At 38.3% G+C, this 284,707-nt stretch overlaps 1 protein-coding gene and 1 pseudogene across 3 annotated transcripts; one reads left to right on the plus strand and one right to left on the minus strand.

The window, feature by feature from the left end:
* Window positions 1–23,078: 23,078 nt before the first annotated feature.
* PDE3B (phosphodiesterase 3B) lies at window positions 23,079–187,463 on the minus strand. Of its 2 annotated transcripts, none has more exons than XM_081238926.1 (16): window positions 186,395–187,463; window positions 91,195–91,245; window positions 81,768–81,800; window positions 78,373–78,515; window positions 71,947–72,053; window positions 64,050–64,251; window positions 63,408–63,484; window positions 56,621–56,772; window positions 55,402–55,539; window positions 54,276–54,387; window positions 52,745–52,858; window positions 39,222–39,421; window positions 31,852–32,055; window positions 29,162–29,323; window positions 25,167–25,422; window positions 23,079–23,948 (listed from the first exon to the last, which is right to left on the minus strand). In XM_081238926.1, the coding sequence occupies exons 1-16, from the start codon at window positions 187,373–187,375 to the stop codon at window positions 23,734–23,736; spliced, it is 3,147 nt and encodes a 1,048-aa protein (XP_081095052.1). In that variant the 5' UTR covers window positions 187,376–187,463; the 3' UTR covers window positions 23,079–23,733. The 2 variants fall into 2 exon arrangements, with proteins under 2 accessions (XP_081095052.1, XP_081095051.1); XM_081238925.1 differs by having other exon boundaries at window positions 81,552–81,800.
* On the plus strand, window positions 147,827–148,536 carry LOC308620196 (ubiquitin-conjugating enzyme E2 D3-like; annotated as a pseudogene). The gene has a single exon. The product of its transcript is annotated as a ubiquitin-conjugating enzyme E2 D3-like (transcript).
* Window positions 187,464–284,707: the final 97,244 nt, after the last annotated feature.

A 284,707-nucleotide genomic window follows, 5' to 3' on the forward strand; every position in this document is an offset into this window, starting at 1 on the left:
AGGATTTAACCCTGGGATACATCTTCTCAGAGATAAGGGAGGAGTCAGGATATATAGGAGTTTTTGCAAAAAAAAAGGTAGTCGAACATCAAAATATCAGTATTACTGCTAATTAAGGAAAAACCAGACATCCCAAGTTAATGAATTTAGCACTTTTCTGTGTATGAGAAGATGCAAGAGTCTGGGCTTATTTAAATTCTTCCTTTGACATGCATGTTAACTATCTATGGCGAGCATCCTGTTTTCTCTCCATCCTGAACCCCCTCCGGGTGCGCTGTGCAGATGGGGGGAAGCTGCTGCAGTGGCTGAAGGTTGAATGGCTGCAACGTCCTTTGTTTACGTTCTTTTTTTTTTTTTTTGAATTTTTGAATCATTTTTTTTTATACAGCAGGTTCTTATTAGTTATCCATTTTATACATGTTAGTGTATATATGTCAATCCCAATCTCCCAATTCATCCCACCCCCCCACCCTCCCCGCCACTTTCCCCCCTTGGTGTCCATACGCTTGATCTCTACCTCTGTGTCTCTGTTTCTGCCCTGCAAACCGATTCATCTGTACCATTTTTCTAGGTTCCACATATATGCGTTAATATACGATATTTGTTTTTCTGACTTACTTCATTCTGTATGACAGTCTCTAGATCCATCCACGTCTCAACAAATGACCCAATTTCGTTCCTTTTTATGGCTGAGTAATACTCCATTGTATATATGTACCACATCTTCTTTATCCATTCGTCTGTCAATGAGCATTTAGGTTGCTTCCATGACCTGGCTATTGTAAATAGTGCTGCAATGAACATTGGGGTGCATGTGTCTTTTTGAATTATGGTTTTCTCTGGGTATATACCCAGTAGTGGGATTGCTGGGTCATATGGTAATTCTATTTTTAGTTTTTTAAGGAACCTCCATACTGTTCTCCATAGTGGCTGTATCAATTTACATTCCTGCCAACAGTGTAAGAGGGTTCCCTTTTCTCCACACCCTCTCCAGAATTTGTTGCTTGTAGATTTTCTGATGATGCCCATTCTAACGGGTGTGAGGTGATACCTCATTGTAGTTTTGATTTGCATTTCTCTAATAATTAGTGATGTTGAGGAGCTTTTCATGTGCTTCTTGGCCATCTGTATGTCTTCTTTGGAGAAATGTCTATTTAGAAATGTCTGCCCATTTTTGGATTGGGTTGTTTGTTTTTTTAATATTGAGCTGCATGAGCTGTTTATATATTTTGGAGATTAATCCTTTGTCCATTGATTCGTTTGCAAATATTTTCTCCCATTCTGAGGGTTGTCTTTTCATCTTGTTTGTAGTTTCCTTTGCTTTGCAAAAGCTTTTAAGTTTCATTAGGTACCATTTGTTTATTTTTGTTTTTATTTCCATTACTCTAGGAGGTGGATCAAAAAAAGATCTTGCTGTGATTTATGTCAAAGAGTGTTCTTCCTATGTTTTCTTCTAAGAGTTTTATAGTGTCCAGTCTTACATTTAGGTCTCAAAATCCATTTTGAGTTTATTTTTGTGTATGGTGTTAGGGAGTGTTCTAATTTCATTCTTTTACATGTAGCTGTCCAGTTTTCCCAGCACCACTTATTGAAGAGACTGTCTTTTCTCCATTGTATATCCTTGCCTTCTTTATTATAGATTAGTTGACCTTAGGTCCGTGGGTTTCTCTGGGCTTTCTATCCTGTTCCATTGATCTATATTTCTGTTTTTGTGGCAGTACCATATTGTCTTGATTACTGTAGGTTTGTAGTGTAGTCCGAAGTCAGGGAGTCTGATTCCTCCAGCTCCGTTTTTTTACCCTCAAGACTGCTTTGGCTATTTGGGGTCTTTTGTGTCTCCATACAAATTTTAAGATTTTTTGTTTACATTCTGTAAACTCTTTTTTTGTTTTTTTTAATATGATTTATCCTGGAGGTCTCTCTATATTGCTACATAGAAAACTTCCTTATTCTTTATATAGCTGTACAATATTCTATTACAGGATATACTATAGAAACATAAAACACAACATAAAAACAACATAAATCCTCTACAAGGCAAACAACACTATAAGTGGAAACAAGCTGGGAAGAAATATGCAAATCTTATTGCAAATAAATGGCTAATCTCCTTAATACAAGAACACAGGAGAAAAAGTTTTAATAATGCATTAGAAAACATTGGTCAAAAGTCCAGTTATATTAGTTCACATAACATACACCACATTGTAAACATCTAAAAAGATAGCTAAACTAAACCTTAATCAAAAAAAGAAATGCACATGTAAACTTTACTAAGATAACATATCTCATCTATTGTATTGGCAAAAATCCTAGAACTTGACTGTAATCACTATTGAGAAGGTTGTGCTGAAACATGCACTTTCATACATGGGTGATGAAAGTACAAATTTACACACATTTCCTACGGAAGGGAATTTGGCATTATCTATCAAATAATAGATGTATTCACCTTTTGACTGAACAGTTCTAGTTCTTAGGAATCTCTCCTGCAGATACACTTGAACACTTATGAAGAGACATAAGTGCCAGGTTATTATTCTCTGATGTGTTATTTCTAATAGCAAAATGAAACAAAAAAGTCAATGTAACAATACATATCTATCAATAGAGGAATAGTATATCCTGCCATAGAATATTTTACAGCTTTCTAAAGAGTCAGGAAGTTTTCTATGTAGCAATATGGAGAGATCTCCAGGATAAATCACGCTAAACAAAACAAAACAAAAACAAGGAAAAGCAACGTACAGCTTGTGATAGCCAGCCTCCAAAAATACCTTCAGTGATCCACACCTGGTACACACAAACTTGTTAATCACAGCTAGTTTGTATAATGAATAGAATGCGATGAAAGTGGTGGTGCCTGAATTCTAAGGCTTGTCTAAAAGCGTTGCAGCTTTTCACCTTGGTCTCCCTGACTGGGGAAACCTGTCACCATGCCATGATGACACTCAAGCAGTCCTGTGGAGAGGCCCACATGGAGACAAAGTGAGGCCTCCCACCAATTGCCCGGATCAACTTGCCAACCACGTGAGTGAGCCACCTTGGGAGTAGATTCTTCTCAAAGCTTAAGATGACTGCAGACCCAGCTAGCATCAGATTGTGACCTCATGAGAGAGATCCTGAGCTAGAACTGCTCAGACAAGCCATTTCTAAATTCCTGGCTCATAAAAATTCACAATAAATATATTTGGTCTTCATCCACAGTTCCTGGCTCACAGTTCCCAAACCTTTGGGAGTTTCCTAAACTGTAAGACCAATGGAGCATGTTTTGTTACAGTATTTTGTCTCTTGTCCTCAATTCCTGAAAAAATGCTTCAGGGCCATAGAAGTGAAATGGGTGCCTTGTTATTCGTAACAAGCCTCTTTCCACAGCAGTTGGGTTTATGTTAATGAGGTGATTTTGGAAAGTAAGTAAGGATGGGGGGGGGGCCGGTTATCAGGGGAACCACCTTGATTAGAGGGTTGAAACTTTCAGCCCCACTCCCTGATTACCCAGGAGGAGGAGAAAGGTTCTGCAGGTTGAATTAATCACCAATGCCTAAGGATTTAATCAACCATGCCTGTGTAGTGAAGCCACCATTAAAATTTAAAAGGAGGGGTTTCAGAAAGCTTCCAGGTTGGTGAAGCAGAGTGCGTCTACGTACCACCGTGCTGGGCTCCAAACTCCAAGAGGACTGAAATTTCTTTGTTCTCAACCTCACCCTATGAATCTCTTCATCTGGCTGTTGATTCCTGTGCTTTAATATCCTCGGTAATAAACCACTCATCTGGTGAGTAAATTGATTTTCTAAATTCTGTGAGCTGGTTTAGCAAATTAATTGAACCCAAAGAGAGGGTAGCGGGAGCCTCTGGTTTATAGCCAGTTGGTCAGAAGATCAGGTAACAACATGGACTTGAGGCTGGTATTTGAGTGGGAGCCATCTTGTGGGACTGAGCCCTTAACTTGTGGAATCTGATGCTATCTCTGGGTAAATAGTGTCAGAATAGAGTTGAACTGTAGGACACCCAGTTGCTGTCGGAGAATTGTTCATTGGTGATGTGGGGGAAATCACACTCCCACGTAGGAATTGGTTCCAGAATAGTTAGGTTTAATTAAAAAAATAAAAATCTAAATATCTTGTAAAATCCATATTTTCCCCGTTTCTTTTTAAAAAATGTGACATTCCATAAATGCTGGGCTGGCCTTTTGACTAGCAAAAAACAATTAGAGCTGAGTTGTGTCTTTTTACATGATATATACATGTGTACTACACGAAGTCCACATTAATTTGAATGTTCTGTCTGGTCTTGTAGGTATTTAAATATGTGGCCCCCACTTCAAACATTGAAAGAAAGCTTTCACTTGGGTTCCCCTGTGAGTCTTTGCTTCGCCAGGCTAAAATATCATATGTTCTTTTTTAAAATTTATTTCTCTTTTTGTTTCCTTAATTTTGGTCTTGAATTCCATCAAACGCTTGCAGAATATTCACCCTCAGGTAACCAGTAAATTTGTCTTTGGGGAGCCGCTTAGGGAATCAGACCCTGGCCTCAGGTTATCAGAGAGTCAGGAAACCTGCATTTTAGTCTTAGCCTTGAAGCTGTTCCACTCCTTGCCATGCAAAGTCCGGTCCATGGGCCAGCAGCATTACCTGGGAGCTGATTAGTAATGCAGAATCTCGAGCCCACCTAGATTTGTGAATCAGCATCTATGCCTTAAGATCCCCGGGTGATTCATATGCACATAAAAGTTTGAAAAGCACTGGTCTAGATGATAAGCTCAAGGAAGGCAGGGTTTTTTCTGTCGTCTTCTTTATTATTTTATATCCACAGGACCTATCTAAAGTTTAGCACATGATGGCTGCAAAATCCATGGATCTTTCTCTGACCTTGAGCATGTTCAAACTTCTAGGGACTTTGTAAACTTCCAGGGACTTAATTGTAAAGTGGTGTAGGGAGAGAGGTGGTGAGTGGAGATGGGGTCAACCTTCAATGGTTGAAAAACTGATGTGAACATTAGAATCACAGGTGGTAGTGGTGGTTTTTATATGGTTGTCTTTGACCTGTAAGTCAAAAGCTCTGAAGATGGGTCATAGGATTTGTATGTTTTAAAATTTCCCTTTATGTTCAATAATGTTTATTACAATAGCATATATAAAAAAATCTTTAAATGCCCCTCAAGAGGAAATGGATAAGTACAATGTAATACAATTCAGAAATTTAAATGAATGAAATAGAGCTACACATGTAAACATGAATAAGACTAAAAATTATTTTGCAAGAAGAAACTTGCAGAGAAGGTGTGAAGTATGGTGCTGTTTATTTAAAGTTTAAAAAGTGTAATAGAAACATGTAGTAAAAGTGTAAAGTCCTAGATGGGAAAAATAAACACCAAGTTCAGGGTAGTTATCATACGTTCTTTATCTGATTTGGCTCTTATCACTCTTCTCTGGATTTTTAATTTACCAATGTTCCATTTATTTTATCTGGCTATTTTGGAATGGGGTGGATGCAGACAGTATGTTCTGAGGAATGCAATTTATGACACCCTTTGCCTTTTTTTTTTTTTCTTAACCAGAGAAACGTAGGTAATTGACAACAGCTTCCAGGGCTATTATCATTAGAGGGCTTATTAAACCAGCCCTTCTCCATTTATCCTTTTCCAAAAGCAGTTATTTGAACTTAAATGCAATGAATCATACTAACTCTTCTAGTGGTGGATATTTTATATCTTTTTGGATCTTCTTTGTCTTCATTTAGGCTGATAGTATTGAAACGGCTATTAAGGGAAAATAGACTGAGACAAAGTGTTAGCAACCGGATTGCACTTACACTGTCTTCCTGATGACATTTAACTGTGAATATCCTCTTTAAAAGCTTTCCTTTAAAAATAAGCAGGGAGCCGCCAGCAGGGAATTTTGACTATGTGTGAAGACTCAAGAGAATTAAAGTGTGCCTGGGACCCTGAACTTGGGGATCATTTCTAAGCTAAAATTGATGACAGCAGAATTTGATGCTGTTCTCTGAAAATGCAATAGAAATTTGTGTATTGATATTATATGACAATAGTGCTAAACTTTCTATTTTGAAAAATATAATTCTTTTTGTCAATTCTTTGGGATTTTCCATTAGACAATAATATCGTCTATAAACAATGACCATTTTGTTTCTTCCTTTCCAATTATTATGACTTTTATTTCTTACCACTCTGGTTAGAACCTCCAGTAGCGTGTTGATGAAAAGTGATAATAGTGAGCATTCTTGTCCGTTTAAGGGAATGACTAACATTTCATCGTTAAATATGTCATCGACTGTTATTTCTTTTGTGCATACCCCACAAACCTAAGTTCCCTTATATTCTAGGTTTATCTCTTTTTTTCCCTCCTATACATCCATCCTTCTTTCATTCCTCTTTTGTTTCTTAAATGATGAGTGACTTTTATTATTTTTGCATCTATTGAGATAATAATTCTTTTTTTCTCCTTTAATTGGTTAATGTGTTTAATTACATTAATCAAAAAAAATTTTTTCTAGGTGTGCCATGTGGCTTATGAGACCTGAGTTCTCTGACCAGGGATTGAACCCGGGCCCTGGGCAGTGAAAGCGCTGAGTCCTAACCACTGGACTGCCAGGGAATTTCCCATTATTCAACTTCTAATGTTTATCCTCCCTTGCATACCTGCCCTCTTGGCCTAATTACCAACCAAAGGCCCCACCTCTAAACACCGTCACATTGGGGATTAGGTTTCAACATATGAACTTAGGGGAACACAAAAATTTGACCCATTACAATGACCTTTTAAGTCCAATATCTCTACTATCTGATAGTGTGGTTCTTAATCTTGGTTTCTTCGTTTACTCGTTCAAATTCTTGAGGAGGAATGTGGCGGACTAAGCTTAGTCTATGGGTTGGAACTTGGGTTCGGTGTAAATTCTTGGATCAATCAACTCTGGCCTGAGGGGTGGGTCAGACCCTTGTGGTTCCAACAAGGTGGTCTAAACCACAGGGAGACAGAACTTTTCCCAGAAAGGGGAGCTAGGCCATCAAACCTATCTTCTACCTCCCATTCAATCCTTAAATTGTCTCAGTGTTGTCTTCAGAAGGTTAAGGCGTGGAAGTATTACTGTTTACCTTTGTCCTGCCAAGCTCAACTGTAGGCGTGGGGGGGACCTTCACAGGCAAGCTCAGTCCCGCCCATTTCTGGAATCAATGTACACAGTGTTAACAGTATGTTGAGGAGTGTCCTACGTCTGCCAGCAGGTGGAGTCTAGAAATTAGTCGTAAGCAAAAAGTGTCTGTGTCTACCATGCTGGTCTCCCCTCACCACTTACTAAATTTTTTAAATAGATATGATTGATATATTAATTAGTTTCACGTGTACAACATGATGATTAGATATTTGTATATAGTGCAAAATGATCACCACAATAAGTCTAGTTAACATCAACCAGGGGAATGGCCACAGTCTAATTCTCTTCCCTTCCAGAAGTCTCCTCCTTGCATACTGCAACTTATATGGTCGCCAATGACCAAATGAACATGAACTGGAGCATATTGACAAGGGGATCTTGTCAGTGCCACCTCTGTGGCATCTGAGCTATAGCTCCAGTGAGTGTCCCGCCATGTGCACATATTTCTCTCTGCTGCTGGGCTGTACACAACTTGTAGAAGAAACATGGGATTCACCTTGTTTGTGTTGAAAATAAATATTTATTGAATGAGGAAATTAATAATGGATAAACAATGCTGAGCAACATCCCTCTTGATGGAAAAGTTTATGGACATGGAAAATGTTCCCTGATCAATGAGTCCTCAGAGTGGTGGTTCCCAGGAAGGCACCAGTGCCAGGTGGTATCAGGCATCTTAATCTTAGCTGAGCCCAGAGCAAGGGTTTGGAACGGAACTTCTCTCTTAAACTGAGTAGGAATAAGGCTCCACAGAATCCTTTCAAACACTAGGGCAGAGCAGGGGTGAGGGTGTGAAGGGGTGGGAAGAAGGGGAGGAGGAAGAAGGATGTAGGAAGTCAACAGGGAAGAGGGGGACCCCCACCCCCCAGTCACCTCCCCTGGGGCCCTTTCTAATTGGAAATCCCACCCTGGAGCCTGTGGCCTGGGTTCTCTATGGCTCTTGGCTGCATCTCACCAGGAGTGGTTAGTTTACAAGAAGGATTTGAAGCCTTCAGTGTCTCTCACTTAATACAGCAGCTGCTGTGACACCCACTCCATTCGGACAGCTCATTTCTGCTCCTGCATCCCATTAGAGGCAGCCCTTGCTCACCTCCATTTGTCTAAGGAGACTGGGCTCCTTGGTGGGGGAATGGAGACCATTTACTGTAAATTATTCCATTAGAATCAGGAGTAAGAGCGGTTTCTGCCATTGTCTGACAGGCTAATCCCAAGGCAGCTAGAGATGGCTGTGAAGGTTGTTTTTTTTCTGGCTGCACCATGGGGCTTGTGGGATTCCCCACCAGGGATTGAACCCCTGCCCCCTGCAGGGGAAAGGCAGCCACTTGACCACTAGGGAATTCCCGGCTGTGAATGTTTAAGCTGCAGAATCCATTAGGGCCGTCAACAGGGAGGGGACAGCAAATATAGGGGAAAGCAGTTAAGGGGCGTGGCCTGACTGGAGCTTCAGCAGCAGCCCTAGGACAGGGAGGAGGCACCTGAGGAGTAGGTGATGGAGGATACGGAATGGGGGGCAGAGTAAGGCAGTCTGCCTGCCCCTCAGGGACTTCTAATACATTGGTTCTCAACCTTGGATGCTCAGTGGAATCTCACGGGACTTTTGCAAAATGCTGATCCCCAACTTCCACCCTCTTTTCCACATTCTGATTAGATTGGTCTGGTTTATGGCCTGCGCATCAGGTTTAGGAAGCCTCCCAGGTGAAGAGGCTGTGAAAGGAAATGGAGAGATCTTATCATTTCATAGTGGATAGCTCGAAGGACCCCTCCAGAACATCAGATGAAGCAACAGGCCAAGAGGGAAAGGTCACCTATACAGATTAATGGCAAAGCAAGGGCCATAACTGTTACCTCTTGAGTTCCTAAACCAATTAATTTTCCCATTTGTCCTCTTCTTTCACTTTCTAGTCATGTGGTCTTTGTCAAGTCTTATTTTCCTCACCTGTGAAATGGGTACTGTCACCTAATTTACTTATTTCCCATTACTATTTCTTTTTTTTCTGAATTTAATTTTATTTATTTTTTTATACAGCAGGTTCTTATTAGTCATCAATTTTCTACACATCAGTGTATACATGTCAATCCCAATCTCCCAGTTCATCACACCACCACCCCCCACTGCTTTCTGCCCTTAGTGTCCATACGTTTGTTCTCTACATCTGTCTCAATTTCTGTCCTGCAAACCGGTTCATCTGTCCCATTTTTCTAGATTCCACATATATGCGTTAATATACGATATTTGTTTTTCTCTTTCTGACTTACTTCACTCTGTATGATAGTCTCTAGATCCATCCACGTCTCTGCAAATGACCCAATTTTGTTCCTTTTTTTGGCTAATATTCCATTGTATATATGTACCACATCTTCTTTATCCATTCGTCTGTTGATGGGCATTTAGGTTGCTTCCATAACCTGGCAATTGTAAATAGTGCTGCAGTGAACATTGGGGTGCATGTGTTTTTTTTTTTGTTTGTTTGTTTGTTTTTGCGATACGCGGGCCTCTCACTGTTGTGGCCTCTCCCGTTGCGGAGCACAGGCTCCAGACGTGCAGGCTCAGTGGCCATGGCTCACGGGCCCAACTGCTCCGCGGCACGTGGGATCTTCCCAGACTGGGACACGAACCCGTGTCCCCTGCATCAGCAGGCGGACTCTCAACCACTGCGCCACCAGGGAAAACCGCATGTGTCTTTTTGAATTATGGTTTTCTCTGGGTATATGCCCAGTAGTGGGATTGCTGGGTCATATGGTAATTCTATTTTTAGTTTTTTAAGGAAGCTCCATACTATTCTCCATAGTGGCTGTATCAATTTACATTCCCACCAACAGTGCAAGAGGGTTCCCTTTTCTGCACACCCTCTCCAGCATTTGTTGCTTGTAGATTTTCTGATGATGCCCATTCTAACGGGTGTGAGGTGATACCTCATTGTAGTTTTGATTTGCATTTCTCTAATAATTAGTGACGTAGAGCAGCTTTTCATGTGCTTCTTGGCCATCTATATCTCTTCTTTGAAGAAATGTCTATTTAGGTCTTCTGCCCATTTTCGGATTGGGTTGTTTGTTTCTTTAATATTGAGCTGCATGAGCTGTTTATATATTTTGGATATTAATCCTTTGTCCATTGATTCATTTGTAAATATTTTCTCCCATTCTGAGGGCTGTCTTTTTGTCTTGTTTATGGTTTCGTTTGCTGTGCAGAAGCTTTTAAGTTTCATTAGGTTCCATTTGTTTATTTTTGTTTTTTTTTTCCATTACTCTAGGAGGTGGATCAAAAAGATCTTGCTGTAATTTATGTCAAAGAGTGTTCTTCCTATGTTTTCCTTTAAGAGTTTTATAGTGTCCGGTTTTACATTTAGGTCTCTAATCCATTTTGAGTTTATTTTTGTGTATGGTGTTAGGGAGTGTTCTAATTTCATTCTTTTACACGTAGCTGTCCAGTTTTCCCAGCAGCACTTATTGAAGAGACTGTCTTTTCTCCATTGTATATCTTTGCCTCCTTTGTCATAGATTAGTTGACCACAGGTGCGTGGGTTTACTTCTGGGCTTTCTATCTTGTTCCATTGATCTATGTTTCTGTTTTTGTGCCAGTACCATATTGTCTTGATTACTGTAGCTTTGAAGTATAGTCTGAAGTCAGGGAGTCTGATCCCTCCAGCTCCGTTTTTTTCCCTCAAGACTGCTTTGGCTATTCGGGGTCTTTTGTGTCTCCATACAAATTTTAAGATTTTTTGTTCTAGTTCCGTAAAAAATGCCATTGGTAATTTGATAGGGATTGCACTGAATCCATAGATTGCTTTGGGTAGTATAGTCATTTTCACAATATTGATTCTTCCAATCCAAGAACATGGTATATCTCTCCATCTGTTGGTATCATCTTTAATTTCTTTCATCAGTGTCATAATTTTCTGCATACAGGTCTTTTGTCTCCCTAGGTAGGTTTATTCCTAGATGTTTTTTTGTTGTTGTTGCAATAGTAAATGGGAGTGTTTCCTTAATTTCTCTTTCAGATTTTTCATCATTAGTGTATAAGAATGCAGGAGATTTCTGTGCATTAATCTTGTATCCTGCAACTTTACCAAATTCATTGATTAGCTCTAGTAGTTTTCTGGTGGCATCTTTAGGATTCTCTATGTATAGTATCATGTCATCTGCAAGCACTGACAGTTTTACTTCTTCTTTTCTAATTTGTAATCCTTTTATTTCTTTTTCTTCTCTGATTGCCTTGGCTAGGACTTCCAAAACTATGTTGAATAATAGTGGTGAGGGGCTTCCCTGGTGGTGCAGTGGTTGAGAGCCCGCCTGCCAATGCAGGGGACACGGGTTCGTGCCCCGGTTCGGGAAGATCCCACATGCCACAGAGCGGCTGGACCCATGAGCCATGGCCGCTAAGCCTGCACGTCCAGAGCCTGTGCTCTGCAACGGGAGAGGCCACAACAGTGAGAGGCCCGTGTACCGCAAAAAAAAAAAAAAAGTAAATAATAATAATAATAGTGGTGAGAGTGGACATCCTTGTCTTGTTCCTGATCTTAGAGGAAATGCTTACAGTTTTTCACCTTTGAGAATGATATTTGCTGTGGGTTTGTCATATATGGCCTTTATTATGTTGAGGTAGGTTCCCTCTATGCCCACTTTCTGGAGAGTTTTTATCATAAATGGGTGTGGAATTGTGTCAAAAGCTTTTTCTGCATCTATTGAGATGATCATATGGTTTTTATTCTTCAATTTGTTAATATGCTGTATCACATTGATTGATTTGCATATATTGAGGAATCCTTGCATCCCTGGGATAAATCCCACTTGATCATGGTGTATGATCCTTTTTTTTTTTTTTTTTTTAAGTTTATTTATTTATTTTTTAAATTAGTTTCTGCTTTATAACAAAGTGAATCAGTCATACATATACATCTGTTCCCACATCCCTTCCCTCATGCATCTCCCTCCCTCCCACCCTCCCCATCCCACCCCTCCAGGCGGTCACAAAGCACCGAGCTGATCTCCCTGTGCTCTGCGGCTGCTTCCCACTATCTATCTACCTTACGTTTGGTAGTGTATACACGTCCATGCCTCTCTTTCGCCTTGTCACAGCCCACCCTTCCCCCTCCCCATATCCTCAAGTCCATTCTCAAGTAGGTCTGCGTCTTCATTCCCGTTTTGCCCCTAGGTTCTTCATGACATTTTTTTTTTAAATTCCGTATATATGTGTTAGCATACGGTATTTGTCTTTCTCTTTCTGACTAACTTCACTCTGTATGACAGACTCTAGGTCTATCCACCTCATTACAAATAGCTCAGTTTCGTTTCTTTTTATGGCTGAGTAATATTCCATTGTATATATGTGCCACATCTTCTTTATCCATTCATCCGATGATGGACACTTAGGTTGTTTCCAGCTCCGGGCTATTGTGAATAGAGCTGCAATGAACATTTTGGTACATGTCTCTTTTTGAATTATGGTTTTCTCAGGGTATATGCCTAGCAGTGGGCTTGCTGGGTCATATGGTAGTTCTATTTTTAGTTTTTTAAGGAACCTCCATACTGTTCTCCATAGTGGCTGTACCAATTCACATTCCCACCAGCAGTGCAAGAGTGTTCCCTTTTCTCCACACCCTCTCCAGCATTTATTGTTTCTAGATTTCTTGATGATGGCCATTCTGACTGGTGTGAGATGATATCTCATTGTAGTTTTGATTTGCATTTCTCTAATGATTAATGATGTTGAGCATTCTTTCATGTGATTGTTGGCAGTCTGTATATCTTCTTTGGAGAAATGCCTATTTAAGTCTTCTGCCCATTTTTGGATTGGGTTGTTTGTTTTTTTGCTATTGAGCTGCATGAGCTGTTTATAAATTTTGGAGATTAATCCTTTGTCAGTTGCTTCATTTGCAAATATTTTCTCCCATTCTGAGGGTTGTCTTTTGGTCTTGTTTATGGTTTCCTTTGCTGTGCAAAAGCTTTGAAGTTTCATTAGGTCCCATTTGTTTATCTTTGTTTTTATTTCCATTTCTCTAAGAGGTGGGTCCAAAAGGATCTTGCTGTGATTTATGTCATAGAGTGTTCTACCTATGTTTTCCTCTAAGAGTTTGATAGTTTCTGGCCTTACATTTAGGTCTTTAATCCATTTTGAGCTTATTTTTGTGTATGGTGTTAGGGAATGATCTAATCTCAAACTTTTACATGTCCCTGTCCAGTTTTCCCAGCACCACTTACTGAAGTAGCTGTCCTTTCTCCACTGTACATTCCTGCCTCCTTTATCAAAGATAAGTTGGCCATATGTGCGTGGGTTTATCTCTGGGCTTTCTATCCTGATCCACTGATCTATCTTTCTGTTTTTATGCCAGTACCACACTGTCTTAATTACTGTAGCTTTGTAGTATAGTCTGAAGTCAGGGAGCCTGATTCCTCCAGCTCCGTTTTTCGTTCTCAAGATTGCTTTGGCTATTCGGGGTCTTTTGTTTTTCCAAACAAATTTTGAAATTTTTTGTTCTAGTTCTGTGAAAAATGCCAGTGGTAGTTTGATAGGGATTGCATTGAATCTGTAGATTGCTTTGGGTAGTAGAGTCATTTTCACAATATTGATTCTTCCAATCCAGGAGCATGGTATATCTCTCCATCTATTTGTATCATCTTTAATTTCTTTCATCAGTGTCTTATAATTTTCTGCATACAGGTCTTTTGTCTCCTTAGGTAGGTTTATTCCTAGATATTTTATTCTTTTTCTTGCAATGGTAAATGGGAGTGTTTTCTTGATTTCATTTTCAGATTTTTCATCATTAGTGTACAGGAATGCCAGAGATTTCTGTACATTAATTTTGTATCCTGCTACTTTACCAAATTCATTGATTAGCTCTAGTAGTTTTTCGGTAGCCTCTTTAGGATTCTCTATGTATAGTATCATGTCATCTGCAAACAGTGACAGCTTTACTTCTTCTTTTCCAATTTGGATTCCTTTTATTTCCTTTTGTTCTCTGATTGCTGTGGCTAAAACTTCCAAAACTATGTTGAATAAGAGTGGTGAGAGTGGGCAGCCTTGTCTTGTTCCTGATCTTACTGAAAATGGTTTCAGTTTTTCACCATTGAGGACAATGTTGGCTGTGGGTTTGTCATATATGGCCTTTATTATGTTGAGGAAAGTTCCCTCTATGCCTACTTTCTGCAGGGTTTTTATCATAAATGGGTGTTGAATTTTGTCGAAAGCTTTCTCTGCATCTATTGAGATGATCATATGGTTTTTCTCCTTCAACTTGTTAATATGGTGTATCACATTGATTGATTTGCATATATTGAAGAATCCTTGCATTCCTGGAATAAACCCCACTTGATCATGGTGTATGATCCTTTTAATGTGCTGTTGGATTCTGTTTGCTAGTATTTTGTTGAGGATTTTTGCATCTATGTTCATCAGTGATATTGGCCTGTAGTTTTCTTTCTTTGTGACATCCTTGCCTGGTTTTGGTATCAAGGTGATGGTGGCCTCGTAGAATGAGTTTGGGAGTGTTCCTTCCTCTGATATTGTTTGGAAGAGTTTGAGAAGGATGGGTGTTAGCTCTTCTCTAAATGTTTGATAGAATTCGCCTGTGAAGCCATCTGGTCCTGGGCTTTTGTTTGATGGAAGATTTTTTTTTTTTTTTTTTGCGGTAGGCGGGCCTCTCACTGTTGTGGCCTCTCCCCCTGCAGAGCACAGGCTCCGGACGCGCAGGCTCAGCAGCCATGGCTCACGGGCCTAGCCGCTCTGCGGCATGTGGGATCCTCCCAGACCGGGGCACGAACCCGTGTCCCCTGCATCGGCAGGCGGACTCTCAACCACTGCGCCACCAGGGAAGCCCTGATGGAAGATTTTTAATCACAGTTTCAATTTCAGTGCTTGTGATAGGTCTATTCATATTTTCTATTTCTTCCTGAGTCAGTCTTGGCAGGTTGTGCATTTCTAAGAATTTGTCCATTTCTTCCAGGTTGTCCATTTTATTGGCATAGAGTTGCTTGTAGTAATCTCTCATGATCTTTTGTATTTCTGCAGTGTCAGTTGTTACTTCTCCTTTTTCATTTCTAATTCTATTGATTTGGGTCTTCTCCCTTCTTTTCTTGATGAGTCTGGCTAATGGTTTGTCAATTTTGTTTATCTTCTCAAAGAACCAGCTTTTAGTTTGGTTGATCTTTGCTATCGTTTCCTTCATTTCTTTTTCATTTATTTCTAATCTGATCTTTATGATTTCTTTCCTTCTGCTAACTTTGGGGTTTTTTTGTTCTTCTTTCTCTAATTGCTTTAGGTGCAGGGTCAGGTTGTTTACTCGAAATGTTTCCTGTTTCTTAAGGTGGGATTGTATTGCTATAAACTTCCCCCTTAGAACTGCTTTTGCTGCGTCCCATAGGTTTTGGGTCGTTGTGTCTCCATTGTCATTTGTTTCTAGGTATTTTTTATTTCCTCTTTGATTTCTTCAGTGATCACTTCGTTATTGAGTAGTGTATTGTTTAGCCTCCATGTGTTTGTATTTTTTACAGATCTTTTCCTGTAATTGATGTCTAGTCTCATAGCATTGTGGTCGGAAAAGATACTTGATACAATTTCAATTTTCTTAAATTTACCAAGGCTTGATTTGTGACCCAAGATATGATCTATCCTGGAGAATGTTCCATGAGCACTTGAGAAAAATGTGTATTCTGTTGTTTTTGGATGGAATGTCCTATAAATATCAACTAAGTCCATCTTGTTTAATATATCATTTAAAGCTTGTGTTTCCTTATTTATTTTCATTTTGGATGATCTGTCCATTGGTGAAAGTGGGGTGTTAAAGTCCCCTACTATGATTGTGTTACTGTCAATTTCCCCTTTTTTTTTTTTTTTTTTGTGGTACGCGGGCCTCTCACTGTTGTGGCCTCTCCCGTTGCGGAGCACAGGCTCCGGACGCGCAGGCTCAGCAGCCATGGCTTACGGGCCTAGCCGCTCCGCGGCATGTGGGATCTTCCCAGACCGGGGCACGAACCCATGTCCCCTGCATCGGCAGGCGGATTCTCAACCACTGCACCACCAGGGAAGCCCTCAATTTCCCCTTTTATGGCTGTTAGTATTTGCCTTATGTATTGAGGTGCTCCTATGTTGGGTGCATAAATATTTACAATTGTTATATCTTCTTCTTGGATCGATCCCTTTATCGTTATATAGTGTCCTTCTTTGTCTCTTCTAATAGTCTTTATTTTAAAGTCTATTTTGTCTGATATAAGACTTGCTACTCCAGCTTTCTTTTGATTTCCATTTGCATGGAACATCTTTTTCCATCCCCTTACTTTCAATCTGTATGTGTCTCTAGGTCTGAAGTGGGTCTCTTGTAGACAGCATATATATGGGTCTTGTTTTTGTATCCATTCAGCCACCCTGTGTCTTTTGGTGGGAGCATTTAGTGCATTTACATTTAAGGTAATTATTGATATGTATGTTCCTATTCCCATTTCCTTAATTGCTTTGGGTTCGTTATTGTAGGTATATTCCTTCTGTTGTGTTTCTTGCCTAGACAAGTTCCTTTAGCATTTGTTGTAAAGCTGGTTTGGTGGTGCTGAACTCTCTCAGCTTTTGCTTGTCTGTAAAGGTTCTAATTTCTCCATCAAATCTGAATGAGATCCTTGCTGGGTAGAGTAATCTTGGTTGCAGGTTTCTCTCCTTCATCACTTTATGTCCTGCCACTCCCTTCTGGCTTGTAGAGTTTCTGCTGAGAGATCAGCTGTTAACCTTATGGGGATTCCCTTGTGTGTTATTTGTTGTTTTTCCCTTGCTGCTTTTAATATGATTTCTTTGTGTTTAATTTTTGACAGTTTGATTAATATGTGTCTTGGCGTATTTCTCCTTGGATTTATTCTGTATGGGACTCTCTGTGCCTCCTGGACTTGATTAACTATTTCCTTTCCCATATTAGGGAAGTTTTCAACTATAATCTCTTCAAATATTTTCTCAGTCCCTTTCTTTTTCTCTTCTTCTTCTGGAACCCCTATAATTCGAATGTTGGTGCGTTTAATGTTGTCCCAGAGGTCTCTGAGACTGTCCTCTGTTGTTTTCATTCTTTTTTCTTTATTTTGCTCTGCATCAGTTATTTCCACTATTTTATCTTCCACCTCACTTATCCATTCTTCTGCCTCAGTTATTCTGCTATTGATCCCATCTAGAGTATTTTTCATTTCATTTATTGTGTTTTTAATCGATGCTTGATTCATCTTTAGTTCTTCTAGGTCCTTGTTAACTGTTTCTTGCATTTTGTCTATTCTATTTCCAAGATTATGGATCTTCAAATAGAATCTTGGATCAGCTTTACTATCATTATTCTGAATTCTTTTTCAAGTAGACTGCCTATTACCTCTTCATTTGTTAGGTCTGGTAGGTTTTTATCTTGCTCCTTCACCTGCTGTGTGTTTTTCTGCCTTCTCATTTTGCTTATGTTACTGTGTTTGGGGTCTCCTTTTTGCAGGCTGCAGATTCGTAGTTCCCGTTGTTTTTGGTGTCTGTCCCCAGTGGCTAAGGTTGTTTCAGTAGGTTGTGTAGGCTTCCTGGTGGGGGGGATAATGCCTGTGTTCTGGTGGTTGAGGCTCGATCATGTCTTTCTGGTGGACAGGTCCACGTCTGGTGGTGTGTTTTGGGGTGCCTATGGCCTTATTATGTTTTTAGGTAGCCTCTCTGCTAATGGGTGGGGTTGTGTTCCTGCCTTGCTAGTTGCTTGGCATAGGATGACCAGCACTGTAGCTTGCTGGTCGTTGACTGAAGCTGGGCGCTGGTGTTGAGATGGAGATCTCTGGGAGATTTTCGCTGCTTGATATTATGTGGAGCTGGGAGGTCTCTTGTGGACCCGTGTCCTGAAGTTGGCTCTCCCACTTCAGAGGCACAGCACTGACTCCTGGCTGCAGCACCAAGAGCCTTTCATCCACCCGGCTCAGAATAACATGGAGAAAAAGCAGAAAGAAAGAATTAGTAGAAGAAAGAAAGAGAGAGGGAAAGAAAGGAAGAAGGGAAGAAAGGAAGGAAGGAAGGAAGAAAGAAAGGAGGGAGGGAGGAAGGATGGAAAGAGAGAAGGAAAGAAAGGGAGGGAGGGAGGAATGAAAACAAAAGGAAGAGTGAATGGAAGAAGGGAGGGAGGGAGGAAGTAAAGAAAGAAAGGAGGGAGGGAGGGAGGAAGGAAAGAAAAAGAAAGTGGAAAGAAGAAGGGTGGGAGGGAGGGAGGGAGGAAAGAAAAAGAAAGAAGGAAAGGAGGAGCGGAGGGAGGGAGGGAGGAAGGGAAGGTAGGAAAAAAAAGAGCAGGTAAAGTAAAATAGAATAAAGTATGAAATATAGTAGCGTTATTAAAATTAAAAAGTAATTATTGAAAAAAAAACGGACCGATAGAACCCTGGGACATATGGTGGAAGCAAAGCTATACAGAGAGAATCTTACACAGAAGATTACACATACACATTCACATAAAGAGAGCACGGGGAAAAATCAAAAATCTTGCTCTCCAAGTCCACCTCCTCAATTTGGGATAATTCGTTGTAAAAAGAGGAAAAGGGCGAGAAGTCTGAAATCTTGCTCTCTAAGTCCACCTCCTTAATTTGGGATAATTCGTTGTAAAAAGAAGAAAAGGGGGGAAAGCCTTAAATCTTGTCCTCAAAGTCCACTTCCTCAATTTGGGATGATTCGCTGTCCCTTCATGCACTCCACAGACGCAGGGCACATCAAATGGACCGTGGAGCTTTAATCCGCTGCCTCCGAGGCTGCACAGAGAGATTTCCCTGTCTCTGCTCTCACAGCTCCCGGGTCTCAGCCTTGGACCTGGCCCCGCCTCTGCGCGTAGGTTGCCGGAGGGCGTCCGTTGTTCGCTCAGACAGGACGGGTTTAAAGGAGCCGCTGATTCGGGGGCTCTGGCTCACTCAGGCAGAGGGGAGGGAGGGACGCGCAGTGTGGGGTGGGCCTGCGGCGGCAGAGGCCGGCGTGATGTTGCAGCAGCCCGTGTCGCTCCGTGCGCTTTCCCGGGAAAGCCGTCCCCGGGTCCCGGGACCCCGGCAGTGGCGGGGTGCACAGGCCCCCCGGAAGGCGGGGCGGACAGTGACCCGCGCTCGCACACAGGCCCCGCGGCTCGCGCCTGTCTCCGGTGCTTCCCCAAGCAGCCCTCTTAATGCCTTCTCCTCGCGCACCAGGAAACAAAAGGGAAAAAAGTCTCTTGCCTCTTCGGCAGCTCCAGACCCTTTCCCCGGACTCCCTCCGGGCTAGCCGTGGTGCACTAACCCCTTCAGGCTCTGTTCCTGCCGCCAGCCCCAGTCCTCTCCCTGGCTCCGACTGAAAGCCGATACCCGAGCCTCAGCTCCCAGCCCCGCCCGCCCCGGCGGCCGAGCAGACAAGCCTCTCGGGCTGGTGTGTGCCTGAGGGCACCGATCCTCTGTGCCAGAATCTCTCCGCTTTGCCCTCCGCACCCCTGTTGCTGTGCTCTCCTCCGCTACTCCGAAGCTTTCCCCCTCCGCCACCTGCAGTCTCCGCCCGCGAAGGGGCTTGTAGTGTGTAGAAACCTTCCCTCCTTCACGGCTCCCTCCCACTGGTGCAGGTCCCGTCCCTATCCTATTGTCTCTGTTTATTCTTTTTTTCTTTTGCCCTATCCAGGTATGTGGGGAGTTTCTTGCCTTTTGGGGGGTCTGAGGTCTTCTGTCAGCGTTCAGTAGGTGTTCTGTAGGAGTTGTTCCACGTGTAGATGAATTTCTGATGTATCTGTGGGGAGGAAGGTGATCTCCGTGTCTTACTCTTCCGCCATCTTCCTCCGGGCCCCCTCTGGTGACTTTTAAATTTCTTATTGCTTGCTCATTTTTGTCATTGCATGCTTTATTTCCTTAAACATTTCATACATAGTTATTTTCTATTGTTTTTGATAATGCAATGTAGCATCTGAAGATATTGGGAAGTCTACATCTGCTATTTCTGCTATTCTTGCTGATGTTTGTTTCCTTGTGTTTGTTGCTTTTATCAAAGTTCTCCAGAGAAAGAACCAATAGAACATATAAAGACCTCACCCTCCTGCACATCCAAAATCTCCTCTGGTATACCCTACCTCAGTGAATGACATTGACAGTTGGCCAAATTGGAAATCTAAGAGTCACGTCATTATCTCTTTCTTACCACCATACCCAGTTAGTCAGGGTAAATTGATTCTATTGTATATCTTAAATCTCAAGTCTGTTCACTTTCCTGTTGTTCTACAATCTATCCTAGTCTACAGCACTGAGGTCTCCCCATGTCTAATCTTCCTCTTCCACTCAACATACGTTATTTGAAGGATCCTCATAAAATGTGAATCTAATTATGTCACTTTCAGATTAAAACTTTCAATTTTTCCTCATTTCCTTTTGGAATAAAGTTTAAGTGGCATGTCATGCTTTACAAGTCCCTTCATTAACCACTCTCTCTCTACCATCCCCTCATCTTGCACTCTAAGTTTCAGCCATCCTAAATCTCTTTTGGCTCCTCCAAGGTGGGATGCTTTTTCTCCTCGCCTCTACACATGCTGTTATTCTCTGGCCACAAGCCATCATCTCCAAGCTAACTCATTAAGTCTTCAGTTCTCAGCATTAAAGTCTCTGGGAAGCTTTCATCCCTGCTCCACATACCACTCATCCCCACACACCCTCTAGAGCTGCTGACTGGCTTCGCAATTACAGTAAAGAAACCAGAGTTCATTCTGTTCGTCTCTTTTGTGAAGGTTTTCCTATGAGATCATGCAATATAGACAGAAACCTAAGCAGTGCCAGAATTCCTAGGATTCTTGTAAAAATAAGTAGAAAAATCCAACAGCACCAGCAGAGTGAGAATAGCAGGAAACAGCCTTCAAATCATGAAATAACTTTAAAAAGTAGACTTTTATGGAGAAAAATGTCAGTAAGCACACAGATATTATATAGCACTACAAGATTATTTCTAAGACCAGTGACTTAAAACAACAGCAAATTCATGATGAAAATGATTCTAATTAGAAAATTATCTGATTCAGTAATAACCAAAAGAGGATCTGCAATATGACTTTCCACAATTTCTCAAGTAAGATTCCATCTAATAGTACTGTTTATACTTAACATACACTCACATTCATTTCTTACAATTTATGAATTTAAGTTTCAGCAAGAATACTTTTTAGTGTTTGGGTTATTTTAGTATATGCCAATTATTTTGTAAAGGCTAAATAATTTAAGGGTTAAACTACTTAAGTGAATTTTCAGTAATAGCATTTTTAACAGAATAAAAACATGCTTCTTTTGAGAAAATAAAAATATACACTAAACAACCCAGTACAAAATTTTAATAAAATAGAAAGTAAGGAAATTTGAGTCTTATTATGCACACATGCATGTGTGTGAATTTATATGTAGTTTGCAATAGCAGAAATATACTTCTGCAGGATGTAAAATGTACTCTAGAGAATGAGAAGCACAGGATATATACATTATAAGGGCAAACTCAATAAATTAGTTAAAATTTTATCACTCAGTAATGAGAGGCCAGTTTACAATGATGTGGCAATGGTAGCAAAAGTAGTAGGAAGGAGCTAGCACTCAGTGTATCTAATAAATAAAGCTTAGTGATTCATTAAATATTATGATACTGTACAGGACCAAAACTTTCAACACTTATATAGATCTTTAATTGATACTTTCAGATACGCTAAATAATCTAGGTAGGTAAGAAATTGCCTGCTGACATCATATTTTAAAGGAATTACCTTGCATAGGGAAGTCTACTGAATACTCTGTAATGACCTATATGGGAATAGAATCTAAAAGAGTGGGTATATGTATATGTATAACTGATTCACTTTGCTGTACAGCAGAAACTATAACACAACATTGTAAATCAACTATACAATAAAAATTAAAAAAGAATTACCTTAGAAAACTGAAAAAGCTTCATAAGAGCTGCATGGATCCAAAATATAATATAGTCTCCAAAAATAATGGAAAATATTGGTCTACCATCTTGCTATCACTCTGGCTGCACTTTATATCTTCAAAAAAATTTTCACAACTAGGGTATATATCTGGACCCTAACAAGTTTATAAACATTGTAAATATGGCCCATTTTCTTTGTAATTATCTTAATGTGCTTTTGTGTAAAATGATTTACTAAAATATTCAGTTTTTTTAAATATAAAAATTAAATAAGTACTCCCACCACTTACTTTATCTCAGAAATTAGACCTGCAGTTGAGCTCTACAAGTATTGAGTAGTCATAGGTCATTTCATGTAGTCTCAAGGCAGAAGGAAACTAACAGAAAGATGAGAATCAGTTTTACAGTAACACACAACACCCAAGATATGGATCTAAAGATTAAGCACATATTCAATTATTTATTCAATGTATGTGACCTTTAGAGCTCACGCTATTTCATTTGTTCTTTATCTTTGATAGGATTAATTGCATTTTTGTATTAAGGCGAAAGACAGACATCTCCTTTCCCTTGGCTTTAATTAGTCTCAAATTTAAGAAGAGAGAATAATGCTCATTTCATAAAAGGTTAACATCGATATTAGGACAATTTTTTTTCTTCTGACAAATCTGTGCTGTGTTTATACTAAAATAAATGTTTAAAAATACTAATCCTGAGCAAGAGTTAAAATAAGAACAGTTTTGACTAAAGAATAAAATTCCTTCATTGTTAAACCTAAACAGCTTTAAAATTCAACCATGGGATATAAAGTCAGTAAGACTGGAATTCAGACTTCTGATGTCCACGGCAAACCTGAATGCTCTGAGCAGAAAGAACACACACATAGTAGATTAAAAAAAAAACAACAGTAAAAAGCATCAAAAATTGATGCACCTGGATTTTGTTAAATATAACAAAGGTTACTCAGTCCTTTATGGATAAACCTAGCTGGAGAACAGCACTGAACAGTGTACTGCATTGAACAGATCTCTCAGAAAGGCAACGCTGGATTTCTTTTTTTTAGATAGGCACAGACTTCCCCCCCCTCCAAACATTCAAAGACATAAAAGACACATTTGGAAGTACAATATGAATCCTGTTTTTTGTTTTTTGTTTTGGGGTTTTTTTTCAGCTGCGCTGCTCAGCTTGCAGGATCTTAGTTCCCTGATGAGGAATTGAACTCTACTAGGGATTCATGGCAGTGAAAGTTCCGAGTCCTAACCACTGGACTGCCAGGGAATTCCCATTTTTTGTTGTTGTTGTTTTTTAATCCTGTCTTCACGAAAGGAAAAAGTTCTGGCCACTTAAGAAACTAAAGTGAGTCACTTGAGTTTTTAGTTATAGCTCCCCCCTCATGAAAAATAAGAGCCTTCTAGCCAGCAAAGCAGTATTATGACAAAGTATTAATATTTATACACCAGTAAAAGCATTAAGTAAGGGCTTGGCAACACAAGTCAACTGAAACCAAGCTCTAAGGATACTTTCAGTCTGTGTGGTGAAAGTGCATGGGAGTGGGAAACTGCCAGCACAGCAGGGATCCTCTCACAGTGTTAGGGCCTGTCCACCTAGGTGCAGTCGGTTCCAAGTCAGCGTGGTAAGCACTAGGCAATGACATCGACACTGAGCACGGCCCTCGGGGCTTCTTCAATATGCCTTTTCTTTTATTCCAACTGTCTCTCTTCCTCTTCATCTGCTTCTTCAATGACCTGAATCTCATCTCCTTGAGGTAAGGAAGAATTCTCCACCTGCAGTTTATTCCCATCAGCTTTACATTTCTCTTCTTCCTCTATGATTTCCTTCCATATCTTGTGGTTTTCAGTGAGATGGCGCATTAGCTGACAAAATATTCGCCGTCTGCCTTTCCTTCTTTGTGGTTCTGTGAAATTTAACACGTGTATTCTAATCATAGCAATATGATTCAGTCATTCAATAAATATCTGAGTGCCTGATATATTCCAGGCATTTATCTAAGCACTGGGGTTATAGTTATAATAAGATTAAAATAATCCTTGCACCATGGGGCTATCTTTCTAGTGGGAAGACCAAGATAAGCAAAGAAGCAAGACACTTGTGTGTTAGATGGTGTTAAGTGTTACTGGATAAAAATAAAGTAGAGAGGGGATTAGGGAAGATGGGGTTGGGTGGGAGTTTCAAGGAGAAGGGAGGATGGTACTGAAATTCCAAATGATAAATAACAATGCAAAGTTAAAAACCATCCTTTATAGGGATTTTTTTAATGTATTGAATTAAACACAATTATCAAAATTTTGGTGAGTACAAATAATTTTTAGAAGCCAGTCAGCTTTCCCAAGATGACATCAGATGGTAATGCCATAAGATTACTCTTCACTATGCTACTCCTGAATACAAGGTAGGGCGGGGGAAGTACTTTGTTATCTTGTTCCAAACTGTCTTATCTGTTCTGATTTATAGCATGCTTGGGAAACAAACAAAAAAATAATTAGCTAGATATAATTTAAATCCTACTTTAAAGAGCAAATAACTGATTTCATTTTTAGTTACAAAGATGACAAATGTCTTTTTCATTTTCCATTTATACTCACTGATTTATATAGAAAAACTATGCATTATGGTTTGGTAGTTCAAAGCCATAATGCCACAAAACTTGGTTTTCCTCTTAGAGTCAGAGAATGTGTATTTTCCTCCTCTCCCAACTGTGTTGAATGAACTATTTCCCAAGTCTATATGAAGGGCATGTTAACAGGGGAGGGTGGTGTGAAGAGGGGTTAGGCGAAGGAGGACTAGCCACTAGGACCAGCCACCTCACATGAGTTCAGATTTGGCGACAGCCCCATCATGTGTGCACAGGTAGAGACTTCTGAAGAGCACTGGCTGGAGGACAGCACTTCCAGAGAGGCTAACTAAGAATGCTTGTTGTGTGACAGCATTTGCACGGTACCCAAGCAGTAGTTACTCAAAAGGAGACTGAATTCAGGCTGAACATTTAGATAGTACTTACTTAAGATATAACTACTGAATCTGTATCTTAAAAACAAAGATTCAAATCCAAATTAAATGGACATTTGCAGTTAATTAATAACATTAAAGAAATGATAGTATCCTTATATCTTACTAGGATTTAGGTTTTCTTCTATTTCTTCATCCTCTGTATCTAATTCTTCACCATCTTCTTCATCATAACAACTTTCAGTATCATCATCCTCTTCTGCTTCTATCCACTGACCCGGTAGCAAACCAGCAGCATCATAGGAGTTACACAGGGGACCCACTATGTGAGTGATAAAAGATTCCTGGAGTTTTGCTAGTTGAGGAGAAGAACGATCCATGAAGGGACTGACGGGCAAACCAAGATTTGCTTCTTCATCTCCCTGATCATATTAAAAAGAAAAGTATACATTTAACTGTTGAAAGAACAACCACTGAGCTTTGTTAAAATTATCTTGAGGTTTCTTAATAAGCACAGTCTAACTCAAAATTATTTTTACAAAGAAGTATCAATGAAATTACTCTGTCATTCCAACTCAAAGAATTTCTCTACTATTTGAGAAATCCTAAACAAGACTTTATTCTCACACCCCCGTCAACCAGTACGATTGATATTCAGGTAGCAAGAAAAATATACATCTTTTAAAAATAAATTCAGCAAATTTGCTAACAAACCAGAATTATATTAATAGAATATATAAATTCTATAATATCAAATATAGATCCTCTTTCTCCTATGGGGAGATGGTATAATGGAAACATTTTTGTTGTAGTTGTACCTCAAATGTACAGAGTTGAATTTTGCAAATGCTTTTTTTGTTGTTGTTGCGGTACGCAGGCCTCTCACTGTCGCGGCCTCCCCCGTTGCGGAGCACAGGCTCCGGACGCGCAGGCCCAGCGGCCATGGCTCACGGGCCCAGCCGCTCCGCGGCATGTGGGATCCTCCTGGACCGGGGCACGAACCCGTGTCCCCTGCATCGGCAGGCGGACTCTCATCCACTGCGCCACCAGGGAAGCCCTTGCAAATGCTTTTCAATGCCCTCCCTTTTTTTCTAACAGCAGAACCCTTTAATGAATCTAAATCAGAAAACTCAATATGTAAAACAGACAAAAGAAGAGCTCTTGTGGTTGAGGTGAGGATTCGCCCCAGCTGCCTGCCCTGTGATACCCTCCCACTTGTGGTCCCTAGGGTTCTGGAGAGCACAACTGGAGATCAGACAGATAGGGTTTCAAAACCTGCTTTAGCCACCTACTACCTGTGTGGTGCTGGGCAAGCTCTATGCCCAATTCATGTGTAAGATGTGAACAATAATCTACAGGGCTGCTATAGGATGAAAAGCAGTATTATATAAAATGTTGAGCACAGGGCTGAGCAGTCCCCAAATGGTACTATTAACATTTTAGTGCCTACTGTCTGAACTGGTGGAGGGTGAATACTCTCCACAGTGCACAAATTCTGCAGGCAAACAGTGTCTATCTGTGCTGAGCCAACAGAGCCCTAAGGAGACAACCAGAAACTGTCCCATGATTAGAAATCTTATATGGCTTTATCTTCTGTGAGGATGATAATTATATTTACAAAAAATATCCAGGTGGGTTTATCCACAGGATTCTACAGTTTCATACATTTGACTTTTAAATAGGAGTGAGGCTTTTCTAAGCCCATGGCACATAATGGCTATAGGAGTATACATAAAGATAGTATAACTAAGGTAATAAAAAGGTAAAAGGTTGGGCCAGGTTAGAAATTTGCATCCATATCTGAAGGTTGACTAGCAGAACAAGACTGAGAAGGAATTCTGATGGTTTTGATGAGGGTTGACTTTCCTATAGGTTAGTACATTTAACCTTCACGACCACTGTGTGGTAGGGTTATCAGATGGCATTTTTCTCCTTTGACATAAGAATAATGAAACCTAGAAAGATTAAGTGAAACTATCTGAAATATTACATTGTTTTTAGTGATCTGGAATTATAATAGTTTATTGAGCACTTATGTGTCAGGAACTGTTCTAAGAACTTTACATAAATTAATTCATTTAATCCTCACACAACCTTATAAGGTAGGTACCATCAATACTGCTATTTTCTCAATGAGGAAACTGAGGCACAGAAAAGTTAAGTAACTTACCCCAGGTCACATTGCTGGTAAGGAAGAGGAGCCAGGATTCAACCTCAGGCATGGTTTCCAAGTTTGTTTAATAAGAATTAATTCTCTGTACTTTAAAAATATATTATAAAATAGGTCTAAATGAAATTTTCTAATGTTCTTTCACTGAATTAGTGGGTTTTCTAAAATTGGCATATACTACCACTTTCTTATTACCACTGTTTGTACAGATAATATAAAGACAGCATTTTCCTTAGCATAAAATTATTTTGTGAACCTGAACTGAAGCCTGAGGCAGTCTTCAATTATCTTTGAGAATGAGGATGGGAATATGCAAACACTACTATACATACTGCAGTCTACAAATTAGGGTAAATATTTATAACATTTATTACCCCAAATTACCCCAAATTACATATAATTTAGTTCAAATGTATCAGTGAAAAGTATTCTAAGATTATTGCTAAGATTTTACTAATCTATTTTCGTGATTACACAGTATGGTATTTTGTTGACTTGTAAACAGCAGAGTATACACTATTGTATTGGGATGTTTAGCTAAGGTGGGTGAAAGACACTACATTTACTGGTCATTCAATACAATCTGGGTGTGACAAGGTATAACAGATAAGTGTGCAGTTTATAGGCTCACCTTCATCACTCCTACTAGAGTAGCAACTCTTGGTAAAGAAAGCCCTGTCACAGAAGTCTCACTTGGTAAACATCTTGATCTTTCCTGATTAGTAGGTCTAGTAAGGATTCCCAAGGAATGCAGTTCCAGTCAAGAGGATGTATTTGTTATTTTGGAGATAATGAAATATTAGGCTTCTGGGGAAGTCAGTATTTTTCTACATTGTAGGGAGCCTCAAAATTGGACAGAAAAGTGGTAAAGACTGCAAAGTGGTAGGATTATTTTAAAGACAAGATTAAAAACATATGAGAAAAGAGCACGTTTATATTTTTGAAACTTGAAAGCCACTAAGTATCTACTTTGTCCCCATTTCTAGCGCTAATTTCTTACCCTCTGCCAGGACTTTTATGTAGTTGATGTATCTAAGGCAGTCTTTCTATAGCAGAGTTGAAAATGGGTTGATACTTTAAAAATACGATCTAAGTATACCCTGAATCAATTAAACAACTTCTTTTGGAAATAAATTATCCTAGGCTATAGGTTTTCAGGATTGAAAGGGACCTTGGAATCAATATGTAGTCTTTCCTTAGCTCTAGACTGGAGTACATTCAACCCACTCCAGATTTGCAGTAAACTATTTTTGTTTTTAAAATTTAAAGATTAGGGCTTCCCTGGTGGCGCAGTGGTTGAGAGTCCGCCTGCCGATGCAGGGGACACAGGTTCGTGCCCCGGTCTGGGAAGATCCCACATACCGCGGAGCGGTTGGGCCCGTGAGCCATGGCTGTTGAGCCTGTGCGTCCGGAGCCTGTGCTCCGCAACGGGAGAGGCCACAACAGTGAGAGGCCCACATACCGCAAAAAAAAAAAAAAAAAAAAAAAAAAAATTTAAAGATTAATTTTTTGTTTATTTAGTTATTTTTTAAATTTTTGGCTGCACTGGGTCTTTAGTTGTGGCACGTGGGATCTTCGTTGAGGCATGTGGGATCTTTCGTTGTGGCGTGTGGGCTTCTCTCTGGTTGTAGTGTGTGGGTTTTCTCTCTCTAGTTGAGGTGCGCGAGCTCAGTAGTTGTGGTGTGTAGGCTTAGTTGCCCTGTGGCATGTGGGATTTTAGTTCCCTGACTAGGGATCAAACCCACGTCCCCTGCGTTGTAAGGCAGGTCCTTTACCGCTGGACCACCAGGGAACTCCCTGTTTTTAAATTTTAGAAACAAAGGCAAAGGAGCTGAGAAAATATTAAGACCAGAGCAAATGCAACTCATTTTTGGTTAAAGCAACTCATTTCAAGCATTTAATGTAGCTATCCAAACCCAAAGGGTAGTGTCTTCAGATGGCAGAAAAGTCCACCAATCTAAAAGTCCCACCAATCTCATGTTTCAACTTACCTGCTCATAAAATTCATTGACAATGCCTTCTGTCCATTTCAAATGCAAGTCTCGAACTTTTGTTGGGCCATTTATATCTGCCAGTTTGATGCACACCTGGCATACTAACAGGCGATCATTTTCATTACTCCATTCTATACCATTACTGTTTACATCATTGGCCTAGTTTGGAAAAACAGAATTATTTTAGGTGCTGAGGGCACAGGAGTTTTTGGTTGTGGGGGGTTTTTTTTGGCCACACCACACGGCTTGTGGTATCTTAGTTCCCCAACCAGGGTTTGAAACCATGCCCTCGGCCGTGAAAGCTTGGAGTCCTAACCACTGGACTGCCAGGGAATTCCCCAGTTTTTTGTTTTTACCAAATTGTCTTAAAACTGTTTCCTGTCCAAAGGACAGGAAGGAATTTCAATAAATGCTTCTTTTAATTGGTTTGTGCCATAACATGTACCTCTATGGGTTAAATTTCCCTTTGAAGTGTCATTTACGGTTTGTTTCAATGGAAGTAGAGCACTGTACACGCAGAACAACAAACCGTGGGTCTCAATATTTGTGATTACCAGAGAAAATGGTAATTTGTGTATATTATATATTATACACAGTATATAATACGATATAATATAAAATATATATGAATACGCAAAAACAAGTCATATAAGAATTATAACTGTTTCCATCTCATAAGGGAACACTTAAGGATCTAACTGTAAAAGACAACATGCTATATAGTTGAAAGAACACAAGTCTTAGAAGCTAATCTCTATGGTTTTAAATCCTGACTCAGAATGATTTACTAATTCATTGTATAACGCTGGAAAAATTACTTAAGCTCCTTGAGTCCACCTTTCTTCATCTATAAAATAGGAAAAATATCCATCTAGCCATACTGCCATGAGGATTAACAAATGAAAAATTCACAGTTCATAGTAAATGCTAACATTGTTATTTAAATAAATGCTAGTTATCAGGCAAATTACCATGCCTTTCAAGAACTCAGATTTCCTCTTGTAAGAAATAAAGTGAATAGGCCAGATCAGTGGCTTTGGAACTTTATTGTGATGGTAGATTTTTTTTGGCATCTACCCCTCTTTTTTCTTTTTTTTTTGGCTGTGCTGCATAGCTTGCAGGATCTTAGTTCCCCGACCAGGGACTGAAGCAGGGCCAAGGCCGTGAAAGCCCTGAGTCCTAACCACTGGACCACCAGGGAATTCCCTGGCATCCGCCCCTTTTGTTAAAGAAACTCTTATGTAGACCACCACTACAGAAAACAGTTAAAAGAAAGGCGAGCTCTTTAGATTGAAATTGTGTTGTCTAGGGAATTCCCTGGCTGTCCAGTGGTTAGGACTCTGCACTTTCACTGCCGTGGCCCGGGTTCAATCTCTGGTCGGTAACTAAGATCCGCAAGCCTCGCTCCACGGCCAAAAGAAAAGAAATTGTGTAGTCTAGAGCCCCACTCATGTGACATTTTTCTGAGAGACTACAGAACAGAAATCTCTGAGGAACACAGATTCAAAAGTTTTGGGCTAGATAATCTTTCACTTATAAAAACTTCTATTTACTCTGACTTAAGCACTTAAGTGAATTTTTATTAAATAAAAATAAAGGTTAGTGGAGCTATACAGCGATGAAATAAGTTTAAAGAAATTTCAAATATCTTGCTGATTTTTATAAACATTTTATCAATATCACAACAGTGACATATATAAGTCTCCTTCCAGGAGGTTGAATCTAGTACTCCTTTGATACCTGTTCCTCTACCCTGAAGGTACACCTTCCTTTAGGGCACAAATGTTATCAAGAAAACGATTTCCTGCCTGCAAAAGGTGGGGCATCCTTCCCTCAGGAATCTAAAGCAGTGGTTCTCAACACTTTTTCACCCCAACTTCCGAGGGATAGAACGTGCTCCCATTAGTACCATCACACAAGGGCAGTGATTCTCAATTCCATAGTGAATGTGAGCTCAGTGAGGACAGGGACTTCCATCTGTTCCTTATTCTTCACTAGGACGATTGCATTCAGTGGGCAATCCCAATAAACAGTAGTTCAATGAGTGCCTTATTCTCACGTACTTCTCCAGACCCACACCAGCCAGTTAAACACTTAATAATATAAAGGGAAACAGGTGCAGCAAAGTAGGCATAACTGGCTTCTTAGAAACACATCTTTAACTTCATAAAATGCCTTACTTGGCACTGTGCACAACTTTCTCAAATCTGTCCCTAAAAGCTTCAATTGACATAAATGGAAATGTAGCAAGCAATAGTATTTTTGGACATGTTATAATTTTTTTAAAAATATTGGCATATATATTGTATTATGTCAGATTTATCATGACTTCATGACTTCAGATTTATCATTCTAACTTAATGTTAAAAAAAATACCTTTTGGAATGGCCTAATCAGTTAGGTAATCTGACTGATTGAACCTGGCCATCCCCTAAAGAGAAGTAACTTTTCAATTACCAACCCGCTTTTTTGCCCAGTATAACTTCCTGTCCCCTTGTGCCTATAAAAGTCTTTCATTTTATACTGGTCCTTGGAGCTCCTTTCTGTTAGACTGGATGCTGCCTGATTCAAATCAGCTTTTGATCAAATAAACTCAAAATTTAAAACAAAACAAAAAAATACCTTTTGTCAGTAACACTGACAATAATTTCTGCTTTTGAAACCAGTAATTAATATGCATAACAAACCTTGGCATTGAATTCAGCAAGGAAATCAAAATGCTTTTTAAGATCTGTGGCAAGGATTGCTTCAATGACTAAAAAACGAAAGCGCTTGAATTGCACATTATCAAGATTAAGAAGGAAGTTGTATTCTGGACGAGAAAGATACAGATTCCAGGCTGATGCAGCATGATGATTTTCCAGAACAGATCTGTCATTGTACAAAACTGCCTAAAAAGGAATAAGAAAAATGAGGCAGGCATCTCAAAGATACTGAACTTTAATAATAAACAGAGTTAGGATCAGGTTGGAAGAATACAATGAGTACCTACTACATGCCAGGCATGTTAATACCTGTAAAGAACGGTTGATAATTTTATAAATGAGTAGACTGAAGTGCAAAGAGAATAAGGTACACCTTTCCAGCATTCACAGCTAGTAAGCGAAAGGGTAATTTGTCTCCAAAGTTCATCTTTGCAGACACCACACTGCCTACCAAGAGATGTAAAGTTGGTATCTGAGGTCAAGTTCATTAAATCAGTGAACCTTCTCAGATAAAGCTTCTGTTAATAAAGTCATTAGGGACACAGAGAGAGCAGGTTTAGGGATATATTACTGTTCTTTAGCCAGCATGGAATGAACATGCTGACTAAAGCATGAAAGAGAGGAACCTGGAATACTGTGCATGGTGAGTCAGAGACCCACAAATATGAGAAGGGTACATCCTATACTCCCAACTGACACAGTGCCTGGGAGTCAGAGAAGTATCAAGCAGGTAAAAGCACAAATTCTCTGGTTCAAGTGGTGTAGATTTATTCACTTTTTTTACACTTCACTCTAGTGGAAGACCTTGAGGTACTACCTCAGTAGTCTAGGACTTGGGAATACAGATTTTAAAAACCACTGGATTATATAGAATTTTTAAAGCTTCTTCCATCTCTAACAAGTAAGCAATTTTTAAAATTATGAATAAGCATAGTAATTATTAAAAGAACTGTCATAGCCAGTGCTAACGGCTGAGTATAAAAATTAAAACGTCCCTATTTTCATAGAGCTTCCTGTCTAATGGAAAAGGACTGATAAAAATACTGCACAATCTCAGTTAAGATGCATATTCTGAGCCTAATTAGATTGTTCTACATATTTGTGAAAATTAGCTATAGTCTAGATTTAAGCATAGATACTTACCATTTAATTTTTTTACATCATTTATTTTTATGTTAGCAATGATATGATTTAAACTTTGCAGTGAGTCATAAAAAGGCTGGAAACAATCTGTGCCACCAATGGATGAATAAAAAAGATGTAATATATATAAACACAATGCAATATTTTTTAGCCGTGAAAAAGAAGGAAATCCTGCCATGGGTGGACCTTGAGAGCATTATGCTAAGTGAGATAAGTCGGAGAAAGACAAATACTGTATGATATCACTTACATATAATCTGAGACTGAACTCTAGATACAGTAGAACTAGGTAGTTACCAGAGGGTGGGGGAATTGGGAGATGGTGGTCTAAGGGTACAAATATGCAGTTTGAAGACAAGTTCTGGGGATCTAGTGTACAGCATTGTGATTATAATTAACAACACTATATTATATAATAAAAAACTGCTAAGAGACTAGATCTTAACTGTCCTTACCACACACGCAAAGTTAATTAAGTGATGTGATGGAGGTGTTAGCTATCGCTATGGTGGTAATCATATTACAATATACGTATCAAATTAAAATGCACACGTGAAACTTCAAAGACTTCCTAAGGGGTCAACTTGCATTTAATAGTGATTTAACTAAATTCATGCTTAAATCCAATAAAGACTGATAAATTATCAGAATAGCTTTGTTCATGAAGAAGTAATCAAACTCCCAGCTCAATAAATTACAATGTATAATGAGTGTCCTGTAGCGCTAGCTGACTTAAACTCTCATCTAGTGAGATCAATAAAAAAACATCAGGGGCTTCCCTGGTGGCGCAGTGGTTGGGAGTTCGCCTGCCGATGCAGGGGACGCAGGTTCGTGCCCCGGTCCGGGAGGATCCTGCATGTCGTGGAGCGGCTGGGCCCGTGAGCCATGGCCGCTGGGCCTGCGCGTCCGGAGCCTGTGCTCCGCAAGGGGAGAGGCCACGACAGTGAGAGGCCCACGTACCGCAAAAAATAAATAAATAAATAAAATTAATAATTCAGAATTCCTGAAGCATCCAAATTACCCTTTGACCTTACCAAAGAAATATAAAATGGGGACCAAAAGAAATCTGAGTCAGTATTAGAATCTAGATATAATCACTATACTGGAAGCTTTAAAGACATGGTAAAAGTGGGAATGGATTGAGGAAAGGCCACCTAAGTCATTGCATAAGAAGGAAAAACCCACCTGGAGAATAAGTAGAAGGAGTCCCCTGCTGGACCCCAGTCAACTCTCTACCTCATGGCTGAGTGGAGGCAAGAATCATGGAGCAGTAAGGAGGCAAATTCTGCTTTAGAAGAATACTGGAAGCTTGCACATAGAGCAACAAGCCAAGCTTAAACTCCGTGAGGAAAACATTCCAGGTAAAACAGATAATGAAGCCTCAGCTAGCTTTTACTGAGAGCGCCATGACAACTAGAAAAGGAAGACAGTTTCCCCCCTAATTTAGAGCTGCAGTAACTAACATCCTCTGAATTTTGCTAAAGCAACTTGCTACCTGCTTTCTCTAGTTATGGATCCCATCCTTATCTCCACAAGCAAATACTTCTCTAACATGGCAAAGCAAATTAGTTGATCATAAAGTTTACTTTTACCTTCTCTGAGTCAAAAGATTTGAAAAGGGGTTTAATACAAACTCTGACGGAATTAATCTTAACAAAAACCCATCAGACATAAAGACTTTGATCAAACAGGAAGACTATGACAAATCTGAACAAATGTCTCCTTTTGAAACACAAGAAAAAGGAGGAAACAGAAAAATCTCTAGGTCATAGTCATAAGATTAAAGAAGGTATTTTAATTTTTCTGAATGAAAAATCTTGGATTAAGAAAGACTGTTTTCATTAAAAAAAAAAATATTCCTAACTTTAAAAAATTCCAATAGAGGCAGTTAACAAATTAGGTGTAGCAGTAAACAAGTTAGGTCCAGTAGAAAACAGTGAAGCTACTTTTTTTTTTTTTTAAAGAAGTACTTCTCTTTCAAGAAATAGTCTTGATGACCAAGTGTCATCTGGGGACTCCTTTACTCTCAAGTTCTGGGTTCTAAAATTTCTGGTAATCCCATTATCTTCTAAGACCCTTTGTCTTAGTTATCACCCTTGTTTTGCTAAAACACATTTTTATGTAACTTTCTCAGATAGGATGGATGGAACATAATTTTTAAAAATCTTTGCATACCTAAGACTCTTTATTTTGCTCTTAACACTCAACTGTAGCTTAGCTGGATACAGAACTCTAACATGAAAATAATCCTTTTATGCCAGCACTATCTCCTCCCGTTTTACTTTTTTCCTAGCACTTATGTCATAATCATCTCTCTGTCTTTTACACACACACACTTATTTGTTTTTTCTTGCTTTACTAGAATGTAAGTTCCATGGGGGCAGGATATTTTTTTTGCCTGTTTTGTTCAATAATATTGCCTAGAATAGTGCCCGTCCCACAGTATGCATCAAATAGCCTTGTGTATATTTTATTGCTGAGTCTCTTTAATTGGGAAGGATGAGTAGGTATCCTGTGAACATGGATGGGGCCTGTTTACCTAGCAGGTTTTGCTTTAGAATTACCAGTGTGATTTCAAAAATGGGAAGGATTTACTCTGGAGTACTAAATCTCTCCTGGCCATTTTCTTCAATATCTAAGAGATGTGTTTTCTGCCTGGAAGTAAATGCAGTAAATACAGTAGCTTTGCTTAAAGGTGTGTGGTGTGTGTTATATGGGAGGTGTGTGTGTGTAGAGCAGACAAGGGCAAATGGCATCAGGAGTCTCTAGGGTTCCACTTAGGCCTCAGCTTCCTTCTAGTATACTTTAATCTAGTAATATTTGCCCACATGTTTTTCATTTTCCAGAAACAGTATGAAATTCTTTAACCTACTGGTGATAATATCCTCCTGCCAACTCCTCTCTGTTGTAATGAGCTTCATCCCTTACTAATATTTTGATCAGGAGGAAAAGGAGAAAAATGTACTTGTTTAGTCACCATCTTGATCTATATTTGGGAGGACAAACATTTATGACTGTCTCAGATCTACAATTCTCAAAGTTTTGTTTACTTTTACCCCAAATCAAAATATTCTACAAACTCTAACATCTCAGTCACTAATCTCCATCTTTCAGCCAACTCTTCATTTGGAAATAGCTCAGAAATCTCTTAGAATTTTAATACTGACATCCCTCTAGGATAAAGCTGACTAAATGTTTCCCCTTCTCTCATGGCAACGATTCAAAATAATCCTCCTAAGTCTTCCCACACATTTCTCTTACCATGAGAATGAAGAATGCTTGATTCAGTTGGTAGTATTATACACTATTGTCCCTTTTTTATCATACACCAGAGCAATAACATCTTTCACTATTTATGGCCTGATTAGACCTATTGAGCTTCCTAAGATGAGAGAGACTGCTTTATTACCTAATAAACAGGTTAGGCCTCAGGCTTTCACAAAAGAGTCCTTCCTTATCTCACGGACACTAGCTGAAGAAGGTCTCAAGAATTTCATCACTTTGGGAACAACGGAGTATATTTCAGACAAGCTTAGCGGTCCTGCAGAGCAAAGAAATTAGGGATCCTTCAACATTCAACAAATTTTTACTGAATGCCTTCTGTGTGCTAGGCACCATTCTAGGTATTAGGGAATAAAAGAGATAAAAATCCCTGCCCTCTTGGAAACTTATACTCCTCTGAGAGGCATGGAATAAACAAAATACACAAGCAAAATACATAGTATGCTAAATGACCATTGTTATGATCAGGGGAGGAACATAATGAGTGCCAGGGAGGGGCTTTTGAAATTTCAGGTGGAAGGAAGTGACAAAGTGAGCTATATATTGGGTTGGCCAAAAACTTCGTTAGGGTTTTTTGTAAGATGTTATGGAAAAACGCAAATGAACTTGTTGGCTAACCCAATATATGTCTGGGGAAAGAGCACTCTGGGCAGAGAGAACAGAAACTGACCAGGTTCTTAGAAAGGGAGTGTGCCAGCACATAGAAGGAAACGGCAAGGAAGCCAGTGAGGCTAGATCTGAGTGAATTTAAAAAGGAGAATTACTGGGGGCTAAATCGTGTAGGGCCTTCTGAGCCACTGTAATGACTGTCTTTTACTAGGAGTGAGGGCTTGGAACAGAGAGTGATGTAATGCATGTTTTAACAGGGCCACTCTGGCTGCTATGTGTTGAAACCAGACTAAAGGGGAGCAGGAAGCAAACAAGGAGACTAGGTAAAAGGCTATACTTTTTCATAGCTGAACTCTGATCAATTTCCTTTCCAGTCCAGCCCTTTACATTGCTTCATCTCTTGGCAGTCCTTAACAATGAGAATTTAGAAATAACACATAGTTACTGATTGTGTCCAGACTTCATGTTTGTATTTTGATCAGGACAACAGTTTTGAGTATACAACTTATATAAATTACATTCATGTGTCATTGTTTTCAATTATCTGCATGCAAGACAAGTAACACTAGAATTCACTAACTTGTAATATCCTTGAAGAGGTAATAAACAAGTCTGACTCACCTACACTCAAAGCTAATAAAGAGAGAATGAAAGCAGAGGGTGGAATAGAATAGTAAATAATTCCTGTCTACATGATATCTGATTCAGTAGAAAACTTTCCAAATGTTATCTCTTTTAGTCATATCAGGTACATATTTTGAGGTTCAGAAAGATAAGGGTTACTTGCCTAATGTCACACAGCTAATAGTAGGTAACCAGAAATTAAACTCAGGTCTCTCAATCCGAAGACCAGTACATTTTCCACTGTGCCACTACTGCCCAGGTCTGTGACTTGCCATAGGACTAGGTTTATGAAGTGCTAGGCTACAGAAAATGGGCGTCTGATTCTTGCAGAATGGGACTGCAAATGAGGAAATGTGTTCCTTAGTGGGAAATTTCTCCCAAAGCAATTCTTAGAGAGTGGAAAAATATTAATATCTAGATTGAAATTCATTTAAAAGTTACCTGTGGAAATCATGAGCTATGAGGAGATGAAGTCTAACTGGAGAAAATGAATTATATAGCACTTTTAATCTTCTCTCTCTCTCTGAATCCTATTCTTGTTCTGGGTAGAGAATCATCTCCTATATTTTAAGCAGTGGGAGTGTGTAAGAGAAATGAGAAAAGGAACACAGAGAATGGCTATAAAAGATGAAAGAATCAGAACTGAGTTTTGAACATAGAGCAACAAAGTGAGGAAGTAAGATGAATTCAGCAAACAGTCATTGACAACTTGCTCTTTGTAAGGCAGGCAGGCAGAAATACAAAGCTGACATTTCAGGAATCACCAGCCTAAACAAAAATTCACAACCACACTAAATTCTGCTTAAAACCAAGTATAGTCATCCCTTAGCATCTGCAGGGAATTGGTTCTAGGACCCCTGCAGATGCTCAAGTCCCTTAATAAAATGATGTAGTATTTTCATATAACCTATGCACATCCCCTGTATACTTTAAATCTTCTCTAGATTACTTATAATACCTAATACAATGTAAATAGTTGCCAGTGTGCAGCAAATTCCAAGTTTTGCTTTTTTTGGAACTTTCTGGAATTTTTTAAATTTTCAAATATTTTTGATCTGCAATTGATCGAATCCATGGAGGCAGAAACCCTGGATATGGAGGGCTGACTGTATTTAGTTCCAAGTCCTAATGTTTAAAGTCATCGCAATTACAGTATCCGTTTGTTGGGGACTCCTACCTCTTATGCAAATTATGACCCTAAAGGAATCTTGCACCTTATCAGCTGTACTGAATACAAAAATAAGGTACTAGAAGATTTTTTACATACATGAATATAGGCAGACCTAAGAGACTGCATATTATGGTATGTTTTAGAGGAAAAAAAAGAGGACAACAACAAAAACAATAACAGTTCTCAGCCATTATAGCTTTTAGGCACATGAAGGATCTTGCTACAAGGAAGAGTAAGTCTTACATCTAGTCAAAGTCTTATCAATTTGATCAAAGGCAAAGATATTGACAGCGAAGACTCCAGAATTTCATAAAAGTAGTGAATTACTCTTTCAGGAACATTTTATTTATTTTCCAGTTGAAGAAGATTTTTCCCTAATTCTTCAGCACATGTCATATCACTGCCGTGTATTATTATCCAACGGCCAAATGATTCAATTGAAGAATGGTTTACAAAGGGAAATACAGTATGGCTGTAAAATTTCAGAATCACTCCTTAAATTTTCTGAAAAAGTAGTTCCTACCTGAGGGGCATTTGTAGCCACTAGAAATGCATTTGTCCGCCCTGGGTGGTCGTAATCATGCATGGCAGCTGCCACATACAGAGCCATCAATTCCAATGCAGGAATGTTTGAAGACAGGCAGCCATAGCTCTCATCTGGAATAGAGCAACTCCTCGAAAAAATGTAAGCAATTCGCCCAGGGTTAATTCTACCGTTAGAATCTGTGGAACAAGCAAAATAACCCAGCATTACACATAATATCCTCACAAGGAGGCTAAGGAGGAGATTCCCATAGGTAATATGATTATTTATCTTATTTGTTGACTTACCTAAGAAATAGACTCTATTTATAAACATGGACATAAAATAGTATACTATTTCTAACATACATGCTAATAGAGAGGAACAGTGTTAAACACGACCCTGAAGTCACTCACTTTACAGGACATGACAGGATTCTCATGATGCTCTGTTACTCAAGCTAGTGATAATTTTTAAAAACCTCTGATTGATAGATGCGCCACGGCTTCAGTAGGGACCGCTCCTCTCGAAGGGTCTGAGCCTTGCCAGCCCCTCCCCCAGGAGACCGTTGCAGTGGGCCAGCCCCTGCTCTTTGGTAACCATGTGTGACCAAAAGGCTGTGATCAAAAATGCCGATATGGGCTTCCCTGGTGGCGCAGTGGTTGAGAGTCTGCCTGCCAGTGCAGGGTACACGGGTTCGAGCCCTGGTCTGGGAAGATCCCACATGCCGCGGAGCAACTGGGCCCGTGAGCCACAATTACTGAGCCTGCGCGTCTGGAGCCTGTGCTCCGCAACAACAGAGGCCGCGATAGTGAGAGGCCTGCGCACCGCGATGAAGAGTGGCCCCCGCTTGCCACAACTAGAGAAAGCCCATGCACAGAAACGAAGACCCAACACAGCCATAAACTAATTAATTAATTAATTTTTTTTAAATGCCGATATGTCGGAGGAGATGCAACAGGGCTCAGTGGAGTGTGCTACTCGGGCGTTGGAGAAATATAATATAGAGAAGGACATTGTGGCCCATATCAAGAAGCAGTTTGACAAGAAGTATAACCCCACCTGGCACTGCATCGTGGGGAGGAACTTCAGTAGTTATGTGACACATGAAACCAAACACTTCATCTACTTCTACCTGGGCCAAGTGGCCATTCTCCTGTTCAAGTCTGGTTAAAAGCATGGACTGTGCCACACACCCAGTGATCCGTCCAAAAACAAGGACTGCAACCTAAATTCCAAATACCAGAGACTGAAATCTTCAGCCTTGCCTAAGGGAACACCTCGATCTTTATTGTGTTGTTTTGTACAGGGCATTCTCTGTACTAGTTTGTTCTGGTTATAAAGCAATTAGCAAAACAGCTTATATTTGTATTTTCTATTCCATACCTCTCTGCCCCATGTTTTTTCTCTTCAAAATCCATTCCTTTAAAGAAATAAATGTGTTGGAGAAGTGTGCATTTAAAAAAAAAAAAAGAAGCCAAACCTCTGATTTTCTAAACATTTGTTATTTAATGGTTAGATATAATGGCCGGGGTAACAGGAAAAACCAACCTAGAGAATAACATTTCATGAAATAGTATAGAGACTTAGGAATTTAATATATTAACAAAGTAAGCTATTCAACATAGATGCTTTTCAAATCTTATCCAGATAGATTACCTTTCATTTGTAACCCTGACTACAACCCTTCTTCCTCTTCTTTTTCCTTCCATGAAGCCCCTTATAAAATACTGTAAAGAAAAACTATGAAAACTGAAAAGGCATGGAAAACTGAGGAATGACTCAGTCAATATAACTCTTTTTATCTTCTGGTTAGAAACAGTGTTTTCACTATCAACACTGTGCTTTTGGTGTCCTTAATATCTTACATTTGTTTCTTCCTTTTTTTGTAATTGGCTGGCTGTCTCCATTTAGATAGTCACGAGATTGTTTTTGCTAAAGGGATCTTGAAGTATTAAGAAGAAAATAATAAACTATATTGAGAGTAGATAGCAAATAAAACCACAAAGATATTAGAGAGATACTAAATTTCATTGGTGTGTTCACCAGTGGAAACTCAGAATAATGTCGTGGCTTGTTAAAGTCCAAAAGGACTTTATCATAATTTAGTTCACTCAATATTTGCAATCACAAGAATGTTTTAACATAATGACTTTAACAAACACTATTGATAATTATAAAGATACCTAATTATTTTCATGCTGTTTATATTTTGTACCTAAATTGAGTTTTAGAATTACCCACACTAGAGCTACTTTAAAAAATAATTATAAAAAGTAAAAACAAGACAGTTAAATGTATGGATAAAGATATATTTAATTCTGATAAGATTTTAATTACCAATATCAGAGTCAATAACTTCAATTTTCCTGCATTATATGTGTTCTGTATTTCCCCTAGAATTTAAAATATATACATAAAATATCAAAAATGGCAAAAAAAAAATCCTTTTAAACCCAATAATTACTTAGAATTGACATATTAGGATCTTAATACATTAGTTTGTATATATTTAACATGAAATTAGTAGTATAAAAAAGAAAATAGATGGCAAGGACAACTAAACATAACTACTGTAGATCCCATTTAAAAGGAGGCCTCACAGGACTTCCCTGGCAGTCCAGTGGTTAAGACTTTGCCTTCCAATGCAGGGGGTGCGGGTTCAATCCCTGATCAGGGAGCTTAAGATCCCACATGCCAAAAAACCAAAACATAAAACAGAAGCAATATTGTAACAAATTCAATACAGACTTTAAAAATGGTCCACATCAAAAAAAAATCTTTAAAACATTAAATAAATAAAATAAAAGCAGGCCTCAGTAAAAGGCATCCAGATTGAAAAGGAAGAGGTAAAACTACCTCTATTTGTAAATGACATGATTGTATACAGAAAAATCCTAAAAAAAATCCACTGGAAAACTATTAGAACTAATAAATGAGATCATAAAGGTTGCAGGGTACAAGATCAATATGCAAAAAATCAATTTTATTTCTTCATACTAGGAATGAATAATCAAAAAATGAACCCAAGAAAGCAATTCCATTTACACTAGCATCAAAAAGAATAAAATACTTAGGAATAAATTTAACAAAAGAAGTGTAAAACCAGTATTCTGAAAACTAAAAAATATTGTTGGAAGAAATTAAAGAAGACTTAAATAAGTAGAAAAATACCCATGTTCATGGTTCAGGAGACTTAATATTGTTAAGATAGCAATACTCCCCAAAATGATCTATGGTTCAACACAATCCCTACCAAAATCCCAGCTGGCTTTTTTGGTACAAGAGATATATAAGCTGGCCCTAAAATTCATATGGAAATGCAAGAGATCCAGATTAGCCAAAACAATCTTGAGAAAGAAGAATAATTTCGAAGTTTACTACAAAGCTTTAGTAACAAAGATTGCGTGGTACTGGCATAGGATAGACACATAGATCAATGGAATAGAATTGAGAGTCCAGAAATAAATCCTCATATATATGGTCAATTGCTTTTGGACAAGGATGCCAAGACCTCGTTGACAGCCAACTATGCCCTGCGTGATGCAAGGCACTTTCATACATGTTGTTTCATTTAATGCTCACATCTTAAAAGGTAGAAACTGATTTCAAAACATTTAAGAGCCAACCATGTACAGAATATATAAAGAAATTTTTTCAACAAATGGTGCTGGGACAACTAGATATCCATGCGCTAAAGAATGAATGTTGAACCTCTTCCTTATTTCATCCCCCCAAATTAGCTCCAATGGATCCTAGACCTAAACTTAACAGCTAGCTATAACTATGAAACTCTTGGAAGAAAACATAGTAAATCTTCATGACCCTGAGTTACACAAACCCTTCTTAGATATGACACCAAAAGCATGAGTAATGAAAGAAAAAATAAGATAAATTAAACTTCACCAAATTTAAAGCTTCTGTGCTTCGACAGACACCATCAAAAAAGTGCAAAGACAACACAATGTGAGAAAATAGCATATCATAAATCTGATAAGATACTTGTATCCAGAATATATAAAGAACTTCTACAACTCAGTAATGAAAAGACAAATGACCAAATTTTTAAATGGACAAAGGACAAAGAAGATATACAAATGGCCCATAACAACATGAAAAGATGCTCAATGTCATTAGCTATCAGGGAAATGCTAATCAAAAAACCCACAATGAGATACCACTTCACACCTACTAGAATGGCTATCAAAAAGATAGATAATAACAAGAAATGGCAAGAAATTGGAACCTTCATACGTTGTGTGTAGGAATGTAAAATAGTGCAGCCACTTTGGAAAATAGTTTGGCAGTTCCTCCAAATGTTAACCACAGAGTCACCTTATGACCCAGTAATTCCATAAAACTAGGTATATGGCCAAGAGAAATGAAAACATATACCCACACAAAAGCTGGTAGAATATTCATAGCAGCATTATTCATAACACCCCAAAAGTGGAAGGAACCCAAATTTCCATCAACTGCATATTGACTGGTAGAAGAGTGAGAAAGAGGCAGAAAAAAATGCTTAATATATAAAATAAATATCAATATATATCAAAGCAATGAGGAAAATACATGGCTATTATAGACTTCATTTCTGTGACTGGTCACATAGCTGTGTTTGGGATATAATCATTTTCTTATTTCACTACCCATCCCTCATTCCCTTTTTGCTCAGCCAGCATCTCTACTGATTATGGTTCTTTGCCCAGTGGGATGAATACTTTTGGGGGTCTATACTATTAGTGACCCTTATGGCACTGGATTACTGCAGTTTTTCATTATCTTTTGTCACTGGACATAGGAGTACCAAAAAGGTCAGAGAATCCGCTGGGTTCCTAACATACATCCTCCCATGTGTAGTAGGAACCCTATTTTTTCTTGATAATGAGAATCAGACAGGATCAATCACCTGACCTTGTACAGAATCCTCCTCCTGTCTACTGGTTCAAAGGCATGGAGAACACAAAGTGGCCAGATGTCAGTCTCAGTTTCCAGTTTCCCTTTTATGTGTCCTCTATTGAAAGCACTTTTCCTTGGGAACTAAGGTGTGTAAGCCAAGTTTTTGTTTGTTTTGGTGGGGGTGGGGGGAGAAGCAAAAATTTTCTAAGTGGATCATTCGAGGTAACAGAAAAAACCCTCCTAATCCCACTCTTTGATTCACAGATTTGTGTATTCTTGGAATAGGAGAAATGGTACCATATACTGGTCACTGGTTCAGAAAATAAACCACATTTTGTGGGACAGCACCTTAGCCCCACAAAATGTTTTCACCTAACAGGTGCCCCAACTGAGTCTTCAATATGTCATTCTCTCAGGCCAGCTGTGGGATGATAAAGTTCATGAAAAGATCAGTAAATTCTGTGGGCATGAGCCCACTGCAACAATCTTTTGAGGTAAAAATGAGTTCCTTGATATGTAATATTGTATATAATAAGCCAATGGTGAATAAGGCATTCACTAAGTTCATAGATGGTGATGGTGAAGCACTATAGACAGTAAAAGTAAATCCATACACAGAGTAAGTGAGAACAAAAGCTGTCTCTTCTATAAGACAAGGGATCCAATATAATCAACCTACTACTACCAGATAGATGACTGGATGTTCCCCTAGGGAATGGTGCTATATCAAGGGCTCACCACTGGTTTCTCCTATTGCCAAGCTGAGCACTCAACAGAAGCCAGGGTCAGTCAGCCTCAGTGAGAGGAAGTCCATGTTGCTAAACCCATATATAATCTCCATTCTTGCCATCTTGGCTACTGTGTTTATAAGCCCATCAAATGAAAACTGGAGTAGCTAAGGAAAGAGTCTGATTGATAATCAAGAGAAGAGGTCATTTTGACTACTTGATTATTGAGAGCCTCTTTTGCAGGGAATGCTCTTTGGGAACTGTATTATTCAGGGTTGTGCAGAGAAGCGGAACCAACAGTGTGTGTGTTTGTGTGTGAGAGTGTGTGTGTGTGTGTGTGAGAGAGAGAGAGAAAGAGAGAGAGATTTTAAGGAATTGGCTCATGTGAATATGGAGGCTGGCAAGTCCAAAATCTGCAGTATGGGCTAGCAGACTGCAGAACCAGGTAAGAGTCAATGCTGCAGTTCAAGTATGAAGGCTGTCTGCAGGCAGAATTCCTTCTTTTTTGGGGGAAGTCAGTCTTTGTTCTATTAAAGCCTTCAACTGATTGGATGAGGCCCACCCACATTATGGAGAGCAATCTGCTTTACTCAAAATCCAATGATGAGTTAATCTCATCTAAAATACAGCCTCATGGAAACATCCAGAAAAATATTTGACCAAACGTCTGAGCACCATGGTTCAACCATGGTTGACACATAAAATTAACCATTACAGTAAGCATTCACATGGGAAACAAATATCCTCCACTCTGAGAAGTCTAGCCACAAATCTCTTTCCCAGAAATCCTTATCACCAATTTTCCAATCTTTTTCCTTCTAAAACTCTAAGTATCCAAGCAAGCTATTACCCATTGGGCCATGTATCTGTGTAGATCCTTTCTCCTGGTCATCTCTCTCTAGGCCAAATAAACAAGCAGATTTACTGCTTGATGTTCTGCCTAGATTGGATTTACCTTCCCCTTTTTATCCTTAAAAAGGGTACCTACCTTTGAGAGTCTATAAAGCTGTAGTCATCCACTTTCAGGAGGTACTGACTGGTATATGGGACAAAACAATCTATAAACCAGGTCTTTTCTCCTTCAGTCAACTGGTCATGGGTAATTCCCCATGAAGCCATATGGATTAAGGAAGAGTGCCAACGTATTAGCAATAGCTGCCATAGGAATCTGAGTTCATATTTGGAGTCTCCTGTTCCTTCAGGGGCAGCTCAAAACTAACCTTGTATTTAATATTTCCTCTTGATGATTGAGTGCTACTGTACATGCCAACTTTAGGAGAGTCAGAGGGCCCAAGTTTATGACAGGCAGGTCATGTGGTAACTTAGTGCTCATGGTCAAATATTCAAACTCTATCAGAGCCCAGTAACAATCTAGCAGCTGTTTTACAAAAAGAACAGTTATCCGAGGAAGAAGGATGGGCACTGCCTCAAAATCCTAAGGATTTATACTATGATTCCCTTGTAGTGATCTTCTGTAACTCCACAGAGGATCCCTACCTGCCAAAGACACTCTGAAAACTGCTGGATGTGTTGAGGGTCATATTGCCAAGTGTCCAAGCAGCTTACACTACCCTGAAACTGCTTCACATGATTCTCCTGCTCTGAGTTGCACACAAAATTAATAGCCTTACAGTTCATGGGTTGGAGCAGCAGTACTGAGATATTGTAAATTTGTCTTTAGAATCCAAAGAGCCCTCTAGGTAGAGAATTCAAAATAATTGTCCCTAACCTTGGAGAGGATACCTCAACATATCCTAGACCACCAGATTCCTAATAGCTTCACTGAGGTAGCAAATCTCTGAATTTTTGTGCAAGTTCTCTCATTTCTCTTCCTCTGGCACTCTTATCAAGGTATCTAGGATATTTGTTACATCTTGCACAGTAGAGCTATTCAGCATTATCTGGTCATTATACTGGACCACTTTGATACCTTATGGGACTAGGCTAGATTATAACAGAATGGGAGACTTGACATAGCCCAGAACTAGGATGATGAAAGTGTACTGCTATGCCTGCCAGGTGGGAAAGTAAATGTCTTCTTGTGGATTTTGCTAACAGGTATAAAGAAAGAAACATTTCACCAGATTAACAGCTGTGTACCAAATAGGATGAGTTGGGTTGACTTATTCAAAAATTCATATCTGGAACAGCTGTGACAACTGGAGTCACCACTTGATGAAGTTTAGAATAATCCACTATCATTTTTCAAGATCCATTCATCTTGTGTAAAAGCTGAAGTACCACAGGTCAAATAGCAATGTGATGGAAATCACCACTCCTGCATTTATTAAGTATTTGATGGTGGCACTAATTTTGCAGTCCATCCAGAAATAAGGTACTGCTTTGGTTCACTATTTTGCTAGAATGAGGCAGTTTCAGGAGATTTCATTTGACCCCTCCTACCATGATGGTCCTCTCTGCAGAGATCAAGGAATTAATGGAGGGATTCTGCCAGTTGCTAAATATGTTTATTCCAACTCTGCATTCCAAAAATGGGTGGGTTCAGGGAACTACCACTATGAGACGGACCCAGGCCAAAAGTCCTTTTATCATCTAAATTCCGTAAGCCCCTACTATGATTGGTGGGGCAGTGTGGTAGTTTACCCTCCAGGAGTTAGCGTTGCAATGTATTACTCAACACTGATGAAGGGGGACACTTCTGAGGGACATGGTTAGGTATGGGTGGGAAGACTACATGATCAACCCATTTCAACATCCTATCAGTGTAAGCCTTTGAATTCCTTCCTCCACAGTATATCAGGAAGTTGTGACACCTCAATTTCTCTTGATGCCTAGATTTCAGACAATGAATGGAGCAAACTGTTAGGGCCACTGCCAAACACTCACACTAATGCCCTGAATTAATGCCCTGAATCCAGAATCTCTAATAGGTACACCTATATCAATAAATTCAGAATGATCAACCATTACCTTCCTTTCCCTTGCTGTAACACTTTAAATCCATTCCCACATATGTTCCTCAGGTTTCTGCCAATATAAATTTAGGAAATTATTCTGGTGTTCAGACTTAGATCCTGGCAGATATGAGTTTAATTATGGATCACAAAGAAATGAGAGGTGGTGGGACTGGATTTAGAGGTGAAATAACATTCCCCTACAAGTCAAGAATCTCAGGTGAGGTTGTTACAAGGTCTTCAGGCAACCAACACAAGGAGAAATGATTGTTTCTCAGCAGGGAGGTACAGCAAGATTTGAGGGGTTCAGGGTAATCAGATTTACTGAAATCTACTCAGATATTCCCCTTCCAGTTATCAGGGTCCTTTCTTTCCCAATCGATACCGTAGTTCTAACATAAGAGGCTTAGCGAGGCCATGAACTCAACTTGAATTGTATTTCAGGTAACTTCAGGATCAGACTTTGGATTATGTTTTCAGAAGTTATGATCCTACAACTATAAAAATTAAGGAATCTTTTAGCTATCTGGTTCTCTAACCATTCATTAAAACTCTAAATGTGTCATTTCATTTCTTTTTTTTAATTGAAATATAATTGACACAAAGCACTGTGTAAATTTAAGGTATACAAGGTGTTGATTTGATACATTTGTATATTGCTATATGATTACCACCCGGAGCATTAGCTAACACCTCACTACACCACATAATTATCGTTTCTTTTTTGTGGTGAGAACAATTAAGATCTAGTCTCTCAGCAACTTTGAGCTTTATAATATAGTACTGTTGACTATAATCACTATGCTGTGCATTAGCTCTCCAGAACTTGTTTATCTACTAGTTCCAAGTTTGTACCCTTAAACAACATATCCCCAATTCCCTCACTCATGGCCTGTTTTCACAAGTTCAACATTTTTAGATTCCATATATAAGTGATATTATAAAGTATTTGTCTGACATTTCATTTAGCATAATGCCCTCAAGCCCATCTGTGTTGTTGAAAATGGCAGGATTTCCTTCTTTCTCATGGCTGAATAATATTCCATTGTGTGTGTATACACATACACACACACACACACCCCTTCTTTATCCATTCATCCATTGACAGACAAGTTATTTCCATGTCTTGGCTATTGTGAATAATGATGCAATAAACATGGGAGTGTGTATATCTCTTTAAACTTCTGTTTTCATTTCCTTTGGATATATACCCAGAAATTGCTACTTCATATGATAGTTCTATTTTTATTTTTTTGAGGAATCAAAATCTCCATACTGTTGTTCACAATGGCTGAACCAATTTACCTTCCCTTCAACAGTGCACAAGTGTTCCCTTATATCCACATCCTGCCCAAGACTTACCTCTTGTCTTTTTGACGACAGCCATTCTAACAAGTGTGAGGTGATATCCCATTGTGTTTTTGTTTTTTGGTTTTTGGTTTTTTTTGCGGTACGTGGGCCTCTCACTGTTGTGGCCTCTCCCGTTGCGGAGCACAGGCTCCAGACGCGCAGGCTCAGCGGCATGGCTCACGGGCCCAGCTGCTCTGCGGCATGTGGGATCTCCCCGGACCGGGGCACAAACCCATGTCCCCTGCATCGGCAGGCGGACTCTCAACCACTGCGCCACCAGGGAAGCACCCCCATTGTGGTTTTGATTTATATTTCCCTGATGATTAGTGAGGCTGAGTACCTTTTCATGTACCTGTTGGCCATTTGGATGTCTATTTTGTTTCTCTGCCCATTTTTAAAAATTGGATTGTTTTTTGGTTATTGAGTTGTACAAGTTCTTTATGTATTTTGGATATTAACCCCTTACCCAGTATATGGTTTGCAAATATTTTCTCCCATTCTGCAGGTTGCATTTTCATTTTTTAAATTGTTTCCTTTGCTGTGTAGAAGCTTTTTAGTTTGATGTAGTCACACTTGTTTTTTTTTGCTTTTGTTGCTTATACTTTTGGTGTCATCACTTTTTTTTTCTATTAATTCTCCATTGCAATCAGAATAAGGCAGCGCATCCCATAGTCCTTATAGTCTTTGTTTCTACCACAATTTTACATTTCAACAGCTACTTGGTCTCCCAAAGAAAGCTTTGTCTTCTACACATACTTGATTCCATAATATTGTGTATAAGGATTTATAGCACTGCTAGTAAGAACTCAGGAGGAAGTAAAGTGCATGGAAGAGAAAACAGGCATTGCCTTAGGGAATACTTAAATCATCTTGAACAGGCTGGTGGTAGAAAACTGCTGTCAAGGACACTGCCAGTGAGGGCTCAGATGAACCCATAATTGGAAACTAGAAGAAAGGGGATCATTGTCAATATAGCAGCAGAAAGCTTAGTCGAATTGTGTGCTGCATATGTGGAATACAAAACTTGTAAACAATTAACTTAGATATTTAGCTGAGGAGATTTCCAAGGAAAGTATTAAAGATATATAGCCAGGTTTCTTCCTGTTTGAAATAAAATGCAAGAGAAGGGGCTTCCCTGGTGGCGCAGTGGTTGGGGGTCTGCCTGCTAATGCAGGGGACACGGGTTCGAGCCCTGGTCTGGGAGGATCCCACATGCCGCGGAGCGACTGGGCCCGTGAGCCACGACTACTGAGCCTGCGTGTCTGGAGCCTGTGCTCTGCAACAAGAGGCCGCGATAGTGAGAGGCCCGCGCACCGCGATGAAGAGTGGCCCCCGCTTGCCACAACTAGAGAAAGCCCTCGCACAGAAACGAAGACGCAACACAGCAAAAATAAATTAATTAATTAATAAAAAAAACTCCTACCCCCAACATCTTCTTAAAAAAAAAAAAATGCAAGAGAAAAATGAGGGAGAACTGTTAAGCAAAACAGGTCCAGGGCTTGATAATTTGGGAAATTCTCAACCTGTTCAGACTGCAAAAAATATTAAAAATAGGAGATGCACTGTCAGGAATGTGTACACTGGACAGAAAACCAACATTGTAGCTGCACCACTTTTTGCTAATTCTTTTGAAGGATGAAAAGGTCAGGGTCTGAGACAGACTTGAAGATGCAACGCTGATGTCTTTGAAGAAGGGGCTGTGAGCCATGGAATGCAGGTGGCTTGTAGAAGTTGGAGGGGGTAAGGAAACATTCCATGCCATGCGGCATGTAGGATCTTAGTTCCCCAACCAGGGATCAAACTCATGCCCCCTGCACTGGGAGTGCAGAGTCCTAACCACTGGACCGCCACGGAATTCCCCAAATTTGTATTGTTTTAAGCCACTAAGTCTGTGGTAATTTGTTACAGCAGCAATAGGAAACTAATTCAGATTTTGGCACTTGGAAGTAGGGTGTTGCTATAACAAATACCTAAAAATGTGAAAACAGCTTTGGAATTGGGCAGTGGGAGAAGGCTGGAAGAATTTTGAAGAGCGTGATAGAAAACAATAAAAGATATTAATCAATATATTCAAGAAGTTCAGTGAACCCCAAATAGGATGAATATAAAGAATATCATCTAAGTGCATCATAGTCAAAATGTTAAAAAAAACAATAGCAAAGAGAAAAGGGACATAATACTTTTAAGGAGAGATAAGACTTATGGCTGATTTGTCAACAGAAACTATAGATGTCAGAAGATGAACCCAGAGGTATCTACAAATGTGCTGAAATAAGAAAACATTATTCTAAGAGAAAATAAATACATCTATAGGGACTTGCCTGGTGGCGCAGTGGTTAAGAATCCACCTGCCAATGCAGGGGACATGGGTTTGAGCCCTGGTTTGGGAAGATCCCACATGCTGTGGAGCAACTAAGCTCGTGTGCCACAAATACCGAGCCTGCGCTCTAGAGCCCGCGAGCCGCAACTACTGAGCCTGCGTGCCACAACTGCTGAAGCCCACACAGCTAGGGCCTGTGCTCCGCAAAAAGAGAAGCCACTGCAATGAGAAGCCCGTGCACCACAACAAAGAGTAGCCCCTGCTTGCCCCAACAAGAGAAAGCCAGCGTGCAGCAATGAAGACCCAACGCAGCCCAAATAAATAAATAAATAAATAAATAAATATAAATAAATACATCTACAAACAAAAAGGCTGAAGAAAATGATCTCTGATGGAAGCACGGAACTACTGGAAGGAAGGAAGAGCTCTACGAAAGAGTATGGATGGCAGACAAAAATGAACCAGTGACATAAGGCAAATCCATCAAACAATGGCAGTACTTTAAACCACCAAAGAATGTAAAGCAGTGGCTAAGGCTAGATCACATTTACACTGATTAGTACGGTAATATTTCTCAGGCATTTGTAACTGAGCAAATTCTGTCCTGATTTGTGTGTGTGCGTGTGTGTGTATTTTATTGGAGCATTTCTCCTTTTTCTTAATTTTTTAAAATTTTGGCCACACAGCTTTTGGGATCTCAGTTCCTCCACCAGGGATTGAACCCAGGCCACGGCAGTGAAAGTGCCAGATCCTAACCACTAGACCACCAGGTTATTCCCGTCTCCCCTCTTTTATAAACTAGAATAAGAGAGCCATGAATGTTATAATTCATTATATTTGTATAAATAGTTACATTTACGAGGAAACAAAATTTGAATGTTAACAAGTTTTTTAATATCATTATTTAAATACTTATATGAAGATTTTAAACAGTCCACTTTTGTTGGGAATGTCATATATTTTAAATTTACATGATACACCTAAAACAAAAAAACTAAGAATTGAAAGAAAAGCAAAGAAATGATTATCATAATATTCAGGATATTGGCTACCTCAGTGAAGAAAGCAGTACTGTGGGACACAGAAAAGAAACATGGTAGATTGAGTAGTACTGAATCTTAACCTCACTTTTAAGATGGGTAGTGGATTTCCTAATTTGCATGTCATTATTCTTCAAAATTTACATAGTCCTTTATATATACCAAAGTTTACTTAATAAAACTTTTAAGAGAACAGAGATAATGAAATGAGATAGTCTGATTTATTATTCCTAATCAAATAATTAAAGGAAAGATTTATAGAGGGAAGTACCTGTTTCATTTCCTGCTCCATGATCATTGTGGATCTGCTGTAAACCAGGAATTGGTCGTGTTGTCAGATACCAAACAGCATGTAGGACATCTGTGGCATGTATACGATTGTGATCTAAAGTCACCAAAATGTTTTATAAAAATGATCATTCTGTTATTTTTAACATAGGACATTTTAAAAAGTACTTTCTAGTCATACTGTATCCTCATACATAAAATATATGGCTTAGAATAATTTCCAACAATTATGTTTTTGTTTCATCTTATTTTGTAAAAGTTTATCGATGTGTTAAAAAGTTTTCCTTTAAAAACTTTCACATATACTATGAAAACATATTAAAGGAGTCAAAGAAAAGGCAGCATTACCAGGGCTAATTTACTTAAGGTTGCTTTTTTTTTTTTTCTGGCCAGTCTGAAAGGCTTGTGGGATCTTAGTTCCCAAACTAGGGTGGGTCCCTGCAGTGAAAGTGCCAGTGGAAAGCCCTACGGTTGCTTTTTTGTGGCTTTTAAAAATATGCAAATAGTGTCTCATGGAGACCCATGTTTGCAAACAAAACAATTTCTGCACAAAGGCACATAGAACAGTTAAAAATTCTGGATACTTGGACAGCCGCCTCGCCAATAGATAAGAAATAACTCTCTCTTAGGCCTGCTATAAGGATTACATGTTAAAAGGTATATACCCTTATATAAACATCCAGAATAGTGTCTGACATGTAGTACATGATCAATAAAACACTTGTTTACTGAAATACCACTATGTGAAAAGGCAAGACCTACAAGTGAAACCCAGCTTTGCTATTTCCAGTTTTATGATCTTCTGAAAGATCCTTCTGAATTTTTACTTCTCACCTGTAAAAGGTAGATAATACAACCTTTCCAACAAAGATTAAATGAGATAACCTTTGTGAATCTAATGATTATAGTCATAGCAAAACAAACAAACAAAATTATTCCACAAATCAGGACACAGTTAAAAAACGAATTCTATGGATAAATTTTAAACATTTTAAAGTAAAGAAATTTATGAAACTCATGACTTAAAATTACCAAATATTTGAAAAGGTACTCATACGAATAATTGTTAACATAGAAAGATGTATACTATATTACATGAAAAAGCAGATTATAAATAGGTATTATGATTCACTTCATAAAAAATAAGTATGTATAAGAAAAAGTCTTGAAAGATATGTACCAAAATGGGTTTTTTTGGTTTTTGTTTTTAATTTTTTGGCTGCACCACTCGGCCTGTGGGATCTTAGTTCCCTGACCGGGGATCGAAACCACACCCCATGCATTGGGAGCATGGGGTATTAACCACCAGTCCTCCAAGGAAGTCCCTTACCAAAATGTTAACAGTAGTCAGTTAACTCTGGGTAGGAGGATGTAGATTTTCTTTTTAAATTACTATTTTCCAACTTTTCCAAACATGCAATTTTAAAAGTGTTTAAGGGACCATCTGAAGGGAATTTATAAAGAATTTCAAAACCAGTATTACTTCAACTTAAATAATATATTTTAATACTTACAAGGAATGTCTCGATAACCATTTTCTAATGCACAAAAGTAGTTCATGAATTGTAGAGTAGGAATTTTAAATATCTCCAATAAGCCAGTGTCTTGAAATAGGGTATACATAACCTAAATGTCAATTAAAAGAAAGTTCGCTTTAAAAATCGGAATTTCTATTTCTAGTTGAATATGTTTTTGTAATTTGCATTTGGGAAAGTTAACCACGTATATTCCTTTAACTTAAATAATTTATTAAAAACTTCCCTATAGTGAATTCTTTCTGAAATATGAAAAAGGAAGATACCGCCCTAAAGCCCTTGAAAACCATAGAATGATTATCATATCATGTCCCAGTTTTGAAATTTTTCCACTCTTCCCTTTAGCTTTTCATTCACAATTTATTGAAAGGCATATGAATTGTATTCTATTCTAGTCCTAGGTGTTAAAAGAAGTCAGAACAATATAGTTATCACATTTCTGTCCCTAAAGAATTCAATGTGATAAATCGTGTGTCCTCCACATAATTTATCCTTATGTTCTCGCATTTCATAAATAAGATACTTTGGAGTTAATGAGAGTAATATTTCAAGAAGGTTAATCTGATGCTGCTGTGTGGACCCACCAGGAAGAACTTTGAGTCTGGGTGGTAAAATGGAAGTATTTTTCCATGGTTCTAGCATGAAATGGACCATTTGGCCTTGGGTAAAGCACAGGGAGGACCGGTGAAAAAGATGAAGCATAAGTTTCAGTCCAAAGAACTAGATCACCTTTCATGCCCTTTTCAACCTCAAGATTTAATCAAAAGAAAATCTTTATTACTTCTTTAGTGTAAATTAAATCCCATTATTATGGGCAAAAAAACTACTTTTCATATAAATATATATAAAATTATGAAATACTTTATATACATAATAATATATTCATTTATATATATATATATATATATATATATATATATGGGTTTATATATCCAGGTTTCTCTTTTCAAATTTTCTATTGAAAATTTCATTTGTGAAAAAAATAATTCAATGAACAATGTTGAACTTGTACCTAAACCAATATTATACATCTTTAGATTTTGCTTTTTATAAAGAATCAAGAAAAAAGTAACTTATAATAAAGCAGTAGGGATTTGAAACAAACCTGACTGAGGATCCTTCCTGATTTCTCTCCCATCTTTTCTACAAGTTCAAAAATTTGAAAATTCCAGTTACTCATACTTTCTATTAATGAGTCATAATCTTCTATTAAAATCAGGTCCCGTGATGCTTCTTGTTCAATCTGTACATGTAGGGGGGAAAAAAAAAACCAAACCAACTTAACCTTACTTTTTATAAATATTGTTAAATCCACAGCTAAATGAGAACACTTAAAAATGAACACTATAAAAATGGTCAATATTTTTTTCTATAATGGTTATTCTCAAATATAACCTGTACTTCCTATTAATTCTCTTTGTAGAATGTTATCTTCAGACAAATATAAACATGTCTTCTAGGCATCAAAAGACTTATTGGTCTTTACACTACTTTTATAAATAAAACTATTATATTTCCAAAACACTACACAAATCTAAAATCCACTATTTTCATTTTGGAAGTTACAGGTATCAAAGGATAATAGATAGAAACTTATATCCTTAAACTGACATTTATTACTAGGATAACTTCCCAAAAGAAATGGATGGATTTTTTTTCCCTAAAAAGCTTAGATTTTGAACTTTAAGAACAAAAAAAATATTAAGAACAAAACCCCCCTACAATTATAAGTAGGTTATTTTCATTGTTTTTAATGACTATGCATGTACTTTATTTTTTCATATTTTAACACATACAATGAAGAAAAAATCAGCATAGAAAGTAATACATTGACTATAAAACCAAATAAATGTGTTCATTTTAAAATGAATGCAGTTAGTTATTCTAGGCTGATGAGTTTAAAAGTAATTATTTTTAACCCAAGGTTTTTTCGTTTTTTTGTTTTTAATTGGGGTATAGTTGATTTACACTGTTGTGTTAGTTTCAGGTATACAGCAAAGTGATTCAGTTATACATATACATATATCTATTGTTTTTCAGATTCTTTTCCCATATAGGTTATTACAGGATATTGAGTAGCATTCCCTGTGCTATACTGTAGGTCCTGGTTGTTTATTTTATATATAGTAGTATGTATATGTTAATCCCAAACTCCTCATTTATTTAAAGAAACTCTAGTTTCAGGTGTTAATAGTGATTTTTCAGTAAAAATTTTTTTAAAATCATTATATTAAAAACCTTGTTCTGGGCAAAAATAATAAACTTAGTACTAACTAATAATATATTTCACCTTAACATAATCATATTGAAAGTTTATCTTTTACATTTGGTTGCTCTTCATTCTGTGCCTCTTCTTTTAGGTGATTATCACCTTCCCAAAGTAATTTTCTGCAGGCTTTGTTCTCTGTTTCCACTTCTTGTTGAGCTTCCGTAAGGTTGAATGATGCTTTTGAGAAAACGGTATTGTCTTCATCACCTTTCAAAAAGTATTTAAAGTAATAAACAAGAATAAAACATGTCCTATATGAGCAGTTTTATAAGAAAAATTTGTAAAAAAGTATTCAGATAAATTGAACCATACTGGCATTCAATCTAAATTAATGACACAATTAAGTTGTATCTTGCTGGACCAGTTGGCCCAGGTACCTTGTGCTCAGGCAATATTTCACCTGATATAGCTACTCATGGATGAAAGAGAGGGTGGAAATTATTATAAAAGTGAGAAACTGAAAATGTCAGTCCCTCCCAATAGGACATTTTTTTAAAACCAATTTCATGTAAACTACTTCTAATACCTGAAATTGTTTGAGTTCTGGATATGAAAATTCTAAACTCGTAATTATGGATGAGATTAAGGCACATCTAAAAATTAGAACAATGTTATGAATTGTGAGTTGTTTCTCTACCAATGTGATTAATAATACTCTTTTTCCCAAATTACATGGAAAAGGGAAGCAACATTGGTAGCTACATTTCATTCACTCATATGCAAAAAAATATTCATACTCATTCTATTTGTAATATGCTAACCAGGAAACTTTCCCAAAACACATCAACAGTAGAATAAATAAACTGTAGTGTATTCACACAATTGAACACTACAGAGCAAACAGAAGAAACTATAATCACATGCACCAATATGGATGATTTTTAAAAATACAATGTCAAGTGAAGGAAGCCAGACACAAAGGTATATACTCTGCAATTCTCTTTATGAAAAGTTCAAAAACATATCAAAATTGACACACATGAGTATTGAAAGACAGGATAAACATTATCTTTGGGGGAGATTCCTGGAAGCAGGGATGAGAGGAGGTGCTGGTAATATTTTGTTTGTTGATCTGGGTGCTGATTACATATGTATATTAGATGTATGAAAATACATCAAGCCACAAACCTAGGATTTATTTAGTTTTCAATATGGAGGGATTTTTTTTTTAAATAAAAGTGTTTTTAAGAGTACTCATTCAAGTTGACTTTCAGAAGAACTAGGCTGGTTGGTTGGTTGGTTGGTTGGTTATTTCTTTCTATTGATGTCTAGTTGATTTACAATGCTGTGCCAATCTCTGCCGTACAGCAAAGTGACTCAGTTATACACACATAGACGTTCTTTCAGAAGAACTAGGTTTAAATCCTGATTTTTGTACTTAATAATGGCAAGCTTTTCCTCCTCTAGAATGTGGATAATAACACCTATTTTACTAGATGTTACACATAATAGGTGATCAATAACTGTCAGTCAAATCTGAGCCTAACACACTGAATATACTAAAAAATCATTAACTGATCATGATCAGGAAGTATTACCCTTTGGAAAATATTACTTTTCAAATGTTTCCAAATGAACATACTTTAAGAAAATTTAAAAATTCAGATTATTCAACTGTTCTTGGTAAGTTAAGGCACTAACTACAATTATATTCTAAAATAGCTGTCAATCCAAAAATTGTTGACATTTGAAGTACACGATTTACTTTTTTTTTTTTTTTTTTTTTTTTTTTCTCTTTTTGCGGTATGCGGGCCTCTCACTGTCGCGGCCTCTCCCGTTGCGGAGCACAGGCTCCGGACGCGCAGGCCCAGCGGCCATGGCTCACGGGCCCAGCCGCCCCGCGGCATATGGGATCCCCCCAGACCGGGGCACGAACCCGCATCCCCCGCATCGGCAGGCGGACTCTCAACCACTGCGCCACCAGGGAGGCCCACGATTTACTTTTTAATGATCTAAATTCCTAATAAATATATCTTACAGATAATAAGAAAAACAGATGAAATAAATATAGCAATTTCTTCTCCAAAGATGTCCACAGTATTATCTCTTATCCCACATGCCTTCTTTTGAAATGTATTCTTATTGCTCCATCTAGAGAGCATTTATTTCCCAACCCCCTGGAATCTGGACAGGCCACATGACTGCTCTGATTAACAGAATATGACAGAAATGACAACTATGTCTGGTCTGGGTTGAGCCATTAACTGGACTGGCAGCTTCCATAGCCTCCTCTTTTGGCCTCCAGCCAAAATGCTGGAAGAAGACCAGAGAGAGGTCATATTTAAATGGACTGGTCAATAGCCAGCAGACACATGAGACATCTTGGAAATTCAGTCCAATCAATCCTTTGTATGACTGTCACCCTTGCCAATATCTGACTGCAATTACATGACAGCCCTCAAGTGAGAATCTCCCAGCTGAGACCAGTCAATGCAAAGAACTGTGAGAATTAATAATCTGTTGTGGTTTTTAAAAGGCTTTATTGAGTATAATTACATGCCATAAAACCCACTCAGAGTAAGTACATAATTCGATAATTTTAGAAAATTTAGACTTCTGCAATATTCATGACAATCCAGTTTTTTTGTTTGTTTTTTTGGCCCAGAATTTTTGTTATTATCATCATTATCTTCAAAACACCTGATTGCTTTGGTCTTTAGATTCAAAAAAGTCTTTTTTTAATTGAACTATAGTTGATTTACAATGTTGTGTTAATTTCTGCTGTACAGCAAAGTGATTCAGTTATACATATATATATACATTATATTTTTTAATTTTTTTATTTTTTGGCCACGCTGTGTGGCATGCAGAACCTTAGTTTCCTGACCAGGGATCGAACCCGAGCCCCCTGCAGTGGAAGTGTGAAGTCTTAAGCACTGGACCGCCAGGGAAGTCCTACATTCTTTTTTAATATTCTTTTCCATCATGGTTTATCATAGGATATTGAATATAGTTCACTGTGCTGCACAGTAGGACCTTGTTGTTTATCCATTCTATATATAATACTTTACATCTACTAACCCAAACCTCCCACTGCATGTCTCCCCCAAACCCCTCCCTCTTGGAACCACAAGTCTGTTCTCTATGCATGACAGTCTAGTTTTAGAACATTCTCTTCACCTCAAAAAGTACCCTTATGCCTATTTACAGTTCATCCTTATTTTCACCCCAGGCAACTGATATTCTGATTATTGTCTCTATAAATTTGCCTTTTCTAGAATTTCATATAAATAGAATCAAACAATATATAATCTTTTTAGCTTAGTTTTTTTCACTTAGAATAATGTTTGGAAGTTTATCCACGTAGTAGCATGTATCAGCAGTTTGTTCTTCTTTTGTTAAACAGAATCCTATTGTATGGATATACCACATGATATTTATTCATTTACAAGTTGATGGACATTTTGATCTTTTCCAGTTTAGCACTATCATGAATAATGATGTCATAAGCATTCATAAGCCTGTCTTTGAGTGCTCATAAGTTTTCTCTTGAGTAAATTCTTATCCATGTTACTGCTGGGTAATATGGTAAATTTATGTCTAACTTTTTTGTTTGTTTGGTTTTTTTTGGCCGCACCACACTGCATATGAGATCTTAGTTCCCCAACCAGGGATCAAACCCTCACCCCCAGCAGTGGAAGCGCAGAGTCTTAACCACCAGATCAGCAGGGAAGTCTCCATGTCTATCTTTTAAAGAAACTGTCAAAATGTTTTCCAAAGTGGGTTTACCATTTTACAATCCCATCAGCAATGCACAAGTTCCAATTTCTCTGCATCCCTGCCAACACTTGGTATTGTCTGTCTTTTTGATTATGGCTATTCTGGTTTGAGTTTACTGGTATTTCACTGTAGTATTAATCTGCATTTCCCTAATGACTAATGATGTTAATAATTTTTTCATGTGTTTACTACCCATTCATTTATATTCATCATATCCTCCACCAAAAGTCTTTCACCAAAATATCTAAAATCTTTTGCCTGTGTTTTAATTGAGTTGGTTGACTTACTATTGAGTTAAAGAGTTATATGTCATGGTTATAAGACCTTTATCAGATGTATAATTTGCAAATATTTTCTCCCAGTCTGTGGTTTGTCTTTGATTTTCTTATTGTTGTCTTTTGAAGTGGAAATAAGTTTTGAAATCAGGTAGTATCAGTCCTCCAAATTTGTTATTTTTCCAAATTGTTTTGGCTATTTTAGGCCATTTGTATTTCCATGTAAATTTTAACACCAATTTGTCAATTTCTACCAAAATAAGCCTACTGGAACTTGACCAGAATTGCAATGAATTTACAGATCAATTTGGAAGAATAGCCTGTTGACAGTACTGAGTTTCCCTATCTGTTTGCTATGCAATGCCTCTCAATTTATTTAGTTTCTTTAACTTTTCTTTAATTTTCTTTCTTTAGTTTTCTCAACGTTTTATAGATTACAGTTTATAAATCTCCTAATTCTTTTGTTAAATTTATTCTAACTTTATCCTTTTTGATACTATTATGAATGGAAACATTTTCTAAATTTCAATTTTTGATGGTTCATTTCTGGTATATAGAAATACAATTGATTTTGTACTTTGATCTTGTGACTTTGCTAAGCTTGTTTATTGGTTCTAATAATTGTGTGTGTGTGTGCGTGTGTGTGTGTTTGTGTGTGTATTTGGAATTTTCTACAAATGGATCTGTGAATAAGGACAGTTTTATTTCTTTATTTCCACTCAGATATCTTTATTTTTTTATATTTCGAGAAATTTTCCTGGCTAGAACCTCCAGTACAATATTGAATACAAGTGCTGAAAGCAAAAATCCTTCTTATTCTTTTTTTTTTTAACATCTTTATTGGAGTAAAATTGCTTTACATTGTTGTGTTAGTTGCTGCTGTATAACAAAGTGAATCAGCTATATATATACATATATCCCCATATCCCTTCCCTCTTGCTTCTCCCTCCTACCCTCCCTATCCCACCCCTCTAGGTGGTCACAAAGCACCGAGCTGATCTCCCTGTGCTATGCGGCTGCTTCCCACCAGCTATCTATTTTACATTTGGTAGTGTATATATGTCAATGCCACTCTCTCACTTTGTCTCAGCTTCCCCTTCCCCATGTCCTCAAGTCCATTCTCTACTCCGAGTCTTTATTCCTGTCCTGCCCCTAGGTTCTTCAGAACCACTTCTTCTTTTTTTTTTTTAGATTCCATATATGTGTTAGCATACGGTATTTGTTTTTCTCTTTCCGACTTACTTCACTCTGTATGACAGACTCCAGTTCCATCCACCTCACTACAAATAACTCAATATCATTTCTTTTTATGGCTGAGTAATATTCCATTGTATATATGTGCCACATATTCTTTATCCATTCATCTGTCGATGGACACTTAGGTTGCTTCCATGTCCTGGCTATTGTAAAAAAATTCAAAAAGAGTCATGTCCCTTCTCTTATTCTTGATCTTAGGGGGAAAGCATCAGTCTTCCTCCAGTAAGGATGATGTTAGCTCTGTGTTTGTTTCAAAGATGCCCTTTATCAGATTGAAGGACTTCTCTGATATTACTGGTTTGAGTGTTTTCATCATGAAAGAGTGTTGGATTTTGTCAAATGCTTTATCTCCATCTAGATAGATTATCATGTGATTTTTCCCCCTCTTTAATGGGGTCTATTACATTGATTAATTTTCAAATGCTAAACCACCCTTGCATTCCTGGCATAAATACCAATTGGTCATGGTATGACATTTCATCTGTTGCTAGATTCAGTGTGCTAGTATTTTGTTAAGGATATTGGAAATGTTGGTCTATAGTTTTATTTTCTTGTGATGCCTTTGTCTGCTTATAGTATCAGAGTAATACTGGTCTCATAGAATGAGTTGGGAAGTTTGCCCTCCTATTTTTTGGAAGTTTGTGAAGGATTGGTCTTCGTTCTTGTTTTTTAGTCCTTTAAAATGTAAAACCCCAAAACTATTAAATTGTACACTATAAAAGGGTGAATTTTAAAGTATGTGAAAGGATTGATATGCACCTGTAATCCCTGAAAGGGCCTATTTCTGGTTTACCTTTATTCTTAGGATGCAGTACTGCTGAGTTTACCAAGTTACTCCTACCACGGCAAAACTTCAATTCCAATCTTTGTCTCCCTAGTCCCATGAAGCTACCAAAGGGACTGCTCATTCTATCAGTTACTGGCCCCTCTGGAAGCAGCGAACACCCTTTTGGTAGCCCCAAACTTGAGACTCACTTTCTTGGATTTCTGTCCTCCTCCAGGTCTTATGCTGGAAATTCTGAGGAGCTTGTTAGTTCTTCAATGGCTTGAAGCAGATTTTTTTGTTGTTGTTAATAACTTGTAACTTTTCTAGCTACCTTCAGGGGATATGATGGTCTGAGTTACCTAGTTAACTATTAGTGGACACTTGAGTCATCAATGTTTTAAAGTTATAAAACAACTATAACTTTATCACTAACAATATTTCTTGTTTGAGGGTATGTTTCAGAATAATATAATTAACTAAATTTTAAAACAACTCCTTTGTGTAATTATTTAAAAATGTATGCAAACCCTTTTGAGCTAAGATTATGCAATTTAAATTTCGAGGTTAATATAGTTAATCTCACTATTTATGAACCCTAGACGTAACATAAGACTATATTCATTCGTACAGCACATTTCTACTCTTCAAAATACTTTCACCATTTATTATTTATAATTTGCTAATAACTCCTCTGTGAAGTAAAAAAGATTATAATCTTCATTTTAAAGATGGATAAACTAAAAAACTCATTCATTTATTCATTTTAAAAAACAATGTAAGAAATTGTTCTTAAATTTAAACACACATGACTTTTGCAGTCTCACCTGACTTTTCCCTGTGGCAGTCTGTACCAGACTCTGGTTCAGATGCTGAAGCATATTTCAATATTTGATGTCCACAGCTTATAAAATAAAACAGATAAATATATGTATATGATAAGTGAGGCAAAATTTTTTTACCTAAATACAATCAGAAAATCTGGTTATTTTTTAACTGCAAGATCCCAACTGCAAAATATCCTAATATTCCAATCTCTCTATAAACTTAACAGGCTTTATCCTAGAAAGCACCTGTGTCCCTATGAAGGAAATAACATATTTTGGAAGTAACACTAAGATCTGAGGTAAACACTTATTACCATCAAAGCAGAAATGAGAACAAACACCATATGAACTGGGTACTGTAAATAGGTACTAAATTAGTACATACTAAAATAATTCTCATACATTTACTGCTATCTTATGATGGATAAAATACCACTATATTTCACTTCAGATGGAGATCATTTAGCTGGGAAATGAATAATGGCACTGAAATGAAAAAAATTGTTTAGAATAAAAACTGCTAGATGAAGAGGATATAGTATTCATTAATCATCTAGTTATAATACAGAACAAGAAAACTGGTAATACTTTATTAAGATAACCTATATTTTGAAACAAATAGTAAACACTTCGGAAACTTACCTGTTACATAAATTGCTATCAGAATTTCTAAGTTGCTGATAAAACTCTGGTGAATTGGGTGCATTGCTCAGAGATCTGTGTAAAATAACACTTGGCTTAGTAAGAAAATCAGCAGTGTCAGGAAATTCTATAGGCGATCGGTTAGTTGGAGAGCCAGCAGACATTGGTCCATGACTGGGAGAATTCAGGCCAGGTAAAGCACCTAAAAAATTGAAAGAGAAGAAAGAGGTATGTATGAATGTGTGTACTGATATGTATGTGTTTATTGTCCGTGTTTGGGTGTTTATAAAGAGCATTTTCCTTCTTTAAAGAAAGCAAAGTATTTACAGTTAAATGATAAACTAACTAGATTTCTACATGGAGCTATCTTCAAGACCTTCTACGAATTCAGGCAGAATATAGACCATATTTGTCATCATCAATGACAGTGGAATAAACACCCTGTGGCAGGATGGCACATAGTAGGTAAATACTAAAAGTATAACTAAAATGTACATAATGTGTGGCACAAATTTTCCTAATTCATATTGGTCTTTATCTTTAACATTTTGTGTCCCTACCAGCTTGATTATCCACATGAACAAAAGCATCTTTACCAAATTTTATTGAATATTTTTCAATACAATTCATTTTTATCAAAGAACCAAAGTTCTTGATAGCATTAAGCAAATTAAGCATACGATAAAATCATATTAACACAACAGCAGATCCCTTAAAAAAATCCACATCTTTCCAGCTCATTCATTCATTCAACAAGTATTTGAGAGCCTATTATATGCTGGAAAACGTGCAGTGTTTCACAATGGAGAAAAAGATGCCATCCTTACAACTCAATGAACCTAAAGTCTAGTGGAAAATACAAACAAGTGCTAAGTGTTAAAATAAGGGAAAAAAAAGAGTGCTTCAGACATACATCCCTAATCCTATTGATTTACTCAAGAGCCTTTGCTGGGTGCCTTGAACTAAGGGTATATCTGGAGAGGTGTAGGTGGATTTAAAACTTTATTTTGAAATAAAGATCCAAGTAAAGTGTGAATCAGAGAGGAAAGCAAATAACAGTTGTTAAGGTATTATGGTATTTTCAGACATAGTTACAGATGTGTGTGATGGTTAATTTTATGTGTCAACTTGGCTAGGCTATCATGCCCAGTTGTTTGGTCAAATTCCAGTCTAGATGTTGCTGTGAAGGTATTTTTCAGATGTGATTAACATTGAAATCTGTAGACTGAATAAAGCATATTGCCCTTTATAATGTGGACTGGCCTCATCCAATTTGTTGAAGGCCTTAAGAGAAAAGACTGAAGTCCTCCAAAGAGGAAGGAATTTTCCCTCCAGACTGCCTTCAGAGTCAAAACTACAACATCGACTCCTGCTAGAATTTCCAGCCTGGCAGCCTGCCCTAAAAATTCTGGACCTGACAGCCCTCTCAATCTGGCGAGCCAATCCCCATCAGTCAATCAATCAATCACTCCCCACCCCATGTATGTAAGTATATATGTATGTATGTAGGTATATACACATGCACGAACATCCTATTAGTTCTATTTGTCTGGAAAACCCTGACTATACAATGTGTTACTTTATTTAATCTTCATAATAGCCCTGTGGGTTAAGTAGCGTTTTTATTTTACATGTGCAGGGCTGCCAACTGCTGTTCTATCAAACTGATTTGTTTAGAGGCTCCTATAATTTCATATAATGTTGGGGCTGAAAAAGATTTTATAAATAATTGGTCAAACACTTTAATGTTTCAGAAGAGGAAACCGAGGACTAGAAAAGGGAAGTATCTTTCTTGTCAAAATAATAACAGTTAGTTACTAACTGGAGACTAAAGTCCTAATTTTCAGCATTCTTTTTTCTATTATAATACTGAGTGTCCAAAACCCTGACAAACAGGCTGAGAAGAATAAAGGATAGCCTAATTTTAGGGTAGAAATTTCATATAACATAGAACAGCTTCGAGGAGAAGACAAAATGGTAAAGAAAACCCCAGCAACCCTTACAAGATACTTTCTACAGTACAGATTCATCATTTTTATTATAAACCTTTTAAATTGTGAAATATAACACCCATACAGAAAAGTTATAACAGGAATGCTCACCACTCAAGCTAAAACATAAAACATGGCCAGAGATCAGAAACCCGTATCCAACATCTAATTCCCCTCCCTCTCACTAAAGGAAAGCATTACTTTGACTTTTATGGTAGTGTTTTTCTTGCCTCTCTTTATATTTATACCACATATGTTATCTCTTTACAGTTTAGCTTTGCCCTTTCTTTGAACTTTGTAAATTGAATCAGATAGTATAAATGCTTTTATGTCTTGCTCAACATTTAAAAAAGATGTTTCATATGTTCATTCATTTTGAATGACATATAAAATTGTATGTATGAATACAGCACAATTTTATTTCTCTGTTCAAGTACTGAACTGCTAAATTGTTTTCCAAAGTAGCTGTAGCATTTTACTTTCCAATCAGTGATGTATGAGTGTTCCTACCTCTGAACATGTTTCCAACACTTATTATACTGTCTTTAGAATTATAGACATCATAGTGGGTGTGAAGTCATGATTCCTTGTGGTTTTGATTTGCATTTCCCTAATGACTAATGATGCTGAGTATCTTTTCACGTGGTTAGGACCATTTGTATACCTTCTTTGGAGAAACATCTATTCAAATCTTTTGCCAATTTTTTAGTGAGGTCATTTGTGTGTTTATCATTGAGTTTTAAGACATCTTTGTCTATTCTGAATACAAGTCCATTGTCAGATCGTAATTTGCAAATATTTTCTCCCATCCTGTGGACTGTCTTTTCACTTTCTTTAGGTGTCTGTTGAAGTAAATACAAATGATTTAATTTTAATGAATTCCTATTATGAATTTTTAAAAAATATTTATTTGGTTGCACTGGGTCTTAGTTGCGGCAGGCGAGCTCCTTAGTTGCGGCTCACAGGCTCCTTAGTTGCAGCATGCGAACTCTTAGTTGCGGCTTGCATGTGGGATCTAGTTCCCTGACCAGGAATCGAACCCGGGTCCCCTGCATTGGGAGCATATAGTCTTATCCACTGCGCCACCAGGGAAGTCCCCCTCTATTATCAATTTATTTCATTTATGGACTGTACTTCTGGTGTCTAAGAATATCCAAACTCAGAGAGATTTTCTCCTATGTTTTCTTCTATAAGTTTTATGGTTTCACTCTTATATTTGAGTGTACAAGCATTTACAGTTAATTTTTGAGTATGATGACAGGTATGGTTCCGAATTCATTCTTTTTCATTTGTATATCTATCCAGTTGTCCCAACATCATTTGTTAAAAACACTATTCCTTCCCCATTGAATTACCTTGGCACACTGGCTGAAAATCAATTGACCATGTAAGGGTTTATTTCTGGACTCTCAATTCTATACCACTGAGTTGGAATATCCTTATGCCAGTGTCACTGTCTTGATTACCATAGCTTGGTAGTAAGTTTTAAAATTTACAAGTGTGAGCCCCCCAGTTTTTTTCTTCTTTTTTTTTTATTAAAGATAATTTTATCTACTCTGGGTCCCTTGAATTTCTATATGAATTTTCAGATCAGGTTCTCAAATTTCTACAAAGAGGCCAGCTCAGATTTTGATAAGGATTTGTACTAAATTTAGAACAACTTAAGGAGTATTGCCATCTTAACAATATTAAGTCTTCTGGTCCATGAACATGGGATATTTTCCATATGGGTCTTCCTGCGACTTCCCTGGTTGGTCCAGTGGTTAAGACTCTGCGTGCCAATGCAGGGGGCATGGGTTTGATCCCTGGTCGGGGAACTAAGATCTCACATGCCATGCAGCATAGTCAAAAATTTTAAAAAAATACATATCTGAGTCTTCTTTAATTTCAACGTTTTCGAGTTTTCAGTGTACAAGTCTTGCACTATTTTGTTAAATTTATTCCAAAGTATTTTTTCTTTTTTTAAAATAAATGTATTTATTTTATATTTGGCTGCGTTGGGTCTTCGTTGCTGTGTGTGGGCTTTCTCTAGCTGCGGCGAGCAGGGGCTACTCTTCGTTGGGGTGGGCAGGCTTCTCACTGTGGTGGCTTCTCTTGTTGCAGAGCACGGGCTCTAGGCTCGCGGGCTTCAGTAGTTGCAGCACGCAGGCTCAGTAGTTGTGGCTCACAGGCTCTAGAGCACAGGCTCAGTAGTTGTGGCACACGGACTCAGTTGCCCTGCGACATGTGGGATCTTCCCGGACCAGGGATTGAACCTGTGTCCCCTGCAATGGCAGGCAGATTCTTAACCACTGCACCAGGGAAGTCCTGAAATTATTTTCTTAATTTCAGTTTTGCATTGTTCATTGCTAGTATATAGAAATACGATTATTGTTTATAGATCTTGTATTCTGCCACACTAATGAACTTGTTTATTGGTTGTAATAGGTTTAATGAATTTCTTAGGATTTACAAATATATGATTATGTTGTCTGCAAATAGTTTTACATCTTCCTTTTATTCATTTTTACCTAAACTTCCCTGAATAGAACCTCCAACCCAATACTGAGTAGAAGTGGTAATTATTTTATAATTATTTAAATTATTTTATAATTTTATTTTATAATTTCTAATTCTTTATATTCTTTCTGTGGTGAGACATTGTTGTCATACTGTCCTTACTTTAGATATGGTTTCCTCAAGTTCTTTAAACATATTTATGGTAGCAGATTTAAAGTCATTACTAAATCCCAAATCCAAGCCTCCTCAGGGAAATTTTGTTGGCTGTTTTTCATTGTCTACATGGCGAAAAATTTCTTGTTTCTTTGCATGCTTTATGGTTTTCTTGTTGAAAACTGGACATTTTAGATAATATATTGTAACAATTCTAATATCAGATCTCTCCCACCCTCAAGGTGTATGTTGCTGGGTTTTTGTTCGTTTTTTGTTTCTGATTATTCATTGAGTGATTTCCTGGACTCAATATGTAGATCTTGTTTTCTCTGAGGTGTGTAGCCACTGAGTTCTCTGCTGCTTTTTTTCCCCTTTTCTCCTTGATTTATGCTTGACTTCTTAGAAGCCATTCTTGGGTCAGTGTAATTTAGATGAGACAGAAGATTACTTTAAATGTCTTGCCTCTGGGTCATCTGTAGGTGAGAATGTGTTTGAAAAGATACAACTTCAAACTTCCAGGCAAGTTTACAAGACAGCCTTAGCTTTTACTTCCTGCTTGTGCAGGACCTCAAGGTCAGCTACAGATGGAGTGACCAGGGCCTTCGCCTTTCCCAGATCTTTCCTGGGCACGTGCACAGCCCTAAACATGTGCTCAGCCTAGTATATGTGGTGGGATAAGCGTCCAAATTCTTTTCTTGGACATCCAGTTATTCTGGCCCCTTTTGTTACAAACAAAAACAAAAAAACAAACAAAAAAAACCTATCCTCTTCTGTTGCCAGAGCTTTCCACTTCCCCAGGGTCATCTAGTGTCCAGGATTTCCTTTTAAATTCCCAATCAGCTCTTGTTTGCCCCAGCTGAAATCACAGCCTTACACACTCACAATGTTGCCTGGCATAGGGTATAAGGGTTTTTTGTGTTTTTGGAAAGCTGAGCTCTGAGTCAAATGAAATATCCACAGCACCCTGGGAATAGAAGTGTTTTCCAGGGAGCTTGAACAAAACATTTACTGTACTATCAGGTTGTTGCTTTTAATGCAGTTTCTAAAGAGGTCAGACTCTAATGGCTGCAAAGCTGGTGGCTTTTAGCTGTAGTATCACTGAGCTGGGCAGAGAGAGGGTTTGGGAAGTGCCCCCAGTTAAACTGTCGCAGAACCCCACTGTCTCACCAAGGTTCGGTAGTTAGTTTCTCTTGTATAGATGACTTCTAGTTCTCTGGCTTTTGTTAACTTCCAGAATTCTGAAATGATTGAGTTTAGTTTTTTGCCCCTATTTTTGTTGTTTTAGCAGAAGAACAAGTTTACTGAGATCCTCTCTCTGCCATTCCGGAAGCTGATCGCTATATATGATTTTAATCCTTTGAAACTTGTTGAGACTTGTTTTATAGCTCAGCAAATGGTCTATTTTGATCAATCTTGTGTGTGTCCTTGGAAAAAATATGTATCTTGTAATGTCTGAGTGTGGTGTTTTATAGTCGATTAGGTCAAGTCAGTTAAATCATGTTGTCCTAATCTTCCATTTATCTATTACTAATATTTTGGTTTGCTTATTATACTAGATAATGAGAGTGGTGAGTTAAAATCTCCAAAATGAATACAGATTTGTCTTTCTCACCCTTTAGTTCTGTCAATTTTTGGTTTGTGTATTTTATTTTAATTAATCAATTTTTGGTTTGTGTATTTTATTTTAATTAATTAATTTTTGGTTTGTGTGCTTTATACCCATGAGATCAGACCTGTGTCCTTATATTTAGTGTGCCTTTTGTAAAGAGAATGTACTTGAGTCTTGTGTTGTTAATTGTCTGACAGTCTGTATCTATTAACTGGAGTGTATTTTCAACTTTTTTGTGGAAAACAGCACATTTTAGATAATATACTCTAACAACTCTGGTCAGATCCCTGGCACCCCCAGCTCCCCTACCAGCCACCCACGCAAGGTGTATATTTAATATAGTTTGCTTAATCCTCCGTCTTGCTATTTCTTTTTTAGTTATTCTTTATGTTTTTGTTTCTTATTTTCTCTTTTCTTGTATTATTTTAGATTATTCAAGGTTTTTTTTTAATCATGCCATTTTACCTCCTATATTAGCTTCTTACTTATACTTTTTCTTTTATTCTTTTAATTATCACCCTGGATATTACAATGTGCATCTTTGAAGTATTAGTTTCTTTTAAATTAGAACTTTTTTAGTACTTTTCAATCACTGCCAGTACACTGTAAGTTTAAGTCAATTTACCCCTTTCCCACCCTTTGTGCCACTGTTACCATATACTTGACTTCTTTATACACTATGCAAGCCACAAGGGAGTCATTGTTTTTAATGATCAGTATTCTCTTATGTACCCACATATTTAGGCTTACCAGTGCTTTTCATTCATTCCTGAAGATCCATGCTTCAATCTGGATCATTTTCCTCCTACCTAAGGAACTTCCTTTGCTGAATCTTAGCAGTGCAAGTCTACTAGCAATAAATTCTACCAGCTTTTGTTTGTAAGAAAAAAATGTTATTTCACCTTAATTTTTAAAGGATATTTTCACTGGATAAAGAATTCCAGGTTGGCAAGTTTTGTTTTGCAATACTTTAAATATGCCATTCTATTGTCTTTGGTGACTGTGGTTAATAATACCGTATTGCATAATAATACTGTATTTCATATTTGAAAGTTGCTAAGAGAATAGATCTTAAAAGTTCTCATCACAAGAAAAAAAAATTTGTAATTATGTGTGGTGACAGATGTTGACTTATGGTGATCATTTCACAATATATACAAATATCAAATCATTTTGCTATATACCTAAAACTAATATAATGTTATGTCAATTCACCCCCCCATAGATAGATAATTGGATAAAAATTTTATTAGAATGACTTATTATAGGATATAGGATATAGTCAGGGTTTTTTTCTACTCTCATATTAAGATTTTTTTTTTCTTCCTCCACAATTATCATGCTACAAAAGAATGCTCTTTCCAGGGTTTTCCCTTGTTCTCTGTCTACAACTACTCAGGTTAAATAGTTCTATATTTTATCCCTGAATTACTAGTGCCTAACAAAGTGCCTGATACATAGTACTTGTTCAAAAATTAATAAATGAGCAAACTGTTAACTAATAGCCAACCCAAACTGCTTAGTTATGTTAACTTATAACACATGAAATGGTATTCGAAATTAGCTATAAATAGGTAATGACAAGGTTTGCACTACCATATACTTTGAGGCCTCCCATATTTAAGTCACAAAAATGATTTCTTACCAGCTCTTCTTAGACCTATATGGTGAGTTAACGATACAGAAGATGACCTTTGCTTCGGGATTGTCAGTAGATTTGAACTACAAGGTCCATTTAGATAGCATCCTTGACTAAAAGGGAAAGATAATAGGTTAAGATTTTTAAAAACATGAGAAATTCCTTTTTTCCTTATGGTCTTCAATTCAATTAGCAAATATCTGCTTATACATTTAGTTTAGACATCTATCTAGTGCCTAAGGAGTAAAGCAGGAGCCAGCAAACTTTTACTGTAAAGAACCAAGTAGTAAATACTTTGAGCTTTGCAGGCCATGTGGTCTCTGCAATTACTCAACTCTGCCACTGCAGGATAAAAACAGCCATAAACAATAATAAACAAATGAGTATGAGTGTGTTTCAATATAATTTTATTGACAAAAACAGGTATGGGCCACATTAGGTCCACAGGCTATAATTTGCTGAACCCTGGCTTCAAGCAGGTTATGAATATCACCTGGAGGGCTTCTTACTACACAGATTTCTAGTCCCATCCCCAAGATTTCTGATTCAAAAGGTCTGGGGTAGGGTCAGAAGACTGGCGTTTCTAACAAGTACTTAGGTGGTCCAGGGACCTCACTGAGAATCCCTGGCCTAAAACATACAGTTTTTCACTATCTTCCGCTCCCCTTCTTCACCAATATTGATTACCCACTGACGCAATCATACCCTGCAACTGAAATGCTTATTACAGGTTTTAGGGTTCTTATGAAGAAATTACATATAGATGAGCAGTCACAGTATACCAACTGATACATAAAAGGCATTTTAAGATTATATATTTTAAAGCTTTTGGCCCAGTGCCACACATATAGCACTTCCTTTCTTAGTCACTAGCCTGTTTTCTTCTGTTAGGTTCCTGATGTGGGCACTTTGCTACAGGATCAAGAACAAATCTAGATTCTCTATTTTCCACTCGATATTTTGTTAGTATAGGCTGAGTTCTCAAGATTTTCCCTAACTCCTTCATCTTTTTTGTACTTCCACACCCCCTTACTCAAGGAAAATCTATTTTTCAGCATCAGATATTTCTGATGCTATCTTTTTCCATCTGTAAAATTAGAAATTTAGAATAAAGGACTTCTAAGATAACATCTAGCCTTTATATTCTATAACATTTTTTGCTCAATAGTAATAATAATTTGTTGGCAATGTTACAAAAAGAGGCAATATGTAAATAATACCACTCAACTCATTTCCCTACCAATGCTCAAGCATTCCTTGCATTTGAATATTCATTGCCTACATATAGAGTGGGAGAGATGGGGAAAGAAGAGTGACAATACCACCCAGGGCAATATTCAAACAGAACAATCTGTGTACTCTACCAACATCTACTTCCTGATTAATATTCAAAACAAAGACAGGGTTTTCTCCTTCAGAGAAGAGACCCGAAGCACTGCTCCATAGTCTTCTACCTTAATCCAGGGGGCCTAATAACTGAAACAGCTGTTTAGAATTGAGAGGTCAAATGACAGGTTTTCAGCTCGGTTCCAGAATCATTAATTCCCTGCCTATAACCAGATAAATATATACCGCAATGAGATTACATAAAAAATACTGAAGAGTGTATATGTATAACTGATTCACTTTGTTATAAAGCAGAAACTAACACACCATTGTAAAGCAATTATACTCCAATAAAGATGTTAAAAAAAAAATACTGAAGAAAGCAGAGGGCAAGATAGGCTAGGAGTCCCAGTGATTATTAATAGTTGGTAGGAAGGTGATTAAAGTCAGACTTGGGAATCGGTCTTCAAATCCAAGTGCACAAGCATTACAAGAGATGTCAAATGTTATGGTCACAGAGTTAAGTCATATGTTAAGAGTTGATTTCTAAGACAATCAATGCAAATTACCTTGACAAGTTTTGTATCACCTCATTTATTATTTTTTTAGATAGCTGTAAAACTTTTTGGCTGTCCAACATCCAGATTTGCAGAGCCATTATCTTAAAAACTGAGTGGGATGACACCATTAGCCCTCTTGAATCTCTGCAGTTCAAATAGGTTCCAGCCATTGGTATAAATCTCTAATAAATTATGAGACACATAATTGAGAAGCTGGTTCCCAAGTACATTATTTAGAGGACATACTATTGCCAGGCAACAAGTTATTAGATTTAATTACAGAGCACTTACGGTGATGAACGATGAATCAGAATAGGTTAAAAGCAAGCCTCTTTAGTGTAGTAGTACCTATAGTTGATGGCCCTCAGACTTTTGGTACGCAATTTGCCTACATTTCCCCAGGGAAGGTCTGTTCAAAGGAAATGAGCTGTGAGTTCTGAATACGTTGTTTGTCCACAGGGAGGGTCTGGGTCCCAGCAGTCATTCCATGGATAGCAGTTTAGCCATTCTTTTAACCCTAGGTACTAACACTGTACTTGGGTAATTCAATTGTCAGCTAACGCAGAAAAGCATTCTTCAACACTTCCTGGAATTTCCTGACCAGTAAAACTTCATCCTAGGTCTGAAACTTAAGCAGAAGGCAGTATCAACTGTCATATGGACACCATACCCCTGCAGGATACTTGCTAAGCAGCTGTTTATCTTCAAAGACCCATTTTAATGTAATCCCAAACTCTTTACAGTAGTCAAGCAGGTCTCAGAAGGGTTGTAATGACTAACGCAAGGTAGAAAATGAAAATTGCCATAAAAGAGCAAAGAAAAGGTGTTAAGGAGATTCAGAGGCGAAACAGATTACTTTTCCTTGGAGAACAAGGGAGGGGGATGTCAACATGTTATTCTTAAGCTGTGACATCTGAGCTCAATCTTTAAAGACATACAGAAATAGGGGTCAGAGGGTCTCTTCTAGGTAGAGGGAATAACTACAAAGGGGCACAGATGTGTACAGAGGGAATATCAAACAGTTAAGCTTGACTGGATTTTCAGATAAATAAAGGTGATACCAGAGAGGTATTTTGGTGTTATAAAGTAATGGCCTTCTTAATTAATTAAAATCTCAAGTCCTCTAAGAGATGAACAGTGGTAAACTTTTTTTAAAAATTTATTTATTTATTTATTTATTTATGGCTGCGTTAGGTCTTTGTTGCTGCATGCAGGCTCTCTCTAGGGGCCACTCTTCATTGCGGTGCATGGGTTTCTCATTGCGGTGGCTTCTCTTGTTGCAAAGCACGGGCTCTAGGCACGTGGGCTTCAGTAGTTGTGGCATGTGGGCTCAATAGTTGTGGCATGCAGGCCGTAGAGTGCAGGCTCAGTAGTTGTGGTGCACGGGCTTAGTTGCTCCGCGGCATGTGGGATGTTCCCGGACCAGGGCTCAAACCCGTGTCCCCTGCATCGGCAGGCGGATTCTCAACCAGTGTGCCACAAGGGAAGCTCCAGCAGTGGTAAACTCTTAAGAGTAGGTAATACAGTGGCTGTTCAAGTAGGACTAATTCTTCTTCCTTGTGGTTTTCCTCCTTTGGAGTCCTTTCATCATACCTAACATAAGGTTTATAATACTTCACTTTTTTTCTCCAGGCAAAGCATAAAGAAAACCAAACTTAAGTCCTATTTTACGCTTTACACAAATGAGGCAGCTGAAAAATATAATTAAGCTTAATTTTCAAAGGGATTGAAACTAAAAACAAAATTATGAGAAAACTTCAAGGAAGAGTCTAACACAAGTTACATGCCTGTTACTTTCACGCAGAGAGCTTTCCAAATCATTTTTCTACTCTTATTCCTTGCAAGACTGCTCATCTCTGTTTGCTTAATTTTTCCAAGTAAGGGTGCAACTTTGTCATGAGGGAGTAACAAATTTTAAATCTCAGGCTAGGAATTTGGGCAGTATTCTATGGGTGTTGATAAATGTCCAAAAACTTAATGATTAGAAAAAACTGTATAATCAAAGTTTTGTTTACAGAAGATTTCTGGTGGAAGGGTAGAAGATGGATTGGGTAGTGAAGGATTTTAGAAATGGAAGGATAATTCAATAGCCCACGTAAGGAATAATGAAAGCATGAAATAGTGTAGGCAAAGTGATAAAGGAAAAAAAGGAATAGAGAGGAAAAGAGGTTTAGAGATAGACTTGACAACTGTTATCTATAGAGTAAGGTAACAGGATGTATAGATAACATCAAGTTTTCTAGGTAAATCAATTTTGTAAGCAACCACAAAACTAGAGGACTGCAGCACTGTGCCAGGAAATGAGGACAGGATAATAGTAACAGAGGGAGAAGCAGCTGGAGGGATGAGAAATTTGGTTTCAGACATAGTTTCAGGGAGCAAGAGGTTCAATATTTAAATCATGCTGAAATCACAGGGTGATTTAAAATCATAGTCAGAGAAGCTATGATCAGAATCCAGAGCTGCATTCGTATCAAAACTAGGAAATGTGATCTCCATTCTGGAGTACTCTAATAAATTCAAAATGAATGCCTCATGATTACAGAGTTACAAGTCTATTCGTTTTGTGCTACTAAAGCTTAAATGTTCCCAAACAAAATGTCACCATATATTTATGATCTATAGCTATGATGTCTAATATGCCTGCCATTTATATCTATATGACAGTTGCATATGGCTCTTTGTATTTTAATTAATTAAAATCAAATCAAATTTAAATTAAACTCCTTAGTCATACCAGACACATTTCAAGCTCTCAATAGCCACACGTAGCTAGGGACTACCAAATTGCATGTACAGCTATAAAAAATTCCAATCATCACAGAAATTTCTATTGGACGGCACTGATCTAGAGACTTGAATTTCAAAAGGAAGAGTGGTTGTCAATGCTTCATATATTCCCCTTTACCCTACGTTCAAAGTATACTTAGAAATTTATTACTGAGAAGCTCCAGCTTCTGCACACTAGAAAGATTACTTCTAGCCTCACCTCTTTAAAGTAGATGTTTCCTAATATGGCCAATTACTGTATTCTTCAAAGTTCTAAATCCTTTATGAGGCATATGATTTTGTTTTAATGAGTGTTAAGTAAACATATGGAATCTGCCTATACTTACCTTTAACTCTGAGATATGTTCGTATAAAGATTAGTTTTCCTTGGACCATGTTTCTATTTTATTATCAATCGTGTGAGGCAGGAGTATAAAAATAACTAACTCAGTGCATCAAACGTTTCTTTTATCTTAAATGCATTGCTGTTCCATCAGTGTGATGGAAAGATGAAAAAATAGAATCATTCTTTCTTAAACTCATAAGTATTCTCTAGATATTTCCCAGGGTTAAGAAATACCTGTCATATTTTCAGTTCCTAACGTCATTTACTTCGTCATATCCTGCTTCCGTTAACAAAACAACAACAACAACAGCAACAAAAACCATTATCCTGTTTAGGCTCTGGGCTAGCTTTGGACCAAAGCTCATTTTCCTGTAATGTTCTCTTCATACTTGAATCCATCCCTATTTTATAAATCATTTCACTCAATTTTTCTTTTATAAAAATGGAATTCATCTACTTGAATGTACTGTAGAAGATTCAAATTAATAAATCACACAAGAATCTGGAAAATTACAATGATCTGATCATATTTCATATATAAAAATGTTAATATAGTTTAACAGATAAATAGCTCTGATCCAACATTGCCACCTACTGTTTCAAATTTGTAACTACACAGGTCAAGTTAAAGTATCAACACAACACATGCTCAGTCCTAACAAAGTGGTTTAACAGGAAATTTACACTGGTTCCAATTTTATTATAATGGTTAGATAATTGACCAAATAGAAGCTTATAACTCACATAAGAGATCAATATCTTTCCTGGCCTTTAAAAGGCAAAGTATTGAATCCTTTTTTATCAGAGTAAGTGGATATATATACACTCAGAAGATCTCAGCTCCTGCAATCTCCCAGTATCACTCACTTGGTTGCAGTTACTGACACCTCTCCTTTGTAGGATTAGCACTGTTTAGTTCCAAGTAAATCCTCAACAGAATATACAATATATTAGTAGTTTTAGTTCCCCAGCAGGAACAGGGCTTAAAAGTGTCCTGTTACCTTACATCTCACGTCTGAGGTAACATCTGGGGTGAACCTTGGGGATGTTCCTCCTTTCACAAGTCAGAAACTGTTGACCAACCTCTGAATACTACGCAGTGGACTGGTGACTGCCCCTAATATGGCCACCTCTACCGTGGCTTTCCCAGTACTGCATCCTAAATTGATCCTTGTTTCCTTAAACTGCCTCCCTGATTCATGTTCTTAGGGCTCCAGCATGCTTTGTACCCAACTTACCTATTTTGGGGGAGAAGGGAGATTACCTTCTTTTTAAGAATCAGTTTATCAGGCCACGTTACAAACAAAGCCATCCTATACTAAAATACTTCCAGTGTTCCTTTATGCTTTTAGAACTATTTCAAACTTCATTCACAGAAAGAAAGTTGATGTATTAGATTCAGGTTTCTTGAAAAGGCTCTGGAGATTTTACCTTAAAATGCCAAATTCTTGGTGAGGCCTTTTGCCATTATTGCGTTCCCACCTTGGAGTAGTCTGGTCGATAGGTGGCAGACCTGAGGTTCCTGAGCTCCTCCTCAGCTGTGGGGTTGATAAACTATTCCTACTGTTTAGCCCCTGTTGAATAATTTAACAATGATTAAAATCGTTATCCTTCAATATGCCGTAAAAGATGGTCCATGGAAATATCAATACAAAGTACAGTTGACCCTTGAACAACTCGGGGGTTAGGGGCACTGATCCTCTGTGCAGTCGAATAATCTAGGTGTCATAAATAACATACAAGTGGGCCTTCCCTATGCAGGCTTCCTCCATATCCGGATTCCGCATCCGTGGATCCAACCAACTGCAGATGGTGTAGAACTGTAGTATTTACTACTGAAAAAGATACGGGTCTGAGTGGACCCACACAGTTCAAACCCATGTCGTTTAAGGATCAACCGTACATTTTTAGCATGTATAGGAGTAACAAAATATTTTATTCTGAAAATCTGTCAATTTTACTCCAAACATAACATTCTATATTGTTCTATTTATCTTCCTCCAACTAAAAAATGATTTCTGATCTCCCTACAGTTTAACCAAATTTTTTTCTTTTGTACATTTTATTCCTAGTTTTATGAGAAATATGCAACTGACAATTTTAAAAGTAGATATGAAAGATTTACCCTGAAAAAAGACTTCAGAGGGCAAGCTTAGGATCAGGAGTGATCCCTATTTCCTAATACATTTTCAGTACAATGCTAATGTACATAGATAGAGGTTAAACTGCAGAATTCTGAGCTACCTTTTGAATTAATAACTAAATTAAATTCAGAACACCTTTCACATTAAGAATATTTTACCCTAATTTTTGAAAATATTCTCGGTTAATCCAAATGTTAACCAAAATATTCCATTTTTGACCATTGTGAATAGGTGTTTTAGTGAAATTGACATTAAACAGTTTCTGCTTCTTAGAAATTTCCCCTGTCAGCAGACACGAAACCATCTCAAAGAGATAAATACCATTTATATTTAAGTTTTCCCAAGAATGTCGATTTTTTTTTTTTTTTTTTTTTTTTTTTGCTGTACACGGGCCTCTCACTGTTGTGGCCTCTCCCGTTGCGGAGCACAGGCTCCGGACGCGCAGGCTCAGTGGCCATGGCTCACGGGCCCAGCCGCTCTGCGGCATGTGGGATCTTCCCAGACTGGGGCACGAACCCGTGTCCCCTGCATCGGCAGGCGGACTCTCAACCACTGCACCACCAGGGAAGCCCGAATGTCGATTTTTTAAAGGTTCAATGTTAGTTATATTTACATTGAAAAAGTTGTTTATGTAACATCCTTTCTGACTATAATTTAGGTCCATAGAATCTTTCTCAGTTCTTAATACACATATAAGACATTTACATTAAATTACCTGTTCTAACTCCCTTTTCCTTACTAATTATTTTTTCATAAATGCTCTTGCTCTTTTCTGAAGTAACATCAGGATTTTTATATTCTTTTCCAAAGCAGAGATAAATTAGATAAGAAATTCAAATAAGAAGTTTTAAAGAACACAAAGAAAAGAAATAAGGGTTACTTCCTGTTTCTTATATGACTTATTCCTATCAGTAAATTCTAGTACTCAAAATAAGCCTTATTACCTAGAATGTTCAGGAAATGAGGCAATTAGGCATCCTATTTAATTAATATTATTGTTTAAATGTTTCTAAAATGTACAGTACACTTTTCTACATAGTAAACATAATAACAAACATAATACTGATATCAATGTGATTTATTTATTTATTTTTGGCCTCGTCATGCGGCTTGTGGGATCTCAGTTCCCCAACCAGGGATTGAACCCAGGCCACAGCAGTAAAAGCCCAAAATCCTAACCATAAGACCACCAGGGAATTCCCTCAGCGTGATTTTTATCACTAAGATTTTTAAGAATTATTTTTTAAAATTACTATTCTAAACATCAGATGTCAATGGAAAATACAAAGGAAGAACAACATATCAAATGAAAACTAACTCAAGAATATATTAGTTATTTTATTGATGAATTTATTGCTATCCCTTTTTGTTGCTTGTGATTAACCTTTCTCATAGGTAGAGTGCTAAAAAAAAATGCTATATAACTTAATTACCATTGGGTTTTGTGTAATGCAGGTGCTACTCAAGACACTTTAAAAATAAAAGCATCACATAACTACCTATGATCCAGATTTGTGAACAATTATCAAAATTTTGCTCTAATCAGGCTTGCTTAATTTTTCAACACTTCTATACAATAATGCTGAGAATTAACAGAATTAACTGATGATCAGAGTCTCTCCAAAAACTATATTTAACTTTTTCTAAGCTCTAGATCACTATTACAATGAACAAAATTAATTGGTTTGAATTTCATCTTCTCCTAGTCTCTTTAGCCAGTAGAATAAAGTAGTTAAAATAATCTCTAAAATATTTCTATTTTTAAAGTTTTATGATCTTTGCTACTGGTAAAGGTATTGATAGTCAAATAAAAGAATTAAAAGCAACCTGAACAGACATAATATATACCTATTTAGAACAGTATTTATTATTTTCTAAAGGAAATCCTATTTTGAATCAGTGATATTTAAAGAAAAATTAATCCCATATCTACTGATGGAAAAGTCAATGCCTATTGGGCTATAGTAATCTCCAGTGGGTAGGCAGGAGGTAGGGAGAGACAGTTCCAAAAAATGTGAAAATCAGTTTAAAATAATGCTGTGTAATTTCATAAAATGAATATTCTAATGATCATTTTTTCTTGGTTCAAAAAGAACAATTTCTGGTTTCTAAAGAATAAAATAGAATAATGACACAATTTGAATACTAGTTTGCTGTACAGCCTGAAATTAAATTTGCCTGTTGTTCTCTACTTCTTAAAAACAATAACAACAATAATAAAAAACTAGTTGTTACCGATGAAGTTATAACTGCTAATTACATCAATATTATTTAGAATAAAAACTGAATACTTAGAATTATTTGAGATTATGACTACCTCTGAAGTCCCAAGCAACTCAGTGTGCTGGAAAAGAAGCTGGCCCTTTAAAAAGAAATTCTATTTTATCCAAGATTTAAAGGAGCAGTTTTAATTCAAAAACATTATTAAACGTGATAAACAGGGCTGGCTGATTACTGTATTTTGACCTTGTGAAGTTTTCTATCTCCTTTCTCGGCTGGGTCCTCTACTTCAGAGCAGTGATAAAATCCAGGAAATGGTGTGAGAGGATTAATCTTTGGCCTACAGGAGCCAGAGAAAGCACCCATCAAGCTACTGATACTCCGGAGGGAAGAAATGACTTGCGGGGGAAGGGTTGGGTCAACCAGAAGATCTGACACCATATTACGAGCCTCATTTAGTACCGAAAGATCAACTCCACTTCCACCTCCAGAATTCTAGAAAAGAAAAAAAAAAAAAAAGAAAGAAAAACAACCCATAAAATTATATATGTATTACACAGAAAATTTAACATTTAAGAAAAACTTAACTCTAACAATAAGTACTTGAATCCTATTAAATATTAATTTTCATTTATTTGGACATGGCATAAATGATATAACAAGTGGTACGATTCTAACTTTAAAATTTTTGATGCTGATATAACAGATATTGTGAACTTTTTTTTCTTACATTTTTCATTAGTGTATCTCATATTTAACGGTATTCATTAATGACTTACCTTATTAATAGTATGGAACCAAATTTGTGTTTCTTTTAGAATCTATAGTTTGGGCATTTTATTAATTTATTAATGATTCTCTTTCCTCTATGTCAAAATTTCTTTCAAACATATACAGCATTTCTTTTATTTACTCCTCACTTAAGAGGCAGTCTAGCATAGTGACAAGGCTTTGTTGCAAAGACATCTGAGTTGGAAATCTAGACTTTAGCCCTAACTGCATGACTTGGAGCAAGTTATTCAACATCTGAACTTTTCAGTTTCTTCACTGTAAAATGGGGATAACAACTACCTCATTAAGGGCTGATATGAGAATTAAATCTGAAAATCTATGTGAAGCACATAAAGCAATGCATGGTACATATATTTTAAATGCAATAAATAAAACTATTATTATCCATATTATAGAAAATGATGAGATAAAAAGGAGAAAAAATGGTGTCAGAGTTCAAAGGAGACAGTGATAACACTGGACTGAATAGTTAATATGGAAGGAATAACAGGACGCTGGGCCCTTAAAAATGGATAGGAAGTACATTTTTTTAAATTTAAAATTAATATTTCATTGATGAATATATATGATATGATTTTTACTTTTTGAAAATATATATTATGTTCAACTCAATTACCCATAGAAATAAGTGCACTGATAATCAGAACAGTGAAATGTTACTTTTGTTTTATTGTGCCTTGAATTTACATTTGGGTATGTTTGTAAGTATTCAAAGTATTTATTGAGTTCACTGTTTATTAATTATCCTCAACACATTTTGAAATTGAAAAATGTTATGAAAGTTAGACCAACAATTAGCTTAGTAATGTCTTTGCTCTTTGTGGAATTCTTTTCTTTTTCCTTGTGAAGTATTATTTTGTATTAGTTTTTATCTTAAAACGTTCCCCATTATTGGTCCACAGCCCAGCTATTTCTAGTCTTTATAAGCAAACACCTCTCTCTATATGTCACTGTAGATATTAAGCATACTTCTGACAGATAGCTTCCCCTAACTTGAACTACTGAACCAAAGTAAATGAACCAAACCAAAATCACTATAAAACTACCCTTGCATACGTTGGTCAAACCTATACCTCCACAAATTGTATATAACAGTATCTGTTTTCCCACACCCAAATAAGAAATCTGTTGTCATTTGAGTTGGTGTTCCCTTATATGCAGTGTGTCATTTCTCTCTGGCTGCTTTCAAAATATTTTCTTTGCTTTTACTTTTCAAAAGTTTAACTGACATATCTCGGAGTAGATTTAGGGCGGGGGCACTGATCCTATTTGGGATTCACTCAGCTTCTTGAATTTGCAGAATTACATCTTTTGCAAAATTTGGGAAGTTTTCAGCCATTATTTCTTCAAATACTTTTTCAAACCTACTCTCTCTCCTTCTCAGACACTGATGATATGAACGTTGGATCTTTTGTTATTGTCCACCAGGTCCTGAAGGCTCTGTTCATTTTGTTTCCATTTATTTTCTCAATGTTGTTCAAATTGAGTAAATTCTACTGATCTATCCTCAAGCTCAGATTCTATGCTCTGTCATCACCACTCTATTGAGACCATTTTACAAGTTTTTTATTTCCATTATTGCATTTTGCAGTTCTATAACTTACCTTTTTTTTTTTTGGTAACTTCTATTTTTTTGCTAAGATTTTCTATTTTGTTTATTTGTTTCAAGAGAATTTGTAATTGCTTGTTAGGATGTTTTTATGATGGCCTCTTTAAAATTCTTTGTCAGACAATTCCAAATCCGATCATCTTGGTGTTAATCATTGACTGTCTTTCTCATTTAAGTTGTGATTCTCCTGGTTCTTGGTATGACAGGTGATTTTCAAAATTATATCAACATTTTGGTAACTATGCTAGAAGACTCTGGGTCCTATTTAAATCTTTTACAGTAGGAGGTGGTCTTCCTCTTTAGATTTAGCACCAAGTCCTAGTCTACTTTTTCAGGCTGTAGTTCTAATGAGAATTTAATTCTCAGGGCATTCACAGTGGTATTTTCCGTCTGCTTGATTTTCTCCTGGTGCCACTAGGGTTTCCACTGGTCCCTGCTGGTGCTGCGGGTGAGAGTTGGTGGGGAGCTTCCTCAGGTTGGGCTATCTGGTGCCTCTAGGTCGGGGAAGGGAGTCTCCAAGCCACAAGGACAAAGAGCACTTTCTGGGCGTGGCACCTGTGTTGTGGAGACCTGGCCACCCTCTGTCTCATTGGGGAAGGGGAGTCTCATGTGTAGTAGGGAATAACCATACTTCCCTGGCCACTTAATGTCAATGGAGTTCCTGATCAATTCCCCCTTGGTGTTGTTGGCAAGACTCTCATTCAATTTTAAGGAAAGGAAGAGCCTACCTGCATCACATTCTGTTGTTAGGCTGGGAGTCTGCATTACCCCAACATTTGCTGTTGGGTGACAGTTATAAGACACCCTGTCACACTATGTTGCTCCTCTGATACTGGGGTCCCTAATTTCTCCTCTTTGCATTTTTCAGAATTCTCCTTTGTTTGCTTCTTGCGTTATTTCCAGAGTTTATACTGGTACTTAGCAGAGAGTATCAGGGAGAATTAAATCTGATGATACATGCAGAACACATAAAGCAATGTATAGAATATATAGGTAAAGGGCTATAAATAGTATTATTATGGAAAGTGGTGAGATAAAAATACAGATAAAATGGTACCAGAGTTCAAAGAATATATAGATAACTTTAATCTGAGTGATTAACAGAAACATTATGGTAAGGGTGGCATTTGAGCTGAGCTATTCATTTGGTAGGATTTTACTCAGAAAGATTAGGAGAAAAGAATTTTTTACAATAAAAACAAACAAAATTTATTTGGGGGAACTCATTCTTCAAGAAGGAGAGAGCATAAATAAAGGTACAAAAGTGGTGAAATAGTGTTGTACAGGGAACGTAAAATTTTTTAAGTATAGGCCATATATATATATATATATATATATATATACTTTTTTTTTTTAAAGAGCAGTGGAAGATAAGGTTGGAGAGGCATGTTGGAACCAATATTTGATAACATCAGATTCCAGGCTAAGGAATATGGACAATGGAGAGTCATGGATTTTGAGGCGGTCAAAGAGAAATAAAGCAAGAAAAGGAAAAAAGAAGTGATGGAAGGCATTAAAAAGAAGGCAGTACTTATGATGTTAAGACCTGACATAAGTGTGAGAAAAGAGCATTCCAGGCACACAGACTAGCGCCTGCAAAGATGCAGAGGCAGAAGCCTGCCTGGCTTGTTTGAGGAATAACAAGGCCAGTGTAGCAGCAGCAAAGTAAATGAAAGGGAAAGCAGAAGATGAGGTCAGAGAAGTAAAAGGGAGTAAAGGAAGGGACCATATTGTGCAGGGTCTTTTAAGTCCATGATTAGGACTTTAGCTTTTATTTTTGGTGAGATAGGAGCATAGTGAGCAAGAGACTGACCATCTGACTTATGTCAGATCGAATGGAATATTCAAATTATTTGCTATAACTTTAAAAGTTTAACTTAAATCCTTATTTCCCATTTGGCTTATATTTGGCAAACTCTTGTTTTTGTACACAGAGCCAAGAATACTACATTTTAACAGTTACTGTGGGAGTGGAGGAGGGGGAGGAGTAGGTGGCTGTGTGTCCCTGCAAATGTTAAAACATTTGCTATATGCCCTTTATAGGAAAAAATTTGCTAACTCGTATCTTATACTATAGTTTCAGAGATGCTTAGTATTTATTATTATTGAAATTAACATAATATCAGCTTATAGTTTTGTGTGCTACTATGTACCAGGCACATATTATTATTTTAATCAGCCCTCTGAGGAAACTGATGATATTATTCCCAATTTATAGATGAGGAAATAGGTTCAAAGTGTCTTAAAAGGCTTGCCTAATTTTTCAGCTGGGAGGGACTAGTTTGTATCAGACCAACTCTTCTGCCTAGAACAATAGGTCTTATGAAAATAGGCCAAAATAAAATAGAAATAGCATCCATTTCAGGGCATCAGAACACAGTCAAGCAGCCAGGGCTTGAAAAAACAAGAACCTGGTGGCGCAGCGATTGAGAGTCTGCCTGCCGATGCAGGGGACACAGGTTCGAGCCCTGGTCTGGGAAGATCCCACATGCCGCGGAGCAACTAGGCCTGTGAGCCACAATTATGAGCCTGCGCGTCTGGAGCCAGTGCTCCGCAAAAGAGAGGCCGCGACAGTGAGAGGCCCGCGCACCGCGATGAAGAGTGGCCCCTGCTTGCCACAATTAGAGAAAGCCCTCGCACAGAAACGAAGACCCAACACAGCCAAAAATAAATAAATAAATATTTATATATATAAAAAAAGAAAAAACAAGAACCTAGAGTTAAGAGAAAAGATTGAAATGAACCCAATATTCTGTGCTACTTTTTCCTTTCACAGAATTTGCTACTGATTCATAGCTGACATGGGGCAGAGAAGGTGAGAAGCAGAGCAGTTAAGAGGCTAGGAAACAGCTCTATGCTGGGAGACCAAAACTGGAATTTAGGGTTATAAAGACAGGGAGAGCTTTAAATGCCAAGCAAGATCCCAGAGAGAAGGGAAGAACAGAGATGCAAGCTTGAATTCAGAGCTGCTTTTCCCCTGAAGATATTTGCCAATCTGTAAACAGTGGCCAAGAGATGGAGAAACCAAGCAGAAATCCTCAAAAAGATTTCTATTTTGAAAGTAAAATATAGTTTTCAGCAGTCTCAATGCTGGATAAAACAAAACAAAAGGAGTTCCGAGAAAAATACCACTAACCAAACTGTTATAAGAAGAGACAGAAAACCTGAATAGTCCTAAAACTATTAAAGTAACTTAATAATTTAAAACTTGCCCATAAGGAAAGCTCCAAACTGAGATAGCATCACCAGAGTGTTCTTCAAAAGGAAGAAATGAAACCCATCTTACCAGACTCTTCTAGATAATAGAAAAAAAGGTAATTTCCCACCTTATTTTATGAGGCCAGTATAACCTTTATACCAAAAACATGCCAAAAACATGATGAAAAACAAGAATAATAGGCCAATTCTCTCACATAGACATAGATTCAAAATATTAATAAATAAAATCCAGTGATATATATGTGTGCGTGTGTGTGTGTGTGTGTGTGTGTGTATATATATATATATATATATATATATTTTTTTTTTTTTTTGGCTGAGTTGGGTCTTCGTTGCTGTGCACAGGCTTTCTTTAATTGTGGCGAGCAGGGGCTACTCTTCATTGCGGTGCACGGGCTTCTCATTGTAGTGGCTTCTCTTGTTGCGGAGCACGGGCCCTAGAGCACGCAGGCTCCAGTAGTTGCGGCACGTGGGCTCTAGAATGCAAGCTCAGTAGGTATGGCACTCGGGCTTAGTTGCTCCACGGCATGTGGGATCTTCCCGGACCAGGGATCAAACCTGTGTCCCCTGCATTGGCAGGCGGATTCTTAACCACTGCACCACCAGGGAAGTCCCTGATACAAATTTTTAAAAATAAAATACTTCTTGATCAAATTTGCTTTATTCTGGATTCCAGGGATGGTTCAACATAGGCACAAAAATAAAACAATATAATTTACCACATCAATAGAATAAATGGGGGGAAATCCAGGGATCATCTCAATAGGTGCAGAAAAGGCATCTGATAAAATTCTACACCGATTTATGACTTAAAAGAAAAAAGTTTTTAGTAAAATGGGATTAGAATAGAACCTTCTTAATCTGATAAAGGGTATCTATAGAAAACATTAGTGGTGAACATATTGAATATTTTCTCCCTGAGTTCATGAACAGGACAAGGCTGCCTACTAGTAACACTTCTATTCAACACTGCATTAAAGATCCTAAACTGTATAGTTATGAAAGAAAAATGGCAAAGGATTGGAAATAAATTAATACACCTGTACTTATTCATTGATGACGTTATTATATCCCTAAAGACTCTAAAAGAATCCTCAGACAAGATATTAGAATTAATAAGTAAATTTAGCAAGGACACTGGATACAAGAATCAATATATAAAAATCAACTGAACTTCTATGAGGCAGCACAAACTATTAAAAACATGGAAGTTCTAAAAATTGATATATTTTACAATATGCTTTGCAATTTTAAAAATTAAATATCTAGGAATAAATCTAACAAAATATGCATGACCCCTACACTAAAAACATTATTAAGATAAAGATGATACAGATCAGTGAAGGAATTATACCATTTTCATGGATTGAAAGCCTCAGTATTAGATGTAAATTCTCCTCATACTGATTTATAGAGTCAATATAGTCTCAATCAAAATCCTAGCAGTATTTTTTTTGTGTGTGGAAATTTTCAAGTTTATTAAAGAATAGTCAAGATAACTTTGAAGAAGAACAATGCTGGAGAACTTACTATCAGATGTCAAGACTTATTATAAAGTTACAGTAATTAAAGTAATGAGTGTGGTATCAGTGTTTCAGGAGAGACAAATTGACAAACAGACCAGAAGAGAAAGTCCTGAAACAAATCTACATACGGTCACTTGATATATGACAAAGGTTATAATACAGTGCAAAGAAGAAAGAATGTGTATTTTGTTCAACAACTGGAACTGGGTCAATTGGATAACCATATGGGGAAAAAAATGTCTTGATCTATAAATCACACCATACAGAAAAATCAATTCTAGATGCATTACAGATCTAAAGATGAGAAGTAAAACAATAAAACTGCTAGGAGGTAACAGAAGAGGGTAGACACAACCCAGAGGGTAGACACAACCCAGGAGGTAGAAAAAGTGTTCTTAAATAGGACACACACAAAAAAATCACTAGACAAAAAGGATATGATTGATAAGTTGGCATAAAAGGAAGTGATTGATGGAGTACTTTTAATAAGACACCATGATAAGCCACAGACAGGGAGAAGATTTTTTTTATGAATATATATATTCATGTCCAAAATACATAAAGAACTCCTACTGATCACTAAGTAAAAGGTAGATAATCAGCAGAAAAAATAGGGAAAAGATCTTTACCAGAGGATATCCGAGTAGCAAATCAATATAAAAAGATTCTCAGCTTGATGAGCCATAAATGAAATACAAATACTAAAACCACAATGGATATTCTTCAGCAGCTACCAGAATGATTTAAAACAGACACTACCAAGTGTTGGCAAAGATGTAGAGCAACTGAAACATCCATATACGGCTGATGGTTGGGTAAAAGTGATACAATCTCTTTGGAAAATTATCTGGTGCTTCCTACTAAAACTGAACATACACATGTGTACCCTATGACCCAGCAATGCACTCTAATGTATATATCCAACAAAAGACATCAAGAATGTTTCAGCAGCATAACTTGCAATAGACAAAAAACTGAAAAATAAAACAAATGTCAATCTGCTATAGAATGGATGAATTAACTGTATATTCATTCAATGAAACACTAAATAGAATGAGAATGGATGAATTACTACTATGTATAATAACATGAATTAATCTCACAGATAAATTTTGAAAGAAGCAAGACAGAAAATACATATGAGTGATTCCATTTATACACAATTCAGAAAAAGAAAAGAAAAACTAAGTTGTGATAGAAATCAGGTTTGAAAGGACACTTGGGACAAGTTGATGACTAGGTGGGGAGCATAGGGGGCTTTTGGGGTGCTGAATTCTTCATCTGAAAAATGGTCACATGTATATATTCACTCTGAGAAAATTCATCAAGTTATACAGTTATGACCTGTGCACTTTTATATATGAGCGTTACACTTCAATTTTATTTTATTTTATTTATTTTTTTTATTTTTGGCCTTTCAGTGCAGCTTGCGGGATCTTAGTTCCCTGACCAGGGATCAAACCCAGGCCCATGGCAGTGAAAGTGCTGAATCCTAACCACTGGACCACTAGGGAACTCCCTATACTTTGATTTTTAAAAAAGGATTATTAGGGAGAGAAAGAGGGGTAGGAGAAGAGAGAAATAAAAGTCTGTGTGACCACAAGCCCATGCTCTCAACCATTACTGCTTACTTATCTTTAGATTTTACCAGTAATTTAGGTAGATACTCTTTTAATTGGAAACTGAGGATCTTGGTGAATATGACTGATGAAAAAGGCCACTGCTTAGGTCAAGAAACCCCAGCCCCTTTTAGGTCAGATGTGGCCTTCCTCACATCATCTGACTGTAACAGTTACACCAGATAATATTTTTTTCTTAATGGGCTGTTATGGCTATTCCATTTAAAGTTTAAAAATAAGAATCAACCATTCAAAGGGGTGTTCATTTTTCAAAATTTTATGTTGGGACAATAGGAGTAATATGTCTGTAAACACAAACGACAAAGATTTGATTTTTATTAATGTTTATCTATTAGTGTGAAAAACATCAGGTTTCAAAAGCATATGAAACATAATATTACAATCATTGTAGACTAGAATTATATAAACCATACGTTTCAATACAATGGAAAACTAGGAAAAGATCTATAAAGATATATATCAAAAGTTAACAAAGTTAACATAGTTATTCCTTGATGTTTGAATGATTTTCCTTTTTTCTCCTATACTTCTATTTTTAATTCTACTGATAACAACATAAAGTGATCAAAAAATCTTTAAAAAGTACATTTTGTATGATTCCATATATATAAAGTTCATAAATAAAGAAAACTAATTGCTAGAAGTCTGGATAGGGATTTTCTTTGGAAACATAGGTAATGACTAGAATGGCACACAAGTGAGGCTTGTGGGATGCTGGTAATGTTCTATTTCTTGTTATGGGTACTAGTTATATGGGATGTTTAATTTTTGAAAATTCATTGAGCTGTGCAATTTTCTGTACATTTATCAGTAACTCTAGGTGGAGTGAACTGGGGGGAAAAGAGCCTTATATTTAATATAGATGAGTCCAGATTATATTAGCAACATTTTAAAAATAACTATTTATATAAGTTTGGTTTCTTATTTTCTTTTCCCTTACAATTAAAATATATTTTTAAAAAACTACCTAAATGAAGTTCTGGTTATTTTAGTTCAGCTAAAGAAAAATCTTACAGCATATAAATTAAAGTTACATTCAGAAGATTTCTATGTCAAAAATTTGATTACAGATATTAATTATTAGTGATATCACTTATATTTACCTGATAGTGAGGTTTATACCACTGTTTTAAGTCCCAATCCCAAAGAATCATCTGGGAAAAAAAAAAAAAAAAAAGAGTTCACTTAGTTACAAACCATAGGTAAATAAATATATGTAAAGACAAAATGGAGCATCTTCAATTACAGATACCTAAAATACCTTAAAGTTTGGGAGAGGAATTGGGAAGATTAGAATAAAACTTATCTCTAGATGGAATATTTTATTAATTATACAATCTGTGATTGAGAAATCAAAAGAAAAGTCAGGATAAAGTCACTAAACTAATCTATATTCAACATATAGATTCAAAATATCTATTACAACAGAACTGAAAATATAAATCCAGAAGCACATCCATTCACTAAAAATACAAGAAAAATGACAAACCACTGTTCTTCCCCCTCCCTACCCTCTCCAAAGGCTCATAATTTGTCATTTTAAACCAGTGTCAGTAGGTGGTGCTATTTCCTTACCAATAAGGCACTTCTGTCAAAAGCACTTTAAAAAGCTTGCCCCTGGTTTACATTAAGCATAAAAGAATGGATTTATAAAAAGTTACACACAACCCTTTTGATTCACAGATAATTAGTTTTCCTGTTTTTTCCTTTATAGATTCTCAATGGTAACTTCTTAGTACCAGACTAGTTTTTTCCTGCCCTTCTCTTCCGAGCAGGCCGTGTGGTTACTTCCCCATCTAATAGTCACTGCTCTAGAAGATAAAATTAGCTTAAATTTGGCAAGCTATAACTGCTACCTACCATTAATCCTAAATTTCTTTTAAGCTTTACTTAAGTAATAAATAGGTCTCCTCCTTTTGCCTAAATAATTGATTATAATTGTGATTTTCTACATGGCTTTGAACCCTAGTATCAAACATAAGCCTAGTTAATCTGTAATACAATCACAATTTCTATGTACTGAAATATTTGTGTTGTTTCTTGTCCTTGGTCGTTAAGGATCCTGATTACAAAAGATCATATAATGTTATCTACTCTTTCATTGGTCCGATATTTAAATAGGAGTTGGCAGATTTTTTTTCTGTAAAGGTACAAATAGTAAATATTTCAGGCTTTGCAAGCCACATAAGGTCTCCATGGCATATTCTTTGGTTTTTGTTTTTGTTTTACAACCCTTTAACATGGAAAACAAAACAAAACAAAAAAACATTCTTAGCTCAGTGGCCATACAAAAACATGTTCCTGGAAGGATTTGGCCAGTGGGCTATGGCTTGCTGACCCCTTTTCAAAACTGTCAATTGTCATTACCACCATCCTTGCAGAAGGTCATCTCTTGCCAGTAAAGAGAAACCTATCTCTTCCGAAAGAAAATCCAGACCACTTACAAAATTCATGGACCAGTACCTGCAAAATGGCTATGGTACAGCTACATGCCAAGTACGTAATATATATTAGTAGACTCATCAAATTTACGCAGTATTGGGCTTCCCTGGTGGCGCAGTGGTTGAGAGTCCGCCTGCCGATGCAGGGGACACGGGTTCGTGCCTGGGTCCAGGAAGATCCCATGTGCCGCGGAGCAGCTAGGCCCGTGAGCCATGGCCACTGAGCCTGCACGTCCAGAGCCTGTACTCTGCAACGGGAGAGGCCACAGCAGTGAGAGGCCCGCGTACCGCAAAAAAAAAAAAAAAAAAAAAAAGTTACGCAGTATTTTATATGGCCCTAAGTGTGGTCCTCATATAATTATTTCAGGTTGTGATTTAACCAGCATAAACTCTAGATTCTAGAGACATTAATTAATGCAGTTTAAGACATTAATAACTTCCTAAGAACATCCACATTAAGACTAAAATAACCTAAAATCCCTAAATTTCTTTTATACTTGATATACATGCTCCATTTTCTGCATGCTATTCTTACACAACTGGCTTTTTAGTCCCAGCTGCAGTACTTTACTTCAGTCCTGATTTCAGCCTGTCCAAGTTTCTTTGGAGAGTGGAATGTCGACTAGCCTATTCACCATTCTTCCCATCATCATGACATTTGTAAATCTGATGTTTTCTTAAGTTCACTTTAAAAAGTACAGAATGAACAGGAGTGAAAACAGAACCACAGGATGGATCACTAAAGATTACCTATGAGATTTGCATCTGAGTCTACATACTTGCCTAACATACTATCATCCAATCCACACCTCCACATTTCTTCTACAATGATACCATCAAACGGTGACATACCTACACCTCATTTCTCCTAATCGTTAGTCTGAGTAGAAGTTGATTTCTTGCTAACTCCAGCATACTTTCATTAGGAGGGTTTCTTAACACCGAGTCTTCCTTGCCTCCCACTTGCTATTCTGGCTTTGAATAAACTCTTAAGCAGTAGACCAACCTTATTTATAGTCACTTTCTCTGCGATCAAAAATACATTTGCCAAAAAGCAGCAGGTCTTAGTCTGAAATCCCCTGCATATTAGGAACTGAAAAGGGATACAGTGAAAGCCACAAATCGCTGGTAGACTGCCTTCTGTGTAAATTGGACAAACAGAATATTAGTGATTTTGAGAAAACAAAATTTTCTGCATAATATAATCCAGGAATCATACGGCTGCAGCTAGGTACATCTTACAGCAGTGTTATTCAAGATGTGGTTCACAATAAGAAAGTACGGAAATGAAGAGTAAATGTTTAGAAATTTTTCTATCAATTTGATATTGTTGAGTTGATTTTAGTATATTTTACAAAAGCAGACTGGGGCAAAAACCCCAAAGCTTGATCCTTTTCTATATAGTTTGATGCCAGGAGACAAGAACATGGATGCACAGAACTGCACTGTTTGGAGCAGCAAGAAAACTAAACACGACCCAAATGTCCATCAATAACAGAATGGGGAAATTTTGGTACATTCATGCAGTGGAATACAATAGTGAAAATGAATGAAGGATAGCTACAACCTATATGAATGAATCTTAAAAACATAATGTTGAATGAGAAAAGTCACAAGAGGATATATACAGTATAATTACATGCAATATAAAATAAAATATTCATTGAAATATACTTCTTAGAAATATAAACATACAGGAAACTATGAAGAAATTCAGGATGGTTATCATCTCTAGGGGAGAAGAAAACTGGATCTGGGAGTGGCATACAGGGAACTTCAAAGTTACTGGTAATGTTCAAAGATAATGGTGGGTCGATAGTGTTTTTTGTCCTTAGTGTCTAAACTGGTAAAGAAGTAGAGACAGTGACTAGAGTAAACTCTTGAGGAATTGTGCTATACATGGCAAGAATGAAATGGAGCAATAGCCAGAAAAGAATATGGGAATAATACTTTTGTTGTTAAAATGGTAGGTTCTAGAGCTTGTTTCTACTTGATAGGAATGATCCCGGACAGTAGAACTAATGATAAAGGGTAGAGTGCACGATTTCCGAAGGAGCAAAATCCTTAATGAAAATATTGCTCAATACCTCTATAATATTAGCACATAGATAAAATTTTAAACTAAGAAACAGTAATAGAATATTAGCCATTATTAATCAAATCTGTGAATCACTAGTTGTTCCTCAGGGGTCTGGAATATTTAGGGGGAGGGGGAAGAACCAATTTAGTTTACATATATTTCAACATTGTGAACTGCAAGATTAGTTCTGATTTCCACAGAAATATCATCATCTTAACAATTATATTTTGTTTTTATCTTTTATTTTTTTAAAAACTTTTGGCCAAGCGGCTTGTTGCATCTTAGTTCCCTGACCAGGGATCGAACCCATGCTCCCTGCAGTGGAAGCGCAGAGTCCTAACCACCGGACCACAAGGGAATTCCCAACCATACATATTGAAAAGCGAGGCAGGTGCCCTAAGGCCTGCATTATTCTGCATGACTACAAATCATCCTAGGTAAAATATTTTCGTGTCATTTGAATATTATTGTTTATATCTATTGAATTTGCATTTTTTGCATTGCTACATTATGTCTCCAGTCCAAAAAATAAATGGCTCAAGATTGGTTTCCTAAAGCTTAAGGTACTAATAAAAATAGTAACAAAACTCAGAATAAATGCTAAGCCTGAATCAAGAGCAAGACTCTGGGGCTTCCCAGGTGGCGCAGTGGTTGAGAGTCCGCCTGCCGATGCAGGGGACACGGGTTCGTGCCCCAGTTCTGGGAAGATCTCACATGCCGCAGAGCGGCTGGGCCCGTGAGCCATGGCCGCTGAGCCTGTGCTCCGCAACAGGAGAGGCCACAACAGTGAGAGGCCCGCGTACCGCAAAAAAAAACAAACAAACAAACAAACAAAAGAGCAAGACTCTAATGCAATCTGACTACAAATCTGTGGGTGTGATAATACCACACAAACCCGTAAAAAAATATTACTAAGTCATACAACAGTGACCATTTAAAAACTGGACTTTTTTTTAGACTCGCAATTCATTCACCTTCACCTTATATTCTTCTGAATGTTGTCCACTTTGAAACTTTTATGACATTCAAACAAAATGTGAAGACTTTTTGGTAAAACAGTAGAACTTTTCTAGAACAATCACATAATGCTTTCTTATATGAAACTGAAGATTTTTGTTCCTAAAACAGAAGTGACATAAACTAGAGGCACCATTCAGATTCTGTGCCCCTCATAGGAAAAGCGTATAAAAAAGATAAACTGTTGCTGAGAGACTTGTAAAATTAGCCACACAGATGATAAATATTATGCTGGAAGAGAGAACGGACCAAAAAATTTCCAAAATGTATTTACTATGTGACACCTTGGGACATCACAGAACTGAAAAGGCATATAAGGTAAAAGAGTAATTACTGTCATATTTGTACACAGCAGATATTTTACTTTACTGGTAGGTAAATGCACTCATGTGATGAATCCAAATCAGCTCTTGGTTTACGTGCAATACACACAGCAAAAGATGGCAGCCAACTTTTTTATGTATTTATCACTGAAAAACCCATACTACAAAATATGATTTTTTTTCCTATTTAATGATTATTTTGTAAACTATGATAGAGACTTGAAAACACGTGCTGGAATCAGTTCTGACAGAATCTGTACAGCAAGGAAGAGCCTCACTAAACAATTAGAATATCTCTTAACTGCAGATCTACCACTGCTTTATTCACAGAAAACAGCTGGTAGATAAAACACATGCTGGGCACGATTCAGTGTTAAAGGAATAGCATAAGTGTAAATGCACTCAATTTTTGGCCACAGAAAGTACATCTTTTCAGGGTGCTGTGGGAAAATGGAGTGCAAATAAAAACTATAAATAGCAAATAGAAGTAGTCAATAAAATGCAAAGAACTTCTATTTCTCAAGTTTTTAAGCATGACAATGACCATTAACTTAGCAACTGACACAGCCTCGAAAGTAATCTTCAGTGAGAAATCTTTATGATTCCAGGGTCCATGTTGAATTTGAGTATTCAGAAACAACAACCAAAAAAACTACTTGCTGCTTTCCACTGTAAATTATAATTTTGCTTGAATTTTTCTAATTTAAGAGAAATAGAGAAAAGAAAAGAATCTGGTTGGATATATGTGCTGAATCTACAACGCACAACCTATTTACTCCTCAGTGAGCTGAAACAGAAATACCTTTAATATTGCAAACAATGTTCACTGATAATGTACTTATTTTAGTTTTTAAAAATTATGAATCATTTTTATACATTTATCTAGTATTGGTAGGTGCCTGCCACACATACTGCATACATAGTGGATGGTGCATGGATATTAAAAGTTTAAGAAACATTGGTAGAAGCATTCCTTCCTCCTATATAATATGTAGCTCTTTTAAAATTTTACTTCCAAGTAGACAGTATATGCTCTGTATATAAACTGTTCCCAAATCAGCAAAACCTTAGGCATCTAAACTTCAATCTCAATACCAAGGTAGATCCTATAAATAATTTAAATATAAGAATAAATAATTCAAATACTGCTAAATTTTGAGTAAAAAAAGGAAGTTTTAGTGGCTATGGTATGTTCTCAAAACATGGTTCTATTATACTATAAGACATCATTTAATGAAAGTATTTCATTAATTTCAAAATTCAAAAAATTAAGATTTTTTTTTTTTTTTTTTTTTGCGGTACGTGGGCCTCTCACTGTTGTGGCCTCTCCCGTTGCGGAGCACAGGCTCTGGACGCGCAGGCTCAGCGGCCATGGCTCACGGGCCCAGCCGCTCCGCGGCATGTGGGATCTTCCCAGACCGGGGCATGAACCAGTGTCCCCTGCATCGGCAGGCGGACTCTCAACCACTGCGCCACCAGGGAAGCCCGAAAGTATGAAATTTTAATTGCTGTTTTTAGGAGCTTCCAATATTACAATTGTCTGTTTCCATCTAAACTCAAATACAATACAGTATCAGAAATTAGTACAAGTTTTCACACACTGTAGTTATCTGTTTAAAAATAATTTTTAAAACAGCATTTTCTCATAAGTTAAGTAACATATGAGGTGCGTACTATTTAAAAAAATCTTTTAGTTGATTTGATAAAGTAAACCCAAGACTGTGCCTTTATATAAATTCAGCTTTTCTTTGTGGTTATAAAGTTGAATCCTGATAAAAGTTTCTATTTGAATATGTTTATAAGTCCAACATGCTTTACAGAGCTCTACAAAACCACCAATACCACAGAGAAACAGCAGCAGCACAACCAGGAGATGTTATCAGGTTCAATTACGTCAATGAGGTTTTATTTCATTGTTCCCTATGTAGCCAAAAAGAAAAATATATATGTGTCCTCAAGTCAAGCTCACAGAACTGTGATATTTATGTGAAATTTGAAAGATTGTCTATTATGGTACAGCTGTGAATCAACGTTACAACATCCTTTATTCTCATGTTTCTTGTTGACATTTTGCTTGAGCTTCATGTATAAATCTAGGCTAATGAAATTGATTGAATTTCAGTATTTCCAACTTTTTCTATTTCTATGACTTCCAACTTAGGCCCATTTAACTCTGTGTTTATTGAACATAAACCAAAAACATAAAACAAATGGACGGCCAAAAAGCTAAACTAAGACTGTACTTTCTAAGACAGTAACCTTGACAAATAAGGGCCCCAGTCAGAAAAACTGACAAGCAGGGAAAAAAAGGTGTGTGTGAGGGGTGGGGGGTGGAAACTAGTATTACTTGGAAACTAATCTCATTTACTATTCTTACTAATCAATCAAAATATATGATCACAGCCGTGGTGACTTAGACTGTAAGCTATGCCCCAGCACTATGTTAGATGCCTAATACCTAATGTCTTCTTTAATCTTTACTAGAATTCTTTGTGGTAAGCCTTATTTCCTCATTTTACAATTGACACAACAGAGACTAAAGAGGTGAAGTAACCTGCCCAGAGTCACATGATTAGTAAGTGGCAGAGACAGAAATTAAATTCAGATCTGCCTCATTCCAAAACTTTAAGGATTCTTAATCATTATTCTACACCATCTTATAATTATTATCATTTACTACTGTTATTATCAATACTACTATGTGCTAGCAATATGGCAGGTGCTTGGCAGCCATGTAAAATCACAACAATTTTGCAAGTAACCTCATTTATATATGGGGAAGTTGAGGCTTAGCGATTATACTAATTATTCTGTATTTGCCTCCCAGACCCCTTCTTTGCCCTCCTCGCCACCCTGGGGAGGCTGGGCCCTACCCTGCACCTCCCGAGCTCCCATGCAGCTGGCTTCCACTTAGGCTGGGAGATGACAGCAGGAAACCGGAGTCTGGGAGGAGAGAGAGGTGATTATTTCTTCTCTGCTGCCTCCATGACTACAGGTCTTAACCAGATGGTCTTCCCTTCACAACTTCAGCTGTGACTCTGAACACACCATTTCCACCCTTGTTCCATCAGCCTCAGGTGAGGTAACAGCTTTCCATAGTTACTAGTCTCTTGTTGCCTAACCACCCCTTGTCCATCATCTTAACCCCACTCATTCTCTCAGAGTAGATTCTTTTTTTTTTTTTTTTTTTTTTTTTTTTTTTTTTGCGGTACGCGGGCCTCTCACTGTTGTGGCCTCTCCCATTGCGGACCACAGGCTCCGGATGCGCAGGCTCAGTGGCCATGGCTCACGGGCCCAGTCGCTCCGCAGCATGTGGGATCTTCCCGGACCGGGGCAAGAACCCGTGTCCCCTGCATCGGCAGGCGGACTCTCAACCACTGCGCCACCAGGGAAGCCCTCAAAGTAGATTCTTCATTAAAATCTTTTTATTTGAACCACCTTGGAGTGAATTCTATTTCTTTTTTGCACTCCTAAATAACACAGGGACATTGTTAACCAAGTTCTGTCAGGTGTCAGCTAGGAAACTGCAGAGCTAGAATTTGAACTCAGATTTATCTCCCTACAATTTTATTCCCCTTCTACTACTATGCTTGAAGGATAATTATTTAAGCTTTTAATGAGACCTTTCTTTCCAAAAATGATAAATAAAAAAGGATCATCAAATCATCAAATTACCCTCCAATTCCATATTTCCTGCATTTCATTCTGTTACTACAGATGAACTTCCTGAGCTCTAGTCAATGGCTTACTTTTCCATAAATGCACTAGATCCACTACTTTTCCATAAATGCACTAGATCCAATCTAGTGGTACCTACCTGAGGATATTTCACAAGCAGTTCTCTCCCTGTCTGCTACATCATCATTTTCTCTCTCTACTAAGTCATTCCGCTTAGACTATAAACATGCGACAATTCCTCACCTCTCACACACACATACTTTCTCATGATCTTACTTACACTCAGTTTCTATCCCAGTTCTTTGCTCCCCCTTTACAACAAAATTCCTCAAGAGTGATGTTTACTTTTTGTTTCCAATTCTTCTCCTACAATTCTCTCTTAGCTTTACTAGTTTATTTGCTGGTCCTTGAACATGCCAGGCAATTGCAACAAAGATTTTTCTAAAGCCGTACTGATAATTCAGATTTTATAAAGTAGCACTTGAAATGTACATATAAGTTTGGGTTTTTTTCTCTCAAGAGTACAAAACCAGAAACAACAATATTTAAAGGGACAGAGGACAGACATAGGTTGAGTGAGAAAAATATGAAAAGTCATAGATTATTTGAGAAAGATAGAGATTTAACCACTAAAAGTACCAACTACTTAAACCTCTATATCCTATTGATCTTATGAGACTTTTGTTTTTATCATTTGATGTTCTGAAATTTAGTACAACACCTACTTTTTTTTTTTTTTTTAACCTTTCAGAATCCTTTTAAAACAGTTCCACACACCGTGGTCTAATTAGTTGTGCTAAGGGAATTCAAGCACAGAGAGACATTTTCTAAATATACTATGAAATAGCCTCTATTTTACCAGTATTCTTAACCTCTTATTCACTCCAGATGTTTTCAAGTTTTTACCTACCTGCTTCTCTTCTAGACCTCCTGTATCCTTCCAGATATATGAGTTGGCGCATGCCTCAACTGGTTTCTCTAGCCTATGGTTAAGCAGAATTATATCTCCATCCCAGACATGGACTCTACATTCCCACCAAGAGATACATATTCTGGGGAGAATGTGCCAAAAATAACTGAAAAAAAATGGGATTGTAAACCTATAACTTCAGTTTTCCTCCTACTGTGAATAATGCTTTCCTTTTAAGTTAAAATATAATTTTCAGTATAATTTAAGCAAAAGATTAAATTAATAATAGCTAATATTTAAAAGACCTTACTAAAATATGTGAACAATTCAGGATTGCATGAGGACCTTCCTAATAAATGTTCTAGAATTCTAAGCACAGTTTATGAACAAGACCAAAAGAGAAAAAAAAGGTTCCTCTCCTCAAGCACAGGAATATGCTATAAACTTGACTCCAATCTGGAAAGAAAACTGGATCACAATGGTCTTCTCTCAGGGGAGACCTGAGATCAACCTAAAATGGTGGTTTTATGACCATATCTAAAGCCATCTCCATCTATACATACAGTAACTCAGGCAGACTGATGCCAGAGTCCAGGTTCTCAAACACTATACTATACTGTTTCTCACCTACTTAAGGCTCAGAGGAAGCTGGGTTGCTTCCCCACGCCCCCGCCCCAATCAACTCTATACAGTTCACACAACTGAAAGATCCATAAATTGCACAGACATTCAAGTAAAACAAAGGGACTAGCTGGTCCTAGGCAGGCATACCCTCTGCCTAACAAAGCAAATACAACATATATTTTTTCTCTGATTGCCCTTTATAATTTATCTGAGAACAGATAGATTATAGTTTAGACTTAAGAATGGTGAACCAACCAAAGACACCAGTCTTACTGGTAAAATAATTACATATATGTATGGAGGGGAAATAAAATAACATGCAAATCTCTGCTGGAAGTCCCTTTGTTTAGGAATCCTCCTCCTTGGCTCTTCTGATATTTATGACTCTCTAATGAGTTTACATAGACACGAGCTTTGTATTCCCAAATAACACAATGGAGAGTCCTAATGGTATTTCACCATGGGCAGAGAGTATATTTCATCAACAATTTGTGATCTCTGCGCCAAGAGGAGTACTTGAAGTGGGTTAGAATACTGCTGTAGGAAAAAATCTAGAAATTCCTTCCAAGGGCTCAGCTCCAGGCTTTGATACCCCTCAGCTCAGCAGTCTGCCTACTCTACCCTGCCTTTGATCATTAGAACTATCAGAGCCAGCTATGGGCTCAGGACCATTCCGACTGGAAGTTTCCCATCTTCAAAAATGTCCAACCCATTTGGACAGAGGGTGGAAATCACTGTAGGTAATAACTAAATATTGCTTGGGTCATTTGAAAGAGAACAAATGGTGACCTTTTATCAGTCTCAGTCTTTTAGTGTCCTCAAATTCCTACCTCACTGCAACTAAAACAAAATAAAACCTAGTTAAAAGGGGGAGGCAACTTCAAGTCTAGCAAACCACAGGCAACAAAAGTGTGTTTACTACATTAGGTACTCTTTTGGGAGCTTTATATATATTATTACATTCAACTTGTGAGATCAGTTTTTATATAATAAAAATAATTAGTTGAATGAATAAATGACTCATTTTTAAGTCCCTCTTTCTTCTTCCCCATATCAATCTATTTTGATCTAGATATTTCTAATTTTCTATCACCACATTTTTATCATATCAAGCCTTGATCACTTTCAACAGCCTTCAATCAATTTTATCTACTTTATACATCTTCAAAGCCGTGTTATCATGTTACTCTCCTGTTAGAAATATTCAGAGTATATTTGAGCTTAGGGGAATTTAGAAGTTAATTCCAATCTTCTCATTTTACAGATACTAAAGAAAACAAGGTCCAGAGTAATTGATTTTTTTCTTTGTCTTTTTTACCTCTGTGTCTAACCTCACTCAACTAAAAAAAAAAAAAATCTACCTGTAGGCAGACAGTCAAGTAAAACAAAGGAACTATTTGGTTTTAAGTGAGCAAGCCTCCCCCAAAGAAAATAAAAACATCTTTTTCTGATTACCTTTTATTTTAATAATTCTACCAACCAAGCTCACATCTGATTATCTACCCAAACCCATGGGGGGGACTCTAACAACAAAAATCTACTTACCACTTTCTACATCTGACTTAAACCTTCCTATTTTCCTTGGTTCCTATTCTCTACTTCCTATCTCTTAATCTCAGTTAAAGTAGCTGACCTCTTAAAACAGAAGAAATACTTGAAGGCTACAATGGAGGTATTCTTTAAACAATAAAGTTTTTTGAAGGTAGCAACTGCAAGTTCATTTAGAAAGTAACAACCAGAGCTTAGATTATTCAATATGAACTAGCTCACTGCCAATATGGTAAAGGTTCAGGACCACAAACAAAGAACTCTTATTCTGTCAGATGGCTACATCTCTGAGACATAAAGGGCATTTCATACAAAAAGGACTATATAGGAAAGTAGCACAGGTATATTTAAGAATATTTTCTTACCACTTATTTATATAACTTTTCATGGGTAAAATTTTAAATACTTAACAGAGATACATTTACTAGGCCCTTACCTGATTTTATTTTAGAACTGAATATTAAATTTAGCAGATAGAGGTATTAAAGGAAATTATCATAAAAGCATCAAAGTAGATTTTAAGTAACCAAGAAAGAAACTTAAGATCAATGTATACTAACAAAACTATTTTTTTCCACTTAAAATTAAATTCACCATTTTTCATTTGGGATTTTTATTAGGTAGAAATTATTCAAGTTGCCAGCAGTATCTGTTTGACACTTATTTGAGTAAACAAGTTTTGTCATAGTAACAGATTAAAATTAAGCAAAGATACTAGCCCCATAGTGACTTGATCTGAAAATGAAAAATGGAACCTCTGATCTATTAAAAAAAAATCAGATTTCCCCAAGGATCATCACAGTATCCTAAACTAATGAAACAAAATGTACTAAAAGTTGGGCTTTCCTAGTGGCGCAGTGGTTGGGAGTCCACCTGCCGATGCAGGGGACATGGGTCCGTGCCCCGGTCCGGGAGGATCCCATTTACCGCGGACCGGCTGGGCCTGTGGGCCGTGGCCGCTGAGCCTGCGCATCCGGAGCCTGTGCTCCACAACGGGAGAGGCCACAACAGGGAGAGACCCGCATACCGCAAAAAAAAAAAAAAAAAAAAAAAGTACTAAAAGCTTTATGCTTTGCGTAAGCAAAATGACTTTTTAATAAATTTAAAATATAGAGATAAATTTAACACTACATTTTAATAAAAATTTTACCATGTAAGAGACCACTAAACACTAATTTTCCATGTATAAAATAGAATAAAATAATAAAAATCTGGGAATTATTTAATTTGAATTATTATTATAATGTAACATGGACCATAAGGAAACTGACAGTTCAAAAGCAAGTTTCAAATAATTTCTAGAGACCCTGTCTAAAAACTGAGAGCAACTACTAACTCTTCAGTGTGCTATCAATTTATTTTCCCAAACATTAAACCTTCTGACAGTGCTGTACAAATAACAGTCAGCAGTAGTTACTCCAACTGGCAAAGAAAAGGAAACTAGATATTAACGTCTGTCAATGATCAATATATTAGTAAAATTTTAAAAATAGTTCTATTCTTAACTCAGTAGTCTTCCCCCCACCACCCCAAATTAATGGCTACTCCCTCATTGGGGGACGAATGCACACCAACCTAGCATTTCACTGAGATTAGTGAGTCTAGCACAGTGGAAAATTGTGCTAATTTTTGACCACAAAACTATTACAAAATAAACTAACCTACTCTTTTTTGGTATGCTGATGGTTAATGAAGACAGCTCAATAAACTCTCAGGCTGGCAGTATGTATGTCAGTATAGGCAGTTTACTAATTCATCAATTATTAATATAAATCAGATGTAAAGTATGCACCTTTAGCCTCCAGGAGAACAAGATCATCCCAGCATCTAGCAAAGTGAGTACCTAGCACTTAGTTGCTTAATAAATACTTATAGAATTAATTCACCTATAAATATCACTTGTCACATTATATAAATTTGAAGTTTTGGTTATGTAGCCTATTAGTACTACTAATAAGAGCTAATATTTATCGAGAGCTTACTATATGACCTGTTGTTGTCCTTATTTTTACATTTAATCATGGCTGAGCGAGACTATCTAACTCGACCAAGTTTACATGGCAGGTGAGTGGTAGAGCAAGAACTCAAACTGGTTTTTCTACCTACAAAATCCAGAATTTTAATAACAGTATTATACTGGAATATTCAGAATTCATTATTATGCTAAGAATCTCTACTATGTAAGCTCATCTCACAGCAAAGATCAGTTGACAAAAATCTGAAAGTAATGAATTTTCAAACGATAAATAATTACATTATTTGCCTTCCTGGCTTTTAGTATTTGGTCTCCTGCTGAAGTTGAGTTCTTAACCACTTAAAAAAACATCTGCTTCTATTAGAGAACAGAACAACTTTATGCAATGGAAGAAGTGGGCTACCAAATTAGAAAACCAAGGGCTGAACTACTTTTGTTCCAGATGTCAGGATATAAAAGAAGGCACTATCTTAAACTTGTTGTGAAGATAAAATTAAGATTGTACTTTATAAAAAACATAAAGTACTACAAAAATGCTCATAAAATATTTCATGCGTTTATATGCTATTGTCTAAAATACATGTTGCCTAGATTGCTCACACTTAGAATATGTTACCATGCGTTACTCTATGAACAATCTTGCTCCCTATTCTGGATATTCTCCATTTGTCCCTTCAGATCCACTCTCTTAAATGGCAGTTTTTGCTTAGGAAGCAGACCATTTTGGACTGCATCAAAAGGTTGTTTGTCATCTGGCTTTTGATGGGGGACTACAGGAGGCACCAGCAGGAAAGGAGAGGGCAAGAGGAGAATGAGGTTGGGGTATTTATAGGTGGGGATATCATCAGCTCCTTCCTCAACAGCACAGGCTGGCAGTAGCTGGATTCTTCCACTAAAAGCTACAGCTCCTGTTGGGGACCCTCATCTACAGATCCTACAGTTATATCCCTTGTCTCTTCAGGCCTTGGGTGGTAATAAGGGTTATTTCCCCTAACCCTCTTCACACTTTTATAAATAGTCCTTTACTAAATGATCCTCAGTTACTCCATTTTAGTGTGCCATTTGTTTCTTGCTGGGATCCTGGTTGATACACTACCTAACTAGATTATAATGTCCCTTGATGATTTAGGCACTGTTTTTCATATTTATTCTTTAATATCCTTAGCACCCAGCAAAAACACTTGCATGTAAATAAAGTATACTAGACAGAAAATCAGAATATCTTAGTTATTTTCAATTCTACCAATGACTAGCTTCCACTAAACCTTGGAACCTTAACTGCAAAATAAAGAAGTTGGATTAAAGGGTAATCTAAAGTCTGTTCCAGAAATCATATAGAAGTATTATTTTCTCTACTGATAGTTGAAAGCTCACCAATAGAGACTTATTTCTTAGTGTTTGGATAATCATGGGATCACTTAAAAACAAACGAATAATTGTTTAACTCAGTGTTGGTACTTTTTAATTAAAGGGCCAGACAGTAAATATTTTAGACTTTGTAAGCCAAAAAGCAAAATCAAAGCTACTATGTAGGTACTTCTATAATGAGACAAACATATTTTTCTACAGTTTTTTATTGAAAAAATTCAAAATATAGTAATAGTGAGTATAAGTTTTTGTAATGCAGATCTGCACATGAGAAGAATAAAATTAGTTTGGAAGGAGAGCATTTCATTTAATCGGGAGTCAAAAATTGGTATTCCCTATCCTCAACATCAATGTTTACCTGTAATGCTCATCTGTAATGAGATTTTATATATTTCACCTTTGAAAATGTCTTTTCATACAGATAGGGACTGGCAAATATTGGTACCAGCCCACAAGTATATGATTTTAATTGTGCATATTCATCACTTGAAAGGTATTTATAGAATTATATTAGATTCTTCTCCTGATATTTACATTTTAGCATGTCATTACATTGAAGATAATCCATTCCAGTTGAAGGTTACTTGGAAGTTCCCTGACTGTGCAGTTAAATGGATTTTGAAATATGGAAAATCCTTTACTTACACTGAGTTCTGAATACCACTGCTAAAACCGTACTTTGATCTAGGAAATATAGCTGCTGCAAATTTGTGTAGAAATGGAGATCCCACTTCTTTTTTTAACTTTTGACAACATGTAAAGCAGATTGACATTACTTGTGATCCAAACAACACTCACTGTCATCAAAATCACTTTTACCACAGTATAAATTTTGATTTAAGCATTGTTATTCCTCATAATTTTAGGTAGAATTCGTTAAGAAATATTACCAACTCCGTAGCATAAGCAAATTTCCAAAGTCATTCAGTTTTTAATAATAATGGTTGAAGGTGGTTCTCTCATTCAGAAAAATTTCAATCTCAGCCTTGAGCTCAAAATACACAATAGATAATGGTAGAATATTACAGGGATTGTCTTTCCAAGACTGCAGCGTCCTGGTTTGAGAGCCAGTAAAGGAGGGGAGAGGGTGCATAGTGAAAGGTATATAGAACTTTGTTATACAGCAGAAACTAACATACCACTGTAAAGCAATTATACTCCAATAAAGACGTGAAAGAAAAAGGTATATAGAGAGTTCAAGTCTAAGCAGACATAAGTAAGGGTGAGGAGGTCTAGAAATAGCAAGTTTAACAGGAATAATATCAGATACGAAAATCCATATGTATAAAGAAGATACATCAAGGGTATGGCTGCTCACATTCTGAACATTGTTCAGTTTTCCAAAGGACTAACTGCAGAGTTCTTTTAAATAATGCCATCTGTAATACAGTAATAATAATAATAACTCAGAGGTTATTTAAAGTGAGATAATACTCATGAAGAGGGCCTCCCTGGTGGCGCGGTGGTTGGGAGTCCGCCTGCCGATGCAGGGGACAGGGGTTCGTGCCCCAGTCTGGGAAGATCCCACATGCCGTGGAGCGGCTAGGCCTGTGAGCCATGGGCACTGAGCCTGCACGTCCGGAGCCTGTGCTCCACAATGGGAGACGCCACAACAGTGAGAGGCTCATGTACCGCAAAAAAAAAAAAAAAAAAAAAGCTCATGAAGAGCTTATGTACTACTATACAAACTGTCTCAATAAATGTTAACATTATTTATTAGTATTATTGATGTTAATAATGAGTTCTCTTGACTTAAGTGCTTGTTTACAAAAAGTTAAGGAATAGTGAACATTGAAACTAAAGTGTTAAGGAAACTATCCAGTAAAATTAGATTATCAAATTAAATGATCAAATTATCAAGGAAAAAATAAAACTGAATTTCCATAAATATCCATGCAACTCAAAAAGGAACAAATAATCCAAGGAAAGTGAACTATCCCTCTAATGCTAAAAATGCATTTTGAAGTTTTTGCCTGTCTAACTGAGTCAAGTCTTATCTCACAACTCGTATTACTTTGTCTATGTCTTTGTTTATATGTTATTTAACACAATCTAAACAGGAAGCTCCTAAAACACAAGTTTCCACAATTACTCTATCTTGTTCAAAAATAAAAATAAATAATCCAATCAGACTTTATTGGTATGGAATAAACTATTTTCATAACAATTCTTTTTTAACTTCTAAAGCAAAACACCATTTAGTCATCTAAAATTAAGTGGAGCTTTAAAAATCTCCAGGGCCTGCTTGAGTTTTCCAAGAAAAGTAATGATTTTAAGGCTTTATGTGCATTTTACTTACTAATATATTTGAACATGAGTTGATTGAACATTGCAGAAAATGTTATTTATTATCTTCCTATGGAAAACAGTAATGAATATGCAGAAAATTTTAAGTCAATTTTATAGACCATTTTCATATTTATAAACTTATTTAATTATGCTAAAAAAAAAGTTTAAAAGCAATATGGTAGCTGTGATCAGATGGGTGGCTCCTGCTCCCCTCTGATCCCCTAAAAGGGATACTTAAACTTATACCATTCTGTTTTCAATTAAATTACCTCTATCACTTAAACACAGAGGCATAAAAATAACAATACTTCTCTCTGGTAGAAAATGCTGAAGATACAGGGATGGATGGTTAGCTTAACATTTACCTAAGGAAATCAAAGCTATTGGATTCTTAAACAATTTTCAGCATTATTAAAGAAATCAGAACTGGCATCTGAGAATAATATGTTGACTTTAACCAACCAATGACTCAGTTTATGAATCCAAGGATTCAATAATATCAAATGCTATTATTACTGAAGAGATTTCATTAAAAAAAATCCATTGAGTATATGTATGACTGATTCACTTTGTTATAAAGCAGAAACTAATAAAAAAAATCCATTGAGAGCATTCAATTTTATTTTGACTTTAAAATTCAGGTATTTGTTTACATATTCATCTCTTCTCCTAGACTTTTTGATGGCAAGGTTCCTTCCTTATTTATCCCCAGTGACTAACAAAGTACATGGTTCATGGAAGGCACTCAAATAAATATTGAATGGATAAGTGAGTAAATAAAAGCCAACTATCAAGGTGAGCCTAAGAAAACTGTGACCTGCTGAAATGTTTACAAAAACATCATCTTCTTGACATGAAATTTTTGCAGACTTTGGAAAAGTCTCCTTCAAATACCCTCACACAAATTACTAAACATTCAGAGAAAGTGCTGGTTTGGCATTTATTTCACTACTTGATTTTCAAAATAAAGCTGTTAGAATACTCAGAAGGTCATCCAGCACATATTGTAACTGCATGCATATGAACGGAAGGCAAGTGAACAACAAATAAGTTACTGTGATAGCTTTTCTAAGAATGCAAGTTTCACTGGTGTGCTGGTGTTAGGAACCATTCACATTTGAGGTATATACCATGATCACTACATCAACACAATAATCGTTACATGGTTACCACCTTACCATAATTAATTTAACAACCATTTTCTGGACACCATTATGTGAGATCTCCTATACCAGGAAACACACACACACAGAGGTTAACAAATGCAGAACTCACTTTATCGTACTTATTATAATCCCACAATGCCACTCTCTGATTTTCCCTTATCTTCTCTTTTCCTTAAATATTTTCCTCTGTGCCACTCTCAATGCTTTCCTTTTTCTTTCCTTCCTTTTAACTTTCCTTTTTTTAACTAGCCATGAAATTAAATTAAAAATTTTAAAATATGTACTGAAGAAAACGCCATGTATGTGTTCTTCATGTTAAAACCACCCAAGTCTAAACTTTTATATTTCTCCCTCCAAAGAACTAAATTACTTTTGCCTCGTGTTAATAGTCAGTTGATCTTTCCTGTGATCCAATGTCTCAAAGATAAGGGAAAAAAGGTGGGGAAAATGGGGATCCTAGGTTCCCGACAAAAGACAAATGTGTTATATAACCACCCCCAAACTACCATTCCTAATATCTGAGCTCCAAATAGTTTATCAGATTAGCTGTAATCACTGAATAAGAGTCCCAAAACAATGGAATAAATGAGAGCAAAAGGGATAGTTCAGGATGTGAATGCTAATAGACCGTATTAGAATATTAGACAGCTTTTAGAGGAAGAAGAGGAATAAGAGAAAGAAAAGAAGAAAGAATGGGGTGGGAGAGCAAAAAAATGACAGAAGCCTTTGTATTGCACAAAGACAGTCAATAAGACAGTGTTTGTGATGCCATAAAGAGAAAGTCTAGACATAGTCATACATGTCTCCTTAAATTTAAGAAAACATTTCAAAGTTTTCACAGAAACTAAAGCCATGATTCCACAGCAGAAAACTCAAGGGAGGGATGAACTTTAACAGAGCTAGGAAAAGAAATTTAAATTGACCAGTGGATTCAAAAAGGCCAAACCTCAAAATTATCTATGACTTGCAAAATACAAGAGAGAGCAAAAGGGACTTTTCTGTTGTTAGAACTTAGAAAGTATTTTAATCCCAATAGAGAAGGCAAAACTCTAACTCCTAGATTGTCCCACTTTTCTGTGTCAGGGAACGAAAAGATTTGAACAAACACTGTAATGCTGGAACTAAAGCCCAGGACAGGTAAGTTCAATTTCTCTGTCAAGATGAATTACAGTCAAAGGATACGGAGAGAACTAGCACATGAGGTTATTTCTAACAACTGAAGAATTCTACAAACAAACAAATGTAATTGATTTTTGAAAGGAAAAAAATAGATGCCATAAAATATAAAAGATGAGTGTAGCTGGTACCACTGGTACCCCATGTCACAGCTCCTCGGGCCACTTTTGGTCATAGCTGTGATGTGGACTGTCCTGGGAAGACACCTCATATTAACAGAATGCCACTTTATTTTTTTATTTTTTTGGCTGTGCCCCACAGCATGTGAGATCTTTTTTTTTAATAAATTTATTCATTTTTTATTTATTTATTTTTGGCTGCGTTGGGTCTTTGTTGCCGTGCGCAGGCTTTCTCTAGTTGCAGCCAGCGGGGGCTAGTCTTCGTTGTGGTGCACGGGTTTCTTATTGCGGTGGCTCCTCTTGTTGCAGAGCACAGGCTCTAGGCATGCGGGCTCAGTAGTTGTGGCTCACGGGCTCTAGAGCACAGGCTCATTAGTTGTGGTGCATGGGTTTAGTTGCTCCATGGCATGTGGGATCTCCCTGGACCAGGGCTCGAACCCGTGTCCCCTGCATTGGCAGGTGGACTGTTAACCACTGTGCTACCAGAGAAGTCTGGCATGTGAGATCTTAGTTCCCCCAGCAGGGACTGAACCCACGCCCCCTGCAGTGGAAGCGCAGAGTCTTAACCACTGGACGGCCAGGGAAGTCCCTAGAATGCCACTTTATTTTATTTTATTTATTTATTTTTGGTTGTGCCAGGTCTTAGTTGCGGCATGCATGTGGGATCTAGTTCCCTGACCAGGGATCAAAGCCGCATCCCCTGCATTGGGAGGTGAATTCTTAACCACTGCGCCACCAGGGAAGTCCCTAGAATGTCACTTTAAACATGCATTAGCTCATCTTTCCACCTTCCCATTCAGGGCCTTCAATGGCACTACAATGGGCCACTCAGCCTGTGAGCAAGCACAGCCTGGAAATATGGGCAGGTTAACTCCCCCAGGTTGAGGAGAGAGGGCAACCCTCAACTAATGAAAAACAAGACTGGGAATTCCCTGGCCATCCAGGGGTTAGTTAGGACTCCACACTTCCACTGAAGGGGGCCTGGGTTTGATCCCTGGTCGGGGAACTATGATCCCACAAGCCGTGCGTCACAGTCAAGAAAACAAAAACAAAAGAAACCAACAACAACAACAAAAAAAAAACTGATTGGCATTCTGAAGACTTTTCAGGAAATTCCAACATAATCTAGCCCCAGTAATGCATTCTTACATGGGCTTTTCCTCCTTCCTGGTCTTACTCTTCCCTACTTCCTTACTCCTGCCTCCGTTCCCACTCCCAAATAAACTACCCACTCCATATCCTTGTCTCAGTCTTGATTTCTAAAGGGACCCAAACCAAATAGTGAGGCTGATACCAGTGGCTCAAAAACAAGATTTAAGGAATGAGTTACAAGAAGTCAGGTGAAAAAGCAGGGATCAGAAGTTTATATCAAGTCACTAGAAAAATGAAAGAGTTTCCTTTTTTGAGAAGATTATTGTTAGACAGCAGATCAGAGATGTGAGGTAGGTAGACTGTTCATTTCTCAAAACAAGCTTGATCAAAATGGAGAAGTATGAATTATAACATAGCACTATAATATAAATTAATAATTGTTTGAAACTAACGGTACTGCAGGTCAACTTGGAGAGACATAGCTACTGTGACGCTGCAGAATCCTAACTTCTATAATATTTTAATGAACGTTATAAATAGTATATATGATATAAAATAATGGTATTCCCACATATGAACCCACAGACAAGTGTCAGGAGTGCTGAATAATCACTAGGTGCACAGTCAGTATTTATAAGTGTGAGGTAGGACCTCAGAGTCTATTTTTTACAGTTCCTCAGTTGATTCTGATGGGCAGGCAGGTGTGGCAATCTGTGATACAGAGGGTTTGCTTATCATATTTGTGGATGACAGAAACACAGAGCAGAGAATGCAATAATAGCAATTCAGAAATTATAAAGACCAGGACAGGCTGAATCAAAAGATGGACTAATTCTAACTAGCGTGATCTGGATGCTCCTCAAAATAAATGGGATCTTGGTTTATGTTATGTAGAAGCAGGGAGGTGACAATCCTCTCTACTTACCATTAGTGGGCCACATACATGAAACGTATTCATTTTTTAAATTATACTTTAAAAAAAGTATAGACTAAAGGTTTTTAACCACTTATTGAAGAACGGACCCTTTTTTTTCAGTCTGATAAAGCCTATGGACCCTTTTCAGAATAATATTCTTATAAGCATAAAATAAAATACTGAGTACCCTCCCTAATGTGAGTGGACCTTAATCAGTTGCAGATCTGAATAGAAAAAAAGACCAGGTAAAAGGAAATTTCCTGCCTAACTGCTGAGCTGGTGTCTTCCAGTATTCAGACCCAGACTGAAACACTGGCTCTTCTTAGGTCTCGAGCCTGCCAAGCTTTCAGACTAGAATTTATACCATCACCTCTCCTGGTTCACAGACCTTCAGACTGGAGAACTCCTCAGTCTCCAGTTTGCCAACTTCTCAGCTTCCATTACTGGCTAAGCCAATTCCTTATTTTCTTTCTCCTCTCTCTCTCTCTCTCATATAGATAGATAGATAGATAGATAGATCAATCTATATACATATCTATCTATCTATCTATCTATATATCCTATTGGTTCTGTTTCTCTGGAGAAACTTGACTAATACAATATCCAAATCCATGGATTCCCTGAATTCTATTCATGGTCAGTATCCCTGGTAGAGGCCATCTGAAAGACATTCTCAATGATAGAGAAGGACTTTGTGACACATGAAGAATGCCTGAAGGAATCAGACATTTTTAATATAGTAGAGAAACTTTGGGAATGAGGAGAGAAATAGAGGGGTACCAAAAGCTGTCCTCAAGTATTTCAAAACTGTCATGCAGAAGACAGTTTACGTTATTCTTTATAGCCCCTAAGAAATCTGGGGCCAGTGGGTAAAAAACAAAAAGAAACACAAGGAGACAGACTTTGCTTCACTACAAGTATTTGCTTTTAATTAGTTAATGCTGTTAAAAAATGAGATGTATCATCTTCAGACGGATTGAGTTAGTCATCATTGGATTGGCCCTTGCAGAAGCTAGCGTACTATTTAGTTATGTGTTCAAGGTAATTCAAACACTGAAAAGTCAGACTAGATGATCTTTTACTCCCCCCCGCTAACTTGAACATTCTATTACTTTTCATTTATATATATACTAACCTAGGTAGAAAACAAGTCTTATATAAAAATAGAAAGCTCCTTATGACATAAGTAAGTCTTTAAACATTTATGAAGTTAGCTTTTCTTTGAGTAGTATCATTTTAGTATGGGTATTTCAAAACAATGAAAAAAACCATTTCCTTTCATCTTAACTATAATGTAGTTTAATAAATGCAGCTGCCTGGAGACTGTCCGAAGCCACAATGAATGATAAAAAAAAAAAGAGAGAGAGAAGTGAAAAAGTTAGATGGTGAGAATTCCATTGTTAATATTTTTTCCCATTTTAAAATGATTAAAGAATAAATGTAATAACCATTCGTCTATCTGGGTCAGAATTTAAATAATTATTTGTAAGAAGTTCTATGTGAAAATATAATTTGGGTCTTTTTAGCTCATTTCTATGTTAAAATAAGTTAGTAGTTATTTTATGTAACTTAAAAGAATACTGTTATATAAAAATCAGGTTAATATAAATTGATTATGTGAAAATTGAAAGAATATTTGAGCTTTGAAATCACCTCTGTACTAAAAAGCCTTCAGATTTCTGAGAAAGATTTTAAAATACAAAGAAAAAGTGTTAGTGTTTTAATTTATGGATGCTGCTTCTTCAGGCCACCTGCTTCAAATCAAAACAGCTGCCAATGGTAAACTGAGACTGTGACCAATATGAAATATAAACAGCTACATACCCAGGAGAATAATAAGTCACAGAACAGCTACCCATTATAAAACCAATTCCGAGGTTTGAGATCCAATATGAATAATATGGCTCCAGAATAATATTGTCTGAAGTAATCATTCGCATTTTAAAGCTTAATTTTTAATTATGTGATCTCTTCTTATTAATATTTCAGGTCTACGCAAACTGATAATAATAATTTATAATATGACATTGTTAAAGGAACTGTTATGTTATACATGGTAAACAAAGTATGAACTGTATACCCATAAATTAAAATAACCGAGATGATATATGGCCAAATTCCTATAAAAACTACCAAAACTGACTCTAGAAGAAATTCTTTAGAAAATCTGAACATATCTACAACAAGTAAAGAGGTTGAATCAGTAATCAAAAACCTCCTAACAAAGTAAAACCCAGGACAAGATGGCCTCACTGATGAATTCTACCTAACTTAAAAAAATTTAACACCAATCCATCTCAAACTTTTCTGAGAAAGTGGAAGAAGATGCAACAGTTTTAACTCATTTTATGAGGCTAGCATTATCCTGATACCAAAGCCAGACAAAAAGATCACAAAACTATAAACCAATATCCCTTATGAATTATATGTCATGACAAAGTGGGACTGCGAGAATGCAAGAGTGGTTTAATATATGAAAACTGATCAATGTGCTACACCACAGTGATAGAATAAGTGAAAATAACTACATGACCATCTCAATTGATGGAGAAAGGCATTTGACAAAAAAAAAAACACTCAACAAACTAGGAATAAAAGGGATCTTCCTCAACATAACATAGGAGCATTTATGAAACACCCACAGCTAGTTCAATGGTGAAAGACTGAAGTCTTTCCCCCAGTATCAGAAACAAGACAAGTATGCCAGCTTTTACTATTTCTATTTCAACATTGTACTGGGCATCCTAACCAGAGCAATTAAGCAAGGAAAAGAAATTTTTTAAAGTCATCCAAACTGGAAAGGAAGAAGTAAAATTATGTTTATTTGTAAAATATATGATCTTATATACAGAAAATCCTAAAGAATCCAAAAAAATACTATTAGAGCTGATGAATTATGAAAAGTTGCAGCATACAAAATCAACACACAAAAATCACTTATATTTCTATATACCAGTAATGAACAATCCAAAAAGGAAATGAAGAAGACAATCTCATTTACTATAGTATCAACACACAGTGGGACTTGCATAATGGTAGACATGTAGATCAATGGAACAGAAATGAAAATTGAGAAACAAACTCATAATTTATTGTCACTTGATTTTCAATACGGACATCACAACCATTTAATGGGGGGAAAATAGTCTCTTCAACAAATGGTGCTGGGACAACTGGATATCCATAGGAAAAAGGATGAAGCTGGACCCCTACCTTATACCATATATAAAAATTACCTAAAAATGGATCAAAGACCATTAAGAGCTAAAACTATAAAACTCTTAGAAGAAAACATAGGGGTTAATCTTCTTAAACTTTGACTTGGCAGTGGATTCTTAACTATGAAACCACAAGCAACAAAAGAAAAAAATAGATAAACTGGACTTCATAAAAATTAAAACCTTTTTGTCTAAGAAAGGACAGTATTAAGAAAGTAAAAAGATAATCTAGGGAATAGGAGAAAATATTTGTGAATTATTTGTCTGATAAGGCTCTAGGCCCCAGAATACATAATGAAGCCTCATAATTCAACAACAGAAAGATAAACAACCCAATTTTTACTTATTTAAAAATTTTTTTTAATATTTGGCCACATGGCACAGCCAAAAAAAAAGGGGGTGTTGGGGTGAGGAGAAACTAGAACCCTCAGAATACCTGATGCTTTTTTTTTTTTTTTTTTTTTGCGGTACGCGGGCCTCTCACTGCTGTGGCTGTGGCCTCTCCCGTTGTGGAGCACAGGCTCCGGACACGCAGGCTCAGCGGCCATGGCTCACGGGCCTAGCCGCTCTGCAGCATGTGGGATCTTCCCAGACCGGGGCACGAACCTGTGTCCCCTGCATTGGCAGGCGGACTCTCAACCACTGCGCCACCAGGGAAGCCCCCTGATGCATTTTTTTGCTGGGAATGTAAAATGGTGCAGCTGCTATGGAAAACAATATGGTGGTTCTTCAAAAAATTTTAAATATAATTACCATATGATCTAGCAATTTTACTTCTGGGAATATACCCAAAAGAACTGAAAGCAAGGACTTGAGAAGAGATAGTTGTATACCCATGTCCATAGCTGCATTATTTACAATAGTCAAAAAGTAGAAGCAACCCAAGTGTCCATTGGCAGATGAATGGAAAAATAAAATGTGGTAATCCATATAATGGAATACTATTCAATCATAAGAAAGAATAAAGTTCTTATACATGCTACAATGTGGATGAACATCAAAACCATTATGCTAAGTGAAAGAAGCCAGACTCAGAAGGTCATGTAAGTGAAATCATACATCACATGTATGATTTCACTTACATGAAATATCTAGAATAAGTAAACCCATAGAGACAAAAAGTAGATGAGTGTTTGCCAGGGGGTAGGGTGAGGAGGAAATAGAGAGTGACAGCTTAATGGACGTGGGGTTTCTTTCTGGGATGATGAAAATGTTGGAGAACTTGATAGAGGTGATGGCTGCACAACACTGTAAGTATACTAAATGCCACTTTAAAATGGTGATGTGAATTTTATGAATTTCAGAAGACTTCCTGAAATCCAGACATATTATCTATTTAATTTCTCAAAGCTGACAGTTTGATAAAAGACAATGTACCCTTATCTAGCAAACACTAACAAATGTACTTAACGTGTATATACCAACTCTTGTTCTAAATGCTTTACAAGTATTAATTCATTTAATTTTCATTACAACCCTATGCAATAAATAGTATTATTTTTAATTTTAAAAATGAGAAATGAGACAGAGCAGGGGTCCCCAACCCCTGGGCCACAGACCAGTACTGGTCTGTGGCCTGTTAGAAAAGCCAGTATTTTTTATCCTAGGCACAATATAATTTCATTTGGTTGCTGTTAGTTTCTTTCCTGGATGAATGCCTACAGACTTTCTAAAAGACAGGGTAATGACAAAAACGTGTTTCAAGAAAACAGAAATGCCACAAGCTGAGGAACGTCAAATATATTATGTCAGAAATGAACTTTCTTCCACAATGGCACATTTCAAGCGTGAACACCACATTTCAGAAAACAGTAGATTTCAGGCATCTTTGTCTCTTGTTTTTGTTTAAAGAAGGAGGCTAGTACAAAAACTGACTTGGTTTCCATGTCTCTCAAAATTTTTTAACCAAGAAGAAACAGCAAAAGAGATAGTTTCTTGTGATTCATTACCACTGCCAAACCTTTTCTTACTCCTATTTCTTCCATTCTGTGCTTCTTTCTTGGCTTTCCTTATTATAGTCCCTTGGTTTGTGGTACCATAGCCTATTCCACAGACCTGCCAGTGACACCCTTGCGCATTTGTTTATTTAACCAGTACACTTAAAACTAAACACATTTTAAATTTCTCCTCTGCAATAAAAATTCTTCCTAATTACCCTGTAAATTATTCCTGCCATAAGTACCATGAGTTTAACTTTAATTATAACGAAAGGAAAAGACAAAGGAGAAGGAGAAATTGGATTATTACTCAGACAACTTATCCAGGCCCTACACTGAAGACAAAGGAAATGGCAAAGAAAAACTGTAGTTCTTAGAAAGCTAAAAGGTGAATTATAAATATCCAAACATAATTCTACAACATTTAAGGTATGTTTCTTCAAACAAAAGTGTTCACTCTAATTGATGTGTCATTATATCACAATTACAAAACCAACAGGTTAATAAAAATTAGGTGGGATAAAATTTGGGGGCAAACGTCAAAAGATATTCTGAACTTAATATGTACTTTCCTTCTATCCTCCTCATTCTCCTGAAACTACATTAGTATAATTTTTTTAAACAATCATATTTAATGTGTTAAGGGGTCAGAAAACTTTTCCTGTAAAGGGCAAGAGAGCAATATTTTAGGCTTTGTGCCATGCACATTCTTCTTCGCTGTTGTTTATTTTGTTTCTTTTTTTTTTTTAAACAATCCTTTAAAAATGTAATAACCATTCTCACTTCACAGGCAGTACAAAAAGAGGCCAAATGCTGGATCAGGTCCAAGAGTTGTAGCTTGCTAATCCCTATGTTACTGTATACCTGTTACAATTCTAAGCATCTATAAATATTAAATCATTCTAGCGATCCTATGAAGTTCGTGCTATTATTACCATCATTTCCATTTTAAAGCTGGGGAAACTGAGGTACAGAACTTGCCCAAGGTCACAGAACCAAGTAAATGATGGAGCTGAGATTCAAATCTGGGCAGTTTGGCTCCAAAAACTGTGTTCTCAACCACTGCTCTATGCTCTTTCTCTATTACGAAGGACTTAAGAGTATAAAATGTAAAGGAATTGATGCCAATTCTGAAACCTTCTGGTCAACAAAGAAAGGAATTGTCGTACTGACCATGCCCTCTATTTGCAGAGAAAAAAAATGTCACCTACCAAGAATCAGACTGGAATTCAACTGCCAGCAATATTGAGTGAGAGAAAACAACAGAACCTTCCTATTTCTGAAGAAAAGCAATGTTAAACAACTTAGAAACTATACATGTATTATGTAATCAAGTCTGGGGATGAATAAAGTCATGTTCAAGCATGCAAGAATTCAGAAAGCATACCTTCCACATAGTCTTTCTTCAAAGGTTCTTTGAGAATGTACCATGCAGGAGAAGGAGTGCACCATGAAGGAGTACACTGAGCAAGAGAAAAACAGTTAAATTATTATGGAAGTTCAAAGGAAGAAGAAATTGTTAAGGGAGCCAGAGGAAGAAGGTAGGTGGGATTTTATTACTCCAAAATAGAAAAGAGGTGGGGGAAAGGGAAGAAAGAACAGGAATGGGGTGTAGGGGGAGCAGTATGGAAGGACAGCTCATTTCAGAAAAAGAATAGAATAACAGAGGCCATCTCTTAGTTATCCCTGTGTATTGCTCTTTGGTTAAAAAGGACCAAAATTAGCATCTGAGTAAAGTCCTTCTCAAATTGCAGTTCCAAGACAATACAGGTTTTGTTAAGATCTTCTAGGTGGTTTCTTAAGTTTTCATGCTTTCTTATATGTATATATTATTTTGTATATCAAACTAATCGAATTTTGTTAACAGCTGTCACTTTAGTAGAATCATGAAAGGTAACATATTCTTTGCATTTATTCTAGATAACAGTCAAAGAATCATCAGGTGGGCCAAGTAGTCAAGGAGGTCCTTTATTACTTAGCCTCTTTGTACCTTAGTTTCCTCATCTGTAGAATAGAGTTGAACAGGTAGTAGCAGCAGTGGCAATGCAATAAAGAGTATGACTTTCCCAGAGTTGAGTTCACATCTAGGCTCTGCTACTTAATAGCTGTGTGACCCTGGAAAAGTTTTAACTTTGCCTAGTATCTGTAGAAATGGAGCTAATTATGGTACCAACTCCAAAGGATTGTTGTTAGAATTAAGACAATAACAAGTATAAATCACTTAACACAGTGCTTGTGCTTCAACACAAAGTAAGTGTAAGCGCTTAGTAGATATCATTGATCTATCCTGCCAATGTAGTTTAAATACGCTGCCCCCATCCCAGCGCCCCTACACCAAAGCTTAACAATCTGTATCTAATAACAACAACGACAAAAAAGTTAGAAAAACTGAACATACTGAAGAAATTAATTTGATTTAGTACTGCCTAAATAGCCAGCAGAGATAATAGAAAAATTAAATGGATTAAATTCAATACCTCTACTCTAATACTCAGGCATTTAAATTTTCTGGCTTTTTGTCTGTGGCAGTCAACCACAAACAACAAACAAACAACAAGACTATTGTGCCCTGAAATCCAAAGCAAACATTAGTTGGAAAGAATTAAGGAATTTATTTTAGTATCCATACTGCACAGAAGTTACCTCTAAGTTTAGAGTGATTCCTAACTGAAAGAATCACAAATATAGGGGTGTCTTCTTGGTATCATGGACATATCTGATCCGCAGGTGTTTGAGTATGGCTGAAGGAGAATTTAACTGCCAATGGGTCTTACAACATAACGGATGGTGTGTAAGCAAATTTAAAAAAATAAAAATTAAAACAGTAGATAAAATTCTATGAAAACTGAACTAAAGGAGATTCTAAAACAAAGCTCTACAGTGAAATCTACTTCATCAGACAGTATATCACAAGAATATCCTTAATCTAAAGTAGGTCTGCAAGTTAACCTGTACGTTTAGAACCCCATAGCCTGACAGTTAAAAGAAAGTGTTTTTTAATGTTTTATTTCTCATCTAGAAACATTGTTTGTCTGCAGTTTTAAAGAAAAACACCTATCACCTGAATTGCACAAGTTGAAAATTCTCTTTAACATTTTAAAATTAGAGTCATCTTGATAATGGTTGAAATAGAGTGAGTTTCGAAACCAGACTCAGTTAAAACACATCTTGGCCACTATCCCTTGTGTTATCTTGGATAATCAACATAATCTCTCCACTTTTCACTTTTCTCATCTATATAATCCTATATATTTATAAAATAATGTATAAAGTTGCATGTATAATATTTGTCTCTCATATTAGTAAAAACGTCTATGAAAATAAGGACAGTGTCTATCAAGGCAACTGGCCTGGAAATTTCCAAAAGTCACTTCCTTGGGGAAGAAAAATGGTGGGGAGGGTGCGATTCTATATTAAATAAGATGAAAGAGACATAACCTCATGCAATGTATAAAACCTTGCCTCATTTGGAAAAAATGAGAGCTATAAAAGATATTCTTGGGACATTTGGGAAAACTTAAAGAGTGGATATTAGATAATATAGAATTATTATTAATTTTCTTAGGTATATAAGCGTTTTATAGTTATGTTGGCGTCCTTATTCTTAGAATGCATGCTGAGGTATATAGCGTGAAATATCATGATTTCTAATGGTTTAGGAAAAAACCCAGTAAATACAGCAAAACATTAACAACTATTAAATTCAGGCAGAGGATGCACAGATTTTTGATGAACTGTTTCAACTTTTCTGTGTGGTTAAAAATTTTCACAACAAAAACTAATGAAAAATGAATAGAACTATATGTTCCAGAAATGCAAGTATAATTCAGTATTGAGCAACCTGTTAATATACTTCCCCTTATTAATAAGTGAAAGAAAAAAGTATGTAACTGTTCAACAGATGCCGAAAAAATACTGTCTTGGAAGTGCTCACTCTTTACAATTAGAGAGAAAAGCAAAATCTGAGATTGGAAAGAAAGAAAAATTATCACTTACAGATGACATAATTATTTACTCGGAAGCTTCAAGAAAAACAACCTAAAATTTATAAGAAACAGTAAGTTCAGCAAGATTGTTATTAATATACAAATTAACTATATTTAATTTCAATGTCAGAAGAAATGATATATTTGAGAAAAAACTATAATTGAAATTTTGAGTCAGGTGACTCCTATGCATAGCCTAACACTGAATGTTCAGTTTTCAGTAATTTTCAATTTTCAGTGAAGTGTTCTCTTTCTCAAGTATTTAATACAGCAAAATCACTTTCTGAAACAGTCAGAATCCCTTTTTTTCCCCTCATGTAGTGTAATGGTGGCCCTGTTAATGGCTCCAAGCTCCTGCAAAAAAATGACATCCTACTCTTTGAGGTCTTTTAAACTTATATTTTCTAGCTTTAGTTTTAGCTTTTGTCAGATCTTTCTTAGCCTTTTTATTTTTCATTTTTCTTTCTACTTTTATCAATACCAATTGTTTCCTTTTTAGGACCATTTCCTACAAAATGATCCTGCACAAAAGTCTGTGTCACTTCATGGAAGTTATTGTAAACAGGAAAAATAGCGGCAAATGCTAAAGTTGGACAATCATCTAGGCTCACCTACTAGCTGACCCCCCCACCCTAGCCTGAAGAGTATGTAATTAAAAGTAATGCCTTAACAAAATTATTATACTTCTATTTGAAAATATATACTACTAAGGTTCTATCTGAAAATTCAAAAAGATCTCAGAACTCATGCCTCATAATATACCAGACGTACTGGTCAATTCCCAACTTTGACGGATTAAGAGAAATAAACAGGAGTAATGGGAAGTAAAACAGAGAAAACAGGACAAGAGACAGACACAGGTAAAGTAAGAAATTGAAAAAATACACAACTGCAGTTTTATTGTCTCTTTTTTTAGACCATCCTAAAAGATAATTTTATAAGATAAAACATTCACTCCTAATCTTTCAACACTCTATAGAATCCTCACAAAGTCCTTGTTATAACTTTTTGTTGACAAATATTAGTGAAACCTAATGAGTAAGAATTAAGGTGTTCAAGCATGTTGGAAGAATCTGAATGCCACTTTCTCATATTGTCATTTTGTAAAGCAATATTTTGATACATACTACTCTCTCCAAATAAGTATATCACTATGACAAAATGAGTTTTCCATAAGGTGCATTTTTAAAATATCAAGAATATGTGTGTCTAAACAATGGGAATTAAAATAACAATTTCAGGGCTTCCCTGGTGGTGCAGTGGTTGAGAGTCCGCCTGCCGATGCAGGGGACATAGGTTCGTGCCCCAGTCCGGGAAGATCCCACATGCCACGAAGCGACTGGGCCCGTGAGCCATGGCCTCTGAGCCTGCGCGTCTGGAGCCTGTGCTCCGCAACGGGAGGGGCCACAACACTGAGAGGCCCACGTACCGCAAAAAAAAACAAACAAACAAAAAAACAATTTCATTAGGTCTTTATGAAACTGCACAAAACAGAAATCATGTTATCAATCAGTATTTTATGCAAGGCAAAACAAAACACCTAGAATGCTAACATGATACATTTTAAATTGTTCTCTTAGATTTGGCAAACACAGATGATCCCTCCTAGTAAGTTTTCTTGAACAGCTGTATTTTTTAAGATCATTGTTTTCCTCTCAAAGTTATCTAACCATGAAAAAATGATACTAAAAAAGGCCTCAAATTATATATAGTTCCTCAGAGGATATTTAATCTGACCTATTCTTCATATCAAATTAGTCTGGAGCCATGGTTCTCAACCTAGTTTCCCCAATAAAATAGTTGCTAAAACCCCATCCTCTGACATGCTGATTGAGCATTAACAATTCTTACTAACAGCTGAAACGTTCAGGACAGTTTTGTACCAGTATGTAATCTAGACATAAGGGAAAAAAAATCACTCTTAATTTTGAAAGCTTTTTTATTATTTTTATCTCATCATCTTCTACTTGCCCCTCTGCTTGCCCAGCTTTCGACATAACTGTCTCCTTTGCCTCAACTTGAACATGTCAGACACACTCCTGTCTCAGGACTAATGCCCTTGCTCTTCTCTCTGCCTGTAAAGGTTCTTCTCCAAGGTATTTGCATGTCTCCCTCCCATACCTCCTTTAGGTCTTTCTTTGCTCAGATGTCAACTTCCTAGGAAGGTTTTCCTCAAAAACCCAGTTTAAAATTACAACTTCCTCTCCCATCCCCAGAACTCTCTTTTACCCTTCCTTGCTTAATTTTGGCCATGGCACGCACTTATCACAGCTGACCATTAGTTTTTGCATTTATTTTCTGTCTCCTTCTACTAGTATATAAGGCCAATGAGGGTAGTTTCTCTATGGGAACTAAACTACAGCTGGATAGCGAAATAGCACCAAACAGTAATGCATTTCTACAAAGAAAAAAAAGTAATAATATTTTTAAAATAGTATATTATCCAGAAAATAATTAAAACAACATGCTCTTAGTTATATACCAAAAGTCCTTAAATAAAGTATATAATCACTATTTAGAAGATTGATCTGAAAGAAGTCACTTTTCCTCTATATTTCAGTTTCCACATCTATAAAATAGACATTTTACAAGAGTGTCGTAAGGATAAAATCAAAGTAAAAGGCTTTAAAACTTTAAAAAATTAAACAAATGTGAAGTGATAGTGGTGGGGTATAATCAAGAGTTGTTATTTAGAATGTGAACAAAATTCTAAACATAAAACACAGGGAACTGAGACAAACTGATATAACATGATTATCTGTTACTACATATAAATTAAAAATTAGACATCCACAATTAGAATATGGACACCACTGCATACTTGAGATACAAAAATATCTATTCTACATTGAGGAAAAAGAGACAAAGTTACTTAATTTTTCTGGCTTTTTCATGTTTAATCATTCATGTTTAATAAAAAATTCTTGAGCTACTTAACCTCTCTATGGTTCAGTTTTCTCATGACAAAAATGGAAATAACAGAAAATGTTACATGTTAAATGATAATGATAGAGTGACAGAGGTCACATCTGATCCCAAATCTGGCTCTAAAGTTTTTGCTCCTACCATTACACTTTTAGGGCATATTATCCAAACCAGGTAAAAAGTTGAAGGTGTGCCTAGGGAAATCATATCTTTCAGAAGAAGCAGAAGACTATGTTTAAGTGATAATGCTCAAAGAACAGTATCAGTAGGTATGTTATCAATATTACCATGACTGCACGGAAACTGCTAAAACAATAACCAAAAATAAGATGGAAAAATAACCTGAAACATCAAAGAACATCTAGAGTAATACTGTCTCCAACCACGTCTCTCAATCTAAAATATTAAAACCATTTATGCCCTTTTTCTCTTATACAATTGTAGGTTAAAAAAATTCATAAAAGAATGAAAAAGTAGATGCAGTAACAAAGAGAATGTAGTGGATAACTGCCCATTCTTGGCCACCAAACATCTGAACTCCTTTTCTACATTTGAGAAATTCTCTAGCTGATGAATGTTGATGGCCTGCAGAGCTCACTTCCCACGACACCTCCTGAAAACGCCAGACATTCACTTCCCAATCATTCCTGGAGTTATGGCACTAGCATATATCCTTAGATCAACTACTCAGAAACACCCATCACGGCTTTAAATTGAAGGATAATGATGCAATAGAGGGAGAATCCATTCTGGAGACAGGTGGAAACTGATGACAGCAACATCAAGGTTCTGAGGTAGCAGTGTCAGAGGTAACAGGTGGCATTTGTGGGCTAGGATAATCAAGGTGCAAGTAAGTATTCATTGTTGGTGGCAGCCATGCATATATTCACCAGATGAATGTTGTGCTGTGATTTTTGGCTGTGGTCTTGTCTGCTGCCTCACTTCCTCTTATTTTTGTCCTTTTTTTGAGACTAGTTTTCCAGCTTTCCCAGTGATTCTTTGAGATTCTCAATGTTCTTTCAAAAATTTTTTTCAGTTCTTAAAACAGCCAAAGTTGATTTCTATTATTTGTAACTAAGAACTCTAATTTATATACCCTTAATTCATAATTTATTCAATCATTCTAGTCATGCATTATGTTTTTGTTACAAAGTGTTTGAATACTCCATTAAATGCAAAACAAAATTTAGGATTATGATTTTTATACTCAAATTTGTTTCACAGTACTTGTAATATAGAGATTAATTATATTTTATATAATGAGTATAGTCCTGAAAGTTAGATAATCAACCTCTGAATATCCATCATACTTATCGCACAGTAGTTAGGTCTTACGTATGTTTCAGTAAAACTTTTTGCTTGCAAATTAAAATATAAAAAATTATAAAATCTCAGTATTTTATTATGTAGTAGTTAATTTCTGCAACCGAGATGGAATAACATAGGTAAGTAAGCAGAGGTGGTAGTGAGAAATATGATTTATTTTTACTAAAGCAAATCCATCATTATATAAATTTGAGAAACTACAACTAGCCAAGTTCCACCCAGACTAGAACTCTATTGCTTTTGGTCAGAGGTCACTGGGGAAATAAGCACAATGTGATCTGTGAAATGTTATAAACTACAAAAAAGTAATAAACATAAAAGTCAGTATATTCAAATTAATTTCAAAGAGAGTCATCAAATTAACACATGACTATTATTTTATTTTAAATTCCTAAAACAACTGAGCTATTAACTCTGATCAATAAAAGGACTGAGATGCTTTCTTATTTATCCACAACAGTCAATAATGCATTTGCTGTTGGCATTCTAAGGTATATGCTAAAGAAAATGTCTCTAAGAAACATCTGATCATGCCCTTATCTGAAACTATATCGGAAGTAATAGGGAAGCTTGTCTAACTCAGGGGCTCCTACAGAAGATAAATGAACTGGGTGGAGATAAAGATGAGATTGTTCATGAGTATCTTCAATGTGGCAGTGAGCATGGTCTGGAACCACACTGCTATAAAAGTGTCTGGGCTTTGGAAAAATATCAGTGACAATGTATATTTGAGAGACCTACTTTAATTACTTTTAATTATTCTATAGCACTCTGATAGATGAGGCAGTTATGCAACTCAGTATTTATAAATGAAAAGATCTGCAGGCATATATAGAAGTAGTGTATTATTTTGATGTTTATGATAGCTACATGAATAAAACTTTAAGTATCATAGAAATTCTGCTATTACATAAAGTGATTTTCTGCTTAACAAGGTCAAAGAACAACTCTATGAAGCAAGAGTACAGACTGGGTTTGAGTGTCAAATAGCTCTAGATTTTAATTCTGGTTCTATCTGTTTGATGAAGATCAAGATAGCCTGTGCAACATCAGTTTCCTCATCTGTAAAAGGGAAATGATTAATACTTTCCTTGCAAGAGTTCCGTGAGAATTAAATGAGATAATATAAGTAAAAGCCCTATCACTGAGTTACCAAGAATATAATAGGTGTTCAAAAAAATGTTACTTCCTCTTTCTTTTCTCTGATCCTCCCAGCTCCTCTCCATTGCCTCTGGCATTCTTTATAATGTTAACGTGAAAAGAACTGACTAAATCTAGGTTCTTGCAGTTGTTCTTCACAATTGTAGCAGTAAAAATATTTTCATTGTTTTTTTAATATTTATTTTCTTTATTTTTTTGGCTGCGTCAGGTCTTTGTTGCAGCGCGTGAGCTTCTCTCCAGTTGCTTGGCGCGCGGGATTCTCTCTAGTTGTGGCATGTGGGTTTTCTCTCTGTAGTTGTGGTGCGTGGGCTCTGTAGTTTGTGGCACGTGGACACTCTCACTGAGGCTTGCGAGCTCAGAAATTGTCATTTGCGGGCTTAGTTGCCTCGCAGCATGGGATCTTAGTTCCCCGACCAGGGATCGAACCCGCATCCTCTGCACTGGAAGGCAGATTCTTTACCACTGGACCACGAGGAAAGTTCTCCTCATTAAGTTTTAAATGTGACTTTCATAAAAGCATAAAAACATATTTAAATTAGAATAAACAACTTCATAACTTTTATCAGCCACATTTGGTTTGGCCAATAATGTGAAATGAACAAACTTACTTAAATTCATAATTTAAAAAATTTAAATTCAAATCCTAAAATAACTTCAAAACTCAAATTCCTAAAAACTCTTTTATTTGTCACTTAAGCATATGACTAATTACCTTATAAAACCTACTCATATATTATAAACTATAGTAAGCATGTTGATAAGACCTTTCTGTGTTAGATAAATGAAAGGAACTTGAAGAACCATCACATAAACAGTTCGAACATTCCTTTTCAATGATGCCTATGGGTATGCTCTTTATCACTGTCAAAATGGAATGTCATGAATCCAAAAGAGTATATTTAAGAAATGTGTATTTGATAATGGCTACTCTGACATTCTGGAAATTGTAAGCCTTGTATGGTTAATTAAATTACTCATGGAATAAATAGTACATATTGATATAAGCACAAATAAATTTAAAATTAAAGTTCATAGCTAATAGAGGTAGGTCAAAAAAGATACTGGGAAAAAAACGTGATTTAGGAAACAGGTCTATCTGATTAGTAAATTTTATCCCAGACATTATTTAATTAAATGTCTCATTTAACTCTGAAACCTGATTATTCTAAGAATAATGGAATTACCAACAACCCAGTCTAAAACATATATTCATATGATAGATATAAAAGGAGAGGAGAAGAATTCTTGACTTTACCAAAACATTTAACCAAAGGCATATTTGTTTAACACAACTTGAAGATGAGACACTTGCTTTGTTAATGTAGAGACAGATTAGCGTAGTGCCTAAGAGCAGAAGCTCTCCAACAATACTGACGGCCACTTACTAACTGTATAATCTTGAGGAACTTAGTTCAAACTCTCTGTACCTCATATCCCTGGATCCCCTGTCGAGAATAAAAATAGCACCTGTCTCCCAGGGTTGTTTTGAAATATTAACTCAATAAATACACATAAATCTCTTCAAAAGGTCCCATGTACATAGTAAATGTCAATATACATTAGCATCTTATTACAATTACTACTACTATTGTTGACACTTGAGAGTATCTATGATGGTTATACAATGCAATAAAATCATCAAGCAAAGCAAACAGTTGAAAAAGCTTAATTTACTAGCGAGTTATCACTTAAACAGAAAGCATTTACCAAGGACTCTAATGAAATGGAGGAAGAAAAAGCACCTTGGTAAACAGAAGGTTTGGGGAGGAAGCTAGGATTTACCACCTTGAAAAAAGGCATTATAAACAAATCCTCCAGTTAACTGATGACAGCTCAACCTCAATATAAGATAAGAGGAGATAACCAAGATGGATGGATCCCAAATTCAGGAAATTCTGGGAGTGCTTAAGCTCTCCCTTGGCTTCATTTCCTTCCTTCAGTAATCTCCCAATTCTCTGTTCCCCTTACCAACAAAACTTCTCAAAAGAGTTCTACTTGGCTCTTTCTACTTCTCAACCTTCATTCCTTCTTCTATTAAAATCTGATTTCTGTCCCAACCATCCCACTGAAATAACTCCTGAAGGCCATAAAACAACCTTCAACTTGCCAAATCCAATGGTTAATTCACAAACCTCATCTTAGTCAACCTCTCAGGGACATTCAACACAGCTGTATCCTTAGAACCTTTCCTCTCTTTGTTTCAATGATGTATCTCTTCTGGTATTCCTCCTAATTTCCTGGGTCCTTCTATTCTGCTTTATAAACGGAAAAGTAGCCCGAGGCTTAAATCTGGGTCCCCTTTTCTGCTATGGCTACACGTTGTCTCTTGATAATCTCCTATGATTTTAAAAACCATCTATATGCTACTGACTCCTAAATTTACATTTCAGCACTGAACTTTCCCCTGAGCTCTAGACTTATATATTCATTCATTCAACAAATCTTTATTGAATACACACATTATGCACCAGGCATTATTCTAGGCTACTGGGATACAGAGATAAATAAGACAAAGTCTTTGAATTTTAGATAGGGAGAAAGATAATAAACAAATGTGTGGGGGGGGGGTAAGTGGAATGAAGAAAAAGAAAATGTGTTACGGAAATATAGAATGATAGGCAGGCATGGAGAGATGGTAAGAAAAAAACCTCTCTTACACGGTCACACCTGAACAGAAATTGATATGAAGTGAGAGAACAAGCTCTGTAGAAATATGTAGGAAGAGCAAGTTCAACAGAAGAAACAGCAAATGTAAATACCCAAAACTCAGGAATAATGTTGACACCCTGAAGGAACAGCAAAGAGTCCTGGACGGTGTAGCTGAAACAGAGTGAAACGCATTTGAATATGAAGTCAGAAAAGTAGAAACAGACCAGATCTAATAGAGCATTATAGCCATGGTAAAGTGTTTAGACTTTATAGGAAAAAAGCTGGAGCATTTAATCAAGGAAGTGACATTGTAAGATATTCATTTTTAAAAGATCACTCTGGCTGCAATGTGAAAGACGGATTACATAGGGACATGATTAGAAGTTGGGAGGCCAGAGAAGAGGTTACTGTAATAGTCTAGGTAAGCAGAAATGGTGACTTGCACCAAAGAGATCATACCAGTAATCAAAGTAATCAGACTGGGCATATGTTTTAAAGACAGTTGTCAGCAGTTACTCTAAGGGACTGAATATGGGATATAAGACAATAAGAAGGAATAAAGAACGACTGCCAAACTGGGTGAATGGCAGTGCTGTTTACTAACATGCAGCAGGCACTGTTACCCACTTGGCTATCAGACACCTCAGAAGTAGCATGGTGAAAACAAAGTTACTTATTTTCATCAAAAACCTTGTTCCTCTTTTAGTCTTCCCCATCTCAGATGCTACCACATAATCCTTTTCTATTTCCTTCTAGCACTTGTCCCTATCTGAATAACTTAGTTTATTTACATATGGTCCACTATAGTGCAGGCTCTGTGAGAGTAAAGACTTGGACTGTCTTGTCCACTGCTATATCCCTGGATCCTATAACATTGCCTGATATATAGTAGGCACTCAAATATCTGTTGAATGGATGAGAAAATGAGTGAAAAAAACCCTCCTATTGTCTCCTTTGTCACTTATTCTCTTCGGCTTGGCCAGTTAATATTGGTGCTCCCCAATTTCTAGACTCTCTTCTCACTAGCTCTCACAAGGCATTCTTACCCACCCCTTCAATTTCCATCTACTTGCCCATGTTTTGAACATTTTTATCTCCAGAGTTCTTTGAGACCTAACCTAATATATGCTTCTCAAGATTTCAACATGAATGACTCAAGGTATTTCAAATTCAGCAAGAGCTAACTAGTGAGCTTTACGACCAAACTGGTCCCATTTCCGATGTTCTGTATCCTGATAAACAGCATCATACATCCAGCTAGGCAAGCGAGAAATATTTCAGTCATCCTTGATACCTTCTTCTCCCCCAACCCCTGGTAATCAATCTATTGCCAAGTCCTGTTGATTTTATCTTGTAACCATTTTTCAAATCTATTCCCCTTTCTGAAAAGACTTTTGCCATCAGGCTAGTCCATCTTATTTAGCTTGATTATTGCAACAGCTTCCTAATAATCTCCCCGTAGCTACTCTGGTACCTCTATATTCTATCTGTCCATATTTGATCTTTTCAAAAAGAAAGCCCTGACATCTATTACATGAAACTTTTCAACAGCTTCTCATGCCTCTTAGGGAGAACGAAAGGTCACCCTCCCAGGCCTGGCCAGTCCAGCCCGTGCATATATTTCTGGCCTAATCTCACACCACTCTTCTTTTTGGTTTCTGTGCTACAATGACATCAGCCTTCTTTCGGCTCCTTAAGCGTGCCGTTACTCACGTGCAACAGGACAGGCTCTTCTTAAAGGATCTCACAGAACCCACCGTCACAGCACTTCCCTCAGCTTGTAAATATGTGCTTATTATATTGATGTCTATTCCCTTCACAAGATTATAAATGCCGTGACAGCAGAGATTGTGTCTCACTTTCTTCATCACTACATCTCCAGCATCCATCAAAATTTAAGAATTCCTCAGGGGTTTCCCTGGTGGCACAGTGGTTAAGAATCCACCTGCCAATGCAGGGGACATGGGTTCGAGCCCTCGTCCAGGAAGATCCCACATGCCATGGAGCAACTAAGCCCGTGCTCCACAACTACTGAGCCTGCGTTCTAGAGCCTGCGAGCCACAACCACTGAAGCCCGTGCGTCCTAGAGCCTGTGTGCTGCAACTACTGAACCTACGTGCTGGAACTACTTCAAGGCTACGTGCTCTAGGGCCCATGTGCCACGACTACTGAGCTGCATGCTGCAACTACTGAAGCCCACGCGTCTAGAGCCCGTGCTCCACAACAAGCCGCTGCAATGAGAAGCCCACGCACCACAACAAAGAGTAGCCCCCACTCACCGCAACCAGAGAAAGCCCACGCAGCAATGAAAACCCAATGCAGCCAAATAAATAAATAAATGAAATGAAATGAAATGAAAAAATAAAAGGAATTCCTCAGATGCTTGGTAAATGGATTTCTGCATCTGAGAAGTTCTCTGATGGCAGTATAGTACACTGGCTAAACTGGAGTCAAAGAGATTTGGGGTTAAGTCCCAAATGCATCTGCTACATAACTTTAGGAAAGTTACTTAACCTCTTAAAGCCTGAAATATCTCGTTGGATTTTGTGAGGATCAAATGAGATAATGCACATAGTATGCTTAGCACAGTTTCTGACACACAGAAGAAGTTCAATATATGTTAACTATTATTAGCTATTTTTCATTCATTCAAATAGCCACTTAGGTTGGCTAGTTTAAGTACCTTATTTTTACCCTTTTTCTAACTATACCGTCAACTCAAGTAAATATAAATATATTTTCATAAATAATTTTTATTTAACATTTAATATCAAGTACCTGTATCCTAAAAAAAAGCATAGCATAATAAACATATAGTAAGTATATGATATTAGTTATCTCCTCTGTGTAAAAAAGTTACACCCAAAGTGAGCAGCTTAAAACAAACACTTTTTATCTCAGAGCTGTGGGTAAATAATCTGAAAGTGGCCCAGCTGAGTGCCTCTGGCTCCAGTTCTCATGAGGCTCTAGTCAAGCTGTCATCCGGGGCTGCAGCCATCTCAAGACTCAACAGGGCTGAAGGATCTGCTCCTAAGCTCACTCACACAGTCGCTGGCAGACTTTAGGTCTTCAAAATTTTTTACTGAGGTCTGATGTTATAAACAGTAGATGAAAATGTCTCCCATCATTTATAAAATTGCTATGAAATGATGCCATCCATTATGCTATTCAACACCCTCTACAAAATTCAATAAATTTCTCTGTGTTTCATCTTACAGAAAAGTTTCTCTCTTGACCAAAAGGCATATGTCTTTTTACTATACAAAGGTGTTATTTTTTAATTGGATTTCTCTTTTTACTCTGACAATTGGTACAGATAGATTTTTTGCCAGACTAATCTCCACCTAGACTTTTCTAGATTTTTCTCCCCCTCCTGCCCTTATTCTGCCTTCTTCTTTTTTTTTTTTTTTAAGGAATTTTATTTCTTTATTTAATTTGGTTGCACCAGGTCTTAGTTGCAGCTCTCTGGCTCCTTAGTTGTGGCATGCAAACTCTTAGTTGTGGCATGCACGTAGGATTTAGTTACCTGACCAGGGATCAAACCCAGGCCCACTGCATTGGGAGCGTGGAGTCTTAACCACCACGCCACCAGGGAAGTCCCCTGCCTTCTTTTATTACATGGCTCTTTCCCTTCATCACTATTTTAATAATCCTATTATTAATATTGATATATCACTTCCAAACATTCACATACAGTATTTGGTATTAGGAAGAGTATAAGTAATTGATCAACTATTAACTAATTAGTAAGTTGACAATATCAAAATTTGTGTAACCACCAAAAACATATTTAAATAAATTTAAAATATTCTATTTTAAATTTGTGTTTACTTTACCATATGTGAGTGAAAATACTATCTGGTCATCCCATAGAGCTAAACACCCACCCCAACACCATAGACCTAAAAAGAAGTCAAAACTGCTTAAGCTCTATAAGTGTGTTGTCCCATACAATAGCCACTAGCCATATGTAACAATTTAATCAAAATTAAATAAAACTTAAAGTTCCATTTCTCAGCCACACTAGCCATATTTCAAAGGCTCAATAACAAACATGAATTTCAAAGCTATATAAATCTTTGCCTTTATATCCACAAATATAACTTAGATCCACAAATAGAGAAGCAAGCTTAAAATAGGGCCAAAGGAAGAATGTTATCATGTTCACTTTGCAACCTGCCAAGACCAATACAAATAGCAACACACACACACACACACACACACACACAAACACACACACTTAGACATTTATAGTCTCTCTGAATCTAACCATCCCCTCCCCTGGACTAGAACATGTCAAAGTAATGAAAAATGATCACAGGTTAGATTAACTAGGATGCTGAGAAAGTAGGCTTCCCCTTTAATCAAAACCAAACAACCTGCTACAGTCATTAAAACAAAGTTGCATACATACAGCCACTACCACCATCCAGTACTGGCCAGGTTGTGGTAAAACTGGTGTTCTCCCACAACTCTTGAAATGTAAAGCAGCAGTAGAAACACCTTGAAATCCAACTAAATTATAGTACTTGAGATTGTTCCCATCACATATGCTATTTCCTCTGCCTGTAGTGTTTTTCTTTACCATCTTTACCTAATGAAATCCTGCTATACAAGAGTTCAGAACTTAAAACACTTATAGTCCGCACAAGATATTTGATATACATGCTTTGAGTAACAGATATTTGTATAAATATTTTAACTCTCTCTGAGAATCTAATTGGCCTAAAGCAGACTATTTCCTGTATTTTTTGTATTTATCATGGTGTCCTACATATAACTGGTAATCAAATTTTTAAAAATACTAAATAAATAAGTCTATGTGCCTGACAGTAAAGGATCTCAATATCATTCTTACGTGCAACTTTATGAGACATATTAAAGGAATCATGGGGCAATCTCTAGTATAATCAAGCAGTTCACTAAGACATTATATTATATTAAGGCATTATTGAAATATGACATTAGTAGGAGGACTTGTATTTAATACTCCTATGCAACCACTTGCAAAGAAAATTACTTAAGTCAATCCACAGGATTATGATCTACTTTTTTTTTTTTTTGCAGTACGCGGGCCTCTCACTGTTGTGGCCTCTCCAGTTGCAGAGCATAGGCTCCGACATGCAGGCTCAGCGGACATGGCTTACGGGCCAAGCCGCTCCGCGACATGTAGGATCTTCCTGGACCGGGGCACGAACCCGTGTCCCCTGCATCAGCAGGCGGACTCTTAACCACTGCGCCACCAGGGAAGCCCTGATCTACTTTTAAACACATCTCTTGCACACCCACATAAACCACTTTTCCTATCTTGGGTAAAATTTAAATGCTAACACACACAAAGAAAAGAAAACAGAAGTACAAATGGTAGGAGTTTACACACTATTCTCTGGATACAGCTATCCTTAGACTTGGAAAAATGATTAAATATTTTCTTGCCTTCTCAGCTTAAATCATTTCTACCACTCTTGAGTATTCAGTGTGCAGCATGATTTTAAAGGAAATTCTTTCCTTCCCTAACATGTTCTCAAGTCTAATCAAATTGCAAACTTGCATGTGGCCATATTATGATCCTTGGCCCCTATCCAGAGTAACTATCCCGAATGAGAACACAAAGAGCATTTTTACCAGCTGTGAATGCTGTCACTGATTCATTACCCTTCTGGTCCTCTCACTTGCATTCTGGATCACCCCTTAAGCTTCAGACCAGTTAGGTCCTGCTCATTCTATCTGAGATCCTTAAGAAGCAAAAGCAGTGAAGAGCCAACCCACGAAAAACTGCAAATGTAACTTCATCCATTTTGCCCATTATATCTTTAATCAGAGCTTCTAAATGTGACTAACAGTTTCTAATTAAAATTACACTGCAATTTTTCTTTGCACATCTGAATAGAAGTTTACTTTCAATACAGTATTCTCTGTACCATCACTGGAAAGAATCATATGACATGGAAAATAGCTTAAACTCAGGGATATTCCTTTAAAAATTCATCATTTGGGGCTTCCCTGGTGGCACAGTGGTTGAGAGTCTGCCTGCCAATGCAGGGGACATGGGTTCGTGCCCCAGTCCGGGAAGATCCCACATGCCATGGAGCGGCTAGGCCCGTGAGCCATGGTTGCTGAGCCTGCATGTCCGGAGCCTGTGCTCCGCAACGGGAGAGGCTACAACAGTGAGAGGCCCGCTTACCACACACACAAAAAAATTCATCATTTTTATTTCTTTCCCCAGACATTTATCCCCCATTTAATGGCCTGTTAAACACTAGTTTTTGAATATTCAGCATGGAAGCAATAAAGGCAGTTCTTTGAACAAGAAATATTCTTGGGGAAAATAATATCATTATCATACCCATCAGAAATCTGCATTGCAAGTGACAGAAAGCCAACTCAACCCACATTAAGCCAAAAGGGGCATTCATTGGCTTATAAAGCTGGGCAGGAAATTGGCATAGTTCTGAAAGAAAAACTGTAGAAAGAAGGGCCTCAAAAAAATGGAAGTAGGGCTTCCCTGGTGGCGCAGTGGTTGAGAGTCCGCCTGCCGATGCAGGGGACATGGGTTCATGTCCCAGTCCAGGAAGATCCCACATGCCGCAGAGCGGCTGGGCCCGTGAGCCATGGCCACTGAGCCTGCATGTCCGGAGCCTGTGCTCCGCAACGGGAGAGACCACAACAGTGAGAGGCCCGCGTATTGCAAAAATGGAAGTAGGTCTCCTTCAGTTGGTTAGGGTGTGTGTGTGTGTGTATGTCTCTCCCTAACCACCCTCCCCCCACACCCAACTCTTATCCCTGGTAGTTTCCCCTTAGCTTTATTATTTAAGCAGAACTTCTCCACATGGAATTGGAAGATGGCTGCCAAAAGCTTCATAGTCTAAATCTCAGACTCGTAATAGCAGTGTAAAGAGAGGTTCCGTTCCTCCAACGAATGCATATCAATCTCTGGATGGACAAGACTCTGATGGACTTTGGTCACATGCTCACTCAGACTTAGACCTACTATTGTATCAACCGGATTAACCTAGATCACCAGGATGAGTAATGTGCCCATCCCTTTGGTGGTTGGGTGGAAGTGTAGGGGGTGAATGGGTGAGCAAGACAGATTTCTAAAAGAAGAGGGATTGAGTAAAAAGGAATATCCTGAGAAACCAAAAACAACAGCTATTACAGTCAACCCAAAAAAATCAATCAACTATTCAGCACCACATCTGTGCCAGATGCCACACTAGACCTTTACATATACTACCTCGTGGAAGGCTCACAATAACATCATCAGAGTGGTATTATCATATCCATTCTCTAGATGAGGAAGCTAAGGTTCAGAAAGGTTAAGTAACATGCAAAAGTAAGTTGCAGAGGATTCAAAAGCAGGACTGACTCCAAGGCGTATGTGTACTCATTCACCTATTCTACAATGTTGCCCCAAATGTCTTCCAAACCAAAAACTGACAGTGACTACTTTGCAACCGCTCAAGATAAATGGCTTAAGGGAGCCTGAACTATAAATGTAGAGTGTTATTTTACTTTTAGAGGGATTCCTCTGGGTCAGGCAAGATTAAAGATATTGTGAAACCATGAATAGGAATAATATAATTAAGGATATATATCCAAATAGTAAGGATATAAGAGTTAGCCAGGAAGGGAAAAAAAGGTATTTTATCACCATTATTTTTATGTACATCTAAGAACAAAAAATGCCCAATATGGGGAGTCTAATAGGAAACCCTATAATAAAGCTACGACAAAAGTATATAGAAAAAAAAAGAAAGTATATAGGAGAAAAAGAGAAACCTATTATATGAAAAGCAACAGCACAGAAACTTGTCTTCCTAACTTTGGCACTAGTTGGGGGGAGGGGGGGAACGCCCCTTCAAATTTGAACTGCCATCCAGAACTAACACAGAGTTGTAATCTGAATTCATGCTACTAGTGTGGTCCAAATTCTCAAGCACTAAATTTAATTTAAAATGGTCTCAGGTTGCTAGGGCTCCCATGCTATGGCAGAAGCAAACACAAATCTTTTATGGAAGAACTGACTTCAATCCACACTGACACATTGTCAGATGCCACTGATCGTAAGGCACACCCAGACTTCAGAGGTTTTAAAATGTGGGGGAGGGGAAGTGAATATTAAAATCAATGAGACAAGTATCCTCAGGAAGGAAAAGATTGGAAACCACTGCTCTACAGTGGTAGCATTTACATGGAAATTTACTTCCAAATTCACGTTCTCCAAGTTTGAATTCTCCTCTAGCCATTTCCTTCCAATTCTTCTATCTCACCTCACCACTACTACTAACACACAAACTTTTGCACTTTCTTCAGAGTCCTAACATGTAGCCCACACTAATCTTCCCCAATTCAAGATTCTAAAAACATTTAGTTTGTAACCCGATATTTAACACCTGCTAATCATAGTATCCACACTGTTCTGTATGAGAAACTCTCCAACAAAGAATTAGCATTTCTGGCAATGAGGTATAGCTAGATTTTGGAATTATTTCTCCCTACTTAATACACAATAAAATACCACTGATCGAAAATCTTTGGTTTTATAAACAGCTCTTAAAAGTCACTATTATTAGGCTTCCCTGGTAGCGCAGTGGTTGAGAGTCCGCCTGCCGATGCAGGGGACACGGGTTCGTGCCCCAGTCCGGGAAGATCCCACATGCCACGGAGCGGCTGGGCCCGTGAGCCATGGCTGCTAAGCCTGCGCATCCGGAGCCTGTGCTCCGCAACTGGAGAGGCCACAACAGTGAGAGGCCCGTGTACCGCAAAAAAAAAAAAAAAAAAAAGTCACTGTTATTTAAAAAAATCTTTAATCCATTTTTTAAACATCTTATTTGAGCATAATTGCAAACTTACAGAAGAGTTGCAAAACAAGATTAGTGCATAGAAGTCCTGTTTGTCCTTTACCTGGACTAATCTACTGTTAATATTTTGTCCTGGGGACTTCCCTGGTGGTCCAGTGGTAAAGAACCCACCTTCCAATGCAGGGCATGTGGGTTCAATCCCTGGTCAGGGAACTAAGATCCCACACGCCGCGGGGCAACTAAGCCCGTGCGAAACAACTACTAAGCTCACGCCTCAACAAGAGAGCATGTGTGCTGCAAACTGCAGAAGCCCACGCGCTCTGGAGCTCGTGCACCACAACTAGAGAGAAGCCTGCGCGCTGCAAGGAAGAGTCCGCGTCCGGCAATGAAAGATCTCGCATGCCTCAACGAAGATCCTGCGTGCTGCAACTAAGACCCAACGCAGCCAAAAAATAATAAAAGAAAATTTAAAAATAAAAATAAATAAATATTTAAAATATATTTTGTCCTATTTACCTTATCATATATGCACCCTTACAACCATACTCTATTTTTTCCTCTTGAACTTTTTGAGAGAAAATTGCTTATATCATACCCTCTTATCCCTAAATTCTTCAGTGTAAATTTATAAGAATAGGGATATTCTCCTACATAACCATACTACAGTTAACTTCAGAAAAATCAACGTTGCTAAATACTCGTATCAAATCTACTGTCCTGTTCCAATTTTGTCAATCGATCTAATAATGTCCTGTAAGTTTTTATAGGATCCAATTTACAATCGGTATTACATTTAGTTACATCTCTTTACTCTCCTTTAATCTGAAACCTATCTAAAGCCTCTCTCTGCGTTTTATAACACTGAATTTTTTTTAGAATATAAACCTTTGTGGGGGGGTTTTGGTTTTTCTTTTTGGTTTTTGTTTTGCGGTACGCGGGCCTCTCACTGTTGTGGCCTCTCCCGTTGCGGAGCACAGGCTCCGGATGCGCAGGCTCAGTGGCCATGGCTCACGGGCCCAGCCGCTCCGCGGCATGTGGGATCTTCCCGGACCGGGGCACGAACCCGTGTCCCCTGCATCGGCAGGCGGACTCCCAACCACTGCGCCACCAGGGAAGCCCTAAACCTTTGTTTTTAATAGTATGCTCCTCATTTTGGGGTTTGTCTGATCTTTTCTCATAACTAGATTTAGGTTATTCATTCTTGGTTGAAATACTAATACTGCTTGGAGAATCACATCTGGAAACACACGATATCCATCTACCCCTTACTGCTATTAATTTTGATCATCGATCAAGGTGTTGTCTGATTTATCCTCTGTATAGTTATTGTTTTTTTCCCTTGCAACTAATAAGCAATCTGCAAGGATACTCTTTAAAATCACTGAAATATCCTGTTCCTCATTAAAAGTTCCCCATGGATTTAGCATCCATTGATGATTCTTGCCTGATCCAATCTGCAAAATTTAAATCCATTTTAATCATTCATTTTAAAACTATATTAACTATATTTAATGACAGAAAAAGTCCATACTGAGAAGTCTAAAAATGTACTTACTGTTATTTGAATTACATGAACTTTAGCTTGAATATAATAACTAAGTATTAAAATAAATATCATTTATTTTAACCACTTTAGATCATTCATGTCCTGTATAAGTTTTCTAACAAGCATGCTGAGCACTGTACTACCATCTTTGAGATTAAATGTAAAACTCAACTTTTGCCATGTATTTATAAAGATGTCACAAGATACCAAAAAAAAAAAAGAAAGAAAAAGAAAATAAATGGTACTTTTATCATAACCAAAAATATTTTCTGTTTATCACTAAAATTCACCTATCTACAGTCAACTGTTTTTGGTTTTGTGCATTAGCTAGAATATAAAGGGGAAATACTGGAACACAGTGTGGTGCATATAAATTGTTGCTACTATTTTAAAAGACAACTTGGCAACTGCTCTAAAACTTTTAAAGGCAATGCCTATGGATAAACTTATACACGATGCAAGTATACAAATTACAAGGAAACTGTTTATCAATAGAAGCCAGGTCAATAAATTACACTGTAGTCAAACAATGGACTACCATGCAGCTGTTATAAAGAACAAGATGGGGGATTTACCAGGTGGTCCAGTGGTTAAGAATCCGCCTTCCAATGCAGGGGATGCAGGTTAGATCCCTTGTCAGGGAACAAAGATCCCACATGCTGCGGGGCATCTAAGCCCTTGCACCACAACTACTGAGCCTGCACACTCTAGAGCCTGTGCCACAACTAGAGAGCCCGTGAGCCACAACTACTGAGCCCACATGCTCTGGAGCCCGCAGGCCACAACGAAAGATTGCACATGCCTCAGCGAAGATCCCGCATGCCGCAACTAAGACCCGAAGCAACCAAAAAAAAGAACAAGATGGGTCTATGAAAGATATCAATAATATGTACTAAGTGACAAAAATGTTGCAGAACAGTATTGTAGATCCTATACATGTAAAAAGAGAAAGGAAAGGAAGATACACTATATATGTAAATTTATACACACAAACATATCCTTATATATGCTTGCATAAACATCTAAAATTCTAGAAGGAAACACAAGAACCTGTTAGCAAAGTTTATCTCTGGGGGATAAGACTGCAGGGGTCAGGAACTTTTACTTTCCATTTTTCTTATTCTAATATTTAAACTGCTAACCACAAGCATGAACTGTTTATAATTTTTTAAAATTTGTGACAATTTTCTCAATACCAGAGGTGAACTAGCGATCACAACTGAAAGTGAAATAAACAGAATTATCACCTGCTAGAAAGAGAATAAAACTATATTTTTTCATATTCTAATTCTAATCTCCAACCCAGAAGGAGAAATTATCAATTGTTGTGCACATACACATAGTAGGCACTTAACTAATGTTTTTCCATTATTATCTTTCTAGTAATTATCAGTGGCATAAAATTTCCAGATGGTTGACTAGAGCAAAGGATACTTGTGGCCTGTGGCCCTGAAACAGATAGAGAAAAATCACCTATCAACATGACGGAAGTTAAACTTATAAGGAAAAACTTAAACAAATCAGTCTATCCCTTCATAAAATCCATGATATTCAAGTAAATTATCAAAGTGAGTAAAGCAAAGAGTGACTAATTCACTATTCCAGTGACTGAAAGATTAATTCTCAAAGGGCATTAATCCAAAATAGAAAATTACTAGCAAACTGCATAGTTGGTAATTCTATATAAATATGATAGGTTCACATCTTGTAATAGCATTCACAAAACATGAACCAAAATTATTAGTATTCATATATGTGTCTATATCAATCTCTATGTATACACATATCCATATATATGAATATATTTATGTAGTTATATAATAAATACATATATAATAGGAGGAAAGGGTGCTATGTACAAGTTTTCTCCTCCACTGCTTTCAAAACAAATTTTAATACCTTGATATTTCACTAAAAAGAAGCCAGGGGCTTCCCTGGTGGCGCAGTGGTTGAGAGTCCGCCTGCCGATGCAGGGGACACGGGTTCGTGCCCCGGTCTGGGAAGATCCCACATGCTGCGGAGCAGCTGGGCCCGTGAGCCATGGCCGCTGAGCCTGTGCGTCCAGAGCCTGTGCTCCGCAATGGGAGAGGCCACAACAGTGAGAGGCCCGCGTAAAGCAAAAAAAAAAAAAAAAAAAAAAAAAAAAAAAAGAAGCCAGGAATCAGTCAGGCCTGATTTATCTCCAGAGCCTATAAAATTAATGATTATTTCTTTTATTATACTTCCAAATCTGCAATGAAAACCTCTGTGGATATTTTTTTGGTTTTCTAAAAGCCACATTGTTAACACCAACCACATGTTTTCCATACTTCTCTTTGCTAGTGGCATCAAGGTTCACAGAGTCAGTAAGAAATGATTCCCAGGGCTAAATGTGAAATATAGATCCCTGCCTATCTTTACGCACCGTCTCCTTTATCACTCTTCCACTCAATCGTTACCCTTTAGCAATACTCATCTTTTAAAGTATTCAAATATGCCAAGCTTATCAGGCCTAAGAAGCAGTTGCACTCCTATTCCCACTAACCAGAAAATCCATCCCCAGGTCTTCATGAGACTATCTCCTCATCATTCAAGTCTCAGCTCAAATGTCATCTTCTTACAAAGGACTTCTATAACCATGCAATCTAAATTAGTCCTTCCAGGCACACTGTATCCCACCAGCCTGTTTTATTTTTTTCTCAGGACTTATCACACTTTCTGAAGCTATCTTGTTCTTTTATGTGTTGTTTTACCCAATCACTCTTCCCCAACAATGATTTCTAAGTTTCATGACAGTAGTTTCATGACAGCAAGAATCTTGACTGTCTTGTTCATTGTGATATTCCCAGCATCTGGTACACAGTAGGTACACGATATGTATTTGCTAGACGATTGAATAAGGAAGAAATCAATATTGTCACATGCTGTCAGATGCTGAAGATATAATCTACTACAGCATGCACCAAAATGCTAAAATATGTGTGTATGAAAACTGTAATTATGTCTTTACAGCTATTTTAAAATCTATGAAACTGGCCAAAAACTCTAAAAATGAATGAATATTGCTCCTATCTAAATGATCATTACAAAACCTAATACATTGGCAATAAATACAATTTAAAAATTCAACCACATATATGATCTAAAATTTACAATACACTTCATTTTGTTTATTTGCAAGTGTCATTACCAGCATTTTTCTTTTAAATACATTATATTGCTTAGTAACACGTATATTAAAATAGCCATAGTGAGGTATAGAAGTTGTTTTACTTTGGATATGATCATGATGATGATATGCAAACATTTGTTGAGAAGTTACTATGTGCCAGCACCTCAAATATTAGCTCATCTAATCTTTACATCACCACTAGGAGTTGTGGTACTATTACCATTGCCATTTTACAAATGAGAAAATTGAGAAACAGAGGGCTTAATTTATCCAAGGTCACTTAGTAAATTACAAATTTCAATCTACCAGTTGCTAAGAAAATGTAATACTTTAAAAGATGTCAGTTTATTTAGCCTTTCAGTTTCAGGTACTGTATAATATAGTCTAATTAAAACTATAGTTTAATTTTTCTTCATTGAACTCAATTTTAAAAAATCATTTACATTAAGTGTGAGCCTAGATCAATATACAAATTCAACTTGCACTGCCATCATCAAAAAACAGGAAAGGAAGAGGAGGGAGGGAGTGGGGGAGGAGAGAGAAACAGGGAGGGAGGGAAGAAGGGAGGGAGGGAGGGAGATTATTGCTAGCAAGTATAATGCACCCTGTTTCCAGGGCAACTGTCAGAGTCCTGGAGTGCCTGATTCAGCACTTCTTCATCTGTTTACAATCACTCCAGCACTCTGAAAACATGGTCATTGCCTTCTATTCTGTGCAGCAGTGAATTCAGCATATACAAAACAGTATTTAACCTTTTTTTTTGCTTTAATAGTCTCACATGAAAGATCTGAAATAGCCATTATCCACATATTTTTTAAACAGTATACACTTTTTCACCTTATTACTATATAAATAATAAAAACATTCCCAGTATTATACAACAGAATGTAATTGTAACATACATTTAACATCCATGCTATAGCAACATTCAGTTAAAGGTTAAAATATTTTATTAGTAAATGAGCCAAGACCGTACATATACTTTCTCCACAGTAAATACTCCACATTCAACCATAAACACTGTAATTTAACCACTAACATGGATTTGAAGTCACAAAATAAAAACTAGAAGCTACAATTTCATTCCCAAAATTGTCTTTGCCTATTTTATTCTGCACTATGTAAAATAAAGCTACAATTCCCAGTTTGTTTATTTTTGTTTTATTTTGTTTTGGAAGAGGATGCCTATAGTAAAGACTCTACACATACGCGCACATGCAGGCACACACACACACACACAATTTAAAAGAGCAGTTATAATCCTTCTTGAAATGTAATTTTGATTCTAGAATTTTATTTTATTATAATACAAACTAAACTGTCAGTGTATACCCATAATAGTAAAGTAATAAATAAAAACTTATGAAAAGGACACATAATTATATACTATGGTAAATGGACAAGAATATGAGATTGTCCAATCCAGTGTTACTTTTCTTAAAATCAAATTTATTGAAGTCAAATTTACTTACAGCTATTTAAAATGTTCAGTTTAATGATTTTTGACAAATATTGCACAACTGTGTAATTATCCCCGCAATTAAGATATAATTCCATCACCAACAAAAGTTCCCTCAAACTCCTCTGTATTCAATTCCTCCTACCACTGGCCCTAGGTGGCAGATTACTGATCTGCTTTGTGACACTATAAATTATTTTTCATTTCCTAGAATTGTATATAAACTGAATTATACAGTATTTACTCCTTTGGATATGGCTTCTTCCATTTAGCATAAGGTTTTGCTAATGTTCTGAGATTCACACATGTTGTGTGTATTCATAGTTCATTCCCTTTTATTAATGAGTAGTATTCCATTGTAGGGATATATCACAATTTGTTTACCCACTCACCTGTGATGGACATTTGGGTTGTTTCTAATTTACGGCTTTTATGAACAAAAGTGCTACAAACATATATGAACAAATTTTTCTGTGGATATATGTTTTTATTTCTCTTCATTAAATACTTAGGAGAGAACTCCAAGATCATACGCTAAATTGCCAAAACATTTTCCAAGGGAATGTACAATTTTACATTCCTAGCAGGAGTGTTCACAGTTTTTGCCTAATTTTAGTTTGATCATTTGTTTTCTTTTTATTGAGTTGTAGGAGATCTTTAAATATTCTGGATAGAAATCATTTGTCAGATATATTTATTATAAATAGTTTTCCCATGCTAGTGCTTACCTTTGCATTTTCTTACCTATAGCTTTCAAAGAAAAGTTTTTAATTGTAATTAAGTCCAGTTAATTATTTTTTTTTCTTTTATGTTTTTTTTTTCAGAATTTTCTTCTAGATGTTTTAAAGTTTTTGTTTTTGTTTTTAATTTTGGTCTATAACCCTTGTGTTGTGTATGGTGTAAGAGTCAGTGTTCATTTTTTCCCCCACAGATTAGCCAGTTGTTCTAGGACATTTGTTGAAAAGACTATAACTTCCTCCTTTGATGTGCCTTGGCACCTTTGCTAAAAATCAACTGATCTTATGTGTGTGGGTCTATTTCTGGACACTTGATTCTATTCTATTGATCCATAATGTCTACCTTATTACTACTACACACTGTAATTAAATAAATCTTGAATCAGGTAGTCTGAACTATGTTCTTTTTTTAATTGCTTCGACTATTTGTCTTTCCATGTAAAAAAAAAAAATTTTTTTCTGGCTGCTGCACAGCATGAGGGATCTTAGTTCCCCCACCAGGAACCATGCCCCCTGCAGTGGAAGCATGGAGTCTTAACCATTGGACCACCAGGGAAGTCCTGTAAATTAGATTCAATCTAATTTTGAATTAGATTGTCAGTAACTTTAAAAAAAAAGAAAAAGACTGCTGAATTTGTATTAAAATTTCACTGAAGTACAGTTCAATTTGTAACTCAGTGTTTCTTAATCTCTATCTATACATTAGAATTACCTGGACACATCAAAAGATAACCCAAGCTTACCTAGACCCCCATCCCAAACCAATCAAATCAGTAGGTTCTAATATGGAGCCATGATTCAGAAATTCTGGTTTAATCATTTGGAGGAAATGTTTCCATTAAAATTAAAGATATTTGAGACTATAAGGGACTTTTTGTCATAAATATTGCTGGTGTCTAATTAGAAACTGGGATATCCATTTAAAAAATTAATTTCCATTTGTTAGACCTTCAGACCTAATATTTAGATAAGACCCAAGCCTCCTGGTCATGCCAAACTTAAAAAAAGAAGAAATTTGGAAAATTTTCTAAAGATATTTGAGGAAGAAAAACCCAGGAGAAAAAAACCTGACAATCTAGAATTCTACATCTTGGTAAACTATCATTCAAAAGTGAGAGTTAAACAAAGAAACTTTCAGACACACAAAAAGAGCTTACACTAACTGAACCTAACTGAAAGATATTTCTGTGTTATAAAGAGAAATATTAAAACAGAAGGAAGGAGTGTGACACACACAAAAAATACAGCTAGCCCCAAACGGAGTAGTTAAAACAAGCATTTAAGGAACAACTAATCCTAATCTTGTAAAAACTGTTTCAGATAACAGAAAAAGATGTAACACTCACCAACTTTTTCATAAGTCTAGTGCTACCCTGATATCAAAACCAGATGAGAACAGATGTTACAAGAAAAGAACATTAAATGGCAAAATGTCTTATGCAAATAGACAGAAAATTCTCAATAAAATATTACCAAACTAAACACAGCAAAGTAGAGGAGAAAAACCAACACAAATCTTAGCTGCCTTGATACCAATGAGTGTTGGCAAGTCTCCTAAAATTTAATCAAATAAAAGATCTTGACATTGAAGGAAAAGAAAGAAGAAAAGGAAGGGAGGGAGGGAGGGAAAAGAAAAGACAAGACAAAACAATACATCATGGCCTAGCTGGGTTTACCACAGCACTACAAGAATTGCACGTATATTTTTCTTTATACTTTTCCGTATGTTTGAAACACTATATATCATAATTTTTCTTAAGCTCCAAAGGGGTAGTAATTTGCAGATCAAAAAAGATTGAAACCTAAATGCCTACAGTAAGGAAAAAGAATAGGAAGTCAATTTACTCACAGACCCCTCCAAAGATCTAGCACTTGAAGATAGCAATTGCCATAGAATGCTGGGGTAAGATTTTCCACTAAAATCTGGGGAGTTTGGTTGAAAACTTACATATTTATACTGATAAGACGCTGCCTCCACCGTGTTCAGTTAAGCAACTACTTCCCTTCAGACTGGCAGACCAGAATTTTGGTCTCTGGAGAAATTCTAGAGACCAGAGATCTAGAGAAATTCTGCATTTGGTATAGCAGGCACCTAGTAGAAAATAGAGGTGAGACAGCAGACTGACACAAGCCAGAAGGAACAGGGAGTTAAGAACGCCAGGAGAGGTCGTGCGCGTGAGTCCCGTAGGGCCAGGGAGGCACCAGCTGCCGCGCAGGGAGGAGGCCAGGCTGCAGCTTGAGGGAGGCCCCGGCCCCTCTGCGCCTGTGTCTGGCAGAGCTGGTGTGAGACAAAAGACAATCCTTCCCAGCCGCCGGGATAATCAAGAGTTTTGGCCTGACCTTTGAGTGCACACCGAAATAGTTGGGAGCCAAATGAAAAGCACAGACTATGGCACTGAAACGGATTAATAAGGAACTTGGTGATTTCGCCCGTGACCCTGCAGTACAATGTTCTGCAGGTCCAGTTGGGGATGATATGTTTCATTGGCAAGCTACAATTATGGGACCTAATGACAGCCCATATCAAGGCAGTGTATTCTTTTTGACAGTTCATTTCCTACAGACTACGCCTTCAAACCACCTAAGGTTGCATTTACAACAAAATTTATCATCCAAATATTAACAGTAATGGCAGCATTTGTCTCGACATTCTAAGATCACAGTGGTCTCCTGCTTTAACTTCTAAATTTCTTTTATCCATTTGTTCGCTGCTATGTGATCCAAACCCAGATGACCCCCTAGTGCCAGAGATTGCACGGATCTATAAAACAGAGATAAGTACAACAGAATAACTCCGGAATGGACTCAGAAGTATGCCATGTGATGTTATCTGAAAGTCAGAATAACCTGCATTATAGCTGGAATAAACTTTAAATTACCATTCCTTTTTTGATTTTCTTATCTGGCTGCTCCCCCATCAGACTTCGTCTTTTTTATATTTTGTTTACCTCCCTCCATTCATTCACATGCTCATCTGAGAAGACTTAAGTTCTTCCAGCTTTGGACAATAACTGCTTTTAGAAACTGTAAAGTAGTTACAGGAGAACAGTTGCCCAAGATTCAGAATTTTTTTTAAAATGGAGCATGTGTATTATGTGACCAATGTCTTCACTCTAACTTGGGTATGGGTTTAAAACCATTCCTCACTGCTCTAACATGCTGAAGAATCATCTGAGCGGGAGGGAGATGGATGCTGAGTTATCACATCAAAGGAAACAGCATTATTCTAGCAGCATCAATTCTTGTGTAAGCCTTCCACTGTTAGAGATTTGAGGTTACATGATATACTTTATGCTCATAACTGATGTGGCTGGAGAATTGGTATTGAATTTATAGCATCAGCAGAACAGAAAATGTGATGTATTTTATGCATGTCCATAAAGGAATGACCTGTTCTTGTTCTACAGAGAATGGAAATTGGAAGTCAAACACCCTTTGTATTCCAAAATAGGGTCTCAAACATTTTGTAATTTTCATTTAAATTGTTAGGAGGCTTGGAGCTATTAGTTAATCTATCTTCCAATACATTATTTAATATAGCACTGAATAAATGATGTAAGTTGTCAACGGATGAGTGATCAACTAATAGTTCTGCTAGTAATTGATTTATTTTTCTTCAAAAAAGTTGCATAAACCAATGAGTTAGCTGCCTGGATTAATCAGTATGGGAAACAATCTTTTGTAAATGCAAAGCTGTTTTTTGTATATACTGTTGGGATTTGCTTCATTGTTTGACATCAAATGATGATGTAAAGTTCTAGAGAGTGAATATTTTGCCATGTTCAGTTAAAAGTGTGCAGTCTGTTACAGGTTGACACATTGATTGACCTGATATGCAGAATTAATAAGCTATTCAGATAGTGTAGCTTTGTAGGCTGCACATGATACTGGCAGCCCAGGAGTTCATAGAGGGACTTGGGACCCAGCAGTTCTGAAACGTGTATATGGAGTTGAAGAAATTTATTTTCCAGGTACAACCCCCCTAACTAAATTTTTTCTTTACCTTGTACACTTGACAGCTGAAAAAAACCATAACATGGGAGTAACAATGGGTCAAAATTTACAAAATAAAGTACTGTTTTGGTGTGGAAAAAAAAAAAAAAAAGAATGCCAGGAGCAACCTTTAACCAATAAGGGACAGATGTTGGTAGATAAAGTGCCCAGCTTCCCTGCACCTCAATGAGACAATTCTGTGGTATCATGGTCTAAACCAGCATGGAAATGTTCGATATTTGCACTGTCCTATATGGCAGCCACTAGCTGCAAGTGGCTACTGAGCACTTGAGTTGTGGTTAGTGTGACCAAAAACTGAATTTTAAATTTTATTTAATTTAAGTAATTTAAATTTAAATAACAGTACATGGCTAGTGGTTAGTACTGGACAGCATAGAGTCTCTCTGAGAGTCTCCAGTAATATTGAATCCCAGCTGCCCACAGCAGTAATCCACTCAATCAATATACTCTCTACTAGTTTTCCTCTTGTACTGTCTCACTTCCCCATTCTCTGATTATAATTCCTAGAATCATCTCCCTATCTTAGAGTCTGCTTTTGAGAGAACGAAGACTCTAAGGATCTGATGAAAGCTTCCAATACAAAGGCAAAGACTAAAATGAGCCACAAGAAATTAGGAAATGGCAGGAAAAAGAAACAGAAGAAAACACCGATAAAATGTTATTAATAATCTCAGAGAGATAAGAGTAGACATTGCATCCATGAAACAAAAACATAATATTGAAATGGGAACAGAGAACAAGAAAGCTCTTGGAGAAATTAAAACTACGATAACAAAAATTTTGTAAGTCAGTAGAAGGATGAGAAGATGAAGTGAAGGACAAGAAAAATAAAACAAAAATCCTAAGAGATGGGCTTGGGGAGAAAAAAAAATTTTTTTAATTAAACAATTAATCCAAGAGATACACTGTCAAAATAGGAGATACAATGGCCAATTAACAGTAAGCCCAGAAAGAAAGAATTGAAAAGAGGAAAAAAAGAGAAATTATTAAAAACCACAGGAAAATTTCCCCAAACTAAAAGATATGCATCTCCTAAATTTAAAAAAAATCAAATATCAGCACATGATTGAAAAAAAGACATATACCAAGGCACAACATCACAAAATTTGTGAACACCAGGATAAAGAAAATCCTAAAAACTTCCAGAGAGAAATCAGATTAGCTTCAGACATTTTAATAGTAACACTGGATGCTTTTTTTTTAAAGTAGACTTAGTTCAACAGTAAACAATATTTTCATAATCAAAAAATGTAAATACCAAAAATAGATTTTAAAATTGTGACATAGCTACAGTAAGAGAATGGAAGAAGAGAGAAAGGGAAGGACTCTAAGAGACCTAAATTCTCAATAACATACAAGAATCACTTAAGCCAAGAAGTTGGCAGAAGAGGCATATTATTTTAAATTACGTAGATAAATACCACAAGAAAGAGTGAAAAGAATTCGGAGTGATTATGTCTGCGAAGCAGGACTGGAGAGTGGGGAAGAACTAGAAAGGAGACTGCAATTTTTCATTTTAATCTTTTAGTGCTGTGTGATTTTTTATGTGTATGTATTACTTTGAAGGAAATAAAAATGTATTACAAAAGCGGAACAGAAATTTTATGTTAAAATTGTTCAAACTTTTGAAACTATTTTTGAATAACAGTTGTAAAGAGATGGTGTAAGTAATTGGAACCCAAAGATAATCTCAACACAGATAATATCTACTACTCATTTTAGACATCTCATTCAATAACACTTCAGAAAGTGCTAACAGGAAATATAGTTAAACCTATTTATTTGTGCCGATGGCAGGGAGCTAGAATATGAATAAATTCATTTATTTTTGCCCTTAAAATACACACATATAATTTGTTGGGAAGATTAAGCCCTGTATGTGGGGAAGGCTAAGCTCTATACGTTTTAGAAAGTTAATATTAAAATTGAATACTATCACTTGAGCACAAATCAATGAGCTAGATAGTCACAGAAATGTTATGCACATAATAGGCACTTAGATTTGTTAACTAAAATGACCAAATGAGATACTCCAAACAGGGTTCCTAAAAACACAAGGAAAAGCCAGTACAAATATAAAATTTACCATGGATAAATATGCAAGTAGTAACTGATAACTTAGTATATATTGAATCACTTTTAGTTTCAGTTTCATCTCTTTTCTCTTCCAGCTAACCTTTTGCCTGTCACTGTGTCAGGTTCCCATAAAATGACTGAGCCATGATAAAAGACATAGAAGGAAATAATGACATCAGAACATTTACGATAGGAGAATAAATTCACTAGTCAGGAGACCTTGCCAGCAACAATATCACTTGAACATGACAAGTGAGAACACAGTAAGGTTAAAAGAGAAAACTTCATTTGGAAAGAAAACTTCATCTGGAATATTAGTAATTTTTCTTTTTATTAAACAAATATTTTAAGAAATAATATCCTAAAAATTTTTCCTAAAAATGGGAAAAACTGACAAGCCTTTGCTATGAAAGTTTTTAAAGCACTGTACTATGATATTAATCTTAGGCAAAAGATTACAGTTGTCAGTCATAAGTAATTCAACATTAAAACATTCCTTTCTAAATACTTATTTTTGACAGTTTACCATGATAATTTAAAATATTTTTCCTGTTTCACAAAATTATTACAATAAAATCAATAAACTTCCTATTTTTTATCAAATTTTTAATACAACTTCTAGAGCAAGTGTTCCCAATAATATATAGATCCTCCAAACTTAAACTTTTATTATTCAGCATAAATAATTAACTATGAAGTCTATTTATGTCTAGCTTTATATAAAAACCAAAATGAAATCCTTAATTTCACACTAACAATTAACCTCACTAAATATTAGAGTCCACATATTAACCAATTAGACCTATAGAATGGTAAGAGAATAAGATCTACTATTACCAGCAGAACTAAAAAGGGCCAATACTTTAACTCCAATCTTTAAGGCGACCAAGGCTAAAAATAATATCTCTTCCTTTTCTTTTTTTCCAATGATTGTGACTACTGAGAGCAATGGTTGTGTTGCTTTCATTTGTGTACTTAGGAGCACCTGGCATAATACGTAATGCCCTCCATCAAATTTTATTGCATGAAAGACTGAATAAATTGTTTTTCTCAATAATATCTATTCCTTTAAATTAAATTTGTGTCTCCATTGTTGGAGGCACCCATAATTAACAAAGGATTTTAGAAAGCAATAAATACTATATTTGTCAGCAAAATAATCCCATTAAGATATCAATATCACAAGTACTAAAAGGATTAAATGATGTCTTAGAAAAGTTTTCAGCTCTAAAATCCTGAGGTTTTACTAACACAGAACATTTTTCTCCTTAAAAAGAATTACCTTCTCTCATATTATTCTTTTATAGGCTTCACTAAATAACGCTTTATGCTTTAAAAATGAGAAGCTGCTTCAAACGAAGCCAGACTTTCTAATTAAGTTAACTGGAAACAAGAAAAACTTATTGAGGCTTTCATACGAAGGGAATAAAATAATGTCATGGGCACAGTATAAATTTTAGTGACTAAACAACTTTATATAACTTGCTGAAAAATCATAAAGGAATCAAACATTTCCAATACAATTCTTAAAATAAAAAATAAATAGCTACAGCATGAGATGCCATTAGTAAATAATTGTTTGAAAACCTGAAGTTTTTAATGATCAACAAACAAGTACCCCTTTTCATGTACTTTGTACCCCGTAGAAAGAAAAGACGCTTCTATGTGAAATAAAAGTTAACTTTATTTTTATAAGAAAGACTCTCTGATGAGAATGCTTGAACTACGGGGAAAATAAAGTACTAGATAAGTCTTAAAAACCACCTTATATTACCCTTGTATGAAGTTTTTTCCCCTATCCTTGGTCCTGTCAGTATAGGATGAGCTGACTCTCTCAACCTATCATATGCTAGGAAATATCTTAACTTCTACAAAGCCAAAGAATTTTTGCCAGGATTATGTGGATTTGGAAAAAGAGGAATTCCAGTAAATTCCAAGTAACCAGTTGTTACCACAGAGAAATAAAACTGATTTGTTCAGTTTTGGAAGGGACAGGCTTTTCGTTGGACAGAGCCAGCTGAGAATTATAAAGCTTAGCTGCTTTAAGCCACAACCCTCACAAACAGCTAAGAAGCAGTCATCAGGAGTGTGATTCTTAGACTAGCAGAAAGTAAGTTTCCAAAAGAAGTTCTCTCAGCTTTCAAAAGAATAACTTCTAGTATTTCTTAAGACCTCCATATGACCACTTGGTCAGTCACTTTCCTCCATGTACATTATGCATCACGGGTTTTGAAGTAAGACAGAACTGGTTTTTAATACCAGATCAGTAACTACCAGCTGACTAGTCCTGCTTAACTTCTCTGAGCTTCAGGTTCCTCAACTGTAGAAGAAGACAACCATACCCTATATTTTGATGACTACTTCATAAATTTTATAAGAGAAAAAAAGAGATGATCCCACAGATTAAAAGTAGCAGAAACCAATCTTACACAATTTTTTTCAGCAAATAGTGAAAAAGGAAATACTAAGTCATTGTATGAAGCCAGCACAACCCTAAAACCAACACCTGACATGGACATTATGAGAAAAGAAAATTACAGACCAACAACTCTCATGAACATTAATGAAAATTCTAAAAAAATAATAATAATTTAGCAAGGCAAATCTAGCAACATACAAAAAGGATAATACATATGACTAAGTGGGATTTATTCCAAGAAAACAAGGTTGTTGGTTCAACATTTGGAAATAAACCAAAGTAACTCACCACATTAACAAAATAAAAAAGAGAAATCCTAGGATCATCTCAATAGATACAGAAAAAGTATCTGATAAAATTTAACACTCATTCATAATTTTACAAAACTCTTAGCAATCTGGAAATAGAAGAAGGAAAATTCTTTAATCTGATAAAAGGTAAAAGGTATCTTCTACAAAAAAAAATACACACACATCCCTCAACTACAGCTAACATCAATTTTAATGTCAATATACTGAATATATTCCCCAGAAGTTGGGGAGAAAACAAGATTGTCCACTGTCCTCACTTCTATTCAATTTTATATTGGAGGTTCTAGCCATTGAAATAAGGCAATAAAAAGGCAGAAAAGTATAAAGATCAGAAAAAATAAAATTGTCTTTGCTCACAGATAACATGATTATATATGTAGAAAATACAAAGGAATCTACAAACAAGCGACTACAATGAATAAGTGAATCTAGTAAGGTTTTTTGATACAAGTTCAAGACTTTTCTATTGTATTTCTATATAGTAATAACAATCAAATGGAAAATCAGGGACTTCCCTGGTGGCGCAGTGGTTGAGAGTCCGCCTGCTGATGCAGGGGACACGGGTTCGTGCCCCGGTCCGGGAAGATCCCACATGCCGTGGAGTGGCTGGGCCCGTGAGCCATGGCCACTGGGCCTGCGTGTCCGGAGCCTGTGCTCCGCAACGGGAGAGGCCACAACAGTGAGAGGCCCACATACCACAAAAAAAAAAAAAAAAAGGAAAATCAAATTTATGAAACAGCATTTATTATATAATAACAAAAATCAAATAATGAATAAGACGAGTAAGATAGCTACACTGAAAACTAAAAATGATAATGAGAAAAAATTTTAAAGAAGTAAATAAATGGTGAAATACACACAGTTCATGGTTTGTAAGACTCAGTATTATTATGACAACCAATTCCCCCCAATTAATCTATAGCTCCAATGCAATCCTAATCAAAATTCCAGCAAGATGTTTTGTGGAAACTGACAAACCAATCCAAAAATTTATATGGAACTGCAAAGACCCTAAAATAGCAGCTTCAATCTTTAAGAAGAACAAAGCTGAAGGACTTACACAACAAGATTTCAACATTTACTATAAAGTTTTAGTGTGACAATGGACAAATATACTAATGAAACAGAGTCCAAAAACCGATACACACATATATGTCACTTGCTTTATGAAAAAGATGCCACTGAAAATCTGTGTGGGGAAAAGACAGCCTTTTCAATCAATGGTGCTAGAGTTTTGGAAACTAGTATGAAAAAACAATGAACCTTGACCTAAATTTCACACCATTAACAAAAATTAATTCTAGATCACAAACCTAAAAGTAAAAGGTAAAACTATAAAGCTTCTAGAAGAAAATATAAGAAAATATCTTCATGATCTTCATATAAGCAAAGATTTTTTAAAATATTCAAAAGGCCACTAAACTGCTAACTAAAAACTAAAGTTACTAGCCTATTAATAGAAAAAAAAAAGTCATATACTTCATTAAAATTAAGAACTTCTGTTCACCAAAAGATATCATTAAGAGAGCAAATGGTTAAGCCACAGACCAGCAGAAGATATTCCCAGTACGTAAATCCAACAAAGGCTTTGTATCTAGAATTCATAAACAATGTAAAAGACTACTATAAATCAATAATTTAAAAAAATCCAATTTTTTAAATGGGCAAAAGATCTAAACAGGAATTTCAAAAAAGAAAATACCCAAATGGCCCATCAACATATAGAAAAGTACTCAAGCATCATTAGCATCAAAGAAATGTAAATTAAAGTGACAATGACACAGCACTACACAACTCACAGATTGGCTAAACACTCATCTGAAGTGTTGATTAGAATGTGGAGCAACTGGAACTCTCATCGACTACTACCAGGTGTATAAATTGGTACAACTTTGGAAAATTGCTTGGCAGTTTCTAATGAGGGTCAAACATATACCTACCCTATGATTCAATAAACCCACTCCTAGGTATATAGTCAACAAAAATTAATATGTCTACCAAAAGATATATAAGAATGTTCACAACAGCTTTAATCATAAATGTTCCCCCAAAATGGAAATAACTCAAATGACCATAAACTGGAGAATGAATAAATAATGATACATTTGTACTATGGAATACTACACAGAACTATAAAAGAATAAACTAGTGATACATTTAACAACATGTATGAATCTTGTAGGCATTATTTTCAGCAAAGGAAACCAGATACAAAAGATAACATACCATGTAACTCGATTTATATGAAATTCAAAAACAGGCGAAAAAAATTGATGGAGATAGGAGTTAGGATAGTCGTCAACATGCGGAGGGAGTAATGCCTCTAAGCGTGAACAAAGATTTCTTCTGGTGTGCTGGGAATGTTTTATATTTGGATCTGGGTGGTAACCACATATGTATATACCTATGAAAACATTCATTAAGCACTATATTTTAAGATTACTGTACTTGGTAGCATGTATGTTATGCCTCAATTTTAAAAAGTTGTATTCTCTAAATTTGAAGGAAAAAGCTTCAGTCTGGAATTTGGAGATATGTGCAGGAAAAGAAAGTACTTAACAGAGGACTTGGTCAACTCATAACCTATTTGGTTCATATAAATGCATATAAAATAAATAAGAGGAAATAAAGTCGTGCTAAAAAGGAGACTCAACATTTATTGAGAGTTGATAATAACCCAAGCATTGTGTCAAGGCTATACTTGCACAAACATACACACACACACACACAATCTTATTTAAACTCTTCAACAAACCTATGGGGTAGGTACTAATTTTAGAGATGAGAAAACTATGGTGAATAGATGTTGCTCCTATTAAGTTTTAAATGGTTTGATCTTTGTAAACACCATTTGGCTTGCATAAAATATTTTCTAAATATACTGAGAAAAAGTGATTTGTAAATATCCTACCTGGCTTTCCTATCACATCATCTAAATATCATCCTCCACCACACTGTCATCGTACTCTCCTTTATTTTTCTTCACAACACACATTGCTATCTGATAATATATTACATGTATATGTGCTTATTTCTTATTTTCTCTCTCTCCCACTAGAATGCAAGTTCCATGAAGGCAGAGACCTTGTCCATGTAATTCATTGCTCTCCCCCAACACCTAGACCCATATCTGCCATGTAGTAGAAACCCAATATATATTGGTGGATGGAATGAAAAAAGTAATAATAAATGCCCTATCTGATACTCAATTTGTACCCTTTTCCATAAGATCTATAAAGCTAAAAGAAAATAAATGTATTCCAAGTCTCTGGTAATAATCAGTTTGTATAACTTTACCAGCAAAAGACTTGATATGTATCTCTAATTTGGGGCAACCACTTCATATAGTCAAAGAAGAATTTGGGAAGACTGATTTTAACATGTTAAACTAATACAGATAATTATCTTCCATTTATGTCACAAAAGACATAACCATCCAAATGTTAATCTTTTAAAACTGTATTGTTTTGGAGCCAGCTAAGCACAGAGTATGTCATGGTTTTAGGAAGAAATGCTTGGGGCCAGCATTATAAAAACCAATTACAATACTCAGCATCAACACAGAGCTAAAACAGTGATGACTAAACAACTACTGAAATGCAGCATTATTTACAAATAGCCAAGATAGGGAAATAACCTAAGTGTCCATCGATGGATGAATGAATGGAAAGAAAATGTGGTATATGTGTGTTGTGTGCGTGCACACACACACGAATATCATTCAGCCATAAAAAAGAATGAAATCTTGCCATTTGTGACAAAATGCATGGATCTTGAGGGCATTATACTAAGTGAAATAAGTCAGACAGAGAAAGAAAAATGCTGTATGATTTCAATCGTTTGTAGAATCTAAAAAACAAACAAACAACAAAAACAAAAAAAACAAGCTATAGATACAGAGAACAGATTGGTGGTTTGCCAGAGGTGGGGGGTAGGGGTGTGCACAATGACTATAGTCAGTAATACTATAGTGCACGTTTGAAAGCTGCTAAGGCAGTAGATCTTAAAAGTCCTCATCACAAGAAAAAATAATTTTTTGATAACTATGTAAGGTGATGGATGATAACTGGACTTATGATGATTATTTTGCAATAAATACAAAATACTGAATCATTATTTGTACCTGAAACAAACATGATGTTATATATCAATTAAATGTCAATTTTTTTTAAACACTACTTAAGTGTATAGGGATGGATGTTTGCCCCTTCACTGAATTCTACTGTTTAGTTTACTCCTGTGTCTTGATCTCATTTCCTTACCTCTCTGCTCTAGCTACTGTGAGCTTTAACCTCACTTGCTATTATCTTTAATTTTTCCTTCTGTGCTATATAAATATGTGTGTATATACATATATATACAAACACACACATATATGTACATATATATATTTTATATATATGTGTGTGTATATACATATATATATCTTTTCTCTGTAACATATTTAGATGTGCATCTATCTTTGAAGCATACACACATACACATAAAACTTGCCTGGACCTTGCTTTCCCTTCCAAAATACTGTTGTTTGATGTCACAGCCACTTTCTTAAAAAAATATACAACCTCCACTCCCTACTCACAAATTCATATGATCATCAATAATGACCTTTATCACCAAGTCAAACTGCCTTCCATATGACCTCAATGCATCATTTAAAATAGAACACATCCTCCATCTTTAGATTGTATCCTCTTGACGTGCATTATTCTGTGCCTCCCAGGTTTTGCTGGGCCTGAACTTTAAACAATTTAGGGGAACCTCTTTAAGAAAAAAAAGCAAAATTAGAAATACAAACTTAGGTGTAATGGTGAATACTTATCTAGAATGAGGGGGGAAAGAATCACAACACAAGTATCACTAAAATCTAGAAAAATAACATCATAATTCTATCAATAATAAACTGCCTGACACACTTCTAGGATACTTTTTCTACATTTTAATTGCATATCTTTCATGATCACTTCTTCATGTGACAATGATATGTAACATTTTCTATAAGTAGATAGAAATATGTAAGATTTTCTATAAAGAAATAGATTTTTTAAAACTTTCTGAAGACTAAATCATTACTCACATTTTAGAAAATATTCTTTTAGGTTCACAAACTGTTACTGGCTATGTAATATAACATTTTAGTACTGTTGTCAAATTTGGGGAAACTTACATTTGTTTCTTTCCTTTATAAGCTATCAGATTCAAAAGAGTTTTCCCCAGACTAGCTTCTGGCTCCGTGTATTTCAAACTGTGTTTCTCTTACCCTACTCACGTACTTCTAGTGTCAGATTCTGTAGGACGTGTCCATATCATCTATAATCTCTGGCCTTGCATCTTTTTTCATAACACTGAGTCAGCACAGTAAGTGATAAGAGTACAATTGACCCTTGAACAACCGGGGGGTGCTAAGAGTGCCAACCCTCCGAGCAGTCGAAAATCTGTATATAATTTATAGTCAGTCCTCCATATAGGCAGCTCCTCCATATCTGAGGTTCCACATCCATGGATTCAACCAACCTCAGATAGCATAGTACTATAGTTATTTATTATTGGAAAAAATCTGTATGTAAGTAAACCCACACAGTTCAAACCTGTGTTCAAGGGTCAACTGTATTCCAAATGTCATCCCTATACCAGAACAGCTAGCAAAAACCTAACTACACTCTGAAGTGACAATGAACCATATAAATATATGCCACCCAAACTAAATGTAACCCCAATTCAACTTTCCCTTAGCTGGATGCCAAAAATGCCTACAGGCACTCCAATGCTACATGACATGAGGGTAAATCAAGAATGGAAAGAGACAGCACTCTTATCTTAAAATACCTTACTTTTGGAAATCCTACAGAAACATGTGGCCATGTGAACACCTTTCTCCCCAAGGCTTAGAAGAAATTTGCACAAGTGGTAAATCCCCCACAACCTACCACCCTGACTCTGTTTTCTTTGCTGACTCCTTTTTGACATGCCAACAACTAAATATAAGTACTTCCCACAATTCTTGCCTTTCTCCTGAAAACCTACACAATACAGGTACTTCCCAAAGTCAGGTTGTCCTTAATTTTTTAAAAATTCTATCTGCACTCCTTTCTTCCCCCCAGTCTCATCTATTCTCAAGCTTCATCTATGACCTTCTTTAGCAAATAACCCTCCCTCTAGAATATAGTGACTAGACTATCAAGTCTCCGGGAAAGGGAGATGCCAGCCTTGTGTTCTGCATGAACTCCAAGGCCTGAATTCCCTGGGGCATATAGAGGAATGAATGAAACATACTGAATAGCTTCAAAAGTTTATCTCTAGCCTCATTCTCTTTTCAAACCTATGATCTTCAATTCAACTGCCTATTGGCCTTTTTCAGGAAGATAACATCTGCCCCGCCTCAGAAAACACACACAAAATCCCACAGCCCCTGGAGCACTTGGAACTTCATTTTAATGATAACTTTTAAAGTCTTAGTAAATAATTTTCAGAGTAACCTTTAGGAAAATTAAGGCATGATAAAATTATAGGCCTTGTTCAAGAAGAATACAGATTATTCCACCTCTAATAGCTTAAACTTCCCTCTTAAAAACAAGTCATGTGGCTCATAAACCATACAGATCTAATTATAATAACTTATCTGGAATCACACTCAGTGCCCTATACAAGGACACCATAATTAGAAATGCAAAGCCTACTGCTAGTTATTAAATATGAACAGATAAAATACTTTTGAGAAAGAAAATAAATACAATAAATAAGACTAAATACCAATAACAAATAACTAAATAACAATAAATATGCCTGTATACATATGTCTTAAAGTTTGTATACAGAATGTACTCAAACAACACGGAGTACATATTCAGTCATGTAGTCCTGCTCCAGTGAAAGACTTCATTGTAAACACACTACTAAAACAAAAGACTTCCCAAGCAAATAGGACAAACCGCTGACATAAGTGTGGTACTGACGTAGCTGTCTATTTGCCTTTAGTTGCTAGGATTCAGTGTGTCCATTTTCTCTAAGCTCTAAAACATGCAACTCTTTGATGTTATTATGAAGAGTCCATAGTTAAACAAAAAATTGGCAGAATGTTTAACATAAAAAATATTTCAAATTCAAATCTCTAATTTCTTGAAAACACATTTTCCCTATGGTTAAAAAACAAATGTTAGTGAAATTTTAAATTTCTTTACCAAAAACAGCAATAAAAATCAATTTCAATAAATGAAATGAAAAGGGAAACTGCATACTTTCAAGTTACTATCGTAGAAATAAAATTCTGAATGTAGCTTTAAAGGAAAAATATCTCCTATCTGGTCAGAAACTTTTTGAACCTGTGTAATAAGAGCAGTGCATATTTTGCGTTGTTCAAAAAAAGGAAATTATGTGGTGATTTGAGTAAACTCCTAAATTACTCAATTAAGATCCATTTCACCTTTAGAATTATAATCTTAAGATTATATGCTAATCGATTAGACACTAATAAATAAAGTGAATTGTATGAAAGAAAAGGCAACAAGAAATCTGTTTGTTAGGCAAATAAAACAGAAACAATGGCAAATTTAGTACTATTTTCTGCAGCTCCATAACTATCATCCTATCTCAAATTACGGGTCACTGAGAAAGTTCCCCCAGGAACTTCCATCTGCTCTTGGTGCAGCACAGGTATGATGCATAAAATGGGCTTGAAATACCTTTAGTGGGCAGCAAAACCAAATTTCCAGGAAAACCTTCAGAATTGATTAATATTAAATAAACACAGTTCCATTGTTTCTCTAACAGCATTTAACAATATTGCTTCACATTCCCCACTGGCTTTCGAACTATTTAAATATTTTTCAACTTTTATGTTCTTTGGGATACAACTTCCATTTCTATTTCAAGATTCAAATATTTCAAATCAATTCAATATAACTTATAAATTTACTATAAATTTTTTATTTAAATAAAGATTTGAGAAGTCACAAATTAGTAATTTTTCAACCTACACAAAGTTTTATGTCGTCACTTCACTTGAAAAACAATTTGGCATCATTCAGCAAAACTGAAGCACAGACGTACCCTACCACCTAGCAAGTCCATCCAGGGTAAATACAGCAGAGAAAGATCATACACATGCACCAAATATATTTACAGAACTGAAATCATATAAAGTAAGCTTTCTGACCATAATAAAATTAGCAATTAGACTAGAAATCAATAACAAAAGGATAAAAGAAATACTCCAAACACTTAGAAATTAAACAACTTTTAAATAAGCTGTAATTCAAAGAGGAAGTTTAAAGGGAAATCAGAAAATAGTATGAACCAAATAAAAATTAAAATACAACATATCAAAATTTATGACATGCAGATAGAATAGTGCTTAGAGGGAAAGCTAAAACACTAAATGCTTATATTAGAAAAGAAATCTAAAATCAATAATCTAAGCTTCCACCTTAAACTATAATGAGAACAAAATAAGCCTATAAGCAAGCAGAAAAAAGGTAACAATGATAAGATCAGACATCAATGAAAAAAACAGAAAAGCAATAGAGAATATTAATAAATTGAATACATAGTTCAAAACTTTCCAAAGAGAAAAAAGGAATTTCTAGTCCCCAGTGATATCATTCGGAAATTCTACCAAACATTTAAAGAATAAACTAATTCTATATACTCTCTTCTGAAAACAGAAAAGGGAATACTTCCCAACTCATAGTGGGAGCATCATTACCCTGATACCAAAACTAGACAAAAACAGTACCAAAAAAACTACAGACTTACATCCCTCATGAACATAGATACAAAAATCCTCAAAACATTAACAAATCAAATCCAGCAATACACAAGAATAATAATACACCACAGCCAAGTGGTACTTATCCCTGCGATGCAAAAGCTGGTTCAATATTCAAAAAACAAGCAATGTAATCCATCATATTAATAGTATAAAGAAAAAAAGACATACTATATGACCATATCATTCGATGCAAAAATTTGATGACATTCAACTTTCAGCAAACTAAGAATAGAAAGGAACTTCTTTAACCTAATAAAGAGCATATATGAATTCACTTAATAGACATTTATTAAGTGCTATGTTAATAACAGTGCTATCTACAGCACTAAGGATAAGGAATGCAGAAGAGGGATAAGACATTGCCCTTATGCTTAAGGAACTCAGCTTCTCAGTAGGAAGGCAATCACGTAGGTAACTAAAGGTACATTAACAGTAGTGTATATAAAACATTATAAATATTAAAAAGGACATTCTATCCAGGTGATCAAAGTGGGGTGGGGAGGGGGTGGTGGTGAAGAAAGTTCGCTGAGATAGTCCAAGCCAGTCCCCTCTCACTCGGACAACTGCAACAGCCACCTATCTTTCTGCTTCCACTCTAGATACTCCCCACCAGTAGCCCATAAAAAAGCCAGAATAATATTTTTGAAGCATTAAATGATGTCATGAAATTGTCTCACTGCTTCCCATAAGAATGCGGTTAGAAAGAAGTGCAAGTGTCAACATAGTCTACAAGGCCCTATGTGATCCACACGCTTCTTACCTCACCTACCACTCTCCACCCACCCATATTTCTTTCTAACCCCCAAGAATGCCAGGGTCTTTCCCACCACAGGGACCTTGCCTTTGCTAGTCCTTCTGTCTGGAATGTTCTCCCAGAGCCTACATGACCAGCTCCTTCCCAACATTTATGTGTCAGTTAAAACATCTCTTCAGAGAGGATTTTCCTGACCATCTTACCTAAAGCTCCACCTCCACCACCCTGACCCATTATTCTGTTTTACTTTCTTCATGCATCACAGTACTTAGAACTACCTGAAGTTATTTTACCATGTTTTTATTTTCTATTTACCTGTGCTAGAATTTTGTTAAGGCTCCATTAGAGCAAAAACCTTATGTGTCTTGTTCACAGTACTAATCACAGTATCTAGAACAAAATCTGGCACATTTGTATATGCTCAATAAATATTGTTAAATAAAGATGACATTTAAGCTGGATTAAGGTGGTGAGGGCCGGGGGAGGGGGGGCAGGAGGGACTGACCTTCTCAAGAGGAATAAATAGAGAAGGAGAAAAGGAAATCAACATGGTTTATCCAGTGCTTCAATTTTCACAGACTCTGGAGAATAAAGTTACAGTTGGGAGGTATCCTGAAGATATTATTTAGTTTTGTTGTGTTTTCATGATGCATGCATACACTTTCAAACATCCCCAGTCTTTTCCTGAACACTTCCCCTGGCAGGCAAATCATTATGTCACGAGCTAATCAATTCTGATCCAAACAACTTTAAATGACCAAAAGATTTTCTCATATTAGTCAAAAAGCTGCCTATTTGTTATTTATACATATTAATCTCAGTTCTGTCCCCAGAAGTTCTCATGAAAACAGGAAGTTTAATCTCTATTTCATAAGGCAGGCTTTCAAATATTTGAAGACAACTACATCCTCCTAAATATAATTTAAAAATTAGGTAACATTTCTTGACAGTGCCTGCATACTTCATATGAACCACTCATTTAATCCTCACAACAACTCTATGGTAAAGTTATTATGACTATGCCTATTTTACTAATGAGAAAACTGAGGCCTGGATTAGGTAATTTGCCTAGGTCATCAAGCTGGAAAGTGAATTCTGATGCCAGAATACAAACACAGACAGTCCAGCTCCAGAGCCTACATTCTTAACTGTAAGCCTCACTCTCTAAATGACTCCTGTTCTTTCTATTTGTACTCTGTCACCACGTGCAAAACACTCAGACAGCAATGCTAAAACTCAAAACTTGACCCAATATCTTCAAACTAATGATGAAGGCAACACTGATTCTCATGCATTTATAAAAGCCATGATATAATGCAAGATTTAATAATAAACAAGAGGAAAAGCAGTGTAAAAATTAACATGTCTCTGCAAATACTATCCATTTACTATTCCTCTTTGTCCAGCACACACTCCAAACTGAAATACTTTCCATTTTCTGAGCATACTTTTTATTTCATTACTCCTCCACCTCTGTTTACATGATTTTCTCTTTCTAATGAGCTATCTTTCCACTTCTGCAGAGAATGGTATCTACTGTGTTTTTAATTTTTATTTATTTACTTATGGCCATGTCGCACATGTGGGATCTTAGTTCCCTGACCAGGGATCGAACCCACACCCCCAGCAGTAGAAGATCAGAGTTAACCACTGAACCACCAGGGAAGTCCTCTACTGTGTCTTTAGAAAGCCAGTTGTGCTGGGTATATTTCATTTGCCCCTCCAGAGCCATTCTCCACTTTTCTCCACTCTATTCTGTGTTCCCAGAAGGCTATCCTGAATAGACTGTAATAACAGTCTCCTTTGCCCTGTCTTTTGGGTGAATTCAGCCAATGGAGACAGGAAGAGAGTGAGCCTAGAGTAATGTCACCTCTAGTCAGTAATCTCACTCTACCAGAAGCCAAAGCTTCTGTTCAAATGGACCTCTATACAGCCTAGAGCCTAGAGTAATGTCACCTCTAGTCAGTAATCTCACTCTACCAGAAGCTAAAGCTTCTGTTCAAATGGACCTCTATACAGCTGCCCTCTGAGTTTTGACAATAACCTCCTAACTCTGCCCTTACTTGTCTGAGGGCTGTGATGGCTACCTATTGTTGCTCACCAGATACTTCATTATTCCATGTCAGTTTCCCTTAACCCTACCCACACTTTTATAAATCACCCCCTACATTAAGTTCTCCCAAGTTTACCCATTTGACTGTATCATCTATTTTCTGCCAAGGACCTCACTGACACACCACTTCTCTTTTCCTATGCCTTCTCTGTATTTTGTTTATACCCCTTTTATGACACTTTTTTTTCCTTGTACTAGACTCCAAGTTTCTTGATGACAAGGTATGTTTTATTCACCTTTGAATCTCCCAAATCATTAATTTCTTGCCCATAGTAGGCACTGAAAGAATGTTTCAAGAATGGGAAAAAATAACATTAAAAAGATCAAAAGAACAATACTTCATGACATAAGAAAATGACCTAAAACTCAAATTTCAGTTTCTATAAAGATTCAAAAACAGACAAAACTAATCCATTAGGATAAAGGTCAGAATTGTGGACATTTCTGGATGTAGCTATTAACTGGGAGAGAACATGAGGGAGGCAACTAGGGTGCTGAAAATGTTCCTTATTTTGATCTGAGTGGTAATTATATGGTATATACACATGTAAAATTTTGTTCAGCTGTATACCTAACATTTGTTCACTTTATGGCATGTACAGTATATCTCACTAGAAATGAAAAGGAAAAACAAATCTATATTTGGCTGCTCGTGTTGAATCAATATGGCTAACACCTCATTTATCCAGAGATTCTTTATCAAAACAAGCAAAAAAGGTCTCTGCACAGTCAAAATAGATGTTACAAAGTCCATACACTTTAACCGTGAGAAACACTTTCTTTCCATCCTTACTTTTATGGCCAATTCCAATTAGCTTGGTTAACTAGTTTCCTGACCTACTGTTGATAATCAGTAACAAATTGGGAAGGTGGGGAAGATTTCTGTTAAAGACTGATGACTAAGAAATAACAGCTAACAATGAGAAGCAAGCAAAATATCTATTAATGAGCAGGTAAAAATTCAAGATACAAAAATGTCTGAGATCACTTAGTATACGGCAAGGCTTTATAAGGCACTTAGGGCATCATTGTATCATGGCACAGTAAGAGAAACAGTGTTTAAAATGACAGCCCTTACTTATCAGGGAAATAATGAACTATTTTCATCAAGATCTATCAGGAAGCAGAAACAGAGTTAAACATATGAGAAACAGTCATGGCAAAAATGCATTTAAACTAAAAAGGTATTACTTGTAACAAGATAAACCTTGGTTACCGGACATATATGTACTTAGCTTACTGGTGGCGCAGTGGTTGAGAGTCCGCCTGCCGATGCAAGGGACACAGGTTCGTGCCCCGGTCCGGGAGGATCCCACATGCCGTGGAGCAGCTGGGCCCGTGAGCCATGGCCACTGAGCCTGCACGTCCGGAGCCTGTGCTCCGCAACGGGAGAGGCCACAACAGTGAGAGGTCCGCATATCGCAAAAAAAAATAAAAAATAAAAAATCACATTTCTGGAGTTTGCTAAACAATTATGACTAATAATTTACTACCATCTTCCTCCTTGGTAAACTATAAAAATTAGCAGATTTGTATTAAGAAGGTGAAGTTCTCCCTAGAAAAATTTTTAAAGTGCTTCTAAACACTGAAAGTGTTCATTCTATCAACACTGGTTAACTGAGAACCATTCAAACACCTAGGAATTTTTAACCAAATCTTAAGCATTTTTTTGTAAGGCATATCTGAAAAAGTAACATCAAAGTTGTTTTCAGCACTACTGAACCACTACAATGTCACCTCAAATAATCACTGTATGCCACCTCTTTTTGCAAAAGAGGCAATTCCAGCCCACAAGGTCCTACATTAGTCTCCATTCTCCCAGCTTTGAATATTCTTCTAAAACTTCACCTACAAACTCTGTCATTCACTTAAAGCAATCTTCTCCTGTTAGAGAAGATTGCTTCTGGGTTCTGTGATTTCAAGAACATATTCTTGGGCTTCCCTGGTGGCGCAGTGGTTGAGAACCTGCTTGCCAATGCAGGGGACACAGGTTCGAGCCCTGGTCTGGGAAGATCCCACATGCCACGGAGCAACTGGGCCCGTGAGCCACAACTACTGAGCCTGCACGTCTGGAGCCTGTGCTCCGCAACAAGAGAGGCCGCGAAAGTGAGAGGCCCACGCACCGCGATGAAGAGTGGACCCCGCTTGCCACAACTAGAGAAAGCCCTCGCACAGAAACGAAGACCCAACACAGCCAAAAAAAATTTTTTTAATTAATTAATTTAAAAAAAAAGAACGTATTCTTTAGGTATCCCACTCATGTTATTTTCAACGATGGAATTATGAGTAGTATGTAGCAACTAGAAAAAAATGCCATGTTAAGTGGTAAAAAGAACAGTACTTAATGCAATCATTCAATTCAATAAACTATTTGCTATATCCAAGCACGGGAGATACATAAACAAATGAGAAACTATCCCTGTATTTAAAGAACACAAAATAAACACAAATATATTGAATGTTAAGAGTAGATGCACACTGAGAAGGCAGTGACTCAATTTTGTCGAGAGGGAAAAAATGAAAAAAGGTAGAACCTAGCCTCAGTTTTAAAATTAAGTATATTCTATGCAACTATGTAAAAATCTACAGTAGCTAAAACCAGGCCACGCAAACTTTAAAATACCTGTTGCATTAAAGTTGTTAGGATTACAAATGGCTTTTCCTATTTTCATGTTGAAAGGCAATGCCTTTTCCTCAATCCTACAGTTTCCACGAGTTGGAATTTTCCCTAAATTTCTGGACTTTCTCTATCCCCTCACTATTCTCTTAGAAGGGGAATAGTAACTTAACATGATTGGTAAGCATAGCCTAAAGAATTACATAAGCATAACCCTACCTGTTGCTTTTTGCTCTAGGGAGCCTACCTACTAGCTAGAAGTTCTCCAGTGCTCCTCCATGGATGGGCCCTCCTAGCAAGTAGGGAGGATGTTCCTGGCCCTGTCCTTTCTATGACCACGTATGTCTATTTAACTCTGGGCTTCATGATTAGAAAGCAAAACTGCCTGCATATATAAGCCATGTCCTGCAACATGAGTTTTATCAGGAATAAAGGTGGTATTCTGATCTCTCACCTGTCACTCTTTTCTCAGTTTGTTCAGAATTTGGGGAAGGAATGTGGGTTTTATTGAGCCCCTCAGACAACTACAAAATTACAATAATGCTTCCTCATTTAAAATAAAATCTTCACTTTTATCTTATACTAAACACCTGGGTATAATATCCATACATGATTCTTCTTTACAGCCCTCACAGTTCCTAGCAGAACGTTAGCCTTAGCAAAGTTTGCTGAAGGAATGAATTTTCAGATAGTAAAGTTAATTCTATATGGTGCTTAATTTACAACAAAAGAAAACTATAAAATAATAAATATTGGTGTTTACTAATGTATACGTAGGTATTTTCCCCCTAAGGAAAAATATGTCCCCATATATTTGTAAAAATTCACATCCATAATTATTTTTGTCTGCTTTAAACCATTACCAGTTACATAGTGAAAGATCTTCAGGGCACTTTATCTAAAAGGTGGAACGAAGCGTTAAATTGAAGAAGCAGTAAAGCTCGGTGCCTCATAATGGCTGGAGGGTTGGAGGAGTCACTTTTTTAGACACCGTTTCTCTTCCTTCTGTTCCCTCATCTCTTGTTTCCCTCTTATCAGTCCTGGGGTGGGGCTGCATAACTGTCAACATGCTTAGCAGACAGTGAACTATGAAGCAAGAATTATGAGTGAGAGCATTTGTTTGAAGTTCCAGTGTACCTCCAACCCCAAAGTGACAAGCTGGAACAAAAGTTTAAGGGACAGAAAGTTATGGTTGCAGTAGTTGACAAACTCTTCGTCCGCTGGACCAAAGGTTCTTAACCTTTAACTCTGAAACTTCAAAAGATAAGAAGCCCCAATTACCCCTTTTAATCACTTTTGAAGTTGCTTTTTTTTAAAATCATTTCTGTTGCTTTTCCTTTATTCTTTTTTTTGAATTTTATTATATTTATTTTTTTATACAACAGGTTTTTTTTTTTGATGTGGACCATTTTTAAAGTCTTTATTGAATTTGTTACAATATTGTTTCTGTTTTTTATGTTTTGGGGTTTTTTTTTTTTTGGCCACGAGGCATGTGGGATCTTAGCTCCCCAACCAGGAATCGAACCAGCACCCTGCATTGGAAGGCAAAGTCTTAACCACTGGACCACCAGGGAAGTCCCCTTAATCGCTTTTAAACTCATCACTTGCATCTTTTCTTTGTTGTCCTAATACTGAACAATCCGCTGGAAGAATTTCCCCCATATTATCCCTTATGCACAGGCTTTTTGCTCAATACAGGTTGCAAAAGGAGTTTCAGGACAATAAAAAGGGACTTCTTGAAAGATCTAAATTTCAGTTAACCTTACCATTGATTTTTTTTTAAAGGGTTGTTGTGGGTTTTTTTGATAAATTTGTTTATTTTATTTTTGGCTGCGTTGGGTCTTCACTGCTGCTCGCGGTCTTTCTCTAGTTGCAGCGAGTGGGGGCTACTCTTAGTTGCAGTGCGCGGGCTTCTCTTTGTTTTGGTGCACGGGCTCTAGGTACGCGGGCTTCAGTAGTTGTGGCTCGCGGGCTCTAGAGCGCAGGCTCAGTAGCTGTGGCGCATGGGCTTAGTTGCTCCGCAGCATATGGGATACTCCTGGACCAGGGCTCGAACCCATGTCCCCTGCATTGGCAGCAGGATTCTTAACCACTGTGCCACCAGGGAAGCCCACCATTAATTTTAGAGTAATTTGGCATGAAGTACCAAGCAATTCAAGAATGAAAATTTTAACTATAATAACAGCACCAATATTGCATGGCAACCTTACCAGGTGCCAGACACTGTTTCAAGAACTTTACAGGTTATTAACTCATTTAATCCTCACATCAGTGAGACAGATGCTATTTTACCCCCAGTTTACACCTGGGGAAGCTGAGGTACAGAGAAGTTAAACAACTTGCCTAATATCCTGTAAGTGGCGGAGATGCCATTGAAACTCTGAAGCAGTCTGGCTTCATCATTGTGCAACACAGCTTACTGTTAACGAGAATACCAAAGACAGTAGGGAATTGAGACCCATCTCCACCTAGAGTTCTTTCCTTTTCTCAAGGTCAGCATGGAACTATTAAGAGTAAATACAATATTAGATAACCACTGTCAACTCCAAAATATACTATGAGAAATACAAAATAGAAATGTTTGATCATTGTTGCCAGGGAGGTTACATCCCATTTAGAGATAGCAAGTATACACATGAGAAAACATGCATTAATCAATAAAACCAAGCTCTTTGTCATTTCTCCCAAACCAGGTCCTTTCCCCATACTGCCTATGTTGGCTAACGATACCACTAACCTTTCAGACACCCAGACCTGAAATATCTTCAGACCTCTCTTCATATGAAAATATTTATACCTCTCTGTCTCTCCACTCCTAGTATTCTCACTATAGACAGAAGATTCTCACATCATCTCACTATTCTAATTTTTCCTTCCAAGGTAAATGCTATTTTTTTCTAGTTTTAATTCTAGCTTGTTTTCCCCTCACAAATTAGGCACTGTTAGTAATGTTTCAGAACATCAAGGCTACTTAATTTTACCTATATATTTACTATCATTCCTTCTTGATTTAAGTTCTTCCTTCTGCCTAAAGTATGCATACTTTGCTGGTAAAAAACTCTCAGTTTTTGCTGGTCTGAAATGGTTTTAATATGTTCTCTTTCTAGAAAGTTTTGCTGGACATTGGTTTCTACTTTGACAGTTATTTTCCCTCAGCACATGACAAATGACAGTCAACTGTTTTCTGGCTTCCATTCTTCCTATTAATAAGTCACCTTTCAGTGTAACTGCCATTCATTTTTTTGGTAGGTAACTTCTTTTTTCTCTCTGGCTTCTTTTAGAACGTCTCGTGTGTGTGTGTGTGTGTGTGTGTGTGTGTGTGTGTGTGTGTGTGTGTGTGTGTGTGTGTGTGTGTGTGTGTGTGTGTGTGTGTGTGTGTGTGTGTGTGTGTGTGTGTGTGTGTGTGTGTGTGTGTGTGTGTGTGTGTGTGTGTCTGTTCTGAATTTTGCAATGATGGAATCTAAGGGTGGATTTCTTTTTCTTTAATCTGCTTGGGATTCAGTGGGCTTTCTGGATATCAGTTGGTATTTTTCATCAGTTCTGTAAAGTTCTATTTTATAACCATTATCTCCTCAAATATTGCCTGTTTTCCCTTTTATTATTTCCTTTTGGAACTTCAGTTAAATTCATGTTAAACTTTTTTCTTTATTCTCCAACTTTTTCGATCCCTCTTTCTTAACTTCCATCTTTTTCTCTCTGCAAAACATTACGGACAATTTCTTTGGATCTACATTCTGGTTCACAGATTCTGTCTCTCAACTGCTATTTAATATGTGCATCAGGTTTTAAATCTGTGGTTATTTTTTCATCTTTAGAAGTTCTATTTTTCAAATCTGCATGATTATTCTTTTAATTCTCTGTTCCCCAACCATTTTCCCAAGCTTCTATTTCGTTTTTTAAGCATATTAAACATATTTTTTATATCTGATAAATAATAGCTCCAAGCTCTGAAGTCTTTGTGGGTTTCTTTTGCTGTGTACTTTTTTCTGCAGCTTCTCATTCATAGTGTCTTGTTTCTGCGCAAGTTTTGTGGATTTTTGACTATGCACTGCTCAATATCCTTGGAATTTTATCTGTGGGAATCATTTGAGGCCTTAGAGAATTTGAATTTACCTCTATCAGTCACCTGGGACCACTTTACATTTTCACTTGAAGTCCACCTATGTAGCATTAATTTAGATAAAAAACTAAATGAGTACTCTATGATTCCAATTATATGACATTCTGGAAAACACAAAAGTATGGAGAAAGTAAAAAGATCAGTGGTTGCCAAGGGTGGGGATGAGGTAAGGGATGAACATGCAGAGCACAAAGGATTTTTAGGGCAGTGAATACTTTGTATTTATTTTCCATAATGATGGATACATGTCATTATACATTTATCTAAACCCATAAAATGCACAAGATCAAGAGTGAAACATAACGTAAACTATGGACTTTGGGTGATTATGATGTAGGTTCATCAGTCTTAACAAATGTAACAGTCGGGGGGGCGGGTGATGCTGATAATGGAAGAGGCTATGGCCATGTCGGGGGCAAAGTGTATATGGAGAATCTGTACCTTCCTCTCAATTTTGCTATGAACTTTAAACTGCTCTAAAAAATTAAGTCTTATTTTTAAAAAAATTTGACTAAATGAGGACCTAAAGATTCCACACACAAAAAATATTAGAATAGACAAATTCAGGTAAGCTGCAGGATACAAAAACAACACATATAAATCAGTTGCATTTTCAAACACTAACAATGAAATATTAAAAAACGAAACTAAGAAACAATCCCATTTACAATAGCATCAAAAAGAATACTTAGGAATAAACTTAACCAAAGAGGTGAAAGATGTGTACACTGAAAACTACAAAACACTGTTGAAAGAAATTAAAACACAAATAAATAGAAAGACCTGCCATGTTAATGAATTGTAAGACTTACTATTGCTAAGATGTAAATACTACTCAAGGCAATCTATGGATTCAATGTAATTCCTATTAGAATTCCAAAGATGACTCTGCTAAGTGAAACAAGTCAGTCACAAAAGATAAATACAAATGATTCCACTTGTACGAAGTATCTAAAGTAGTCAAATTCATAGAAACAGAATGTAGAATGGCAGTTACCAGGTGCTGGGAGGAGGGGGAATGGAGAGAGTTATTGTTTAATGGGTATGGAGTTTTAGTTTGGGAAGATAAAAAAAGTTCTAGAGTTAGATGGTGGTGATGGTTGCACAACAATATGAATGTACTTAATGCCACTAAACTGTACAGTTAAAAATGGCCAAAATGGTCAATTTTATGTTATTTATATTTTACCAAAATTTAAAACAAACAAACAAAAACTCTATGAGGGCTCTCCTGTGGTTATACATTCCCAGGGAAGATTTATTTTCTCTCTTCCCCAACTCCCTGTGCCAAGGTCAAGACACGCATCCCATCTCCATGGTCACATTTATTTCTCACTTAACCTTACACTGGAAGAGTAGCACTATGGGGTCTCTGCTTTATGCAGTTTTTCTATTAGATTTCTGACTCTGGACAGACCCTAGGTTTTATCTCTTGAGCCTAGCCATACCTAACAGAAGCAAATGTTCATGGTCTCTGAGGATGGTCAGAAACCTTCAAATGAAAGCTGGTTTTAATGTCTGCTTACCTCTCGGGATTCCTACTTAAGGGGAGCAGAATGTGCTACCCCAGAATATGTCACTCCGACATATAGCTTATTTTGAATTAAAGTTTACTTGAGAAACAGCGGTGAAGAATACTCTGACCCTCCTTTGTTCCCCCCCTCCCCAAAAGCAGGAGATAAATCTCCCATGTGAAAGGTACCCATCCCAGTACCAGGAGGGTGGAAGGCATCCTTATCACCAGGGATAGGGAATTTAGGGCCAAGAATGCTTGGCCCTAACAAACCTTGTTACTTCTTCACCAATTCACTACCTCAAGCTCAGACTCCTTTGTCTCGCCAGTTCTTCACAAATTTATTGTTTCTTTGTCTTAAAGTTATAAAAGATTCCTGCTTTGGTTACTTCTTGGAGTCTCACTTTTTTATGGGGCTCCCATATACAAAATTAAATTTGTTTTTCCCCTGTTAATTTGTCTTAAATCAATTTAATTACTAGCCCAAACAAAGACCCTAGAAGGGAAGAAGGGAACATTTTTTTCTCCCCCACACTACTTTCACTTCTTTTTTGGGGGATCTGAAATTTTTCTTACTCAGTGATTCCTTTCAAAAGATACATTCTAAAATGCTTAAACCTGTAGTTTAGTTGTTTCAATTGGGAGAGTTCTTAGGGGCTTGTTATACACTGAAAATGGCATTTAGCATATTATGGTATTTTCTGTGTGCTAGCTGAGTGATGTGGAGCTAGTCAATTCACCTTTCTACCTTAGTTTCCAGCTGCACAACAAGATTTCAATACTTATTTCACAGAGCTGTTGAGACTAGCACATAGCGAGTACTTGGTAAATGTATCTTATAATAATCCCTTTTTTCTAATCCTGGGTTACATTTCTTTATTGCTTATATTATTTTTACCACTGATACTGACATTTCTGATAGAAAATTTAAGCATCTTTTTTGGTTGTTAGTATTGACTGGGGACTGAAGGTAAACAGTTTGCCTGATTGGACTCAGTATATTTTCTGTGACTTTATAGTCTCTCAGTTGATAAGAAGTATTCTTATTCCAAACATATTTACAGTAAGGTGGAGATTATGTTGGAATAACTTTGAAAAATTCTTTCTAAGGTCATAGAAGTAAAATTTTTTAATTAATTTTTTTATACATTTTATATCAGTAAGAAACTTTTTTTGAAGATTAAAGCTCAATTGTTATATACTTTCTGAAGGCTTTCTGACTCTCCTCCTGGAGAGAGTTAGCTGTTCCTTCCCTAAAGCTCCCATGTACCTTATGTATACCTCTGCTATATCACTTACCACACTGAATTGTAATTATTTATTTATATTTTTTTATCTCAATTAGAGTGTGATCTCCTTGCAATACAGACCCTGTGACTATCGTCTTAGTATCTCTCTAGGGGCTGGCACATATAAATGGCAATTTGTAAGTATATATTAACGCTGATCAAATTTTTCATTACATTCTTACACTGACTCTTTAAACATATGACATGTGCTCTCTCTCATGCATCCTTTTTCTGTCCCTCTGATAAGTAATTCCATCCAGTTTGTAAAGTTCTCCTCTCCATACACTTACCCACAAACTGTGGGTGAGGGGGTTGAAAAAAACACCAGGAAAGTGAGATTTTTTAATACTCTGTCCAGTTACTGACGGGTCAATAAGATAAAAAGTCAATAAGGACACAGAAGGTATGAAAAGGACATTTTACACCTTTTATCTACCAGACAGCTAACAAAACTGATGTATTTTTTCAAGCAAACAGAACACTTATGAAAACTGATCATATGTTAGGCCACATTCTTTGCCCAAAGGCACTGAAGTCAGAAATCAACAACAATAACTGGAAAACCTGCATATGATTAGAATTTTTTTTTCTAAACAACTGTCAGTCAAAAGGGAAATCAAAATGAAAATTAGAAAATTCTTCAGACTGCACAGTAACCATACTCTACATCCAAACTTGTGACATTCAACTAAAGCAACATTTAGAGAGAAATGTATAATCTTAAACGCATATGCTGGAAAAGCTCAAAGTTAATGGGCATAGCATCTCAATTACAAAGTTAAAAAAAGGAACAAGAGGGAACTCCCTGGCAGTCCAGTGGTTAGGACTCTGAGCTCTCACTGCCAAGCGCCAGGGTTCAATCCTTGGTCAGGGAACTAAGAACTAAGATTCCCACAAGCCGTGTGGCATGGCCAAAAAAAAAAATAGGGAACAAGAAAATAGACTCAAAAAAAAAAAAAAGAAGAAAATAAACTCAAAGAAAGAAAAAAAGAAATAATAAAAGAGCTGATATAAATAAAATAGGAAACAAGTACCAACTTATGGTTACCAAGGGGGAAGGGTGGAAAAATTGGGAAATTGGGATTGATATATACACACTACTATATATAAAATAGATAACTAATAAGAACCTACTGTATAGCACAGAGAACTCTACCCAACACTCTGTAATGACCTATATGGGAAAAGAATCTAAAAAAGAGTGGATATATGTATAACTGATTCACTTTGCTGTACAGCAGAAATTAACACAACATTGTAATTCAACTATACTCCAATAAAAATTAACATATAAAAAAAAAGAAAACAAGTACCAATCCAAAAAGCTGGTTTTTTGAAGAGATTAAAAAACAAATAAACTGGGACTTCCCTGGTGGTCCAGTGGTTAAGACTCCACATTTCCAATGCAGGGGGCGCTGGTTCCATCCCTGATCAGGGAACTACGATCCCGAATGCCACGTGGCGTGATCAGAAAAACCCAAAAAACAAAAAAACAAACTTCTAGCCAGGTTGATTAAGAAACAAAGAAAAATGATACAAATGATGGTAGGAATGAAAAAGAAGACAAAAATGCAGATGCTGAACAAATTAAATAAATAGATAATAAAAAAGATATTACAGATAATAAAAAGATATTACAAAGAAAATAAATTTGAAAAGTTATACTAAATAAATTTATAGAAAAATGCAACTTAAAATTTTCAATCAAAATCAAATTCTCCTCTAAATTGTTCAAAAGATTTAATGCAATGGCAATCAAAATTCCAATATGAATTTCTGTAGAACTTGACAAACTTATTCTAAAATTTATATTAAAGAGCAAAGGTCCAAAAATAACTGACAAACTCTTGAAGAAAAACAGTAAGATGAGGAGACTTACTGTATATTGTCTCATTATAAAGCTATTATAATTACAACGGTGTAGCATTAACACAGGGCACATAAACTTATCAGTGAAGCATGACAGAGAAGCCAGATACAGATTCACACACACCCTGAAATTTCACATTTGACAGAGGCAGCACTGCTGATAAATGGAGAATAAACTTTTCAGTGAATTGTGCTGACATAACTGGATACACATACGGGTAAAAAATGAGATTCAATCTCTGTATCACATTATACATGGAAATCAATTCTAGGTGGATAAAAACCATTTGAAAGGCAAAACTTTAAAACTCTGAAAAGATAATATAAGAGTTTATTTTATGACTTCCAATAGGGAAGAGTTTTATAAACAAGACATGGAGAGTCTCACACCATTAAAGGAAAAGATTGGTAAATTTGATAATATTAAAATTAAGAATCTCAGTTATCAAAAGACACCACGAAAACTGGAAGAAGATATTTGCAACCCAAATAACCAATAAAGGATTAATGTCCAAAATATATAAAGAACTCATGAACCAAGAAAAAACCACTGAATTTTTAATTTTACTTTTGATGTGGACCATTTTTAAAGTCTTTATTGAATTTGTTACAATATTGCTTCTGTTTAATGTCTTTGGTTTTTTGGCCATGAGTTATGTGGATCTTAGTTCCCCGACCAGGGATGGAGCCTGCACCCCCTGCATTGGAAGTATTAACCACTGGACCGCCAGGGAAGTCCCCAAACCACTGAATTTTTGTTTGTTTGTTTGTTTTGCGGTACGCGGGCCTCTCACTGTTGCGGCCTCTCCCTTGCGGAGCACAGGCTCCAGACACGAAGGCTCCACGGCATGTGGGATCTTCCCGGACCGGGGCACAAACCCGTGTCCCCTTGCACCGGCAGGTGGACTCTCAACCACTGCGCCACCAGGGAAGCCCTATCTTTTGCCTTTTATAAATTCAGTGGTGGGCTTCCCACGTGCCGCGGAGCGGCTGGGCCCGTGAGCCATGGCCGCTGAGCCTGAGCGTCCGGAGCCTGTGCTCCGCAACGGGAGAGGCCACAACAGTGAGAGGTCCGCCTACCGCAAAAAAAAAAAAGGCAAAAGACATGAACAGGTAATCCCTGAATAAGAAATGCAATCCATAAACATAAACAATATTCAGCCTCATTAGTAATTAGAAAACTGCAAATTAAAATCACAAAGAAATACATTTCACACTCACTGGACTAACAAAAATTAAAGTTATTAAATAGGAATCATTGGTTCAAGGGCATTCTTATTCACTGCTAGCAGAATATAAATTGTGCAACCATTCTGGAAAACAACTCAACTTCCCAGAGTGTCTCAGTTTTCTACTGCTAATTGTATGGGTTAAAGTGTGTCCCTCAAAAAAAGATATATTGAAGTCCTAACCCTCAATACCTTAGAATGTGACTTCGTTTGGAAATTAGGTCTTTACAGAGGTAATTAGATTAAAATGAGGTGATTAGGGTAGGCACTAGTCCAATATGACTGGGGTATTTATAAAAAGGGTAAATTGAGACACAAAGACAGGCACAGAGAGAAGACTATATGAAGGGACATGGAGAGAGTGCCATGTGAAGATGAAGGCAGAGATGGGATGACACATCTAAAAGCCAAAAAATGCCAAAGATTGCCAGCAAACCACCAGAAGCTAGGAGACAGGCATGGAACAGATTCCCCCTCAGAGTCCTCAGAAGGAACCAACCCTGCGGACAGTCTGATCCGGACTTGTAGACTCCAGCACTGTGAGACAATAAATTTCTGCTGTTTAAGCCACCCAATTTGTAGTACTTTGTCACAGCAACCCATGTCAACTGTTATAGCAGTTAATGCAAACTGATACATTCCTGTAACAAATTACCACAAACTCAGTCACATAAAACAACACACATTTAACATCTTACAGTTCTGTGGGTCCGAAGTCTGACAAAGGTCTCACTGAGCTAAAATCAAGGTATTGGAAGGGCTTTGTTACTTTCAAGGACTATAAGGAAAAATGCATTTCCTTGTCTCTTCCAGCTTCTAGAGGCTGCCTGCTTTCATTGGCTCCTGGCCTTCTCCCATTGTGAAAGCCAAAGGTGGACTGAATGAGTCTTTCTCACATTATATTACTCTAATCCTACTTCCATTATCACTTCTCCTTCTCTGATCTCTTCTGTCTCCCTCTTCCACTTTTTAAAGACCCTGTGACACTGGGTCTACTTAGATAATCCTGGATACCTGGATAATCTCCCCATCTCAAGGTCCTTAACTTAATCCCACCTGCAAAGTCTCTTTTGCCAGCAGGGTAACATACCCACAAATTCCAGGAATTAGAACATGGACATCTTTACGGTAACATTATTCTGCCTATCATACACAGTAAAGTTGAATATGAGCATACCTTGCAGCTCAGCAATTCTACACCTAGATGTGTGCATGCCCCTATAGGAGACATTTACAAAAAATTTCATAGCAGCATTGTGCTTAATAGCAAAAAACTGAAAACCACCCACAGGTCCATGAACAGTGGAATGGATAAATTTTATTATGTTCATACAATGAAACACTATACAGCATTGAAAAAAAATGAACCACATTTATCCACATCAACATGAATGAATCTCAAACGTCAAGAAAAAAAAAAGTTACAGGGCTTCCCTGCTGGCGCAGTGGTTGAGAATCTGCCTGCTAATGCAGGGGACATGGGTTCGAGCCCTGGTCTGGGAGGATCCCATATGCCGCGGAGCAACTAGGCCCGTGAGCCACAACTACTGAGCCTGCGCGTCTTAAGCCTGTGCTCCGCAACAAGAGAGGCCGCGATAGTGAGAGGCCCGCGCACCGCGATGAAGAGTGGCCCCCGCTTGCCACAACTAGAGAAAGCCCTCGCACAGAAACGAAGACCCAATGCAACAAAAATAAATAAATAAATAAATAAATAAACTCCTACCCCCAACATCTTAAAAAAAAAAAAAAGTTACAGAAGAATTCATACAGCATGATTCTATTTACTTAAAGTTCAAAAGCAGACAATACTGACAACATATTATTTAGGTTACTTAGTAATATGTTCAGGGGAGTCATAACGATAAGCAAGGGAATGAACAGCCAAAAAAAAAATCAAGATAGATGTGTTGTCTCTGGGGCAGAGAGAAGGGGATGCAAAAGAGGTTATACAAAGGAAATGAGTGGTATGTACTTGACATTTTTCTTTTTTTGTTTTATTTTCTTCCTTAAATCATATAAAATATACATATGTACAGTCTTTTATGTATGGCATTTCTCATTAACAAATTTAAATGCCAACTAAATAAATTTAAAATATACTGAAAGCAAGTTGTACGAAATGTAAGGAAGCAGTCAAACAATGTACTCTATCCATGGAGGAGGGAAAAGTCTATAAAGATAAGATAACATTCCAGGTCAATCAATACTGGAGAAAAAGTTCTAGGTTGTAAAAGAAAAAGTGGGAAACACACTCCTCTTCCCCAAGTTCTAAGAACAGGTTTCTAACAATCTCTTAAATAAACATTAATCAGTTTGTAAATAATAAGGTGAACAATTATAAACTATTATAATAAACTTAATAATAAAAATATAATAAAATAAATATTATAAATATATAATTAAACAAATAAATATAAAAAATAATTATAATTATTATAAACTATAATTATAATTGTTTATACACAACTATATACAGTTATAAACTGTCAGGAACTACCCACAGACAGAACCCAGCTCTTCTAAGGTTTTGCTTGGCTAACACGGTTGTTCAGTTTGTTTTATTTAAACTGAAAGCCCTCAGGCAAAGTAGGCAACAGTTCACTTCCATTCTTCCTTACCTCCCCTCCTTCCCCCACGTATAACATAAATAGGCTATGTGGCTGGCCTCTTAAGGCACCTGAGTTTCAGACCAGCTGCATCCTGACAAGTTACCCTGAAATAATTATATCAGGTACCAAGTTTATCTTCAAGGTCATCATGAACTATGTGATTTCAAGAGTACCTCCTACCTCTCACTTCCCCTCTCTCCCACCACCACCCTCAACCGCTTTCACTCAGGGACATTGTTTATCACATAATTAGAGATAGCTGGCAAATTAAGAACAGCTTTGGAAAACTATGACTACAGGTGCATATGCTCTTAACGGAAAGTACAGGTGACTAGGAGTCAAGACCTAGGTTCTAGTCCCTGTATCCCAAAACCTCGTGGCATAACCTAGAGACAATATTCTTCTCTCTCTGGAGTTGAATTTTTTTCCTTTCTATAAAATGAGCAGATTTCAATTAGATAAACTCCAAATCTCTTCTATTTCTTCTATATCTATACAAACATATTTATGTTGAAATTAACTTTTTCAGCAAGTATAGATTCTTCCTGCTTTGGGTGGGGTATAAGAAGGCAGGAGAATGCGCTAGGGAAACAGGCTGACTTGGTAACTGAAAGGGAAGAAGGAAAGAGAATCAGAGAAGTGTCTGCCACTGAGGAGGATTTAAAAATCAGAGGACAATGAAAACAAACATCACTAAACTATACTAAAACCAAAGTTTTACTTATAGTTGGCCCTATTTACCTTCCACTCACTGTGGGAAAACAAACTATGGAGATGTTACTATTTCATGTGGTATAATGAAAATATTCTATCACACATCACATCACTGCTTGACACGATTTGTCAACTTTTATTTTTAAACCCGGCCAACTCTGCTAGGATGGAGTTTTGTCTCAGCTTATACATTAGTCTGAGTATCACTGTAGTGTCTAAACACTTCTTAATCTTATATGTTTCTTAAAGGAGATTTCAAACAGTGTGAATGGTAAAATCAAAAGAAAAAAGTCTACACGTCAGTAACAATAAGCAGTCCTCAAATAGCTAGAGCGGTGGATGGATGTGGGGAGGTGTTCCATAACTCCTAACGGCTTTCAAAAACAACAAAATAAGGCTAAGAGCAGGTTATTAAGACTTTGCAAGCAAGGGTCAAGGGCATGAACTTTATTTTGTGGACAATGAAAAGCCGTAAGAGATTTTTAAAACAGAGCGAGTGATTTGATCAAATCTGTGTTTTTGAAAGATAACTCTGATGGCAAGGGTACATACAATATTTACAAAATAAAGCATAAAAATATTACGTAGGCTGATGTTTCACTACAAAATATTAACATGAAATTAGAATAAAACACTCACTAAATTTCACAAATTCCACAGTATTCTTTAAAAAATTCATGGTGGGTTATGCCTTGCAGATTCCTTAGGGGAATAAATAATCACTTAAACTTTAAAATCTTTTTTAAAAGGCTTCATACTACATGCGTATCCTTTTTTAAACAAAATTAACACTTTAAATAATATTTATGGGCTTTAAGGCCACAGAATTTTTAAATATTTACCTAACCATTTAGAAAGCACTCAGCATTTTAGGTATAGAAAAATATCTCACACACAGACTTATGCCTTTCAAAACCTTATATTTACCTAGCCTATCACACACGAAATAATCTGGTGGACAGCCGAAATTTGCATTGTAGAATGTATAATTAAAATGACATAGAAATGTAGCTTGTTAAATTCAGGCCAAAGCATCTTATGTAGATGTAAAAAAATTTTTTTTTTTACTTCCTATTAGTCTCAGCTGATTCTTCACAAATATACTACAAACTTAGTGCTTCTTTCCATTAACCCACCAAGGTAGAACACAGTCAGCAGTAACTAAACTTTAAACCTAATTGTGAAAAAATCATATGTTTTACAAACATATGCCACTATTTTTCAATACAGTATCTAACATAACATCCCAAATGTTAAAAATTACTTTGAATCTACTCTCACACAATTAAAAACATTTATATTAATATGAGTTTTCAATTGTTTTTCAAAGATGTTAATAAAACCGTTTAAATTCTTAAGGAAATGAAAGCGTAATAATTTTATCAATCCACAAATGAAAGTCCACATATACGTGTTAAAAGTTCTTTCTCTTCAAATAATACAGAATTTTTGTTCAAACTTTCCAATGATCACACCTTGGAAAATATAGGCTAGCAATATCAACATTAAACATTTAAGTAAAACTTTGAGATCTATTAACTTTTGAAGTTTTAGTCATACATTTATTTATACCTTACAGAAAGTGTAAACTAACTAAAACAAATGAATTCTAGAATTGGAAGGTGGTATAGAATTCACCTCCTGGATCCCCTGATTTGACAGGATACTCAGACTCAGAAAGGCTCACCAACTTTTCCAATATGACGGCAGGGCTAAGACTTTACCCTTGAACCTCTATGAATCCAGGAGACTCTCCCCAATATCAGCTTCTACCCAAAACCGTTTGTCTCCCTTCACTTTCTGAAACAAGAGAGTGACTTTACAATTAACACATACAAAGTTTAGCACTTTGAAAATTAGAAAATCTCTCGATCTTTTACTTCCGTAAAAGTATTGGTTTTGGGCTTCCCTGGTGGCGCAGTGGTTGAGAGTCCGCCTGCCGATGCAGGGGACACGGGTTCGTGCCCCTATCCCGGAAGATCCCACGTGCCGCAGGAGCGGCTGGGCCCGCGAGCCATGGCCGCGGAGCCTGTGTGTCCGGAGCCTGTGCTCCGCGACGGGAGGGGCCACAGCAGTGAGAGGCCCGCGTACAGCAAAAAAAAAAAAAAAAAAAAAAAAAAAAAAAAAAAAAAAAAAAGTATTGGTTTCCACTTAATTTCTTTCACATAACATACCTCCAAACAAAACCACAGATCCACTGTTAAACTTCAGGAAAAAGCATAAGTAAAAATTTTTATTACAGTCTCTGCCAAGCTAAAAATATCTAGTAGTTTCTAGTACTGCTGAAAGAGTAGTATGTTATGACACTGAACATTAACCATGTATAAACCCTTGAACTATCAGCATATATTTAAGACCCCCTCTACCAAGAAAATGTTCCTATTCATAGTGGAATGTGAATAAGGGTTTTCTGCACTAATAAAATATGCCCTTTTTAAAAGCACAAATTTTAAAAGCACAATATTTTCCTCTAATACAAATAATAATGCTACCTAGCATAACAATGCCGCACCCAGTTAACGGTTGAAAAAAGGTTGCTGTGACGGAAAGAGCACCAGACCAGGATCAAGTAGACCAGGAATTTTCAATTTATAAGATAACACCCATAATTCACTAGGCCAACATATTGCAATTAAGTTACGTTAAACTGTAACGCTGCTAAGCTCAGGAAAATTGTTTACAAATGTGATGAAACTGTGCTAAAACACTTTCCTGGTGTTAAAAAATACAATATATTTGCAAATAGTCAAATGTCAAACGCTATTCCAGTCTATGAAAATAGCTGATATGACTCTGCTCTACAGTGAATCTTCTCCTGACAATTTTTCTCTTGATACACATTATTCTGAGCATTGTCTACTATCACTGGCAGTAAACTGAGAAAACAAAAGCCATGATATTTTTTGAACAATTTTTTTCAAGCATTTGGCCAAATAACTACAGACCACAAAGCAGCCTCTGAAAACACTTTTCAGGGAGCAAGGTGTTGTCTCTTTGAGCACTACGGATAGTGTAATAGCTTGTAGACTATATTGAAGAGCAAAGAGCATCAGATGTAGTAAGAATAAGAAACTCCTGTTTCAAATATATTGGGTCCCTGGTGTAAAGCATATCACTAATCAAAAAGATTGAAAACCAATAGTATAGACTCCTACTCTCCTACTTAAGGAAAACCTCTACATTCATCCTTTTAGTTGCTTAGAAGACATCACTGAAAACTGAAAACTCTAGGTTCAAATCCCAGCACTGCCACTTACTAGATGTGTGAAGTTGGGTAATCTCTATAAGCCTCAATTTGCTCATCTCTAACTTGAGGTTAATGTCACCTACCACACAGAGTCCTTGTGAGGGTTTAAGACAATATAAGTATTTCGCACTTAGTAAATGCTCTGTGAACAGTAGCTATACTTGGTGAGTTTCTTAGTGATGTAGAACAGGTAAGATTTCCCTAGGCTATACAAAAATAGAAACTCTTTCCCTAATGATGATTTCCATTCCTTTAAAACACAAAAGCATATAAACCTACAGGAAAAGAAACTGTACAAATGCTTTTGGCATATTTCCAAACATTACTAAGTTTAAAGGTTAAATTGTTACAACATTCTCCTAATTATGCAACAAACACACAGGACCATGAGTTAGTCTGTAAAAGATTGTATTAGCCTACACTGCTGAAATTTAGGGTGGAGGGTGGGGGAGAAATCTCTTATAATTATCCCCAACAGTCTTTTCATCTAAATTAACAAGTCTCTGTTCCAAAACTCATCACTGTTTTCTTTTTATTATGAGATCTCAGATTTGTCCTCTCAATTATCAAGAATAATGAAACCACACTGATTAAAATTCATATATATATATTCCCACTCATTCTAATGGCTGTACGCTATCTTTGGGGAGACATCACCATTATAACAGCAACAGATAAATGTCACCAAAAAGCTACACATCAGACTATGCCAAAGTGGGAGTAGTCAATCTATTATACTTCAAATAATTCACTTCATTCTTCTGTGAACGCATCTACTACATTAACAAACTCTTTAAAAAGTGCAATATGCTTAGTCTGCTATTTCATTTCTATTCAAAGATAAATGGCACTTATGCATTTTTTAAAGCTTCCTGTATTTTAGGAATTCTTTTCAGAATAAAAGTTGTCTTTTTTTCACCATGGAAGTAAACATGCTTTCAAACACGCTAATTCAACTCGGGAACTGAAGCGATAAAACCGCCCTCCCTTCCTTACCAAACTTTGCTTTCTGGTAACATACCTGTTCTCTCGAAATGCAAGGCAATGAAGGTCTCCTGAACATTTTGCAACTGCCATAGTAACTGGCTGAATTTTCTCCGAACGACACGCAGCTGGACCTCCTCCGGGGTCTGATCACAGGCACTTTTTCCTCCGCGGTACTGGACAACCGAGGATGATGGGGAGCTTCCCTGATTTGGAAGAAGTGATCCAGCCCCAGGGCCAGCAGGCAGCCGACGCCCCCCACCAGGCAGGACAGCAGCGGCCGGAGGGCTGGAGGCAGCGCCCCGAGGCTGGTGAAGGACACCCACCAGACGAAGCCGGAGAAGAGCAGCACCAGGATGCTGTGCCGGAGCCTCCCCGGCTGCGCGAGCGTCAGCAAGCCCACGCAGCTCAGCACCAAGAACAGCCTGCCGGCCACCGCCGGGGGCGTGTGCGGGGCCCGGGCCCCGGCGTCTCCGTCCCCCCAAGACCAAGACCCCCACTGCCCTACCAAGAAGTCCCCCAGGTAACAGCAGGCGGGCAGCGCCAGCAGCCACCAGGAGCCGCCACCGCTCCGGCCCGGCCCGGGGTCCCGCTTGGTCCGGGTCAGGAAGCAGGTGAGGAAGAAGAAGGCACAGGCGATGCTGAAGAGGGGGCTGAGGCTGTGCGAGCAGACGCTCAGCAGGGTCCGCAGCCGGGCGGCCCCGACAGCCCAGCTCTCGGGCCCCGAGCCGAGCAGCAGGGCGAGGACAAAGGCGGCCAGGGCGCCCAACGAGAGGCGCGCCCGGGAGAAGGGAGAGCCGCGCCGCGGCTGCTGGGGGGAAGCCGGCGGCGGCGGCAGCAACAGCTCCACGTTGCAGAAGCGGCAGAGGTGGAAGAAGAAGCCGCGCGGGGGGTCCTGCCGCAGGGGGCTCACGCAGCCCTTCACGTAGCCGTTCCTCAGACTCTCGAGGGGCGAGCCGGCCCCGTCCGGCGGCTGCGGGTACCGCATGGCTTTGGCGTCTCGCTCGTCCCTCCTCATGGCCGGGACGCGGGGTGGCCGCAGGGACTCGGCTCGGACCGCAGCGGCAGCTCGCGCTCCTTCCCGCCTGGCCCCCGCGCTCGAGGAGCCCCCCGACTCGGCAGCGCGTCAGGGCTGCGCCCGCCGCCGTGGCCCAGGGTCCCCGCCGCGCGGGCGGAGGAGCGGCGGGGTCCGCGACATGCTGGCTGAGGAGAGGGGCGGAAGGGGCTTCTGCCTGGGACCGCTGCGGCAGGACCCCCTCCTTTTCCCTCAGGCACTTCTCGGGACTGGAGCCTCGGTGTCGCCTCCCAGCTCCCGCGGGCTGCAACAGTTACCTCACGGCTTTAGCCTAGTCCGTTGGGCGCGCGATCTGCTGGCGGGCGCTCCTCCCCCCGCGGCTGCCCGGGCCGGGCGCGCGCCCCGCCCGCCGCCAGCCGCCCGCGCGCGCCCGCGCGCGCCCCGGCCAGTCCCGCCGCCACCCGCTCCGCGGTTCGCACTGCCGGCCGCCCGCCAGCCGGGAAGCGAGCTGGGGACCCCAGCCGACTAAGCGTCCCCAGACTGGGGAGAGCGCGGCCGCGGCCGCCCGAAGACTTGCCCAGGCTGGGAGAGACGGGAGGGGACCTTTTCGGATGGAAGGGGGCAAGCCCGCCATCCTGGGACCCCAGGCGCGCAGGTTCCCTTTGGGGTAAGTCACGGACCCCAGGCAGGCTCACCACCGGGGCGTAGGGAAAGAGGATGTTTACGGTTCCCAAGGGGAGTGTCTAGTAGAAAAACCGAGTTGGGGGGGGAGGCGGCGGGTCCTGCCTCTACCCTCATCCCAGTTTAGTGTGGACCCTTGGACTGTCCGAGCCGAGCTGTGACCTGGTAAAGGGCCAGCCACCACCAAGGTCATGGGGAAGAAACCTTGATCACTGTGGCTAGGTCTGACCTCAACAGCAACGTGGATTCTTGGGCCACGCAGCAGGCCCTTGCAGTGGCTTTTAGGGAGGAGCATGCACGTGGAGCGCTCTCTGGGAGCATCCTAGTAGATACTACCGAGATTGTCTTCCTCAAGAACCATCTTCATAGGGGAGGAACTACCGTTCCATACTCCCTGCGTCTTTGCCAAACATACGCACTGGGGTTGATATCTGCATCCGTCTCAAGGAGCATAGAAAATCTGCTGTCGAAAAGTTATTTCCCCATGGAAGGCTTTTTCACTGTAACTACATGTTCTAGAGATGGGGAATGGGCGGATTAGGAGTTCTCTCCAAAACCATTGCCCAGTTTGGATCAGTTGGCCATGAAAGAAGCCAAGTAAGATGCTATCTGTGAATTACTGGTGAAACTAGCTACGTGTGGGAAACACTGACTTGAAAGCGGGAAGAACTTTGCTGTACCGAAGGGACTGCTCTGGAATCTAACCAATCATAACGCCTTAGAGAGTGAACTGTGTTTCCCTCCACCAAAACTCTCCCTTCAGCCTCATGACAGAACTTCATTTCTCAAAGAGCTAATTCCACATTTTTCCAGGGAGATCTGAAACCTTACTCTGTGGTAAATCCCACAAACAGGCCCATTTTTCACCAATTAATCTTTGCCCACAGCCATGACCTGAAACAGACCATTTTCATATATGGTCATAGTTCACAATGCATAGCAGAAATCACAGAGAAATTAGCACAGAATTTGACCAAGATGAAAAAAGACCAGAATTCCCTTTCCTTGTCTGCCTCTTGGGTAAAGGAAAAAATATTTAATAGAGTTTTCAGGTTGATTAGTCAAATGCTTGCCCTAAAATATAAAAATCCAAGGGATCTTTTTTCCACCATGACAATTGAAAATTGTTTAAAAAATCTCATTTCAACAGAACTCAGCAAATACATTTTAAAATGTATTTTAAAATAAACAGAACTCATCATTACCAATCAAAGATTAAAACAGGAAACTTGATGGATACATTTTGAGCTTGTACAGAATGGCATGACAAGCTAGTATCAGCATCACTGAAATGCCCATTATAAATTCTCATAGGAAATAATAAATTGCTTTGAAAATCAGAACAAATTCAGATTAAAGTTGTTGTTAATAAATAAATAAATAAAGTTGTCATTGTTTTAAAAGCTTGGGTTGTCATCTGAGATAGCATAGGCATGGTAATGGAAATAGTAGTGGACTAGAAATCCATTTCATTGTTTCTAGTCCTGGCCCAACCATTCATGTCCAGCATTAAGCAAGTCACATAACTTTTACAGGCCTCAGTGTTCTCAATTGTAAAATGAAGCAATTTAATTTTGATGATCTTAAAATCCCTTCCAGTCTTAAAAAGCTCTGATTTCTATATGCCAAAAACATATAGGTATTTTTAGGATCCAAGGATTGCTAACAGCAACCTTTGAATTATTTGTACCACCAAACTAAAGCAAACTCTCAGTGCTGACAAATAAAAATAAAAGGATTTGTATCCAAGGACTATTATCTGGAAAATAAAATGCAAAGCCCTCTTCATACTTCCCAGTTCTCCTTCTCTGAACTGTCTTCCCAGGTCTTTATGAGGCTAAAACCCAATTCTTTCAATAACCTTTAGTTGGAGTGCATCCCTCTAGACACCAACTCCAACACCTGCGAGGACTGCAAAATAAAATGTAAGGACATGACCAAAGACCATCAGTTTACTTAACTAAAAATATGCACAAAAAGAATCAGCTAGCTATGTTTATAGCAACTCCCTTCTCTGTTTACAGTTTTTGTCAGAGATTAGTAGTAGGCCATATGTCTTAGAGTTCAAATTATTTAGTTATTCTTTTGCCAGATTTAAACAACCAATAGAATCACTTAGCTCTTGTCTTTAGGTTCAAGAATGTATGACCGTTATCTGTTGTGAAAAAGAAACCTAAAGTCACAGCATACCTTTGACTTTTCTTAACGCTCTCTACCCCAGCCTCATTTTACGTGACTTTGCCTTCCCTCACGTCTTGACCCATGATCTCTCCACTAGAATCATTCTCCCAGTTTGATGATCCCTGACGTGGGATCGTAGTGCTTACTACCCAGCTCCCAAGTCCATCTGGTGCAGTGCAACCCCCTGTCTACTTCTCTATTCTGATAATGAGGTCCTTGCCCTTAAGCTCCAAAGACCCAGTTTTCCCATGTGTCCCAGTTTTTAGGATGAGAATTTTGTTTTGTTCTCCATTTTAGGAACCCACACCAATAAGCTGCCAATGCTCCAATTAATTACAGAAGAACTAAAATCCTGCCTAGGTCTTTCCAGTCTCAGGGCCAAACGTTCTGCCCCTAAACATTAGTCTACTGGCTAAGGACCCCATTGGTGGACCTTCTAGATGCCACTGCCTGCCCACCTGTCTAACCTTACAAGCATCAATTGAGATGTCCCATTACTGGGCTCAGCTCAACTGTTAGAACACCCACTTTTTCACCTGGGACCTCTGGTTCTCACCATTGCTTGATTGGGAATTACCCTCTCTGTGAATTCTCTTGTTCTCTCTATAAACCTTCACCCTCTGAAGAAGCTGAAATAACAAATGGGCCTCGTATTAGGTCTCAGCAACTCCTCCCCACCTGTCCTGTCCTCTGATAAGTCTAACTCCCCATCCTTATACCTTGTGCTTTCAGTTTCTTTTTGAAAAAGAAGATAGGATTCTTTCCTAAACTCTAAAATCCAGATGTAAAGAAAATCCATTTCTAGAGCAGTATTCCCAGAAATTCCCGTATCAAATTTAAATATATATATATATATATATATATATATATATATATATTTTTTTTTTTTTTTCGGTACGCAGGCCTCTCACCACTGTGGCCTCTCCCGTTGCGGAGCACAGGCTCCGGACGCACAGGCTCAGCGGCCACGGCCCACGGGCCCAGCCGCTCCGCGGCATGTGGGATCCTCCCGGACCGGGGCACGAACATGTGTCCCCTGCAACGGCAGGCGGACTCTCAACCACTGCGCCACCAGGGAAGCCCAAAATTAAATATTTTAAATGGATCTGAGTCCCTACGCCCATTGGTGACCCTATTAGCATGGAATATAAATAGGAAAGGGTGGTAAAGGTGGATGGATGAGGGATAAGACTCTATCCAGGACTTATCACTGTCCCATGTTCAAGTGACTCCCCAGCTCAATTTATGGAGCAGCCTCTAAAGAGCAGATGAAAAGCAGAGGATAAATGTTACCAGTTCTTTAAGAGCTTTTTATTACTGTTCTCATTCTATATTGTCACCTCTCAACCATGGTTTTCGAATTTTTTCAAAAGAAATGTCATGCAAATAAAAGCAGACTGCTGTTATTGAGGTGGAGATGTCCCAGCCCAGAGCCTGACTACTGGCAGGTCTCTGACTCCTCCTACTCTGACCTGAAGCCCCCTCTTTGGAACCCTTGGGCCAAAAGAAAGGAAGGAAGGAGAGAAGGAGGTAAAGGAAGAAGGCAGGGAGGGAGGAAGGGAAAGAAAAGAAAAAAATGTTAAAAAGGAAGGAAAGGGCTTCCCTGGTGGCCCAGTGATTGAGAGTCCGCCTGCCGATGCAGGGGACACGTGTTCGTGCCCCGGTCCGGGAAGATCCCACATGCCTGCCGCGGAGCGGCTGGGTCCGTGAGCCATGGCCGCTGGGCCTGCGCTTCCGGAGCCTGTGCTCCGCAATGGGAGAGGCCACAACAGTGAGAGGCCCGCGTACCGCAAAAAAAAAAAAAAAAAAAAAAAAAAAAAGGAAGGAAAGAATGGAGGGAGGGAGAGGAAGGGAGGGAGGGAAGAAGGAAGAAAGAAAGGGAGAGAGAGAAAGAAAGAAAGAGAAAGAAAGAGGAAGGAAGAAAAAGGAAGGAAGAGAGGGAGGAAGGGGAAGGGAGGGAGGGAGGATTTAAAGCCTCTGAAATAGACTAACAAATGGATTTGAATTGGATTTTGTAAAGTGCTTAGAACTGAGTTCTCTTTCTAAAATGTAACTTTTCAGAATTCCGTAATAAAGCAACCCTAATTTCTCAGGGATAAAGATACAAAGCAGTCTGAAAAATTTTAAATATCAAGGAAATTTTCATGAATAGCCAGTAAATTAAGCAGTATCATTGAGATTCCAAAACTAGAGCCATTCTTTAAGATACGTGAAAACTTTAAAAGGTCTTGAAAGAATGAAAGAATTAACATTTTCAAACTTACATTTGAAAATAAAAAGAAAGACTGGCTTTTCTCTGGTATAGAAAGGATCATTCTGTTTTCAATGTGCAGTGGCAACTCTGTTGCCTAAGTGTGTCAATACTACCTATTTTCCTTCCAGCTAATACTCATCTCTGAATCTGAACCTCACTTTGACTCACTCTTTAGATCATCTCAACATGTATTTATTGAGTGTCCTCTATATGCACAGCACTGTGCTAGATGCTATTTAGAACATTAAAAAAACTATAAACTTCTTTAGAAGCTTCCTCAAGCTGCAGCTTTATATGAGAGGTAGGACCTACGTACGTAGACCATTAAAGAGCACAAGAGAATACATGATAAAAACTGTTGGGAACAGTGCTTGAGAACTATTAAAGAAGGAGAGAGTCATTCTTCTCTGGAGTCTCCCTACTGTGTTTGTCTCAGCTTGTTTTCAAGATTTGTTTCTCCTCCACCAGTTCCAGTTCTCTCCCCAGTGTCTAGATGGCTGTCTTCCTCTCTCTCTCTTCCCCTCTGTCCACTTTCTCTCTCTCATCTCTATATTTAATCCCTCACTTCTTTTACTTCCTCAACTCTCCTATGCAACCACTCCCTTCTGCCTTCTCTCCCTTAATGAATGCATTCATTCATTCAGTGTTTATCAAGTGTCTGGCATTGTGCTAGGGACTCTGCTAGCTGACAAGGATACATTGATGAAAGGTATAGTTCCTGCCCTTAAGGGTTCATGGTGAAAGCTAGAAAAGTAAAAAGACTGCTAGAGCCCAGTGTAACAGGAGCTGTGATTTAAATGTAAGCAAGCTCAGTGTACTCTGTGAGCTCAGAGGAGGGACACCTAACCCAGACCAAGGGTGGAGTACCAGGCCAGGAGTAATGCTCTTGAGGAATCAGAGAAAGAGATTTCTAAGCTCAGTATTGAAAGATGAGACGTTAACTAAATAAAGTAGGAGAAAAGATAATCTGGGCAAAGGAAGCAAACAAGTTTAAAAATCTGGAGGAATAGTGCATTTGGATAATTACAAGTATTTTATGGCTAGAGTGTAAGGTATGAAGGGGCAAAGTACAAAAGTGTAAGAAATGAGGAGGCTAGAGAAATGGTATGGCCGTAATGTGGATCTGGAGTTTATTGTTACTATTTGTTATACAAAGGTTCATGTTTGTTTACATGGTAAAGTCTTCAATATACTCCTCAAACCCAAGAATCCTGTCTTAGTCTCCATGCCATGCATAAGTACTCAGTTAATGCTCAAAAATCTTTGAAGTGTGTTTTTATTTCTCAGAACAATTTAAATCAGATTTTTTGGTTGTATGTCCTTAGGTTTTTGCTGTTATGTTTTATTAGTCAATGAATTTTAACGGAAACTTTTAAAACATGATTTAATACAAAAAAGATTCCATTTTGTTACTGAAAAATATTTTTCTTAACATCCATTTGCACAAAATCAGTAAAAGAACATTTCTCTTAGACTTATAGAAAGTGATATATATATTTATGTTTGATTTAATTTCCAATGTAAAGTAATGTTTAAGAGACATGTGGGTCAATTTTTTTTTATTCAAGTGATGGCACCTAGATTTCTTTTGCTTTGAAAGAATATATTCTACTACTGTAGGAATTTTTCTTTTTCTATTTCTAGTTTTCAGAGCAACAATTGTATCTATGACACAAATTCACTATATTTTTACCAAAAGTAACTGGTAAAAGTATTAAATCTATAACTGTTAATCTGAAATTTCCTGGATTTTTTTGTATTAAACCTAAAACCTGAATCTTGAACAATAAACAGCAATGCAAACTCTTTCCAAGTTTCCTGTTCCCTCCTTAGACAAGCGGTAGTTTCTTCAGCTCTGGCTACCCCAGCAGATCTGAAGGATCACAGCCACGACGGTGGCAGCCTACCGTTGACACTGAACTTGTGGTTAATTGTGGAGTTCTGCCACAAAACCACCTCACTACCACAAGCTGGATTCTTGCCCAGGAGAGTGACAAACTGCCAGGCTAAGCAATGTACAGGAGGCAGCAAGAGCAAACTGCCTTTTATCCCAGACGGCAGTCGTTTCTGGATTCCAAAGGGAGCAGCAGTGGGGCACACCAAAGAAAAATTTAGAAGTATGCTTTCTCCACTAAACCTACTTAAAATGTATTCATGTTGTTTTGTAAGAGAAGCTCAAAAAGATTCACCCAATTCATTATCTAACATCATCAATAAATGCAAGACTATTCATTACTAAATTTTTAAAAATGAGCATTGGGATTGGAAATAAAATTGTTACCGTTAACTAGTAAGTGAGCCACCTACATATGATCACTGCAAATAGGAGCAAATAATGTGTCTTTGTATGTGTTACTAAACTGCACACAGCAGCACGGCAGCTCTGGGAACTTTGAAAGTCAGGGCAGCACGCAGCGAGGGAAGGAAACTTCAGCGTCAGTCAGATCTAGTTACGACTTTGCAGCTGCAGGACCTTGGAGGTTACCTAATGCCTCAGGTTACCTACCTCATCTACAAAATCGGGATAACAATGTCCACCTCATAGGGTCATTGTTATGGATTAAATTAATTTAGTATGTAAAATGACTACCAATGACTAGATGCTTGGTAAATGTAAATTTAATTTATTTTTCTTATATCCTATCCTCTTAACATTCTCCATCCTTTCAGGACTTCTTCCCAGGATCTATCAATTCTGGGGTTTTCAAAGAAGATCCCCAGATTATATCATCAGTTCAGCTTGTTTTCAAGGCTTGCTTTCAATGCTATTTCATTCAACTAGGACTCTGTCTTCCTAACTACACAAATAGATAAATTAGCAGTTCTCTTTCATCACAAGGCAAACGCTACAGGGATTTTATGCTCTCTTCTAATCGTGTACTATAAATGCAAAAAAAAATTAATACATTAATTTTTAAAGGAATGACTACACATTATTATCATAATTTTATGGGCCTACATATCTTAGATCTCATTCTGCTGAAAAGATGTTGATTTAGGGCCTGTCAGTGATAACATGGAGAAACACACACAAAAAAATCAAACCTTAACAACCAATTTCATCCATAATAACATAAAACACAGTGAAGACAAGAAAACATTTATGTTTGCAAAAATTTATTCATCATTCAGCATGTGCCAAGCATTGCCCTAGATACTAAAAGTACAAATATGAATAAGATATAGCCCTCAGTTTGGTAGAGGAGAAAATATGTAAACAGGTGCAGCACAGTATGAAATGCTCTAGCATACCTCTTATCAAGTATAGTGGTGGGATGAAGAGGAGTTCACAGATGAAGAGATGCTAGCCTGGGTACCAAAGAAAAAATAGAGGTTCCCCAGGTAGACAAGGAGAAGGTAGGGCATCCACACAGAGCAATATGTGCAAAGACATGGAAGCATGAAACAGCATGGACACTTCTGGATCTGTAACCAGGTAGGTATGATTTGGGTTAGAGGGAAGATGGGCATGGAGAAATGAAGCTGTATAGGTAGGTAGAAGTCAAATCATGGGAAGGTCTAGAGGCCATCCTGTGGAGCCTGGAATTTATAAGTGAGTGAGTTATAAGGAACTGTTAAAGGTTTTTAAGCAGGGCATGATTGATTTTTTTATTTTTATTTTTTTTGGCATGATGAATTTTAGTTGTATGTTTCAAATCTCAATGCTGGTACTGCATGAAGAATAGTTTGGTAGACTGTGAGACCAAAGCCAAGAAAATCATTTAAGAAACCTTTATAATAGGCCAAATGAAAGATAAAGTTATGTAAGGCAATGGCAGTAAATTTGTAAAGGAAGGATTGAGTTAGTAGAGAGCAGCTATAGAACTTTCAGATAAGTTCCATAGAGGGAAAGGGAGGATGCAAAGAGGGTTTCCTAGGTCTAGCCTAGGTGACTGGACTATCTTGAAGCCATTAACTAGGATAAGAAGTACTAGAGAAATCATTGAGAATAGAGGTTATGGATTTCATTTTGAACAGGTTGAATCCAAGTGGACATTTTTTTTCTTGTATCCCTTTGAATTCAGTAAGGAATCCTTTTTTGAAAAGACTTAGGTGATAAGATCATTTAAATCATCTCATTTAACATTCTTCATTGAAAATCACAATACCTTCACCAGTTCTGGAAATAGTAAACATGTCACTAGATCCAGTGAAAAGGAAGATGTAAATTTGTATATTTAGAGCATTTAAAAAATATATCTGGTCAGATAATTTAGACAAAAGCAAGTGTATTTCATGTTCTTTTCCTGCTAAATAACCAAGATTCACTGCAATGCTCCAGTTAACCTAACTTCAGTCTTCAGTAGGATTATGCTTGGTCTGTTCCCAGTGACAACTCTCTAGAATGTTTTGGTGCTTTGGTAACTATATTAAATGTAAGTGCAAACTGTGAAAGATAACCAGAACCTTATATAAATTCAAGATTTTAATACTGTCTTTTGGGGATGTGTAATCATGTTTGAAAGGATGATTAACATCCACTCAAATATGGACAAGACTTTAAACAAATCAAAACTATGGTTTGTTAACCAGGAAACCTCATGGGTATGGCAGATTTTATTCCTCAGCGACCCCTCCTTTTCACAGGTGAAAAGGTTTATATCAGATTTCCTCTCATTATAACCTCTCAAATGCTGTCCGGACCAGCAGCCCACTCTCTTTAAAGAAATACCAGCCAACCAAGAAACCATGAGGTATTATTGTGCTGTAAAATAGACCAGACATATCCAAACCTTCATAGGAATGAACCTGACTAAATCTTTACTAAAAACAGTTTCAAAATAAACTGTAGGCTCCAAGTTTCTCTAATAATCAAAATTCCTCCATCCTTCATCAACCTCATTCTCAAGCTCTCTACTCTTCCAGAGCTACATTGCAAGCAGTTTCTCTGGCCACATATTCATAATAAGAACAAAAGGGTCCATTTCTATTTGATCACTGGCATATGAGAATCCAGAAAATGTTACCTTCATTCCCTACAAATATTTACATTTGTCAAAATTCTGTTTCCAATTTTCCTGTACACTACCAGCCCCTAAATTATGAGCTACTTCTTGTAGTATATAATGGGCATAAAGAGAGTGAATTTTGCAAATAATTAAGCCAAATCTTCAGCTTGAAAAAATAGATCCCCTTCAATTTCATTCAGCAAATAGTTATTCATTTAAGCCCTGTTCTAGGTACCCTCAAGGAATGTGTGTTGCGTATGTGTGTGTGTGTTTGAGGATGGGTCATTTGTCAAAGGCCACTGGGGAACAAGGCATATATAAATAACTATAATGCAAAAGGGAATACACTAAGAGTTAACCAGATTGCAATGGGGATTAGGAAAGGTGACATGAAGTAGGTGGGATTTAAAGTCCATCTTAAAAGATGGGTAGGATTTAGAGATGAGAAAGGAGGGCATTGTAAGAAAGAAAAAAGAGCATAAACGTGAAGAAAGTGTTCATGGAACTATTATTTTATCAGAACATAAAATGAAGAATTATAAAAATTAAAAAATTATGAAGCACATATAGCACATTAAGTCCTCTAATTCTCTATCTCTAATTCTCACAGCAATCTGAAGGTAGTAATAATACCCATTTTACATATGGGAAAATCAAGACACAGAGAAATTAAGTCATTTGGCAAAGATTACTCAGCTAGTAATTGTTGAAGCCAGGATTTGAACACAGGCAGTGTGACTCCAAACTCTCTAAGTGCTTTCCATTGTATTGGTAATTATTAAACTTTGGTACACGAAAATCATCTGGATAACTTTTATCCAGATGGTAAAAACACAGATTGCTGAACCCCAACCCCAAAGATTCTGAGTTAGTAGACCCAAGATGAGACTGTGGAATATGCATTTCCCCCAAGCACCTCGAGTGATCCTGATGCAGGAGGTCCAGGAACCACATTATCCTGAGATAGACCAGGACAGTATTAAGTAGGATCTAGAAAGGCCTTGAATATACTTAATGATCAGTGTTATGAACTTAATTATATCCCCCCCCCAATTACATTATGAAGGCCTAACTCCCGGTGTGACTGTATTTGGAGACAGGACCTTCAAAGAGGTAGTTAGGTTAAATAAGATCATAAGGGTGGGACCCTAATCCAATATGACTGGTATCCTCATAAGAAGAGGAAGAGACACCTGGAGTGTGTCTGCACAGAGAAAAGGCTAAGTGAAAACATGGCAAGAAGACGGCTGTCTGCAAGTCAAAGGGGGAAGCCTCAGGAGAAATGAAATTGGTCCACACCTTGTTTTGGACTTCTAGTCTCAAGAACTGTGAGAGAATAAATTTCTGTTGTTTAAGCCACCCAGTCTGTGGTATTGATATTTTGTTATGGTAGCCCTAGTAGACTAGGAGCTAAATCAACTTCCTGCTTCTCTTAAGCTACATACATCCGTCATATATCAGAAGCTGTGCCACAGAAGATCCCTAATTATCATCACCATCATAAAAGCTCAGATCTATATGGCATTTTATAGTTTACAAAGCCTTTTCACATGCTCTATTTCACTTGAACTTTGCAACAACCTCTGAGGTGAGCAAGACTCAATAAGGCAATAGGACTTACACAGGTTTCTTACAAGTTGTAGTGCTGAGTTCAGGTCTTCCAACCCCAAATCTTAAGTTTATTTTCCTATATCACACACACACGCACACACACACACACACTCTGTCCCCTGGTAAGAGTGCACCCCTTCTGGGGACCAGAACTGTCAGCCCAGCAGAGCCCAGAATTGCAAGTACAGGAAGCACAAAATCTCCCAGTGGATTACTGGTGTGTATGGTTATTGTATAAAAGACCCATCTGGGCAAATGTCTTTCTTTAGCTTACAGAGCAAATGATTTACCTCTATTTTCTAGTAAAGTAAGATATGGTTTCAGGAATTCAAGAGGTGTATTCAAACATTAATAGCAAAGATGAGATCAGAATACTGTACAAGATTCCTAAGTCTGGTTCTCTCCTCAAATGATTGACTAGGGAGTAACAATATTCACCCATTTATACGAATTAAGATTATGCTTTTAGGCCTTTAGGGCACACACTTTTTAGTGGTTTTCCAGTAATAGGAATATGTTTGCTCAGATACCAAGTGATATAAATGTGCACAATACCAGACTGTACAATGGACTACAGCTTAAGTAATAATAGAAACCGTAAACAGAAAAAAAAGTGAAAGAGCTGTTAAAGATAGAGGAAGTGATTCCTCTACTTTCATTTTCTTTTGCTATCACTTCCTCCTTTTTTAGGGTAGCAAAAACAATAAATTGTGGATTGGTATTTTCAGACAACACTGTAAACATTATATTAACAGTTTCTAAAGATCTAGTACAGGATGGTAGGTTCTCAGTCTTCATACTTCATACTCATTTTCTTGTTAGATAAGGTCTCATTTCCCCAGTGTCATTATGTTAGTTTGTGTCTTCTGAGTAGCAGATGCCAAGATAGAATTAGACATGCAAGAGATTTACTGGGGGAAATGCTGGTGAAGGATAAAAAAGAAAGTGAGAGAAGTGGGGAGAGCCTTCAGACTGTGATGCAAGTCTGACACCAGTGAAAGAGAGAGGGAGGAAAGATTTAGGTAGAAAGAGGCTTACACTACAGCCCAGTTCTAAGAAAATTTCAGCCAGGCCAGTGGGGAGTCCTCAAGCCAAAGCCACCTGCTAAGAGTACCTGTATCACAGAAATGGGCTTAGGTTAGTACACTTTCTGTGCCATCACTGGCTAGAAGAAGCCCAAGGGATGTATTGGCCTGGTGCAAAAATAGGAATGGATCTAGCGGGTAAGGGTTGGGTCCAACACTCAATCTGCCACAGCAGATTTGAGTGGCATATTTTCATGGTTTCCACAGTCCACCCTATGCTCTGGACAAGTCTGCTTCTCTATGCAGATCTAGGAAACAGATCCTCCATGCTTCCTGTGGGCCTTTCCTCCTGAGAGAAAACTTAGAAGAAGGAGGTTAATGAGATGAACCAGAGCCCCCATTGCTGCAACTGGTCTTGGGGCTGCAACTGGTACTCCTCCTCTCCCGCCTCTGTTTTCCGTTTTAAATTCCCATCATTCTCAGCAACCACCTTGACAAGTTTTGTTAGCTTACCTCAGGGTGTGACCTAGACCTTCATTCCTGGTGGGTATTAGTCACTGGCAATCATACTGTTTTCAAGTCAGGGCTGCTGTCCACGTCCATCCATAGTTACAGTGGACCAAGGGAGTACCAGGGGGCTTCCAAGTAGATCACCTGAGTTCTACACACTTTCCTATCCTTGTTGTGTAAAAGCAGCACCACCTTCTCCTGATGATCGGGATTAATTACCCCTCCCAAAATGGTGACTCCTCTTTTCACGTGCTGGTCTCTGGACACAAGGAGTCCAAAGTGCCCTGGCAGGATCCACAACTTATATATTTCATTGAGATACTTGCTCTGTCCCCTGGTAAGAGTGCACCCCTTCTGGGGACCAGAACTGTCAGCCCAGCAGAGCCCAGAATTGCAAGTACAGGAAGCACAAAATCTCCCAGTGGATTACTGGAAGTAATGTAAGTAAGGCCATTCCTGATTCCACAGTTTGGTGTTCATTGTGTTCTTCCTACTTGGGACAAGGCACCTATGGTCTCTGGTTTAGTCCAGATCCCCATGTCATCCACCACAGTTGCAACAGCACCCCTCCCCCCCTGCTGATACCTCTGGCCATATGGGGTTAGAGGGGGAGAGGGTTCTCATAGGACCAGCTGAAGGAGGAGGAAAAGGTCTGAGCTTTTCTCTACAAGGATGGCACTGCATCCTTTCGGAGTGTTGCTTCAGAGCTGTGCCTTTGGAAGGCTATTCCAGTGTTCTGTGAATTTGGATCTTCTAAATGGTGCAGTATATGATATGGCTAATGCATCCCCACGGTCATGAGTCCAAGCCTGTACCTCCTTCACAGTGAAATGAGTCACCTGTTCAGATGTTTATTGTGTGGGATTCATACTGTGGATCAGGCATTCTTTAAGCCCCCAGACTGTGGTGCTAGTGAAGGCAATGAAATCAGGAAAGACAAGACTGGGGCGTCCCCGGTGGTCCAGTGTTTAAGACTTTGCGTTCCCAATGCAGGGGCCTGGGTTTGATCCCTGTAAGAGCCTGCACGCCACAACTAAGACCTGGTGCAGCCAAATAAATAAATAAATATTAAAAAAAAAAAGAAAGACAAGACTGTACCCAGAATAGGTATCTACCTCTGTGAGGACAAGCCACTAAACTCATAGTTGACTTACTACTAAGCTCTCAGTTGGTCTCATCAAGAAATAATGATATATCAGCATTGGTCTTCATTGTTGACAAGTTGGACATTCAGAAGCAGCAGAAGCTAGATAGCTTCAGTAATGAAAAGTCCATTTTATTGGACCAATGCATAGCCTGTCTCTGCTACCATGGCTACTTTGTTCATGTGCCAATTATGGCGGTCCCAGGGTGGCCAATGACAAAGACTGGCTTATGTCTAATGGTCTAGTTATTATATATACTTGGTTATTCAGTTCCCCTTCTATGGTGGATGCTTTCTGTTGAGCTGTAATGTGTAATACAAAACTCTTCATGTTCATCTACATGCCTCTATCTTCTTGTCTCCAATTTTCCAATTCTTTTCTTTCCAGGCCACTTCCCGTACCTACATATACTAGACCACTTCTCATTCCACAAAAAAGTAGATGACTAGGTGTACTGTTCACAGCTCTACCCATCGGGAAGATTTTCCCTCCCCTCTGTCTTTCAAGGTTATCCTTGAATATGGCTGTAATGCAGCCATGGTCCATTTTCAGCCTATACCCACATCCATAAATCAAGCTGGGGCTTTTCCTTCTCCTTTGGTTGCCTGCACAGAGCCCCTCATATGGGCCGTAGGAGCAAGCTGAGGAAAGGTGCTGTTTGCAACTCTGGTGACTGACATACAGTTTACTGTATCCTCAGTCCTGCTGGGGTTCAATCCCAGATGTATCATTTCCATATTACAATGGACTGCTGTTGGACCCATCTGACTTTATGATTTGACATATCCAACAGAACCCTGCTCATGATGGGCAGCTCTGGACCCATAGTCTCTTGGTGCCCCATGAAGTGTTCTACCTCTACCAGTCCTAATATCTCACCAATAGCTTTTCCTCAAAAGGCATATCATTCTATGCTACAAATGGCATGGTCTTGCTCCAGAACCCCAGAGGCTTGCATTGTTATTCTTCCAGTGGTGCTTGCCGTAAGACACTGCATCTTTCTTACCACCAACGCCTCCAACACCATAAGATCTGTTGGATTGTATGGCCCAAGTGGGGCTATTTGCACTGTAACATGGACCTTTCCTACTCAAAGCTGGCTGCTGTCTGTGTCACTCAGTATATGGAGCAGTATTTGTATAATAGATTTGGAATGTGTTGCCTCCAGAACCCAAACAGACGTACCAGGCACTGTGTTTCCTTCTTTGTGGTAACAAATGCAAGATGCAGAAATTTTGTTTTACTTTGGAGGGGAATACCTTGTCATGCTTCTGACCCTTGGACCCCTAAAAACTTCACTGAAGGGTCAGATTCCTGAATCTTCATAGAATTTTTATCTCCAACCCTCTGGAACACTGTGTCTTACCAAGGCCTTTAGCACACTAGCCACTTCTTACTCATTCTGATCAGCATGATGCCATCAATGTAATGCTCCAGTGAGATGTTCTGTGGGATTTCCAGGCAGTCTGGATGTCTTCAGAGTATATTATAACAGAGGTCAGGAGAGTTAATACAGCCCTGAGGCAAAAGCTTAAATGAATATTGTTGTCTGTCCCACAGGAATGTGAACTATTTCTGATCCTCTCTTCTAACTAGAATAGAAAAGAATGCATTCACCATATAGATAGCCATATACCACAGGCCTGAAGCCTTATTAATATGCTCTACCAATTATACAATGTCCAGCAAATCTGCTGCAACTGGGGCTACTAATTGCTTGACCCTGAACTCCTAAAAGAATGAGTATCCAGCCTTATATATATTTTGAATCTAGAACACCTAGGACAGTACCTAGCACTTTGCATACATTCTACAAGTATTTTATAAATGAATTAATAAATTGGGAATTAAATTCAAGAAGATGCCTAAATGGGTTGATTTAGATGAGCTGACCCTAATTCATAGGGTTAGTATGAGGACTAAATGAGCTACTAAATGTAAAGTCTTTACAGCAGTGCCTGGCACATAAAAAACACTTAGTATATCTCATTAATTTTATTTTCCAGGTCATAGAGAACTATCATATAGGATAGAGAGATGTGACATTAGGTTAACTCCTTGACCAAAGTTTTAAATGAACTGTGAAATATGTGAGTTGTCCTTTAGAGTGAAAGTGTCTGAAATATTTTTCCTGAGGTATGAGGTTTCCAAGGAAAATGCAAAAGAAAAATGATTGTAAAGCTATTATAGAAACAGACATTTAACCCAATGGAAAAAAAGGTGGTTGCTGTGTGCCAATTCATTACCAGTATTGCTCTATTTGAGATAATTTCATGAAATATTGAAGTTGAAATTCTTGACAAAAGCTTCTCACTAATTATAAAGTGAAACATAATCTTAAAATGAATAAATGCACTTGTGCCCAGTAGCCATCTCACAAAAATGACCTTTTTCATTACCTAAATGTCTGTTTATATGTATATAAAAAACACATATATTCACATTTTTCATCTCTGTCTGAAATAGGTCAATGTAAGAGCCAGTACCGGAAAATGAAAAAGAATTATACCAGAATACACACACACACACACACACACACACACACACACACACACACACACTTAGTCTTCATTAGGACAAATATATATATATATATTTTTTTTTTTTTGCATAATACTGTGATTGAGAGGACGCAAAGCTATTATCCTCTGGCATTAGCTCAGTTAATGGTCAAATTTTACGTGATGTTGATGACTCTCAGGGAACTGCCAGGTCTCATTAAACTTTCCTAACAATTGTCACAGCTGTGAAATAATTCCAGGGCTTCTAAGAAGGGATCCACACTTGCTACTTTTACGAGAGCTAGGAGGGCTTCCCCAGTGGCACAGTGGTTAAGAATCCGCCTGCCAATGCAGGGGACACGGGTTCAAGCCCCGGTCCGGGAAGATCCCACATGCCATGGAGCAACTAAGCCCATGCGCCACAACTACTGAGCCTGTACTCTAGAGGCCATGAGCCACAGCTACGTAGTCCGTGCGCTGCAACTACTGAAGCCTGTGTGCCACAACTACTGAGCCTGTGCTCTAGAGCCCGTGAGCCACAACTACTGAGCCTACGTGCCACAACTACTGAAGCCCACGCGCCTAGAGCCCATGCTCCACAACAAGAGAAACCACCACAATGAGAAGCCCAAGCACTGCAATGAAGAGTAGCCCCTGCTCGCCATAACTAGAGAAAGTCCGTGCGCAGCAACAAAGACCCAACGCAGCCAAAAATAAATTAATTAATTAATTTAAAAAAAGATGTTGGGGAACTTGGAAAAAAAAAAAAGAGAGAGAGCTAGGAAAAGGATGTTGGACAAAATCTAAACGGGGCTTCTTTCGTCTACAAAAAGAAGCTGAGGTACTATGACATCTCCAATACCCTCTCTCAGTTATCAATATGCCATCTCACAAGAGAGAAGCTCAGACAACTTCAAAACTTAGGAAGTTACTTTGTTGTTTTATTGCCAGTATCTCTGTCATTAGTCTTACAGAACAGAATCACCAGACTGAATTTATTCCACCAGTAAGTCAGTTGCTTATTAGCACTTTTGACATTCAGATGGTTCGAGACAAAGGCTAAACAGGGGGTGAGTCTCAAGTGTAATCAGTGGAAACTCTCTTTTGCTGAGGGACTCTCATCTCCTGGGCAGTGGGCCAGGACATGGGTTTCTTTCACAAACTCCCAGCACTGCTGTATCTTTTCTATTACCCTTGAAAATCATGTCACCTGAGAGGCCAAGAGTTAAACTGACTGTGCAGTCTGAACTGTGAAGTTTGGAAGTAAATCCAAATGGACCAATAGCCTGGATCTGTTTCATGAGTAAACAGAGGAGCTCAGGCTTGCGACCCTATAAAGTTAAGTCAATATTAGTTATAGAGGAAATCCTGTTTGTTCTTTCTTCTTTTATAGTTGCTTTTAAAAATGAACTGAAGTAGAGGTTTTGGTATGTTCTAATGCTAAAAACACCATTTCTCATACATGCGCTCTCACACACGTGCGTGCGCACACACACACACACACAAAACCAAGAATGTTTGTAACCAAACAGAAAGGAAATCACGGCTGTCTTTACAGTGAGAATTAAGGATGTTTTCCCAATATCCTTCAAGTATAAAACTTAAATGTCCCTATTTATGAAATGGGAAATACTCATCTAGGTTCTGATGCCATGTAGTCACCTTATCATAATTATTAAGATAAAGATAAGTAAGTGGGACTTCTCTGGTGGTGCAGTGGTTAAGAATCTGCCTGCCAATGCAAGGGACTCGGGTTCAATCCCTGGTCCAGGAAGATCCCACATGCCACGGAGCAACTAAGCTCATGCGCCACAACTACTGAGCCTGTACTCTAGAACCAGCAAGGCACAACTACTGAAGCCCGCATGCCCTAGAGCCTGTGTACTGCAACTACTGAAGCCTACGCGCTCTAGGGCCCATGTGTCACAACTACTGAGCCCATGTGCCACAACTACTGGAGCCCGCAGCCTAGAGCCCGTGCTCCGCAACAAGAGAAGCCACCGCAATGAGAAGACTGTGCACCGCAACGAAGATCCAACACAGCCAAAAATAAATAAAATAAATAATTTTTTTAAAAAAGATAAGTAAGTGATTGCTATTAAAAACCCTTTATGGGGCTTCCCTGGTGGCGCAGTGGTTGAGAGTCTGCCTGCTGATGCAGGGGACACGGGTTCATGCCTCGGTCCAGGAGGATCCCACATGCCGCGGAGCGGCTGGGCCCGTGAGCCATGGCCGCTGAGCCTGCGTGTCCGGAGCCTGTGCTCCGCAACTGGAGAGGCCACAACAGTGAGAGGCCCGAGTACCGCAAAAAAAAAAAACAAAAAACCTTTAGTTCTGCTTATTGGGCACAAATTTCTCTCTGTACTCATTGCCTAGAAATTGTATGTAACAAGGTCCAAGCAAGCATTTAAACTTCTAGGATACCAGGACAATGATTTCTAACCTCTTTGAAGTTGTGACACCCCATCTTGATTGTTAGATTTCACAACTATCTCTCCTGTCATACAGTCCCCCACAGCCCCAAGAAAAAAGTATAATCTATAATATGAAATTTAAAAAAAATTTTAAATGAATTTAAATTAATCTTACTTTGCTTCAGGATTTTGTTTTGCTGTTAGTTTTTTTTTTTTTTCTTTTTTAATAATTTCCTCTTCTCTGACGCTGAAGCCACCCTAAAGCTTGGGCCTGAATTAGCCTCTCTTCCTGCTGTATTCTTTTAGCTCTTTATATAAATATATTATAATATCTTAACATTGTATCTTTGTTGATTAATTTTATTATTTTTATTATTTTATTATTTACCTATTTTTTGGCTGCATTGGGTCTTTGTTGCTGCGCGCAGGCTTTCTCTAGTTGTGGTAAGCGGGTCTACTCTTCATTGAGGTGCTTGAGCTTCTCATTGCAGTGGCTTCTCTTGTTGTGGAGCACGGGCTCTAGGCCGCGGGCTCCAGTAGTTGTGGCACATGGGCTCAATAGTTGTGGCACATGGGCCCTAGAGTGCGTAGGCTTCAGTAGTTGCAGTACACAGGCTCTAGGGCATGCGGGCTTCAATAGTTGTGGCTCACGGGCTCTAGAGGGCAGGCTCAGTAGCTGTGGCCCACAGGCTTAGTTGCTCCATAGCATGTGGGATCTTCCCGGACCAGGGCTCGAACCCATGTCCCCTGCATTGGCAGGCGGATTCTAAACCACTGCACCACCAGGGAAGTCCCATGTTGGTCAATTTTAAATTTTTCTCCCTGGTTTAAATGCAGGAACCATGTCATGTTCATCTTTATTTCCCCCAGAATTTCTAGTGCACTGCTTAAAACAGGAGGAGATTCAATAAATGTTAGTTAAATGCATTAATAAATAAGCAGTGGCCTTGGAGGCAGAAACACAGCCCGGGTTTCGAAAATACAGAACAGAGAATCATCATTCTACTAGTGTAAAGATGGCTCCATGTAAGATCCTCTGTTCTAGAACTCAAATCCGGTGAGAGAATGGGTGCAAAACATTTTACAAACCTAGGTAAATGTGGGCCAATGTCACTGGTACTTATTATTTAGTAGCCTTCGGGGAATAGTTTCTGAATCTGTAAATCAGCAGTCTGTGAAGACAAGAATGAACTTGGCTTACTGCAATAGGAGGATCATGAAAGGATTAGTAAATTGAAGCAAGTTGACAAGAAGTTGTCCCATAATACAGTAGGAGTACAGTTTTGAAAAACTGGGTCTTGCTGAAGTCTTTCCCACTTACTCATTTCTGTGCCCTGGTTTATAAATGACCATTTCTTTAATGCTTAAGTTTTGGATAATTTCATATAGCATTACCAGAAATATGCGTTCCCAGGTACAAGATACACAGGATTGATTGGTCAAGGAAACGTGTTATATTTGGATAACTCTACTGAGAGGCAAAAATAACTGACGCATTTTGAAGTGACCATTGGTAATAAGCTTCAGCGGTTCTGGAAGATGCAGTAAAAATATCAGGGCAATTTGACAAGCTACTGTGATTCAAATAGATGTTAGTGGTAACCACAGTTCACAACTATGTCAATGAAGCTGGATTCCATTAAGTCAATCAGTAACTAAGGAAATAGTTAATTGAGATACAATCACAAACTAGAAAAACAGGATAAAGTAAGAGGAATAATCACATTTCTCGATAGTCACATGCTATCAAACAGCAGAATCTGATGTCTGGAAGATAAAGCAGGCTGATTTCAAAAATGGAAAAGGAGGCTATGAGCTAGGGCATGAGTAATTCCATCAAAGCAGTCAAATGTGAGTCTTTCTGAAAAGCAGATGACATCCTCACAGAAGGGAGCTGCCTAAAACCTACTAGAACATAGCTCTAGGCTACAAGCATAATCTGCCCAAGGTCACACAGCTAGTAAATTGCAAAGTGGGTTTTCAACACTAGGTTGAACGACACCAAAGCCCAAGTCCTCTTTTTTCTAGACAAGGGATAACCAAGCTATGTGCCAAGCTGCTGCTGTATGCTGTCCCTCACCACTTTGTCTGATTCCAGTCGCAGAAAAGCCATGGGTAGCAGCAGCAGTAAGTAGGAAGCTTTCAGCTTCTCCAGCTCACCTCTTATGCCCTTATATTAAAAATAAAACCAGGAATTAAAGAGGTTCAGGATGACCTCAAGCCAGGAAGCTGAAATTCTGAAATGGTTAATCGATTCCTGAGCTAACAACAAATCCTAGTATGCTGTTAAATTCCTACTTCTGTATTTTCTAGGAATTAGAGAAAAATACTTATTTGTTCATGCTTTCATTTAACGAGCAATTATCGAGTGTGTACCGTGGGCCAGTCACCAGAGATCCAGAGGTTAATAGAAAAAGATTTCTGCTGTTAAGAAGCAACGTAGGGCTTCCCTGGTGGCGCAGTGGTTAAGAATCTGCCTGCCAATGCAGGGGACACGGGTTCGAGCCCTGGTCCAGGAAGATCCCACATACTGCGGAGCAGCTAAGCCTGTGCGCCACAACTACAGAGCCTGCGCTCTAGAACCCGCAAGACACAACTACGGAAGCTTGCACACCTAGAGCCCGTGCTCCGCAACAAGAGAAGCCAAGACAATGAGAAGCCCGTGCACCGCAACGAAGAGTAGCCCCCCGCTCGCCTCAACTAGAGAAAGCCCACACCCAGCAACGAAGACCCAACACAGCCAAAAATAAAAAAACAGAAAAAAAAAAAAAAAAAGCAACGGAAGTGAGGCAGGAAGGAGGAGGGAGAGACAGACAAGCAAATAATTTCAGCACAATGTAGCACTGATATTGAGAAATTTAAAAGTAATAAATATAGGGACATCACATTGAAGGAGAAACATATCTCTTCCCAATTCCTGATGTTTCCTTCCAGGTGGAGGGGGCTCCACTAATGTAATACCCCTAATTTCCTCCACCCCTCAACTCTTTCCCCAGGAGAGGAGAATTTACTTAATCTGATTGATGACAATGAAAAGAGAAAGTGGCATGCTTACGCAAGCTCCCTGTTTATCCCCTCTGTCTGTCTGCCTCTCTGTTTTGTCTTGCTCTCACTCTCTCTCCCGCCCCCTCTCTCTCTCTCTTTTTTTTTCTTGGCCACAAGGCATGGGGGATCTTAATTCCCCACCAGGGATCAAACCCATGCCCCCTGCATTGGAAGCACGGAGTCTTAACCACTCAACCACCAGAGAAGTCCCTCTCCTTGCAGCCAGCCTGCCTGGAGGAAGATAATTTCTCTGCTTTTCCACTCCCCAAGTTTTCCAGAAACAAGCCCCATGTAAGGAAGCCTGCAGAAGTTCAGCACTGTCCATGATCAGGGGTTCAGCATTAGGAATCCTTCTTGTTCATAGATACAAATCACATTCTCCAACATCAGGTTTATCCACAATAAATGTGTTCTATTTCAAAAGGCAATGTGTAATGGTTAGGTGCATAGACTCTGGAGCCAAACTGGTTAATACCCCAGTATCTGCCACTTAATAACAGCCATGTGACTTTGGGCAAGTTACTTAACTTCCCTGTGCTTCAGTTTCTCCACCTACAAAAATGGGACTAAGAATATCTACTCACAGAATTATTGTGAAGATTGAGTTCATATATACAAAGCACTTAGAACAGTGCTTATTACAAAGTAAGTGTTCCACAAGTTTGAGCTATCATTGCTATTATCACTATTATTTTTGACCCCATCTGTCTTAATCTTTTATTTCTCAACTTGTTGAAAAGTTGGGCAGGAAGAAGAAGTGCTATTGATTGGGATCCTCCAACTCTCACCTCCAATAATTATGGAAGCTTAAGAAGTCTTATATGGTTTTTAGAATCATTGCCCTTTTGTTTATAGTTCTTGGTCCCCTTATTAGGTGAAATCTGAAAGCCTCTATCACTGGATTCCAAATGTCAGGCCAAGATTCTCAGACTTTAGCCCAAGTGAGATTGAGATTGACAAAGCCAATTAGTTGTGTCAGATTTTTCAGTCCCCGCTTTCTGATTTTCCTTTTCAGCCAGGTTGACCCCTCTAATCAAGGCAGGCAGGCAGTTGCTTACCTGATGCTCAAAGATTCCTCCCAGGTCCTTCAGGTTTTCTGCATGCTCCAGAGATCCCTCCTTGCTCTGGCATCTGCACTTCCTACTCTGGTCTTTGCAAAACCTTCCTAGGAGAAGAAGGCTTTTCTCTACCTAGTCACAGGATTCTTTCCCTGGATTCAGACCTGCCCTAAGGAGTTTAATGGGCGAAATGAACAGGTAGGCAAAAATTATTGGAATATAATGTGTTAAGTCCAGCCAAGGAGATATCTAAATGGCACTAAAGGAGTACAGCAGTCAGGACCGGTAACAGATGGCATACTCAAAAAGAATGATTAAAGAGAATTTAAAATAATTTATTTAGAAAGGTATAAGCAGAGTTAGGGATAATTAAGCACCAACACTGAGAAACTGCTCCCACCCTTAGTCCTAAAGAGGCAAAGGAAAGGAGCTATTACCAAAATCCAGAGAGACAGCTCTAGCTATAAGGGAGGTTTCCTAACAGGAATTTTTTGGTAGATTAATGCAGCCCTTGCCAATCCAAGGCCTGGGAGGGAGGGAGTTAAGGAAATATTACTACAATCTTATTCTCTTCTGTCCTCTGAGCTTCTTCCAGGGCCTCCCATTGTTCAAATCCACCAGAAAGTCAGAGAAAACCCGGTTAATATTGTCCAAAGAGGTCAGCTTCCCAGGGCACAAGACAGATGGAAAATGGTAGAGAGGGGGTCAAAAAGGTCAAGCAAAGAATAGCCCAGCACAGAGAGTAGAGGTACTAACTCTTCCAGAGGACTTCAAAGGAGATAATATTTGAGATACATCTTGAAAGACGAGTAGGGGTTTACCCAGTGCAGATTCTACACAAAGAGAGAGCATATTCAGTAGCTCATGGTTATAAAAGGGGCATGCATGGTATATGTAGGCAAGCAGTCCCATTTGGCAGAAAGACATAATACTTGTGGAGAGATGGGCCTGAAAAGAACATTTAGGACCAGATTATAAAGATTCTTAAAAGCCATGCTACATGACTGGACTTAATCCTGTAGTTAGTCAGGGTCTGTTCAAAGACTTTCAGAGAGGGTGACATGAGCATATTTAAGTTAGGAAAAGATAACTTTAATGTCAATATAGTAGATGGCCTAGAATATTGAGAAACCAGAAGCAGGAAGTTCATTTTGGAGGTCTTCGCAATAGTCCAGGCAATATATAAGTGTGAGTGGCACTAAAGCAGTGGTGATGATGAAGCAAAGAATCTATTCTGAAGATAAAATTAACAGAATTTGATGACCTAGTAACTATGGGAGTGCCAGCAAAGGCAGGTTCTAAATGAGCATCCAATTTCTAGTTTGAGAAACTAGGTAGATGGTGGTACTGTTAATTATGAGAGAATTCAAGAAGACTAGGCTTGTGGACGACTACACAGAGTTCGGCTTCATAAACACGAAGTTTGTGTGCCTGGGGAGCACTAGTGGGGAAATGTTTAGTTAGCAATGGATAAAAGACAGCCAGGACTCTGGGGGGAGACTTAGGAGCCAGATACACAGTTTGGGGAACAACAATTTATTTTTTGTAACCTATGTAAAGTATAGCCACCAGATTCTTCTCAACCTCTGTAACTAACAAAGGAAAAAATGTGACTCCTCGTGTAATGAAATAAACCACAATGAGAGTCAAATAATCCACTGCTGATTCTCCTTGCCATGGGAAGCGTTTTTCTTTTGATCATTAGCAGTAGAAACTCATAACTGAGAATGGCATGGTAGTTTAGGAGTATTCTGTAAAAAACAAACAAACAAACAACCCTCAGTTTTGAAAACTGAGTGCTATTTGCTCCTTAAATTTAAACTCATTTATTTTATAAACAAACTCCAAGTTTCTCATAGAAGCTTAATGTTATTATATGAAATCATATCTCACAACATGTAATTGTTCTTCAACTGAGGCATTTGGTAATACAGTGTTCAGAAAAGTACTTTCCCTCATAGCAGATACATAATAAATATTTTCTGGATAAATGGGTGGCACACGGATGGATAAATGAAAGCAATAGGTTATGTTAATGTTGAATTTGTTAGAAGTTTTGTGTGTGTGTGTAAAATTCATAATCAAGGGAGAATTATAAACCATCTGGTTTTGCTTCATCAGTAGAAAAAAGCCAGAATTAGATGATACTCAGTTTCTCCTTTGTGTCCAGCTACCTCAACCACCTTACCTAAGAAGAACTGACATACTTCTCTTCCAGTTCCTTGTTATGTTAAATGATCATAGTTATAGGGTCTTACAATTTTACTTCATCTGTATAATTCCCAGCATAACTATCTTGAAATCTTAGAAATACAGTTCTAATTATCTGAAGCCTATGGAAGTCTACCATTAATAGTACACATTGAGGCACAAGTAAAACCAGTTGATTTCTGGCTTCTAACTTTACACGATCACTGTGTGACTTAATATACTGATTAAAAAATGATTAAATTATTGACTAAACTCTATTTTGTTAAAATCCTTTTCAAAATTTTATTTTAAATTACTTTAGAAAAAACTTTCTGCCTGGTGGTTGTCCTTCCTGTAAAATTTGGAATGAGTCATTAATACACTACATAATCATGTCCCTTTCCTACCTTGATCTTAATGTAGCTTCTTTATCTTCAGCGGACCCTATCAACACTGAACCTTTTGGCACTCATCCACCCAGCCCTCCCAGCCCATGTAACAAGTGGAAAGATTTCTTTCCAACTGCTGCCTCTCTAAAGAATGAAGTGCAGATACACGCAGGCTAAAGAGAGCTGGACCTCAAGTTAAACCATGATACAACCCAGGCACCCACAGATCATCTGATTTCTGGGTAAACAGACTCTATCTCTAAATGACTGAGTTATAGGTAACAGGCAGATACTGGGATACTGAAGATGCTTGATAAATGTAACCTTTCACTGAAGATTCAAAATATATGTACTTAGTTATGTCTCTCTCCTATAGGTTACAGTCTATGTCCTAGTCATCTATGTATTTTTCTCAGCACCTAGCATGATATCAGTTGCCAGCAGAATAAATTGATAAATTGTCCCATAAATAATTTTTCTTTCTTTCTAATTTTTTGCATTATCCAATTTTTCTTTAATAAATATAAATTGTTTACATAATAAAAATAATGAGAAGTCCCAATATTTTGTTTGTGTTTTTAATGTGTATATTTTATATGGATCTATGGTATTGTACATAGTATACATATGTATACATATGATCATACTTATAATAAAGGAAAGTAAGGCAATAGTTTAAAACTGGCTTATGAATCAGTACATAATACATTTTCAACATCTTATGATAATTTGCTAGTTACAATACAGAATATTTAAATACTGAATATGCATTTGTGTTAGTCTAAAAGATGGTTAGCAGAAACTGAAATGAATGTTTTGGTCGTTTTCTTATGACACAACTGGGTGAAAAGCAGAACTACACAGAAGTTTCATAATAAAACTCCAAACCACATTAGACTTGTCCATTGTCAGGTTTTGTTACATTCCTCCTAACTCAACCCAGACTCCCTGAGGTTGGCAAAAAGGGCAAAGTTTGAGTCAAAACCACACCCTTCCTTTGAGCTTTTGGGATGCACTTAGAATTCTGGGAGAAACTAAAAGGAATGGCAGTTTTTTCTTCCAGATGTGGCAAGTCTGTCACTTTCAGTGTTTATTAAAATTTCAAACTCAGCCCAATAACTAAAGACAGTTGTCTGGAAGGGGAATGAGGGGAGGGCAGGAGAATCCTAAAGTTCTGTTCCACTCTGAATAAGGGGGTGATGTTGTAAGATTCCTTAGGAGAGGGAGTAATTAGGAAGGGGGCAGGGCAAGGAGGGAAGGAAGGAGGGAGGGAGAAACCAACAAGGAGAGTGTCATAACCAAAGATTAGGATTAATCTAGTTCTGTGGTCCTGAGATCCAAGAAAAAACTTCACACATGACCTGATTGTGTTCATTTGTCTGGAGGCTGTTTCCATGTTTGAAGCAGGTTGTATCCATAGGTGAGCATTAAAAGGACAATTTAAGGCATAGGGGTTTACTCTTAAAAAATAAAAAAAAAACTCTGAAAATCCAGTATCGTAGGATTTGCTTGGTTGCCCTACTTCTATCATGTATACTTTTTCCCTTTAGCTTTTCCTATAAATAACAAACTGGAAAATAATTTTCATCTCAATATTTCTTTCTTTATTTATTTATTTAAACAATTTTTGTTCATTTATTTGAAACATTTTTGTCACTTCATACCTTTCCTATAAATTGCTTATAGGTAGTTTTTTTTCTTTTTCCGGCTGCACCATGAGGCTTGTGGGATCTTAATTCCCCAACCAGGGATCGAACCCATTCCCCCTGCAGCAGAAGCATGGAGTCCTAACCACTGGACCACCAGGGAAGTCCCTTTTTCTATTTATAATAGTCAACATTTATTGAGTTCTAATCTCTTTTCAGACACTATGCTAGGTATTTTACATACTTTTATAGGGGAACACTGACTCTTCATTCCTGACACTGCCTCGCATATGGGAGAACAACCATTAGAGTAATTGTCCTTGCCTGAATACACTTATTACTTCCCAGGAGAGGAGAAGGAACTTTGGTGAGTTTGGGATGAGGCTCAGGGCCATGACAAAGATCAAATATAACTGATGTTCCTTTCCCCTTCCCCATTCTCTTTCACATATTCCAGCTTGCAAAAACCATGTGTTCTGGTCTGCTCTCAGTGAGGCCAGTAGCAGAGTAGTACAGGTCCTACACCTGCAAGCCGGGGAGAAGACAATGACAAGTCAAGTCCAGGCCCGGGATTTCATATTAATCTATTAGGAGACTATCTCCAGGGAATATTATACAACTCAGAAAGGTGAAGGTAAGAGTGTCTTTGCTTTAGGCAAACACAGAATGCGTAGACTTCATGTCTCACTATGGGAGACCCCACAAACAAAACTTAGAGGAGTATGTAAGAAAAATGCATGTCTGGGCCAGAAGACAAAAAGAGAGAAAAAATTAAAAGTGTGTAAGAAAACAGAAGAAAGAAGATCACAAATTCAGCAAACAATCCTAGCTTTACTATGAGCAGAGAAAGAAAGGGAGCAACCTAAAATCAGGTTGAACTGTTATAAATTCAGATGAGCCTTTCTAAAATATAGCAGTAGAGCAGAGGAAGGAAATATAACACCAGACGTCTAATCTCTTGTTGCAGAAAAAGATGTAGGTGAAAGATTCTACTCAAGGATTGTAACATTCAAAATGAAAGATAAGGTCTTGAGTAGGACTTAAGATAGGTAATAGACACTCACTAGGTCCATAGGGGTACAGGTTCCAAAAGCAGCTTTAGTTCAGGTCTCTGCTAAGGGTGATTATCCTGTTGAAACAATTTTAGGAAGCAGGAGGAAGTCATCCAGTGGAGGCAGGTGTCTTAGTCATGGCAAGGGGTAAAGAAAGGCAACAAGCCCTGTGGATTAGGAGTAAAGTGCTATTCATAAGATAGCATGGAAGCTATGTGACTAGACAAAGCCCCACTCTTTTCAGCATGGGATACCAGAACCATGGGACTCAATAGGAAAAGGGAAAGTAAAGGGTTTTGAATATGTTAGACAGGAAGGAATGGTACTTCAAGTAAAGCCTATTGACTGGGACTGCCATCATGTGAAAATTTTTAAAAGTTTTTAGAAGCCAGAAGTGTCACAAATGCCACTCCCTGAGAGAGACAATAGTATGCAGAGCTGGCTCTTCCTTCCACATCAGAAGTGAGAGATTAACTTCTTGATGGGTGATTTCTCCCAATTGAGTTTAAGCTCACATTTTCTCAACTCCCAAAACTTGGAAATGACAGTCCTCAAACTATATACAGAAACCCAACTACATGTCACCCCTCACTGCTACTACCTTGCTCCAAGCCACAATCTTCTCTTCCCTAGGTTATCCCAATTGCTTCCTAAATCATCTGCTTGCTTCGGTACTTGGCCCCTTAGAGTCTCTTCTCAACCCAGCATCCAGGTGATCTTGTTAGTTCAAGTCAGTACTCTGCTCTGAACCCTCCACTGGCTTCCAGCTCATCAGAGTGAATGCTCACACGGCTCCACATGATCTGTCCTTCTGTGTCCCTCTAATCTCATCCCTTTATCACTTTCCACCTTGCTCCCTATACTCCAGCCACAAAGGCCTCCTTGCTGGTAAACATGCCAGGAACCCTCCTGTCTCCCACCTTTGCATTTCCTCTGCCTTTAGATGATCTCTCCCTAGATAACCTCAGGGCTTACTCTTTAACATCCTCTAGGGTTTTATTCAAAATTGCCTTCCCTAGGGTAAGCTGGGATGAAGTGAGAGAGTGGCATGGACATATATACACTACCAAATGTAAATAGCTAGCTAGTGGGAAGCAGCCGCATAGCACAGGGAGATCAGCTCAGTGCTTTGTGACCGCCTGGAGGGGTGGGATAGGGAGGGTGGGAGGGAGACGCAAGAGGGAGGGGATATGGGGATATATGTATACATATAGCTGATTCACTTTGTTATAAAGCAGAAACTAACACACCATTGTAAAGCAATTATACTCCAATAAAGATGTTAAAAAAAAATGCCTTCCCTGACTATCCTAGCTAAAATTCTAATCCCCTCCCAACATGTCATAATAGCCTCTTTATTTTTTTCCTCCTTATCATGTCACTAACATGTTACATATTTAATTATTTATCCCATTTAAAGAATGTCTTCCCCAATAGAATGCAATTTCGCTCCATGAAAGCAAGGAGTCTTGTCTATTTCATTCATTGCTAGAATAGCTCCTGGAATTTAGTAGGCATTCAGTAATTATTTGTGATGTGAATGAATGAATCTTGGTGAGATGAAAACCCAGATTATTTCCATCTGTTCACCTTAATTTGGGTACCTTTGATACAGTTTTTGGCCTCACTAAGAGATGTGATCTGGGAGCATAATTTTCCTGTGGTAACTCTACTATGATCTAGGGATTAGTTTGTTTTTTAAATTGTATAGTTACTGAGCTAGAACTTTTATAATCTTGTATGTTCTAGGAATTCTTCAGACTTTTTATAAAGTGGGGATCATGAAGACAAATTCTAACTCTGGGTTCTTGAAGGAAACACAACCATTCCAGGTGCTGTGGTGCTGAGGGAACCCACCTCCATATCTGCTTTCTCTTGACTAAGACTGAGAGGATAAGAAAATGGGAGGAAATAAATTTTGGATTTTAATTTTTTTTAACTTGAACTCATAAAGTCAAGAGAATTTGATCAAGGGTTTTAATCCTTTTGGACTTTAACTTATTTGGACTTGCAAGCAGAGCAGGGGTTGAGGGGAATCAAATTTTTTTTTTACTGTAATTTCTCCATAGAATTTGATCATGGGACATGAAGTATCTTATTGTTAGGATGTTATTATTGGAGTGTTTTATGTTGGCACTTGATACCATTGTGGAATCACTGATGAGCTATATGCATGTTGTAGCTATGAAAATGCACTGCTCAAACCTCCATTTGCAGGAAGCTCAATGGACTGACAGCCTCTGGATCCACCACTGTGTTCACACTGAGGCCACCCTTCCCACCAGCTGCTCCTAGCCAATGACTGAGGATGGTTAGAGTATTAAAGCAGGTCCAGGGCTTCCCTGGTGGCGCAGTGGTTGAGAGTCCGCCTGCCGATGCAGGGGACACGGGTTCGTGCCCCTGTCCGGGAGGATCCCACATGCCGCGGAGCTGCTGGGCCCGTGAGCCATGGCCGCTGAGCCTGCGCGTCCGGAGCCTGTGCTCTGCAATGGGAGAGGCCACAACAGTGAGAGGCCCGCGTACCGCAAAAAAAAAAAAAAAAAAAAAAAAAAAAAAAAAAAAGCAGGTCCATTCCAGTGAGACAAAGAACTCCTCCAGCAAGTGTCTTTGGCTCAATGAGTGCCCATCACCCAGGTTTAACCATTCAAGGAGCAGCACTGCACTCTAAAAGTCTCCCTACCATGTCCTCCTCTCTTTCTTAGTGCACAGGTGTCAGACCTGCACCATGGTTTGAAGCCTCCCCTCGCCTTCTCCTGTTTCTTCTCCTGATACATCTCTTACATGTCTGATCCCTTCTTGGCATCTACTTCTCAGTGGACCTGAACTAACATAATATGTAATTGGACAACTTGGCTAGACAAAATTTGGATTGGGAAATAAAGTAGGGAATTGATTTTCAATGTTGTCTTCAAGTTAATTTATTTAATATACACATTTGGCCTATTTCAGAGCATTCTGGGACAGAAGCAACACTACGGACCTCGAGTATACCAGGAAGACCTCCAGAGGAGCATGACTGGCTCCTCTGGGGGAACATCCCTGTGAAAGTGAGAACCAGACTGTCCTGATAATCTGCTGATCTTTTCTCCACAAGGGGACAGCCAGAGCCTGGTTGAATATAGGACAAATGGTCAAGGCCAATGGATTAAGAGAACAAAAGTCTGGAAAGTGTTTAGGGGTACAACTTTCTTTGCCCCATTCTGATGTTTTCATTGTGGAAGGAGTTTCACTGTCCACTCTCTGCCAACTCCTCTTTCCCCTCCCCAGGGAAAGAGGAGAGACTTTTTTTCTTAATGAGTTAGAGAGAAAAATTTTTAAATGCTTATCTCAGCCCCTTCCTGTTTCATTTTAACTTGGGATCCACAAACAGCATCCTACTCCTTCATGCCATATAATTGCAGTGGCAGGCTCCTTCATGGGGAGACCAGCAGGTTCCACTTCCTAATGTATGACTGGTGTTCCATGTTAGGAAGCCTATAATTACAATACATCTAAGTCACATCTTCAATTCTAGCCTTTAGAAGTTTAGCAGGTGATATTTTCATCACCATCTACCTTCTCCATTCCTGTCTCATAATTTGTTCTGAACTCTGGCAGGAAGATGGTACTATTTGCCCCTTTTTATCTAGGAGGAAACTGAGATACAGTGAGCCGAGCAACATTCTCAAGATCATACAACTAACAAGTGGCAGAATAACAGTTCAAGCAAAAGTTGAGTTCTTAGCTTCTGTGCTTTCTCATTTTGTCATTTCTTATTATAGTTCTATTTTCATGATGAAAGCTTTTGATACACACAAAATTAGAAACCTTCAACTAGTGAATAAATTAGTAGTGTTGATAAGATTCGTTCCTGTAGTCTTGCATTTATTTATCTTGGATTGTTTTGAAACTTTAAATTGTCACATTTGAAATCTCTCACTAAATGTCTTGACAAATATTTCCAAAGAGGTTATTTGAAGGAAAACATAACTTCTAATTATCTTGTTCTCCCATGTGACCTCTAGCACATGACAAGAAGTGGATCAAACTTGTGTTTGCCTCCAATATTTTCATCTTTGTGTTGGGAACCTGGATAGGCTTGAATATTTCAAATAGCCTGAACATAATAGTCAAGGAAGTAGAATTGTACTGATAAAGTACTCATCTTAAAATTCAAGCAAAATTCATCAAACTTACAAATCTACTCCACACTTCCCAGGAATTTATTGCCAGTCATTGATTCTGTTTGGTCTGGATTGTTCTACTATCTGTAAAGCATTGTTGATTTATGCAATGATTTGAATGCTTTATCTAAGCCTATTTTATAAAAATGAGCAGAAAGCAGAAAAATAAAATGCTTATACTTATGACTATTCAAGTAAGACAAAGATCTAAATTATTAGGCATGCTAAAAGCAGCAAATATTTGGCCTCAATTAAATTCTTATTGGACTTATGCTGGTCAACTGTTTAATTACAAATGCAAGAAACAAATTTTAAGTATTTGTTCAAAATGCAGAGATGTAGTAACAGATGTAGATCCATAAAATCATAAATTGGAAATCAGTATCAAGAGATAGTCCAGAAATCCAAATGCAAAGAGAAGTTTTAGTTCTATAACTCTGTTAACAGAGATAGAGCTGGTGGCTTGATTCCTCTATGAGGGGAAAAAGAAGATGGATGCTTAACTTTCTCTTGAGTAAGTCAGTGCATGATTTTGTGTTTGATTCCCCACAAGTCCCCTGAAAAATCACCCTTAGCAAGTCCTTCCCAACATTAAAATACATTACTTCTGACTACTTTCCTTTCCAGTAAGCTGAGAGAGCTAGAATTTGAAGTCAGATATTACTTTAGGAAACTCATTCTGAGGTACATTTGGTGTTTAAACTATATATAGAATGTCTGGTATGGTGTTAGAACCCTTGACAAAGTGCTTGCAATGAGAAAGCTTCAGTTTCCTCTTGATTTCCCTACTTGGTACTTATGCTCCTCCTTCCCCACTTGCCATCAGGCTGCCTCCCCATCCTCCAAGGTTAAAAGAGGGAGGTGAATAAGAACTAAGGGGCAGGAACTGTCTTACCTGACTGGCATCAAGGGACCCTGGCACTGGGTTAACATTAACTGGTTTTCTTTAGCTGTGGCAAATGTTTAAAAGCTCTCTCTTTCTGGATGATGTTCAAAGCTGACTGTTCTTCTCATGGGTGGTTTCCTGGGTACTTTGGAGGCTCCCACATTGAACTGCCTGTCCCGCAGGCAAAGCATTTACCTCCATCTGGTGACTTATGCTTCTTCCCACAGCAGTGGGAAAGAGGCAAACCAACCCTCTGTTTGGGTCACTTCACCTTTCTGAGCAGAACTCTTGAGTGAAATTTGAAATGGTTCCAGGTCAGCTCTCTTTGGCTGAGCCTATACTGAATCCATGAAAAACACTCACAATCTTTGTCCCTGCTTTCACTGTATATGCAACTAGCACTCAACGCAGGCTGCATTCTGTCTTTCTCTTTCTCTGCACTTTAGACTAACAGCTACAGCTTCTTGTCTTGCCAATCCAAGTTTGTTTATTTAAACTTTATCACCACTTCATCCATTGCATCACCAACGGTCATTTTTAGTACCTGTCTAAATATGGCTACTCCAAGTTTGTAAGCATGATTTCCCATTCCCCCCTCCAAAAAAAAAAAGTGTCACATTGCAAGCATTTTGTAGATTATAAACTTACAAGATAATAACAGTTATATATGTAAAATAACAAAATATAAAATCTTTATATTAATATTATAGTTACAGTATATAAATATATTTATAGCATATACTTACATATAAAATTATAAAATATAAAATGATATGCATAAACAAGTTTCTATAACTATCATTCTTTCATGCCTTGAAGGGAGCAGGAAAGCCTGGCATGGAGCTCTCTACTTAATGAATATACCAAGTCAAGGATGAAAGTATGAGACAAGGTTCACTCTTTTTTCTCAAACAAATGTCCCGGAGGTGGTGATAAATAAGACAACTTTCCTTGCTACTCACAAATAGCTTGATGATAGCTGAGCCTTTTCATTGCCTAAGACAGCTTTGCCCAGGTGCCCATTTCTGGGAAATCATTCCCATCATAGTAACTGAGATTCCCTGTCTAATAAACTGTTAGCAGTTCATGGGTTCCTCGACCCTGCTGGATCCGCTGCGTCTGGTAGCACATATCTAAATGACAGATGTGCCCACATAGATGGTCTCCTTGAGCCTGAGATAGTCTCACACTTACCTAATTGTGCTATGCTGGGTGTGAAGCATGAAACTATGCATCTCTAGTGAGCAATCTGTGCTCTATACTGAGAGCGAGAGGCTTTACTAAAATTTGGGTAGAAGTGAAAGGTGGGGAATGGTGATGGGTGGGGAGGGCATCAGTTTCATTATCTTTTTCTGACTGCAGGCCCTTCACAGGATATTCTCATGCATGAATTTACTTGGTACAAACATTGACAGGTCTTGTTTAGCATAATGGTTATGTGCACAGATGTTGGGAGGTAGACAACTTGGATTTTAATCCTCACTCCTCTACTTACTAAATGTGAGGCCTTGGAAAAGTTACCTGAGCAAGTTCATGGAATAAGGGCAGGAGTACTCACTTCTGCTCCTTAAAGAAATCTAAAAATCCATTAAAATCAGACTCTGAAGCCCATGGCTGTCTGATAGCTTTACAGGGAGCATGAAGACAGGATTATCTGGCCAAAGAGACACCCCCCCTTTCTATTTTTATTGAGTCTCCATTCCCCCAGAGTAACGAACAACTCAGGAGATGAGTCTGACAGGATGTACATCTTCTCCAGGCTGTTTCTGGAGGTCTTAGGCAAGAACACAGGCAGCAAGTCTCATGTTTTGAGGTGGAGGGACAGCAGACTTTGCAGGTTTCAAGTGGGAATTTCACAAGACCCACCGACAGCTATGTAGCTGGGGACATCCAGAGATGAGAACCAAGTGTAGGAACAGGAAGGATCCCTAAAATCCTTGGCTACAGTGGTTTGGGGATCTTTACTCCAGTCTTACACCATGGATCTGACAGCTACTCTCCTCATATCTTTTCCAACAAAGTCCCACTTTTACCAGTTCAGCAGCAATCCTTGAGCTGGCACTGGCCCTCCTCTGTTGCAACACCCTGTGCAAACCACACACGTAACTGAGGCCCAGTTTTCGTTCCGGAAACAGTCAACTGACAGTCACCTGAAAAAGCTGAAACTCTGAAACGGAATAATGCATGGCATAATGCTATTCCCTGGAAATGAGTGACTTATTTCCTTATCTAAAATTTAATCCCTTTAATAGGCCCCCAGGTTAGCTGGGGTTTTTTTTTTTAAAGCAGCACATAAGAGAACTAAAGAGGGAATATTCCGTTTTTCTGCTCTACCATTCTCATTATTCACGTTAACTTTGTCTAGTCCCAGGCATCACATGCAGAACCAACAATACCTCTCCCCCTGTGTCTCTTTTCCATAAACAGGCAAACCTTTCCCAAAAGCCCCCAAGTGGATTTGCCTTTATGTCTCACTGACCAGAATTGCACAGGGTGACCTATTCATTTCTATACCGGGTGAGGAGAGCAATTGGCTTAAGGAAGCACAAGGCTGAGTGAAAGAGGGTAGATTACAAGGGGAAACGTGGGGTTCTGTTAGAAAGAGGAAGAAAGAGAACAGATGTTGAGTAAACAATACCAATGTCTACTCATCCTCCATAGAGGATCTGCAGGCTCCTCTGTGTTACAGAACAAACTTAACTTTCTGCTGCCTTACTTACTCAGGCCAACATACGGAACAGTCACAGACTTTGCTGAAAGAAAAGTGATCTTGTGCCTTTCTCTTACTAGGACTTTTTTTTTTTTTCTTTTTTTTGATCTCTCTCACTTAGATCTCTCCCTCTTCTATTGCTCTTTTGACAGTAACCCTGGGCTGCCTTTGCTTTGCCATTGAGAAGACTTTTATTCCTTCATCCCACCACATCTCTTATGTTTATTAGGCCATAAGGGATTACAGCAGAGTTATGTTATTGACCTGTAAATAAAGCTCTAGCAACTTCCCAGTCAAATGGGCTAGAAATTTTATGGCAACTTTTCCAAAATACATCCATAAAACTCTAGGAATATGCCACAAAAAAAGAGGATTCTGCCATCAAATAGTTTGGGCAATGTTGCATATGGTTTCCTTTTCTTAAAGATTGCAGATTGAGAGGCTCTGAAAAGTGCTACAGTTAAATAAACTGACTCAGAATGAGTTCTGGAATTAAACCGCCTGCGTTCAGTTCTGGATTCTATCATTTTCTAGCTGTGTAAGCTCTTTAAACCCCTGTTTGGCATTTGAGAAAAAGAGGGTCGAATGGTACTATTTAATGGGGGTTGCTGGGAGAAGGTGAAATAATCCATGTGAAGCCTTTAGCACAGATCTTTTCATTCATTTAACAAATATTTATTGAATACCTACTGTGTGTCAAGGTCCCAGGTCTTATGGAGCCTACGTTCTAATGGGGGAGGGAGGGGACAGACAATAAACAAGTAAATAAATAGAAAGATTTCAGATGACGATGAGTACTATCAGTAAAATAAAACATGATGACGTTATAAAGCGTAACTAGGATGAGAAAGGCAGGGTTTTTCTTCCCATTTTTTTAAAAGTCTTTATTGAATTTGTTATAATATTGCTTCTGTTTTATGTTTTGGTTTTTTGGCCCTGAAGCATGTGGGATCTTAGCTCCCCAACCAGGGATCAAACCTGAACCCCTTGCATTGGAAGGCGAAGTCTCAACCACTGGACTTCCAGGGAAGTCCCTGAAAGGCAGTTTTAGATGGGAGGGTGAGATAAGGCCTTTCTGAGGAAGGCATTTTATTTCAGACCTGAGATATGAGAAGGAGACTGGAGTCCTTTACTATTCATACAGCCATTCATTCAACAAATATTTATTCAGCACCAACTATGTGTCAGGAGTGTTTTAGGCACGGAAGATAGAGCAATAAACAAAATTAGATAAGAATATCTGCCCTAACAGATTCACGTTCAGAGCTCACATTCTGGTACAGGAAAAGAAAAAGAAAAAGAAAAGAAATATATATAGTGTGCTAAATGGTAGCTAAGTGCTATGGGGAAAAGCAGAAAAAAAAGGGAAAAGAATATTTAATTTTCTTTTTTTTTCCCCTTTTTTTTTCTTTTGGGGTTGCTCGGTTTGCGGGATCTTAGTTCCCCAACCAGGGATCAAACTCGTGTCCCCTGCAGTAGAAGCGCGGAGTCCTAACCACTGGACCGCCAGGGAATTCCCAAGAATATTTAATCTTAGCTTTAAAGTTTCAGGGATCCCTCACTGAAAAGGTAACACATAAACAAAGGAGGACCTGAAAGAGATGAGGATGTGAGCCATGCAGAAATCTGGGGGAAGATAAGTCTAGCCAGAAAGAAACAGCAAGTGCAAAGGTCCTGGGGCAAGAGCATGCGTGATATATTCCAGGAGGAGCAAAGGGGTTAGAATGCCTAAAGGAGAGTAAGTAAAAGAGGGAGTGGTTAAAAAAAAATAATAACAGGTGCCAGATTATGTAAAGATAAGCAAAAGTCTGGAGTGTTCCTTCCAGGCAGAAGGAACAGCAACTGTGGAAGTCCTGAGTCAGGACCAAGTTTGGCCAATTCAAGCAACAAAAATGTGACTGATAGAGCTGAAGCATACTGAGAAAGGGGAAGAGTTGAGCAAGGTCCAAGAAGTCATCCAGGTCAGATTGAGGTAGGAGATATATGGGCCCCTAGGCCGGACGGCTGGTGTTTGTCAAGTGGAGTAAAATTGAAGCTTTGTTCTCACCCAGACACTCCAAGGACAAAGCTAGTGGCAGAAGTTGAGCTCTGCTGAAATAAAGAGATAAAATGACCACTCCTGAGGTCAAGGAAAACTTCCCTGTCTGCACATGTGCAGGAAGGCTCCTTGGGGGTCAAAAAGGGAGGAGTTGCCACCTCATAATAGGTGCAAACATACCCCCCACAGGCATCTGCGATGGGATCCATCTTAGCAAAAAGTTGCACATGCATGTTGGGGAGAGTCCTAGGACCAGTCAGGTGTGAAAAAAGAAACAAGATAATTGGCCAAATGTAAACAAAGACCTGGAAGAACTATCCTATATAAGGGATTTAAATCACCTCTTTACTGCACTCCTCCTCATTAGAGAGGTCACCCATACCCTTTCTCTCTGGGTGTGTATTTCTGCCTTGCTTCTGTCTTAAGTAAACAGACTGCTTCGCTGTGTGCTCTCCCACATGTTATGCTGTGTCTCTAATAATAAACTTTGTACCTGTTCTTACAGTTTTTGCCTCCTTGAAACATTCTTGCTTTAAATGGGGGTAAGAGCCAGGGGAAATTTGCTGCTAGCCTCTAGCCCCTGGTGGTCTAGTGGCTAGGATTCCAGGTTTTCATCCAGGCTACCCAGGTCTAATTCTTGGGCAGGGAACTAAAATCTCACTTCAGGACCGCTCACTGCTGTCCCTCTGAGGTCAAGATCATGTAGAACCTTATGTTATAAGTATAGGCCAGTGTAAAGAATGTACATATATCTTTTTTCTAAGTACACTGAAAAAAATTAGCTATAACTGTTGTTGTTATTCATGAGATACTATTCTGTTGCCTAGATTGAGAAATGCTGCCTTAGAGCCAATTTTAACTCACTCTCTTGCTCATCCCCCATATCAATCAATCCCCAAGTGTCACGAATTATACTACAGTAGGACTATAGCAGGAACTTGCTAAAAGTCCTCCAAACTCTCTTGTACTATTTCTTAAGTTACAGTTGGATCAAATCACTCCTCTCCTCAAAATTTTCTATTGATATTTTTACTCTTAGAATCAAATTCATGTCCAGCAGCTGGCAAGGATTTCAAGGTCTTCCTCGAGGTGTCCCTCCACAAATTCCTGTTAAAGGTGCTAAATGTACAAATTGTACTGAGTGTACACACTTGATCAGAGCTCTACCATTAAGCTCATTCCATTCCCTCAACCTGAGCTCCCCTTCCCTGCGTTCTTGGCTTGTTGGACGTCTTCTCTTCCTTCAGAGCCAGCAGAGTTCCCTCTCCTCTGAAGGGGTGCCTGATATCCCTTAGCAGAGTCAAATGCCTCACTCCTTCAGCCACGTACCATCAGTATCACTCACGCCTCTGGTGTGCTCGTCAGATTGCTCTTCTGTAGGCTTAGTTGTTGTCCCCTCTCTCGCTCCCATTAGACTGTAAGCACATTGAAAGCCAGGGCTTTATTTTCATCATGTTTTCTAGAACTAGTGCCTAGCACACTTGCTAGTACATAGCAGGCGCTCAATAAGCTGCTGAGGAAATGAAATTTAAAAGGCAGGAATGTGACAAGCGCTTTATGTAAAGCACTAGGTCTCAAAGAGAATAATAACATGGCCATACTGTCAAGGAGTTCATAAATCAATAATAGCAGCTACCATTGACTGAATCCTAACTATGGTACAGGCGTGCCATTTAACATTCATGGCAACACAGTGAAGTAGGTGTTCTGACTCCCAGTTTACAGAACGAGGTTAAATGGCTTGTCCAAGTTCATAGAATAAACAACAGAATTCAAGCTTAGATCCCTCCACCTTCCAAGCCTGTGCTCTTTTCACTATACCTTGTATCAGTTGGGATCTAGCCAGGAAAATAAACAGGTCTTTCAGAGGAAGGGACATTTTTTTACAGAGGATCAGTTACACAGATGAATGGAAGAGTGAAGAAACCAAATAGGGAATGGCGAAGCAGCTCAGAGATTTAGCAAAACTGGGAGGTGGCTCCCCTTGTTGCATGAGTGATACTGGGAGAAGATGATGTTACCAGAGCCCAGAAGCCTAGGCTGTCAGGCAGAGGAAGCTAGAACCACGGGGGGGGGGGGGGGGAACTGCCCAAGGGAGAGCTGGGGCCAGGAAGGGAGGGGCTGTCCATGGGGACCCTGCCAGATTCCACAGGAAGCAGGGAAAGAAAGAATGAGAACTACCCTGGCTTCTCCCTTCCTCTGCTTCCAGTCTTTGACAGTGCTTCGTATTGCTTTAACCTATCAAGAATCAAAGAACAAGAGAGACTGTGAGAGCAGAGCATGAGGAGCGAGGGAGTGGGTCTGAAACCAGGGCAAGCATGCTATCTCTCCACCTGAAATGAAAAGGACAATGAAATGAAATAGTATTTGAGTGGGGGCTAGGAAGAATGGTAATGATATTTAGCAAATTCAAAAGAAAGGGAGATTAATGGTGGCTGCAGTAGCAAGGGAGAGACTCCTCAGAAGGAGGAAGTTGTACTGATTCCTAAAGAAAGGAAGAATTCTTGTAGACAAAGAAAAGAGAGAAGGCATTCCTGAAGAAGGAACCACTTAAGAATTTTCCTGCAGGTAAAGAATACTATTCAGTCTTTTAAAAAAAATCTTTCTTTTCAGCAATAACTGTAATATACATGTACATTGTAAAGACTAACGAAGGACTTCCCTGGTGGCACAGTGGTTAAGATTCCGCCTGCCAATGCAGGGGACACCGGTTCGATCCCTGGTCCAGGAAGATCCCACGTGCTGCGCGGCAACAAAGCCCGAGCGCCACAACTACTGAGCCTGTGCTCTAGAGCCCATGAGCCACAACTACTGAAGCCCACGTACCTAGAGCCCGTGCTCTGCAACAAGAGAAGCCACCACAATGAGAAGCCCACGCACCGCACCGAAGAGTAGCCCCGGCTCGCCGCAACTAGAGAAAGCCCGCGTGCAGCAACGAGACCCAATGCAGCCAAAAATTAAAAAAAAAGAATAACAAAAACCAAACACATACACACTATCCAGGCTTAGGAAGTAATACACCATTATCTGCAATTTACTTAAAAAAATTTTTATGGTTTAAAAAATGCATACATATATATACATATGCATACATACATCTGTGTATGGTAACATTTACCATTATAGCCATTTTTAAGTGTACCAGTCATACAACTCAGTGGCATTAATTACACTCACAATGTTGTGCAACCATCACCACTATCGATTTCTGAACATTTTTCATCACCCCAAACAGAAACCCTGTAGCCATTAAGCAATGACTCTCCATCCCCTCTCTCCTTATGCCCTGCTAATTAATTTTTAAAACATCTTTATTGGAGTATAATTGCTTTACAATGGTGTGTTAGTTTCTGCTTTATAACAAAGTGAATCAGCTATACATATACATATATCCCCATATCTCCTCCCTCTTGTGTCTCCCTCCCACCCTCCCTATCCCACCCCTCTAAGTGGTCAAAAAGCATCGAGCTGATCTCCATGTGCTATGAGGCCGCTTTCTACTAGCTTTCTAATCCACCCAAATGAAACTCAGGAACATGACTACTGAAGCTTTAATTCCCCTTTCCACTGAAGTTGCATTTATTATTATTTTTATCTTATTAGTCATCAACTTTATACACATCAGTGTATACATCTCAATCCCAATCTCCCAATTCATTCCACCACCACCCCCATCCACTGCCGTTTTCCCCCCTTGGTGTCCATATGTTTGTTCTCTACATCTGTGTCTCAATTTCTGCCCTGAAAACCGGTTCATCTGTACCATTTTTCTAGGTTCCACATATATGCATTAATATACGATATTTGTTTTTCTCTTTCTGACTTACTTCACTCTGTACAACAGTCTCTAGATCCATCCACGTCTCAACAAATGACCCAATTTCATTCTTTTTTATGGTTGAGTAATACTCCATTGTATATATGTACCACATCTTCTTTATCCATTCGTCTGTCGATGGGCATTTAGGTTGATTCCATGACCTGGCTATTGTAAATAGTGCTGCAATGAACATTGGGGTACATGTGTCTTTTTAGATTGTGGTTTTCTCTGGGTATATGCCCAGTAGTGGGATTGCTGGATCATATGGTAATTCTATTTTTAGTTTTTTAAGGAACCTCCATACTGTTCTCCATAGTGGCTGTATCAATTTACATTCCCACCAACAGTGCAAGAGGGTTCCCTTTTCTCCACACCCTCTCCAGCATTTGTTGTTTGTAGATTTTCTGATGAAGCCCATTCTAACTGGTGTGAGGTGGTATCTCACTGTGGTTTTGATTTGCATTTCTCTAATAATTAGAGATGTTGAGCAGCTTTTCATGTGCTTCTTGGACATCTGTATGTCTTCCTTGAAGAAATGTCTGTTTAGGTCTTCTGCCCATTTTTAGATTGGGTTGGTTGTTTTTAAAATATTGAGCTGCATGAGCTGTTTATATATTTTGGAGATTAATCCTTTGTCCGTTGATTCCTTTGTAAATATTTTCTCCCATTCTGAGGGTTGTCTTTTGGTCTTGTTTATGGTTTCCTTTGCTGTGCAAAAGCTTTGAAGTTTCATTAGGTCCCATTTGTTTATATTTCTTTTTATTTCCATGACTCTAGGAGGTGGATCGAAAAAGATCTTGCTGTGAATTATGTCAAAGAGTGTTCTTCCTATGTTTTCCTCTAAGAGTTTTATACTGTCCAGTCTTACATTTAGGTCTCTAATCCATTTTGAGTTTATTTTTGTGTATGGTGTTAGGGAGTGGTCTAATTTCATTCTTTTACATGTAGCTGTCCAGTTTTCCCAGCACCACTTATTCAAGAGACTGTCTTTTCTCCATTTTATACCCTTGCCTCCTTTGTCATAGATTAGTTGACCATAGGTGCATGGGTTTACCTCTGGGCTTTCTATCTTGTTCCATTGATCTATGTTTCTGTTTTTGTTCCAGTACCATATTGTCTGGATTACTGTAGCTTTGTAGTATAGTCTGAAGTCACGGAGTCTGATTCCTCCAGCTCCAATTTTTCCCCTCAAGACTGCTTTGGCTATTCGGGGTCTTTTGTGTCTCCATACAAATTTTAAGATTTTTTGTTTTAGTTCAGTAAAAAATGCCATTGGTAATTTGATAGGGATTGCATTGAATCTATAGATTGCTTTGGGTAGTATAGTCATTTTCACAATATTGATTCTTCCAATCCAAGAACATGGTTTATCTCTCCATCTGTTGATATCGTCTTTAATTTCTTTCATCAGTGTCTTATAGTTTTCTGCATACAGGTCTTTTGTCTCCCTAGGTAGGTTTATTCCTAGGTATTTTTTCTTTTTGTTGCAATGGTAAAGTTTCCTTAATTTCTCTGTCAGATATTTCATCATTAGTGTATAGGAATGCAAGAGATTTCTGCGCATTAATTTTGTATCCTGCAACTTAATCAGATTCATTGATGAGTTCTAGTAGTTTTCTGGTGGCATCTTTAGGATTCTCTATGTATAGTATCATGTCATCTGCAAACAGTGACAGTTTTACTTCTTCCTTTCCAATTTGTATTCCTTTTATTTCTTTTTCTTCTCTGATTGCCGAGGCTAGGACTTCCAAAACTATGTTGAATAACAGCGGTGAGAGTGGACATCCTTGTCTTGTTCCTGATCTTAGAGGAAATGCTTACAGTTTTTCACCATTGAGAATGATGTTTGCTGTGGGTTTGTCATATATGGCCTTTATTATGTTGAGGTAGGTTCCCTCTATGCCCACTTTCTGGAGAGTTTTTATCATAAATGGGTGTGGAATTGTGTCAAAAGCTTTTTCTGCATCTATTGAGATGATCGTATGGTTTTTATTCTTCAGTTTGTTAATATGGTGTATCACATTGATTTGCATATATTGAAGAATCCTTGTGTCCCTGGGATAAATCCCACTGGATCATGGTGTATGATCCTTTTAATGTGTTGTTGGATTCTGTTTGCTAGTATTTTGTTGAGGATTTTTGCATCTATATTCATCAGTGATATTGGTCTGTAATTTTCTGTTTTTGTAGTATCTTTGTCTGGTTTTGGTATCAGGGTGATGGTGGCCTCATAGAATGAGTTTGGGGGTGTTCCTTCCTCTTCAATTTTTTGGAAGAGTTTGAGAAGGATGGGTGTTAGCTCTTCTCTAAATGTTAGATAGAATTCACCTGTGAAGCCATCTGGTCCTGGACTTTTGTTTGTTGGAAGATTTTTAATCACAGTTTCAATTTCATTACTTATGATTGGTCTGTTTATATTTCCTATTTCTTCCTGGCTCAGTCTCGGAAGGTTTTGCTTTTCTAAGAATTTGTCCATTTCTTCCAGGTTGTCCATTTTATTGGCATAGAGTTGCTTGTAGCAGTTTCTTAGGATGCTTTGTATTTCTGTGGTGTCTGTTGTAACTTCTCCTTTTTCATTTCTAATTTTATTGATTTGAGTCCTCTCCCTCTTTTTCTTGATGAGTCTGGCTAATGGTTTATCAATTTTGTTTATCTACTCAAAGAACCAGCTTTTAGTTTTATTGATCTTTGCTATTGTTTTCTTTGTTTCTATTTCATTTATATCTGCTCTGATCTTTATGATTTCTCTCCTTCTGCTAACTTTGGGTTTTGTTTGTTCTTCTTTCTCTAGTTCCTTTAGGTGTAAGGTTAGATTATTTATTTGAGATTTTTCTTGTTTCTTGTGGTAGGCTTGTACAGCTATAAACTTCCCTCTTAGAATGGCTTTTGCTGCATCCCATAAGTTTTGGATTGTCGTGTTTTCATTGTCATTTGTCTCTAGGTATTTTTTGATTTCTTCAGTGATCGCTTGGTTTTTTAGTAGTATATTGTTTAGCCTCCATGTGTTTGTGTTTTTACATTTTTTCCCCTGTAATTCATTTCTAATCTCATAGCGTTGTGGTCAGAAAAGATGCTTGATATGATTTCAATTTTCTCAAATTTACTGAGGCTTGATTTGTGACCCAAGATGTGATCTATCCTGGAGAATGTTCCATGCTCACTGGAGAAGAAAGTGTAATCTGCTGTTTTTGGATGGAATGTCTTATAAATATCAATTAAATCTATCTGGTCGATTGTGTCATTTAAAGCTTCTGTTTCCTTATTTATTTTCATTTTGGATGATCTGTCCATTGGTATAAGTGAGGTGTTAAAGTCCCCCACTATTATTGTGTTACTGTCAATTTCCTCTTTTATAGCTGTTAGCAGTTGCCTTATGTATTGAGGTGCTCCTATGTTGGGTGCATATATATTTATAATTGTTATATCTTCCTGTTGGATTGATCCCTTGAGCACTGTGTAGTGTCCTTCCTTGTCTCTTGTATCATTCTTTATTTTAAAGTCTATTTTATCTGATATGAGTATTGCTACTCCAGCTTTCTTCTGATTTCCATTTGCATGGAATATCTTTTTCCATCCCCTCACTTTCAGTCTGTATGTGTCCCTAGGTCTGAAGTGGGTCTCTTGTAGACAGCAGATATATGGGCCTTGTTTTTGTATCCATTCAGCAAGCCTGTGTCTTTTGGTTGGAGCATTTAATCCATTCACGTTTAAGGTAATTATCGATATGTATGTTCCTATGACCATTTTCTTAATTGTTTTGGGTTTGTTTTTGTAGGTCCTTTTCTTCTCTTGTGTTTCCCACTTAGAGAAGTTCCTTTAGCATTTGTTGGAGAGCTGGTTTGGTGGTGCTGAATTCTCTTAGCTTTTGCTTGTCTGTAAAGCTTTTGATTTCTCCATCGAATCTGAGTGAGATCCTTGCCAGGTAGAGTAATCTTGGCTGTAGGTTCTTCCCTTTCATCACTTTAAGTATATCATGCCACTCCCTTCTGGCTTATAGAATTTCTGCTGAGAAATCAGCTGTTAACCTTATGGGAGTTCCCTTGTATGTTATTTGTCATTTTTCCCTTGCTGCTTTCAATCATTTTTCTTTGTCTTTAATTTTTACCAATTTGATTACTATGTGTCTCGGCATGTTTCTCCTTGTGTTTATCCTGTATGGGACTTGCTGCGGCGTTTCCTGGACTTGGGTGGCTATTTCCTTTCCCATGCTAGGGAAGTTTTCGATGATAATCTCTTCAAATATTTTCTCAGGTCCTTTCTCTCTCTCTTCTTCTTCTGGGACCCCTATAATGCGAATGTTGTTGTGTTTAATGTTGTGCCAGAGGTCTCTTAGGCTGTCTTCATTTCTTTTCATTCTTTTTTCTTTATTCTGTTCTGTAGCAGTGAATTCCACCATTCTGTCTTCCAGGTCACTTATCCGATCTTCTGCCTCAGTTATTCTGCTATTGATTCCTTCTAGTGTAGTTTTCATTTCAGTTATTATATTGTTCATCTCTGTTTGTTCTTTAATTCTTCTAGGTCTCTGTTAAACATTTCTTGCATCTTCTCGATCTTTGCCTCCATTGTTTTTCCAAGGTCCTGGGTCATCTTTACTATCATTATTCTGAATTCTTTTTCTGGAAGGTTGCCTATCTCCACTTCATTTAGTTGTTTTTCTGGGGTTTTATCTTGTTCCTTCATCTGGTACATAGTCCTCTGCCTTTTCACCTTTATCTTTCTGTGAATGTGGTTTTTGTTCCACAGCCTGCAGGACTGTAGTTCTTTTTGCTTCTGCTGTCTGTCCTCTCCCTGCTAATTAATTTACTTTAAAGTATATTTAGGGAGTTCCCTGGTTTCCTAGTGGTTAGGATTCCAGGCTTTCAGTGCCGTGGCCTGGGTTCAATCCCTGCTTGGGGAACTGAGATTCTGCAAGCCATGCAGCCAAAAAAATAATAATAATAATAAAATAAAATATATTTTAAAATAAGATGGATTTACAGTTACTTAGATGAATGTTAATAGATGGATAAACATGTAATGAAATGTTAAGAGATGGATAGTCAAGTATAATAAAATGCTAATGCTAAGATCAAGGTGGTGGATATATAGGTGTCCTGTAAATTTTTTTCAACTTTCTTGTATGTCTGAAATTTTTCTTATTGAAATTTAGGGGATGGGGGGGAATTTCATACCTGGGCCTCAGTCCCAGAGATTCTCATTTAATTGCTTGTGTTTGGGCCTGGACATCAAAAGTTTTCAATGCTCTGTGGATGATTCCAGTGTGTGACCAGGGTTGAGGACTACTGCATTAAAAGCATGCTATGAAATCCCAGAGCCAGGATGAGCAGAAATGAGCATGGGTTAAGCAGGAGAGGTGGAAAGAGAGGGGAAATTTCTAGGTGCATATCAGAGGTGGGGCCTCCAGGCTGGGCTCTTAAGTGCTTTCTGTGGCTGGACAGGCAGATGGGCCAGCTCCATGTAAAGGAGGAGAAGCAGCTGCTCAGCAGGCCATTGAGAACATGGGATCAGTCAGTGTTCTCCTAAGTTCTTAATAAGGGACTGAGCAGTTTATACTGATGCGTTTAATTTTGCATGATTCATCCTTTGCAACGTTTCCTATAGCTTTAACTAAGAGCATCCATTCCTTCAGAATGATAGTTTTAGTATGTTAGCTCCCTTTAACCCTTGGGAAGTATAAGATCCATTTTCAACATGTATATATATATATTTTTTTCATGTTTTATTAACTCATCTTTAAACCATTTTTATGGAGATGAAGAGATGAGTCTGTTGAAGCAGAAGAAAATGTTATAACCTGGGTGTCCTTGGGCTTATGGGTCAGCAGGGGGAGAACAAGAGAAAGCTATTCCTGGGTAAGACAGGGGCCAGTGATCAAGGCTAGCTGTTAGGCTTGGAAGTTTGACAACTCCAAAGAAGCTACTCTAACCCAATTACCCAGTAAAAATGGTAACTGACGCTCCCCAGAAAACTGATATCTGCACTGCCCAATTACAATATGCCCTCTGCAGTAGTACAAATATTTTCTGTAACCCTTCTTCCACTCCCAGCTATTTTAAGTCTTACTCTGGGGTTATGGTGGTGTGTAAGGTTGTTTGTCTCTATGGTAAATGATTCCAGTCCATTTAACCATGTGAAAGGAGTCAGGAACACAAACATCTGACCCCTTGTCATGGGACCCTAGCCTGGCTCAGTACAAGTGTCAGCTGGAGACAGAACAGGGCCCAAGGGCAGAGGCAGAATGGCAAATGAGGAAGAAGACCAAAGGTCAGTCACAGAGCAGCTGTATCACAGGTGAGATCTAAGGGGAAACTGCTGGACTAAAAGCAGGAAGCAAACAGAAGTTCAGGAGCCAGAGGAATGCAAGAACACATCAGGAAGGGGTATGCAAGACAGGAAGAGAATCAGAGCTTTGACTATGAATGAGCCTCATTCTTTTTGGGAGCTCGCCCTGTGGTGCTCGGGTGAGCAAGAAGGAGTTAGGAAATGCAGAGTGGGACAAATCTTTAAAAAAAAAAAAACCCAAACCATATTATCACACAGCCTATTAGCTGAAGTTCATTTTGATGACCCTGAGCCATCCAGAAGAGGTTAAATGTGGTATCTCCCATTTAAAAAGTCAGGGAAGTGTATAAAACATTTTAGAAAACTCTGAAAATAATATGGTTAAAAAAAAAAAAGAGGTCCTTTTACCATTGAAGGGTAACTTTCAGCTGCCAGGAAAATTCACATATGTGTAATCCCACATTGCCCCCATAAATCTAGGTAGCTACGGCAGTAATTCAGAAAAGTGGAGGCATAGCTTTTTAACTTCATTTCTCCCAGCTAGAGTGACAGCTATTTTCCTTTCTCCCTCATTTTGGAGTTGTAAAGTATATTAATATTCTTACATAACTTTGATCCAATTTAGAAATTTTGAAAACTTTCAAGGAAGGACTACAATGGGCTGGCATAACTCATGTGCTTATTTGCTATGTCCAAGGGCCTGTGACACTGTAATTGGCCCCGCTGCGTTCTATCACTGAGGGGTAGGAGAGAGGAGGGGTCGGGGGGTAGGAGGACAGAGCCCTGAGGCCATATGGAGTAGGAAAGGAGAGCCCCAAAGGAAAGAGGCTGCTGTTTCCAGAAGTGGAAGTGTGGGAAAGAATGCTTGGCAGTTATCTACCACGATCTATCAAGCTCCCACAGGTAATGAGTGAAATAGCAGGGACCTGAAACCATGTTTTTTTTTTTCCCCTCCTATTGATGTGTCTCCTTTGCTGGGGAAAACATTTACAATTGCTGCCAAACTCCCAGTGTTCCACTCTGTCTGCCCTCTCTCTTACCCTGCTTTTACCCCCAGCCTGGAGTCCGCTTGGGTGGAAATGCAGCATATAATGGGCCCAGAGTTAATCATCTGCAGGTTTCACCTGATAAGTCACAGCATGTTTGCTACGCTCCTTCCAAGAGTCAACAGCAGCTGTGGGGATGTACCGAGGGTGGCCTATGGCATTCAGAGCTCTGGCCCAGATGGGAGGCAGTGTGCCGGGAGCCTATCTGAACACCACCATCTGGAGCGCCTCTGTTGCCCTGAAGGCACTTGTCTGTGTCTCCAATGGACACAGCTTAGAGATGCCAAAAAACGAGCCAAGTTCGCTGGATGGACAAATGGCCTGACGTCAGTGGAATTTGCTCATAATTTGGGCCTCATGTGTGATGTACTGTCTGAACTCAAAGAGCTATCAAAACAGTCAGGGAGGAAGAGGAGAAGGAAAAAGACAAAGTGGAGGGAAAGGAGGAGGAGGAAGAGAAGTAGGAAGTGCGAGAACAGGTAGACGAGAAGGAGAAGGAAGAGGAAATTAGGAAATGGTCAGGAGCTGTGGGAGGACAGGTTCAGCTTTTGACTCCTGGGGCCAATAGTCCTTGTTAGTTTGTTGAAGGCATCAGTGCCAAACGAAACATGGCCTTTTAAAGCACTGAATTACGTGAGTGCAGAGCTGTTAAAATCAGTGTAGCAAAAATCCAGCTGGGTTTGGCCAGTGCCACAAAGTACAAAATGATGATCACTTGCTCTGCCAAGACCCAAGGTTCCCCAGACGTGGTGGCCTGAGCAGAATTATTTGAATATATGTTCGTTCTTTAAAACAAGGAATTTGCTATTAAGAAATAGACATCTGTTGTTGTTTTTCTTGCTCTGGGTCCCGAGGTGGATTTATTGGGAAGCTTCAGAGGCTTTGACTTGCATGGGTCCCTGTAAGGGCTGGGAGACTCTAGGAGTTAGAGATTGCTCTAGATGGGGAGAGGAAACCACATTACAATCAAGAGGCATTTAAACATAAACATTTCTGGTAAATTGCCTAAAGAGACCTCAGCAGAAAAGAACTGAATCTCCAGTATTTCAGTAACTTGTTGTGACTTATTTTCTCATTCTAAAAAAATTCACTTTCATACTTATTTTCAAATTTGTAATTTTGTATTATTTTTATTAAGGATAATGAAAAATTATGAAGCTTCAGGCCCCACAAAACCTGAATTTGTCCCTGTCTGCCTCCGTGGCTTTTCTTCTGGTCACCACACCTTAATTTGTCTTTGTGGAAAGGCCTTACTATTCACTCAGTGGTAGGCACGGGATCCAGGTCTAGACAAAAAGAGAGGAAGTGACTGGTTTAGGAAAAAGCATGTGATCCAATTTGGGCCAGTGAGAATTGGGGCCAGACTTTTTGCTGGATATCTCTACCATGGTTGTTAAGTGGTGGGAATGAAAGTTTGACATTACTGTTTTGCTTCTACAAAAGGAAACTGCCTGAGAATAAAATTAGCATAGATGAAAGCAGAGCTGAGAGATTAAAAAGAAGCCAAGTCCTCATGTCACTTTTTGCCCCAGAAACCAGCTATATTGAAGCTGGTATACATAACCCTGGGCTTTTCAGATAGACAAGTCAATTAAGCCCTCTTTTTTGCTTAAGCTAGTTTGAGTTGGGTTTCTGTCATTTGTAACTGAAAGAGTCTTGACTAATACAGATCTAGAAAAAAAAAATCTACTATTATTTCAGTTCAGAAAATGGTTCGTTGGTGTATTTGAGTCTTTCCCCCAGCTTTACTGAGATATAATTGACATATAACACTGTGTAACAACTTGATTTGATACAAGTATCTACTGCAAAATGATTACCACAATAAAGTTAGTTAACGTATCTACCACTTCACAAAATTACATTTTTTTGTACTTGCCTCTTAATAGTTATAAATAGATAATGCTTATTGATCACTCTCATTAAGGGCTTGCATAATCCATTGCATCTTACAAGCAACCTTATGGTGTACGCACTATTATTATCATGCCCATTTTACTAAAGAGGAAATCGAGGCACATAGAAGTTAAGTAACTTGTCCAATTGGTCCACTATCACCAAAACAAGTGTCTGAGACTTGAAGCCATGTTGACCAGTCCTTCCATTTTTTCAGCAAATATTTATTGAGCACCTACTAGGCACTGGGGATTTAGGGATGAATATGACATGGTTCTTTCTAAAAGCTCTCAAAGTATTGGAGGGAGGCTGGATGGGAGACAAGGTCAACAGTTCCCATGAATGGAGTGACTTGGAATCACAGTAGAGGGAGGTGCCAACTCATGGAAGGGAGCAGGGAGGCTTGGTAATGAAGGGCTGCAGATAAGGTGGTAAGGAAAACTGGTCTTGAGGTGCCAGCAGGAATTACCAGGCAGAGAAGAGAGAAGAGGATTCCAAGCAGGTGGAACAGCATGTTCAAGGCTAGAAATGCAATAAAGGACATGACTTGTTTGGGAAATAGCAAGAATTTTGGTGTGGCAGGAGAAGAGAGTTTTTGAGGGAGAGTGGTGAGATGAATCTTAAAAAGTAGATAGAGGACAACCCACAAAGTCCTAGTGTGCTGTGAGAAGGAATCTGGAGTTTATCCCGTATTCCTAGGGAGCCACTGAAAGATCTCAAGGAGAGAGTGACATGACTACATTTGTATTTCAGACAGATCACATAGACAACAGTGTCACTCCCTTGTAGTAGTCAGGCCCTTCCATCCAGCCTTGCTCTTTGAGTTTGAGGTTCTTCAGATCGATCTAACTTTTTCCTCCATGATCACTACTGTTGTCATATTTTTCTCTCTCTTTCATCAATGAGCAATCACCATAACCTGAGGATTCCTTCACCTATCAGCCAGGGTTACAGCATTCCCTCAGAGAAGTAATTCTCAACCATGTGTGGTAGAAGTATATCACTTTCACTTGATGGGTATTTTCATAACACATATGTCTTTGTGATACACTCCCCACTTGCCCTGAAATTCTGATAGACCTAAGATTTGGGAAGATGCATAGGGGTGGTTGGAAAGACTTGCATCTTGGAAAAGTTTATTCTTTTAAAGAATGTGGATCTGGCCATGCAAATAATTGTCTAATAAATATCTCTCTCAATTCTGTGGTTGTTATTAAAACACTACAAAATCTGCATGGATATATTAATAATGATACCTTTGGTAGATGGCTGAATGGTCGCTCCCCAAAAGTTATGTCCTTGTCCTTACATCTGGCCCCTGTGAATGTTACCTGATTTGAAAATAGAGTCTTTGCAGCTGTAATTAAGTTAAGGATATTGAGATAACATCAGCCTGTATTATCTAGGTGGGCCCTAAGTCCAATGATGAATGTCCTAATAAGAGACAGAAGAGAAGAAGCAGGGACAAAGAAGAAGGCAGAGATTGAAGTTATGCAGCCACAAGATGAATGTCTGGAGCCACCGTAGTTGGAATAGGCAAGGAAGTATTCTCCCCTAGAGCCTTCAGAAGGAGTGTAGCCCTGCCGACACCTTGATTTCAGACTTCTGGCCTCCAGAATGATGAGAAAATAAACAAGCTGGTGGTTGTTTTAGACCAGCAGGTTTGTGGTAATTTGTTATGGCATCCTTAGAAAACTTGGATACCTTCTTTCTAATAGGTTATGCTTAACAGTCACTTTTCAAAGAGAAGACAACTTTCAAAAGTGTTATATATGGTTATGTTATATATGGTATAATGCAAATGAATCTGGGCAAGTTAACAATCTCTCTGAGCCAATTTTCTCACCTAAAAACATAGAAATAATTCCATCATCACAAAGTGTTTAGACTATTAAATGAGATAAATGATGCCCAGCAGACAACTAGCAAAAAAGGCAGGTGCTCAAAGATGTATCCATTTGAGAACAGGATACAACACTTACTACACAGATACCCTGGTGAAACAAGGCCTCTCAGGAGAGAGCTGGGTTAGTTCACATGCAGAGTCCTGGCCTATGTCAGAATTGCTTTTGCATATAACCACTTACACCCATCTGGTGTCAGCTCTTGCTCTCACCAACTAACCACTGCCCTCTCCCTCAACCTTCTCTACTTCCTGTTTACGTCGATTGCTGCTTCCTGGCCAAGGGAATTGAACAGTTTCAGCCAGACTGCTTTTCCCCTGGACCTATGCCAAGACTACCTTCTCTGCTTTCCTTCTTTCATTCTGCTTTCTTCTTGTTTTAGAAGCTGTCACATTAATGAGGACAAATTTCTTGCTGCTCTGAGCAATCCACAGCTAAGCAGTTGCTCCTCTTCCTGGCTGTTGGATTGAATCAGATGGACATGAGAAAAAAAATAGCAAAAATTATGTACGCATCAAGAAATCGGTCCAGCCCTGCTTGCCTCAGCCCCTCCAAGCTATTGATACTGAGGCTTCTTTCACTCAGCTGTTCTGGTCACAATGCCTCCACTCTCAGGCCCAGCCCTCACCTGTTTGTGTGAAGCAGTCCTGACCAAGGCCGGCAGGATAGCAGTGAGTTGAACTAGACCAGAACATCAGGTTGGAAGGCTGCTGAGATGATCTAATTTGTGATTCTCAGTGTGAAATAAATGTCCAAATCACCTGAGAAGCTCTTTCAAAACAGAAAACAAACAAGCAAACATTTGGAACTGGAGGATAGGCATGGATATTTTGGGGGAAAAATGATAATGATTTTGCCCCCAAGTCCAGGTTTATTATTCTTAACACAGGAGATGAGAATGTGGACTCTCGAGCCTGACTGGATTCAAATTCTAGCTTTGCCACCAATGAGCTGTGTGACATTGCACATGTTTCTTAACTTCTCTGTGCCTCAATTTCCTCATCTGTAAAATAGTAGTAATAATACCTACCTTTATCATAGAAATGTTGTGAGGAGTAAATGAGTTACCATGTGAAAAGCACTTAGACCGTATAAGTGTTTGCTAGTATTACCGTTACTTCTATGTTGTTTTTATTGACCAGCTCGAGGAAGAGGAAGTTGATCAGAGGATGAGATGCCTGAATTAGTGATTTGAAGATGATACAGGCAGAGGGGATGGTAGAGTTCAGTGTATGACAGTGGAAATGGGTAGTGGAGGCTGAATAGAAGACTATCATTGGAAGGAGAAAGTGGAGCAGTAGTAAAGCATATGCTGTCTGGAACTAGAGTGCCTGAGTTTAGGTCCTGCTTTCGCTACTCAGTAGCACACACACAAAAAAGTCTTGAAGTAGAAAATCCAGAGCTGTTCCACAATGTCCTCAGGGACCCAGGGTCATCTCACTGCTCTCCATTCCTTCTGTGTGGCCCTCACCCTCATGGCCCAAGATGGTGACTCGACTGCATCTGTGTTCCAGGTAGCAGGATGGACAAAGGGATGAAGTGGTGTCACAAGGATGTGTGTGGATGTTAAGTGCTCTAGTCCTAAAGTCTGAGGGTTTAGGGAAGGGAGTCAGCAGTGGGGCCCTGGGTGATTGGGTATCTGATTTGCCCTTGAGGGAGGCCAGATTAGGCCAGGCAGGGCCTTAGGCAAAAGTCGGGTGCAGGAGGGAGGAATAGCTTTGGGGAGCAGGGGTACAGGGTTGCCTAGAGCAGCTGGAATATAATTGAGACAGAAGGAAAAAGCAAATGTATTCCAGGAATATATGTCAGCAATTGAACCTTAGACGCCAAATCCACATTAAGTCTAAGAGAAAAGGAATGGTCAAAAATGGAAGAAGGGACCCAATTTCAGAAGCAACTAAATTCAGGAACATAGCAGAAGACAGGGTGAAGGGAGGAATGGCCAAAAGGTACTGGATTTCTAGCCACAGTGCTAGGTTACACGTGGCTAAGTTATCCTCTCCTCAGTGAGAGGTAGAGGTTGCCCTGCACATGAAAACATACCATTTTTATGTGTGTGTAGTAAGATGTACATAAGATTTACTGTTTTTTAGTGTATAGTTCAGTGGCATTAAATTCATTCACACTGTAGTGCAACATCACCACTCTCCATCCCCAGAGCTTTTTCATCATCTCAATCTGAAACTCCAAACCCATTAAACAATTCCCCATTTCCCCCTCCCACCTGCCCCTCATAGCCACTGTTCTACTTTCTGTTTCTACAAATTTGACTAATCTAGGTACCTCAAATAAGTGGAATGATGAAATATTTTTCCTTTTATGCCTGGTTAATGAAACATACCTTTTTAATATCCCCTCAAAGTTCCTAAGGAACATGTCAGATGTGCCCCAGGTCATGTCTTGACTGCTCTGCAAGTAAACCAATGACTTGCTGCTTATCCATCACTGGTTCTGATTCTTCCCTTGAGGGAGATGAATGCAGTCAAGAGGAAGGGGTGCACCTTCTCCCTTTGCATTATTTTTGCTGCCAATTGCCTCCTCTATTACCCAGCCTTTTTTTAAAAAACATTTTTATTGGAGTATAATTGCTTTACAATGGTGTGTTAGTTTCTGCTTTATAACAAAGTGAATCAGCTATACATATACATATATCTGTTCCCCAGCCTTGATCACCACTACCAATGTTAGCTCTACTTGATCACACCACAGCCCTCTTTAACCCCAAAATGGAACGAAATTGCTTCTCTAAAGAGTGAAACTGGGACTTCCCCGGTGGCACAGTGGTTAAGAATCCTCCTGCCAACACAGGGGACACAGGTTCGAGCCCTGGTCCAGGAAGATCCCACATGCTGCGGAGCAACTAAGCCCGTGTGCCACAACTACTGAGCCTGCACTCTAGAGCCCGTGAGCCACAACTACTGAGCCCGCGTGCCACAACTACCGAAGCCCACACACCTAGAGCCTGTGCTCCGCAACAAGAGAAGCCACTGCAATGAGAAGCCTGCGCACCTCAACGAAGAGCAGCTCCTGCTCGCCACAACTAGAAAAATCCCATGCACAGCAACAAAGACCCAATGCAGCCAAAAATAAATAAATAAATAAAATTTTTTTAAAAAGGGTGAAACCTTTTTCAACAAACCTTAGGTAGTCTGGCATCTGAACAAGTATGTTTAGATTCATACAGATGGCCATGAACCTCTTTTAATTAACTAACGTTTGGACTTGGACTCATTCTGTGATACCGCTTACCTCAGCCTCCCTCACCTATCTGGTCTGTGCCCATGGTGAGATGGATATGCCCTTCCACTGCCCACCATCACCCCACTCTCACCCACATAGTCCTCTGCTTTTCCAGCACCAGGCTTCTGCCCTCCCCCTGGGGTTAGGGCCTATTTCATCATTCCCTCTCTATTCAAAGGTATCATCCATCTATCTAGGGTCCCAATCATTAGTTCCTATTTACCATTTTTCTTAGAAGGCCTAAGAGTCTTCATGCAAATCGACCCCTGGTGGTGGCTGTGATCTCCCAGAACTCTCAAGGTGACATGCAGTTGAGCCTCACCATGACCCATGTGACTCATGAATTTTATTTTTGAAAGAGAGGAAGGAGGGGCAAGTTGAAGACTATAGTTCCATGACCAGACACTGTCAGGGGGCTTTGCTGAAAGGCTCTTGCCTATCATAGAGGGTCAAGAGTCTCTCATCCTCAGGGTCTGAAAGTGAACACTGAAAAGGAGGAAAACAAATTTTACTTTGGCAAAAATCAGGATTCAGATCCTGACTCCTTCATCTACTAGGTGGGTGACCTTGGAAAATGATTTAATCTGGCTAGCCCACAGTTTTCTTATTTGCAAAACTGGAATAATATAGTACATAGCATATAGGGTACATCAGTTTGGAATCGTAGTGGCTGTAAGAAACAGAAATACAATATAAGGGGTTTCAAAAATATTTTTTAAATTTTTCTCTCACCTCAAAGTCCTGAAGTAGAGGGCTTCCCTGGTGGCGCAGTGGTTGAGGGTCCGCCTGCCGATGCAGGGGACATGGGTTCATGCCCCGGTCCTGTGCTCCACAACGGGAGAGGCCACAACAGTGAGAGGGCTGCATACTGCAAAAAAAAAAAAAAAAGTCCTGAAGTAGAAAATCCAGAGCTGTTCCACAATGTCCTCAGGGACCCAGGGTCATCTCACTGCTCTCCATTCCTTCTGTGTGGCCCTCACCCTCATGGCCCAAGATGGTGACTAGATTGCATCTGTGTTCCAGGTAGCAGGATGGACAAAGGGATGAAGAAGGGGTAAAGGGCATGTACCAATTTTGAGGAAAATTGCCAGAAGCTGCCATATAACACTTTCGCTTACATCCCATAGACACAATCACACCTAGCTGCAAGAGAGACTGGAAAATTCCAGGCAGTCTTGTGCACAGCTAAAAATTGGGAATCCTGCTACTGTGAAAGGGATAAGGAATAATGGGGGGACATTTTGAGGCTCTGTTACATAAGTTACTTATTGTAAAGATTAAGGTACTCCATCAGTAAATGTTGGCTTTTTTTTTTTTTTTTTTCAAACTAACCTCAGTTTGAACATCCTTATTCTGGTCATTCTCTTGCTTTAAGAGCTGGTCGTGCGAAGGGGAAAGAAAAAAGTTTTAGAATCAGACAGTCCAAGTGTCACATGTTGAAATCTTACTAGCTGTGTGACTTTTGGGCCTCAATTTTCCCATTTGTAAAATGGAGATGATGAATGCTGCTTTCCTGCATTGTAAAAAGACTTAAAGTGAGTTTATGAATATAAAGTTCCCAGCACAGAGTAAGTTCTCAATAAATGCTAGCTCCCTTTCTTCTTTTCCTTCCCCTTAAGGTAAGATGATATCTAGCACATCTTTAACGGATGTTTAACATCTTTTGCCCCCACCACACTGACCACTGTGTGTGTGGATGAGTGCACCGTTATGCACGCGTCTAAAAAAGTACAGGCCACTGCTGGGTAGTTTTAGGTCCTGGCAGCTAATGATTATTGTAGTTTGTGAAAACTGCCCTCAGGCATTAACAGAGCTAATGAAAGTACTATCAGATAAGGCCGTGATATAGATTGAATGGATTGGCTTCTTAACTTTTTTTTTTTTTCTTTTTTTTGGTGGTGGCACGCAGCATGCAGGATCTTAGTTCCCCAACAAGGGATTGAACCCGTCCCTCCTGCAGTGGAAGTGCAGTCTTAACCACTGGACCACCAGGGAAGTCCCTGTTTGAAAATATGAATCAAAGAAAAATTGGATCTATTAGCCTGGCTATCACAATAAAGAATAAAGAAGAAATAAAGAATAGTTTCTTGAATGTTGCTGAAGAAATAAAGAATAGTTTCTCCTACCCACCAGTAGGTGAGCAGGGGCTACTCTTCATTGTGTTGTGTGGGCTTCTCATTGTGGTGGCTTTCTCATCGCGGAGCACAGGCTCTAGGTGTGCGGGCTTCAGTACTTGCAGCACACGGGCTCAGTAGTTGTGGCTAGCAGACTCTAGAGCGAAAGCTCAGTAGCTGTGGCGCACGGGCTTAGTTACTCCGCGGCATGTGGGATCTTCCCGAATCAGGGATCGAACCTGTGACCCCCTGCATTGGCAGGTGGATTCTTAACCGCTGTGCCACCAGGGAAATCTGTTTGGGCAGAGCAGCCAGAGTACCCTCATGCTCAGTATAAGGCACTTTGGGTCACTTTATATAAAGGTCAAGTGAGGGGGAGGGAGCCAGTCAGGCCAGAGACCAGCTCCTTAGCATGGGATTCATGAATCCCATCACTAAGAGGATGGCTCAGGCCTGGTATCTGAAGGAGTTTGCTAGTTTCAGTCCTAATTCTAGAATCAGAGAGCAGGGCACAGTGAATAATGGCTGTTGAGGAAGGCAGAACAATGGCCCCCAAAGACATCCACATCCTATCTCTGGAACCTATGAATATGTTATATTACATGGCAAGGGGGAATTCTGGAATTAAGGCAAGGTTGCAAATGGAATTAAGGTTGCTAATTGGCTGACCTTAAAATAAGGAGACTATTTTGCATTACTCAGGTGGGCCCAATGTAATCACAAGGGTCCTTAAATGTGGAACAGGGAAGCAGAAGAGTCAGAAGGACATGTGATGACGGAAGTAGAGGTTGGAATGTTTCAGTGTGAGGACTTAACCTCCCATTGCTGGCTTCGAAGATGGAAGGGGGCCATGAGCCAAAAACTGCAGGTGGCCTTTGGAAGCTGGAAAAGGTAAGGAAACACTGTCCCCTCCAGGGCCTCTAGAAAGGAACACCACTCTGCTGATACCTTGATTTTAGCCGAGACCCACTTTGGTTTTCTGACCTACAGAACTCTAAGGTAATAAATTTGTGTTGTTTAAGCCACCAAGGTTGTAATAATGTGATACAGAACATTAGAAAACGAATACAGTGGGTTATGGGCAAACACTGGGAGATTATACAAGGCAGTGGGGAGGGGCATCCATGAGCCCAGCTGTGGGAAACTAAATAGCACAGAAGCTGGGGAGGTAAAGTCCAATGTGTCAAGGCTAACGATAGCTTAATAGTGATCTCTCTGGCTCATTGGCTTATTTCCTGGGTAAGCTGGAGACAGCCACTCCTTACCCATTCAAGCCTGCAGAAGGAGGGCAAAAGGCATTGTGGGCACACTTTCCCAAAGTAAGACTTCTGTGCTTTTCCTAATCAGTCACCAAATGATCCTGGGAACAAATGGTCTCCAGAGCCCCCACTATAGTCCCTGTTGGGGAATCCTGCAGGCGTCCTGACACTTACACTATCAGGATTGCTTCTCAGACACAGACTCACATGTCCCCGTGAGTACCTGTCTTCCTCTTACAGATTCTTGGAAACTCAGTGTATTTTGCTTTCATCCTCAGAGCTGAGAAGAAAAGGAAATATTTCACCAGGTGCAAGAAAATACCACAAGATGATAGCATTATTAATGATAACAATAGATAGCATTTGAGTTTCCTAAGCACACTTCACAAAAATGTTACAGACCTCACTTCTTTTAATCATCATGATCATCATAATCCCATAAGGTGCATACTGTTGTTATCTGCATCTTACATATAAAAGAACTAAAATCCAGAGAGATTAAGGAGCTGCCCCAAACCACAGCCCTAGCAGGTGGTAACTCAGCTCAGTCTTACCCCAAAGCCATGCACTTCGGTATTTTATCACTGCCTTCCTAGGCCTTGAGTACCACACTGCTCCAGAACTAGCTGCAGAATGGGAAGCTCCAGCTTCCTGTAGTTCTTCCAACACCAGGGCAGAGATTTTTGACTGAAAATCACTTCCAATAATAAAATAACAAACATGGTTCAGAAATCTAACAACATTCTTTCAACTCTCTCACGCCACGTTGGGGCACTAACTGACATTCCCTTCTTAGGCTCCCAGTCAAATATATCCATCTCTTCCTGGTCTAACTTCCCATCCCCTCTTCCCTATTTCCTCTCAAACCCCATTTGCCATGACTAGTAGAGGAGAGAAAGAAAAAGGAGATAGGGTAGAGGAAGAGGAATTGGACTGAGCAGGTAGAAAGGTAAGAATCCTGAGCCCTATGTGAGGATGGGCAGCACTGGTGCCCACAGGTCTAGAAGCTGAAGGCTGGGGTCCTTAGTTCAGAGTCAAGACTAGCTCCCAGCTTAAGCAGCATACCCCATGCCTTCTCTTCCCTATATGCCTCGACCCTATTCCTGCTTGGGTTTCCCGGATCTATCTTACCAGAGGTAAAGAGGTAAGCCATAGGAGAGAACATGAAGAAAAATGAAGAAAAGAGGCAGAGAGATTCAAGAGAATGCTGCTCCAGTTCAATTTCATATACAATTTCTTGACTGCTTCCTCCAAAAATCTCCTCCTCTGCTGAAAAGCTCCATCCCTGCCATACTGGCCCCTGCTTTGTGCCCTTAAGGATTCCATTCTGTCACTGGCCTACATCAGAGCTCTTCTCTCTGGGAAAAAATAGATATCAATCTAGGAGCCCAGGCATTCATTCAACAAAATCATTGAGTACCACTGAGTAGACAGTGTTCTAGGCACAGGCGGCAGAGAGATGAACAAGAAGGATGTTCTCACCAAAATGAATCTTTCAGGAGCAGTCTTATGTAAAGGAATCCAGAAAGCCTTTCTAAAGCAGAAACAGCCAGATACTCAGGCTAAGCTTTGAAACAGACTGAAGCACTCGCATAAACTCTAAAGTTCCTTAAGCCTGGCAACCCAGATCCTCCAAGTGTATGCTTGATCTTATAAGGACCCAGGCCATCATGCAAGGAAGATAAAGGTTTCATCTTAGATGCCAGCTCTGATTGACTAGTAGTGATTGCCCAGGGTCCTGTGTTGAGAAAGATCAGGAAATTCCATTTGGGCTCAAGCAGGAAAAGGCGCTATGATAGAGTAACCACGTCTGCCACATATATTTAAGGACTGAGTGATGGCAAATGTGCTACAATTACTATCCCAGCCTAAGGTGGATGATCTTACATTTCTCACAGTTGTTGCATACCTGTTCATTTCCCAGCTAGGCAACAAGCTCTAGGGAAGGCAACATCATACAGTAGAAGGAGCACTGGAAGCTGAGCAGAAGAGCTTTTCTTTCTCTTCTGAAAGGTAGCTGATGGGATGGAATGAGGTGTCCAGAATCAGAGAGGCAAGGCTTCAGAGCCACGCATTCCACTCCTCCACGAGTTGTCTGGTCCTGCACCTGGCACAGCTGATTCTTGTTTTTCATGGTAGTTATGTTCTATAAATCTCTGCAAACACTGAATTAGCAAATACTGAACTATTACTCATAGAGGAAATACAGGGTTAGGTTCCTGCAAGCCTCAGTCACAACATTTTTGCAACCAATCAATATATAACTACATAACTTTATTTTATGTATGCTTCTGCTTAAAGACACCTTATTTAATATATATTGACTCATTAACATTGAACCCATAGCCAACAGCACTATAGCTGTTCACACCTGAACATAGCTCATCTAACACATGTTTTTCTCTGTAAGGCACATCACAGCTGCTTGAACTTAGGAAACACTAGGTAGCCCTTCAACATTATGATTCAAGGCCATTTTAAACAGCAAAATCACCATTAAACAGCACAAAAAAGTGAAAAACGTGGCACTAAGTAAACTACAAAAGGGAAACTTGTTTACAGCGTCAGAGCTGAAACAAGAAGAGGGAGCGTTGCCTTGCTTGCCTCAGCTGGGAACAAGCACATTGGACAAATCAATTTTTTCACTGCTCTGCGCTGTCTGTGAATGACTTAAGTGCCAAGAGTATAAATTCGGGGTTACAAATAAATTTTAGTGAGTAGGCAAATTTTCAAATACAGAACCCACAAATAATGAGGATGGACTGTACTTACCCTCTGTGCACCTCAGTGATGGTACCTCCCTCACACTACAGATTAAATGAGAGAAAGTGTATAAAATGCTTCACATGATTCCAGTTAGTTCTTCTTGATTCAAAATATTTGCATTTTTCACCTTCTGTACCTTGTCAGCCGTGCTCAATCCACAGAGATAAGTAGATACCAAGAGATCTCCTGCCGAATGTGCCATCCTTATCCCTGGAGCATAAATCAAAAACTACTCACACAAGCTCAAGTAGAAAAGGAGGTATTTTGATGGAAGCAACCTAAGTGCCCATCAACAAATGAATGATAAATCCAGTCAAATCTATTTAGCCTCTTTATGCCTGATTTTGTTTCCTCAAAATGTTTACCAGTCTGTTTCCACCTTTTGAAAATGGAGACCATAAAAATACCCACCTCAACATTGTTTTGAAGATTAAATGAAATGACTTCCCTGGTGGCGCAGTGGTTAACAATCCACCTGCCAATGCAGGGGACATGGGTTCGAGGCCTGGTCCAGGAAGATCCCACATGCCGAGGAGCAACTGAGCCCGTGTGCCACAACTACTGAAGCCCGTGCGCCTAGAGTCCGTGTACCGCAAGAAACAGTAGCCCTCACTCCCCGCTACTAGAGAAAGTCCACGTGCAGCAATGAAGACCCAGTGCGGCCAAAAATAAATAAATTAATTAAATAAATTTTTTTAAAAAGTGCTCAGGACTGTGCCTGGCACAGAGAAAGTTCTCAAAGCATGGTAGCTATCCTATTAATATGATCTTAGAAGAATCTTCTCAAGAGTGTCTGGAGATTCAGATAGATCAGAAGAATGACATTGGAAAAGGCTGGAAAACATCCACTGGACTGTGATTCAAGGACGTCTTTGGGAATCTTGATGAGTTTCAATGGTGCCGTGGAGGCAGAAGCCAGAATGGGTGCCGGGGAGGACTAGAGGGGATAAATGGGTTGTGAAGAGGTAGATGATGATGGGCATACAGGAGTTCATTGTACTGTTCCTCTACTTTTCTGGATATTTGAAGATCTCATAATAAAGATTTTTTTAAAGAGAAAAAAACACCACAAGACAAATGAAAGATAAAGAAGATGTGGTATATATATACAATGGAATATTAGTCATTAAAAAGAATGAAAAACTGCCATTTGCAATGATGTAGATGGACCTAGAGGGTATTATGCTTAGTGAAAGAAGTCAGACAGATAAAGACACATACTCTATGTTGTCACTTATATGTGGAATCTAAAAAAATAAAACGAATGAATATAACAAAACAGAAACAGACTCACAGATATAGAAAACAAACTAGTGGTTACAGGTGGGGACAGGGTGGTAGGGGATTAAGAGATACAAACTACTATGTATGAAATAGGTAAGCAATAAGGATATATTGTACAGCACAGGGAAATATAGCCATTATTTTCCAATAACTTTAAATGGAGTACAATGTATAAAAATACTGAATTGCTAAGCTGTACACCTGACACTAATATAATGTTGTAAATCAACTATATTCCAATTTTTAAAAAAAGCAAAAAGAAAAGGAGGTACTTTGAACAAAAGTCACTCTCTGAGGGCACTAATGTGCAGGGGTCAGCACAGCCAGGACACCCTGGGATGGGACTGAAACAGGAAGATTAGATGTAGTCCCAGCTCTCACATGGTTGCATCATCTGCCATCCCTGCTTCTCTCTCCGTGTCTGCTGTACTTTCCTGCTTCTCTCAGCAGACAGGTTTCCTCTCCTTTTTCTGGCTTCCTTACACCCTCATAATTTTAGCTCATGTGTGGTTCTGGCTTCCAGAGAGCTGATTCCTGTCTGACTCCACATGGCTGGTGCATACCTGTAGTCTTTGCCTGTCTAGCACCATCCTCCCACTTCTGGTAACAGAGGAGCTCACTGTACATCAAGTTCCAGGACTGGCCTGTGACCCAGGCCTGGCCATTGACTCTCTCTCCTGAGAATTTGATGCTTTCTTAGGTATCTTCTATCACTTTTATCATTACTCTGTATATCTTTTTGCTGCCTCGTGGTTTTTGTTTGCTCAGAGCTCTTGTTTATTCATGGTTTCTGCTTACTCATGAAGTCGGGATACTGCCTACGCTCCATGTCTTTCAGCTTCTGCTCTCACTGATGATGATGGTTTTTTCTCTCCAATTCTGATTCCTGAAAGAAAAAAAAATCATTGGAAGAGTTAATTGCCATTTATTCGGGCAAAACTTTCATGCCAGGATACTCTAAAGGCTAATGTCCAGCCTATTGATCAGCTGCTCCCAGGTAAGTGCCTGCCATTGTCCAACAAGCTGGGCAGAGTTGTAGGGGTAAGAGGGGAGCATATGGTATTAAATGTGGTCACCTATGTTTAAAAATTTATGTCAAGCTGGTTATCCAGATGCCTATCTTTTTCTATCACCCCAAATCCAATCTATGAAGAAATCCTATTAGCTGTACTTTCAAAATATGTTTAGAATGTAATCACTTCTCACCATTCCCACTACTACCACTTTGCTCCAAACCACTCTGCCTCTCACTCACATTACTTCAGTAGCCATTTGCTTCTATGCATAACCCATTCCCAACATAGTAGCCAGAGTGATTCTTTTTTTTTTCTTTTTTACATCTTTATTGGAGTATAATTGCTTTACCATGGTGTGTTAGTTTCTGCTGTATAACAAAGTGAATCAGCTATATGTATACATATATCCCCATATCTCCTCCCTCTTGCATCTCCCTCCCACCCTCCCTATCCCACCACTGTAGGTGGTCACAAAGCACCGAGCTGATCTCCCTGTGATATGTGGCTGCTTCCCACTAGCTATCTATTCTACATTTGGTAGTGTATATAATGTCAATGCTACAGAGTGATTTTTTTAATACCTAAATCAGTTCATATCATTCCTTTGCTTCACACACTGCAATGGCTCCCCATTTCACTCAGAGGAAGAGCTAAAGACCTAGCCTCCATTATACTTTGACCTCATCTCTACCACTTTCCCCCTTGCTCACTCCACTTCAGCCACACCTGCCTTCTTGCTTTTCCTCTAATAATCCAGGCACGCTCCCACCATAGGGCCTTTGCTCTAGCTGCGCCATCTGTCTGAAACACACTTCCTACAGTTACTCGCTTAACTAACTCCTTTAGATCTTTACTCAAATCTCACTTTCTCCACAAGCTCTGCCTGACCAATCTGTTCGATACAACTGAAGTACTAAATACATTACAGTAAGTTCTGCAATAGTACATACTACATTTTCCCACATATCCATTCCCTCTTACACTGCTGTACTTTTTGTTCCTGCACTTATCGCTTTCTAACATACTATATAAATTACACTTATTATTTATTGCCTGTCTCCTCCTGCTAGAATGTAAGCTCCCCAAAAACAGAGATCTTTGTCTATTTTGTCCCCTGATGTATATTAAGGATTTAGAACAGTGCCTGGCCCAAGCACTCCATAAATATTTGCCGAATTGAACTGAATTCCTTGGTAGGGAGCTATAAACATGGTAGGTACACTAAAGCTTTTCTATGCAACATAAAATATCTCTTTCAGTGAAATTTATACATATAAGTATACATATTAGAAAAGAGAAAAAATTTGTGATCAATAATCTAAGCTCCCATTCAAGAATCTAGAAAAAGAGCAAAATAAACCCAAAGCAAAAGGAAGGAAATAACAAACATAAGAGCAGAAATCAATGAATTTGAAAGGAATACTATGAACAGCTCTATATACATAAATTTGACAACGTAGATGAAATCGACCAATTTCTTGAAAAACACAAACTAACACAACTCACCCAATATGAAATAGATCATTTGAATAGCACTATTCAAGAAAATAGAACTATTAATGAAATTCACTACTTACCTATCAGAAGGGGTAAAATAAAAAGTAAGGATGCAGAGAAACCAGACCATTCGTACAATGTGGGTAGGACTACAAAATGGAACAGCCACTTTGGAAAACAGTTTGATAGTTTCTTTTAAAACTAAACATGCAATCACCATTTAACCCAGAGGTTAAATACCAGAGAAATTTTATGTTCACACAAAAATCTGTACATTATTGTTTATAGCCTCTTTACCTGCAATAGCCAAAAGCTGGAAACCCAGGTGTACTTCAAGGGGTGAGTAGGTAAACAAACTGGGTATATCCATTCATGGAATATTCAACAACAAAAGAACACATTATTGATACATGCAAAATCTGGATCAATCTCCAGAGAATTATGCTGAGTGAGAAAAGCCAAAAATACATATCGTCGGATTCCATTTGTAGAACATTCTTGAAATGATAAAATTACAGAAATGGGGAACAAATTGATGGCTGCCAGAGGTAATAGCCTGGGCTGGGGTGAGGAGAATAACAGGAAGGTGAATATGGTTATAAAAGGGCAACATAGACATCCTTGTAGTGATGAAAATGGTCTGTATCAATACCAATATCCTAGTTGTGATACTGTACTATAGTTTTGCATGATGTTTACAGTAGGGGAAACTGGGTGTATTAGTCAGGGTTCCCTGAAAAACAGAACCAATAGGATATATAGATATTAGATTACAGATACAGATATAGATATAGACACAGACATAGACACAGACAAAGATATATAGATATATAAGAAGAGATTTATTATAGGAACTGGTTCACACGGTTATGGAAACTGAAAGTCCCATGATCTGCTGCCTGCAAGCTAGAGAACCAGGAAACCCAGTGGTGTAATTCAGTCCAAGTACTAAGGCCTGAGAACCAGGAAGGTCAGTAGGGTGAGTCCAAGTCCAACAGCCTGAGAATGAGGGGGCCAGTGGTTTAAGCCTCAGTGTTAGTCCAAAGGCCCGAGAACCAGGAGCACCAAGGTCCAAGGGCAGGAGAAGATGGATGTCCCAGCTCAAGCAAAGTAAACAAATTCACCCTTCCTCTGCCTTCTTGTTCTACCCAGGCTCTCAATGGATTGGATGATGCCCACCTGCATTGGTGAGGATGATCTTCTTTACTCAGTCAACTGATTCAAATGTTAATCTCTTCTGGAAACATCCTCACAGATGCACCGAGAAATAATATTTTACCAGCTATCTGGCATCCCTTAGCCCAGTCAAGTTGATACATAAAATTAACCACCACACTGGGTAAAAGGTACAAGGGATCTTTCTGTATTATTTCTTACAACTACATGCTAATTTATAATTATCTGAAAATAAAAGATTTAATTTAAAAATACCTTTCTATTTTAAGATACCACAGGCTACATTTAGTAATAGCTATTTGGGGGTATGGGGAGAAGAGAAATACTTTATTAAATTTAATCGATTGTGAAACTGCATCTCATTTTAGAAATGTTAAAATGTGGAAAAAGTTACATCTTAGAAACTAGGAAATATATTAAGTGTGCATGTTTATTTGTATAATTATAAACATCAGACATAGGAAACCACATGAGAGTAAAGATACCAAAATAGTATTCTCTAAAATGGTAGGATTTTAGGCATTCTCTCTCTTTTTGTTTTTAGCTCATCTGCATTTTCTCATTCTTCTGCAATGGACACATATTACTTGTGTAATTTTCAAAGCACAGCATATTTTTAAGACATTATTTAGATCAACCCTTAATCCATTGCTCAAAATCCTGCAGCCAATCCTCAAACGATTAGTTATTTCAGTCTATTCACATCATAGAAATCAATACCTCCCAAAGCAGCCCAGACAACTGTAATTATTGGAAATGAGAGTTATTGAAAGCAATCCTGTGCCTTCAGAGGGCTTAAGGACATGGATTTGGTCCCAGTACAGATCAATTAACTTGGCTTATTCATAGAGGAAAATCGTAAATGTACACCACCCCCATGGTTCACAAGGGCCAGGCACTACTCAAACATTATCCACAAGAAATACAAACATGTGAAAGCAAACAGGCTATGCAAATCCATCTCTGCTAAGCACGCCTTCTCACACTGGGCAATTCCTCATTTCCTCAAATGGTCAGCAGGAAACATAAACAGATTTTAAAAGAGTTGTTACAATCAATAGCCAGATTGAAACTAAGGTGTAAAAAAGCAATCTCATTTGCAACCAAGACCCCAAATCCCCATTAAATACTTTAGTGTCAACCTTCCAAGAACTGTAAAGAAAACTACAAAACCTAATAACACATTGAAAGGAAATCAGACTATATGGAGAGCTATCCCTGCTCATGACTGGAAAGACTAAACAAATGATACAGTAACACTTCCTAGTCACAGATTTAATGCAATGCTAATTAATGGGGCATAAAGAATTTTACAAAAGAACTTGACAAAATAATTTTAAAATGCACCTGAAGAGAAGCACACAAAAAGGTTAGTGTTCTGGGAGGAGACAAGATAATGCTGCAGAACATCACTTTCCTGGATTTAAAAACATTGTGATATCGTACAGAAGCGATGATCAAAACTCTTGGGCAGTTCGATTCCCAACTGAAGGGGCTATTCTGAGTTAGCATGGTGAAGAGGTGAGGGAAGAGGCCAGCTCTAAAGACCAGTCAGAGGCAATAGGTATCTTGGGAGGGCTTTTTTGTTTCTAGGACACAGGGACCTCCTTCAAGGTAGTTCAAGTAAAAGAGGGCTTATTTTAAGGCTGCAACAAGCAATTTCACCACATCTAAGGATGGAAACAGAACAGTTGGACCTCACTGCACTAAAATTATGAACCAAGGCAACTCTCTCCATATCTCAAGAACCCTCCCTGATGCCCCCCTAGTACTCACTAGGTCTGAGCAGTAGTTGGGTGACACCTCACCCCACCTCCTGTCTGCCCTGCAGTCCCATCTCCCCAAAGCAGTGGCAGCTCTGGAGGATGTTCAAAACACCTCTTCAATTTTATTCTCCCAGTCTTACACGTAGTAGCTGCTTCCTGAAATACAAATCTCTGGTTTTCCTAGCTTCCCCTTATTTGTGTTTACAGCTTTCCAACAGCTGTCTAACAAACTCCCTGAATTTAATCCCTTCTGTTTAACATGTCCACAGTGGTTTCTATTTTCCTGACTAGACCCCAATTGCTACATTGCCAATTCCAAGGCTGACCTTAGTTCGGTGTTTTTTGTTTTTTGCTTTTTTTTGTGCCAGGTCTGCAAATCACAAGTGGATTCTCTTGTGAGCAGGTATCCACCTCTGGTCCAAAAAATCATGTCCAGGGCATGGCTATTTTCAGCAAATGGTCTGTCACCCCCAAACTTTCTGGTGCAGCTGAGAATAGGACAACCCAGAAGCTGGTGGACCTGGGTGTGAGTGGGCAGTTTGGGGGTGGAGAGGACTGATAATTGAGGAAGGACTACAAAGAGACTTGAGCAGAGTTACCCAAACACACAAAGAGCAAAGTCTGAAATCAGAAATCCAGAAAGAAATCAGTGACAGGTAGTCACTGTGGGAAATCAATGGGGTTGAAAGCCAAAGGTAGGTACAGGTACAGTTGCAGTCACAGGGAGTAGATTCCAGGAACAGGACTTAGACAGACTGGGACAAAAGTGGGCATTTCAGAAATGTCAGGGACAGATATGCAGAAATGTGCTTGCACAGAGGGCTGAACAGTGTTAAATATAGTCACATAAAGGGATTTGAGAGCAATCGCCATTTATCTGAGTTTGCCCCTAAGGTGACATATTCCCTAACCTGCCCCTTCTTCTTTATATTTTCTTAATAATTGCCTTTTATTTTATGATTAATATTTCTTCTTCATTCTATCTGCAGAGTTTTTCCTTTTTTAAGCATTGAAGTGATATGTGTCCATTGTAATATAACATATATTAAAATTTATAGATAAATGGCAAGAAAAATATAAAGTTCATCTGTAATTCAACCATCCAAGGTTAACCTTCCAGACCTCTTTTTATGCCTCTGCATTCATATGCATATACCTATGTTCATATACACATAGTTTAAAACCAAAATTACTTCACTTCTTAAGGGGATGTAAGAGGGAAGAATCTTATAATACTAGATTTTTTTTTAAAGTAGACCTATTGACCAAATCAGAAATAAATTCAAACCTACACAATAAGTTAATACATGAAAAATTTGGTGAAATAAGCAACAAATAAATGAATCTCTGTTAAACAATATCGGAGAAGCTAGATATCATTTAAAAGAATCTAAATATATAACCATACTTTACACTTGATCCTAGCCAAAAGGCCAAGAAGCAATATATATGACCATACTTTATAGTATATGCCACAATAGATTTGGAGGTATTAAAAACAGAAATCTATTGTCATTTGAAGATAAAACTTTCAAAGATTTATCATAAAATATATAATACAATATAATAACATACCTTTCCTAACAGAAAACAACATATCAATTTTGGAATATTGAAGCATTTAAAGAAATCATTAATCTCAAGGTCAGTGGGTTTTATGCTATAAAACACAAAGCCACTATTTAATTAAAAAGTGAATTCAAGATAAAAAGCAATGGAATGAGAAACCACTGAAAATAAATGTCAAAGTTTGTTCTCTATAATATATAAGGGACTGATAAAAATATGAAAGATCAGTTCCCCTTTCTAGAGAGATAAATAGCCAAAAGATGTAAATAACAAAAAATACAAAAAGTAAATAAATACTTGGGAAAATTCCTTGCCTCACTAATAATTAAGAAAAATGAATTTAAAACAATGATGAGGGGGCTTCCCTGGTGGTACAGTGATTGAGAGTCCGCCTGCCAATGCAGGGGACACGGGTTCGTGCCCCGGTCCGTGAAGATCCCACATGCCGTGGAGTGGCTGGGCCCGTGAGCCATGGCCGCTGAGCCTGCGCGTCCGGAGCCTGTGCTCCGCAACGGGAGAGGCCACAACAGTGAGAGGCCCACGTACGGCAAAAAAAAAAAGAAGCCAAAAAACAATGATGAGGTAAAAATTCTCCCTACTATCAAAAGTGAAGTGAGAAAAATCCAAAAAATTGGTAAATAGACACTTGAACATTGCTATAGTACTGCAAATTAGGAAAATCTTTCTAAAAAGCAACCTGGGAATAGAGTTTTTAATCTCACTTTGGGGAAGAAAAAAGAGATTTTTTAAACTATTTTTTATATCTGTACTACTTATTATTGTGAAAAAAACAGATATAAGTCAAATGCCCCAAATAGAGAGATTAATCATCTTGGTAACATCAATACATTAATATGGTAGAATATTGAATTGCTTATAAAAATAATAAATCTATGAACAATGTGTGTTAATGGAAATGAAAAAAATAGAAATTTAAATGGTATGAAAATAACTTCTTGATATGAATATGTAAACATTATATCTGTACAATAATAAAGATTTTTAAAAGAAAGCAAGCAGAATCTTGTAAATGGTGGATATTTTACGATAAAGGCATTCTTTGTGCTCTTTGTTGATTTGTTTAGAAACTTTTTAATTGGATCAACTCTAAGTTTGGTTAAATACACATAAAACCACAATATATACAGTTTTCAATGAATTTTCCTAGATAATCAACTATGAAATTTGGCAGATGACATATCTCACAATTCTCTATCCTCCTCCAACCCATCCCCGTTCTAGAACTCCTAGGAACAGCTGAAATTTAGAATGGAAATTCCTACCATTTCGTTATTGTAGTGGATTCTGTAGTACACTGCCTACCTAGATCTCCCCTCCAGGACTGAGGCACTCATTCCCCTACCTGCTTTGAGAGGTGGTTGACAGCTCTCAAATGAATGTCTCTCCAAGAATTGCTCTCCCTCAACTGAAGAAAGCTGCCTTGCCCAAGGTCATGCTCCTTTCCTTGGGGGCAGCAACTCCTAATGACTGGCCAGTGATGGAGGGGAGGATAATACAGTCCAGACTTCCTAGCCTCAAGGATGGGAGCCTTTGTTGCAACTGCATCACTGTTTACTCCTCCCTCTGTTCAACCTACCACCAAGAGAGACCAACACTGAGCCCTCAATATGGCACCATTCTTCCAGGAGACCATCTAGCAACTTGTTGGCAAGTTGATTATACTGGAAGGGGCAGCAATTAATTTTGACTGGAATAAATATATATTTGGGGTATGGGTTTGCCTTTCCTGCCCTTAGGGCCTCAGCCAGCACGACTATTTGAGGGCATATGGAGTGTCTGATCCACCAACACGGAATCCTATAATATTTTTATTGGACCCAGGAACCCAATTCAAACAGAGAAGGTGCAACATGACACATGATCAAGGGGCCCAAACTTTCTATTTTATATCACACTACACAGAAGCTGTCAACTTGACAGAGTGATAAAATAGCCTTTTAAAAGTGCAACTGCGGTACTACTTTGGAGGTAATACCCTGCAAAGATGGAGTGACATCTTCCAAGATGTAGCATATACCATAAATCAACAATTATTATATGTGACTGTGTTCTCAGTCGGTATCATACATGGTTCTGGAATCCAAGGGAAGGAAATAGGAGAGGCTCTGGGCTCTGCTTACCATCACTCACAGTGACCAATTGTGGTTATTTACACTTCCTGTCCCAGCAACCCTGGACTCTGTGTTTAGAGGCCCTGGTGATTGAGTGGGTAATTCTTTGCCCAATTTTGATGGTAAATGGAGCAGCCTGAGAAGGGCATGGTAACCAGAGGCCCACCAGGTAAGACACATACACAACAGCACCAAGGGTGAGGGAAATAAAAATGGATTGTAGAGCAGGGAGACAATGAGTATCAGTTGCAACCTTCAAAGCAGGAATAGTACCAGGGGCTGTAGTTTGTTCCACTAACCTTCCTCTTGTAGGTTTCCCCGTGAAAATAGACCAAGCGGAATCCTGGAGGAGCTGTTGCCAGAACTTATTATAGTGAAACTGAGTGTATCCAGTGTAAATGGTTGGCTGTAATGGATGCTATGGTATGTCACCCAGATCCTCCTTTCTGAATTGAGGCAGCTGAGGAGCTGCTAGGAATATTGGCAGCTGATGGCTCTCAGACAGGTCTCTCCTCTGATATTGTCCTCAGCTGAAGAGAGTCACCTCGCCCAAGCTCATAGGCAGCCCACATCTAATGACTGGTCCCTGCCCAAGTATGAAGGCCCAGTCCTCTTTGATACAAGGCAGGACAGAGTTCCCCACAGGATTGGCGGGCAGACCTTTGTTGTGACCACTGTGCGATTCAACTCATCCTTCTATGCAATCCTACTTCCTTCACTTCTTCGCTGGTATTGAATCCCTGGGCACTCTCCAGAAAACTTCCTGCATGCAAATATCCATCTCAGAGTCGGTTTCTGGGGGACTTAGTATGCAACAGTTAGTTGTTTGGTTGTTTGTTTTTTAACAGAAAAGACTATCTAACACACAAGGCTTTGTGTGATTATCATATAGACATTAAGAATCCCTGGGTGATCTATGTCTGGAAAGTACATTTACCTCACCTGCAACACTGACACTATTTCCTCGCCTTTGGAGACTTTGTTTTCCTGGGGCTCCATTGCATGTGCAGAATACTAGAAGCAATCAAGAAATCTTTCAGTTCCACTTCTGTCTAAAGGTCATTTCCTTTCTCCTTCAGCTCTCTAGTTGTGTCAGACTCTGAGCTTCTCTATCCCATCCTTCCAGGAAGCCACTGGTCCCATTAGCTGGCATTTGTCTCCCTCCACCCACAGTCACATAAGTTCTAGATGCTGACATAGTTGTGGGAATCTACAGTGTCACCAGGAGGAGGGGATCTTAAGTTCCTCTGGCTGGCAGTCATCATCCTGTTTCTCTGTTTCTTTCCTTTGACCCCATGGCTTTTCTCTCTTGATCAGAGAGTTAAGTCACTTACTTACTCCACGTTATCTTCAAGTCCCTCTGCCTACTGTGATTCAACATCTTTTTATAGTAAATCTCCACATTACACTTTCCAATTTTATTATTATTATTGTATTATTACACTTTAAAAGTTCTGAATGACAAAGCTACAAATGAAAACTAAGCCTTTTCCTTCCTTCCTTCCTTCCTTCCTCCCTCCCTCCTTTCAGTAAGTTTCTTGGGTACCAACTGTGAGTCATCTCTTAAGTGAAGCTAGGCTATACTTAACCTTATTTAAGGTTATAAATGTGATATTAGGGACACAACCATTCCTTCTCGAGATGGCCCTAGGGGCCAAACTTAGCAGTAGATTGCAGGTCTGTCTGAATCTTGCAGCACATCCCACTGGGACAAAAACCCAGAGCTCATGACCTTGGATGGAAAGTATATTAACAGCATTCTCTTTGTGTAGGAAGATGTCCAAGTTTTGTAAAGGCCCACTATATTTAGTTTAGTAAAGTGAAATGTCCCTAACCAGTAGATTTCTATTAACCAGCCAGTCCTCAAAGGCCAACTGGAGAGGGAGGCTGGAAATATAACCCAGCCCCCTTCCAAGTGACTGCTTTAAGACATGAGGCCCTCTTGTATACTTTTAAATCAAGAGCCACATAAAATTGGACCTTCTCCATCCTCACATTACTGTTGACCTTAGTCCTGAAGTCTGGACACACTTCTCAACTTTTCTACAACCTCCAGGTTTCTGACCTTGCAATCATTCTTCATACGTAGCCTTGACTCTCCCTCAGGACAGAGCGTGGGGTCAGCAGAGGGAACTACTGCTCCTCTTCACCACATTATCTCAAAGTACTATCTTTTCAAGTGGAGAAATATATAGAAGGTAGCCAAAAATTGTGACTTTTGATATGCTTACTCCTCTGGTTACAGAATCTTTCTTGTTTTTTGTTCATCTTTGGCACCATTTCTTTGACTTTGACTTCACACTTTTGTTTTGCTCATGATTCAGGATTCAGGCTCCCTCATACTGGGACAAATCAAAGAAAGCTGAAATAAGGAAGATAAATTGCACCATAGAACCCTGGAAATTTCTGAAATTAAAGGCACCAAGTGCCTCTGGATGGGAATACGGGGTGTGGGTGGAAAGAAAAGATTGCTTGAAAGTCTTTATAACTATCAGTTAGATCCCCAGATTCACCCCAAAAGCACAGCCAAGTGACTACCTAGAAGAAGCTAGGTGGTTTATTCTCTTGAGAGGCTGGGTCAAAGGCTCTCGGCTTGGTGCACTAGATGTAGTGAAAGATGGGGGATTAAATAGAAGTCTCTGTAAGGAATGGTGAGCTCCCCTTACCCCCACCCTCCAGCCTTTTTCCCCTGATACTTTCCCAGAAGGCTAGAAGCCAGGTTCATAAACTCTCCTGCAAAAGGATTTCTTTGACTAACTGACTAGTCAGCCTAAAAGAAAGTAACTACAAATAATGCCATTTGGAGGTCCTTCCCACTGTCCCACCCCCAAATGTGACACTACTGTGAAGGCCAACAGTCCAGTACGCTCTCCCATCCACAGAGGGGGCATTTAAGTGCCTCACTCTTAAATACGAATAGACAGCCATTTATGAAAAATCAAAAATGTAAATACAAACAAAAAGAGTTCAGACAGACATGATGATGCGGGAAATAAAAGAAAACATCAAGCACTAAAATGAATGCCCTTAGAGAAGTAAGAGAAAATGCTGCATCCATGAAATAAGAACAGGATGCCATTTAAAAACTAAGCAAAACAAAAACAGGGACAGGAGGGAAGGGACAATCAGGGAACCAGAAAGAGCTTTAGAAAATAAAAATATGATAGCAGATTTAAAAGTTCAATAGAAGAGTTAGAAGACAAAGAAAATTTCCCAGAAAAAAAAGAAAGATAAGAAGAAAATTAAATCAGTTCAAGTGATCCAACAACTGAACCAAGGGTCCTAGAGTGAGCAGAGAAAATGGAGGGGAGGGAATTACTAAAATTAAAATATACATGATAATTTCTCAAAACTGAAGGAAATGTGTTTTCAGATTGAAAAGGCCCATGGTGTTGAGGTTCATTTTGCACAGTGGATGGGAAAAGACCCTAATCTAAGGTGCATCATCAGGAAATTTCAGAATGTTAGGAAGAAAAGGAAGATCTCAAAACCCTCCAGAGAGGAGGAAAAAAACCCTCAAGCCCCACAGGAGGTACCTAGTGTCAAAATTCTCAATAGCAATATGGAAAGTGAGAAGACAAAGAAGCAACGTTTTTAAAATTCTGAGGGAAAATTATTTTCAACCTAGAATTCTATACCCAGACTATCATTTAATGTGCTGCTAAAATAAAGGCATTTCAAACATGCCCGTCCTAAAAAAAATTTACCTTTCATGAACTTTTTCTCAGGAAGCTATTGCAGGATGAGTTCCACCAAACCAAGTGAGCAAACCAAGAGGAAAATATGAGTTCTAGGAAACAGGAGACCAAACAAAAGAGAGATGTAGAAGGAATTCCCAAAATGATGAAAAAGGGAAGTTGCAAGATGACGGCTGGGCAGCTGGCCTAGAGAGCAACCAGTCCAGACTGGAGCTGGACAATGAAAAGCTCCAGGATGGCATCCAGAAGAGACGTCTGTGAGAAAACAAACAAAACTGATAGAGTAAGAGATTTATAATTCTGTCAGAGGGCTTGGGCAGAAATTAGTGATTGCTCTATGGAAACAGAAGTTTAAAAAAGACAATTATTAACCTAAGGGAAAACAAAATGATGATATAAGATACAAAGTGAACAGCAAGCAGCTCACCTGTGAGCAATATTTCCATAAGCATAATAATGTAAACACTGAAAATGGGTCGAATCAAAATTGTGATATAATTACAATGGGAGGATAGTTATAGGTGAAGGGTGTGTGGTAGAGGGTACTATAAGAAAACAAAATTCTACCCTCCATAATAGGGAAGCAGGAGATAATACCTAAACTGAAAAAGTATTATCTCCTGATTTCCTATTATGGAGGGTAGAAAAAGTCAAGGGGAAAAAATTACAAATAAGCACCAGAAGAAAGAGCTAAAAGATGTGACTATAGTTGGCTCCATAGAGTGGAAATCAGACCTGGGGAGGAGTGAACAAAAGGACTCTCATTTTGTTTTGTTGCTTTTGGTAAAAGCCTTGTGTTTGACTTCCTATACTATGTGCTCATATATCTGATTTTTAAAAAGACTAAAGCAAAAAGAAGTGAGTTAGGGAGGAAATAAGGGAGAAGAGAAAATTATTGTAGAAAAAATAAGATGAAGTCAGAAGTAATATTAGATCCAGTACACACCATTGTTAAAGATAGGCTGAAAATTGGGTTCTGAGCTTTTTAGCAGCCAACACCAAGTGGAAATGTAATCATTTATACAGTTTCACAATGTCCAAGAGATAAAAACAAACTACTTAGTCAGGAGAAATATATCTATTCCTGGTACTGAGATCTGAGAGACAGTTCTCCCATCTGTCCTCCTAAAGAGGACACCATGTGAACCACATCCTCATCAACTTGCCTAAAGCAGATGCAATAAGTTTATAGAGCTCTCTCTTATCATATCTCTCAACATGGTTCAATGGCAAAATGCCAATGCAAAGTTCAGTAAAAGCAACTCTGCAAGAAGATAAAAATCTCTTCACTTCAGAGGGACAATAAAGCATAGTGGCTAGTGTGTGGTCCTGGCTTCCAAATCTGTTCTTAAAATAGTTACTCAACTACTCTTCACTCAGTTTTCTCATCTATAAAATGGGCCTAAATATGATCATCTCCTAGGATTTTGTGAGGATTAAATAAGTGTATGCATGTGAAGTACTTAAAGCAATGCCTGGCATATATAAGCACTCAAAAAAAATGATAGCTATTATTCAGAGAGGTTTTTTTTTTTTAATGGATCTTATATGTTAAGACCCCAGTAAACAAAGCAGTGTGGTATTGGTGAAGAGATAGATAGATAGATCAATGGAGATGTACAGGGAAATAGATCCACACAAGCGTGGCCAACTGATCTTCGACAAAGCTGCAAAATAATTCAGTGGAGGAAAGAAAGTCTTTTCAACAAATGGTACTAGGGCAATTGGACGTCCACACGCAAAGAAATGAACTTTAACTGAAACCTCACACCTTTTACAAAAATAGCTCAAAATGGATCATAGATTTAAATGTAAAATGTCAAACTATACAACTTTTAGATGAAAACAAAGAAGATCTTTGGAATTTAGGACTAGGTGAAGAGCTCTTAGATGTGACACCCAAAGCATAATCCATAAGAGAAAATTTGATAAATTGGACTCATCAAACGTTAAAAGCTTCTGTCCTGCAAAACATCCTCGTAAGAGAATGAAAAAAAAGACACAAACTGGGAGAAAGTGTTTGCAAACCAAAAAGTGCTATAAAAAGTATTGCAAACCAAACATCTGCAAAGGACCATAATGAACTCTCAAAAATCAGCAGTAAAAAACAAACAATCCAATTAGAAAATGGGCAAAAGACATGAAGAGACATTTCTGTAAAGATGATATACAGATGGCAAATAGAAATATGTTCAACATTATTAGCCATTATGGAAATGTAAATCAAAACCACAATTAGACATCACTATACATCTATAAGAATGGCTAAAATAAAAATAGTGACAAAACCAAATGCTGAGAGAGCAGTTGGTTCTATTATGTATTGCTGGTAGCAATATTAAATGGTACAGCTACTCTGCAAAATAGTTTGGCAATTTCTTAAAAAACTAAACATACACTTAACACTTGACCCAGTAATCACACTCCTAGGCATTTATCCAGAGAAATGAAAATTTAAGTCCACACAAAAACATATACAGGAATGTTTATTGTAGTTTTATTTGTAATAGGCTAAAATTGGAAACAACCCAAATATCCTTCAGTGGGTGAATAGTTAAGCTATAATATGTCCATATCATGGAAAATTACTCAGCAGTAAAAAGAAACAAATTATTGATACATGCAACAACTTGGATGGATCTCAAAAGAATTATGCGGAGTGAAAAGAAGCCAATCTCAAAAGGTTGCATATGGTATGATTCCATTTCCATAACATTCTCAAAATGATAAAATTACAGAGATGGAGGACAGATCAGTGGTTCTAGGGATTTGGGTTTGGGGACGGGAGGAGGGTAGAGGGTGACAATAAAGGGGTAGGACGAGGGATCTTTGTAGTGATAGAATAGTTCTAAATCTTCATTGTGATTGTGGTTACATTAATCTACAGATATGATGAAATTGCATAGAACTATACACACACATACACAAACACTCTCTCTCTCTCTCACACACACACACACACAAGGGCATGTAGAACTGGTGAACTCTGAATCTGAGTAAAGTCTATTGATTGTACCCAGATCAATTTCCTGGATTTGATATTATACTATAGTTATGTAAGGTGTTACCACTGAGGGAAACTGGGTGAAGGGTACACTAGACCTCGCTGTACTATGTTTGCAATTTCCTCTGAATTTATAATTATTTCAAAAGAAAGTTTAAAAAAATAGATACTATGAAAATATTAGGTAAATCCTACTTCAAAATCTTTCTAATTTGGGGATTAAAGTTACCTTTATTCAGCAAAATCTTTCTTTATAGATTGTATAAAATGATAATTTAAACATCTGAAGAGTTGGTAGAAATTGTAAAAATTCATCTGAGTATAGGGCTTCTTTCAAAAAATAGTGAAGGCAAGGAGCCGTGTGTGTGTGTGTGTGTGTGTGTGTGTGTGTGTGTGTGTAGAAAGAGAGGTGCTGAAGGCAAGTAGCACATTTCCAAATGTCCTTATAGAATGGCACTTATTTCATAGACCAGTGTCTAGCCTTCAGCTTTTTTTGTTCAAAAACCTGATTTTCTTGCCAGACTGAGCATGGATTCTCATTAACTGAGCTCCTAAGACTGATATGCCATACATGACCATCTGAGCCACATGCAGATACACAAGAAAGGCCAAGTTTCTTTCTGTTCTTTAAATAACTTACTTTGAACTCCAAACCCACATCCTACAACCTGGAGGGATATCAGCCTAACCAATTCTTTGCAAAGGCATCACTGGTCCGATTACTGCCCAGATACCAACTTTCATAGTCTGAAGGGTACTCCTAGGAATAGTGACTGCAAGCTTTTTATGATGCTTGGGATTCAGAAAGTCTTTAGGGCCTAGGATCCAGCTTCCCAAGCACTCCATACAATTTTGTCTTCTGTCTTACATCTTCTCAGGCTCTGATATATCCCCCTCCCCAACCTCTGGGAAACTCCTAGAGAAGCCTCTTACTTCCCTAAGATCCCTTCTCCCCCTGTCCCCCAGATACCCAGCATCAAATGATCAATCAGCTTTGCTTTTCCAGAAGGTGGGAAAACCCACTAACTTGAAGCTGCTTCTACTTTTGGTCTTACCAAAATCCCTATGGTAAAGAATTATAAAGGCTTACTACCTTCAAAATGTGGGGGGAAATATAGGGAGAACAGAATAAAATTAATACTTCAACAAATCATTCTACTAAAATTACATCAAACCAGAAAAGCCACTTTATTAATTCGCAGTGAGCAATGAATATCACAACAGGTCACATCCACGTGGCTAGCCATTTCTCCCCTCTTTAAAGTAGACATTCAAGATTCTAATTAGACTGTTTTTTGGTGAGCCTGGAAGCAGAACTAGAGGTATTAGAATAATTCAGCATTTAAAGGGGACAGCTTGTCTTAGCCTGATGTATCAATCCCACAACAGGGATACTCAAGTCATGCTAAGGGAGCTGGAAACACTGGAAGTTCGTTGACTATAATCCCCTGGATCCATGTTCACTTTGAGAATGTTCTTGCCAGTGGAGTTGCAATAGTCAGAGGCACTTGGCTGGGACTCTGTCTCCCAGGAGAGCACTTGGATGAACACCACCAACATTTGTCCTAGAGACTGTCCTTTTTCTATGCTTCCACAACCTCTTCCATCAAATAACAGCCCAGTCCTTCTGGCCTATGACACATGTCTCTTCTGGATGATTTTGCATAGATCTGTTCCAATCAATTGCATAGGGACTTCAAACTGAATTCTCAAAGAGCCGTGTAATTTCTTTGTTCTTGGGTTAGCCTTCCTATACCCACCACATCCTGATACTGGTATATATAAAACTAATTATATTAGAAGATCTTCAATGTGGCATTCTAAATATCAGAGGCATGTAAACAAAAGTATTATCTTAAATAATGTAAAAGTAATTATGCATTTAAAATGACATCATTGCAGTGCCCGACTCAGCATGGCGGCCACACACATCCAGTCTGCTTGCAAGGGCAGTGGAGAGTCAGGGGAAGTCATGGCCTTGGGAATGTCCTCTGATGAAAAAGAACCTGCAGGCTTATCAAATAATTTTCATGTGGAACATTGGTGTGTTGAAAAGCAGTTCTGTGTGCTTTTCCCCCTTGGTGTGGATCAGCAGTGCTGAGGCAGCAGGCGTGATACAGAAGTGTGAGCAGAGAGCGTCTGGAATCCCCCAACTCCAGGGGAACTAGAGGTGACAGCAAGCCAGTGAAGAGGACAGGAGTTGGGGGCCTGTGGCGGTGGGGGCAGAAAGGCGCCCGAAGGCAGCAGCGTCCCATCTGCAGTGGCAGCAGCCCAGCAGGTGCCCCTCATCTCCCTAATCCTGGCTCCAGCTGGGTGGTCAGGGGAGCTGCAAGGTCTTCTGGGCGAGCAGAGCCCACAGTCCTGAGCTGTTCTTCGCTGTATTTGGGTCATCTCCCCCCATCCAAGGGGAGAAATCTAGATGAGGTTTAAGAACGTGGATCTCATAGTTGAAACCTTGGAACACGTGTTTTCAGCACAAGGTGTTAAAGTGGATTTAACGCCTTTTCAAGGAGGGTGTCTCCATGTGGGCAGAACTAGAGAATAAATGGATCTTGAATACACGGGAAAAAAAAATTACATCATTGCAACCATTGAAGAATAGTTAATTGTTTCATACAGCATGAATGATGATGGGTGAAATCTGCTGGATGCAAATGATCCAATAATAATGGATCACTGAAGTCAGATTTTTAAGGTTGAGTGTACACTGTTAAGTATGGAGTGGACTCACTGTAAAAGATCCTGAGTATTTATGTTTGGGTGGGTAATAATACCTTTCTGGATTATTGTATGTGTGCTATGTTGAGATATCTAATCCTCAGACATATCATCATCCAGTACAGGACAGGCAAGTCCACGGCATTTTCTCCCACTCTTTGCAGAGAAATAATGAATGTCTTAGTGAAAGTATCGTACTCTGAATTTGCAAAGTGCTTAAAAGCAATCTTTTTGGTAAGTCCTCACCTATATATCTATGTGTTCATCAAGAATTATTATCCTATTTTTTATTTTATAGAAGAATAAGAAAATATAGTTAATAATAATAATAGATTTCACAGTCATTTTTCCTATAAAAAGTTTAACAAGTTACATCACCCATGGCAGCAAGAATAAAACTCAGACAGAGCCTGCTCCCTCAAACTGTTTAGTTATTTTGTATTCTCCAGTATCCTCTGCTTGTCTTACTTCTCTTTTCAATCATTTTTTTCTTCTCTGGTTTTCTTAAAATGGCACAAGCAGGGTACTCATCGTTACTAATAAGATCTTCCCACTCTTAATTCATTATGTCCAGTAAAGCCAGAGAAAACACTAGCCAAGTAGCCTCATGAATGATTTTGTAATAGCTTTCTCTATCAAGATAAATGGATAGGGACTTCCCTGGTGGCGCAGTGGTTAAGAACCTGCCTGCCAATGCAGGGGACACGGGTTTGAGCCCTGGTCCGGGAAGATCCCACATGCTGCAGAGCAACTAAGCCCGTGCACCACAACTACTGAGCCTGCGCTCTGGAGCCCACGAGCCACAACTACTGAGCCCAGGTGCCTAGAGCCCATGCTCCACAACAAGAGAAGCCACCACAATGTGAAGCCCACACACCGCAATGAAGAGTAGCCCCCGCTAGCCCCAACTAGAGAAAGCCCGCGCACAGCAATGAAGACCCAACGCAGCCATAAATAAATAAATAAATTTATTTAAAAAAAAAAAGATAAATGGATATGCTATAGCATCTTAGGACTTCTGAAGTAATTCCAGTATAGTTTTAGGATCCCAAAGCAGTATATGAGAAAACAAAGGTTTTTAAAGTTCATGTCAACTGGTTTGGGAGTAAAATTTAGCATAATGTTTCTATCAAGTTGTGCTATTTTATTTTTATTTGATTCCTTGACTATCTATGAAGCACATGAATGTTTATGAAATACATGAATATATTTACTTTGAGATTTGCTTTCCTCCAGCTCATGCATAACAACGCTTTTTGTATTTATGTAAACTTGAAATAATAATAATAATAAGCTAGTTGTGTTCAGTTCTGTCCTTTGAGATGAAGAGATGCAGTCATAGCCCCAGAGGGCAGTCATATGGTGTCCACTGCCTCTCAGCATGATAACAAGTAAAGACTGTGCTCAGAATCTGTTCAGATGACCATTTCACCCAAGACACATTTTTGTTAAAGACAGAACACCAGGCATTAGAGGACCATGAGGCTTAAAATTAACATGTTTTGTTTTGCTAAGACAAAAAAAAAAAAAAAAAGACCCAGTTCCATGTCACCTACTGACTCCATCCTACTGCAACTGGAGCATCAGGACAGAACCTGTTCTCGTCCTCATGGCCAGACCTCCAGCCTTGCACACACTCTGTGAAACTCATTTGGCAAGAAGGATCCAAGGGCGCAGGAGAGTGTGCCCTTGGATCCTGTTGCCTACGTGTTGTATGAGGTGGCAAGAACATCTCTTTTGGTTTGGTTTTCACTGCCGGAAATTATAAAATCAGATTACTGCACATAATGGGGCTTATTCTAAGAGGCTAGAGTGAGATTTAGAAGCCTTTCAGTCCACTTATCAAAATGCTTACAGTTCCCATTTCATTGTGGATGAAACAATAATAAATATTGAGCAAAAGAAGTTAATCCCCATCTGAAGGATTTTATTCGGTTAAACAACAAAAGTTGTGCAGATCCCAGGCAATGAATTTCATATTAAAATTCACAGCAACTCATAGGCACATTTCATTAAAAGCCATAGACATTGTAATGTATCTTTTTCACTACTGATTCTGTCATGAGTCTAATTGAAAAACAGTATCACGAACATCAGGGTTGTTTTTTTTTTAAATCAGTATTTTTCTTTTAGCAACATAGCAGATCTAGGACTGACAGGGACCTATCACATAATGTTGTCTACATAGTAGTACCAAAGCATTTTTCTATACCAAAATTTAACATTGTATAGCAAGTATCTTCTTTTTTTAAACATTTTTTAAATTTATTTTTTGGCTCTGTTGGGTCTTCGTTGCAGTGCGTGGGCTTCTCATTGCGGTGGTTTCTCTTGTTGAGGAGCATGGGCTCTAGACACATGGGCTTCAGTGTTGCAGCACACAGGCTTCAGTAGCTGTGGCTGGCAGGCTCTAGAGCACAGGCTCAGTAGTTGCGGAGCACAGGCTTAGTTGCTCTGCGGCATGCGGGCTCTTCCTGGACCAGGGATCGAACCCATGTTCCCTGCATTGGCAGGTGGATTCTTAACCACTGCGCCACCAGGGCAGTCCTATAGCAAGTATCTTCTGGTTTTTTTTTTTTTTTTTTGCAGTACGCAGGCCTCTCACTGTTGTGGCCTCTCCCGTTGCGGAGCACAGGCTCCGGACGCGCAGGCTCAGTGGCCATGGCTCACGGGCCCAGCCGCTCCGCGGCATGTGGGATCTTCCCGGACCGGGGCACGAACCCGTGTCCCCTGCATCGGCAGGCGGACTCTCAACCACTGCGCCACCAGGAAAGCCCGCAAGTATCTTCTAAAGAAATCTTTTTATTTGATCTTTTAACCAATATAGGCTGGGTGTGAGGGAAAGTAAAGTTATTACACAGTCTTAGTATTTTTATACTTTGCTTGACATTTGACTATTTTTAACATATTTGTGGCTTATAATAGGAATTTATTTATGTTTTTGGTTACATATGTCATATATGCCTATCAATATGATATGGGTGTATCTATGTGTTATGTATAACCTGTGGTGTGGTGGTAAGTCAGCCCTTCAAATAAGTCCTGATTTATTGCCTTTGTGAATTTCCTTGCTGTACATACTCCTACCCTGGCCAATTTCAAGCTACCAATATGATGATAATGAATGTGGAGTTTGGAAGAGGTGTGAACATTTGGATCCAGCACACCACTGTATCTATACGTGTGTGTGTGTGTGTGTGTGTATGCATGTAAATATACATATAGATAATGTGTACACACACACACACCTGTGTGTATAGGTATGTATACACCACACAAACACATATACATCTACACACACAACTGAGAGGGCTACGGAGTAGTGAGGAAGACTGAAACCAGTGCAATCCCACTTCTATCTACCACTCACTAGTTATTTGAACTTGGAGGAATCACTTAACTCTTCTGTGTCTGTTTTCTCTTTTGTATAAAGAACATAATAACACAACTGTTAGGGAACCATTGACTGAAATCAATCACCCGCCTTGGCCAGGCATGATAATAACCGCTTGCATGAGTTGTCTCACAACAGGAGGTCCGGATAAGGAACATGGTGCTGCCACCAAAAACTAACCAGGAGAATTTGGGAGGGGCCAAAAGGAGGGAGGAGACGCCTGCCCACAATATATCCTGCCAACATTTTTGAAACACTCACACTGGAAACCATCTTGACTGAGGAAGGGCCTTGAACTGGAGCAAATATGGGCACGGGCAAGATGATTGGCCTGAGACAACCCAGAAAGCTAACCCCATTACCATAAAACCTGAGACTGTGAGCCCCATGGCAGAGCAGTTCTCCTGGATTCCCTTACCTTGCTGCTCTCTGACTGCCTGGGTGCCCCTTCCCAATAAAGTCTTTTGCTTTGGGGCTTCCCTGGTGGCGCAGTGGTTGAGAATCTGCCGCTAATGCAGGGGACACGGGTTCGAGCCCTGGTCTGGGAAGATCCCACATGCCGCGGAGCAACTGGGCCCGTGAGCCACAACTACTGAACCTGCGCGTCTGGAGCCTGTGCTCCACAACAAGAGAGCCCGCGATAGTGAGAGGCCCGCGCAACACAATGAAGAGTGGCCCCCGCTTGCCACAACTGGAGAAAGCCCACGCACAGAAACAAAGACCCAACACAGCAAAAATAAATAAATTAATTAATAAACTCCTACCCCCAACATCTTAAAAAAAAAAAAAAAGTCTTTTGCTTTGTCAGCACGTGTGTCTCCTGAGACAATTCATTTCCAAGTGTTAGACAAAAGCCCACTCTCGGGCCCTGGAACAGGTCCCCCTTCCAGGAAGAGTACCCCTTAATAGACATGTTGTAAAGGTTAAATAAATGAACATATGTCAAGTGCTAACAACAGTAACATTTAAGAGCTATATATCAGCTATAATAATTGTTGTTGCTATTAACATTATTATCTATAAATAACTGTGTGTATATATAGCAATTTGCCAAGATCTTGCCCGCCAAAACCAGCTGATGCTCCACCTTCCTCTCCTCTACTCCCCAACCTCCGCCCCATCTCTCCCCTCCTTCCATTTGCAGGTTCAGGTTAGCCTTGTAGGGACTAAGTTCTTTCCCAGTCAGAATCAGCAAATCTTTAGACCTGAGGCAGGAGCTGTTCTGTTATCAGGTCTCAAGTTGTCTGTCTTACCTACTTGTCCCTCTCTATCAGTGCCTGGAGAGCTCCCCTTACTGGGGCATTACCCTGGATACTTAGCTACCTACCTTCATTCCCCAGAGTCTTTGAGTTCAGCAGTTGCCTCTCTTCTATTGGCTTCTGACCAGTGGCTTGCCTGATCCTTGCTCTGAATGAGAACCTGGATCTCTGGACCTTGACTGCTGGGTTCTAATCTCATGACTTTGCTATGGTTTGGAATCCTGACTGATGATCTTGTTCTGGACGGTCCCCAATTCCTATCCATTTTGCACTTACAATTCACTTGATCTGGGATATCTATAACTATGATGGCCATTCAACCTGGGTTTTCCAGATAGTGTCAATTTTAAATATTTTGTCCTTTAGACACTAGTGTTTTGGTATATAAAGTATATTTCCCAGAGAATTTTTGATGCCAGAAAGAACTATAAAATCCCATAGGCAAAATATGTCCTTTTTATTTTTTTAATTCAGAAAATATAATCAGGGTTTATCTAACCTTTTAGTAAGTTCCCATACTCAAGTGACCACCAGTCTTAATGCCCAGTTGCAAACCATGGTCCAGGTTCTATATATTACTCTATCAGGCAGTACTATATTACATGGTGGAGGTGATTTGGAATGAAGGCACAGTTAAAAGGAGGACCCAAAAACCTCCTTGCCCCAGGTTTCAAATAATGGCCGGAATGTCACACATTCTATTCTCATTTTAAAAAATGATTTACTCCATCTGTGTGTATGTATTGTAATCATCTGATATTTACAGTCATTTGAATAGAATGAAGACAAACAACTTGATTGTGTCTGTTTTCTTCCATTCCACTTCTTAGTGACCACGTGTGTATCAGCAGCTATCTCTTAAGATGATCTGCCCTGGTAAGCTCCTCCCTAAATTGAAAAGTGAATAAATTTCTGCAAAATCTAAAATCAGTGATTTGAGCTCAGTTACCCGACTCTATTTCCAACAGATTCAATCTCTGCTGGCAGCTTTTCTGCCTCACCAGGCATTCAAAAGTAAATTCTTAAAAATATTCCCTCTGAGAAAACGTCAAATTCCGCTAGAGCTCTAAACAACAATTACTTTTCTAAATCGATGTTTTCTATTGAAATATAGTAATTATATTATCATTTGGTAGTTGTGGTGTATATGGGTTGCATGGGTGGTGGTGGTTGTGTGCGGGGGGGGCAGGAATGGAGTAGGAAGGGGAGGGTCAGAGTTCAAACCCTTTTTATTCTTCAGAAACTTCCACACAAGCAACCCTTGGGTCTCTCTCGTTTTAGAACTGACTCACTCTAGCAGTTTAAATAAAATTCATTCTTTTCTACCTAATCCCCTTTATTAAGAGAGAGAAAAAAAAAGAGTAGGATTAGATAGAGAACTTAGCTAAGTCAGGAGGCGTGGATTTTAAACCAGCTTTCTCACTAACTCTCTTGATGGATCCCCAGGAGATCCATTCTGTCCACAGACAGAATTCAGGGTGTCTGTGAATTTAAAAGGGGAAAAAATTACATCATTATTTTCATCGATGTCTAATTGAAATTTAGCATTTCCTTCGAGAGCTCTCCCAATTCTGCCCTATCTTTCGCTTCCTCCCATTTGTAGGCTTAAATTGGTCATGTAGTCCTTTGATTATTAATGTAGACAAGAAACCACAGAGTGTTAGCAGTACTTATGATTTTTCACCACGAAAAGTCAGACATTTTCTTATTGCTTTCGCATTTGTTGCAGATATCTCAAGATATGATATCTATTCATCACTATTTCAAAATTATGGTACTTAATAGAATTGCTGCTACGTCTTATAATTTAACATGTTAAAAAAGAAGCACATATATTACTATATCATATACTTGTTTTTTAATATTCTGATAACTATATTTTGATGGAATTGGTTTCCTTTAGATTCTTACATATTTTTAAAACATCTTTATTGAGATATAATGCATATAACATAAAATTCACCCATTTAAAGTGCACAATTCAAAGGCTTTAATATAATCACAGAATTATGCAACCATCACTATAATCTAAGTTTAGAATATTTTCATCACTACAAGAAGAAACTTGTACTCAATAGCAGTCACTGCCTACTCTTTTCCTCTCTATCCCTCAGCCCTTGGCAACCACTAATGTACTTTCTGTCTTTATAAATTTGCCTATTCTGGACCTTTCATATAGATGGGATCATACAATATGAGTCTTTTGTGACTGGTTTCTCTCACTTAGCATGTTTTTAAGGTTCACCCAAGTTGTATCATGTACCAGGACTTCATTTCTTTTTATTGCCATATAATATTTCATTGCATGGCTATACCATATTTTGTTTATTCATATTGATGGACATTTAGGTTGTTTCCACTTTTCAGCTATCATGAATAATAGCTGAAATGCTATGAGAATTCATGTGCAAATGTTTGTGTAGATATATGCTATGTTTTCATTTCTAATGGGTTTATACCTAGGAGTGGAATTGCTGGGTCATATGGTAACTCTGTGTTTAACCTTTTGAAGAATTGCCAGACTGTTTTCCAAAGTGGTTGCACCATTTTATATCATCACCAGCAGTGTTTGAGGGTTCCGATTTCTCAATATCCTCTCCAGCTCGTTATTGCATGGCTTTCTGATTACAGCCATCCTAATGGGTATGAAGTGGTATCTCATTGTGGTTTTGCTTTGCATTTCCCTAATGGTTAATGATGCTGAGCACTTTTTCACATGGTTATGGGCCATGGGTCATGGTACGTCTTCTTTGGAGAAATGCCTATTCAAATCTTTTGCCCATTCTTTAATTGGATCATTTGTCTTTAATTATTGAGCTGCAAGAGTTCTTTATTCTGGATACAAGTCCCTTATCAGATCTAATTTTTCTTCAGAAAAAAAATGGCAGAAGAAAAGAACAGACATGTTTAGAAAAATCCAGACCTTGGTGTCATTGTTTGATTATCCCTGTACATGAACCAATAAATCCTCCTTATTGTTTAAAAAAAAAAAAAAGTTAGATTCTAAGATTAGATCATGGTGATGGTTGTACAACTCTGTAAATGTACTAAAACTTTACATTCCTTAAATAGATGAATTTTATGGCATATGAATTATATTTCAATAAAGATTTTTTGTTGTTGTTTGTTTTGGTTTTTTTTTTTTGCGGTACGCGGGCCTCTCACTGTTGTAGCCTCTCCCATTGCGGAGCACAGGCTCCGGACGCACAGGCTCAGCAGCCATGGCTCACGGGCCCAGCCGCTCCACGGCATGTGGGATCTTCCCAGACCGGGGCACGAACCCGTGTCCCCTGCATCGGCAGGCGGACTCTCAACCACTGCGCCACCAGGGAAGCCCAATAAAGATGTTTTTAAAAAGACAAAAGAGGGGCTTCCCTGGTGGCACAGTGGTTAAGAATCCACCTGCTGATGCAGAGGACATGGGTTTGAGCCCTGGTCTGGGAAGATCCCACATGCTGCGGAGCAACTAAGCCCGTGTGCCACAACTACTGAGCCTACACTCTAGAGCCCGCAAGCCACAACTACTGAGCCTGCGTGCCACAACTGCTGAAGCCCGTGCTCTGCAACAAGAGAAGCCACCACAATGAGAAGCCCGCACACTGCAACAAAGAGTAGCCCCCACTCACCGCAACTAGAGAAAGCCCGCATGCAGCAATGAAGACCCAACGCAGCCAAAAATAAATATAAATAAAATAAGTAAATTTAAAATAAAATAAAATAAAGACAAAATAAACCATTGCCTAATCTACAGTCATAAGGTTTACTTTTATGTCTTCTTCTAAGAATTGTATTGTTTTGGCTCTTACGTTTAGGATTTTGATCCATTTTGAGTTAATTTTTGTACATGATATAAGGAAGAGGTCCATCTTCATGTACTGTACATTATTTTATGTTCTTAAAAACATTATTCTGAGAGGGAATCCACAGGCTTCACCAGTTTGACAAGGTGGTCCATGTTACAGAAAAAGGGAGGAATCTTTGATCTAGAAATTGGACTATACCCTTACTTCCCTGGGTCTCAGTTTCCTCCCCTGTAAAATTCATGGGTTGGATTGAATTGGGAAACGCCTTCCAGTTCTGTGGTGCTCTTTACTATGTACACATTATGGGCGGAAATCAATGATTCTTTTCTTAAGAAAGTACCTACGTATGACACCAGCTGCTTTATTTAAAAGGAAGCCACTGTTTGGCAATCCAGGGAGGGCTCAGCCAGAGCTCTGGAAAGTGTTTTAAGGGGTAGAGGTGACACGATAGGGGAAGGAAATGTTTTCTATTGAAAAGCAGTCAATTGCCTTCAACAAGTTGCCAACAAACTGGGAAAAGACTTTTTTTCCTCTGGTTTCAGCTGAATGCCAGCTTTTGGAAGGTAAATAGAGTGGGCTAGATGAAAGGGTTACAAACAGCCCCAAATGAGGGAGGGAAGTTTTTTGTACAAAGTCAGCAGGAGGAGAGATGCCATACATGCAGCTGAGGCACCATTAGTGAAGTCATCAAAGGGGAAGAAAAATCGGGAAAATACAATCAGATCTTTGCTTTTACAATTGTAAAGGGACTTTTACAATTTTATGATTGTTCCTCTATATTCTTTACCTTTAAAAAATTTTTTTAAACATGGTACGGAGGGTCTTCAGTATTTATTGTTTGGGTCTCTTTCAAAATTAAATGATTATGAGATAAGTCATTTGCATTTTTTTTTTTTTTTTTTTTTTTTTTTTTTTTTTTTTTTTTTTGCGGTACGCGGGCCTCTCACTGTTGTGGCCTCTCCCGTTGCGGAGCCTGTGCTCTGGATGCGCAGGCTCAGCGGCCATGGCTCACAGGCCCAGCCGCTCCGCGGCATGTGGGATCTTCCCGGACCGGGGCACGAACCCGTGTCCCCTGCATCGGCAGGCGGACTCTCAACCACTGCACCACCAGGGAAGCCCGAGTCATTTGCATTTTTAAAAGCTTTAGCATCAAATTCTTTTTTAAAAAATAAGTTTATTTATTTTTGGCTGCATTGGGTCTTCGTTGCTGCGTGCAGGCTTTCTCTAGTTGCGACAAGCGTGGTCTACTCTTCATTGCGGTGCATGGGCTTCTCATTGCAGTGGTTTCTCTTGTTGCGGAGCACGGGCTCTAGGCACACTGGCTTCAGTAGTTGTGACACACAGGCTCAGTAGCTGTGGCTGGTGGGCTCTAGAGTGCAGTCTCAGTAGTTGTGGCACATGGGCTTAGTTGCTCTGTGGCATGTGGGATCTTCCCAGACCAAGGCTTGAACCCGTGTCCCCTGAACTGGCAGGCGGATTCTTAACTACTTCGCCACCAGGGAAGCCCCAAATTCTTTAAGCTATTTGATCATTGTCTATATGCATTGTAATTTTTCCTAGAATCAATTTCTACACAGTGGAACTACAAATCATAATAATTATAAAAGGAAAGCAAAATGTTTGCAAAAAGTTGCATTAAATATGGCATTTTTAAAAGACTACAGGATGCTCAAGCTGTACAAGTTTGATAATATTAAATATTTAGCAGGGTGTATATTTATGTGCCTAATAGTAAGTCTGGGATTTTATCACCTGTGTATATAATAAAGTGTCTATTTAAAAAAAAAGATCAAAATTTGCCTGTTGGTGAGTTTGTAATTACATAACAGAGTGAAACCACCTAGCTTATGACCAGAAAGCATGTGGAATTGTATCTTTGCCACTGTGTTAAGTAATATTATGGACTGAATTGTGTCCCAACAAAGTCCATGTGTTGCTTTGCTGTATACTTGAAACTAACACAACACTGTAAATCAACTATACTTCAGTTTAAAGAAATCCATGTGTTGAAAAAAATAAATAAAATACTATGGGATATTTGCAGAAGGGCTAACATAGTCTCCTGAAATATGTAAGCTATCTACCCTGATGCATAGAACACAGTAAATTCTCTGTTTCTGCAAATTTTGCAAGTCTTTTTTTTAATTAATTTTTTATTGGGGTATAGTTGTTTTACAATGTTGTGTTAGTTTTTGCTGTACAGCTAAGTGAATCAGCTATATGTATACATATATCCCCTCTTTTCTGGATTTCCTTCCAAATTTTGCAAGTCTTGTGTTGATATCCATTTAAATGAACAGTAAACCTTAATCAAGGAGGGAAAAATAATCCTTAGGGGCTTGAATGTCAGGACTTCCAATTTTCCTCTTCCCAGCACCTTTTCCTCAGGCTTTTCCCCCTTCCAAGAAGGACCGACTGACAATGCAGGGAAAAAGAGTGTGGGCAGAGACGAAGCAGGGTCAGAGCTCAAGAGCCCTGCCAGTTAGTCAAAGGTCAGCACGGAAGGGACTGTCTGTGAGAGGACGAGGAAGCTGACTTCTCTTGAGCCAGCTGAGCTAGATAGCGGCCAGTCTCTATCTCCTCGTTGGGCTGGAGTCGAGTCCCCACGGTTTTATGGGGCCCCATAAAGACAAAAATGCTCTGTAGAACAGGGTCTAGCGTCACCTTTTTAGGTGAACAGGCCAGGTTTCAGCCGGGGGTCAAGGGAGAGAGGACAGAGAGGACCAAACTGGCATGTGCTGCTTCAGAAACTTACAGGCTTATTTGGAAAGACTGAAACTAAATAAAGACTTCTTATTAGCATAGAACTAGAGTTGTGAAATCTAGTCAAAGGGTTGTATGCAAGGATGCTGAGTTTTTATACATATACTCTCTCGGTGATGGGGAAAAACAATGAAAAACATTCTAATTAGGGGAGAAAACTATTGTTTTTCATAAATTCATAACATTTCTCACGCCAACAATTTTCTTTTGACACTAGAACGCAAGAATGATGCTGCCAAGTTTTTGTCCCCCTCCTCAAATTGAAAAGGGAAGTAAAATTCTTTTCTCAGAAATAAAATGCACATTTTAAAAAAAAGAGCATTAAACTAACATTAGATGACTTATTCTAAACGATGTTCCCCTTTAATTGGACTTTTCTTCAGATTTTCTAAGAGGAAAAGTTGACATCTAACTCCATGTGTTAGTTTCTTTTTTTCCTTTGTAAATTTTTTTCTCACATTTACTTTCTGGTGGGAGTAGTATTTTATTGTTCTGTGAAAATCCAATTGCAATCCATCAGTTATTATTATCAGTTATTAGACATTTATGTTCAGAACTGATGGACCTTTTTACTCTTTCTGCATTTAGATGATCTCAGCTTATTTTCTGGAAATGTGCATTGAACCAGAGTGATATCCTATCCCCCCTGAGGACAAATCTTTCCTCAATGCCTGTCTAGCTCACTGTGTTTTTCACAGAAGGGAGAATCCTGAGGACTGGGTCCAACGGGGAGGAATATTGCCCAAGATGGCCTGAGACAACATAGCTGGATGGCGAGTCCCAATTTTCATCATCTTAGTTGCAGAGAGACAAGGTCATGGCACAGAAGACAACCTTCTGCATTTGAGAGCCAGGCAAATGCAGAGAAGCAAGTAGTAAAGCTGAAACCAGGGAAGTGAAGCTCTGAACAGAGCTAGGCGGATGGAGAGGGTCAAGGGAAGGGTTTTGGTACTGAAGCCACAAACCGGAAGCAGGTGCCAGAGTGCCCTTTTATGTCAGCTGTTGAGAGCGGTTCTGCTGCTCGGAGGAACCACCCAGCACTCTAGGTTAAATGCTGCAAAGCAACAGATATATCAGATCTATTTTTATTCTCTTTTATATACTTTATTTTCATCTCAGTACTCCATGTTTTTTTTATCCTTTCATTCTTCCGTCTGCGGGTTCCTGTTTTGTTTTGTTTTTTTTTTTAATTTTACAATTTTATTTATTTTTTTATACAGCTGGTTCTTATTAGTCATCAATTTTATACACATCAGTGTATATATGTCAATCCCAATCTCCCAGTTCATCACACACACCCCCCACCTGCCTCCTGCCACTTCCCCCCCTTGGTGTCCATACGTTTGTTCTCTACATCTGTGTCTATTTCTGCCCTGCAAACCGGTTTGTGGGTTGCTGTTTTTAAACTCCATTCTCTACAGCTCTAGGCTCCTTTTCGGACTTTTTAATTTTGTTTTCTTTAAGAGTGTTGTAAATACTAGCACTTTTGCTGTTTTTGCTTTTGTTTTTCTTTGTTCGTGTAGTCTGATCTGGAAACCAGGACTTTATGTTTGCCTGGATTTCTCAGGTCTCTAATCAACTCTGTGGAAAGTGGAATAGCTTGGCAATAGGCATAATAATAATAATTAAAAATAACAGTAAGCACAGAACTAAGAAATGAGATTCAAAAATAAGAAGGAAAGTGATGTAGGCTTTCATCTGAAAATATCTATTCTGGCCAACAGAGAAGCACCCTTACAAATCAGTTAATTACATCTCTCTATGTAGAGAAAAGCGAAACCATGGGGAAATTCTACCTTCAAGTGTAAAGTTTGCTTTGTGTATTACCTTCTGGTGAAATTCCCAAACCTTTGAAAACCCAAGATGAAAACAATGGCTGCCACTAGAAAGACTTCCAAGGATACTTTTAAAACAGAGTAGGTTTGTTTTTCTGGTACAACGACTTCAGAGAAGTTCTCACTTAAATCCATGCATGGTCATTTTATATCTCCCATTTATGCACGCTTGTTTGCTGAACTTAAGTCTAGTGAATGAGTTATTTTAAAAAATACTTTTTGAAATTACCCCCACCCTAAACAGCAGGACTGCTGTGTGTATACTAATGCTCTGGAAAGGCACAAGTCAGGTATTGGGTGTAGGCACAGGACAAACCGCATGGTCTGCCTTGGCAGCCCTGTCCTCACCTGCAGGCTGCCCACACACACACTGTCTTCCAAACGGTGCTCCTCTGATGCCAGTTGGCTGACTGAGCTACTGTGGGAGGGAGCCTATGGGAGGGGAGGGAGGAGGGGATGTGGATAAAAATTTTATAAACTAAACTTCAAGCTGAAAACTTGATTTACCCTTTCAGCCCAATTCACATTGGAGGTCCCATCTTTTCTTAAAAATCTTGGACACTGAAGAGTTAAAAGGGTATGGAAGCTGGTGTAGCCTGGGGCTGTCATCCAAGGCCAGCAGCAGGAAGGGTTTCGCTCTGGCTAGGCTACAGACAGGCCATCTGGATGCAGGGAAGGCCTAGAATGCCAGAAGCAGCTTTTCTTTTTTGGTGTTCGGCTTCATTAAGTTCAGCCTGGGGAGAGTCTCTTTGGTTTAAGACTCAAACTGAGAGTCTTCTTTGAACAGGGATTTGATATTTTGAATTTTATATAAAACAAACACCCACTACATATACTCTTTCAGCAAAGAAGATCATGAAAAGCAACGTCCTCGATTAAACATATTTTAAAAAGGATGTAGACCAGATTCACTAGACTTATAAATACATAGAAGCTATGTGTAGTCTTTAAATACTTTGCTAGGAATAGATAAATCTGTGTAGGTTATCTGAGAAAAAAAAATTCTATTTTTTATATAGTACCGCTCTGTGACTCTTATGAAGAATTCTTTCATTGTTTTTCCTATAGTTCACTTGGAAAAGCAGTTTCACCACATTGAAATTGCTTTTAGGTCTTTAAAATTATTTTCTTTCTTCATTTTAATTTTCTATTTAATTATATAACATTTGGCATAATGTTAATGTGGGCCAATTGTAATTCCTTTCACAGGAAATTTTTCCTTACTAAAATTGAGAAAAACAAAACTCTGCAGGGAAATTATAGCAACTTCCTACTCTATATCACTCATGAACATACACTCTGTTTGGAAACCACCCTCTTTAAGAGATATGATCTATTCTTCCCTAGCTATAGCAGTCTGTGTTGGATTTGTATGTGTTATTCTTAACAATGAAAGGAAAAGGTGAATGTAAATTCACTTGGACAAAACAAAGCAGGAAAGAGAATATGATCCTTAAGAGAATTCTTACCTTAAGGAAAAGAAAATGCACGTATCTTTCTGGGTGGGGAAGGTGAAGGGGGGAAGGGGTGGGTGGGGATTTTTTCTCTCCAAGGCATTAATTGCCACCTAGCAGCAGAGGAGGGAATTGCGCACATAACTTTGGACTTCAACTCTAGAAAATATTGATGTTAAAGGGCACATTACTTTT

Source organism: Mesoplodon bidens (assembly GCF_964165515.1).
Source record: "Mesoplodon bidens genome assembly, chromosome: 7".
NCBI classification, from domain to species: Eukaryota; Metazoa; Chordata; class Mammalia; order Artiodactyla; family Ziphiidae; genus Mesoplodon; species Mesoplodon bidens.

What these genes read in the sequence shown, in the direction of transcription:
- PDE3B (XM_081238925.1), bottom strand. Translation starts at nt 187,375, where the DNA reads ATGAGGAGGGACGAGCGAGACGCCAAAGCCATGCGGTACCCGCAGCCG. An exon ending in GGTATAAACCTCACTATCAG is followed by an intron (nt 81,801 to 91,194) that starts GTAAATATAAGT and finishes TTTCTTTTCTAG; the next exon opens with AATTCTGGAGGTGGAAGTGG. An exon ending in GATAGCAATTTATGTAACAG is followed by an intron (nt 63,485 to 64,049) that starts GTAAGTTTCCGA and finishes TTATTTTATAAG; the next exon opens with CTGTGGACATCAAATATTGA.